The sequence below is a fragment of the Phascolarctos cinereus genome, unplaced genomic scaffold (genome assembly GCF_003287225.1).
Source record: "Phascolarctos cinereus isolate Bilbo 61053 unplaced genomic scaffold, phaCin_HiC Scaffold_2;HRSCAF=192, whole genome shotgun sequence".
NCBI lineage: Eukaryota > Metazoa > Chordata > Mammalia > Diprotodontia > Phascolarctidae > Phascolarctos > Phascolarctos cinereus.
The window spans coordinates 207963794-208189150 of NW_027555625.1; the positions used below are offsets into that span (position 1 = coordinate 207963794).

A 225357-nucleotide genomic window follows, 5' to 3' on the forward strand; every position below is an offset into this window, starting at 1 on the left:
GTTCACAACTCTACCCACAATGCATTAGTGCCCCAATTTTTCCATATCTTCAACATTTGTATTTTCCTTTTCTGTCATATTAGCCAATCTGTAGCTAATGAGGTAGTACCTCAGAGTTATTTTAATTCGCATTTCTCTAATCAATAGTAATTTAGAGTATTTTTTCATGTGATTATAGATAGCTTTAATTTCTTCATCCGAAAACTGCCTGTTTACGTCCTTTGACCATTTAAAAATTAGGGGATGACTTGCATTCTTATAAGTTTCACTCATTTCCATATGTATTTGAGCAATGAGGCCTTTATCAGAAACAGTTGTTGTAAAAATTGTTTCCTATCTTTCTTCTTTTGTTCTAATCTTGGTTGCATTGGTTTTGTTTATGCAAACCTTTTTTAATTTAATGTAATCAAAATTATCTATTTTGCATTTCATAGTGTTCTCTGTCTCTTGTTTGGTCATAAATTCTTCTCTTCTCCATAGATCTGACAGGTAAACTTCCTTGCTTTCCTAATTTGCTTATGGTATCACTCTTTATGTCTAAATCATATACTCATTTTGACCTTATATTAGTGTACAGTGTGAGATGCTGGTCTAAGGCAGAATGTTTCCTAAAGAGTCTGTGGATATCCATGCCAGATATCATTAGTTGCCCCAGTGGTTTGCCATTGCATCAATCAGTTGTCAGGCTTTTAAAGTTGTTTTTCTTTATAACACTGATAAACTCCTAGAAAATGTTATATTTACTGCATGGCTCCATTTCTTCACCACCCACTGTTTCTTCTGCTCATTGCACCTCTCTTTTGTCCTGAAGATTCAGTGAAGAAAGGTGGATTTCAAGAACTGTTTGAGCAAAGGAAAAGAGGTAGCCTTTTATTTGGGCAGGGCCATCAGTTCTAGGTATATAGGAAATGGCTCAGAAATAGATTTTAGTTTATTCCATTTCAACATGCATTTATCAGGGTATTTGTTAAGCAATAGATTTGGAATCAGAGGACATAGATTTTAATCTGTGTTTTGTCATTTCCTATGTGACCGTGAGTGGATTATCATGATTCTTCATCTGACTTCTACTCTATCATTTTAGTGAACCTGCTTCCCAAAAAGTCAGCATTTGCTTCCTTATTGCCAAGTCCAAAGATATGAAGACCTGAGTTCAAATCAGGCCTCAGACATTTAGCTATGTGACTATGAACAAGTCACTTAAACTCTGTTTGCTCCAGTTCCCTCAATTCTAAAATGGGGATAATAGCATCTACCTCCTAGGGTTGTTATGAGGATCAAATAAGTTAATAATTGTAAGGCTCCTAACATATTGCCTGGCACATAGTAGGTGCTTAATAAATGTTTGTTTCCTCCTTATTAAATAGATTTTATCTTGGGACAGCAGATTTTAAAGGGTTAAGAGAAAGGATGGGGAGGATTTTTCATGCTAAAACTCTATAGCAGGTGTGAGACAAGGAGGGATAGGAAATTCTAAAAAAAATGAAATTTTGAAAACACAAATAATTTCAATTAAGAAGAAATGGGCAACCAGTTAGGGTACACTGGGGATTCAGAAGGCAATTTCAATCTAAAAAACTCTTGTGTAGATGGTAGAAGCAAGGGCAGGTAACTAAGGATGAATATAAAAGTGTGACACGTCCTATAAGAATAGTGTCAGGCATGCTAAAGCTCAGAATGATAGTAGATTGGCAATGAATGTATTTTTAGTCAATGTTCAGGAAAAAAAGTGAATCCAAAAAGGGACAGGACCATTGCTCAGTGTCCATTAGAGCTACTAATAATCAATGGAAAGAATAACAGAAATATTCAACTCTTATTTTCCTTTTTTATCCCCTTTTCTGCTAAGGACAATGTCATTTGGGCTAGGGAAAAAATAGAGTAAAAATGACTACTGAGGAATTAAACCTTTTGTTTTTACCCTTGTATACCTAGATACTGCTGTAATGCTTTGCACAAACAAATATTTAATAAATGTTTGCTACTTGAGCAAATTGAAGCTCAAGGGTTAAGTGACTTGTTAAGGGTCACATAACTATTGCAGAGGTATTAAAGGGCTGGACTAGTATTTGGGCCCAGGTTCTCTTTTACTCTCAATGCAGTACTCTTTAGGACTATCAGAATAGGCAATATAGAATGAGCCCTATTTGTATCATTGTGGTGATACTGTTAAAGTAACACACACACATATACATATACACACACACACACACACACCCAAAATAATAATAATACTAGTAATAGTAATAATAATATCTAACATTTATGTAGGCTATATAAGCTTTGGGACTTTCAATATCACAGGATCATAAGCTACACTCCCTTTATTGGTTACTGAGCTTTCTCAACAGCTCTGAGGCAAAGTGGAGGATACTGAAGTTGACAGGTTGTTTTGAATAACTCCACAGCTAATGTTCCTTTTCATCACATGATTAGCTGACCAGCACCAGTTACAGAATGCCTATGCATACTCCAGTCTTTCCAAGGGATTTTTCTGATGTACTTTGTCCTAGTGATTCTCCTGGAAGTAGCTTTCTAGTGTCCTCCATGTGGACAACTGACATCTTAGGTGGTGTAGACCTGTACCAGACCCTAATTACACAAGGATGTGTAAGGGCATGTAAACACATGCCCATGTAGATTTTGTGTGCCAAGGCTTGTCTCGATGTGTCTCACAGGAAGGTAAGGATAGATGTTTCTAGTGTCTCCTCTTCCCACTGTTCTCCAAAGGAGATTTTTATTCCTGCAAGGAAAGGAAGCAAGAGGTGAGTCCAGAGGCCCACAACTCTGCTTTTTCTAAGAGAAAAGAAGTGCCAGGCTATATGTCTATTTGTTCTCTTAAATACTATTAATCTAGGGGAAGTAATTTTGAGGTTCAAGTTGCATTCCTGTTATGTGTATCTTTTAATGGGAAAAGGAGGCCCCAATCTAAACATCCAAGGCTTGAACTCCTTCCCACCAAATGCCAATTCCACAATAAACACATGTAACAAGTAGCAAATAAACTCATTTATCAAAGTTGATAGCAAAACAGAAATCAGAGAAAGTATACATAGGAGAATATATACTGAACAATACAGAGTGAATGAACTCTCCCATTAGGAGTGAAATTACTCAAATAAATTAAGAGAATCTCAGATTTTACCCAAAGGGAAATTCCCCAAAGTCTCTAGTGTAGCAGGTTGAGGATGGGGATGTGATAAAGATTGTCATTTCCTCTAAATGTCAGCTTCTTTTCAGAATCTTTTTCTCCCTTCAGAGTCTTGAAGAGAGGTTGGAATGGTGCATCTTTTCTCTCAAAGCTGAAAGTCTGACCAAATCTCTCTTCTCTTTAGCTCTCACCAACTCCTCCCACCACTCACACAGGCACAAGGCATTGAGTAATTAATCTCCACCAATGAAGAAAGAGTCCTATGCAATTGGCTCTTTGAGCCAAGGGTTACAGATGATTTTGTAAAAAGATAAAGGACTCCTATCAACTCAGAGTACCTGAGCTGAGATTCATTTATTCCTCTAAATAAAAATGCCCTGGAATTCAAAACTTAACAATATTGCTTAATAAATTTTCATCCAAAGGATTAGGTTGGGTGACCAAAATAGTCATGTTCCTATGATCTCAGCTTATTAAACTTGACCTAAGACTTCCAATAAAGTAGAAGGGAAAGTTGGAAATTTCTTGAAGGACGGAAGCAGGATAGCACAAACAAGCCTGGCTGTTTACATAAAGCCAATTCAGTCACATTTTAAATTTTAAACTATAGAACACATTATTTATTCTAATTTAGTTTTTGGTGAAATCTTTTGTTTTTATATAATCTACGTTTCTCAATATGTCTTTTTCTTCTTCCTCTATCCTAGAGCTATCCCATATAACAAGAAATTGAAAAGAGAAAAATATTTTTTTTGCCAAAATAGCCAACACTTCAAAAAATTCTGACTATATACAGTGTTCTTCTACAAATTCTGATTGTATGCAGTGCTCCAAATCCATAGTCTCCCACCTCTGCAAGTTGAGGAGATCCCTTGTCTTTCCTAAATGAAAAATGAACCTTATCCCACAAAGTCATCCTTGGGCTCTATATTAAATGTGATACTCTCTTCTCTAACCCATCCTTCATGCTGTGCCAAACGTACCTTCTTTATTACCAGAGAAGTAGCTTAGTATAATGGAAAGAGTGCCCAGTTTCCTTATCTGTGTCACTGCTCTGTAGTGGCTCCTATTGCCTTCCTAGTTAAACTCATCGGATTCCTTAACCTGACTTGCGAATATGACACCATCCTACCTCTGCAACCTTGTCTCATGTTATTATCCCTTTGTGTCCTCTATACTAGAATCAAACTTGACTCTGCAAATATCCCTTGGATATTACACATGCATTCTTGCCTCCATGCCTACATCCATATCTTACCTTGAAACTATTCTTTTAAGAAACTTTTTCAAGACATGAGGACACTGTCCAGTGAATTGTTACTTCAGATAAAACTGAAGATGAAAAAAAAGTTATAATACCCATTAGAATGCAAGTTCCTTGAGAGTATGGATGGTTTCATTCTCTGTGTTTCTATCTCCAGCACCTAGCACAATGCCTGAGACATAATAGGTCTTTAATAAATACTTGTTGATTGATTGATTAAATGCATCTTCATCTACTACTAGTGCGCTATGTCCAGGCTTCCTCCTCTTCACTCCCACTGCCTGTTGAATTCCTACTAATCCTTGGAGCCCAACTCTTCTTCTAAAGCCTTTAAATATCAACTGTCCTAGGAAGACTTCACTGATCTCTACAGTCATCAGTGACATTTTTTTTCTCTGATCTCATATAACATTTGACTTCTGCCTTTCTACTGTACTTATAATGTATTATATTGTAGGGGTTTTTTTGGGGGGTATGTGATGCTCCCCTGCTAAATTGTGAACTCCATTAGGACAGGGACCATGTCTAGTTTAAAGTTTGTGTCTCCTTCAATGCCTAGCACAGTGCTCTACATACTTTAGGCACTTAATAATTGCTTAATTGAATTGATGATATTCTATAAGTATATGATAATGGGAATCCTTTTAGGTTAGACAAGATGATAGCTGGCATATTTTATAACTCCAAAATTCTGTGATTCTGTACTTTTGGAACATTAAAGAAAAGATTAGATTTTACTTTGAGATCCATCAATGTATAAGTAATCCTCTAGATGAAGTAATAGAGTGTTGGAGTTGTAGTCAGAAAGAATTGAGTTTGAATCCTATTTCAGAACTTATCAGCTATGTGACTCTGGGCAAAGTCATTTAACCTCTCTGCACCTCAGTTTCCTCATTTATAAAATGAGCATAATACTAGCACTTACCTCACAGGATTGTTGTAAAGATAAAATGAGATAATATATGTAAAGCAATTTGCAAAGCTTAAAGCATTGATATTAAATATTCTTATTAATATTTAACATAGTAAATGTCATCATTATTATTCTCCATTGTTTCTTCTAGATTTTCTTGTAGGTACAAGATTGGGGAGAAACTCTATGATGTTGGTTGGGGGTCTACTAAACAAGAAGCAAAACAATCTGCAGCCAAGAATGCATATGAGCAATTAATATTAGGCAACAATTCACAGGTATGTTACTTTCTCATTTCTTCCTATCTGAATTCCCTTTAAAGCTGGTTTGAAGATAAAATTTAACAGAAACTCCAGTGAAAGTTTTAAAAAGAATGTTGTTCTAGGTGAGCTTAGGTCCCTGCACAGGGCAGAGCATGTTCCCATTTCTGTCCTCTCTCAGAATCTTTACACAGACTCTGCTTCATGCCTGGAATATCAGAAAAGACAGATAGGAATCTCGATAATAATGAAGTTGGAAGAATATGATACACTGAACAAAAGGGGGAAAAAACAACCATAGAATATGTCAAATGGTAGTTATAAGGCTTTTCTTGAAGAGAATGGAGCTCGACTCTCTGAGATGACAACTGGTGATGATGTGGACCCACAAGTGCCATTAGCTGAGAACTTATCTAATAGGAAGGAAAGGAAGAAAAGATGAGTGGTGGCAATTGGTGATTTACTGATGAGGAGTACTAACACAGTTATTTGTTGACTTGACAATAACTAAAGAGATGTCTAGTGTTTTCCTGAGGCCAATAGTATGTTCAAGAAAACTTCCCAGGCTTGTTGAACTGGATGACTACCTATCTCTGGTGACACATGTGACAGAAATAATACTGCTCAGATGGACCCTGGGATGCATAGTTAATGATCATACTAAGAATTATGAAAATTTTGGGAGCAAAAGAAGAATTTTCATTGTTCCTACTAATTGAAAGCAACAACTTCTGAAAAAAAAGGCAGATTTGGGAAATTAGTGTCTAAGATTTAAGAGGATGTCCTAGAATAAATTTGGATTTCTAAAGGAATGACAGACTTTTGGCCAGGGTTGAAGTATAGCTCACCAAGGCTGATTAATAATAATAATAACAATAATAGTTAGCATTTGTATAGATAAATATTATCTCATTTTATCTGAGCCAAAAGTTTTTGCCTGGAGCTTTGCAAATCTAAACAAAGTACTTGAACCTGAAGAGGAATGGAGGAGTAAAAAAAAAAAAACTGCCTGTGTATAAAAACATGAACACTAAGCTAGATAATACGGACAACGGCTACAGTATAGACAGAAGAAAAGCAGTAGAGATGCCAAAAATTTATGGAAGATAAAATTAAGATCCAAGCAGTGGCCTCAGATGACTATACACAAATATACAAATAAGAGTAGCAAGCAAGGTGAACTAGAGATCCTAACTCAAGAAAGCAAATTTAATTTTCCTTGAGAATTGGTGGAATAACACCCATAACTGGAATATGGCTTTGGAGGAGTATGTTTTATTAAAAAGTTAGCATATTAATAAATTCAACATGGGTTAGGATAGATCTGTATATTGAGAAGATATGTACTCATGTGAGGAATTCCAGGAACCTGAAAGAAAAAACATGGTTAAGAGCATTTGATTGAGTATAAACCGAGGAAGAAATTGCAGCAATATTGTCACTAGAATATCCATTTTTTTGTTCTATGTAGTTAAACTCAGATTTGCAGGATAGATCACCCTGGGCTGCATCTTGAACTCCAAGGCTCTTTGAAACACCTTGTTATATTCCTTCCTCCTTTTTTTTAGTGGGTGTAGAATAGTCTTGTATTGTTCAAATGTCGTTTCCTTAGAACTTGTTTCTGAATTGAATTGTTAAATTTAACCACTGCCATCTCAGAGTTTGCAGCCTTGAGTTGTTGGGTTTTTTTTTTCCTAGAGGCAATATGTTAATTCTTTCAAATGGAACTTCATTTTCTATGTTCAGAAATACATATTATTTCCTTCATTATGGTGTTAAAGCTTTTTGTCCTGTCATGTTCTTCTGGAAGATAGATGATTCTTAGATGGTCTCTACATACTCTTCTTTGAAATCCATGTTTTGCTTGTAGACTGAGCATATTTTCTTTTAATATTCTTGTTTTTTTGCTTTTCTTCTTCTAAGTTGTCCTTCCCTTCTGTAGATTTGCATTCCCAATCTATTGTTTTCTGTGTTTCTTTGGTGAGGCTTGCCCTTTCGGATTCAAGTTTTTCTATTTTGCTCATTATTTTTGCTGTGCAGGACATAAATTCTGCTCTCATAAGTCCTTTCTCTTTTAACCCACTCAGGAACAGCATGTTGTAGTTACATGTTCTCCTCGAATTGCATAGGGTCTTCCATCTCGTCAAGTGTTGGATCATTTTCCTTCATTTTGTAGTATTTATTTATAGATGCCTGAACTCGTTTACTAAATCTGGAGGCTATATTTACTTTTCTTGTTACTGTTTTACCTGTTGATTTATCTGTTTAGTCAAAGTCATTGAGATTTCTTTGGTACTTTCAGTCACCAGTTCCCCCCCACCCCTTATTACCTTATTGCTAACTTCCTTACTCCCTTCCCGCTGTGTGGGCTGTTTGTGACCCCCTTGTAATAATCAGTCAGAGACTTTTCTTAAGAACGGTAAAAAGGAGTTTTATTGCTTTCTCATGAGAAAGGATGCTCTCTGTGTGGCTCAAGATGGTATCAGCGAGAAAGTGCAGGGGCGTATAGCTCAGAACAAGTTTATATAGACCCTAACACGGGAACCCCACTGGCTCTTCTTCCCATTGGCTGGGCTTCGGAGCTCACAGTCTAAGCACGGGAACTTCTCCCCAGCAACAAGAGAACAAAGGACAAAAAGAGCAGGAAACAAGGAACGATTTGCTTAGCAGCTAGGGAGGGGGCCTGAGGACGGATAGAATCCAGGTGAGCAGGATGGGGCTCTGTCACCTGATCTACTTGCGACACTCTGCTTTCTCAGCGAGGCAGCTTCTGAGCAATGTAGGGAGGGGTCAGCGCTGATCCTACACGGAGGGGGCTTCGCTATTTCAGCATTCCATTCACTGCTGATTGTGGGTTCTTTGCGGCCTGGATCTCAAAGCATCTCAGCCTCCTCCCATGTTGGGCAATTCATGGTTCACCAACTTAAGTCTCTGCCCCAACTGAGCTTTGGGTGGTCAGCACTAGCCCCACCTTGGTGGAGTGCTATACAGCTCCCCACATGCATGATGTCCATTCCTGGTGACCTGCCTCTCACTGTTTCTTAATTCTCTGACTTGACATCAGCAGTTCAGAGCCTACTTTTCCTGGCACCGGCAGCTCAGAGTCTGTTTTTCCTAACATTGACAATTCAGAGCCTGTTTTCCCTGATACCAGCAGTTCAGAGCTTTGCAGTGCTGGTACTTCCAGGTTGTAGCCCCCACCAGGCTTTTGCTTCAGAAGGCCTGTGGCCCAGCTGGCTGTTGAGACCCAAATGAACTTCCACAGCCTTGAGCCAAGGTCTCTGTAGCACTGGAAAGAGGGGGTAGAGAATAGGGTGCAGGGGTTGATTTTGATGTAAGCCTGTACCAAATCTTTGGGTCTGTTAATTCCGCCTTCTTGCTGGCGGTATGGGAGGTGGGAGAGAGGTGCTGAATGATCTCAGGGTCAATGAGCATCAATTCTTGCTGTGTTTTTTTTTTTTTGAATTTTTATTTTGGGTTCTAGGAGTCCTAGACCATGGAACAGCTGAAGTTGTTTTATCTTTGGTATATAATTCCTGATTTGAAGTGGCTTGAGAAGTCATGGGGATAGAGAAAATTTCTAGTCCTCTGTCTTGTTCACATGACCCCAGAAGTCCCAGTCATGTTTTGTACTATTCATGCAGTCACCTTATTTAGGGAGGAAAAACTTTGAAGTGTGAAATAAGTCTTCTAAAATGTTTCTTACTTTGTAGGATATGAGCTCTTCAGTGCCATCTGAACCATCTCAAGATTCAAGCATTTCAGAAAGCAAAACAGCAGTTAAAATAAATTATATTGATCCTCTGAACCAGTATGCACAAAAGAGGAGAATCACTTTGAACTTCCCAATAGAAATGAAATCAGAACCTAGTGGACTTCAAAGGTGAGGGATTACTTTGGTCCTTCTATTTATTTAATGCTTGCTTCTGTCTTATCAACAGTATATATGATGTTTCTTTTCATGGTTTATGTTTTAGAAACTGTAAGGATTTTACTCTTTATTTTTTACGATAATGTATGGAAGGACTCCACAAAATCCTACTCAAGTGCTTCACTGTGGCTTGGAGGTTCCCCACCTCTGCCCTAGGTTCTCAAAAGCTTTGCCAGCAGAGTATAAGCTTTGCCTGGTTCTCCCATGCTGGACAGGCTTAAAATATCACCCTAGTAACAGAATTTGTTTTTTGATGACCAACCTAGTTAATTATGGAGAGGCATGGGGCAGCTAGGTGGCACAGTGAGTAGGGCATTGGCCCTGGAGTCAGGAGGACCTGAGTTCAAATCCAGCCTCAGACAAAACACTTGTCACTTACTAGCTGTGTGACCCTGGGCAAGTCACTTAACCCCAATTGACTAAAAATAAAAAAAAAATAACGGAAAGGTATATCAACAGAACGATAGATACCAGATGGAGAATTTTTTTTGGTGGGGGGTTGATGGGCCGTGGAAACCAATGAAACAATGAAAAATTTTTAAATGGCCCTCATTCCTGGATGGCTTCTTTCTGCTTCTGCAGTGTTGGGGGCATAATGGTGGGAAAGGTGGCTGAGGGTGCTTAGAACTTTTAGACAATCTTCTGGAATGTAAGCCTAGCCCTCTAACCACTTTACCACGCTACTTTTCTTAAAGATGCCCAGGGTTTGTTTCCCCTAGGTTGGTGCATTTGTGAAGGGCAAATGGTTTGGTTACTCAGTGTAAGTCCTAGGGTTCAGGACCTACTCAAATTACTCTTGAATCCTGGAAGAGTGGCATAACTTTTGGTTGGACACCACAGGTACCATAGCGTATCAGTTGAGTCATAATTAAGGGGACCTGGATATCACTGTCATAGATGGAGATATATCCTCTTTGTATCTTTTGCTTTGATATCAATAAGTTATAACTGGGCAAATTCCCATTGAGCATGAGCTCTTTTTCTCTTCCTCAAATTCAGAAATGGACTATCATAATAGAAAAAAGGAAGAATTATAGTAAATGACTTTCTTAGATGAATCCTTGATCTGTCAGTGTAGATACTTCTTCTGATCCAAATTGCAATCCTTCATGCCTTCACCTTTACGTAGATGATTTTTGTCCTTTTGCTTCCATAAATCTTCCCAGAGAGCCATCTGAATGTGCTGGAGGTCATCCTCTGGGTACTATTCTAAGGTTACCCCATGTAGCACCTGGGTTAGTCTATCTGCTGTACCTCCTTCTCATTAAATGACAGTCTCCACTCCCTTATTGGTCAATTGTGTATGTCCTTGGTCATATGCCTTTTATACCACTTCTTGTACAAGCAAATCACCATTGGCAAAGTATTGCAGCCTGTTTACACAACTGTGCATCTTTCCATTGCCCGGTAATTTTGACTCCTTCAAGATCATGATGTTTCATAATTTATAGCCATGTAGCATAATAAGGAATATTTTTGTGTATAAAAAGATGGTCTTATGTGGCAGCAAGCAGCTTGGGTTTATTGAAAATCCTGGGCAAATTAATCATAACTGACATAGTACATAAAAGCTTGCAAAAAATTACATGCATTATCTCATCTGATCCTCAGAAAACCCAGTGATGTAGATATTACACATTGTGACCTAGTGACCTAGCAGTTTTGTTGGACTGGGAATCAGGCTGATCTAGGCTTAAATCCTGCTTTAGACACTTAATAACTATGTAAACCTGGGGAAGTCACTTAACCTTTTCTAAGCTCCAGTTTCCTGATTTATAAAATGGGGATAAGAATAATGCCTACTACACAGAGTTGTTGTAATGACCAAATGAGATCATGTGTTAAAATAATTTGCAAACCTCGAATATATAAATAGGTGCTATTATCAGGCAGTATGGTATAGTGAAAAGCACTGGATTTGAAGCCAGAGGTCACTGGTTTCAGATCCTACCTTGTTCACTTATTACCTATGTAACCTTAGGCAAGTCACTTAACCTTTTGGTGCCTCCTTCATGAAAGTAGGGGGAGTTGGACTAGATGTCCTTTAAGATTCCTTCCATCTCCAAATCTGTGATCTTGTTATTATCCCTCTTTAATAGATGAGGAAACTGGAGCATTGAGAGGTTAATTGATATGCCTGTATTCTAACCAGTCATGGACTGCACATATGGAGAGCTGATTAGGAAACAACAGTTTTGTCAGTATCCATCACATCAATAATCAATTGTATTTTCTGTCATGTTGCATTGTTTTTCATGGTACTTTCTGATTCTCCTTCTAAAAAAAGGTATTCAGGCTATAATATACACAACCACTACACCAAAGTAAACAGAGTCAACATAATTCACAACCACCATATGAAGTAGGTACCTCATTTAAAAATTTTTTAAAATTTTATTTATTTTTAGTTTTCAACATTCACTTCCACAAGATTTTGAGTTCCAAATTTTCTCCCCATTTCTCCCCTCCCCTAACCCCAACATGGCATGTAAATTGATATAGGCTCAACATATAAATTCATATTAAACTTATTTTCACATTAATCATGCTGTAAAGAAGAATTAGAACCAATAGGAGAAATCATGAGAAAGAAGAAAAAGAGAGAGAGGGAGAGGGAGAGAGAGCAAATAATGTGCTTGAATCTGCATTCAGATGTCACAGTTCTTTTTCTGGACGTGGACAGCATTTTTCATCATGAATCTTTTGGAGTTGTCTTAGATCCTTGCCTTGCTCAGAAGAAATAGGTCTATCAAAGTTATTTTGTTGATGTAAGCAATAAGGGATATAAATTTTCTCTTAAGTATCACTTTGGCTGCACCTCCTATACTTTGGAAGGTTGTCTCATTGTCATTTTCTTTAATGAAATTGATTGTTTCTATGATTTGTTCTTTGACCCACTTATTTTTTAGGATTAGATTATCTAATTTCCAATTAATTTTTAATCTCTTTCCATTGTCCATTATTGAATGTAATCTTTATTGCATTGTGATCTGGAAAGGATGCATTTACTATTTCTGCTTTTCTGCATTTGGTTGTGAGGTTTTTATGTCCTAATACATAGTCAGTTTTTGTGTAGGTGCCATATACTGCTGAGAAAAAGGTATATTTCTTTGTATTCCCATTTAGTTTTCTCCAGAGGTCTATCAAATCTAACTTTTCCAGAATTTTATTCAGCTCCTTAACTTCTTTCTTGGTTTTTTTTTTTGGTAGATTTATCTAGTTCTGAGAAAGGAAAGTTGAGGTCTCCCACTAGTATGGCTCTATTATCTATTTCCTCCTATAACTCATTCAACTTCTCCTTTAAAAATTTAGATGCTATACCATTTGGTGCATATATGTTTAGTTTTGGCATAACTTCATTGTATTTCATTGTCTATGGTACCTTTCAGCAAGATATAGTTTTCTTTCTTTATCTCTTTTAATTAGATCTATTTTTGCTTTTGCTTTGTCTGAGATCAGGATTGCTACCCCTGCTTTCTTTGTATCAGCTGAAGCATAATAGATTCTGCTCCAGCTCCTTACCTTTACCCTGTCTCTCAGCTTCAGATATGTTCCTTGTAAACAACATATTGTAGGATTCTGGTTTTTAATACATTCTGCTGTCTGCTTCTATGTTATGAGTGAGTTTGTCCCATTCACATTATTGTTGTAATAACTGTGTATTTCCCTCCATGCTATTTTTCATTTGTTTATCTGCCCCCCTACCCTTTCCCTCCTCACAAGTGTTTTACTTCTGATCACCACCTTCTCCAATATACCCTTCCTCTTATCAGTCTCCCCTCCCCATCTATTATTTCCTTCCTTTTTACTTCCTTGAGATAGATTTCTATATCCAATTGAGTGTGTATGTTATTCCTTCTTTGAGTGAATTTTGATGAGAGTAAAATTTAAGCTTTTCCCACCACCTCCCCCCAATCTTCCCCTCCATTATAATCGCTCCTTCATGCCTCTTTTATGTGGGATAATTTACTCCATTCTATTTTCCCCCTCCTTCCAGTACAATTTTCTTTCTCACTTTTTTTTTGGATCATCCCATCAAAATCACCTTATATCCATACCCTTTTTGTATGTATATTCCTTCTAATTGCTCTTATAAAGTTCTTAAGAGTCATAAATATTATCTTGCCATATAGAAATACAAACAGTTTAACTTTATTGAATTTCTTATGTTTTCTCTTTCTTGTTTCTTTTTTGCCTTTTTATGCTTCCCTTGAGTCTTGTATTTGGAAGTCAGATTTTTTATTAGCTTTGGTCTTTTAATTAAGAATGCTCAAAAGTCTCTCTTCTGTTAAATATCCATTCTCTCCCCTTCCCCCCCGAATTATATTCAGTTTTGCTGGGTAGGTGATTCTTGGTTGTAATCCTAATGCCTTTGTCTTCTGCTGTATCATATTCCAAGCCCTATGGTTCTTTAATGTGGATGCTGCCAAATCCTGTGTAATCCTGACTGTAGCTCTGTGATATTTGAATTGTTTCTTTTGGGCTGCTTGCTGTACTTTCTCCTTGGTCTTTGAACTCTGGAATTTGGCTATGATGTTCATTTTCAGGTAGTAATCAGTATATTCTTTCAATTTCTTTTTTGCTTTCTAGTTCTAATATATTGGAGCAGTTTTCTTTGATAATTTTTTCGTAGGATGTTGTCCAGGCTTTTTTTTTTTTTTTGATCATGGCTTTCAGGTAGTCCAATATTTCTTATATTATCTCTCCTGGATCTATTTTCTAGGTCAGTTGTTTTTCCAGTGAGGAATTTCACATTTTCTTCCATTTCTTTCCCTTTTTAATTTAATTTTATTGTATCTTGATGTCTCATAGAGTCATTAGTTTCCACTTGCTCAATTCTAATTTTTAAGAAACTATTTTCTTCAGTGGTATTTTGTATTTCCTTTTCCATTTGGCCAATTCTATTTTTAAGGAGTTGTTTTCTTCCATAAATTTTTGTATATCTTTTCCTTGTTATTGACTCTTGTTTCATGATTCTCTTGCATCACTTTTATTTCTTTTCCAAATATTTCTTCTACTTGTCTAATTTGCTTTTAAAATCCTTTTTAAACTCTTCCAGAAATTCTTTTTGGGCCTGAGACCAAATTACATTTTTCTTTGAGGCTTCACATGTAACCATTTTGACATTATTTTCCTCCTTTAAATTTATGCCTCAATCCTCCTTGTCACCATAATAACTTTCTATAGTCAAGTTCTCTGTTTTTGGTTTTTGTTTTTTGCTCATCTTTTTCTGCTTTTTTGGGGGTTTTGTTTTTTTTTTTTTTGGACTTGGTTTCTTTATGTGAGGGTTGGGCTCTGGTCCTACACTGTCCCCCCATTTTGTGCTAGTGCTCTGGGTCTTACTGATGTCTTTCACTGAGCTTCAGGGCTTATCTGCTTGCTTTCTCTGGAGGGTAGGCTTCCCTTCTAGCTTGTACTGGGGGTTGGGGCCTCCAAGTTAGCCTCCCCTGGTGTAAGATTTAGTTGCTGGCCTGCTGCAAGGTAGGGAATTGCTGCTGGGTTGCTATGGTAACAGAGTTTTTCTGGTGGCTGGCCGTGGAGGAGGGATGTTGTTGCTGGTCTGCCCCAGGGGTGGGGCTCTGCTGCTGGGTTGCCTTGGAAACAGGGTCTCTCTGATGGTAGGACCCCAAGGGCAGGGTCTCACTGTTGGCTAGCCCTATGGTAGGGCTTTACTACTGGTCAGCAATGGGATCAAGGCCTCACTGGTAGCTTGTGCTGGGAGTGGGGTCACTGGGATGGGACCTTGCTGTCCTGCAGTAACTGCTCGCTTGCCTAGGGGGCTGCTGGCCTACAGGAGGGGGGGGATCTCCTTGGTGGATTGCCCTAGGCTTGGAGCCTTGCTGTTGGCCTCCTGCTGTGAGGCTGGCTGCTGCTGCTGCTGCTCTTGGACCCAAGCTCTCCTCCCACCCCAGTGAGACAGACCTTTCCTGCTGTGCTGGTAAATTGCTTCCCTGCTCCTAGACCAATTCTGAGGCAGTTTTCTAGTTGTTTGGAGGAGAATTTGGGAGGGCTTCAGAGGGTTCCTTCCTCACTTCACTGTCTTGGCACTGGAAGTCTTGTAATCACATTTTAATAATGCACAGAGGGCTTCAAGGTAAGCAGCACAGAAAGTACAGAGACAAATGATGAAAAAAAGATGGCAGATGGCATGGGGCCAGGGAATAGGAGGTGGAGGAAGATAGGCCTGTAGGAAGAGCATAGGGAGGGTGAGAGGCACCAAGAATCACTCACATAGCCGTGGATTAGAGTTGGGAGCACTTGGAAGCATGGACCTGAGGGAAATGGAAGAATGTTTGGGAAGCAGGCGTTAGAGGTCTCATTTTTATCGGGTTTTTTAGGGGGGAGGGGAACAGGCTAACTCTTACCTGTGCCACTTGGAGTTAGTTTATCATCTCAGTGTTATTGGTAAAACTTTTAAGTAGACATGTGCCTGTCATCTCAAAGTTATCGGTACCATTTGGTATTCTCCTGGTCTTACTGTAGATATCTGGAACGTGTCTGAGATTTACATAGCATAGGAGCAGTAATCGCTGAAGGTAAAGCCTAGATGGCTTCTCCTGATTCAGCACAGCACATATCACTAGCATGTGATTTTGGGTTACTATGTGATATAATTTGTAAATTATGCTCCTTTCATCCTTGGACAGATTGTACATAACTTCTAGGCTCCTCTTTGTGGTCTTACTTCTTGCTATTGCCACTTTATACTGGCTACTTATAAACCTACTATACCAATTAGAAGGTGGTAGGTGGTTGGGGGACCAGAACAAGATATAATTTTAACACAGTTATTATTACCTCCTCCTAACTCTCCCCTCCCCCCTCAAATAAAAGCCCTCCTTTGGAACAAATAAATATAGTCAAGTAGAACAAATCTATGCATGGAATGTGTCTGAAAATACACTGTACAGATTTTTCTTAATGGGAGAAGGTAACAATGACCTTCCAAGTAAAAAGACAGCCTAATGGTATAGTAGATAGAAACCCCACCACCACCTCCCCTCTCCAGAATCAGGAAGACCTGAGTTCAAATATGACCTTAGGCAATTACTAGCTGTGTGACCCTGGGCAAGTCATGTAATTACTGTTTGCCTCAGTTTCCTTGTCTGTAAAATGAGGATAATAATAGCACCTAGCTCCTAGTGTTGTGAGAATCATATAAGACAACACTTTCCATATATATTCTCTGATTCACGTAACTCATTTGACTGGGGAGAACTATGGATACTGCCAGGTAGTCTGAATACCAGATGTACTGTATTTGGCCCCTGTGCATATTTTCTATAAGTGGGATTCACTGGGGAATTGTTGGAGCTGTTGTCTATGAGCCTACTGTAGCAGCAAGGTGCTAAAACTCAAGGAGTAAAATTATGAGGAGATATAAGTGACTGCTCTTTCTCTTCCATTTATGTGCTGGGACTCCTTGCTACCCCTTCAGAGGGTTCACAGATTTGAAGAACTCACTGTGGAATGTATTTTAACATGAAAAGTCCATATAGTTTAAAAAAAAAACCAGGTTACCTATTTATAAAGAATAGTACTGATTATAGAGGGGATTCTTATTCAGATATGTGCGATCCAAATGACCTTTGAGATGAAGTTCCTTCCCTATCTAAGAATGCTGTGAGTTTGTGAGTAATTAATAAATTACCATTTTATAAGGGATGCTCTTTTCAGGGGTGTTTACACTATATAAGAATCAGTTGAAATAACTGGGTTATTCATCTGATTGCCAGCTTTCTAATGAGGAGCCTCTCCATGTTTATTTTAGCTGGGCCCAGAGCTAGAAGGGCCCTGTGAGGTCATCTAGTCTACCTCCATCATTTTACAGATGAGAAAACTGAGGTCCTGAGAACTGAAGTGACTTTCCTATCATACGGTTAGTAAATAGCTCAGTAGGGATTTGAACCCAGGTCTTCTGATGCCAAATTGAAAATCTTCCCATAATGCCGTACTGTCCCCTTTCCAGCATGGTAGAAGCTTCCAGAGTTTGATCTCTAGTGGAATAGCTTTCTAGAGCCCAGTCCCCTCAGTATGGCAATGAAGCTTTAGAAGTCTTTTAGAGAGGTGAAAGACAATATTGAAATGAAACATCCAAAAATGTTCATGGGCTCAAATGACTGACATAAACCACAATGCATTTCAGGTTGTAATTTAGGCCAGATTTTGATCAGGAATATATTCTCTTCACTAAGCCTTAGTTTTCTTACCTGGAAAATGAATGGGCTTAATTAGAGATCTCTGAGGTCCTTCCAGGACTTCAGTGTTTCTTTGGCTCTATGTTGTTTGGTTGAAGTTTTAATTTATAGTAGCTGATTTAGCAAAACCATTCTCAGAGCCTATGTTAAGTAGGTTGCATTTTTAAAAAGCATTAGATCTTGTTTTTGATACATATTGAAACTCAAATAATTTTTTTCCTATTGTTGTTTATTCTAGTTTTTCTTGTATCTGCAAAATTGGGGACACATCTTATGGTCCTGCTACAGGATCTAATAAGAAAGAAGCTAAACAAGCCGCAGCTAAGATTGCATGTGAGATGATGCAGTTAGTTGACACTTCACAGGTAATTAATTAGCCTTTTGGGCTTAATTTTCTTGGGCACAAATTCCATCTTAATTTGATTTGAGACTGTTGCGTCTTTGATGCTATAAGAAGTTCTTTTCCAGAGGGATGAAAACCCTCCTTCTTATTCCATCTTCTGTCTTTGCTAGTTACACATTTGTTCATACATTATGTATGTGGCTAAAAATTCCAATAGCTTCTACTGGCCAAAAGACAGTGCTGATTTATACTTGCTGGATGTGTCGTAGTTGGGATTTCATTCACACTCATTCACGTACTAGAAGGCCTTACAGCTCTCAAATTGTGATTCTATGATTTACAACTCCAGATCAACCAACCAGTTGACCAATGATAAAGACTTTTGTAAAGCCTCTGCTTTTACTTGATACTGTTAGGCAACATGGCTACCATACCTTACATTGATACAGCTTTGTAGAACAAGAATTATACATAGTTCTTTGTATTTCTCCCCCTTTTAGAAAATTTATTCAACACCTCCTTCTGCATGTGCCTCTTCAAGGACTGATTCTAACAGAACACCTCCAAGTTCATCAGCATTGTAAGTATGAAGCAATACTTACTGTTCAATGAATTTTACTTGCTTGACTGTCATAAAGAAAATATTTATTTTTAATATTTGGCTTTTTTCCATGCAGATATTTTATTTTCTTTTAAAAATTCTTGTTTCTTTAAATTCCAATCTCAGACACACGATAAAATGAACAAAATATACTGAACAGCTAAAACTGTGAATCTTTATTATATAGAGCTTGCCTTTATTTTTAAGTTTATAAAAATTGATTATGTAATTTCACAGTTGTCCTACTTGTGTATGATTCTTTTATTTTGTTCTCATGGTGTGTCATTTCAAAGATCAGAGGTCTTAAGTCTTAAAGTTGTTTCTTTTTACAATGTTGTTATTGAATAAATTGTTCTGGTTCTGTTTACTTCACTCTTAATTAATTCTCACAAGTCTTTACAGGTTTCTCTGAAACCATCCCTTCTGTCATTTCTTAGAACAAATAATATTCTATTATATTAAAAAACTAATTTTTTTCAGTTATTCCCAATTAATGGGCACCCTCCCTAGCTACCAGTTCTTTGCCACTACAAAAAGAACTATTATAAATATTTTATATGTGTGAGTCCTTTTCCTCTTTCTTGATCTCTTTGGGGTCTACACTGAGTCAAAAGGAATTGTTGAGTCAAAGGAAAAGCACAATTTAGTGACTTTTGGCCTTCGTTCCAAATCCTATACCAGTATCGTAAAGAATGACCATAGCAACCTTCTTGTATTTAGAATATATTTCTTATGGAGAGGAATTCCCTGTGCCAATACAGGTCAGCAACTTCTTCAGCTTTACTAGGAGTCTTAGAGAGTTGCTTGAAGGTACCAAAAGGTTAAGTGGCTGGCCCAGGGTTACATAGCCTGCCTTGATACATTTTCTTCAATTTTTTCAATCTCTTGACTTTGTTTTAATGTTTTTGATAATAATATGATAGACTTAGCTCTTCTCCGCAATACAATGATCCCAGACAATTCCAAAAGACTCATGATAAAAAATTCTATCCATATCCAGAGAAAGAACTATGGAGTCTGAATGCAGATTGAAGAATACTGTTGTTACTTTTTTCCCCATGTTTTTTCCCTTTTGTTTTGTTTCTTATTTTACAACATGACTAATCCAGAAATATGTTTAACATGATTGCATGTGTATGACCTATATCAGATTGCTTGCTGTCTTGGGGAGGGGGATGGGAGAGAGTAGAAAAATTTGGAACTCAAAAGCTTATAAAATGAATGTTGAAAACTATCTTTCCATATAATTGGAAAAAATAAAACATTATTTACAAAGGTTTTTTTTATATCACTTCATAGTCTATGGTAGCTTTTTAGCAAAATGTAGTTTCCCTAAGTATCTCTTTTAATTATGTCTCTTTTTGCTTTTGCTTTGTCTGAGATTATGATTGCTACCCCTGCCTTTTTTTAACTTCAGCTGAAGCATATTAGATTCTGTTCCAGTCCTTTATTTTAACTTTGTGTGTATCTTTCTGTTTCAAGTGTGTCTCTAAGAGGTAAAAACATATTGTTGGATTCTGGTTTCTAATCCATTCTGCTATCTGCTTCCATTTTATACATGATCTCATCCCACTCACATTCACTTACTGACTTATGCAGTACTTACTAACTGTGTAGTACCCTTCATTCTATTTTCTTTTATTCTTTCTTCTTTCTCTCTTTTTATCCTGTCCCTCCTCAAATGTCTATTTTGCTTTTAACTATTGCCTCCTCTAATCTCCCCCACCCTTTCTCTTATTCCCTTCCTCTCACTTTCCCTTGTTGGGTAAGGTAGATTTCCATACCTAACCGTGTGTGTGTGTGTGTGTGTGTGTGTGTGTGTGTGTGTGTGTGTGTATTCCCTCTATGAACCAATTTCCCTCCCTGAGTACTTTTTTTATGTGAGAAAATTATCCCCATTCTGCCTCTCCCTTCCCCCTTCTCCCAGTGCATCCCTCCTTCTCACCCTTTAGTTTTATTTTTTGGGATGTCATCCCTTTGTAGTCAACTCACACTCATGAGCTCTGTCTACTCTTTTTAACCTCCCTAATAATGAGAAAGTTCTTAGGAGTTACATGAATCATCTTCCCTTGTAGGAATATAAACAATTTAACCTTATTGAGTCCTTTATGATTTCTTTTTCATGTTTACCTTTTTTGCTTCTCTTGAGTGTTGTGTTTGAATATCAGATTTTCTATTCAGCTCTGGTCTTTTCATCAGGAATGCTTAGAAGTCCTCTATTTCACTAAATCTACATTTTTTCCTTTGAAGGATCATACTCCATTTAGCTAAATAGGTTATTCTTAGTTGTAATCCTAATTCCTCTGCCCTCTGGAATATCACTTTACATGCCCTTCAATCATTTAGTAGAAGCTGCTAAATATTGTGTTTTCCTGCCTATGGTTCCACAATATTTGAATTGTTTCTTTCTGACTGCTTGCAATATTTCCTCCTTGACCTGGGAGCTCTGGAATTTGGCTATAATATTCCTGGGAATTTTCATTTTGGGATCTCTTTCAGGTGGTAACTGATGGATTCTTTCAATTTCTATTTTACCCTCTGGTTCTAGGGAATTTTTCCTTGATAATTTCTTGAAGTAAGAGCCTTGGTTCTTTCTTTGATCATGGCTTTTAGGTAATCCGATAATTCTTAAATTATTTTTCTTCAATCTATTTTCCATGTCAGTTATTTTTCCAATGAGATATTTCACATATTTTTGTATTATTTTAATTGTGTCTTATTGTTTCTTGATGTCTCATGGAGTCATTAGCTTCTACTTGTTTAATTTTAATTTTTAATGAGTTAGTTCCTTCAGTGACCTTTTGTGCCTCTTGTTCCATTTGACCTATTCTGCTTTTTAAAGAGTTCTTTTCTTCAATGGATTTTTTCCCCCTCCTTTACCATCAGGCCAATTCTGTTTTTTAAGGTGACATTTTCTTCAGTATTTTTTGTGCCTCTTTTGCCAAGCTGCTAATTCTCTTTTTATAATTTTCTTGCATCACACATTTCTTTTTCCATTTTTTCCTCTACCACTCTTATCTCTTTCTTTAATTCTTCCAGGAATTCTTGTTGGTCTTGTGTTCAGTTAGCAGTTTTTCTTTGAGACTTTTGTTTTAGCTGTTTTCATGTTGTTGTTTTCTGAGTTTGTGTTTTGGTCTTCCCTTCTGAGAGAAGTCAAACATATTCTGAAATTGAATTATTTGTGTAAATCAGACTACATGTCAAATTAAAGATAACATTAGGCCAAGTCCAAAAGCTACCATAGTAGCTTTTTATGGTCAAGTTCTTTTTTTGTTGTTGTTTGCTCATTTTCCCAGCCTATTTCTTCTCTTTAAACTTTATGTTAAAGTTGGGCTTTGCTCATCTGAAGGCAAAGAAGCACTTTCCCAAGCTTTGGGGTTTTTCGTATTGCTGTTTTCAGAGCTAGTTCTGGGTGTCTGCAAGTTTTCACTGCTTCCAAGGTGGTGTGATCCAGGGAGAGGTGTAATCACTGGTCTCTTGGTCTGTGCTCCGGTCTTTTTATTTTTTGGTAAATAGTATTTTATTTTTTTTTTCCAATTACGTGTAAAGATAGTTTTTAACATTCACTTTTATAAGATTTTGAGTTCCAAATTTTTTCTCCCCCTTCCATTCCCCCTTCCCAAGATGGCAAGCAATCTGATATAGGTTATACATGTGCAATCTTGTTAAACATTTCCACATTAGTGGAAAGAAGAAACAGAACAAAAAGAAAAACCCATGGGAAAAAAAACCCCAAAAAAGTGATAATAGCATGCTTTGATCTGCATTTAGACTCCATAGTTTGTTTTTTTCTGGTTGTGGATAGCATTTTTCATCATGAATCTTTGAATTATCTTGAATCATTGTACCGCTGAGAAGAGGTAAGACTATCATAGTTGATCATGTGCTCTGGTCTTTACCCAGGAATGGCTACTGCTCACCTGTAGCTGCCTTCCTCTTGGTCTTGGAACTGTGACCAGGGTCCCTGTGCCTTTTTCACTGACCACAAGCACTCTTCTCCACCCTGGAACTGTGACCCAGAACTGTATATGATCAACAGAGTTGCCAATCAGTTCCAGCTGTACCCAGTGCCAGCAATGGGTCCCTTGTAATCTCTTTCTGGCCAATTGTCTGACCTCCTTATTGTTTCTGGGCTGAGTGTTCCTGAAGCTGTGGCTGCAACACAAGCAGCCACTGTTTGTGTATTCTCTAGACAGGCTTCCACCCCAGTGGTTCAGGCCTTTCTTGTGGAAATCCTAAGTTTTCTTAGGATGGAAAAATATTTTACCCATACCTTTTGTTGACTCTGCCACTCCAAAATTTTATTTGAGGGGTTATTTTAAAGTTGTTTGGAGGGGAATGTTAAGAGAGTTCAGCTGAGTTGTAGCCCTCATCAGCCACTTTGGCTCCACCCAAAAGGTCTACTTTTATAGAGTAATGTTCTGTCTTTTAGATTTTTAGGATGCTGTTGCCAAAACTTTATAAGTCTTTGTTGTATTTCTGGCCAAATGAAATCACTTCAGGGTATGTTCCTTTACTGGTGGCTGAATTATGCTAAGGATCAAATTGAGCCTAAATAAGAGATTTACTACTCTGCCATAATGTTCCCTCCAAAAGTGGATATTTGTATAAGATGTTTAATCCTTCTTGGACTAAAAAGTAAAATGTAATCTGGTATTTGTGGAAGCTTATAATAGCAGTATCTTTGTTTTTAGTACCTCCTCTTTAAAGTATTTGCTAGTAATACTTTATTGTATAACCAATTTTCAGTGATATTGATTAAAAGAAGTCAAATATTCTGAAATTGAATTATTTCTGTGGATCAAACTACATGCCAAGTTAAAGATAGCATTAGGCAAAGTCCAAAATCCAGGCTAGACTCCTTGAAAGACTGATTTTATAGCCTTGAAAGTAGCCAAAGTTTATGACAATGTTATATTCAAAGACAAACTTCCTGAAGAAGAATATTTTTTAAAACTATAATAGGCAATTTGGAACTCAAAATCTTATAAAAGTAAATGTGGGAGGGGGTAGAGCCAAGATGTCAGAGTTCTCCCTCAAACCCCTCCAAATACATATAAAAATTACTCTAAACAAATAAAAAAAGTGAATATGGAAAACTAAAAATAAATAAAATAAAAGAACTACAATAGCCATTGTGGACAGAATGTGAGATCCTTAAAGAGTGTCTAAGAGGCATGAAAAACTGATTCATGTATAAAGGAGCAATTAGACATGTAAAATCAATTGTTATTGTTTTTTTGTTTGGCAGAAATAGCATGGCAGCTGAAACAGGATTCTCAGAAGATGCTTCAGAAAGGAATAGTAATGATAGCTTGCAAAATTTCTCTTCATATTCTCCGGTATGGTATTAATCTCTGCATTTTCTTTCTTACTAGTCTTGTCCTAGTTTTTATTCATGAAGAATTCTTTACTAGAAAACATAGTTTTTATGTAATGAAATAGTTTATTATTATTATATTACTAATAATCCATGATGGCAAAAATGGCCCTCTTTTGGTCCTTTCACTATTCCTACTTCACTCACATCCTGCATCACTCACAGAATAGATTCCTCCACAAATCTCTCATGCTTTTACATCTTTCTACATGGAGCTTCCTCTTCCCTTGTAATCCACTAATAGTCGTCCTAATATACTATTAGAAACACTACTTTAGAGGAATCCAATACTACTGTTTCCCCTTCCCTTTGTGATTGGGATTAGAATAATAGAGTAGCAAAGAGAACAAGAGAGCAGAATTTAGTTCATTTCAGTTCAGTTCAATTTCATCTCAACAAACATTTTATTAAGTGACTACTGTGTGCCAGATAGTGAGACAGATGCAAAAAGTTTAGAAGACAAAACATGTCCATTTATAGAGCTTTGATACAAACCCTGGTAACTATAATACTATATATTACCATGGTAAATGATATTTATGTGAAATACAAGATGAAAAGTCATTACTAATAAGGGGGATTAGGGAGGACTAATCTTACCCTACAGAGACAGGATTGGAGTTGGGGTTTATAAGATGAAAAGTGAAAAAGGCCATGAATAATGTAGATAAGGAAATATGGCTAATGAAATATCTGGATACAGTGTGGGAAGATTCCCTCCAGAGCATGCTGATAATTGAATTGATTCAATCCCATGAAAATTTTCATTTTCTTTTATCATAGAAATCTACTGGAAGTTATCAACTGAAGAATAAAAGGTATTGATTTCAGTTTATCTTACTTTGATTTCAAGTACGTAGTTTGTTATGTAATTAAGTTTTTTGAGGACTCAATGTATACAGAGCCTTTGACATACTGATGTGGCTCCTGTGTAAGGTGGAGAGTCTCTGAATTCAGAGAAAATTATCTTTCCACTACATTATGCTACCTCCCCTGGTCGTGCTAGGCTATCTTTACTTGTTTCTTTTTTGTCATTCTTCTGAATATTAATATCTATTTTTTCCATATGAATCTGTTTCCTTTGAAAGGCTAAGCCCAAGGACCAGTCCTGAAGTATGTATCAGTCCAGAAGTGCAGCTCAGTGGTCTTTGCTTTTGCTACAACAAGTAATCTGTGAAGCTGAATCAGTCTTAAAACAAAGGCAGTAGGGCAATGAGGAGCCAGAGTTGACAAGTGGATTCATGCTTTTTTTTTCCAGGGAGTTCATATTTTGTCCAGGACACAAGTGAGAAGAAATGTAACCTCACTTTGCATCTGCCTACTAGCCCATCTGTATAACATGTCTCTTGTAAACAACTTATTGTTAAATTCTGGTTTCTGATTCATTCTGCTATACAATTCCTTTTTATGGGTTAGTTCCTGAAGCTGCTGCTGCTGTAACAGTTTGCTATCTGGAATTGCTAGGTTGCCTTCCTTAATTTTTTTTTATTGACTCCCTTGATATTCTTAATATTTTGTTCTTCCAGATGAATTTTGTTACTTTTACTCTATGTATGTCTCTCTGCTTCAGGTGTGTTTCTTATAAACATCATATTGTAAGATTCTGTTTTTTAATCCACTCTACTGTCTGCTTCCATTTTATGGGTGAGTTCATCCCATTCACATTCACAGTTATGATTACTAACTGTGTATTTCCCTCTATCCTGTTTTTCTCCTTCTCCTTCTCCTCATCCTCCTTCCCCTCCTCCCCCTTCCCCTTCCACTTCCCTCTCCCCTTCTTCCTTCTCTTTCTTCTTCTTTTTCTCCTCTCCCTCTCCTTCCTTTTACCCTTTCCCTCTTCAAAAGTGTTTTGCTTCTGACCACTACCTCCCCCAATCTGCCCTCCCTTTTATCAGTCTCTGTCCCTGCCTTCTCTCATCCCCCTTCCTCCTTCTCTCATCTCCCTTCCTCCTCCTTTTCTGTAGGGTAAAATAGATTTTTTTACCCAACTGAGTGTTTACATTATTTCCTCTATCAGCTAATTCTGATGAGAATAAGGTTCAAGGTTGCTGGCCATCCCCTCCCCCATTTCTCCTTCCACCATGAAAGCTCTTCCTTGAGTACTTCATTTATGTGAGAAAATTATGCCCATTATACCTTTCCTTTCCCCCTTCTCCCAGTGCATCCCTCTTTCTCACCCCTTAATTTAATTTTTTTGGATAACATCCCATTGTCGTCAATTCATGCTCAGGCTATCTATTTATGCTTCTTTTAACTGCCCTAATAATGATAATTCTTAGAAATTACAAGTATCATCTTCCCTTGTAGGAATATAAACAGTTTACCCTTATTGAATGCCTTACAATTTCTCTTTCCTGTTTACCTTTTTATGCTTCTCTTGAGTCTTGTGTTTGAATGTCAGATTTTTTGATTCAGCTTGGGTCTTTTCATCAGGAATGCTTGAAAATCCTCTATTTCACTAAATCTTTATTTTTCCCCTTGAAGGATTATCCTTAATTTCATTGGGTAGGTGATTCTTGGTTGTTTAGCTCCTTTGCCCTCTGGAATCACATTCTATGCCCTCCACTTTAGTGTAGAAGAGCTAAATCTTGTATTTTTCTGACTATGGCTCCATGATATTTGAATTGTTTCTTTCTGGTTGCTTGCAATATTTTTTCCTTGACCAGGGAGCTCTGGAATTTGGCTATAATATTCCTGGGAATTTTCATTGTGATATCTCTTTCAGGTGGTGATCAGTGGATTTTTTCAATTTGTATTTTACCCTCTGGTTCTAGGATATTGGTGGGAGGGAAGGGCAGTTTTCTTTGATGATTTATTGAAATATGGTATCTTGGCTCTTACTTTGATCATAACTTTCAGGTAATCCAAAAATTCTTAAATTATCTCTCCAAAATCTATTTTCCAGGTCCGTTGTTTTTCCTGTGAGATAGTTCACATTTTCTTCTATATTTTCATTCTTTTGATGTTACTTGATTATTTCTTGGTGTCTCATGGAGTCATTAGCTTCTACTTGCCTACTTCTAATTTTTAAGGAGTTATTTACTTTAGTGAGCTTTTGTACCTTCTTTCCATTTGGCCAATTCCACTTTTTAAGGAGTTGTTTTCTTCAGTGAATTTTTGTACATCTTTTCTCATTTTTTTGTGCTTCCTTTACCAAGCTGTTGATTCTTTTTTCATGATTCTCTTGCGTAGCTCTCATTTCTTTCTCCCATTTTTCCTCTACCTCTCTTATTTGATTTTTACAATAGTTTTTGAGCTCTTCCGGGAATTATTTTGGGGGCCTGACATCAATTCACATTTTTCTAGGAGGTTTTGCATGTAGCCATTTTGACATTGTTGTCCCTTTCTGATTTTGTGTTTTGATTTTCCCTGTTAACATAGTAACTTTCTATGCACAGGTTCTTTTTTTCTTGTTTGCTCATTTTCCCAGCCTATTTCTTGACTTCTAACTTTTTGTTAAAGTTGGTCTCTGTTCTTGTGGTGGAGGGTGCACTGTCTCAAGCTCCAGGTTTTTTTGTGCAGCTGCTTTTAGAGGGAATTCTAGGGACCTATAAGTTTTCAGTTCTTCCAAAGTGGTATGATCTAAAGAGAGATGTGGTCACTGCTCTCCTGGAGCATATTCTGGTCTGTGAGTTACCACAAACGCTCTTTTCCACCCAGGAACTATGAGCAGGGTCCCTGCTCCCCTGAGGCTGAGAGCTCTATTGTGCTAGTGCTCTTCCTCATTCTGAGACTGTGACCTGGGCCCATGACCTGGATCACCATATGGGCAATGCAACGGAGTCTTACAGCCACTGCCAGCAAAATTTCCCCTCTACTCTCTTTCTGACCAGTTGTCTGGCCCTCTTATCATCTGTGGGCTGAGAGTTTCTAACTCACTGCTGCCTTTTCAGTTGCCCCCAAGGTCTGTGCTGGACCATGTTCTACTCTCACCCTAGTGAGACAGCCTTTTCCTGTTGACCTTCTTAATTGTCTTAGGCTGGAAAATTGTTTCACCCTGTCTTTTTGTTGGTTCTTTCACTCTAGAATTCATTTTGAGGTGTTATCTTAAAGCCGTTCGGAGAGGAATTTGGGAGCGCTCATGTGAATGAATCCCTGCCTTTTCTCTGCCATCATGGCTCCACCCCCACCCCCACATCCTAAGAAAGAAGTGTTTCTAAGAAATAATGTAGGGGAAAACATAGGCAGAACTTGAAATTTGGATTGGATGGGAACAATACTTATGTCTCCAGCAGGGGGATATGGAACAAAAAAATGATATTTAAGATACTGATGAATCATAGAAATTCAGAGCTGGATAATCTTAGACATGATCTAGTCCAGAGGTATGAAATATATGTCCTGCTCCTGAATGATGCTGGAATCAGATTTAAATGTGTTTGGGAAATATTTAACAAAATAAATAAAAATACAATAAAACATAGCTAATTTTAATTTGTGGTCTTCTAAGTCAGTATTTGGCCCAAAGTGATCATTTTATTTGGTTTAGTGACCCCCATTTCTATTTGAGTTTGATGCCACTGATATAGTCCAATCCCATAATATTATAGATGAAGCAACTGAGGTCCAAAGAGCTGAATTATCTTGCCCAAGGCCATACAGCTAGTAGCAGTATTGGGAATAGAATTTGGTTATTTTTGCTCCTTGTCTGTTGTTCTTTTGACCACATCATTTCCACCACCTTAGCAATCCAGTGTAAAGAAATGGAAATGAGGAAGCTGCAAAGTTCTTTGGTGAGAAAAGCATATTTCATTGTAGGTGGCAGCTTGGATATGTGAGGCAGCATGATACAGTAGAGACTACATTGTATTTGGAGTCAGAGAACCTGTGTTCAAATTCTAACTCTGCTGATTGTTAACTTCTTACACTGGTGATATAACTGAACATGTAAAAGTTTATGAAATTAAGAGATTCATTTTTGTTTCCTGTAATAGATTGTTCTCTATGGCCTATAAGGATATAGTGGAAAGAGCACTGGATTAGATTTAGGAGATCTAGTTTCAAGTCCTAGTTCTAACCATTACTCACTGTGTACCTTTGGAAAAGTTTTTTCAAACTTCTGTGAACCTCAGTTTACTGATCCATAAAATCGGGACAGTAATTTTTATACTACATACAAATACAAAATTTTAAAACACCTCCCAAAGTGTTGGGAGGAAAACATTATGTAAACTGTAGCATGCTGTATAACTGAACTATTATTATCTAATTGAATTAGAATTCCTTCAACTTTTCACTTTCTAATTTTCAGACTTTTGGCACCTACTTTTCATAAATCACCCAGCAATGATGAGAAAAAAGAAAATGTGTACAGTAGCAACGAAAGGTAAGTGGGGAAATGAAATGTGTTTGATTAAATGAAATAATTAAATGAAATTATTAATATTAAATTAATTTTAATTACTTAATTTATTAATTAATTAAATTTAATTAATAATAAATTAAATTAAAATATTAAATGAAATAATATTTGCAAAGTTCTTAGTGCAGTGCGTAGCACATAGTAAGGGCTCTATGATTGCTAATTCCTTCCTCCCTCTCCAAGAAGGAAGATGATACAGAAGGGAAACAAGAAAACATGAATATTCCACTTTATTAGCATCTGCTGAGGCTCCATCTTAATCTGGTTCAGATAAGTAAAGCCACACACATAACTGTTCCCAAGAAATAACCTCTATTTAGACATAGCACAACTTCTAGATGACCCACAGCTGTAGGGACTATACATTTTGTCTGAGGTAGATTGAAAAATTTAGAGTTTCCTATAAATACTCAAGTCTAAGATAAGCAGACTTTTGATACCTTTGAATACACCAATCATGAATAGGGCTGATAAAGTTAAACACAGGGTTTAGAAAAATTCCCTTGGTATCTGAGTTTAGATTCATGTATATCATCAGTCACTCCAGCTGTCTCAGTCTTCATGTCTTCATTCCCTCCTTTCTCTGGGGAGAATACCCCAGCAAAGCCAACCTCTATCAATGGCTTACATTCCTGCCAAGGCTAATCCTTCTATGTAGGCTTTTGATCCATTCCTTTCAGTCTTCTTTGGGAGCTTGGTCCTTTGAAAGTTCATATTTTGTGTTTTACCATAGTTCCTCTCTACTGGCTCCTTTTCCATTACCTTCTAATATGCTCAGGTTCCCTTAATATTTTTTAAAATTAAATTGAAAATTGCCAATGAACAAAAATCTATTTTTTCCTCCCTCTTAACTCTCTTCCCATTGGGAAAAAAAGGAAAATTTTTTTTTAGCAAACATATATATATATATATATATATATATATAGTCAAGAAAAATCAATTCCCACATTGGCCATGTACAAAATAAATATATTTCTCAATCAGAATCTTGAGTGTATCACTTTTCTGTCAGGAGGTAATTAACATATTGCATCCTGGGTCCTCCAGAATCATGGAATAGTGGTTGGCCATTTCATTGCTTATAGTTTTTAAGTTTTTCAAAGTTGTTGGTTTTTATGATATTGTCATTATATAAATTACTCTCCTGGTTCTGCTCATTTCACTCTATGTCATTTCATACAAGTCTTTCTAAGTTTCTCTAAAAATGTCCCTTTCATAATTTCTTACAGCATCACAGTATTCCATTATATTCATATGCCACAATTTATTCAGGCATCCTCCAATTCTTTGGTGCCCCTTATTTTCCAGTTTCTTTGCCACCACAAAAAAAGAGCTACTATAAATATTTTTGTACATATGGGTCCTTTTCCCCTTTCTTTGCTCTCTTTGGCCTAGTATACTGGATCAAAAGGTAGTATTGTTGGATCAGTACTATCCAGCTAGTATTGCTAGGTCAAAAAGTACACACGGTTTAGTGACTTTTGGGGGCATGGTTCCAAGTTATTTTCTAGAAAGGCTAGACCAAATTCACAGCTCCACCAAAAATACAGCTGTTTTCCAGCAGCTCCTCCAGTGTGTCATTTGTTAGCCCACAGCTTCTAATGAAAATCTGTATTTCTAAAAAAACAACTTAGTGTTTTGAGAAAAATAGATAAAAATCTATCTTTATATCTTCACTTGGGATGTTTCCCCCTTCATTTATTTCCTCCTACTTGCATTTCCCTATAAGTATAAGTAGTGATTGTTAGTGGTTACTAGTGTTTCTAAGAAAAAATAAATAGGTAAAACAGAGAAAAGGTAAATAAATTTTCCCTATTCCATGCCCAGAGAAAAGGCTTTAGGATCCCATAAAGAGATTTTTGGAAGTGAAGGAGAGAAAAGATTAATGCTTTAGTCTTGTGGGAGGGAGGCAGCTTCAGCAATAGTTCTTCTATCCTAACGTCTGCGTTGGTGCCCGCTTGGCCTAAGCAGCCTTGCCCCTTGAGTCTTGGCCCGCTTCTCCATGGTGGCTGCCTCTGCTGAGCTTTTGCTTTTTCCTGCTTTACCTGACTTTTTATAGCTTCTCTTTCTCTAAGCTCCATGTGGCTTCCTACAGCTTCCCTTTGTCCAGGTCCATGATTTTCTTGCTCATCCAGTCAGGAACTGGGTTCCCCATTGATTCCATCTCCTGGACTCAGGGGAATGACATTTGGAGTTCCCTGTGTGTAATAAGTGCTTAACAAATGCATCCTCTATTTTTACATATCCAAAGGTCACCCTGAAGTGTGGCCTATCATTCTTTGTATTATTGCATTACTTTCTTTTTAGTTCACTCAAGGGACTAATTTGCATGTTATCCTCTGGGTTGCTGCATTTTACAATTAGTTTAACAACTTTTTTTCCTATCATTGTTAGTGAAAGACCAACTCCATTAAAAGAGCAAATCAGAATTCATTGAGAGAGACATTCAGATCATCCAGCTACAATAAAAGCCCATAGCATCTTAGAGAGAGTGTCCAGACTAGTCTCTTACTTTTCTGTACTTTAGAGTTAGATAGAACCTGCAGTGGCCCCTTATTGCCTCTGGGGCAGGCAAAATATAAACACTTTAGCCTGGCATTGAAAGTGCAGCACTGTTTGGTTGCAGCCCAGTAACACTTTGTTAGACATTTGGCATGCATTGCTTAATAAATCAATATACTCAGAAGACTGAAGCTTTGTTTTCCTTAGTCATTTCATCCTTCATTCACCGCAATATCTGGGACGTGGAGTAGGGAAGAGGTAGAGCCAGGCATCATATTATACTTGCTTTCCTAATGTCCTTATGGTTTTAAGACCTATTCTAAGTCCTTATGATTCCTGAGCACTGGCTACCTTGGCTTTATTTTTTTTTTATATACTTAAGTGGCTGTGATCAGAGAAGGACACTTCTTGCTAGAGCGTGGGACTTGTTATATTGTAGGACAGGGATGGATGAGTTTACTCATGTGAACTTCAGGGCCAAAGAGGAAATAAGCGAATGGTTCATAGGCAATATGTAATATATTAAAACCTCAAAATAACTAATGAACTCTCTTACTTTAAGGTTTCTCAAGGATTTTAATAACATAACAGCACTTAACAGTGGTGGATTTGGCCAAGTTTTTAAAGGAAGACACAAACATGACAAGAACTCTTACGCCATTAAACGTGTTAAGTTTGATAATGAGTAAGTAGAGAACTTTTAAGTTGCTTTTAAGGCATGACTAATTCTGTAGTATTGCTTTCTGTACTTAAAACACTGCAACTTTAAAACTTACTAGGAGAGAGAATACAGGGAACCGTCTGTCTTCTAATCATTATACAACTTGTTCTTCTTTCTTTCTTGCCTTTCTTAAATCTGATCCAGCCCTCTCAGTAGATAGTGAAAAATTCATTCGTTAATTATGTGCTAGATACTATAAAAAGGAATATATTTTGAGACTCACCCAATTTCTCCCTCATTTTTAATGGGCTCATTGATCTTGTTTGAATGGTAAATTCATTTGATGGAGGTTGTTCCTAATAGTAGGAAGATAATATCTTAATTCAGAGCTGGAAGGGACTTCAGAAGCCATTTATTCCAACTGTCTCATTTTACTGAGGAAAAATCGAAACCCAGAGATGCTTGCTGACTTTCCTGACCAACACAACAGTAGCAAATGGCAAAACTGAAATTTAATTGGAAATTAATTTTCTGAATCAAAATCCAAACTCTTTTCGTTGTACCGTCAGCTAGAAGAAAAATACAGCTCATTTAGTTCTACTTCCTTTTAATAATGAAGAAACTGACACCCAGAGAGGTTCCATCAGGTTACCCAAGTTTACCCAGTTTGTTAATAGAAAAGAGGATGTGGTTACTTGCTTCCTGGTCCAGATCCTCTTTTCCACCAATTTTTTTGGTATGTATGTTGTTGAACTAGCCTGCAGGTACAGGACTATGTACCATGTGGCAGTTTTGTAGCCAACTGTTAAGTTCCAGGTCATAGGTGCCAGGCAGAGAGGAATAATCATGAATATGAGCTCTAGCTGTATATTGGGCAAGGAACAAGTTCTGGAAGCAAATAGTATCTGATGGCTCTGATTCTAGCAGCGGAGCAGCCCTAGTTCTAGCCTCTAGCCCAACATGGAAGCCTTCAGTGGAATTACCTGGGCAGTAGGCCCAGACCAAAGGGGAGCCTGACCCTGTAGAACTTCCCAGTGGGGCTAATAGTATCTGAGTCTAATAGCAGTCTACTGAAACTCCCAACCAGGGATAAGCTGAAAGGTCAACCCTGGACTAGGAAGCTGCAGAGCTCAGACCCAGGAGGGCACTGAGCAGACCTTGTCCTAGGTCACATCACTTTGGGAGCACTGAAAGCCTGCAGATCTTAAGCCTGAGCTGTAAAAACAGCCGAAGGTTTTAAGAGAACAGAAGTTTAGATCAGCCATTCCCCCAGTATGCTGAGCCCAGAAATAACATAAATTCCAAAGCTAAGAAGCAGGTTGGAAAAATGAGCAAACAGCATCAACAAAAATTCCATCATAAAGAGCTGTTACGGAGATAGGGAAGCTCAGGACCCAAACCCAGAAGAAGAGACTGAGTCAAAAATATCTACAAAAAAAGCCTCAAAGAAAAATGCAGCTTGGGCACAACTCCAACAAGAATTTCTAGAAGAGGTAAAGCAAAAGTTTTTAAAAAGAGCAAAACATGATTTGAAAAAGTAAATAAGAGATGCAAAGGAAAAAAATGAGGAAAGAAATAAAAGCTAGGGAAGACACATATGAAAAGAGTATTACCATCTTGGAACAAGAAGTACAAAACCTTACCAAAGAAAATAGTGCCTTGAAAATTAGGATTGACCAAAAAGAAGCTAATGACTCCATGACATATCAAGAAATAAAAAAACATCAAAAGACTAATAAAATAGAATATGAAGTAACTCAAAGGCAAAAACAACTGACCTGGAAAACAGATCAAGGAGAGATAATTTAAGATTCATTGGATTACCTGAAATCCGTGAATGAAAAGGAACCTAGACATCTTATTTTAAGAAATTATAAAAGAAAAATTCACAGATATCTTAAATCCAGAGGACAAAGTGGAAATTGAAAGAACCCCTTGTCTACCTTCTGAAAGAAACTCCTAAATGAAAATTCCTAGGAATATTATAACCAAAGTTCAAAGTCCCTAGGTTAAGGAAGAAATACTGCAAACATCCAGAGATAAAAAATTCAAGTACAGAGGATCCATAGTCAAGATCACCAAGATTTAGTTGCTACCATTTTAAAGAAACAGAACTTGGAATATGATATTCCAGAAAACAAAGAATCTAGGTTTACAACCAAGAATAAATTGCTCAGCAAAGCTGAGTTAGAAAAAAAATAGAATTGACCAAATAATATGGGGGAAGGGGGGAGTGGAAGGGAAATAGAGGACTTCCAAGCATTCCTGACGAAAAGACCAGAACTGAATAGAAAATTTTACTTATAAAAATAGGAGTCAAGAGAAGCATAAAAACTCCTTCCCTGTCTCCCAGACCCCCAGACCCTTCTTACCTATTTTCTTCTCAGCACCAGATTCCTGTCTGCTCTGCCAGGTGTGTGGTGGTTTTCTTCAGTAACAAGGCTGACCTTTCTAGGTCTTGATATTGGAGAGATGGGATCTCTTAAATGGATTATGTTCTTTGTGAGGGAGGCCTGTAAGTGGTTCATTGCAGATAAGAGCTAAAGTTGTGTTCTATATTTTCATTGTAAATGTGTCTAGTTATGGAATAACATACCCATACCATTTTGTTAGAATTTTTTTGCTGTTTTTTTTCAATGTATTGTAATTGTCTGAATTTTTTAATACTTTTTTCCATTAAAAAACAGAGAGGCATAAAAAGGTAAATATGAGCAAAAAAGCTTAGTGACTAAGGTAAGACCGAGCTATTTACATTCACATATGGAAATATGACACATATAGACTCATAATTTTTTCATTATCAGGAGTCAAAGAGAGGGTCTAATTAGACCAAAGGCCTGAGAATAATTGTTATGTTTTGATGATCTCAGAAGAAGAGTGGAAATGTGAGAAAGAGGAATATGCTGAGATGGGATGGGGAAAGGGAGAGAAAGAAAGGGAAAAATTTTCTTATATAAACGGAATGCACGAGAAAGTCTATATAACAAAGAGGAGGCAGAGGAGAGAGTGCAACCATTGAATCTTACTCTCATCTTAACTGGTCAAAGTATGTAAGAATACATGTAAACATACTTGGGTACAAAAATACATCTTGCCCAACAAGGAAAAAGGAAAAAAAATGTTTAGGAGAAAAGGAGAAATAAGAAGGAAGATAAATTAAAGGAGGGATTAGTCAGAAGCAAAACAAACTCTTAAAGAAGGAGTGGGGAAAAAGAGAAGGAATAGTTAGTGTAAGAGAATAGGATGGAGAGTAATACACAATTACCAATCATAACTGTGAATATGAATGGGATCAACTCACCCATCAAATGGAAGAAGATAGCAAAACGGATTAAAAAACAGAATACAACAATATGTTGTTAACAAAAAATACACTTGAAACAGAAAGATACACACAGAACTAAAATAAGAGGCTAGAGCAGAATCTATTATGCTTCAACTGAAGTAAAAAAAGTAGGGGTAGCAATCCTATTCTCAGACAAAGCCACATAAAAATAGACCTAATTAAAAGAGAGAAACAAGGTAACTAAATATATTTTGCTAAAAGGTACTATAGACAATGTACCAAATGACATAGCATCCAAATTCTTTAAGAAAAAGCTAAATGAATTACAGAGAGAAATAGACAGTAAAAATGTAAACAGGAAAAAAAAATGAAGAACCTGAATAGAATTTTAGAAAAATTAGATATGATAGATCTCTGAAAAATATTGAAATTGAGTAGGAAGGAATATATCTATTCTCAGTTTTACCTGGCGCTTTCACCAAAAAAAAAATGACCATGAATCAAGGCATAAAAATGTCACAGACAATGCATGACACAGTTCATGATATTTGTTAACTGTTGTGATCATCAACTAGATGTTATGTTGATGAATCTCTGGGGTCCCTATTCCCCCAATTCCAGTAAGAAATGTGGCCAGCCTGCTATTTACTAAAGACAATCAGCAATGACCTAAAGAATAACTTTAGGAAATTGGGTCTAAATAACAATCATGAGAATGACCAGAAGGCATTCTGGGTCTAGCCAAAATGCATAGGAGTACTAAATCTAAAGGAAACTTCAGAACAAGGTTCATGGAAATGATTCCAAAGCTGGGAAGTTAGCACAGGATTGTCTAGGATTATTATATTACAAAAGAATATTATGAATCACAGTAAGACAATGATTTGTCTCATGGGATTTCCATGTCTGAGATAACCCATAAGACCAAACGCATGTCTATTTTTGTTTGACATCCAATATTTATTTGTTTATTTACACACGAAACAAAAAATGCTGTGTACACTGCGCTATATTAAATTCTAAGGGACATAAACAAATATAGAGTAGATCATGATCTAGAATGAAAACAGTTTCTTTTGATCTTGTTTTTTTTAAACTAGGAAAGTAACTCGTGAAGTAGAAGCTTTGGCTAAACTTGATCATGAAAATATTGTTAAGTATAAACTGTGTTGGGTTGGACAAGATAATTTTGATCCTGAACAGAGTGGATCTTTTTCAAGGTAATTCTCCTTTTCAAAATCTCTAATATTAGTAATGCACTATACAAAACAATGTAAAAGGAATCATTGCTTTCTTCTGTCATATTATGTTTTTGGTATAAAATATTATCCCTAGGGAAAAATATATATTGGTGATCTTCAGTCATAAGATGAGGTATTTGGGTATGATAGTAAAATGTCAGAGACTTAAAAAAGTAATATGAAGCTATATTGCTCAATAAAATGTTAGAACTACTGATTTTATTGAGCTATTTAAAATTACTGAGTTTTAGACTTATTTGGAATATGCCAGACTTATTTCATATTCTACTTAATTTAGCAAGGATTTATTAATTCTTAACTTTGTGCCAGGCACTGTGCTAGACGCTGGGGTACTAAATCAAAAATGAAACAGACCTCATCCTCAAGGAGTTTGCAACATGTTTACATTTGACATCATTATATCAACATTTTGACAAGTTAAATTTACTGAGTATGTTCTTAGAGTTGTCCTAGGAAAGTTTATGGTGGGAGCACTGTAGTGACCATAATATAACATAATATACATATATATTTTATATGTGTATAGAACACACACATTTGTGTGTGTATGTATAGATAGATACTACATACATACATATACACACATTTATATACCCATGTGCATATATGGGTATATGTATGTGTGTGTATTATATAAGTACCTGTGTATGTAATTATATGTATGTATACATATGTATATCTATAATATAAATTGTAAAGAGAGTGACATGCATTTGAAGAAATAAAATTCCCTCATCCAGGAGTTCCAGATAGCAGTGAAATCACAGATCCAGTCTCAGTCCCAGTCTCTCTCTCTCTTTCTCATCACATGTGTATATATGTATATTATATATTTACAAAAATGTATAGAGTTAATAACATTTTGCAGACTTTAAAGCACTGTATAAATCGATCTTCTCTAAGCAACTTGAGGAACTTTTTTTTGTCATTTTGTCATTTTTTTCTTTGTATTCCCAGCACCTATCACAAAAGCTGAAATATAGTAGGTACTTCTTTTGTTCTTGACCCAATTAATTTTTTATTCAGTGAAAAAAGTTGACAGAGACAAAAATCCTTTAAAATTATGTGACAATAAAGCAAAATCTTTAGCAGAAATCACTGACTTAAGAAATTTATCAAGGCAATTTAAATTATAAACATCTAATGTTACTTTAGAGAGGAACAAATATAGTTTCACTTAAATAAGAGCAGTATAGGATTTTTTTTCTGCAAATGCTTGTGAATTTGCTTAAAAATTTTAATTTTAATGATTGCTAACTGAGAAGCTCTATGGCAAATAGGAGAGTAATGTTGTTCCATTTCACCATTCACTCTTTCATCCCTCTAAGATACTATACATGAGACAAGAGATTACTTGGCTCTTAAAATTTGTGATATGGCTGCTCTAAATGAGTGGGAAGAAACATATATGCAATAAATCCTCTGTCAGTCTTTTTTCCAATTAAGTGGTGATGATACCTTTTTGAAAACGTACCTCTCATCAGCATGCTACCAGTATGTTATCTTATGCCGTTGCTTAGGCTTGCATAGAGAAGAATCTGTATAAACTGAATGTACTGGTTTTTAAACATTCAAGTTGAGACTAATTAGATTGCAGGAATTTCAAAGTACAGTCCCAGTATAAGCTGTTTCAAAGATGCCTGCCTCGATATTTAATTAACATAAAGTGGCATTCAGTTTGATTATTTTCCTAGATGCCTGCTTTGCAGGGATTTTATTCTTTGCCAGTGAGAGATGAAATAGTCTGGAAGACCTGCAGTCAGCAGACAGTTTTGGGTGAGGGGTTCTCCATCAGTAGCAGCAACCTTTGTGGAGAAGAAATCAAATTGCTAGGATGGAGTTTCCCCCAGGAGGAAAATTTGGAGGTGTATTTTCACAAGATGCAATCACTAGTCTTTAAACCAGGGGTGGGGAACCAGCAGCCTTGAGGCCACACATGGCCTTCTAGGTGCTTGGGTTTGGCCTTTTGACTGAGTCCAAGTTTTACAGTTTATTAAGAGGATTTGTTCTGTGAAGTCTGGATTCAGTCAAAGAGCCATACTTGAGGATCTAGAGGGCCACATGTGGCCTTGAGGATGTAGGTTCCCCAACTGTGCTCTAAACCAACTGAAAGAATGACTGAATAAAGCAGGAACTTAATAAAATGCTTACTGATTTATTGATGGTGATTGCTGCTAAATTGTTTCATGCTGGAATACAAATCCACATAATTCATAAATCCAAAGAGATTCCTTATGATATTTCACAGCCAAGTTTACCTAAACCCTTTCTTTCTGAAAAAGAAAAACTTTATCTTCCTAAACAGAGAATTAAATATACTGTTGTTTGACACTTTTATTTTTAGAACTTTTTATTCACTGCTTTCAAATTTTTTGTTTTAATTGACTAAGTAACTTTTGTCAATTCATTTTTATAAGTACCAACTGCTACTCTTTTGTAGATCAGCCTTAGGTGAAACCAACTTGAAAACTGGCTGTGGACAGACTGTGAAAGTATTTAAAGTATTTTACCATGTCCATAAGCTTCAATCAACCAATTAAATTTTTTTCCCAATCAGCCCATCTTCATTGATAATTTGCTGTTTCCTTCATCTTTCCTTGATTTAATGTTCTTCAATCAACAGTATCTCCAGCTGAAGAACTTGAGGAACATTTCTTGTCTGTTCCTTCTTAAGTTCTTCTCTCCACTGTTTCCCTCTTGAAGACTAATTCTCTGTCCTCTCACAAAGACTAGCTACTTCCAACTTAGAGGATCAGGGATAGAGGAGATGGCATTTGAGCTGAGACAGTAATCGGTAGGATTTTGACAGGTGGGAGACTCAATCCAACAAATATTTTCTACATATAAATATATATATATATATATATATATATATATATATATATACACACACACACACACACACACACACACACACACACATATACATATATGTATATACACACACATGTACACACATATACATACATACATATATGTATACACACACATGTACACACATATACATACATACATATATATATGTGTGTGTATCTGTGCTTTGCTAGGTATATGAAGACAGAAATGAAAGTCTCTTCAAGGAATGTACAAATTATTTTGTTCAGTAGAAGGTCAAAATGAATAGTATGCAGGATGGCACTAAGGGCATACAGGAGGAAAATAGAAAAAGGACCCAAGGTAAAAAAAAAAGGTAGAATTAAAAAGGCATCAATTTTTCGAGAACACAGAGAGCTGATGTTCTATAAGCTCTGGCACATGGAACTTGGTAGACCCTCCCTGTCTCCCAAAGATGGAAGTTTTAAAAATCAACAAGAATTTATCAATTCTTAATTAATAATAAATTAATGCTATGTCCCAGGCCCTATTGATAGTCCTGGGAATACAAATAATGAAACAATTGGTACTCACAAGGAGCTTACATTTGCTCACTTTGTGCTATCAGTACAAATAATAAATGTTCTTCTGTTGTGGTATAGGCTGGATTTAGGGTAATTCGGAACATGAGTTAGAGAAAGAAAGGTTAATGGTTCCTTTTTTGAGGTGAATAGGAAGTAATTACATCTCCTGGGTATTGTGGCTCTCCCTCCCCTTCAGTGAAGGCTGATTGTTGTAGTCATTTTCTCTGGATGTATCTCTGTGTATCTCATGTAAAGTATCTGTCTCAAAGAGGTGATTTGCACAGGAGAATTCACTGGTGATATAAGAAGAGCTCACATGCTTGGCTGTTAACTCTTGAGAACTCTTCCATCTCCACAACTGAAGTGTTTCCCTGATGTGATGAATTTCAACACCAGAGAATTATCTTTGTAGTCTCAATTCTTTAGGAGTGTTCGTGCCATTACTCTCCAAATAACTAAGAGGGAAATTATTTCATTCATTTGCACTTGTATAACCAGCACCTAGCACAGTGCCTGGTAGATAGTAGTTGCTTAATCAATGCTTCCTGACTGATTGATAGATACCAGGATAAAGTGCATATAGTTTTTAGATGCAGCTAAACATATGTTAGTGGTATCAGATTTAGATAAAGAAGGGACCTTAGAACTTATCTTGTCTAACTCTCTAATGTTATAGTTGAGGAAATTTAGGCTTACAAAGATTAAACTTGCTCAAGGTCACACAAATAGTGAAAGAATAGGATTTAAACTTAGGTCTTCCTGACTTCAAAATGAATACTCTTTTCACTCTTTTACTTTATCTCTCTAAACTTCAATTTCTTAACAGTTTAACTAGGAAGTATTCTCTTTTAGCTTTTTGAGTCAATTGAATTATTACATTTATATTTCTGTTGATATTCTTTTAAAAATCTTTAGGAAAAATATGTTGCATCACAAAAAAGTGCATTTTCATTGATATTAATATCATGATTTTACATTCAGGTCAAAGATTAACTGCCTTTTTATTGTAATGGAATTGTGTGAAGGAGGGACATTAAAAGATTGGATTGATGATCAAAGATACAGCAGTGAGCCAGATAAAGCTTTGTCTTTGAACTTATTTCAACAAATAACAGCAGGAGTGGAATATATACATTCAGAAAAATTAATTCACAGAGACCTTAAGGTAAATGATAATGAATATTTTGTTTCTTGAATTGAAGTGGAATAATATTTTTGGAAGTAGATAACTGTAAATGCATTTTGCAATTCAATTTCTTTGTGTGTGAATGTGTTTGTAATTGATAGTGCTCAATCCAGATGAAGTAATTTTTTAAAATAAATTTCATTTCTTTCAGTTAGCAAAAATCTACCTTCTCTCCTTCACACCTCCTCCTCCCCCACCCCAACTGAGAAAGAAAAACAAAACTGTTATAAAAACATGTATAATCAAGCAAAATAAATTTCCTCATTGACCATGTCCAAATACACACAGACACACACACACACACACACGTATATATACATATATATATATATATATATAGAGAGAGAGAGAGAGAGAGAGAGAGAGAGATACATATAAAAAATTTTGTATTCTGAATCCTTCACCTTTCTATGAGGTGGTGTGTAGCATATTGCATCATGGGTCTTCTGGAATCCTGGTTATTATTATGTTTGATTGGAGTTCCTAAGTCTTTCAAAATAGCCTTTATAACACTATTGTCATTGTATGCTTTGTTCTCCTGGTTCTGCTCACTTCGTTCTGTATCAGTTCATATAAATCTTTCCACGTTTCTCTGAAGTCATCCCTATTATAATTTCTTATAGCACAATACCATTCCATCAATCATATACCATAATTTATTCAGGTATTTCCCAATTGATAGGCACTACCTTGGTTTCCAAATCTTTGCCACCTCAAAAAGAGCTGCTTTAAATATTTTTTATATTCTTAGTTTGTTTTTCCTTAAGACTAATTTCTCCCCTAATCTGCCTTTCCTCTTATTTCTCCATCTCCCCTTTATCTCCCATTTCCCTGTTCAGTTAAACATATTTCTATATCTAAATCTGTGTGTATATGTATTCTTCCCTCCTTTGACCAGTTCAGAAGTGAGTTTCAAGTGTCACCTGCTCCCTCCACCTCCCTCCATGTTTGTAAAGACTTTGACTTGTCCCCTGATTGAGATAATTTTCCCTAACCTTCCTCTCCACTTTCCCCCTTAGTGTATTCATTTGCCTTTCCATTTCTATTTTTTCTTTGAAGATCATCAAAGCATAGCAAAACCATTCCCAAGTTCTCTGTATTATTACAGTCCTTCTGTGACTGCTTACAATGATAGAGTTCTGTGGGACACATGTATCATCTCCACATATTAGATTGACTAATAAAAATAAAATTTTTAATTGTATCTATGACTTGTTCTTTAAACCACTCACACTTCAAGATTAGGTAATTTAATCTCCAATTAATTTTTGATCTGTGTTTCCATAGTCCCTTATTAAATATAATTGTACTCATTATGATCTGAAAATTGACACTTGACATTCCTACTTTTCTTCATTTAATCTTAAAGTTTAACTTTAAAGTTTTTATTCATGTAATATTTGGTCAATTTTTGTAAAGGTACCATGTACCACTGAGAAAAATGTGTATTCCTTTCTATTCCCATTCAGTTCTCTTCAGATGTCTATCATATCTAGCTTACCTAAGATTCCATTCATCTCCTAGACTTCTTTCTTATTTAATTTTTTGTTATATTTATGTAGTTCTGAGAGGGGAAGATTGAAATCCCCACCTATTATAGGTTTGCTATTTCCATCTGTAATTCATTTAGCCTTTCCTTTAAAAATTTGGATGTTATAATAGCATTTGGTGCATACAGATATGACATTGATATTGCTTCATTATCTATGGTACTTTTTATTATAAGTAGTTTCCCTGTTTATATCTTTTAATTAAATCTATTTTAGCTTTAACTTTGTGATCATAATTGATACCCATGTTTTTTCTGCATCAGCTAAAGCATAGTAATTTCTACCCAGTTCTTTATTTTTATTCTATGTGTATCTCTAATTTAAAAAATTTTTTTTGTGAACAACATAGTGTCAAATTCTGTTTTTTAATCCATTCTGCTGTTTTCATTTTATAGGTGAGTTCATTCCATTCACACACAAAGTTACAATTACAAAGTTGTGCATTTCCCTCCATTTTGTTTTTTGTTACTGTTTATCCTTCTCTCCCTCTATCTTTACTCTATCCTTCCTCAAACATCTAATTGACTTCTAACCACTGCCTTCCTAATCTGCAACCCCTCCAAGAATCCCTCCCTTATCCTCTCCTTTTACCCTCCCATTCTTTAATCTACTTACCCCTTTAAGAGTCCCTCCTTTATCCTCTCCCCTTTTTAAGCCTTCCCTTATTCTCTCCCCTTATCCTCCTTTCTCCTTCTAAGAATCCCTCCCTTATCCTCTCCCCTTACCCTCCTGTTTCTTGATCTACACACCTTTCTAAGAGTCCCTCCCTTATCCTGTCTCTTCACCTTCTTATTTCTCTGTAAGTTAAGAAGACTTTTATACCCTTCTAAATGTATGCTATTCCCTGTTTAACCCAGTTCTACTCCCTCCTGCCTCCACTGTAACAGTTCTTCCCTTCACACCTCATTTATATGAGATAATTGCTCCATTTTACCTCTTCCTACCCAATTTTATTTTTTAGGGTCATCCCATAATACTCAGTTCAACCCCAAGCCTTCTATCTATGTATCCCCTTTCAAACTACCCAAGTAATGATAACAGTCTTAAGTGTCACAGATAATGGTTTCTCATATAAGAAGTAAAGATTATGACCTCACTAAGTCTTTTATTATTGGTTTTTAATGTTTACCTTCTCATGTTTCTCCTGAGTCTAGTAGGTCAAAATTTCTATTTAGTTCTAATCTTTAATCTACAAATACCTGAAAGTTCATTAAATATCCATTTTTTTTTCTATTCAGGATAATATGTAGCTTTGCTGGGTAAGTTATTATTCTTGGTTACAAGCCCAGCTCCTTTGCTCTTTGGAATATATTATTCCATGATCTTTGTTTTTTCTTAATGTAGAAGCTGCTAAATTTTATGTTATCCTGATGGTAGTTTAAAAAAATTTTTTTTTCTAATTGCTTGTATTATTTTCTCCTTGACCCAGGAGCTTTTAAATTTAGCTATGATGTTCCTGTGAGTTTTCATTTTGGGATCTCTTTCAAGTGGTGATCAGTGGATTGAAGGGATCCTTTTTTATTGTTTGTTCATTCTTCCAGCCTACTTACTTACTTGAGATTTTATGTTAGGGTCATACTTATACTTCTGGAAGGAATGTCTGGGCTGGTTCTTTTACTACTTTCTAGGAAGTACTGAATTTCAGGGAAAGCTCAGGCTGGAGATTGGCAAACTTTCAGTGTTCACAAAGTGGTGGATCCAGGTTCAGTAGAATCCAATTGTTGCCTTCCTAGTCTAAGCTCTGCAAATTCCTGACCTGAGTTTGTAACTGAGCAACATGCTTGTGGGATTTACCCTGGTTGGAGTTTCAGTAGGCTACTGCTAGACTCAACCATTCTTAGCAAGCTGACAGACTTGTAGGTCTCCTTTTGGTCTTTGTTTCCTGCCCTGGTTATTCTGCTGCAGGCAGATTGAGCAGGAAACTGGAACCAACATGTCTCTCTGCTCCTGGGCTCAGAGTGCTATAGTTATTTTTCATCCTAGAATCATTAGCTAAACAAGATCATCATATAAAACTGAAGTTGACCAAGTGTTGGATTTTTCTTTTGTAAAATGAAGACTAAATTGGAAAGGGCCAAGCTGAACAAACATTTAAGCATTTACTATGTGCCAAGCACTGAAAGTACCTTACAAATATTATCTCATTTGAAAATATAATTTTAACTTATCAACTTTTAAAATACCTATTTTGTATAGATTGCTATTGGGTACACGACACTATGTTCTACTGGCTACAGAAATGTTTGTGTAACTCACATCAGACCCTGACTTGTGACATGATGGTGTGGTCTTGAGGGTCTTTTCTTAATAATAGTCCTTATGGATTATGTCCCTTCCCTAACTCCTCAGCAAGTATCATCTTAATATGGTTATTAAACACAGAACAGGGTTTATTGAAGAAAGTAAGGAGTATAGAAAGAATTCATATGCAGACCTTTAGGAAAGTAATTGGGAAAGTCATTCTTAGTGACTCCCATTTTACTCTCCAGTTTGTATTTCCCAAAAACTCATGGCATCAATTGATTAAGTCCTTTCTGGGGTGGTGGAGCAAAGAAGTGAAGAGGATTTCTGGACCCTATTGAAGGTGAAGGCTGTGTTTTTCTGAAGGAGAGGAAAATATCAAAGGTATGGGAGAAAGTCTCAGATCTCATTAAGACCCCCAAAAATAGGCAACCCAGAAAACATTATTGACTACCAAGCTATATATTTACTTTCTCATTTACATAAAATTTTTATGAGACTAACATACACATGCAATGAGGGCATCTTTGATGGGGATATTAGTAAGGAATAGGGAGCTTTTTAACCTAATATTCTATAACATACTACTTCTTTGCCCTCATACAGATGACTGAAAGAACTCAAGAATACAAGATCCTACTATACTTTTACTGTTTTGTGACTATAGGAAAGATTTTGATTTTCTAGAGCAAAATGCCACCTTTAAGGTCAAACCTTGTTCAGTAACCCTTTGTTCATTAATATAAGTAGAGGCACTTATACCCGGGAGACGAGAATGCTTATTAAAGTTTCCTACCTTTATGGTAGGGTAGGGTAGGATAGGGTATGGAATGTCATTCCAGTGCATCAGGTCTTCTGCCTGGCCTCACTGGTCTCCAGCCTCCAGGGGAAGAGGAAAAACACCATTCAGTAGAGTACCAGTCTCCTGCATTTGGAGTAGAGAGAGAAAATGCCCTTTCATCTTGCCAGATTTCCTACCAGGTCTCCAGCCTCCCGTGGCAAAATGAGAAATGCCATTTTATTGTGCCAGGTCTTCTGTCTGGTCTCTAACCTACCTTAGGAAGAGAAGAAACATCATTCTGTCTAAGCCAGACTCCTTTCCAAGGAAGAGGAGAAAGGCCTTTCCATTAAGGATCCAGCCTGGCCTCCTGCCTTAGGGGAAAAGGAATAATACCATCCCTTCAGTTCTTAGCACTTGTCACTTCACCTGATCTGCCTACGGCTCCAAGAGAACTCTATCTTGAGGCCAAACCTCTCTAAACAATGAAAAAAATCATTCTGTAGTGATTAGCAAACTCCCTCCTTGTCTCACCTCCCCATTACATTGATTCTGGACCCCTGTCATCATTCAAATCTGTTCTAAATCCCCCAAAGCCTAATCCCTTATTATCATTCCCCTCAACTCACCTCCCCCGACAATGTTCCACTCAAAAGCTATCTACCCCTTCCATTGTGCTCTATAGAATGTTTGTTCCATAGGCAATAAACTTAGTTCTAGCATCAGACAGAATAAAAGAGATATGTACTTCATCCTGTTCCTATGTGATTTTGATCTACTTGGTCAGATTCTGCCTCTTGAAAACATTTTATTCCATGTGGCTTGGAGATTATGAGTATTTGGTATAACATCTATTAAAAATTATGATCATCATCATCATCATTATTATTATTATGCCCTTTTAAATATGCTCGCCAAGTCCCTCCCAGAGTAAAGTCTCATAATTTTGTATTATAAAATTGGTAGGAAGAAATATGCAACTAGATATTTCCATGGATAGCAGTGATTTCTTCCAAGAAATCCTTAAATATTTCACTCTCTCACACAAATAATCCCCTTCACCCAGCAAAAATATACTGAGATATATATAGATATATATATATATCTATATATATCTATATATATATATACATATATATAAAATATAGCACATGATTTTGTCATTGATAATGACAAGCTGTCCCTCTGTAGTGCCATATCTAAGGGTGGTTTTTCAGCCTCCATGTCTTCTGTCTTGTAATAATCCTATTTCTGTGTGACATGGAAATTATTGGTAGGGGTGGGGTGGGAGCAAGGGTGGGGGTGGGGGTGAAGAACATCAGATGTTACATTAAAGGAGGGCTGAAGGCCAAGCATTTGTCCCCTGGTCCTTTAAGTGTGTGGAAAGGAGCTGTCTACAGCGCCCACCCCAATGCTCATTTTCTAGATTTTCTTTATGTTGGGAATGAATCCTCTGAAATGTCTCTGGTTATCAAGCAGCTAAAATTCTATTAGGATTATGAGACCCACTGAGTTCCAGGTTATAAGACTTAAAACATCTTAAATCTTTTCCTTTTCCACTCCCACCTTTTGGTTCTCACTGAGTCCTGGCTCCCTCCCAAGGATATAGCCTCCCTGGCCTCCCTTTCCACCACTAGCTGAACTTTCCCTCGTTCCCCTATCTCACCAGTTGAGGTAGTTGGAATACTTCTTGTTCCAGGTTCTTCCTCTACAACCATCACTACATAACTTTTTCTCCTTAATTTCTCCTTCACCACAATCACAATTATGGTCTACTGATCTCCTGAATACTTCCCTTCTTTCCTTTCTGAGTTCACAGTTTTTCTGTACTCCCCAATTCCTGCCCTAATACTAGGGAATATCTAGTATACATGTTGATACTCCCTCAAGCACCCTAACCCCACAGTTATACAACTTACTCATTTCATATGATCTATTTCTCCACCCCACTTCCACCACACCCAAAGATGGTCATACCCTTAATCTTGCTCACAAATGCACCACTTTCATGTTTATGAACTCCAAAATACCCTTATCTGACCACAATCTAGTGGCATTCTGCCTCTGCCTTTAGAACTGAATTGTGTTCTTCATCTGCACTCTGATCTCCAATCCCTTGATCCCTCAGTTCTCTCTCCCACGCCAACAGCCATACATATGTATGTGTGTATTTATTTATGTGTATATATGTGTGTGTATTTATGTGTGTATATGTACACAGATACGTACGTGTGTGTGTGTGTGTGTGTGTGTGTGTGTGTGTGTGTGTGTGTGTGTGTATTTCATCTAATCAGATCCATCTATTTACTTGGGTTTAGGATACCTTCCTGAGCTACTTAGTACAGATGATAAGGCCAAATCTTTTAAAATGCTTATGAATCTCATCTAGGAAGTTAGAAGAAATATTCTTGGGCTTAATTCAGATGAACATCATGATGTCATCCACATAGATAAGCTTCTGGTGGACTTCACCATCCCTGCTCAATTTAGACTTTGCTGGATATCCTCCATTATGGAGGCAAACACCTTTGAGTCAATCAGTCGGTCAATAAACATTTATTGCGATGTGCCAGGCACTGTGCTAAGTTCTATAGTTATAAAGAAACGCAAAAGATAGTTACTGCTCTCAAGAAGTTCATAGATTAATGAAAGAAATAATATGCAGACAAATACGTACAAACAAGCTGTAATCAGTATAAATTGAAAATAATCAACAAGAGGAAAGACAGTAGAGTTGGGGGACGGGGATCGGGAAAGGTCAAAATGATGAATTTCTGTATTTAAGATGTGAAGAAATGGAACTCCAAGAACTCAGTTAAGTCCCAGGCCTGCCACATTGTTAAGAGAGATAACCATAGCAGTGTTGACTAACTTGCTAAAAGTAGCTATCCATGATGTTTCACAACCAACCAGTGAGCCACCTTAGTCAAATTACATTGAGCATGAAACATGTTTATTGTGGAATGTGTAGTATGATTGCTCTTTGGCAGCTTGAGGAATGCCAATGTTGAATCTCTTGATTTTGGATACTTTGGTTTTGGATAAAAGTTATAGGATCATAGAATTTTAGATCTGGGAAGAACTTAAGAGATTATCTAGTCCAATCCTTTCATTTTCCAGACAAGGAAACTAAGGCTTAAAGAGGTAAGATCACATAGGTGGTAAGTGATAAAACCAGGAGAAGAACTCAGATTCTTTGACTTGAAATCTACTGCTCTTTCCACCCACCCATGCTGCCTCCAATACTAGGCAATCTCTTCCAGTGAAGACATTGAAAACCGAGCCAAGAATTAGGGAAAGAAATTGAATAAATGTGATTCATACTTCCAGAGCTCATAGGCTTTTGCAGCTAATCTGAAAATCATCTATTCATCCTTCTCATTTTCACATGAGGAAACTAGGGCCAGTGAAGTAAATTAACTTTCTCAAGGTCACACAGGTAGTAAGTTGCCAACTGGAGATTTGAACCTAAATGCTATAATTCCAAAACTCTTGTGATGCCCCTACCAGCACACTGCACATTTATGCTACCCCTCTTTACATGTTTAAAACTTATAACAGGAATAGATATAAAATAAGAAATTCTTTTTTTTTCTTTTTAGCCATCTAATATATTTTTAGTAGATAAAACCAAAGTAAAGATTGGTGACTTTGGACTTGTAACCTCATTGAAAAATAAAGAGGATCGGACAAAAGGCGTAGGAACACTTCGTTATATGAGCCCGGAACAGGTAAGCTGCCTTTTAGTCAGTTCTCCTTAAAGTATTTGCTTTTGTGGGAGACTGTCCCCACAATGCATCCTTCCTCTTCCCTTTTTTGAATACTAAACATGAATGTCAGAGCTCCCCGATGGTTTGAAGAGTCTTGTGTTGTGGAGAGGCAGAATCATTGCCCTTCCCCACCCCCTACCTCACTCCACCAAGTTTTCTCTGCTTCTTTAAGCTATCCCTGTACCCACTGATGTCATTGAAGGCTGACCTATCCATACATTGTCAGTATAGGGGAAAAAAAGTTGCTCAGAAAGGTTAACAAATGCTAACTACAGTAGTTATCTTGTTTTACGATTTTCTCTTAGAGGATATTTTACTATTTAATTAGTTTCTTACCCATATTTAGTCCCAGTGTACATTTTTATAAGCCAGAGTCAGAATGGAGAGAATTGGGCATATTATTGATTACAGTCTAGGTCTGGACTTATAAAATGTCTTTTCAACTAAGAATTCTCAGCCTTTAAGGTGTATAGGTCAGCATTCTCTATCAGTTTTATGTTTTTTATTGAACTATAATCTCTAATAAGTTGAACATTACACATCATCCTCCTGAAATAACCAGGAAGATATTTTCTGTTAAATAGTTTTGTGATACTCTCCACAACAGGCATGCAGATGTATAGATGAATGAGAATAATCATACCACGGCACTTTCTTTTCTTTCAGAACAGTTCCCAAGCTTATGGGAATGAAGTAGATATTTTTGCATTGGGATTAATCCTTTTTGAACTTCTTTACATATGTCGCACCGCTCAGGAAATATCAAGGGTAAATAACGAAAGCATTATTATTGGTCTTCAAGTTCCAAGTATTGCTAGTTACAGCTATTTCCCATGCATAAGAATTGTGTTAGAAAGAATAAGAAAGCAGAAGTCCTAAACCTTTCTGTGTCATGGACCCCTTTGGCAGTCTGGTTAATCCTGTAGATCTCTTCTCATAATAATGCTTTTAAATACATAAATTTAATAATAATGAGAATAATGGCATAGTACTTACTGTGTCAGGCACTGTGCTAAGTGCTTTACGATTCTTATCTCATTTGATCCTCACAACAACGTGGGAGGTAGGTGCTATTATTATATTCATTTTACTAATGAGGAAGCTGAGTCAGAGGTTAAAAGATGTGCCCAGAGACACGTATCAAGTGTCTGAGGCTGCATTGAATTCTGGTCTGCCTGACACCAGTCCTGGCTCTTTATGAATGACATTGAAATGAAGATGGAATTTGTTTCCCATCCAAGTTCTCAGACCTCCTGCAACTTAAATATCAAAAATAATAATAAAAAACCCATAAATAATAAATAATAAAACATAAATAATTGACCCTTTGGGGGAGGGGCATCATCTATGAACACCTAGGGTTAAGAACCCTTGGGTTTGACTATTAACAATAAGTAAAATGTGAGTCTGCTATTCAATAGAATATAACTTTCTATTCAGTTTTTTTTTAAGTTTTACTCTTCTTCTAGAAGGGGTATCCTTTATATTAAATCAGAACAGTGGGTTTTTTTTTGTACAGAAAGGCTTAGAGGAAATGGCAATAGGCATTTTTTATGAATAAATTCATTCTGTAACCATTTATGAAGTTCCAACAATGGCCTGGATCCTGTGCCAGGTGCTAGGAGTAAGAGGAAGAAAGGGAAACAATCTTTCCTCTAAAGGAACATAGTGATGCTGCTATTGCTGTTGCTGCTGATTATGATGATGATGATAATGATGCTGCTGCTGCTGCTGATGGTGGTGGTGGTATAGGAGCTCACCTAGAGTTGGGGAATATAAATAGAAGATTCTTGACTGATGCATGAATAATGTGTTCTCACAGAACTGGGAAATAGCAAAAGGAAAAATACTTTCATAAAAAAATTTCTACAGGTTTAATAAACTCTAAACATTTCTGCTGGAAAAGTGTATAAATAAAAATAGTGTTTTCTGACATTTTCAGATCTGGGAAAATGTGAAAAATTGTATCTTTCCAGAAGAATTTGGTGAGAAGTACCTTAAGGAGGTATGAATTTTTAAAGAACCAGAATTTTGTTTATATCAATATTTAATTTTTGTAACTGAGGCTTTTATGACCATTTCAGAAACTGATACTAATGAAGCTACTTTCAAAAAAACCTGAACACAGACCCAAAGCGTCAAAAATCCTGAAGATACTGAAGGAATGGGAGAAAGAAGAGGGTGATAATGAGAATGTTTATTCACGTTCATATTAGGTGCTTTATTGACATGGTTGGGCTCTCATATTCCCACCTCTGAAATGTAACTTATTTTGCAATTTCTGGAATCCACGGGAGAGCATTGTTGTTGTTCAGTCATTTCAGTTGTGTCTGACTCTTTGTGGCCCCATTTGGGGTTTTCTTGGCAAAGATACTGAAGTGGTTTGCCATTTCCTTCTACCAGTTCATTTTACAGATGAGGAAACTGAAGCAGATAGGGTTAAGTGATGACTTGCCCAGGATCACACAACTGGTGAGTGTCTGAGGCCAGATTTGACCTCAGGAATATGAGTCTTCCTGACTCCAGGACCTGTACTCTAGCCACTGTGCCACTTAGCTGACCTAGAGAGCATTAGATACTTCCTAGTTATTTTTATTTCCATTTATTATTAATGTGGTAGTTCCTTAATTTTTTAATCCATTTTCAAGTTTAGTTTTTGGTTTGTTTGTTTCTTTTTAAAGAAGTTTCCATATATCATTGATTTTTCTTTGGCTTGCTTGTGTTCTTCAAAAGGAAATAAAGGCCTCTGAAATTTGATTTTCAAGCAGCCATTAATTACTTAGATATTTACTGTCTTTTCTAAAAATTGTTTTATTTCATTAAATATTTCCCAATTACATGTAAAAAAACCTTTTAACAATCACTTTTTAAAATTTTGAGTTCCAAATTCTCTTCCTCTTTCTTGCCCCTCCCCCTTCCTTAAGAAGGCAAGCTATTTGATTTTGATTATACATGTGAAGTCATGCAAACCACATTTCCATATTAGCCATGTTGCAAAAGAAAACACAAATAAAATAAAACAATAAAGATCAAGAAATTTTTTAAAAGTATGCTTCAATCTGCATTCAGAGTTCATCAGTTCTCTCTCTGGAAGTGGATAGCATTTTTCATCATGGGACCTTTGAAATTGACTTGAATCATTGTCTTAATCAAAATAGGTAAGTCTGTCACAGTTCCTCATCCTTAAAATATTGCTGTTATGGTATACAATGGTATACACTTTTCATGAGTTCATATAAATCTTCCCATCTGAATGTGTATGTTATTCCCTCTTTGAGCTAATTCCATTGAGAGTAAGGTTCAAGTGTTACCAACTGTCCCTTCCACCCATTTTCCTGTCCTCTGTAAAAGTTCTTCCTTTTACATCTCTTTTACGTAAGATAGTTTCCCCCATTCTTCCTGTCTCTTCCCCCTTCTTCCAGTACATTCCTCCTTCTCACGCCTTAATTTGATTTTTTTGAAATCATCCTGTCATAGTCAACTCACACCTGTGCCTTTTATCTATACTCCTTCTAACTGCCCTAATGATAATACAGTTCTTACGAATTATAAGTATCATCTTCCCATATAGAAATGTAAACAGTTTAACTTTATTGAATCTCTTGTGATTTCTCTTTCATGTTTACCTTTTCATGTTTCTCTTGAGTTTTATGTTTGAAAGTCAGATTTTCTATTCAGCTCCAGTCTTTTCATCAGAAATGCTTGAAAGCTCTCTATTTCATTAAATATCTATTTCTTCCCCTGAAGGATTATGCCAAGTTTTGCTGGGTAGGTTATTCTTGGTTTCAATCCTAGCTCCTTTGCCTTCCAGAATATCATATTCCAGTCCTCTGACCCTGTAAGGTGGAAGCTATTAAACCTTGTGTAATTCTGACTGTGGTTCTACAGTATTTGCTGCTTGCAGTATTTTCTCCTCGACCTGGGAGCTCTGGAATTTTATTATAATATTCTTGGGTGTTTTTATTTTGGCATCTCTTTTAGGAGGTGATCAGTGGATTCATTTAGTTTCTATTTTACTCTCTGGTTCTAGGATATTGGGGCAGTTTTCCTTAATAATTTCTTGAAAGATGATGTTTAGGCTCTTTTGTTGATCATGGCTTTCAGATAATCCAATAATTCTTTTTTTTTTTTTGGTGAGGCAATCGGGGTTAAGAGACTTGCCCACGGTCACACAGCTAGTAAATGTTAAGTGTTGAGGCCACATTTGAACTCCAATAATTCTTAAGTTACGTCTCCTCAATCTATTTTCCAGGTTAGCCTTTTTTTTCCAATAAAACACTTCATGTTTTCTTCTATTTTTATAATTATTTCTTGATGTCTTGTAGAGTCATTAGTTTCCCCTTGCCCAATTCTAATTTTTAAGGGATCAGTGAGTTTTTGTACCTTTTCCTTTGCTTTCATTTCTTTACCTAACTTCTTTCCTACCACTCTTATTTGATTTTGAAAAATCCTTTTTGAGCTTTTCTGGGAATTCTTTTTTTGTATGTGTGTGAGGCAATTGGGGTTAAATAAGTGACTTGCCCAGAGTAGCACAGCTAGTGAGTGTTATGTGTCTGAGGCTGGATTTGAACTCATGTCCTCCTGACTCTAGGACCAGTGCTCTATCCACTGCACCACCTAGCTGCTCCCTTTTCTAGGAATTCTTGTTGGGTTTGTATACAATTCATATTTTTTCTTTGATTCTTTGCTTGTTGCTGTTTTGACTTCACTGTCTTCTTCTGAGTGTCTTGATCTTCCCTATCACCTTAGTAGCTTTTTATGATCAGATTCTTTTTTTCCTTTTCCTTTTTTTTTCCTTTTGCTTATTTATCTTCCCTATTTCTTGATTTGAAACTTTATGTTAATGTTGGGCTCTGTTGCTGGCATGGGGAAGGGAATGGCTCTGTCTCAAGCTTCATGATTTTTCACACTGCTGTTTTCAGAGCTAGTTCTGGGGGTTTGGAAGATTTCAGTGCTTCTCGGGTAGTGTGATCTGGGAAGAGATGTCACTACTTTCTTGATCTGTGGTTTGGTCCTTAATCAGAAAGGACCACTGATCCTTTAGAATTACAATTGATACTTTTCTCAGGGCCCCTCTTCCCTTGGGACTGGAAACTGTACTGTTCCTCAGTGGCCCTGATCCCTTGGGGTCAGAAGTGATATTGCCCCTCAGGGTTTCCACTCCCTCTTGATCAAAAATGCTTCTCTCCACCCTTGAACTATGTATGTATGACCCAGAAGTAGGTATAGGCAATGAAGTTGCCAAACAATTGTACCTCAGGGTTCCCACTCTCCTCTTGAATGAAAGGACTCCCCCGTAATTTCTTTCTAACTATTTCTCAGTTCTCTTAACTTCTCCAGATGGAGAAGTCCTGAAGCTGCTTCCAATTCTGTCATCACCACCTAGTCCCATCACTGGTGTTTCATCCATGTGGGCTCCAGGTTAATCTCTTTCCCTGACATTACAGATACTCTCTTTCCAGCCTCCTATGTTGTCTTAGGCTGGAAGAATGTCTCACTCTGATCTTTTGTTGGCTCTGCCATTCCAGAATTCAACTGGAGGAGTCATTTTAAAATTGTTTGGAGGAGAATGTTAGGAGACCTCAGCTTTCTTTTATTCTACCTTCTTGGCCCCACCCCCTGAAGTCTCCTATTCTCTTAAAAAATTTTTTTTCTCCCCAGTGAACAAAAATTTATTCTTCTCTCCCTCTTATCACATCTCCCTCCCCTGATGTGAAGCAAATACCCTCACTGGCCATGTTCAAAAATATACATCTCATCCTGCATGTTTTTTGTCCATCATCTCTCCATTGGAAGCTTATTCTCAAAAACTCTAGATCAGTCAAAGAAGTATGAACTAATATCCCAAGGAGGTCACTGACAGCAAGAACAACTTATAAGTTCAGAAATGTTCCTAGCAACATTATGAGAAAAACAAAAGAACTGGGAACAAAATAGGCATCCATAATTGGGAAATGACTAAGAAATGATGATGGATAATAGTATCATACTGCACTCTAAGAAATGATAAATATGAAGAATTCACATTCATATGAAGTGAGACAGACATAGTAAGATAGAACCTAAACAACATCATATAGCATAACTACAGTAATATAAACACACCAACTAGAAAAGCACAAAAGTCTGGTCTAATTCTATGGATGATATTAGTACCACACTGCCAAAGTTCAAGGACATATCACTCCTTTCTCTCAATAGCTGATAATCTAACTTTATTTGAAGAATGTGCGGTGTGAAGTGGTTCAGTTGGGTGTTTGTTGGGAAGCTTCTGTTGTGTCAAAGCAAAATATATTAATTAATTTTTTTAAAAGGGTGACCCCAAAGAAATCAATGAAAGAAGAAAAGGACCCATATATACAAATATATTTATAGAAGCTATTTCTGCAGTGGCAGAGAACTAGAAATTAAAGGGATGCCCATCAATTGGGGAAGGGCTGAACAATAGTGGTATAGGACTATAATGGAATATACTATTGTATCTTAAGAGATGATGTGGGGGATAGCTTCAGAAAAACCTAGAAAGACATATATGAACTAATGCACAGCAAAATGAGCATTTTATTTATTTATTTTTAGGTGAAGTAATCAGGGTTAAGCGACTTACCTAGGGTCACACAGCTAGTAAATATCCAGTGTCTGAGGGCAGATTTGAACTCAGGTCCTGACTCTAGGACCGGTGCTCTATCCACTATGCCACCTAGCTGTCCCTAAAGTGAGCATTTTAAAGTGAATATTTTATTTTGGAGAAGATGTGGGAAAATTGGGACACTAATGCACTTTTGGTGGAGTTGTGAACTGATCCAACCATTCTGGAGAGCAATTTGGAACTATACCCAAAGGGCTGTAAAACTGTGCATACCCTTTGATCCAGCAATCCCACTCTTAGGTCTCTATCCCAAAGAGATCATAAAAAAGGGAAAAACATGTGCAAAAATATTTATAGCAGCCCTTTTTGTGGTGGCAAAGTATTGGATATTGAGGGGATGCCCATCAATTGGGGAATGGCTGAGCAAGTTGTGGTATATGAATGTAATGGAATACTACTGTGCAATAAGAAATGATGAGCAGGCAGATTTCAGAAAAACCTGGAAAGACTTGTATGAACTGATGCAAAGTGAAATGAGCAGAACCAGAAAAAAATTGTACACAGTATCAGCAACATTATGTAATGATCAACTATGAATGACTTAGCTCTTTTCAGCAACACAATGATCCAAGACAAGTACAAGGACTCACACTGGAAAGTGCTATCCCCATCCAGATAAAGAATTGATGGACTCTGTATGCAGATTGAAGCATACTTTTTTCACTTTATTTTTTTCATTTTTTTTCCCTTTTGATCTGTTTCTTCTTTCACAGCTGTGACTGATATGGAAATATGTTTTACATAATTGCACATATATAACCTATATCAAATTGCCTACCATTGAAGAGGGGAGGGGAGGCAGGGAGAGCGAAAAATTTGGAACTTGATATCTTTTAAAAATGAATGCTAAAAATTGTCTTGATATATAATTGTAAAAAAAAATTATTAAAAACTAAAAACTAAAAAAGGCGAGCATTTTAAGACAAAGAGCTTTTTAAAATTTTATTTTCTTTTTCAGTTAACATACATTTATTCTTTCTGCCTTCCAACCTGTCCCCACCCCAATTTAAAAGAAAAAAAGAAAACCAAAACATTTGTGACAAATATGCACAGTGAAACAAAAGAGTCCCCACATTCACCATGTGCAAAAATCTATGTCTCCTATTTCTTGAATCCATTACTTCTCTGTCAGGAGATGGTTGTTGCTGTTCACCCTTTGTTCTCAAAGAGGACCGATGACATCATGAGGGTGATATCTTGACTTGCATGTGAATTGGATTTAAGTGAGGCAGAGCAAAATTGTCAGCCTCACTCTCTCCTCCACAGTCAAGGAAGTCCAGTGGCAAGACAAAGTCAAAACTACTCTTGATGGCCCAAAATGCAGTGGGTGACCTTGGCCTTTCTAAATTAAAGACTTTCCCAGGTCTCAGTTTGTCTAAGGCAACACCCATTCAATCACTAAGGGCTGGGTGAGAATTGAGAGAAAAGATGGCCTAATATGCCATCACAAAAGTATCTGTCTGGGAAGGGTAGACCCTCAAAGTTTTTGGACTGGACAGAGAACAATTTCTATTTACACTTACTCTAAGCTATCAAAACATGAACAATGAGCCACAGAGGCTTGATCTGGGGGCTATTTTGGGGCATTCAAAGAAAGCCACAGGGATTTGGGTTTAAAGGCTAGTCAAGTAGCTCCTTTTAAAACACAATGGATTTGTTAAAAAATACGTTTTTTTCAGAGCTGTATTTCAAGAAATCATAAATGAAAATTGCACAGGACAAAAAGTAAATTGTCTCAGCTTTTTGAAAAAAAATATTTTAAAAAAATCTAGTTCCTCCTCAATCAAAATATCTTTTAAAATATAAGCAGCCAAAAATTATATTTCTATGGACAGAGCACCCACATATAAGGATATGGTGCCCCAAATGGAGAGAAGGACCACATGTGGTAAAGGAGAAGAAGGAGGAGGAAAAGGAGAAGGAGGAAGAAGAAGAAGAAGATGATGATATAATAGCAGCATTGCCCAACTTCTGCTTGAATTGGCAGGTTGAATTCCCAGAGGGTGGCTACTTCTCTCCATGTTTTAGAGATAACTCTCAGAGACTGTGCTTCTCCTACTGTAGGTCCTGAGTGCCAAATGCAGTAGTGCCCAGTGATCATCATCAACTCATCTTTACCAAAGTAAACACATAACATGGTAGAGACAGTTAATACAAAACATTCTCCTAAAAACCTGATTCATACCTTCCCACAAATACATACAGCATCCTTGGGAAGAGTAAACTTAAACTTAGATCATAATAGTAGTGAGGTACCCACATAAGATAAAATGTGACAGAGGTCTAACCCACAACCCCTGCTCTGGGAGTCCTGCTCTCTATGTAGAGACCTCATGCAGAACCCTTGTTGTTGTTCATCCTTTCTTCTCGAAGAGGACCGATGATACCAGAGTTGCTTGGGAATTGGATTTAAGTCTGGCAGAACTGCACAAAGTCATCACCCTCCCTTTACTCTCTACATTCATCAGAGTGCAGCAACAAGATGGCTCCAGGAGGTGGGCAGCATACATTGGTATCCTGGAATCATGGCTGGTCATTGCACTGATCAGATTTCTGCAGTTTACTTAGTTGACACTAATCAATACAATAACCAATCACGATTCCGAGGGATCCACCCATTCTACCTATCTTCCAACAGAGAAGTGATGGATTCAATATGCAGAATGAGACATATATTTTTGGACATAGTCAATGTGGGGATTTGTTTTGCATGACTAAGTGTATTTTTCACAAGTTTTTTTTCCTTTTTGATGGAGGAGAGGGAAAGTAAATGCTTCTTAATTGAAAAAAATCATTAAATGCAAAATTGCTATAAAAAACCCCCAAAGGATGAGATATTAAACATAACAACAAATGACTTTTAAGCACTTAATTTGTGAGATATCCAAAGTACAGAAAAGTGCTTAATAAAAGTTTGTTGAATTGAATTTTAATAGTACTTTATTTTATTTTTTTGGGATGAGGCAATCAGGGTTAAGTGACTTGCCCAGGTCCCATAGGTATTACATATCAAGTGTCTGAGGCTGGATTTAAACTCAAATCTTTCTGATTCTAAGGCCAGAACTCTATCCACTACACCACCTAGCTGCCCTAATAGCACTTTAAAGTATACAAAAGACCTTACCAGTCTGTGAGGTAGGTCATACAAATAATAAGATATTAAATAAGATACATGTCTTAGCCTCATGGAGGTTGCAGTATAGTAATTAGATAGGAGAAATAAATAACTTACAATAAAGTATAAATTCGCAAAAGCCTGCCCTAAAGGCCTACTCCAAACTTCATTGTGATGCAGAAATGAGCCTGGGTTCTGGAAGACCATGCCAGTAAAGCCCAAGCCTTAGTGAGCCCTACTAAACTGGAAAAGTTTCAGGCATATACCCATTGTACTATGTGTTTGTTGTACAAGGAAAGCAAAGCCTTGGAGATGCTCAACACCAGGTTAGCATCAGAAGATGAAGTTTTTTAGCCATTGCAACTCTCAAAGGCCATTTACTGAGTTGTAGGGGGTTTGCAATCTGCATCAGTAGAGGTGGTACTTATACTAATGAAATTATAGATTTTTTTTTATTGAAGTAAGTGCATAAGAGAGATGCAAACAACATGTTCTGCTCTCAAGAAAGAGAAAGGTTATTATCAGGAGGGAATCAGTGAAGGTTCTGGGAGGAACTGGAACATGAAGTAGTAACTAACACTGAAGACAATAGATAAACTATCGAATGCTATATAGTTCCATATAATTCAGCTGAAGTAGAGATTGCTCCTAGCTTAGGTGTTTGTGAAAAGCTTCATTGAGGAGGTGTACTTATACTCATATTTGGACATAATTGCCTCCAAAGCAGGAGGCTAGAGAAATGAGCCTTCATTCTTGCTAAACTGGACTTAGGGGAAACCCTACAACTACATCTGGGTTTCTGCCAGAGAAAATTGGAAAATGAAATTCCAGACCTGCTGATGACAGTTTGAGTATTGCACAATGACAAGTTTTATAATGCCTCTGTGATTTTCTAGATGTTTCTGAGGTCTGGCTTTCAAGAGTACATAGACACCTTATTTACTGATTAGACAAGGAACAACTTACTTTCTCAGTGCCAGTACTTGTGCCAGATACATTTATTTGTTAATTTGGAGAAGTATTGAATTTAGTGGGAGGAGGCAGAGTTAGTACAAGACCAACTGTAATAGGCTAAGGTAAGATACAGATAGATCATTAGAAGGTAGAGAAGGTGTTGCTACAGGCTACTTCCCACAACAACCAAAACTCTGGGGCAATCCTAAGATTTGAGAAATCATTGATTTCTAACACAAATATCATGCATGGGTCTATGTGTATTGGCTAAGGTGAATTGGCCCAGTACCTCATCTAGGAGCTAGCCATCTAGGACCAGCCATGGTGGGTTATAGAAGGATTCCTTATTAAAGGACATTATAGATTCTCTTATTATAGATTTCTTATTAAATTGAGGAGAAGTTCCTTATTAACACATTCTCAGATGAATTCTCAAAGGTGCCAGGACCATCTCTAGTACCTGATGAGATGAGAACAATATTGACCAGAGGAGAGAATCTATGAGTTAGATACTAACTTCATGATCCAAATTAGCAGAAGCATTCCATTACCACTTTCTGACTAAACTCAGCCTCTAGGATTCAAGGTTGTCCTCTAATAAAGGAATAGTGTCCACCACCAGCTGCATACCATTGACTTCCATTTAGAAGGACATAAAGATGATCAGGAGCCATTCTCAGCTGCAGCTTATCCAGAAGATTTGGAAGATAAAAGGCCACAGGTGCATTCTGACTATGACAAATAGGAACAAATTTTTGCTCAAACCCAAATTTTTCCTTTAGCCTATTCATTTACCCAGCTTTGCTAACCCTTACTTTGGCCTTGGATTCCTGGGGTAGCCTACTGTCTTGGGTCCCAAGGACTAATTATGTATAATTATGGCTGATCACATTATGAGTTTGCATGAGCATACTGCTTTTCTCCTAGTCCATTATGGATTTTGTGTCTAAATACCTCTTTTATTTTATCTCATCTGGCACCATAGAAGACACTGAGGTACCCTATACCTCTAGTCTCAACTATCTATTCATTTATTTTGATGTAACTGTCCCCTATAATATTATTTAGTCAAATATACTTTCATGAAGCTCATTAATGAATGTTAGATGGAAGACTACCTGTATTTTTAACTGGCAAGAAAAAGCTCTTTACCTGTTTTAATTTGAGACTAAAGCTTTACATTCTATGAGAAGCATGTCATGGAGTGAGAAAGACAAAGAATGACTTCTACTCCAATTGTACATAAGGCAGACCACCCATCTATTTAATTGAAATATTTAAATTCTCTGGAGCCAATTTAATGGCATGTACTTTGTTAAATCTATTTCTGAGTCATTACCATTTTGTAATGATAGGCACTTTGTTGCAGTGTAGAGTTGAAAGCTGCATAGAATTCTGGTTTGACAACTACTAGCTGTGAGACTAGCAGGTTTTTGAACCTCAGTTTCTTCACCTGTCAAATGGGTAAACTGTAGGTACTACCTAATTCACAAGAGTGCTGTGAGTGGAGAACTTTGTCAACCTTCAAGTGCTATAGAAATGTGAATTGTTATTATAACTGTATAATTTTCTTTTCCCCTTCTGCTAGATTTTAATTTCTTAATTATTAAATTTTATACAACCTTAATTTCTATATACATACATATGTACATATATCTCTGTACACACATATATATGTATGTATGCATATGAGTTCACAACACAGGTGTATAACATGTTTTTCCCTACATATGTATTATATACTCCTTTCTTCCCCTGAGGAATATCTCCTGTAATAAAGAATAGAAGGAGGGAAAGCAGTTTAAAAAACAAAACAAAGCAACCTAAACAACTGCTTCTGATGGTATATGCAGTATTCTATATTCATATCCACAGCTCCCTACCTCTGCAAATAAGAAAGGAAGGTACATTTTCTCATATAATTTTTGGGACCAAGTTTGGTTATTACAGTGTTCGGTTCTATAAACTTGTTTTCTACAGTCATTGTATATATTGTTTTCTTTGTTTTGCTCACTTCATTTAGTTTTGGTTCATATAAGTCACTTCATGCTTACCCGTATTTTTCATATTCATAAATTCTTATGCTGCAGAAATGTTCCATTGTATTCATGTACTACAATTAGTTTAGTCATCCCCCAGTTGGTGGGCATCTACTTTGTTTCCAATTCTTTGGAACCACAAAACATGTTGCTATAAATATTTGTATGCATATGAGGCCTTTCTGTTTTTCTTAATTGGAATATATGTAGAGTTATAGGAAGGATCTCTGACTCGAAAAAAGGGCTATATAATTAAATCTTGATGTATCGGGTATACTAAACACTTTTGTTTTGATTCAGCCCTGTTCATATAGACATAGCCAAAGTTGTAAACTAAGTGATTATTGTATTGTTCTAAGTCACTACAGGAAAACAATAAGAAAAAGTATGTACAGTTTTCCACCACTGATTCTATTCTATTAAGCTGCCAACCTGAATAAAAGGGATATTTACTTTGGAATTTCAATAGCAATGAGCCTTCCAAATAGCCATACATGTCTGGTAAGCAGTAAAGAAAACTGTCTTCACTTTTTTTAGCTGGGTGTCTTCTCTGGGGTATTGATCTAGGCACTGTATTGTATTCATTTACGTTGTTGAACCAAAAATGTTCATTAACCTTCAGTATTCATACTTTACAAGTGTAAAATAAAAATTCAGACATGAGGGAAAAAAGCTATTTGGGGATCATCTCTAGAGCAGAGATCCAGCACTATTTTTTTTTAACTTTGAAGAGGTACAGTGATAACATGAAACAACAAAATGGCGATGAGGAACGGTATTTATATTTGAAAGTATCTTAAAATTACCAAATTTTGTATGTTTTTATAAACATTGTTTTATGTTTTTATAACCATTAAAACTAAAACAAAACACCTTTAGTGATTCTTTTTATTTTCCAATAAAGCACTGTATGCTACCTGTTCATGAAACAATTAAAAAGTCTATGGAGATAGACCTTGAGTTGCTATTTGTCATGCAAGCCCTTTTGTTTTTTATTTCCATGGGACCCTTGAAAATAAACCTTCACAGTATAACAAATGTCTCACTCCCTGAGGCTGGTTTACTTCTAGATGAATCCTGGGAATGTGGATATAGAACATAAAATACACCTGAAGGGTCTCAATCACCAATCTGAAGTGGTTTGGGGGAGACTGCCAGATGGCTTTTATTGTCTTGGACACAGTATTTAACATTCACTGAATATTTCTCAAGCTAAGTCATTGGGATTGGGTTTTAGGATGGTCAATAGAGATAAGGGAGGAGAGCTTTACTATTGTTCTTATATAGTCAGAAAGCATAACAACTCCGGTATTTTAATGCTCATCCCAATATCCTCCTTGAGGGCAGGAATGTATTCCTTTTTTAAACTGTATCTCCAATGCTTGGTTCGTTGCCTCGTGCTTAGTATTTGCTTAATAAATGCTGGTTCAATTAAATTCAGAGTATTCCTGAGCTAGGGATTCTTAACCGGTGTGTATGTGTGATGAATCCCTCTGCTGAAGCATATGGATACCTTCTCAATAATATTGTTAAATTCATAAAATGGGATTATAAAGGAAAGCAATTACATTGAAATAATTATAAATTTTTTTTAATGCTCATAGACTCCAGGTTGAAGATCCCCACACCAAGCTATCATTTGAGACAGAGATATGTCAGGATAGTCAGTGTAGCTTGGAGACAGTTTTCTTCTTTTTGTTCTTCAACTATCAGAAAACATTACCATTCTCTTTTATTTAGGCTTTGTAATTTATCTACTTGGCATTTTTTTGGTATATATTATGTATATACTTATGTTATCTCCCTCACTAGAATATAAGCTCCATAAGGGCAAGGACCAATCTCATTTTTTCTGTTTTTTTGTTTTTGTTTTTTTTGCTTTTAGGCAATTGGGGTTAAGTGACTTGCCCAGGATCACACAGCTAGTAAGTGTCAAGTGTTTGGTCTGAGGCTGGATTTGAACTCAGGTCCTCCTGACTTCAGGGCCGGTGCTCTATCCACTGTGCCACCTAGCTGCCCCTCTCATTTTTCTTTGTATCCCCAACATTTGGCACAATGCCTAGCCCATAGTAAGTGCATAATCTTCATTAATTGAGTCATTGAACATTGAGTAACATCATAGCAGAAAAATATGAGATGGTTCTAAGTTGTGGTACACTAATGTTCAGTAATACTACAATAGATTAAGACACTCAAATATGAGGGATATAAATAACTAATGGAAAGATATTTATGAATTATTCCAAAGCAAAAAAAAAAGGCAAAAAACGGAAGAACAGAGGATGCACTAACAATCATATTAAAGGAAAGTAAGTAGGAATGAATGAACAAGAATCTTGATGGAGATTTAGAGAGAATGATTGAAATTTTTTTTGGCATTTTATGCATTGAAGTTCATTTATTTGAATGCTATATAGCAATCCCAATGGGTTGTAAAGATGTTTAGTTTTTTGGGGTTTTTTTTGTTGTTTGTTTGTTTGTTTGTTTTAAGCAATTGGGGTTACTTGCCCAGGGTCACACAGCTAGTGTCATGTTTTGGTCTGAGGCTGGATTTGAACTTAGGTCCTCCTGACTTCAGGGCTGGTGCTCTATCCACTGTACCACCTAGCTGCCCCAAAGATGTTTAGTATTAAGTAATTTTAAAAAAATACACATATCTTGAGTATATTCTATGTTCCTAGCACTATGTAAGAAATTATGAAGCATTAGACACAAACTCCTATCATTTAATGTTTTTAATCTGGGTCCAAGGATACCCAAGATATCAGTGAATAGATTTCAAAGAGTCTGTATACTTGGAGAAGAAATTACATCCTTATTTCAATATCATTGACTTCCTTGGTAATCCTATGTATTTTATTTATGCATTTAAAAACATAATTCTGAGAAAGGATCTACATGCTTCACCAGACTGCCAAAAGGGTCCATGACAAAAAAAGGTTAAGAACTCCTGTTCCAATGTTGAGATCTAGGGGTATTGGGAACCCCAAAATTCAAGGGCAAACAACACAGGTCCTGCCTCAAATGAATTTGACTTTTAGTCTTTTAGTCAGACAAGGTTTATTAAAACACTAGTTGGGATGGGCAAGATTTTAAGAATCTGAGCTATTTGTGACACTTGTATTCACAAGTGGGCCAGACTCTTAAAGAACCTGAGCATTTTAATGGAGGCAAAATGGACCTTTTATACAGTAAGACTATGGGAAGATCTAGATGTGATCTAGCAGTAGCCAAGTAGTCTAGGGTGACTGGGAGATAACAGACCTGGAGGTTACAGAGAAGGGGTCTAGAACGTCTAGAAGGAATCTAGGAGTGGCAATCTAGGGTGGGGCCAGGTGCCAACAATGAGGGCCACAATGAAAGGGCAATTGAAGGAATTAACTAGGAAGGCCCATATGTCTCAGGCCAATGCTAGGGACCTGGGCCATGTAGGAAAGTCCAGGGCCTTTTAGGGGTCCATCATCAGTGCCCCATCACTAAGGATATGCCATCTTATCGAGGAGATAAGAAGCCACATAAAACAAAATACAAAACGGTATGTAACTGTATTGGTGTATGGCACAAGTAGTCAACAATAGAAGCGATGGGGACACAAAGAAAAGCAAAAACTCAGCCCCTGCTCTCAAGGAGCTCACAGTCTAATGGGAGAGATAAGATAAGAACAACAATGTACTGTTGAAAATTATGGTGACTCGGTATCCTTGCTGCTGCACTACAATGACTCTGGAGAAAAGAGTGAGGATGAAAACTTTGCACAGCTCTGCCTTACTGAGATCCAATTCACTTGCAAGTTAAGACATCACCTTCCTGATGTCATTGGTCCTCTTTGAGAAGGAAGGTCAAACAACAATCTGTAAGTTGTGACAACTGAGCCCTGGGGACCCAACTGGCCAGTTCCAGTTGGGCAATGCTGCTATTTCCTCTCTCCTCCCTTTGTGCAGGTGGGGAGTAATACCTTTACATGTGGTTTTGATTGCTTATACTTCACAGGATATCTTGGGGTTTGGGTGCTAGATTTATTTTTTCTTCCCTATTTACTCATTCTGATTAAAAAAAAACTGGAACAATTAACTCTTTTGTAGTTTTTTGTAGTTTTCATCTATGATTTCTTGAAATATAGCTCTGGTAAACCAGGCTTTAATAAAGCCCATTGGGATTCAAATGGAGCCACTTGACTGTGCCTTTAAACACAGATCACTCTGGCTTTTACTAACTGACCAATAATGGGTCCCAGCCCAAGCCTCACTAGCTCATTTGTTGGGGTTTTGATGGCTTAGACTGAGTGTAAATAGCAATTGTTTCTGTTCTCACCAGAAACTCTAAGGATCTTCTCCACCCAGATCGATTCCTTTGGGAATTCAAACTAGGCCATCTTTTGCCTCAATTCTTACCTAATCTTTAATCAGTGAATGGATGTTGCCTCAGAAAAACTGAGTCTGGAAAAGACCTTAGCTTTAAAAGTCCAGGGTTTTCCACTGCATACAGGGCCACCACCAGTCATCCTGACCTATGTCTTGCCACTGAACTATGATGATTCTGGAGAAGAGAGGGAGGCTGATGACTTTGCACAGCCCTGCCTCACTGAAATCCAATTCACTTGCAAATCAAGACATCACCCTCCTGACATCATCGGTCCTTTTCAACTCAGTATTACATGCTCTTTGTCATGTACCCCACCTGCAAATAGTCAACGTTCTTGCTACCAGCTTGGGAAGTGAGATACAAGGGTCCCACCTCTTTTGCTAAAATGGATCTATCTGGATTGTCTTAAAGTTACCTACAAAAGCTGTCCCCACCTTGAAGACATTGCTGATCTTCTAGTCCATCAATGTGTTGTCACCTTGACATACTTACAATAAACTCCTTTTAATTATCTGTCCTGAGCTTTGCCTTATTAATCAGGGTGAAAGCCCAAATGAATTTTCTTTCAACAGACAAAAAAAAGTACACAGGATAAATTGGAGATAATCAAGAGGGAAGGCACTAGCATTAAAGGGGATTGAGAAAGATTTCTTACAGGACATTTCTGCTGAGACTTGAAGGAAAGTGTGAGCTGGTGAAAACTGGTTTGATTGACATATCCCCAAACCCTGAAGATGTCATATATGCCAAGGCTAATCAACCTAGAAACTGGGCTTTACCCTCTCTCACCTTTGGCCTCTTGCCAGAATGGTATTGTTAGGATTTAGTTTCCTAGGTCCCTGTTCCTCATTCCTCACTCCCTATTAGGGTAATTTATAAAATAAACTCATTTTTACTGGTTCTATAGGTAATAGGGCTGTCATTGTGTCATGCTATCTTTGTCTAAAACTATCAGTGTGAGGGGCAGCTAGGTGGTGCAGTGGATGGAGCACCGGCCCTGAAGTCAGGAGGACCCGAGTTCAACTCTGGCCTCAGACCAAACACACTTGACACTTACTAGCTGTGTGACCCTGAGCAAGTCACTTAACCCCAATTGCCTAAAAACACCCAGAACTGTCAGTGTGAGCCTGAGGTTGCTGGACCTTCAAATGGAGTGTGAAAGCCACTATCCCACCAGCCCTCCCTCAATTAAATCTAATTCACTTGCAAGTCATGGCATAACCTCCCTCTTGACATGGTCCTCTTCCAGAATGAAGGACATACAATAACCTCTGTTTAGTTTTCAGTAGAAATTTAGGAGGAATAAGAGCTGTCCCACTGAGTGGAATTGGCCACTTGGGCAACACAGCTCTCTACCTTTCTTTTCTATTTCCCTTCCCTCGATCCACAAAGGGTATCATATGCTTACCTGCAATTAAGTTGTCTAAGGCTGGATTTCAACTCAGATCTTTCAGATTCCAGATCTAGTGATATTATCTACTGTACTAGCTAGCTCATGATTTAAATATAAACAAAATACTGACACCAAATAAGTAAAATTTAAAAATTTCTTTATGTATATTTATATTCAAGAAAACATGAACGGTTTAAAAATGTGACATATCAACTTTATCTTCTCTGATACAGAAGATTTGTATCTTATAGGACACTTTTGCTAAGTGCTGTTAAAATTCAAGTTAGAAGTAAAGAGTGGGGAGGAAGAGGATGAATTTACCTAAAAAAGCTTAAAAACAATTTCCTCAGAAGTCTTTTTGAGTGGTAGTGGAGAAACCTGACTGAGAGTTCTCTTATATCAGGCAATTTGGACAAGGAAACTTTGGATTGACTTGGAGGGTAGGTGATCTATTTGTATTCCTGCTTGAGGCTTTCATTAGTTACGTCTGTTTCAATTACAAGCTGGTCTAACAACAAGATTATCAAGCCAAGTGGGGAACTAAAGTAGCACCTTCAGATGCAGCTAATAAAACAAAAACAGTATCTGCAGCCAGTGACAGAATCACAATGTCTAAGGTCAATTAACCCAGAAATTTCTTTTGATCCTCCTTCAACTATCTTCCTATTGTTAAAGTATTTCTTCTCCCAGATTTAGGTTAAAACTAAATCCTTCAAACATTGTTTGCTAGCTTCTGTTTCCTAGATTAGAACCATGCCTTCTTTCCTAAGGAGAATGGTTTATATCCGGCATTTCTGATTCTGTGGCTCCTCGTATTGACAATTTTGCTCCTGCTTCCCCTGGTACTATTGAATGACATAAGCCTTGTCGGCCCTTATATACCCAAATTTCCATTATTATACGGCCCCACTTTGCAAGGCCCCTAGTTCAGAACTCTAAACTGGGAGAATTGCCTTCATGGTGCTGAGGTTCCAGATATTAGAGAAGATGAAGTATTCATAAGCAGAATGGAAGAAAAAATCCAGTATGAAGGCCACAAAGAAAATAATTTCAAAGACAGTACAAAGAAATCAATATTAAGACTTGGGTGGATAGAAGTATGCAACACAGAGCAGAATGGCAATATTTCAGAGTTGGAAGGGACCTCTGCAGCCACTTAGTACAAAGCCCCAAGGCATGACTTAACATTCCTGACAAGGGGTTATCCAGCTTGACTTGAAGACCTCTAATGAGAGTGAACACAATATCTCCTGAAATAACCCATTACACTTTTGGACAACTTTATATATTTAGAATTTTCTTTTCCTAATTTCAATTTTCTACTTTCCTCTTTGCAATTTTTATCCATTTTTTTTCTGGTTCTGAGGAAGAAACTCTATACCATCAGAATTATACAACAGATAGATGGCTCTTTTTACAAAAGGTGATTCTGGACATGCTAAAACACTAGCCAAGATCCACAGAACACCAGGCAGGGATTTTCAGATATTAGCAAGTATTAAGAATCTTCCTATTTGCCTGTTTTGATAGTGAAGGATTTATGGAGAAAAATAGGAGGTGTACTTGTCTTCCTGGAGAATTCTTACATATTGATGAATGAGTCCATTATCCTAGTTAATGGAAAAAAAATAAAACTTCATGGTCTGGTGTTCTTAATTGCCCTGGTCAATAAATATGTGAAATTTAAATGTTCAACCATACAAAATATTAAGGAAATATTGACATTTTCTAGGTTCCCTTTTAATAGGAAAATTTTTAGTCATGATCTGCAGAAGTTGGTCCAGGGCAGTTCAAAGATAAATCTTCTTCATCTGTAATTAGAGAAGGAAAAAAAATCTTTTAAAATTACTTATGACTATAACTAGTCTTATAAAAAGGTTACAGTAGTATATATATCACACTCTCTCTCTCTCTCTCTCTCTCTGTGTCTCTCTCTCCTATCATCCTTTATCTTTTCTGCCCTTTGTAGCTAAATTCCTCAAAAAGGCTGTCATCCATAGGTACCTCCACTTTCTCTCCTCTCACTCTCTTCTTAATCCCTTACAATCTAGCTTCTGACCTTATCATTCCACTGCCCCAAACTGCCCCAAAGTTACTAATGACCTCTGAGTTGCCAAATCCAAGTCTTCTCTCAATCTTCATTCTCCTCAATTTCTTTGCAGCCTTCAACACATTCTTCCTTGATATTTTCTTTTTTCTAGGCTTCCAGGACACTCCTTTCTCCTGACTTTCCTCCTACCTATCTGCCCCTTCCTTCTTTGTCTCCTTTGCCAATTCATCCTCCACATCACACCCTTTAACTGTAGGTATCCCTCAAGGTTCTGTCCTGGGTCCCCTTCTTTTCTCTCTCTATACTACTTCACTTGATGATTTCCATCAGCTTCCATGGATTTAGTCACCAGCTTTATGCTAACGACTCGCAAGTGTACCTTTCCTGACTCAATTTGTCTGCTGACCTCCAATCTCACATCTTCAAATGTTTTTCAGACATCTTTAACTGGATGTCTGGGAGATACTTTACACTCAATAAGTCCAAAACAAAACTCATTATCTTCACTATAACTGTCAAGGGCAACTCTCCCAGTGCCTCAGGCTTGAAACCTAGAAATTATCCTGAATTCCTCACTATCTCTCACCCCCATGTCCAAACTGTTGCCAAGTTCTGACAATTTTACCTTTACAACATTTCCCAAATGAACCCTCTTCTCTCCTCTGACATTACCACCATTCTAGTGAAGCTCTCATTACCTCATGCCTTGATTACTCCAATAGTCTGCTGCTGGGTCTGCTTGCCTTAACTCTCTTCTCACTTCAATCCATTCTTCATTCAGTCACTAAAATTTTCCTAAAATGTAAGTCTGATCGTGTCACCCTCCTACTCAATAAACTCCAGTGGCTTCCTATTGCCTCCAAGTACAAATACAAAATGCTCTGTTGTCATTCAAAGCCCTTTATAAACCTAGCCCCCTCCTACCTTTCCAGTCTTCTTACACTTATCCCCCAACACATACACATTGAACCAGTGACAATGGCCTCCTAGCTATTCCATGAACAAGTCACTCCATCTCTTGGCTCTGAGTATACTCTCTGGTTATCCCCCAGGCCTGGAATCCTCTCTCCCAACTACACTCTGACTACTGACCTTCTTGGCTTCCTTTAAGTCCCAACCAAAATCTTACTCCCTGTATGAGACATCCAAGTTGCTGTCTTAGGTAGAAGACTCAGTCCATGATCTGTTCTGGGTAATCCAGCATCCCCACACTTGGGGCTCTGGGCACTAAGTCTACATTCTTTCTTCTTTTTTGGAAACCCCATGCTGCTTTTCTGGTCCAGAGGCTAAGTCTAAGGTTAGCTCTAAGCATCCCCTCACTTCTGGTCCAGTTTAGAGTGAGTCCATGATCAGTTCTGTGTTTTCCTAAGCTACTGGCCTAGCCTGGAGCTCTGATCACTGAGTCCATGAACCTGTCTACCCCTGTTCCACAGTTGCTGTCCTGGTTACTTGGGTATAAGCTGAATTTGTATTCTTGGGAACCTTAGTTTCTCCTTTGATTTCCCAATCACTTCTCTGTCTGGTGTCATTCTTAGACTGTTGGTAGAACAATTGAGGGGTGGGACTGGGGAGATGTGGAGCTAGGCTATACTGCTTTCTCCTACTCTGCCATCTTGGCCTGCTCACATATCTTCAAAGACTATAAATTACATGTGTGATCTTTGTCATCTCAAGGAGTTTCCACACAGACAAAATTATAAGTCTTGACACAATGATGTACATACTCTTATTAAAGACAGATGCCTATGTAACTAAATATCAATATCCTCAGGTGTGCTGGGATCTTTCCCTACCCTATTGTGCAATCCTAAATAAAAACCAAACTTCATTCAGGGCTTTTATTATTACTAAAATAAATAATTTTTAAAGATAAAGTTAGCAAATGCAGCTTAGACAAATGTAACCACCATTTCATGATGAGGCACGCTTTTCTACTGATCGTCACAATTTTGAGAAATACTAAATGTTTAGTGTACCAGATGTTATATGTTTTTCAAGTATCTATAACAGAAGGAAGTATCTTTAAGCATGAAAAAGACCTAGATTTTTTTAGACTCCTAAATCTATTTCTTTTGGACATTTCAGTTGTGTCCAACTCTTTGTGACCCCATTAGGGGTTTTCTTGGTATGCTTTGCCATTTCCTTCTCCAGCTCATTTTACAGATGAGGAAACAGGCAAACAGGGTTAAGGGACTTACCTAGAGTCACGCAGCTAGTAAATATCTGAGGCCAGATCTGAGCTCTGGAAGAGGAGTCTTCCTAACTTAAGGCCCAGCACTCTATGCACAACACTACCTTGCTGCCCCTCTTTAGGAACGCATGAATGCAAAATTTTCCTGTAAATGTAGTTATCTTGAAAGTTATCAATTTCAAAGAGATCATTAAGTACTTCTAATCTTTCCTATTTCATTATGAGTTGAATCACCAATCAATGGTTGAATTGAGAAATGCATATAAACTTAGTGAAGTGACTTTAAAAACAAATGAGAATATTTTAAAGTATTAATGGCAAAAAAGAATTATCAAATCAATGTAAAACATATATACATTGTACGTGTTTTATATGCGTACATACACACACATGTACATTACATATGTGAGTATGTGTGTATACACAAGTATATGAACATGTATATGTGTATAACAAGATCTTTTTACCTTCATAGGTTGTTCCACACCAAATACAATACCGATGTTCTTCTCTTAAATATCTTGTCAGAATTTGTAATTTTTCCAATACCTAAAAGACAAAATAAGACACTTCATGTAGTGGACCCCTTAATCACTGCTACATATCCGATTATACACAATCAACTAAAACCAAATTACACACACGCAGCCAACTAATACCATCACTGTCTGCTACTTCTTTCAATGACCTTTTAGTTGGCTAGGGTTTGGAAGTAACAAATTAATAATGTATCTTGATGTAACTTTGGCCCAAATGCATAGCTCTTTAATTCTCTTGCATGTGAAAAAACTTATCCTCAAAATAACTGCTGTCTTCTGCTAAGGAACTACGCATTGAATAAATTCACTATGACTAAACTAAACAGAACCAGTTCAAGGGATTATTCTCAAACAAATGTGTATGAAAGTGACAATATTTTTTACTAGACTCCAACTTATCCTCTTTGTGGAGAAAGTCATTTTTTAAAGAAGTTTTTTTTAAACAAATCAAGTAAAACAGCACACATTTGAAAATAAAATAAATTCTTTTCTTTGTGTAGATATTAATTCCAAGGATAAATATTCTTTTTTGGTAGATTTGGAAGTGGCATAACCAGGTTTGAAATACAGCTTCACCATTTACTTGTTGTATGGCCTTCAACAGGTTAATTAGCTTCTCTGTGCCTTAGAATCCTCCTCTGTAAAATGGGCATAATCCATGGACTATGGACCTCATAATGTAATGGGAGATTCAAATGAATAACATATGTAAACTAATTTACAAGCTGTAGAGAGCTATGAAAAAATCAATTGTTATTTGCTTTCTTTTTTTGATCACACTTTGAGGGAAAAGCCTCATTAAAGGCTCTTTTAGAGATTCAGTAGAGGCAAGAAAAGAATATAAAACTAAACTCAAGCACCAAAGATACTTATCAAAAGTGCAATAAAAAGTTTGAAGAGGGAAATTAAAACTCCTGCTTAAAATGACTCTCAATTATCTGTAGATTTAATATCAAAAATCAAAATTTGACTAAAAATCCAAATTAATTTAAGCCCCTTAACTGATACCGAGAAAACCACAAAGGCTTTCATTAGAAAATAAAAAAAACTAATTTAGGATCAAAACTTACACTTAATTCTTCACCACTATATTCATCTTCTTCCTGTTCTTTCTCTCCTTTCTCTTCTTTCTCTTCCTGTTCTTCTTTTTCTGGCATGAACCAGTACCATGGTTCCTTGGGAACTTGAATATCCTTAAAACAAGTATTACTTGAGCTACAGTATATGACAGTTATCATTTATGAGACCATTAAAAAAAGTACATTAATTTATGTCAATTACTTCCATATTAACTTAGGAACTCATAAATAATCATACTACTTCAAGGTAACTCATTTTTACTCTATTGGTGTTAAAGGACATGAGATAGGATCCTAAGTTTAAGTAGAATTTAATACATAATTTAACTAAAAGAGTCAATTTGAATAAAAAAGATTTAATATATAATTTGGACATGCTAAAGAAACTGTGTTGGTTAAAAGACAACCTAGCATACATAATCAACTTTTCTGAACTCAATTATAAGTAAAAACAAAACAAAAAACCCTAGTATTAAAATTCTGTTAAACATAATTTAATCTTCCTTTGTTGATCTCGAAGGTGCTTAGAGATTTTGAAGTGTCTCAGTCATCATCACTGCCAACCAGCACTGGACTATGAGTATTTAATAGAAAATTCTGTTGAGTAATGTTGAACAAATATTAATATTTTTAACATTTAATATTTTTGTGAATTCTTTTTGGTGATGATATGTTAGCTTAAATGCTAAAACAATCTGCCCACCTGAAAACAAGATCAGAGGCTTACCTTCTGTGTGTCTAACTGATGGCAGGCTCTCTGACTTCTTTTAAGATCACCTTCTAACTTAAGTTCTTCTTTTTTACTTTTGAGTCTCAATCTGATTAAAAGAAGAAACTGTACTTGTGTCAGATTTCTATCAGTTCAAATATTTTTGTACATACCGATGCCAAGAAACGTATCTTAGTAGGTAAAGAGGAGATAAGATTTTTGTTTAAAATTAATTTATTTTTAGTTTTCAACATTCACTTCCACAAGATTTTGAGTTCCAAATTTTCTCCCCATCTCATCCCTCCCCCCTATCCCAAGATGGCATGCATTCTGAATACCCCTAATTTGCCCTCCCTTCTATCTCTCCCCCACTTCTTTTATCTTCTTCCCCTTCAATTTTCCTATAGGGCAGGATAGATTTCTATACCTCATTTCCTGTATATCTTATTTCCCAGTTGCATGTGAAAACAAATTTTTTTAAACTTTTTCTGGGTTTTTTTTTTAGTGAGGCAGTTGGGGTTAAGTGACTTGTTAACTTTTGTTTTTAAAATTTTGGGTTCCAAATTTTCTCCCTTCCTCCCTCCCCACCCACCCTCATTAAGAAGGCAAGCAACTCGATGCAGGTTATACGTGTATAGTCATACAAAACACTTCCATAGTAGTCATGTTGTGAAAAACTAAGTATATTTTCCATTCATCCTATCCTGCCCCCCATTTATTCTATTCTCTCTTTTGACCCTGTCCCTCCTTAGAAGTGTTTGCTTCTGATAACTCCCTCCCCCAATATGCCCTCCCATCTATCATCAAGAGGAGGTAAGATTTTAAAAGAGGGAAAATTAAAACAGGAAATGTTCTACCGAAACTGATCTGCAGCTTTTTCTTCAGTTTGGTTTCTCAAAAGAACTTTTTTTCGGTAATTTTCCAGTTCTTCCTCTGCTTTCCGTTTTATTAATGTCTCATGACCAATGCCACTCCTTCCTATTCAAATTAGGAATTACAATGAGAGAGCCTATTTTTCTCATGTTAACATATTACACTTTATATTTGTAGAAGTTATAAGTATATAGATAAAAATTTCAATCATTCAAAGAGTATTTGAAGAAGTTTCATGGGAGAAAATATACATTTGTCTAGTTTCAAAACTTCTGAGAATAAGTTGAACCTCAGATAGAAAAGTAAAATAGGGAGGCAGCTAGGTGGCACAGTGGATAGAGCACTGGCCCTGGAGTCAGGAGGACCTGGGTTCAAATTCGGCCTCAGACACATAACACTTACTAGCTATGTGACCCTGGGCAAGTCACTTAACTCCATTGCCTAGCCACCAAAAAAAAAAAAAAGAAAAAAAAAGTAAAATAGGACTTATAGTAATACTACTCAAACTATAAAATCATGAATTTAAGAGATTATTTTTTTTAGGAAAACATGGTAATGACTTTCATGTTTGCACCCAAAACAAACTGAATAAATATTGTTGAACTGACATATGAACTAATACTGAAAGCTTCTGAATCTTAAGTTATAGCCCATATATTATAGAAAATATGTAATGCTGAAATCTGTCTTTGTGATTTCCTTCATAGAATTTCAATAACTAAAATATATGTTATTCAAGTAGTGTTATAAAAAAATTTTAAAATCAGTTTTCATGGTTTTAAAACTGCCTTAGTCATAGCTAAAATTTATTGTATTTTCAACTTGAAAATTTATGGGCTTCCTACTGGCTTTAAACATTTACTTTACATTTATTTAGATAAAGATCAGTTTCCAAAACTATCAGGAAAAAGTATTTCCTAAGTGTTTCTGGCCTGACATCACCATATGAGGGAATTGACTTGTGAGAAAAAACAAACTTGGCTAATATCTGTACTTGAAATTAAAATAATGATCAATTCAGAAACAGTTACATACCTGTTTTGATATTCAGAGGAATAGGTTCAACAATGCCACTGCCTGAAAAAAGTAGGAAAAAAATGTTTTAGAAGTTTTCTTTTCAAACCACATATAAATGCTTTATGCAATCAGATAAAATTGCATATTGAAAGCACCATGGCCAGTAAAGTACAAGGAAATTGGAAGAGTTTGGAAAGGAAGAAGTGAGGAAACAATTAGAAAGATTGCTGATAAATGGATTTCTGCCTGTGGAAGGGATTCTGATTATGTTAAATTAGAGTAGGGATATTCTAATTTTGAATTAAAAGTAAGTAAGGAGTTAGATAATTCTAAACTAAGAAAATGTGGGAGACCCATCATTAATAAATTAAGCCTTTATCAGGGAATTTATAGAGATGAAGGTCTGGACTTGCCTATTGAACAGAGATGGCCACCAGCAATTTGCCCACATCTGTTAGCCACAAAGTTTAATTAACAGAGTTACAAACAGCCTAGAATCTTGCTACAAGTATAGGCAAGAGAAATTTTGCAATGACTTGTAGAAAGTGTGCTATATTTGTGTTTCTGCCAGTACCAAGTAACAGAATCACAGAACTGGAAGGTATCTCAGAGGCCAAGCAATTCAATCCACATATAAACTATGAGTTTATATGTTCTGAGTTCTGAGTCCTCAGAAATGACTACATTAAGGATGACATGGTAGTGGTAGTAGGTAGTCCACAAAAAGACCAGTGAGGTAGGGATCAGGGAACATTAACTATCTCAGGTTAAAAATGGTATGTATGGAAGATGGAAGAAAAGGCAGGTATGTAACTAAGGATGAATATAAAAGTAGTACAGTTGCGTAAGAATAATGTCAAAAGCTTAATAAAGCTCAGAATGAACACAGAATGGCAATTAATGCTAAGAGTTACAAAAAGTTTTTTTCCCCAAAGTTTTAAAGTTATATTTGAGGTAAGACGATGATCAAAGAAAGGGCAGGGCCTCTACTCTGACAAGATGGAATAATAACCAACAATAACCAAAGGCTGAACTCCTCAGCATTATTTTTGCATGTTTTCTCTTCTAAACAAAATAAATCCCCGGACTAAGAGATACAGGACAAAGATGGTTAAAAAGGGAATTAAACAGGGTTTTTAAAAAATACATTAGGGGCAGCTAGGTGGCGCAGTGGCATAATACCTCCTAGCTGTGTGACTCCTGGCAGGTCACTTAACCCCAATTGCCTCACTAAAAAAAAAAATTTTATATATATATGTGTATATTTAAAAGAGCTGTGAGCTCTTTCATCCAGCGTGCACTTGCTTCCACCCTGCCTCCAGGTGTGGCAAACACCCCCCTTCTCTCAAGGGTTTTTAAGCTTGCCACTTCAAAGTTTGCCATGGATGATGATATTGCTGCTCTGGTTGAAAATGGCTCTGGAATGTGCAAAGCTGGCTTTGCAGGAGACAATGCACCTTGGGCTGTCTTCCCTTCCACTGTTGGGCGCCCCAGACATCAGTGTGTGATGGTGGGTATGGACCAGAAAGACAGTTATGTGGGGGATGAGGCCCAGAGCAAGAGAAGTATTCTGATCCTGAAGTATCCCACTGAACATACCAACTGGAATGACATGGAGAAGATCTGGCACCATACTTTCTACAATGAGCTCCGTGTGACCCCAGATGAGCACCCTGTGCTGCTTAAAGAAGCCCTCCTGAACCCCAAAGCCAACAGAGAAAAGATGACTCAGATTATGTTTGAGACCTTCAACACCCTACCCACGTATGTTGCTATCCAGACTGTGCTGTCCCTGTATGCCCCTGGTCATACCACTGGTATTGTGATGGACTCTGGTGATGGTGTGACCCACACTGTGCCCATCTATGAAGGCTGTGCCCTACCTATGCTATCCTCCATCTTGATCTGGCTGTCTGTGATCTCACAGACTACCTCATGAAGATCCTGACCGAGAGAGGGTACAGTTTCACTACCACAGCTGAGAGGGAAATCGTGCGTGACATCAAGGAGAAGCTATGTTATCTCGTCCTACACTTTGAACAGGAGATGGACACTGCTGCATCTAGCTCCTCTCTGGAAAAGAGCTATGAGCTTCCTGATGGTCAGGTTATCACCATTGGCAATGAGAGGTTCAGATGCCCAGAAGCTCTCTTCCAACCATCTTTCTTAGGTATGGAATCCTGTGGAATCCATGAAACTACCTTCAACTCAATCATGAAGTATAATGTTGACATCCATAAAGATTTGTATGCCAATACCATATTGTCTGGTGGTACCACCAATGTACCCAGGCATTGCTGAGAGGATGCAGAAGGAGATTACAGCCCTAGCTCCCAGCATAATGAAAAATCAAGATCATTGTCCCACCTGAGCACAAATACTCTGTCAGGATTGGAGGCTCCATCCTGGCGTCTCTTTCTACCTTCCAGAAGATGTGGATCAGCAAGCAGAAGTATGATGAATCTGGGCCTTCCACTGTCCACTGCAACTGCTTCTAAATGAATTGTTTGTGGGATTTTTTTTGTCAAAGGGTGTGACATGATAATTGCCCCCCCAAAAAAGAGATGAGATTGGCATGGCTTTGGGGTTTTTTGGGGGGGGCACTTGAGTCAGGATATAAAAACTGGAATGGTGAAGGTGATCAGCAGTCTAAGTATGTTGGAGGCAAACATCCCCAAAGTTCCACAAGGTGTCTTCAGGACTCTGATTGTACATTTGTCAATCATTCCAAATATTTTACAATGCATTGTTACAGAGTTACAAGCCTCTATGAAGGCTGTCCTCTGCTAGAGCAAAGGAGCTCTATATAGGGAGGTGAGAAGGTAGTAGTAATGCTTTACATGTAAATTATTTAATCCTTTAAAAAAAACCTTTTTGTATCTTCCACCTTAATACTTGTTCCTTGTTTTTTAAATTGTCAGCCATAATGAATGGCCCCCTAAATTCCTTCCCTGCACCCAACATAGATGTGAATGAAGACTTTACAATCTCCCTGTGAATTTTATGAGATTGGTGCCAGTACTTGGGGAAGGGGAGGAGCTTTACCTGTACAGTGACTTAAGACCAGTTAAAATAAAAGTGTACATGTTAAAGAAAAAAGATATACATATATACATATATACATATGTGTATTATATATTTTTTTCAAAAGGTGGAGGAGGCAGAGAGAGAAAAGATCAATACTTCTTAATTGATTTTTTTTCCTTTTTGGTGAGGCAATCGAGTTAAGTAACTTGCCCCAGGTCACACAGCTAGTAAGTGTCAAGTGTCTGAGGTCAGATTTGAACTCAGGTCTTCCTGACTCCAAGGCTGGAGCTCTATCCACTGTACCACCTAGCTGCCCTCTTAATTGATTTTTAAAGGGAACTGAATCCCAAGATAAGTGAGAAGAAAGGAGGCAGCATGGCACATTGAGAAGAGAACTGGATCTGGAATCAGAGTACCTGGTTTTGAATCCTGGCTCTGGTACCTGCTACCCATGTGACCTTGGACAAGGCACTTACCCTTTCTCCATCAGTTTTCTCACTTGTAAAATGAAAAGGTTGGATTAAATATTGCTAAATGTCCTTCCAGCTCTAAATCTGTATTCTATTTATTACCCTCTGGTGAAAGGGCACAACACAACCCTTAATGAGTTCAAGTCACTAGGCCCACACTACCTCTTAACATATTTAAAGAACTGACTTAATGATGTGATGGCTGCACTAAAGTTATTAAGCTATGAAAGATTATGGAGAATAGGCTTGGAGAAGGGCAAATGTCCTCATTTTCAGATGAGATACAGTTTGCAAACCCTAAGTCAGTAAGTTTGAGTCTTGTTCCTTGCAAAATTCCTGAATTTATGGTTTGTGAAAACTTAGAAACTATTGATCGTTATAAGTGAGAACAGCCTCAAAACTAGACCATGTCAAACTAATCTCATCTCCTTTTTTGATAGTGTAATTGGATTAGTGGATCAAGGTAACGCTACAGAGAAAGTATATTTATATTTCATCAAAGCATTTGACAAAAGTCTCTCATGCTGTCCTTTAAACTGGAGAGACATGAGATAGTTGACAGCACAGTTATATGAAAAAAACAAAAACAGAAAAACTAGTTGAATGATAAGAAGCAAAGAGCAGTTCTTAATGGATCAATGTCAACTTGAAAAGATATGTATAGTGCAATGCCCATGGGATCTGTCTTTGGCATTATGCTATTACATATTTTTATACATAACTTGGATGAAGGCACAGAGGGGAAACAAGGAAAGAATTCATGATCGTGGTTCAGAAGTAGTTAAGAAAATGAGAGATTGAGGCAAGTGCTGTACAGGGAAGGGGAGTTGGAGTGGACAGATGACTTCTAAGATTCCTTCCAGCTTTGATCCTATGATGTCTCTGGCCTTCAGTTTTTTCTCAAGCATTCTAAAAGTTATTACTCATAAAAATTTCAATTTTCAATGAAAATTTCAATTAGAATGATTTAGTTTTCATAATATAACTTACCACTCTTGCCAAGAGCCTGTCCACTTTTATACCCCATCTTTTGGAGCAAAGCAAATCCCTTGTTTTCACTGCCCAAAGCACTCTTCAAAACATTATCACGTCTTTCTTTTTCCTCTTCTTTTAAACTCTTTTGTCTATTTTTTAGATTTGCTTCCCGATGCTTTTCTTCTTTTTGATGAGCCTCTCTGATTCGCCTCAACATGGGCAATCCAGGTCTGATGTCTTCTCTAAACACCAACATTATGGTTAATAACACAGGCAGCCTGTGCTTTTTTGACACTTAGTATTACATGAATTTGATTATTTATTTCTCATTGCCTTTACCCATTCATTTATTGTTTCCATTTATAACACCAAAATGTATGTTAAAAATAAATAATAAATTTTAAAAAGAAAACAAAGAACACAAAACATATATGAAAGCAATAAACATTGTTTGATTTTCAGTAATGTCTGGCATTCTAAAAAGACTTCACATGTATTATTTTGAGGTAAATAACGTAATACTTATTATGTTTATTACATTATTATTACATTATATATTACATTTATTATGTTTATTACATTATTGTTACATTATGTAGAAATAATGTCAATAGTATCTTTATAAGGAGGATATAAATTTGAAGTCTCATGGGGAATTAACTTATTCAACTAAATTAATTACTGTCTAGAAATCATATGTAACACATAGGGAATGAGGCCTGAAATATTATTGCAGCTGTGACAATGAGAAAGAAATGTGACACATTTTTTAAGGAAAAATGAACAGTAATTGGTGACTGATGGGATGTAATTATTCTTGCTGTTAATATTATTGGAAATGAGAATGAAAAATAGGATGAATCAAAAATGCCATCAAATTTCTAAGCCTGGGTGACTGAGGAAAGGATGTCACTGACAATGAAAAGGAAACAAATGGAGATAGTGCTGAGAGGGAATAAGTTTAGTTTCAGACTAAGTCTGAAATGAGACAGAAGGACTCTTAAGAAGAAATATTAGTAGTCAATTGAAAATTAGGATTGAAACTCAGGGGAAAGGACAGAACTAGAGCTAGAGATCTGAAGGGGTCTTTTGCTTAAATATTTTTCTTCATTACAAGAGTAGGTTCAGTTGAAGGGATCATGATTATGATCTAAAACCAAAAGGATTCAATAAAACTTACTTAAAAAAACCCCTCAAAACTAGTATCTTTCTTGTCTCCTTGTCTAGTGAATTATGTTCAATTCTGGGCTCCACATTTTAGGAAAGACATTAACTAGATGAGACCTGAGGTCCCTTCTAGCTCTAAATCAATGAAATATGAAGTATATGAAGGGTTATCATGAGGCAGGGAGATTAAACTTCTTGGTTCTAGAAGATAGAACTGTTAACAACAACAAAAATGGATGAAAATTGTAGAGGCAGATTTAGGGTGGATATTAAAAAAACAAACAAAAACGATTGCTGTGTGACCCTGGGCAAGTCACTTAACCTCAACTGCCTCCAAAAAATAAAAAATTTTAAAAACATCCAAAACCTCTTAAGAATTAGAGCTGACCGCACATTCCTGAGATCCCAGGTCAAGGAGAAAATACTATAAGCAGCCTGAAAGAAACAATTCAAATATCATCACGATCACAGTCAGGATCACACAAGATTTAGCAGATTCCATGTTAAAAGAGTAGAGGGCTTGGAATAAAATATTCTGAAATGCAAAAGAGCTAGGTTTACAACCAAGAATAACCTACCCAGTAAAACTGAGTGTAATCCTTCAGGGAAAAAAATAGAGGACAGCTTCAGAAAAAGCTGGGAAGACCTAAATGAATTGGTGCAAACTGAAGTGAGCAGAACCAGATCACTGTACACAGTAACAGCAATATTGTAATGATGATTGACTGTAAAAGACTTACTCTGATCGAAATGCAATGATCCAAGACAAATTTGGAAGGACTCATGATGAAAACTACTATCATTTACAGAGAAAATATTGGTGAACTCTGAGGACAAATTAAAGTATAATTTTCTCATTTTCTTTATTTTTCTAGTTTTTTTGGTAACATGTCTAATATGCAAATATGTTTTGAATGATTTCACAAGTATAATGGGTATGTTATTGCCAACTTTCTCAGTGTGGGGGAGGGGTGGAGGAAGGGAGAGACGTTGGAACTCAGAATTTTAAAAAATGTTAAAAATAAATAACTTTCTTTAAAAATAAAAAAAGAATTAGAGCTGATCCAAAGTAGAATGAGTAGCCTTGGAAGGTCTTCAAGCAAAGGACAGACTACCACCTGTAGAGACTGCAGAGGAGGTTCCTGTTCAGGTGTGAGTCAGACTGGATGGATGTAGGATCTTACTAATTCTGAAACTGTAAGATAGTGATATGAGTTTGAATTATAGCTCTCTTAAATACTTGAGAAAATTACTTCCCTTCTTTGGGCCTCAACTACTATTTCTATAAAATAAGAGCATGAGACTGGGTGAATTCTAACCAAACTTCCAGGTTGAAATCTTGTAATACTATAGTTTTCCCTTTTGGTTTCCTTTTCCTTTTCTTTTTTTTCTTTAGGCAACTGGGGTTAAGGGACTTGCCCAGGGTCACACAGCTAGTAAGTGTCAAGTGTTTGGTCTGAGGACATATTCGAACTCAGGTCCTCCTGACTTCAGGGCTGGTGCTCTATGTACGGTGCCACCTAGCTGCCCCTCCTTTTCCTTTTCTTGTAAATCACTCATTATTGTCATATACAACGTGAACAGATAAGATACACATTTACTTACTTCACATTAATGAAGGAATCAGACATATAGTCTTCTTCTTCTGCCATGTTCACTTCAGCTCTGAGCTTCTTTATGGCACTTTTAGCTACAAAAAGGAGTTAAATGAAGTTGTAATTATTGTTCAATTCTTTTTCAGAAACTAAAATAAACATATACTTAAGTTAACAAGGAAAATTTGAGCCCTTTGAATATGTTACTGTCAATTTCACAGTGTCAATGTCTTTCAAAAGATTAATTCAGTGATAGAAATTACCTCAAAATATGAATTTTAAAAGGCATATTCCCACTTCTGATTTGAATCTGCATTAAAACATGACGACAAATGATTAATGGCTCCAATGCATGGCAAAAAGCAAGAATAAAGTGGTTCATGGAGACTTCTGAAAAATGTCTAACAGACTAAACAATTTGGCAAACCACTGTTATAAATCCAATTCAAAAAGCACTTATTGAGTATATACTATGTCTAAGGGCACTATGCTAGGCATAAGAGATCAAAATGAAAATGCAAAATAGTAGAAGTCACAACTGGAATCATGAATCAAATTTACTTCCTATTAGCAGTTTCTAAAGATCCACTAAAATTCTTTAATGCTTCTTCACAGTAAGGATGTGACCCTGTGCTCTACAAAGCTGTCCTAGTTGGGATCAAATTGTCAATTCTAAGGATGGAGGTATGCCTACTTTTGAGGATCAGCCAAGACACGTTTGGAAAGGCTCATTACCATGGTAGCAACAGAAGCAAAGCATTTTTCAGTTACAGCAGCTCTTGAGGACCATTTACTAAAGTTAGAAAGTGACTTCAATGGGCCTTGCTGGAGGGAGTATCCACACTAATTTACAGATCCTTGAAATACTTTTCTAAAGCCAGAGTGCTCCAATGTTAAAAAGACGAAGAGAGAATTGAAATATCTGTCCTAATACTTGCCCTAACTTTAAAAAAAAGTTTAATTTGCTCATCACCTAAATACACTAAGAAAGGGAAGGAAATTACTCACTGGCTCACCTAACCTTCCATTTAACCTATCTTTAGCCAAACTAATCTATCATTGTTCCCCTTACAAGCCATGTGGAATATGATCTCTACTTTTTCTCACATAAGTCTCTCATTTTGAAGTATCTTCCTCTCTTTTCTGTTGAGCAATGTCTTAACCTTACTTGAAAACCATTCCCCTTCTAGCCTGTCTCAGAAGATGAGGTGTCCCTATTCTTTACTATGACTAATTCTTCTTGTTTCTTACAGGACCATTCTCCAAACAATCACCTCTCTTTTGACACAGATTTTTAACCTTTCCTTCTTTGATTAATATCTGCCTTGAAATATGTTCAGGTCTTCCTAATCCTAAGAAATCCTTTTCCATATTCCTTCAATCCCATCAATACTTGATACTTCGACTATTTCACTATTCACTCAACTTCTTGCAATCTGGCTTCCATCTCCACCACTGCACTAAAATTACTTTTTCAAAGGTCCCTACTTCTTGATTGATCAATTGACCAACTAATAATATGCCTACTAATGTATTTAAGGCACTATATCAACAAATCTAATGACATTTTCTTAGACCTCATTCTCCTTGACCTCTCTGCAGCTTTTGATACTACCGCTCTATGAACTTCCCGAGACATTATACCGATTTCCCTTGGAAATCATATTCCTTTTCATAATTTCAATAGTAACCTCTAAATACAATTCCTTATCCCATAATTCCAATCTAAACTTTGTCCTGAGCTTCAGATGGGAATGTTAAACTACTGCCAGAGCTTTTTTTTTATCTATATTAACTACTAGCACCTCACCTTAACATATCTAAAATTGAACTTTTCTTTCCCCCTAAGTCCTATCAGTGAGACCACCATTCACTCAAGCAATGCTTGAAACTATGGTCTTATCTCTCATTTTCGCCTATTTTTTTTGTATGTACCTCTGAAATCTCTCAACTATGTCCCTTACTCTCTTATCTACCTCAAAGATTATGAGGAAAGTACTTTGTAAATGCATATCCAAAGGCATGTTATGGTTGTTATTATTATTACCACTTTTACTGCCCTAGTCTGGATTATCTTTCCTACCTGGATGGACTACTACAATAGCCTAACTAGTTTTCTGAAATCTATTTTCTTTCCACCAATCCATTCTTCACACCCCTTCATGACAAATCTATAAGCACAAATCTAACCTAGGCATTTCTCTGCTCAGAATCCTTCAATGACTCCTAATTGCCTACCACATAAAACTCCAACTCTCACACTGGGAGTTGTACTACTTATCAAGGTTGTCCAGAACTGGATGCCATTCTATCTTCGTCGTCTCATCTTTAACTACTTACTTCTACAGGCATGTTTTTGGCAACTGGGACTTGTACCATTACTCTGCCTTTGTTCATGCCATTTTCTATATATGAAATGCCCTTCAGCCCTACCTCTGCTTGATGAAATCCTTTCTTATCCTTTAAGGCCCAGCTCAAATCAATGTCCTATCTTTTTCTCCTAAATACAGTTTCCTCCATTTCTTCTATTACCCCTACTATGAGCAAAGACAATGTCCCAGAGATCTTGATAAGCACCTGGTTTGTTCCTTTTTATGTAGTTTTTTGTATCATTTTGTATCATAGTTATTTGTATTTGAGTGTCTATGAGACTGAAGCAAGCTCTAAAAGGGTGGGGGCCTCTTAAACTTTTGTATCTCCCCTAATACCCAGCACAATGTTCTACACAGAGCAGCCATAACTGTTTCCTGAGTATAGAATGAATAAATGTTAAAGACATCCTAAACAGAGGGGTGACAACTGGTTTCATTTTAACCTAAAATTAGAAGCCTAGGGAAAATGGAAAAGAAAAGATACTATACCACACTGAGAGGCTGACAGGTAAACTGAGCCAAGCTCATACTCATTAGCCCTCATTCCCACCGCAAACACCACCACCAGTCCCTTCCTTTCTGTCTTTTCCATCATCTTTGCCCTCCCCTCTTCTTCCTTTCTTATATGTCTTATCTGGATCCTCTCACCTTCCTTTTACTTTTGTGCCCTTGCCTCCCTTCTCCCTCTTTCCTGCTCTCCTCTTCCATTCTCCCTTGTCCCCCAAGCTCTCCCATTTCCATTATCCTTATCATCCTGCTCTCCCCTTCCTTTCTCCCTTATTACCCTCCCCTCTCCTTCTCCCTCGTGATCTCCTTCTCCTCTTCTTTCTGCCCTTGTCTCCCACCTCTTCCTTTTCCTCTTCTCTGGTTCTCCCCCCTTCTCCTTGCCTTCTCCCTGGTACTACCTTCACCTTCACCCTTCCCTTCTCCCTGGGTGCCCCAGTCCCCTTTTTCTTTGCTTCTCCCTGCCTCCTCCTCTCCCCTTTCCTTCTCCTTTGCCCTCTTCTTCTCTCCTCCTCGTCCTGGACTTCCCTCTCTTCTCCCTTCTTTCATTTCCCCTTCACTTCCTTTCTCTTCTTCCCTTCTCCCTCGTCTCCCTCCCTTCTTTCTTTTTTCCCAGATTCCCTCTTCCCTCTTTTCTCCCCTTTTCCCTTATCCCTCTGCTCCCTCTTTTCCCCTTCCTTCTCCCTCGTCTCCCTTCTTCTCCCGGTCCTCTGGACCCGCTCCTCCGTTTCCCTTCTCCTTGTTCCCTTGCACGCTCCTCTCCCCTTCCCTTCTTCCATTCCCTTCTCTTCCTCCCTCCTTTCCCCTGCTGTTTTCCTTTTTCTTCCTTCCTGGTCCCCCTCCTCCTCTACTTTTCCCCGTGTCCCCTTGGCCCCTCCCTTCCCGTTCTAGTCTCCTTCATCCCTCCTGTTCTTTTTCCCTCTCCCTCTTTCTGTCCCCTCCCCCTCCTCGTACCCTCTTACTCTTCCGGCCAGCTCGCACCCCCTTAGGCTCCGAGTTCTTTGCACACTGCCGGGTGAAGCGCGCGCCCACTCTACGTCCAGCCCAGTTAGGTTCCTTCCAGGAGACGGGTCGCGCTCTGGGACATCTCAGTGGCTTCGCCTCCGCCGCACACTGCGCTTGCGCAGCGTCTGTCAGCAGCACCTGCAGCTCTCTCGGTTTCCTGCTTCCAGGGCGGCGCATCCGGGTCACTTCAGTGGTGCTGCCGCTGCTGCGGCTGCAGCTGCTTTTCCTTCTGCTCTTGGGACCGCCGCATTCCCCTGGATCGGCTGGCCAGCGAGGAAGGGGCTCCCAGCTCTAGAGGTGAGGCCACTCTCGCCCCTTCCTCCCTCCAGCCCCCTCGGCTGCCAGTTCTGCTGGTCTCCCCGAGAGCCAACGGGTTTCTCCCTCTATTTCGGCCCGCAGGTTGAGCACTCACCGGCACTGAGTGACTGAGTAATCGACGGACTGACGGGCCAGGCCTTGGGTGAGCATCTGTCACCCCCCCCCCATCCCCGGATCCCCCGGGCTTCTCACGGTTCCGTTGTCTTGGCGGCGGGGTTACCCTGAGCTCCTGTCAGGGACGCTGGGTCTCCCTTGTCAGATCTCAATCCCATGACCTGGACTTCTCCCCCTTCTGTCGCCCCGAATCCCAGCTTTGGGGATTGGGGGCTCCCTGTGGGAAAGGTTCTGTTGGGGTCAGCTCCAGGAAAGCGTCGGCAGGGCTGGGGGGAGGGGGAAGCTTATCATCTTTCTAGTCCCAGGTACTGCCCTCTAGGCTAGGAGAGGTAACTCGGGGCCTGCCTGGAACAATAATCTAGGATTTGGGAGAAGAAAGTTCTGGGTTCTAATCCGCGCTCTAATGGGTAGCCTTGGAGCAAATCTGTATACTAATGGTTGATGGTCTGCAAATTTTTGCAAATCCCTCTTATTATCTCTTCCATTTTGCTTGTCTTTTGATCTACTCACCATTGTGGCCCCCTCCCCTCTTTAGAATGTAAGCTTTTGGAGGGGGAGGTGTTGATTATTAGTTTTCGTATACCCAGAGGCTAGTTCACTACCTTGTACCAAGTTGTCATTTAATAAATACTTTTTGATCGACTGATGCTCTCAACCACCTGGTGAGGTAGGCAAATATTATTACCCCCTTTTTATTGTTGAGGAAACCAAAGTTCTATTAAGTAGCTTGCTAGGCTCTTGTGCCAGAATTATAATTCAAATCCAGATTTCTCTTGGCTCTTCACTCAGTCCACTACACCATATAGTGTCCACATATTTTAACTGTGTGTGATACCTGTTCTACCTACATTAATAACAGCTAAACTTTATATAATACTTTTAGGTTTGCAAAGCACATATCTTGTTTGATCCTTAGATTAGTCTAGTGAGATAGATGCTATTAATGTACTCATTTTACATATGAGGAAAGTGAGGCTGAGAGGTTTAAGCAACTTGCCCAGAGTCATATTTACTAAGTTTCTGAAGCTGAATTCGAACTGGAATATTTCTGGCTCACTGCTATTTACAATACTATCTGCCACCAAAAAAGGTGATGTGGGTGGAAGTGCAGAACATGTTATGCAAACGTATCATTGCTATTGAGCTTTCTTTGTTGTAGAATGTAATTCTTTTTAGACACTATGTGCAAATAGAAATTGTTACACGAGAATAATAATGTTACTTTATTGAAGACTTTCTGGGATTTTAAAAAGTGAAGATTATTTTGAAACAATAGTAAACAAAATATCAAAAAGTTTTGTTCTTTTAGCTTTTAAACCAATATTTGACGCTTGTTAAATATTGGGGTTTCTTGGATGTGCCTTTGCTTTTTAATAAAGGTATTCTTTTGGTAAATACACTGACTTCACAGACATAGGCCAACTCAGTATGATTTTGAGGAAATAATGTTCATGTAGTATTAGGACTCTAATCAACACATTTTAAACTATTAGTAGGTATTATAGAAACTAACTTTTTCAGAGGTCATCTTAACCGAGACAAAATTGTTCCATTTTTCATCCTTATTACATCCTTGCCGATAGGCTGATAGTGAAAGTTAATAAGTATATTATGCTTTGTATAAGACAAAAAATACATACTCCCCTACATGCCTTGTATTTTGTTTTAGACCTTTGGTGTCAGTAACTTGTTTTAAAATAAATCAGTTGGAGTTGTTTTAATTAGTGCCATATCTTTTTCTCATGTTTATTCTTCCAGCCTTCTTTGCTCTAACAAGTTGGTGGTCTGATGGTACACAGACAGCTGATTGAGGAATGACTCCCATATCAGTAAGGAGTCATTGCCTGTGTGTTAAAATATAATTAATTCATTTTTGTGATGTTATTCAGTGCTCTCCATGTCCAGCCTTCTCAGTCTTAAATAGAGTGTGTTCATGATGTACAGGCGTGAAACTTCTGGAGAGATAACAAGTTTTGATCTCTCAAGTTCCCTACTCCTCAACCATACTTTCTAACAGATTATTCAACTGTCAATCAGTCAATCAATTCATAAACATTTATTAAGAACTCTTCTATGTGCCAAGTACTGGGGATATAAGACAAAATGTCTTAAAGAACTCATATTTCAATGGTGGGGGGGAGAGGAGTGTTTACAAAGGAAATACAAAGTAATTTGGGGGAGGCACTAGCAGTTCCGGAGGGGATCAAGACAGCCTCATCTAGGAGATAGCACTTAAACTAAACCTTGTAAGAAGCTAAGGCTTCTGAGAGGTGAAGGTAACGAGAGAGTTCATTCCAGGCATAGTGGACAGCCTGAGCCAAGGCATGGAAATGAAAAATATATTGTTGTGTAGCAGGAACTGAAAGTAGATTAGTTTGGTTGGAATGTAGAGTACGCGAACTATGATCTATACAAGACTTATGAACTTCTCCTTTTGGGCCGACCTCTATCTTTACATGACTCCCTACATGTATGGATTCAAAGCCTTAACATACTGTGATCACATAAATCCTGTACAGTATGTACCCTCTTTGTCCAACCATCTCCCCAGCCTCCTCTGGCTTTATCTGCAAATCATTAGATATGTGGTGGTATTCCCCAACCACAGAAACTCCATGGAAAGGAATAAGTAAAGATGTGTTTCAAGATCATGAATTGTAAACAAGGAAAAGAAGTGAGAGAAATCAATCTCCCCTCCTGCTCCTCATTACAATGGGATTTATAATAATAGCTGATAGTCTTGGCACATAGACCATTGTGGTTCATTGTGGTTCTTGTCTCCATGTCTGCTCTAGGATCAGAATTGGCTCCACATTGCTGGTCTCTAGAAGTTGCCTTCACTGGCAGTGCAAAAAATGTGGTGGTACCCTCCCCTGTGCCCACCTTTTACACTGAAGTCACTAAATGTCAAAGTATATGTTGATTTAATTTAGCTCTCTGTAGGATTTCTTTTTTACTTCATCTCTTTGTAAGAGATGTTAGCATATAAACCATAGTCATTTTCATGGTAGTATTTTTGCAAATACTTTTCATGAGCACTTATTTCAATAGAAGATGACCAAATAAATGCCCCATGAAATGATATTTCTTGTTGCCTTTGGGTATACCATAAAATCAACTTCTACTCTTTTGTTTGTCTCTCCAAAGTTTTAAGAAGATTAGTAAATCAAGGATATGTGATGAAATTCAGACACTTTAGTCAGATATGATTCCCCATGTTTGTGATCATACCATTATCTCATTGCACTGCTCAAAAAACTCCTAGTGATTCTCTATACCTCTAGGATATGTAATCTAAACTACCTTACCTCTCCCTCTTTATAGAGTCTGGCTCCAATCTACCTTTTCAGCTTTATTTCACATTACCTTCCTTCATGTACTCAATACTCTAGCTATATTAGATTATGACCTGTTAATTCAGCATGACATCTGCTTCCACATATTCATATAAGCAGTCTTTTGTATGTCAAATAAGTTCCCTATTCATTTCTGCCTCTTAGAATCTTTAAAGTTTTGGCTCATGGCTCAGGTACCACTGTTTTCTGTGAAGTCTTTTCTGCTCCTACCAGCTGAAGGTGTTTTCTTCCTCTTCAAATGTTCCTAGACAATTGTTTTCTTGGTCTAGATTTCCTACTTTGCATGACATTCTATCTTGTATCATACGTATCGTTTTATATGTTGCATCTCTCTTGAAGGTGCACTGTGTTGTGTTTTATTTTTGATACATAGACTCCTAGCACAGTGCCTTGCACTTGAGCACTCAAATAATGTTTGTTAAATTGTTGAATTTGTTAAATTTTTATATAAATCTTTGTCTGTTAAAACTGTATGTTCTGGGACAGGGATGGGGAACCTGCAGCCTTCAGGCCGTATGTGGTCCTCTAGATGCTCAAGTGTGACCCTTTGACTAAATTCATACTTCACAGACCAAATCCCCTAATAAAAGCATTTGTTCTGTAAAACTTGGACTCAGTCAAAAGACCACACTCAAGGACCTAGAAGGCCACAGGTTCACCATCCCTGTAATTTGAGGTATAGTTTATTTAAATGATTTTATATTTCAAAGATCTTTACTGAAAATCCCTTCCATATTTTAGGATTTGCTTCTTTGTAAAAAATAAAATGTTTATTGATATATTTGTTTTTATATCACCTACATTTCTCAGCATTTCCCTCTCATCCCCCTCAGAGAGTGATACTTTAAAATAAAGAATAAAAAGGAGAGCAAAGAACAATTCATCAAAACTAACCAAGATATTTTTAAAAATTGACATTGTATGCATCGTTCCACAGCCATATTTACCAGTGTCTACAATGAAGTGAAACGAGGTGCTTTCTCATATCTCTTCTTTGGGTCAAGCCTGGTCATTATAATTTTGTAGCATTCAGTTAATTGTTTTCTCATTCTTTCCATTCATATTGTTGTAGTTATGCATATTGTTTTCTTGGTTTTGCTTACTTCACTTATTTCATAAAAGTCTTCCCATATTTCCCTGTATTAATCATATTCATCATCTCTTAGTAATAGTCTATTCCATTCACGTACATAATTTATTTAGCCATTCTCTAATTGGAAGACATCCACTTGGTTTTTAGTTCTTTGCCTCTACAAGAAATGATGCTATAAATATTTCGGTGTGTATAGTTTTTGTCATTGACCACATCAGCAAAATCTCTGTGTGAAAGAGTATGCACATTTTAGCCACTTTCTTTGCATGATTCCTAATTGTATGTACATTTTAACCACTTTTTTTTTGCATAATTCCAAATTGTTTCCCAGAATGGTTGAACCAATTTTCAGCTCCACCAATGCATTATTGTATTTGTCTTAACATAAACCCTCCAACATTGATTATTCCCTTTTTTGTAATTTTTTCCAATTTGCTGGGTATGAGATGAAAATTCAGGTTTTTTTATTTGCATTTCTCTTATTTGTGATTTGGAACATTCTTTCATATGGTTGCTGTTAGTTTGAAATTCTTTTAAGAATTCTTTGTTCATATTCTTTGACCACTTACCTAGTGGGAAAGGTAACTACTTATTTTTAAGTGCTTTAAACTTTGTTTAGCTTTCCATTAAAAGTTTATTGAAAAAGAAATGTTTCATGGTTTTTAATCTGTTAGGTAAGGCACACACATCGTGATTCAAGAAGTTCACCAATAATGGAGTTGGCCCATAGTTTATTGCTAAATGAAGAAGCTTTGGCCCAAATTACTGAAGCAAAGAGGCCTGTCTTTATCTTTGAGTGGTTGCGATTTCTTGACAAAGTCCTGGTGGCTGCTAACAAGGTATGGTTTTTCTATTTGCATGACTAAGAAAGGAAGATTTATTTTAGGAAAGATGGGGAATGAGCTCAATCAACTTGATACTGTTTTTTTTTTTTTGGTGAGGCAGTTGGAGTTAAGTGACTTGCCCAGGGTCACACAGCTAGCAAGTGTTGCCACCTAGCAACTTGGTACTCTTTCTGAAGCTTACAGTTTTTGTTGATGGTTGTTGTATAATATAGTATATTTCTGTGACTATCTTAGGTTTTCAATACTAGTTTTTTAATTGGCAAAAAATAGTAAAACTATATGTGCAACTAAAAGTGATATTGTGTGCTTTTTTTGTGACAGACTGATGTGAAGGAAAAACAGAAAAAGCTTGTTGAACAACTCACTGGATTAATAAGTAGTTCTCCTGGCCCTCCAACAAGGAAATTGTTAGCTAAAAATCTTGCAGCTCTTTATAGCATTGGAGATACTTTCACTGTCTTTCAAACTCTTGACAAGTGTAATGATATTATCAAAAACAAAGATGATACTGCAGCCTATTTGCCAACCAAATTGTAAGTACTTATTTTGATATAAACCAATGCAGAATAGTCATTCTTCTCTTGTTTGTCATGATATGACTTCATTAATTTCATAGTGTCAATTGTATTCTAGATTAAGGGTCTCTCAATGGTTTAACCTGTACACAATATAGGAAGAGTAATTACTTCCCATGATCCAAATGGTATACAGGTACATTCCAAATAAGGTTTCTCTAATAAGTATTTAATAATTATGTCAGTACAATTTAAAAATAAATTTTCATTACAAATTGAATAAAAACTTCAACAAATGCAAACAAATAAGCCACAGTGAGAAATAGAATGCCAAAAACCAAAGTTAAATTCTTTGCATTTTGATAAGACAAAAAATGGACTTTGACAATAACAACTTATTTGAACTGTGTCCTCTTCTATTAATTTTTTGTCATACTTAAAATGTTTTTTTCTTTTGTATTACATGTAGTTGTCAATGTGTATATTTTTTCTACTTCACAGTGCGTCATTTCATAAAAACCTTTTCATGTTTATATCATTCATATTTGTCTTTTCTGGCACAGTAGTGTTGCATTACATTAGTATACTGTAGTGTTTATAGTCATTCCCCAGTTGTTGCACATCTAGGCCTCAAAATAATTTTTCATATTATCTGTTGCCAAGTTAGGTTTTCTTCTAGTGATTTCTTTTTTAACCTAAATGTAGGACTTTACATTTATTACTATTAAATTTCATCTTACTGGTTTCAGCCTGTTGAGATAATTTTGAATCACGAATGTGCCATTTAGTTATTCCTCCCATCTGTGTGTTATCAGTCTACTTGGTAAATTTGGCTTCTATATTTATATAATTCTTTGATAAAATTGAAGAATTGGACAGAACCAAGGACAACAACCTTTGGCATTGCACCTAAGACATCTTTCCAGATTGATGGCACTCAATTATTAATATTTGGGTGTTATTTTCAACTAGTTGTAAATCTACTTTTAGTATCTTTGAGTCTGCAATTTTTGCCTTCTTATGCACCAGGATATCAAAATTCATCACATCCTTTGAAGAAATTAAGATAAGCTATGTCATCATCATTTTCTTTCTGTTTTACTAGCAGTGCCTTATCCCACCCCTATTCCCAAATGAAAGTAGTCTGACACAGCTTTTCTAAATGCTTACAAATCATCTGCTTATAAATACAGTCTAGAATTTTTCTGAAAATTGGCATAATATTTATTATTCTGTAACTTGGGAAATCTATCTTTGCCCCCTTTTTTGACTGTTAGACATTTTCCCATATGAAGTCTAAAGATTTTTCTCTCATTCTCTGTGGTTTTTTTCTCCTCTGTGGTTTCTTAATAATTCCTTATAGTACCTCTGTGGTTACTCATTAGCCAAGGATGTAGTTCATCCTGTTTTCTTACTCTTACTTTGTATATTTGGGGCATCTATGATCTCTTTACTTCTGCCTTTTTCAGATTGAAAACGTTTATCTTTGTGGAGGTTGTTGGTCTTCTTCTCTCTTCAGCCTTGATCCCCTTATCACTAATGAATATCCCTCTTACTCCTCATATAACAATTTGTATGCAGACTTACATTGTACTTATCACGATTTTATATTTCTCTGTATGTGTATGTGTAAAATCACCTTACAAAACTGTTAAACTCCATGAGGGCAAGATAGATATATTATCTAAACTTTATCACATCCAGGATCTAGTATAGTAACAGAATGCATTCAGTGTTTATTTAATTTAATTGAATTTTAGACTTTAGCCTTCCAGACTTTCTGACCAGCATCAGCAGATAAAAAAATATCCTCTTTCCCTGCCCAGAAGACAGAGATGGACACTGATGGTTCTCTATTGTGGATGCAGCTGACATGTTGTTTTTCTTACTAAAGTATCAGTTTGATTTCTCCAATTTTATATATCCCTGATGGTATCTTTTATGCCACTCCTTGTACTCCAATGAACATGGTAATATAAAATACTACAGCATATTTATACTGACAGTGCATCTTTCTATTGCCTTTTGGATCACCTAAAATTGAGTGTGAAGTAGGAGAACAACACTGGACTTCTTATCAAAAGATCTAGGTTTGGATCTTGTGTTTATTACTTATTAGCTGTGCTACTCTGGACAATTCACTTAATTTCTTAGGGCCTAGTTTTTGACATTTGTAAAATTAGAGGGTTAGACTAGATAATCTCCAAAGTTAATTTTAGAACTAACATTCTGTGATTATGTGTTCACAAGCTTCCTGTTACTTCCATTTTGCCAACCAATTACTCTTGGTTGATCCAGACTGAATCTAGAATTTCCATCATTGCTTGCTATATCTGAAATATAGTATTATTAGCAAAGCAAATCAAGAATTTAGGTAATGCTTGTTTTAGTGGAATTACATTTTTTCCAAATGAAGGGACATCTTTATTAATTCTGTACATCAATGCCAGTTTTGTGGCACACATACAAATGTTCTATTGGGACTGAATCTGTGGTCAATTAAAGTCTTTACTGACTTTGGCACATATATTTCTCTACCTCGCTAGGAACTTGTTCTTAAATATTTTAGGTCATGGTCCAGCAATGCAAATTCTACTCTTAAATATCATCTATGTAAAATAGCCAAATTTTTTTGTGTTGTGACCTCTTCTGAAGTCAGGATGATTTATGAAAGAAGAAATCAAAATGTCTTCTGAGTTGCTAAGTTCTTCAATTTCCTATCTAAACTTTAAAGTCGCTAGGGGTACATTGCACTTTCCTTCTTACATTGAGTCACACACAAATCAGGGGACTTTTGAGAGAAAAAAGTTAGTTTTAAAAAAAATTTTTTTTTAGGCAATTGGAGTTAAGTGACTTGCCCAGGGTCACACAGCTAGTAAGTGTTATGTGTCTGAGGCCGAATTTGAACTCAGGTCCTCCTGACTTCAGGGCTGATGCTCTATCCACTGTACCACCTAGCTGCCCTGAAAAAAAGTTAGTTTTAATGAGTCTTAGTAGGCATTCATGTACATCTTATATACTCACTCCAGGAAGATAGCCTTGTTCATCATTTGTCACTTCATATTTATACAAAACTACCTTCATATCTCATGCTATGCACTTAAGATTTCTGGAAATAGCAATAGGATTCTTTTTACCTGCTAGTGCCTTCCTCCTGAGACTTTGCATGGCAATCAGGACATTTCTCATTCGCTCATAAGATATCATGCATTATAGTTACCTTCTGTGTTTATCTTTTGAATGCCCTACTAGAGCCGTGAGAGTATGAATTGTTGTTTGATCTCTGCCTCTATTCCATTGTAAGCACATACAAAGTAGACCTTTAGTTAATGATTGCTATTTGAAATTTATTGACCAGAGATTTAATGGAGTTGTCATCGCTTGCTAAATCAAACACATTTTTGAAAAGTTTGAGTTTTAGTAGTGATAATTGCCATACTAATTAAAGTAAACATTAAAAGTGAGTCCAGATCTGGAATAATCCAAATTGACTTTAAAGGTGAGAACTTTATTTAATAAAACTATATGAAATTGTCCTGTTAACTTGAATGTTGGGCAATTGAGATGGTTTTAAGGGTGGAATATCACTTCTTATAGGGCTGCAGTAGCATGTGTTGGAGCATTTTATGAAAAAATGGGGAGGATGTTAGGAAGTGCATTTCCAGAAACAGTTAACAATCTTTTGAAGTCTCTGAAAAGTGCAGAGGTAAGTTACAAAACAACTTACCTATATGTATATGTATGTTTTGTTTGTGAGAAGAATTAATCTGGCTTAAATAGATAATCATTTGCCCTGTATCTGTGTAACTAGACAACTTAGCTATTTAGTAAGAGGCAATTCATGATCAAGTTTCAGGGCAATAGAAAATTTCCTAAATGTACTCTGTTGCTTAAACTTTAGTGTGAAGAGGAGAGAGATCCTTGTTCCATGTGAAAAAGCAACATATTCCACTAGTTTTGTGGAGCTACGAATCCTTGGGGAACCTTATATCTTTTTTGTCATATGTAGTACCACATAAATAAAGTCCTATACTAACAACAAGACTTTTGTCAGGATGAAGGGAAATCCATAATTTTCTAGGGGACCTTAGAGAATGCCTCTTCTCAATTACCATGAGGTCTGCTAATAATTGGGCAAGAGCCAACCTTTTTGTGACAAATTATAGGAGATGTGATAAGAGTTTTGTTGTCCCTTTTAGGTGTTCTTCATTGATGTTTCTTAAGTATTTCTCATTCATCTTGTAAAAGTGGGATATCTTTCCCTTGGAAATATAAAATATGTACCTGAACAACTTGTGCCCTTGAATTAATCTTCATGTTCTTATTACCTTGCTACTTGAAGTAAGGTCACAGTGGATTTAATTTTTAGATAAGCCTGAAAAGTACTGTGTAGATTAAATAGAAAACTTGAGTCAGTTATTTGACTTAATTTCATTCTGTTTTCCAGTTACAACTTATTTTATTAATGTTAAATCATTGTTGTCAAGTTTCTGGAACTTATTTTCTGAATAATCATTGCTTAAAATCTAGAACTATGCTTGCAAACTCAGTTTGCCTTTTAACTCAGCAATTCTGAAAAAAATGTTGCTACTAGTGGTAATTTTTTCCATCTAAAATAATAAATGTAAAGTTATGTAACAACTATTTATCTGTAACTTTTTTTATACAGTCATTAAAATAGGCTCAGTTTTCCTCTGTTTTGCTCCAGAATTTCTTTATCTTCTATTCCTCTATTCTAGAGATATTCTATATTTTTATAATATTGGACTGGAATTACTAGTTGCCTTCAATAGAAATCATACCCAGAAGGGTTATATGATCATGTTCTTTGGATAACACTGATCTACATGTATCTTTAGAACAGGAGTAACAATTTGGTATGATGTTCTCACTTAACTTAAGAATTTGTTTATTGGTTTTTAAATTTTTTTTTATGCACATATACAGTCTCAAGGCCGAAGTGAAATCTTAATGAGTTTACAAAAAGTCCTAAATGGGCTGGGTGGTGCAGCAGCTTCCTGTCACCGTGATATTTATAAGAATGCAAGATCTCTGCTAAGTGACAGATCTATGGCTGTTAGATGTGCAGTTGCTAAAGTGAGTACTTTATTGACTTCACTTTGATTATCTTATTAATTTGGAAATTTCCTCCTCCAATGCAGTTTGCAACCTATTAATGCTTCATCCTGTGTGAATTTCATTCTTATCCATCCAAAAGTTATTCATTAAGAATCTACCCAGGGACAGCTAGGTGGTGCAGTGGATAGAGCATTGGCCTTAGATTCAGGAGGACCTGAGTTCAAATCCAGCCTCAGACACATAACACTTACTAGCTGTGTGACACTGGGCAAGTCACTTAACCCCATTGCCTAGCCAAAAAACAAACAAACAAACAAAAAGAATCTACCCAATGCTTTTTAGGCCTGGCTTTGGTTATTTTTATGGTTTAAATTTTATATATAAAAATGTAGTATATATTTTATACAATTTTATAGTATGATTTACAAATCATACCTCCTGTTTTGTTTGTCATTAAAGTAACTTATACTTATTTTCTTAGGGTGTTAAATATGAGACTGGAAATATTAAAATATTTTTAAGTTGGTTTATTTCATGGAGAAAATTGAATTGTCTCTTTTAAGAATAAGAATCCTCTGTTGAAGAATTAAATCAGTTTTAGATCTTTTATAAAGTCCTTTGTGCTGACAGCCATTGGTATTTAAAAGGAGTTAGCTTAAATGTTTTTAGAGTATTTTTATAATAATCATTGTATTTAAATTTGTGCAGCTTAGACTTCTTTGGCCTCTATCTCTAAATCATACTTTTAGTGAATATCATACATTTAAAGGAATAACCAATCAAAATATAAATGAGCATCTTTACTGTGCCAAGCACTAAGATATACATCTTAGTACTGAAAAATAATACATAACTTATTTTAACAGACATAACTTATTTTTTAAAAATGACTTGGCAGAATTCCAAATTTATATTATCATATTCTCATCTAAATTCTATACAGAATTAAAATGTGTACCTAATGCATTTAGGTATTTTATATATCATTAGGTATTTCTAAACAAACTTAAAGCTAAAAAGATTGAGGAAGTGAAGCTCAATCATTAATGAAGATTAAACATCTTTGAAATTATATAAGTTAATGGGAAAACAAGATTTAAGATAGAAAAACCTGACTTACTCAGATTTTTAGGAATACAGATATTACTTACATGTTGCTTACTTTAAGAGGAAAAGGTGGAGTGGTAGAAAGAAACCTACTGCCCAGGGAATTCACTGACCAAATAAGTTTTTTTTAAAATTTTATAAAATCATTAATTAAAAAGGCATTTTTAAAGTTTTTTGTTTGACATTGTGCTAGGCAAAGAGGATACAAAATTTTTAAAAAGGAAATATTCTTTCCATATGCATAGAAAAATAAAAACAAAATAGATGTAAAATAGATACAAAGTAATTTCTGGGGGATGATGAGGTATTAGCCACTTTGGGGATCAGAATAGAATTTCTGTAGAAGGTAGCACTTGAGCTGAGTTTTGAAAAAAGCTAAGAAGATGAAAAAGGCATGCATTCAAGCAGAGGGACAGCCTGTACAGAAATAGAGAGATAGGATTTGTAGTGTCCTATGCAAGGAACTGCAAGTAGCCCCCTTCAATTGAAATAGTGTGCATTAAGCCTAGAAAGTTAAGCTGGAGCCAGATTGTTAAGGTTTAAGAGGCAAACAGCAGAGTTTCCATTTTATACTAGAGGCAAGGAGGAGACACTAGAGCTTCTTGAATATGAAAGTGAAATGTTCAGAACTGTATTTTATGTTTTTGTTTTTTTTTTTAGGCAGTTGGGGTTAAGTGACTTGCCCAGGGTCACACAGCTAGTAAGTGTCAAGTGTTTGGTCTGAGGCTGGATTTGAACTCAGGTACTCCTGACTTCAGGGCCGGTGCTCTATCCACTGCACCACCTAGCTGCTCCTAGAACTGTATTTTAAAGAATATAACTTGGCAACTAGGGAGAAGGGGAATTGAAAAAGGGAGAGACTTCAGTCATGGAGAACAATTAAGAATTTTTGAAAGTAGGCTAGGAGAAAGATGATGAAGGCCTAAAAGAGGGTGGTGTATGTGTGAATGGTGAGAAAGAGAGTGATGTGAGACATTTTGTGAAGAAAGAAACAGCTCAATTTAGCGACTGATTGGCTATGTGGGTGAGAATAAGTAAAAAAGTCCAAGATGATACTGAGATTATAAACCTGTGTGATTAGAAGAATGCTGGTGCCTTTGATAGTAATAGGAAAGGTTAGAAGAGGGCAGATATAGAACCCATTGTAAAAAAATTATCAAAGGAAAAAACTTCTGTTCCTGATGGATTTCACAGGAGAAATCTATCAAACTTTTAAAGAATAGGTAGTACCAATACTACACAAAATATTCTTAAAAACTGAGGGAAAAAAAGTACTCTGTTTAATTCTTTTTATATAAAAATCTTAATACTTAAAGTAAAGAAGAATAAAGCTTAGGGGAACTAGAGACCAATATCATTAACGAATAACAATTAAAATTTTTAAAAATAAAATCCAAACAGACTACCATGATTCATCCAAGAAATCATGCATCATGACCAAGTTAGATTTATGACAAGGATGCAATGATGATTTAACATTAGGAAAACTATCAATGTAATCATATTAAAAACCAAAATATCCAAAACCACATGATCATCTCAAAAGATGTGTGTGGGGGGGGGAGAGCCTTTGACAATGTATAATACTCATTTATGCTGAAAGGCATACCAATTATAGGTATAAAGAGACTTTTAAAATTAATATTATATATATTACCTATATGTGTGTGTGTGTGTATGTATATATGTATATATATATATATATAATATAAAAAGCACCTATCTAAAACCAAAAGCAAGCTTTATACACAATGAGAATATATTAAAAACCATTACCAAGAAATAAAGAAGTAGAGCAAGGATGCCTACTCTCCCCACAATTATTTGATATAGTTCTGGAAATGCTAGCAACAGCAATAAGACAAAGAATAAGAAATTGAAGGCATAAAGATAAAGAGGAGGTAAAAATATCCCTGTGTCCTGATAATATGATGTTATACTTGGAAAAATTCTAGGAAGTCAGCAAAGATGCTATTTAAGACAACTAATAGCTGTAGTAAAGTTGCAGTCTTCAAAATAAATCCTTAAATATTAACAGTATTTCCATATAATAATAACAGAATCCAAAAGGTAAAAAATATAAAGGGAAATCCCATTGAAAATTACTATAGAACACACTAAATATCTGGGGATCTAGCTACCAAAGCACAGAAAAGATTTGTATAAATTCAATTACAAAATATTCCTAAAGGAATAAAGAATAACTTAAATAGCTGGAAAAATATGGCTAAGCCATAATTCCAATTTAATAAAAATCACAGTATTATCAAAGTTAATATACGGTTTTAATGTTGAACCAATTAAATTATCAAAGAGATTCTTTATACAATTCAAAAAATAATAAAATCCATTTGAAAAAAGTAAAAGTTCTCAATTATCAAAGGAAATAATGAAAAAAGATAGGGATGGAGGTAGATACTATTTCTGAATCTCAAATTATATAAAGTAGCAGCCATCCAAATAATCTGTTGTTAGTTATAAATAAAGTGGTAGATCAATGGAACAGACAAAACAAGAGAGAATCAGAAACACTGGAACTCTATCCCACTGTTCAATAAACTAGAAAACATAAATTATTTAGGAAAAAACTCCCCATTTATAAAAATTATTGGGACAAGTAGAAAGCAGTCTGGCAGAAATTCAGCTTAGTGACCAACAGCTTATTCTGCATTCTGTAATGCATTCTAGGTAGATACCTGACTGACCTTAATATTAAATTAACATTGTCTATAAAAAAAGAAGAAAAGCAGATTGTAACCTCTCAAGTATATGGGTAGGAAATATATTTTTAACCAAACAAAGAATACAGGCCATTACAAAAGATAAAATTATCTTTATTAACTTTGATTACATGAAACTGAACAGCTACATCACAAAATTAATGTACCTAGGATAAGAAGGGAAGTGATCCAGTGGGGGAAAAATAGTTTTTTCATGATTTCTCTGATTGGAGTTTTATATCCAAGATGTAAAAACAATTAATGTACACAGATATACAAATATATATATATATATATATATATATATATATATATATAATGTGTGTGTATAGCTATACATTTGCATATTTACAAATAGATCTAAACATAAATATGTACAAGTATACATACACACAAATATATTTGGAACCAAAAGCCATTCCCTAATAAATAAGTGGTCAAATAATATGAACAAACAATTCTAAAAAGAATTAAAAACCCTAAACAACCATATGAAAGAATGCTCTAAAACACTAATAATAAGAGAAATTCAAATTGAAACAACCTTATGATTTCACCTCACACATTGCAAACTGGCAGAGATAACAAAAGATGGAGGGGTTGGAGTCAATGTTGGAGGGGTTGTGGGAAGATTGCCAACCTAGTACATTGTTGATGGAGCTGGGAATCAATACAGCTGTTTTGCAAAAGAATTTGGAATTATGCAAATAAGGCACCTAAAATGTCCATACCCTTGACCCAGAGATTTTGTTACTATACTTATATCATAAGAGGCCATTGATAAACCAAACATCTACCCTACATATACCAAAATATTCATAGTAGCACTTTTTGTGATAGCAAAGGAATGGAAACAACATAGATACCCATTGGTTGGGGAATAGCCAAACAAGTTATGGTATGTGAATGTAATGAAATATTACTGTGCTGTAATAAATAATTAATAAATGAATGTAAAGAATAATGGAAAGATTAATATGAACTAATTCAGAATGAAGTAAATTAAACCAAAAATACAATATACACAATGACTACAGCAATGCAAATGGAAAAAACAACCCCTTTTCCTCTCCTTCCCCCACACAATCAAAAGTGAATGTTGAAAAATTATAAATAATAAGCATGGCTTGAAGAAAGTGTTATGAGATAATGTTCCCATCCCACTCCTTTGAAGAGAAGGAAGGAACACAAATATATATTGCACATGTTTTCAGGCTTTTTCAATGTGTTGATCAGCAATGCTGTTTTTTTCTCTTTTTCTTTTTTTGTCTGTAAGAGACTATTTTGTTGAGTCATTTCAGTCATGTCCAACTCTGTGACTTTATTTGGGATTTTATTGGCAAGGTGCTGGAATGGTTTGCCATTTCCTGCTCTAGCTCATTTTACAGATGAGGAAGCTGAGGCAAACAGGGTTAAGTGACTTGCCCAGGGTCCTGCAGCTAATAAGTGCCTGAGGCTGGATTTGAACTCAGGTATTCTTAACTCCAGGCTGTGCCACCTAGCTACCCTTAAGAAGCACTGGCCTTTGTAAAAACCTTAATATAAAAAACAAGTCTGTATACTATATTTCAAGAAGTAAAAGGAAAAAAAATTTATATCCCTTAGAACCAAAGGCAAAGTGAAGATAGAATGTATTATCACCTCCTAAAATAAACTATATAAAAGGAAAAGTCAGAGAAATGCCATTGCTAAAATGCAGCTTTTATGTCAAAGAAAAAGTAATGCAAACATCTGGAAAGAAGTAGTTCAGGTACCAAAGAACCATAGTCAGTATCACACCAGACATAGCAGCTTATAGATCTTGGAATATAACAATTTAAAAGGCAAATGATTTGGACTTGGAACCAAGTCCTGAAAAACTAAGTATAATTCCACAGGGGGAAAAATGGACCTTTAATAGAATAAAGGACTTTCAAGAATTCCTGCTTAAAAGACTAGTGCTGAGTAGGAACTTTCAAGTACATATACAAGAATCCAGGGAAACCAAGAAAGATCAACTTATTTGGGCAAGTGGAAGGGAATGTGTGATAATGCACTGCTAAAATTCTAATAGGAACATATGTATAACCTATATCAAATGGCTTGCCTTCTCATTAAGAGGAGCAGGGAGGAAAGAAGAGAATTGGAGCTCAAAATTTTAAAAACAAATGTTAAAAATTGGTTTTACGTGTGATTGGGGAAAAATAAAACACTAAACAAATACTTAAAATTTTAATAGAATAAGAAACGTGTCCCTTTAAGGAGTATTGAAGAAGTTAATTTTTTTAAAATGGAGAACCTGAGGGGTAGATTGGTTGTTTTTAGTTTTTTTAAGATGGTAAAGAGGGTGAAAAGAATATGTTAGTGTGGAAAGTAAGAAAATTGGTGGAACTTGCTACTTTTCATAACTGAGTTGAGTGAAAAGAAGAACTTTACTTTCATCTGAAAAGAACTGAACACACATACATGCTTACACAAAGTGTTTGTTGTAGAGATACATCAAAGTCAATAGACAGATAGGGATAAAAGAGGGGAGGCTGAGAAGCCAAATAGTACTGGGGAATGAACAGTCTCGAACAAAACACAATTTTTGATCCTGAAGGTAGCATTAAAAGGCAGAGAAAAGAAAAAGAACTTTAAAGTAAAGTGATATCCATCAATTGGAGAATAGATGAGCAAATTGTGGCTTATAGATGAAATAGAATATCATTGCACTGTAAGAAATAATGAGAAGTTATGTGACCAACAAGATGCTGAACTAGATATTTTCTGCACTTCCTTTTAAGTTTTTTTTTTCCTTCCTTATTCCTTCCTTTCTTTGAGTCTCCCTAGCTCACACAGGTTGAAAGTGAAATAGCTACTTATAGATCTGATACCACTGCTTTTTGGCTTGGCATGAAAGCTTTGATCTGCTCTATTTCTAACCTAACTAGTTTGGCCCTCTTTAGGCAATCTGGTGGTCCCTTACTCTTGGGGGCTTACCATATTAGAGCTTGACTTAGTGCAGACACACAATTGGGTTTAGCTCTCTTGTTGTTGAGAATCCCTGAGCTCAGGTGATCCACTAGCCCCAGCCTCCCCCAGTATCAGGAATTATAGGTTTGTTGCACCATTCCTAGCTAGTCCCCAATGTTACACACACACACACACACACACACACACACACACACACACACACACACACACACGAGGAATTATATACCAGAGGCAGAATAACTATGTCTATATCCACAGGATAAGAAAGTGAGAAATTCAGCCTAATTAACAGCCTTATGAGTTAACAGTGGAGAATGATAATCATTACTGTGTCACATCAGCTTCCACACTCTTTTCAGATTGGCTATAAATCTGAACTACAGACTTGAGCCTTGGAATTCATTTCTGCTGCAGTCTTAGCCTACGCATACTTCCCTGGCCCTTCCTTAAACATCTTATTGAAAGAATCAGCAGACCTCAACTCTTCCCCACCATGTAGGGAGGACAGAAAAGTGAGGAGTCACTTTTCTTTTTTTGCTTGAAATGACTCCTGTGTTAGGGAAACTTGAAGAAGCAAAAATTCTACCCAGAATACCCACCGTGCCCTCCCCAAGCTTGCAAAATGTGACAGACATTCATAGAGAACTAAGGAAAGAAGGGAACTGGGACAGGAGGCCAATGTGATGAGCTGTACCAGGCCTGAAGGAAAAGGGATTGGCATCCAGCTGGGGTCAGTACTTTCCTCCCAGAAGCTGCTTGGTAGAAGGGACCCAAATTGATGGAAAGCAAATTCCCCAATGTGAGAGGAAGCTGAGACAGCTTTGAATTATAGTATCTGGGGCACCATCAAAGGGAAAGGAGTCAGAAATTGAGTGATACGGGCATAAAAAGGAAAAAGATTTCAGGCAGAAGAAAACTCAGTCAAAAACTCAAAGCACAGAGGGACCAGCAAAGAAGATAGTAAAATCAGAAGGGAAGATAGCTACCCACATAGTTGAAAGACTATAAACTAAATAAATATTGTTGAGCAAAGAAAGAAATTTGTGAGTTCCCAAGAGAACATAATATTGCACCTGGATGTTCCAGAATAGTTCAAGAGAAAAATCGGAATATTGAGAGAAGTTAAGAGATCAGACTGCAAAAGCTATGGCTGCACAGCTGAAATAATTAGCATAATAGAAAAAAATTTGAATCTGAGATGGCAAGACTCTCTAAAGAAACAAAAATGAGGACAATAGATGGAGAATACAAATATAATGAAAAGGACAATCTAAAAGAAAAAATGCATTAACGAACACACGGTCTCTATATGAACAGAACACATTAATATCAAAGACAGAAAGTGTAGAGACAACATAGAATTCATTGACTTCCCAGTGGACCATGTCAAGTGAAAAAAACTAAACATCGTAATGGAAGAAATAATACAAGAAAACTTCCTAGAATTTCTGAACAACAACAGCAAAAGCACCATTCAAGAGGACCCACAGATCACCTCCAAGGGAAAAAAAACCCCACAAAAACAAAACCCCCTGCTTCACACTGCCAAATGTGTAGTGGTTGAATCAAACAATTCCAATAACAACAAATTCTGGAAATGACTAGGAGTTAGGAAATTTACTTTAATTATAAAGTGAAGGAAATCTAAATAATGCAAGACTATTTTGTACCCATTAGAAACTGTAGAGGGAGATGAAATAATATATTCTGAAAAGCCAAGGACCTCAAGATGCAACCCAAAATGACATATTATTCTGCAAACCTAAGTGTAATTGCCAATGGTGGGGGGAGGGGGGAGAGAAAGGACAGGCTTTCAATGAAGGAGGCTTTTGAGGCATTCCTGGAAAAATAAAACAAAAATTAAAAAGAAAAAAGCCAGGTATGAGTAGATTATTTGACTTGCAAACACACCAAACAAAAGAAACCCAAGAAAGAGAGATAAATACAACTACCAAGTAAAGCACAAAGCAAAGAGGCACAGAGAGTCATGCATGTAACTACAGATCAGATTTGGTAGCCCTTGGGCAGCATGGGCCTTTAGCAGGTAGAAGAGTGCTTGAGGGGCAGGGATTTAGGGTCCCATTTTTGTAGAGTTTTAGTGGTGGGAGATAGACTAACTTTTATCCATAGCACCTTAGACTTAGCTGATTATCATATCAACATTTGTTTCAAAATTACCAGCATCACCTTAAGGTTCCCTCATTTATATAATATTTTTTCTTGTTTTTGTTGAGGAAGCCTGGAGCTTATAGACTGAAAGCAGTTAGTAGGATCAGGTGCCATTACACTGGAGCCTAGCTGACTTCCCCTAATTTAGTACAGTCTCAAGATGTGACCTTTGAATTTTTGAGGCAGTTGCAAATGGCTTCTCAGTTTCCTTAATTTATGTGACAAGTGTGCAAGTGGCTTCTATGCCCCCATTTTTATGAGACAGTTTTGCAAATGACTTCTATGTTCCCCTTTTGCAATCTTCCTATCATTGTTACCTTAAATTGGCTACTACGTACTTATGGTATGAATGGTAAGGGACGGGGGAGGTGAAAGGGACCAGAACAAGGTATAATTTTAACACACTATTAGAAGAGGGGAATTTAAAAAAAAAGACTTAGAAAGACAATCCCTGCCCCCTCAAGGGGGTTAAAAAGAAGAAATATGAAAGAAAAAATTTGATCATTTTAGAGAATCCCTATAAATATAAACTGATAAGAATGAAGTGAGCATAATATATACAGGAGCAACGTTGAAAACAGCTTTGAAAGACTAAAGAACTGATAAAAGCAGTAAACAACCACATCTCCTGAGGCCCCATGATGAAACATGTTACCCACCTCCTGACAGAGAAGATGGAACCAAGGTACAGGGAAAAAATACAATTTTGACCAGGGCCCCTACTATTCATTTTGCTTAACTATGCTTATTTGTTATAAGAGGTTCCCTCCACCCCATTTTTAATTGGGGTAAGGGGAAGTTTGAGAGAAAGGAGTAAGTTTTCGATAGTAATGCAAGAAGAAAAAAAGAGTGAACCATTAAAATGTTTTAAAAATGCACAGAAAAGTTCAGAGGGAATCACAGATATATAGGACAATTTTGAAAGTAACATTTTGGGTTTATTATGTACTTTTAAATGCATATATTTATTAATTTTTTAACATTCTTTTTAAAAAATTTGAGTTTCAAATTCCTTCACTTCTGCTCATTGAGAAAGCAAGCAACGTATCAATTCCATGTGAAATCATGCAAAACCTTTCCATATTAGCCATATCACCAAAAAAAGTAAGACAAATAAAGAAAATGAGAAAAATAAACTCCAGTTTGCACTCAGAATTCTTCAGTTCTTTCTCCGGAGGAGGAAGCAGTTTTCATCACCAGTCCTTTAGAATTGTCTTGGATCATTGTATTGATCAGAGTAACTAAATCTTTCACATTTGATCATCATTACAATTTTGCTGTTACTGTGTACAATGATCTCCTGATCATTATGCTTACTTCACTTTGCATTAGTTCATATAAGTTTTGCCATGTTTTTCTGAAACTATCTCCCTCATGAGCACAGTAGTACTCCATCACAATCATATGGCACAATTTTTTCAGCCATTCCCTAACTGATGGGCGTCCCCTCAATTTCTAATTTTTTAACCACCACAAAAAGGTTACTATAAATGTTTTTTTTCCATTTTCCTATAATCTCTTTAGGGTACAGACCTACTAGTGGTATTGGTGGGTCAAAGGGAACACACAGTTTCACAGCCCCTCTGAATTGTTCTCCAGAATGGTTGGACCAGTTCATAACTCCACCTACCATTTATCAGTGTACCCATTTTCCCTCATCCCTTCTAGTATTTGTCAATTAATAGATGGGAGGTAATGCCTCAGAGTTGTTTTAATTTGCATTCCTCTAATCAATAGTGATTTAGAGCATTTTTTCATATGACTATAGATAGCTTTGATTTCTCAAAATTGACTTCATATCTCTTGACAGTTTATCAATTGGGAAATAGCTTTTAAAAAAATAAATTTAACTCAGTTCCCTATATATTTGAGAAATGAGGACTTTATCAGAGAAACATAAATATTTTTGATATTACTTTATTGTCTGCAGTACCTTTTATCAAAATGTAGTTTCCTCATTTTAACACTATGTGTGTCTTTCTGTTTCAACTGTTTCAACCTATTCTTGGATTCTAGGTTCTAATCCAGGAGTGGGGAACCTGCAGCTTCAAGACCTTATGTGTCCCTTTAGGTCCTCAAGTGCAGCCCTTTGACTGAGTCCAAGTTTTACAGAACAGATCCTTTTAAGAGGATTTTTAACCAGCCTTCCCTTTTATTACTACCACCACCCTTTCTCTTAGCCCCTTTCCCCCTATTTTCCTGTTGGGTAAGATAGATTTCTATACCCATCTGAGTGTGTGTGTGTGTGTGTGTGTGTGTGTGTGTGTGTATATATATATATATATATATATATATATATACATATATATATATATATACATACATGTATATACATATATATATATATGTATATATATACATATATATGTGCACATATATAAATATATATATTTGTGTGTGTATACAAACATACATATATATATACATACATACATACGTACATACATACATATGTGTGTGTGTGTGTGTGTGTGTGTATATATATATATATATATGTATATATGTATATGTATATATACATTTATTTATTTATTTGTTTGTTTGAACCAATTCCAATGAGAATGAGGTTCAAGCCTTCTTGGGCTTTTGTACAATTAGCATTTTCCTTTGAGGCTTAGGTTGTAGCTATTTTTAAATATTGCTGTCTTCTTCTGAGTTAATGTCTTGGTCTTCCCTGCCACTGGTATGTTTTTATGGTCAAGTTCTTTTTTTGCTGTTTGCTCATTTTTCCAGACTATTTCTTGACTTTGAGTTCAAATTTAAAGTTAGGCTCTGCTTAGTTGGAGGTGGAGCAACATTGACCCATACTTCAGGCTTTTTCATGCTGCTTGTTTTCAGAACTAGCTCTGGGTGTCTGCAAGTTTTCAATGCTTTCAAGGTGTTGTGATCCAGGGAGAAGTGTGGTCACTGCTCTCTTGGTCTGTGGTCTAAAGTTTATTGAGGAACAGCCCTTGCTCCCATGCAGCTTCAAGCAGTAGTGCTCTTCTTAGCCCTGGAACTGTGACCACATCTCCTGCTCTCTGAAGCTGCAAGTATTAATGTTCCTCTCTGCCTTGTGACTATGACCAGGGCCTCTGCTTCCTTGTGAAGACTCCCTTGTGACAGACCAGAGTGTTCTTCTCCACCCTGCAGCTGTGACCCAGAACTGCTTATGGGCAATACAGTTGTCAAATAGCACCATTGCAGTCAGTGCCAGAAAAGGGACCCAAGTAATCTCTTTCTGAATAGTTGTCTGACCCCCTTACTGTCTCTGGTCTGGAAGGTGCTGTTGCTGCTGTTGCAGCCATTTCCAAGGCTCACTGTCTGTGTTGCCTCTGCTTGTGCTCCTGGCTAGCTCCCACCCTGGTGTCACAGACCTCTCCTGCTGCTCTCCTAAATTGTCACAGGCTGGAAAAATGTCTCACTCTGGCCTTTTGTTGGCTGTGCCGTGCTACAACTTGATTTGAGGTGTTATTTTAAAGTTCTTTGGAGGGGAATGTTGGGAGAGTTTCCCTGACTTGCTGCCTCTAATCTGCCATCTTGGCTGCTCTTGTCATTTACTTCTTAGAAAAACAAGTGGCATAAATTAGAGATTTACAATTTCATATTCTTTTCTTGTGTTGTTACATATATGGAAATGCCCATTTCTTGATGTTTTCATTTAGAATAACAATTTAATGTTAAAAACCATTGAAGGATGAAATTTCTGTGTTTATCTCTGTTGCTGTCCCTGGTCTATTGATGTTAATTGATATAGCTCTCTAGCTCCTTTGTTGGGCTTGAGAGCTTTTGAACAGATATAGTTAGATTATACAAATAAGCGCACACACACACACATATGTATTTGTAATGTGTGAATCTATGCATTATAATGATATTGTAAAATATCCTCTATTAAATATGTTATGTTTTCTACTATAGGCTCTCCAGCCTGCGAGAAAATCAATTTTTGAACTAATCAATGAACTGATATATAACAGTATGATCATTTACTGTTTTGTTGTTTCTCAAGTATTTTCTGTGTGTGTGAATATCCTTAGCTAGATTGTGATCTCCCTGAGCATAATATCTGTATCTTATACTTTTTTCCTGTTTCTCATAGGGAATACAGTATACAGGAATACAGGAGTACAGTGCCAGGCACATAGTAGTTACTTAATAAATTTTTTGAACTTGAATTTGTAATTTTTCTAGTTGTTGCTCTAGTATACCTCTACTACTTTCAATTCAGTTCCTTTCTCTACAGTATTACAGAATAAAATTTCAAATTACATTTATCTTCAGATCAATTTAATAAAATCTAATATGTCTAAAACCTTTATGAAATGAATTTAGCTTTAAAAAATTTTTTAAAGAAGAAATTAATTTAACTTTAAAATATCTCTTCTACCTGACAGTGCCTGCTAGAACTACAGAATGAAGCCGTATTTATGTGGACAGCTGAATTGGAAAATATAGCCACATTGTCTTTTAAGGCTTTGGAAAGCTCAAATTATGGGGTTCGAGTGGCAGTGGCAAAACTTTTGGGAACAGTCATGGCTACAGCATTGATGCCTAAACAGGCAACAGGTACTGAATTATCATAAACACATCATATACCTATACTTTTTTATTTCATATGTTTTTCAACATTTTTCCATGACAAATCTTAAACTAATAACATTTGTCATTTCTGAATTCATCTAATGTTAATTTCTTTGTAAAAATTTAAATTCCATTAAAACTTTGCCATTATTTTGACCAAAAGATATTATTCACAGATATTTAGTATATTCTCCAAAATTAGTTATGCAGTAGATTAAGTTTCAATAAAAATTTAAAATTGACAGTTGTTCTTGTTTAGTTGTTTTCAGTTGCATCTAGCTCTTTGTGACCCCATTTAGGTTTTCTTGGAGTGTTTTGGTGCTCATTTTGCACGTGGGGAAACTGAAGCAAACAGTGTTAAGTGACTTGCCCAGTGTCACACAGTTAGTAAGTGTTTGGGTCAGATTTGAACTCAGAAAGATTAGTCTTCCTGACTGCAGGCCTGACACTCTATTCACTGTTCCACCTAGCTACCCCTTAAATAGTTTTGTCTTAAAATATGAAAATTCCCATTAAATAGATGGTTGAAATAGTTTGTGTATAATTTTGATACAGTCATACTAGTAGTACTTTTAAAATTTTTCACGGTCTTTTGAAAGTAAGTCCTACTTTCACTGCTGATTGTATCATGAAAATGACCTTAGATTATCTCAGTAGAACACATTGTCTGACAGATCTTGGCTAGAGGAAAGTCTGTGCATAGGTGTCATGATATCTTTTCCCTACACTGTCATGATTTGTTAGTGTACTCCTGGCCAGATGCTGTCCCCCATTTCTTTCTCTGTCTTCCTTTGCATTTTCTTGAATTTTCCGGCAGGATTCTGTCTGGTGTGTTTTCTAAATCTGTTTGATGGAGTTTTGGGGGTAGAGGCTTGCTGTACTTCTTCCTACTACTCCTTCATCTTGGCTCAGCTATCCTGTATTATATTTTAATGCTACTAAAAAGTAACAGCAACTTTAAATTCTTGAAGCCAACCATGGTTATTGAATATACATTATAGTGGCAAAATACATGTAGTATATTTTAGAAGACTTTTTAAGAGTAAACCTAAAGTATATTTTTATTTGCAATCTAAATTAGTTAATCATGGAAAGCTAGCTTCTTAGACTACTTTGCATCATGAAAAAACAATATATTTTATATGGCTACAAATTTTATCTTTTTTTTTCTCTGAAAGTAATGCGCCAGAATGTGAAAAGAGCTACTTTAGATGAAGTCTTAGAGCTCATGGCCACAGGATTTCTACGTGGAGGGTCTGGATTCTTAAAGAGTGGTGGAGAAATGCTAAAAGTTGGTGGGTCAGTTAATCGTGAAGTAAGAGTTGGAGTTACACAGGTTTGTAATAGCTTTGTAAAAATAGTCATTGTTTCTTATTTTTTGCTTCATAAATTTTATAAAACCAGTTGCCAAGTAATAGCAAATACATAGGCATTTGTAACTTTATGTATGAAATATCGCTTTGATTTCTTTAAACAAACACTTTTTATAACATGTTTCATCCTTCTTAAATTACATGTTTATACATACATATGATTAATTATTCACATAATGCACAAATGTGTATCTTTTGGAAGTTAGCATTTCAACAATTATACAAGCTTTTGGTTATTTTTAACTCAAATTATGCTAATAAGGGCATTAACATCCAAGAGTCAGAATTTTAATTAAAATTGAACAATTCTTATGTCTTTAGAAGGTTATTTAAAACTGATGGTTATCATCTTACCAACTGCCTATTAGACATTATGAACTAAATGTCTAAAAGTCATCTCAAACTCAACATGCCCAAAATAGAGTTCAAATTCACCCTTCTGCTGAACTATTCTATTACTTTCAAAGGTACCATTGTCCTTCCATTTTTCCAGCTTCACAATCTTAGTCTTATCCTCCATTCCTCATTCTCACTCATCCAGCATATCTGAGATCACTTGCCAAATCTTGCTGTTTCTATCTCTCCAGCTCATATCCATCTCCTCAAAACTTGCAAAGCTACCACCATAATTTAGACCCTCTTTATCTGTTGCCTAGCTTACTACAATAGCCCCCAATTGATCTCCCTGCCTCGTTCTTCTTACTATTTCAATCCATCTTCCACGTAACCACCAAAGTAATTTCTTTAAAGTGTAGATCTGATGATGTCACTTTTCTACACAATAAAACTCCACTGGTTCCCTCTTACTTTTAAGGTCCCATATCAAGTCCTCTGTTTGCCATTTAAATCTCTTTACATTTTGCCTCTTCCTATCTTCCCAGGCCTCTTAGAAAGCCTCTATGTACGATGCAATCCAGCTGCACTAACCACTTGTTCTTCCACGTACACTCAGTGTTCTATCTCCCATTTCTCTGACTTTGTACTTTCTTTTCTCCTGTGTATAGATCGTGTTCATTTCTCATCTCTGCCTCTAGAAATCCTTGGATTTCTTCCAGACTTGGCTCAAGTGCCACCTTCTACCTGACCTTTTTTCTAATCCCTTACCTGCTGGTGCACTCCTTCCCAAAACTACCTTTTATTGATTTTATGTGTATTATATGTATATTTTCTCCTCCATTAGATGCAAGCTCCTTAGGACCAGGGACTCTTTCACCTTTTGCTTTTCACAAATTAGACACAATATAAGTACATGCTTGCTTTATTAGATGTAAAATTTCTAGAGCCATTGATCAGTTCCAAATACATTTTTCCTGCCTTTAGTAGAAGCTAAAGGGGGTTTGTGATGATCGATTCATAATCCTCCCATCAGTCTATGCATTTGGAATAAGTGAAAATGAATATTCTATAGAATCTTAGCCTCTACATTTTGAAGAAGGTTAGAGAAGCAGAGTTTTGTAGCCTTACAGCAGTATTTCATCAGTTTCTCCATTTCAAAATATAATTTTTTTTTACCATGTTTTTTTTTATGAAGTGGTTTTGGCCTTTGTTTTTTGAAGTTGTTTTATTTGTAAATGTAATGAATTTGTTTCGTTTTAGGTCTTAAATTACATTTTATTCTGCTTGCAGGCATATGTTGTTTTTGTTACAACATTAGGTGGTCAGTGGTTAGAACGCAGCTTTGCTACATTCTTATCTCATGTACTTGATCTGGTTTCACACCCTCGGGCCACCCAAACACATGTAGAAGCTGTGTACTCAAGAAGATGTGTCTCCTTTATCCTCAGAGCTACTGTAGGCAGTTTGCTTGGGGAAAAAGCTCAGATTGCAGCTGCCAAAGAAATCTGCCAAGCCATTGGAAAACAAATGAAAGCAGTGGGTGAGTTTTATTTTTCTTTCTCTTTAAAAACAAATTTTGGAAATTAATAATACATAGGATCACAGATCATATTTATATAGTGTGAAGGGACCACAAAGGCTGTCTAGTCGTACTGCCTCTTTCTTCATTTGAAGAAACTGAAGACCAGGGAGGTGTGTGTGTGTATGTAACTTATCCAAGATCACAAAGGAGACAAGATTTAAACCCAACTCCTCTTGACTCCAGAGCCCGCATAATGTCTGGTACCTCTAAGGAGGTAATGTTTATCACAATTACTTTAATCACTGATTCTTCAAATATTTCCAAAGTGCTTGAAAGTTTTTTCCCAAATAATTTAATTATCTGTCTATGATTTTGTTTATTATGACTTTTCTTAGCAAAGAAATATCTTTTGAAGAAAACTAAATTCAGACCCACCCTCATCTTGAATAATCATGAATTATGGGTTAATGAGATTCATACTAATGAAGTTTTACTTTAAAGATATTTAGTTAATAATTTCTTCTATAATGATAGCTTGATAAAGACTGAATTTGTGTATTATTCAAAATGAAACAGACTCTAAAGATAAAAAACCTTGGAGTTAATTATTTATAGCTTACTTATTACCACAGCTTGGAACCTTTTTAACCTAAATTTAATTAAACTATAGGAAGTTAGAATATTAAATTAGCCAGCGCATTGCATCTTTTGGTATACTCAGAAATAAAGTTTAATATTAGAGGCATAAAACTTCAGTCAACTTAAAGGTCACCCTTATATTCTACTTCTCTTCGATTTTCATTAAGTATGCCTGTCTGCAGGTTAGATATCTTGGGTAGAAAAATAGTCTTCTTTTGCAGTTATAATGGAGACCATGAATTGTCTTTGTTAAGAATTTTTTACCTTTGGCTGGCAGTTAAAAAAATTATCTGGTTCTTTGTTGCACAATATTTAACATCAAGTAACAGGGCCAGTGGCTTTTTGTAAATGAGTCCAGTAACAAGCTTCAAAGTTTTTTTGATTGCAGGCCTTATATACCTACCTATGTGAGAAGAAAAATTATTCTGGGATGTGGGTGCATTTGATATACTTTATAGATATACTTAAATATGCATTGAGTCACTATACTGTGATCATATGACTCCTTTAAAACATTTAACATTTAATAGCATTGGTACTGCTAACTGAGAAATTATGATAGAAAAGACCTGATTTGCAGCCATTAAACTTTTGTTGTAATATTTTAAAAATAAATGGACTAAAGAAACCTGAAGTCAAAATTTTAATTTACTCATACTAAGTACCTGATATTGTTTTGTTTTTCCAGAAGCAGTAGTGAATGATACAAGTAGTGAAAACAAATCTGGAGCTGCTGACATAGCAGCAAGTCAGCATGTGATGGTGTGTGCCCTGCAGGAGCTTGGTAGCTTAGTCCAAAGCTTAAATGCCACTGCATCTCCTCTTATTCAGGAAGCATCTATAGGTATGCACTTGACTTAAATGCAAAAGTCTTAAGATTTGGGGACAACTTTTAATAACATAGTGCAACTGATATTTGACTGATTGTTTATTTGTTTGATTAGTCATCTTTTTCAGACTTAATGATACTATTTTATTGGAGCTGTGAATTGATTCAGTTCTTCCAGAAAGTAATTTAAAATGATGGTAAAAGTGATTAGATAGATATGGAGAAAGTTTAGTTATAGAGAATATAGAACTACAACTGCTTCCAGACAGATTTTTTCCCCTTAAATGTTTGATTTTATAGTAGTCTTTACTGCATTATTCTGCTTCTAAATAATTTTTTAAAAGTGACAGTTATTGACGGGGTATGTAACCAGATGTAACAAAAATTTTCATAAGATAATTAAACTGAATATCTATGTATGGAACTATAAAATCCCTGAGGACAAAGAACTGTGTTGTCTTAGCGTCTCCACAGAACCTAACAATGCCTTTTACATAATAAGTGATTGAATATATAGTTGCTGAATAAATAGCTCTACTTGCATTATGGAATTAAGAAAAATATATAAACTTCATAAAGACCTTTGTAAAACTGTAGGTAGTGTAATATTGATTTTAGAGTCAAGAAGACTAAAAAATACTAGTTATTCTTTTCCATGAAGCTTCCTGTGATCTCCTGCTGCTTACCATTCCTCCCCTTCCCTTCCACCCAGCTGAAAGTTTTCTCCCAGTCCACAAATTTCAAATAGCACTTTGCCTAAAATGCTTTTTTTCTTATCACATACTGTTATGGTTATATGCATTCATACTTTTTCTCCAAGAAATTATAAGCTCCTTGTGATTTAGATCTATATCATATATATACATTGTAAGTGTGTATGTGTGTATGTAAATGTATGTATGTATGTTTCTTGAGGATCCCGTATTGTGCCTAGGCACTTAAACTTTTTAAAATTTAATTCATTTGTCTCAAGAAATTAACGAGAAATACAAGAACAATCAAGTCAAGTCAGCAAGCATTTATTAAATACCTACTATATACTTAATGCTGTGGATACAAAGAAAGTAAAAACCACTTCTTTGCCCTCAAGGATCTTAAAATCTAATGGGAGAGAAAACATTTAAACAACTATGTACAAACAAGATATAGTTATAAAACAAACACAATTTTGTTTACATATATGTATGCATGTGTATGTGTAGGTGTGTATATATGTGTATATACATAAATGTATACAGGCACTAATATACAGGATAAATTGGACATTATAGGGAAGGCACTAGCATTTAGGGTGACCAGCAAAGGCTTCTTGCAGAAGGATGTATTTTTAGATTAGGCTTTAAGGAAGCCAGGAAAAGCAGGAGATATTCCAAGCATTGGAGGCAGCCTGAGAAAATGCACAAAGTAGGGAGATCGGCCTGTGCATCATGGTACCTGGGCCTTTTGATTTTTAGGCTGTAGAACTATTCAGTCCACCTCCTTTGAATTTCTACATTGAATAAGCATGTTTAATATAGATAACTTTGATAGGTCTGTTAACACGTCAGTGTGTATACTTTCTGTTGCCCATCCTTTCTTCATCCTGTGTTACTCTTGTCCACATACTCTCCTAATTCTTTCAAAAGAATCTGCTGAAAATATTGGTAGCCTCTTTCTTGATTTGTTAATATTGAATGCATACCAGTGGAGTAACACCCACCGTTCATGAGTTATTCTCTCATTTTTGTTACGTTAGCAGCCTACTTCCTTTTTGAGTCATACATCTCCCTGATAACATCATTTATGCTGCTTCTCCTGTAAAATTTTGCATTGATAATATGTTGCATCCTAATATGAACATCATGGGCCTCTTTGTGTGATCTGTAGCTATAATTCTTCAGAGCCTGTTATATACCATGACACTAAGCTCTTCAGCATTACTATATATTTAAAAAAGAGGACCTTTGTTTGAGGGAAAACCTTGGGATCACTGAAAACACTATACAATTTTCTAAATGCAGTCTGGCCCACTTATTTCCTCCTATTCAGTTATAAATCAATTCATTATCTCAGTTATTTACCATGCTATTATTATTTTAATTTTTTTGTATAGGTTTTATTTTCTTCTTCCTTTCTTTCCTGTTAAATGGACCAAAGTCATGGCTATAAGAAATGGGAAGTCTAGTATCTGATGACTTCAGTTTCTATTCTGTTAATTTTATTCAATGCTTATCTATCTAGATAAGATGTACTGATGGGTTGATTATCCAACTATATGAAAAAGAAATAATGAATGAAAAGAATCATAGCTAGATCTTCATATAGCTAGAGCTGGATAAGAGCTAAGGGACCATCAAATCCACCTCTTGCATTTTAAAGAAAAAGAAGAAGCCGAGGCTAGAAGTGGTGAAGGGAGTTTTTCCATAGTTGCACAATTAGTAAATAACAGAGGGAGGATTTAGACTCAGGTCAAAATTATATTTAAAGGTTTGGGAGATGAATTAAAAATGTTATCAGTAGTTTCCATTCTGGTATTCCCAATGTATGTGATACTTTTTTCAGGGCAAATAATTGAAAAATGTTGAATACTTATGTTTAATTCTAAATCAAGCAACATTTTAATAGACGTAACTATAACTAGTATTCCATGTTTCAGAAGTTTCTCTTGAAGTACATTATTGTTAATAAGCAGCTGATAAAACATATTCTTTGACTAGGTTATAAAACTATCCTTGGAAAAGCCAATTATTTTGACTTTTGTTATTGTGTTATATTCTTTTTGTTTGGTGGAATTGGTTTTTCTGCTTTTTAAAAGAGTACGTCTTTGTGTTTTTTCTTCTTCAGGTCTTTTGGAAACAGTAACGTCTGTGCTTCTGCATCCTAGTATGGCTGCCCGACTTGCTGCAGCATGGTGTTTACGTTGTGTAGCTGTGGCATTGCCTTTCCAGTTGACTCCATTTCTAGACAGATGTGCAGAAAGGCTTAATAATTTGAAGACCTCACCTGAAGCTGTTAGTGGTTACAGTTTTGCAATGGCTGCTTTGTTAGGTGGAGTACATCAGTGCCCATTGGGTATCCCTCATGCCAAAGGAAAGGTAAAATAGATAGTCATTAACCATAAATACTTGCTTAAGCATCTACTATTCATGATACTAGATTACACTAAAATATTGTAACAGTGATGATAGTTAACTACTAAAAATTAAAAATACCAAAAACTATGCTTGTATTTATAAGAAACTTCAATATTTCATGGTTCTTTTATTTCACTGTGGCTATTCAATCTACCATTACTGCCGTAACATATCTACAACTTGATGTTTGTGAGTGCCTGTGATCAAAGAAATCATTATTATCCTACAGCCAAGCTGGTGTTGAACCTTTCTAAACTTTGAAAAAGGCTGATTCTTTTACAATGGATAGACATCTTATCCCCAGGACCAAACTTGAAGCCTTGCCACCTTGTTAGGACTAGCAAAGCTTATATTCTCCTAGTAAAGCCTTCAAGAACCCTCTGTTACTGCCATACCATAATAAGGCATAGGAGTAGAATTTTAAGATCTCTGAATCTCAGAGTTAGAAGTGACTTCAGAGACTTTAGAAGATTCATAACAATATAGTCTGTTAGAAATCAGAAATGATAAATCAGAAATTTTACATTAAACTCTGCTTTAGATATTTTCAAAGTTTTTGTATGTTATCATTATATATATATTTATTTGGACTATAGGACTTTCTTATAGTAATTATTAGACCTCTTTCTGCTTTCAGGAATAAAACTTTTCATTTATTTGTGAAATGTCAAAATGTCAAAAAAGAAAAACAACAACAACCACCTGTGAACCAGCAATATATAGGAACCATAATTCTGCATTTAGCTTTTTGTTGAGTGTTTCATAATTATTTTTTTAATATAAATTTGTTTATTTTTAGTTTTCAACATTCACTTCCACAAGTTTTTGAGTTCCAAATTTTCACCCCATCTCCCCCCCACCCCAAGATGTCATGCATTCTGAATATTCCTTCCCCTAGTCTGTCTTCTCTTCTATCTCTCTCCCCTTCTCTTATCCCCTTCCCCTTCTATTTTCCTGTAGGGCAGGACAGACTTCTGTACCCCATTTCCTATATTTCTTATTTCCCAGTAGCATGTGAAAACATTTTTTTTTAAAACATATGTTTTTAAAACTTTAGGTTTCAAATTTTCTGTTTTCCTCCCTCCCCACCCACCCTCATTGAAAAGGCAAGCAACTCAATATACATTGTACATATGCAGTTATGCAAAATACGTCCATAGTAGACATGTTGTGAAAAACTACCTCTATTTCCCTTAATCCTATCCTGCCCTCCCATTTATTCTATTCTTTCTTTTGACCCTGTCCCTCCTCAGAAGTATTTACTTCTGATTATCCCCTTTCCCAGTCTGCCCTCCTCTCTATCATCCCCTTGTTCTCTTGTCCCCTTCTCCCCCTATTTTCCTGTAGGTAAGACAGATTTCCATACCCAATTGAATGTGTGTGTTATTCCCTCCTTAAGCCAAATCCTATGAGAATAAGATTCACTCATTCCCTCTCACCTTCCCCTGTTTCCCCTCCACTGTGAGAGACTTTTCTTTTCTGTTTTTTTTTGTGTGTCAGATAATTTACCCCATTCTACCTCTCCCTTTCTTCTCTGAGTATCATCCTCTCTCATCTCTTATTCTCCAGATATGACCCCTTAATCTTCAACTCACCCTGTGCCCTCTATCTATCTATATATACATATGAACATTTTTTTTCCTTCAACTACCCTAATACTGACAAAGGTCTCATGAGTTATAAATATCATCTTTCCATGCAGAAATGTAAACAGTTCAATCTTAATAAGTCTCTTATGATTTCTCTTTCCTGTTTACCTCTTCACGTTCCACTTGAGTCCTGTATTTGAAAGTCAAATTTTCTATTCAGCTCTGGTCTTTTCATCAAGAATGCTTGAAAGTCCTCTATTTCACTGAATGACCATTTTTTCCCCTGAAGGATTATACTCAGTTTTGCTGGGTAGGTGATTCTTGGTTGTAATCCTATCTCCTTTGCCCTCCTGAATATTATATTCCCATGCCCTGCGGTCCTTTAATGTAGAAGCTGCTAAATCTTGTGTTATCCTGATTGCGTTTCCACAGTACTTGAACTGTTTCCTTCTGGCAGCTTGTAATATTTTCTCCTTGACCTGGGAACTCTGGAATTTGGCTACAATATTCCTAGGAGTTTTCCTTTGGGGATCTCTTTCAGGAGGAGATCTGTGGATTCTTTCAATTTCTATTTTGCCCTCTGGTTCTACTATATCAGGGCAGTTTTCCTTGATAATTTCTTGAAAGATGATGTCTAGGCTCTTTTTTTGATCATGGCTTTCAGATAGTCCAATAATTTTTAAATTCTCTCTCCTGGATCTATTTTCCAGGTCAGTTGTTTTTCCAATGAGATATTTCACATTGTTCTATTTTTCATTCTTTTGGATTTGTTCTACTGTGTCTGATTTCTAATAAAGTCACTATCTTCCAATTGCTCTATTCTAATTTTTAAGGAAGTATTTTCTTCAGTAATCTTTTGGACTTCCTTTTCCATTTGGCCAATTTTTCTTTTTAGGGCATTTTTCTCCTCATTGGCTTTTTGGACCTCTTTTGCCATTTGGGTTAGGCTATTTTTTAAGGTGTTATTTCTTCAGTATTTTTTCTTTGGGTCTCCTTTAGCAAGCTGTTGACTTTTTTCATGATTTTCTTGCATCACTCATTTCTCTTCCCAGTTTTTCCTCTACTTCTCTTACTTGCTTCTCAAAATCTTTTTAGCTCTTCCAAGGCCCGGACTGATTCATATTTTTCTTGGAGGCTTTGGATATAGGAGCTTTGACTTTGTTGTCTTCTTCTGGTTGTATATTTTGATCTTCTTTGTCACCAAAGTAAGATAATATAGTCTGACTCTTTTTGCACTGCTTGCTCATGATCCCAGACAGTTACTTGAGTTTTAAACTCTTTGTTAAGGTAAGAGTCTGCTTCCAATGTGGAGAGTGTACTGTCCCAAGCTTCAGGGGTTTGTATAGCTGTTTTCAGAGATACTTGTAGGGACCTGTAAATTTTCAGTTCTTCCAAGGTGGTATGATAAGGGACGAGGTGTTTACTCCTTTCCTGGCCTGTGACCACAAGTACTCCTTTCTGTGCTGTAACTGTAAGAAGGGGCTCCTCTCCACAGTCACTACAATCTCCACCAAGCCAGCGCTCCTCCTCACCCCAGGACCATCACCCAGAACTGTGGCCCAGATCCAAACATGGGCAAAGCAAGAGATTCCTGCCTCAGCACTGGCAAAGAGATCCCTGTGATCCCTCTCTGATCAGCCACTGGATTCCCCCTCAGTCTGTGGGCCGGAAGCTCGGGAAGCAGCTACCCCCGCCCCACCCCACCCCCCGGCCGCATCACGCTCTTGGGGAATGGAGCTGAAACCCTGCCTTCCTTTCTCAGCACCAACAGAAGCAGACTTTTCCCACTGACCTTCTAAGTTGTCTTTGGCATTTGTGGATTGAGGAGTCTGGAAACCTCCACAGCTGCCCATGATTGAGTCCTCTGAGGCCTGCTTTAGGTTTGCTGTGGCCTGCGCTCCCATGCTGCTGCTCTTCTCTCCCAGCCTGGTGCAATACACTTTTCTGACCAATCATTCAGGTTGTCCTGGGCTGGAAATTTGTTTCACTCTGTCTTTTTGTGGGTTCTGCTGCTTCAGAATTTGTTTAGAGCCATTTTTTATGAGTATTTGCAGGAGTTTGGAGGAGAGCTCAAGCAAGTCACTGCTTTCACTCTGCCATCTTCAAAGATCGAGTGTTTCATAATTATTAACAAGAAAACTTTTTGTACATAGTTGATGAGGGTAAAAGTAAATATTTTATTTTAGTATTATGATTTTCTTCCAGCTAGCTCATTTGTCTTTACAGCTTTCCTGTGGGACAAATGGAGGCTCAAATATTCTCCATTTTTAATGGAGATATTGGTCTTTATCCATCTCATAATTTCTGTTTCCCAACCACCTCCTCCATGATATCTTCCCATATCACTTCAACCTTCATTGATCTCTCCTTCCTCTGAATGCATTTCTGCCACTAATTTGAGCCTTAAACTTATACTGATTCACATTCTTTCATTTTTGTTTGTTGTTCTATCTCCCCTAAAAAATTTACATTTTTTTGAGGAATGAAGATTATCTCATCCTTCTTTGTTTTCTCTGCAGTTTCTAATAAAGTACCAAACACAAGTGGATACTCAGTACATAATTAAATTTAAGTGATTTGCCCAAGATCTCACAGTGAAGAGTAGAACATGGACTAAAATACATCAATATTGTCTGGCTTCCGACTTGGTGATTGTGATTGCCTATTTGAGGATATGTTAACAAAGATTACATTTGAATCAGCAAAAGCAAATTAATAAAGTCAGCAAGCATTTTTCAAGCACTTAGTGCCAGGCACTATACTAAAGTGCTGGGAATACAAAAAAGGGCAAAAAAAATTGATTCCTTAGTGACTAGAGCGCTGGGCCTCAAGTCAGGAAACTGGCCTTAGACACTTACTAGCTATATGACCCTGGGCAAGTCACTTAACTTCTGTCTGTCTCAGTTTCCTCAACTAGAAAATGGGGATAATAATAGCATTTACCTTTCTGGGCTTTTTTGAGGATTGAATGAGATATTATTTGTAGAATACTTAAGAGCACTTGTCACATATTATGTACTTAATAAATACTTGCTTTTTCCTTTCTTCTTTAGATTTATTTAAAGTTGAAACTTAATGTTTTCTTTGCAGATGGTAGTAAGCATTGCTGAAGATCTCTTACGAACTGCTGCTCAGAACAGTAGGCTATCCTTGCAGCGCACTCAAGCTGGATGGCTTCTACTTGGAGCACTTATGACTTTAGGTATAATTAATTATATTTGAGTTGGATTTTGACTTACTTCTGCTCTTGCGTTAGTAAACGACAAAAAAAATTTCAGTTTATATTAATTTTTTTATTTCAAATTCTAACTTTTGAATGACATTGACAAATAGAAATGTCATATTGGCATTACATTAAGCTGTATGTGCATATTGTGTTTTCATCTTTAGTTGCCCTCAAAGGAAACATAAAGGATTCAGAAGGTACACAACACATATTTTCTTTGAATGCTGTTAAATATGGCTTTTAAAAATATTATTGCCAACAAAGACAAAATTAGGAACTCAGGGTTAGTTCTTAGGATTATTCTTACTTAATGGTTTGAGAAGCAGAAATATTAAGTTTGTGACCCAGGATATCCTTTTCAATGTAACTTTTAAAAAATCAAATTAACAATAATGTGATTAGTTTTGCCTATCATTTGGAAGATAGTCTCTTTTATCCAAAGGTAGTAACTTTTCTAAAAGAGTACATTGCTAGATTAATAATTTATTTTAGGGGCAGCTAGGTGGTGCAGTGGATAGAGCACCGGCCCTAGAATCAGGAGGACTTGAGTTCAAATCCAGCCTCAGACCAAACACTTGACACTTCCTAACTGTGTGACCCTGGGCAAGTCACTTAACCCCAACCGCCTAAAAATAAAATTTAAAAAAAATTTATTTTACTAGACCCCTAAATTTAAGTCCCATATAAAACTAAAATTGTTATAGAAATGAAAGAATATGTATTTTTTGAAAATAACAATAGAATTGTTGTCACAAGTGTTTATGTAACTAAATGTGCCATTATAAAGTATTATTAAACATTATTCATCATCTAACCTGACTATTATCTTTACATTTATACTCATTTATGTACATTTACAAATATACATTTATATTTGGGTGCAGAGACTTGTAGTCTATTATAACTAAATTTTATTTTATTTTTTAAAAAGCCATAAAACTTTATTACTTTCCTTCCCAATATATTAAAAAATACATTTTACTTAACATATGTAGCTCCTTCTTGAAGTGGTTGGTGTTTTCTTGTAAAGCTGGAATAAATGGTTTTGCATGTGGAATTAAAAGTCCTCAGTAAGTTTTAGGAATGAAGTCTGACATGAATATTTCTTATCCAAATTAACTACTTTAGAAAATCATAATTGTTATAATTAAGAAAAATGAATGTAATGCTATTTTAAATAAGCCAAAAGTGTTATATCATTTGAAACATGCTTTTAATGTCTCATTACCCTTTTTTCAACTAAGAAATTTATTGTTAATAATAATATTTGGGTACACTGAATGTGAATGGATGATGAAAAGTATTTTGTTAAAATTACTTAGAGCTGCTTCCTAGGAGAGAACTCTATGGACACTTAGGAATTTGTAATATATGCCTAGATTTCCTTTCCTTGACCTTTTTATTTATGGTATAAGTAGCCATCGTTTTTGTATTTTATATGATTAAATATACAGATTATTTTTCTCTTTTTCTTGATTAGGTCCTTCTGTTGTTCGTTATCATCTTCCCAAAATGTTGCTATTATGGCGAAATGTCTTCCCTCGTTCCTTAAAGGAGCTAGAAGCTGAAAAGGCACGAGGAGATTCTTTTACTTGGCAGGTAACATTGGAAGGCCGGGCTGGAGCTTTATGTGGTAAGTACTGAAATCAATTTGACTTCCTTTTTATTATTTATTTATTTGTTTGTTTATTGCTTTTAGGCAATTGGGGTTAAGTGACTTGCCCAGGGTCACACAGCTAGTAAGTGTCAAGTATTTGGTCTGTGGCCGGATTTGAACTCAGGTCCTCCTGACTTAAGGGCTGGTGCTCTATCCACTGCGCCACCTAGCTGCCCCAATCAATTTGACTTTCAAAAGTTATCATATTAGTAGAAGTTCATTGAATGAATGAAAAGAATAGTTTTGAAAGTATCTGGTGGGGGAGCAGAGCCAAGATGGTGGAGTAAAGGCAGGAACTCACCTGAGCTTTCCCTCAAACCCCTCCAAATACGTTTAAAAAATGACTGAACAAATTCTAGAGCAGCAGAGCCTACAGAAAGACAGAGTGAAACAAATTTCCAGCCCAAAACAATCTGGAAGGTTGACAGGAAAGGTCTGTTACACCAGGCTGAGAGAGGAGCACAGTCCAGCACAGGCCACGCTAGCATAGACCAGGCCCCAGCAAACTCAGAGCAGGCCTCAGGGGACTGAATCACTGGCAGCAGTGTCAGTTTCCAGACTTCTCAGCCCACAAATGCCAAAGACAACTTAAAAGGTTAGTAGGAAAGGTCTGTTGGACCTGGGTGAGAGAGGAGTGCAGTCCAGCCCCAGCCCAGCACAGCTCTGGGGCAGCTGTGGTGGCAGTGGCAGAAGCATCAGCTGCTTCTGGAGCTCTCAGCCCACAGACTGTAGGGGGATTGAACATTTGGTCAGAAGGAGATTATAGTGGTCTCTTTGTTGGCACTGTGGCAGAACTCTGTTGCTTTGCCCATACTTGGATCTGGGTCCCAGTCTTGGGTGGCATTCCTGGGGCAAGGAGGAGCACTAGAATAGCAGAGCTTGTGGCAGTAGTGGAGAGGGGGCCCTCCTCACAGTTCCAGGGCAGAAAAGAGTGCTTGTGGTCACTCACAGGCCAGGAGAGGAGTAAACAACTCTCCTTAAATCATACTACCTTGGAAGAACTGAAAACTTTCAGTTCCCTAGAAGTATTTCTGAAAATAGCTGCACAAAACCCTTGAAGCTTGGGACAGTTCGCCCTCCACACTTGGAAGCAGAGCCCTACCTCAACAAAGAGATAAAAAGTCAAGTAATTAGCTGGGGAAATGAGCAAACAGTGGGGAAAAAAAACTATATGAGACTACATATACACACACATAACTCTATATAAAAACTCTGTAACTCTCTATAAGACTATATAGAATCTTACTTTGGTGACAAAGAAGATCAAAACATATAACCAGAAGACAACAAAGTCAAAGCTCTTACATCCAAAGTCTCCAAGAAAAATGTGAATTGGTCTCAGGCCATGGAAGAGCTTAAAAAAGATTTTGAAAAGCAAGTAAGAGAAGTAGAGGAAAAATTGGGAAGAGAAATGACAGTGATGCAAGAAAATCATGAAAAATGAGTCAACAGCTTGCTAAAGGAGACCCAAAGAAAAAATAATGAAGAAATAACACCTTAAAAAATAGACTAACCCAAATGGCAAAAGAGACCCAAAAAACCAATGAGGAGAAGAATGCTTTAAAAAGCAGCATTGCCCAAATGGAAAAGTAGGTCCAAAAGGTCACTGAGGAAAATAATTCCTTAAAAATTAGAATGGAGCAAATGGAAGCTGATGACTTTATGAGAAATCAAGAAATTATAAAACAAAACCAAAAGAATGAAAAAAATAGAAGGGAATGTGAAATATCTCATTGGAAAAACAACTGACCTGGAAAACAAATCCAGGAGAGATAATTTAAAAATTATTGGAGTAGGGGCACCTAGGTGGCGTAGTGGATAGAGCACCAGCCCTGAAGTCAGGAAGACCTGAGTTCAAATCCGGCCTCTGACCAAACAATTGTCACTTACTAGCTGTGTGACCCTGGTCAAGTCATTTAACCCCAGTTGCCTAAATAATAATACTAATAATAAATAAATAAATAAATAAATAAACAAAAATAAAATTTATTGGACTACTTGAAAGCCCTGATCAAAAAAGAGCTCAGACATCAACTTTCAAGAAATTATCAAGGAAAACTACCCTGATATTCTGCAGCCAGAGGGTAAAATAGAAATTGAAAGAATCTACCGATCACCTCCTGAAAGAGATTCCAAAAGGAAAACTCCCAGGAATATTATAGCCAAATTCCAGAATTCCCAAGTCAAGGAGAAAATATTGCAGGTAGCCAGAAAGAAACAATTCAAGTATTGTGGCACCACAATCAGGAGAGCATAGGATTTAGCAGCCTTTACATTAAAAGATCAGAGGGCTTGTAATATGATATTCCAGAGGTCAAAGGAACTAGGATTAAAACCAAGAATCACCTACCCAGCAAAACTGAGTTTAATCCAGGAGGGGAAAAAAATTGACATTTAATGAGATAGAGTTATTTAATGCATTCTTGAGAAAAGATCAAAACTAAATAGAAATTTTGACTTTTAAATACAAGACTCAAGAAAAGCATGAAAGGGTAAACAGGAAAGAGAAATCATAAGGGACATATTAGACTGTTTACATTTCTACGTGGAAGGATGATATTTGTAATTCATAAGGCCTTTCTCATTATTAGGATAGCTAGAAGGAGTATATATAGAGAGCACTGGTGTGAGTTGAATGTGAAGGGATGATATCTAAAAAATAAAATTAAGGAGTGAGAGAGAGGAATGTACTTGGAGAAGGAGAAAAGGAGAGGTAGAATGGGGTAAATTATCTCACATAAAAGAGGCAAGAAAAAGTTTCTACAATGGAGGTGAGAGGGAATGAGTGAACCTTACTCTCATCAGAATTGGCTTAAAGAGGGAATAATATACACACTCAATAGGGTATAGAAATCTCTCTTACTCTACAGGAAAGTAGGGGGAAAGGGGATGTGGTGGGTGATAGAAGGGAGGGCAGGTTGGGCAAGGGGGTGATTACAAGCAAACACTTTTGAGGAGGGACAGGGAAAAAGGAGAGAATAAATACATGCGGGATGGGGTAGGATGGAGAGAACTATTGTTAGTCTTTCACAACATAACTAGTATAGAAGTATTTTGCGTGACTACACATATATAACCTATGTTGATTTGCTTGCCTTCTCAATGAGGTGGGTGGGGAGGGAAGAAGGGAGAGAATTTGGAACTCAAAGTTTTAAAAACTAATGTTAAAAATTGTATTTTTTTAACATGTAACTGGAGAAAAAAAATAAAATACCAAATTTAAAAAAAAGAAAGTATCTTTTGATATATGATGGTACATTCACCAAGTTCATTGTGGTAACATGAGCATTAGATTAGAATTTGTGTTCTTACTACCACTTACTTTTATCTCTGTATGTGTGTGGGAAGAAACACAAGTATAATGGTCTTTACTTACTAGACACCCAGGAATTGTCTCTGATCTCTATGTTAAAAGTCAGGAAAATGAACTATTAGTTTCCTACATCTCAGTAGGGAAAAGCTCAGAAGTTATACTACGATCGTGACCAGAGTTGTCAGGAAGGGGAAACTAGCAGAGAAATTGAGAAAATGACCAAGCAAAGGAAAATTCCTGTGGTAAGAATATTCCAGGACAAAACTTTTAAAAAGAAGTATACTGTAGTACTGTAATAACTGTAAGTGCAACCCAGAAAGGAGTATGAAATGGCCACAAGGACGCTGGGAACAGTAGGGAATCAAGCAAAAGACTTGAAGAGATAAGAACTAGAATAGTCAGCTTAGAACAGAAGCTGGAAAACCTTAGCAAAGTAGTGAATATCTTGAAGAAAGAATGAAAGGATGGACCTCAGAAATTCAATGAAACATTAAGAAATATTGAAGCACAGTTATAAGATGGTAAAATTGGAAGAACACACACACACATGTATTATCAAAAACTACTAACATGGAAGAAAAGGGCATGGGGTCAGTGTTGTATAATGAGTAGAGACCTGACCTCAGAGTCAGACTTCAAGTCCTACCTCTGACACATACTGGCTGTATGACTCCAGATAAATCACTTAACCAATCAGTGACCCAGGCAGCATTTTAACATTGTAAGTTGCAGATCAATTGTAGATCTACAATAGTTGAGGGAGTTTCCTCACTAGTAGTAGATCTCTACATGAATGAAATCACAGGTCTGGACAAAAAGAAAAATAGGAGACACTCCTCTTAAGAAATGTTGGGCTCCCAGAAATGTATGACAAAACGAAAAGCCTAAACACCATATTTAAAGTAATCATAAAAGAAAATTGCTCTGAAGTATTCAAAACAAAAGACAAGATATGGGTTGATAAAATCCATCATTACCTGAGTGAAACCTTAGCCAAAATACACTCAGAAACATAATTACTAAGATCCAAAACTCCCACGTCAAAGGGAAAAATATTGCAAATGGCCAAGAAGAGACAGGTTAAATCTGAAGAAATCCCCATCAAATTTATCCATATTGACTATAACAAGGGAAAAAAATATTAGCTATCTATTGAAAAAAAGAGTTTACAAATAGGATAACAATTACTATAATAAGGGGAAATAAATATTAGCTGTCTGTTGAAAAGAAAGAGTTTACAAATAGGATAACAATTATATGGCTAAATTTAAGCCTAAAGGAGAAAATACTATATTTTTAATGGAATTACTGACTTACAAATATTTCTTTTGAGAAAACCAGAGGTGGGCAGAAACTAAAAGGCAAATACCATGAGCAAAAGAAACTTAAGTAAGGTAAAGAGGTTTGAAGGACTCAAAAGGGACAAATCCTTACAGCCTAAAAGGGAGAGAAAAGGTTGTTGTCCTTTTCTTCTTTCTCTAAGTATCATGGGGTGAGTGATGGGGGTGGTCCAGGAAAAGCAAACATATAAGGGCTTAGATGAAATAGAGAGGACAGACAGATATACAGACACACAGGGGTGGAGGAGAAAAAAGATTGACAGAAGTGGTGGAACAATATTTCTTGGGAGAAACAGATTATTCAAATATAGAGGTGAAGAAAGTGATGATGTCATGAATCTTATTCTTATTTAGGCCAGGCAAAGGAAGGTTTAAAAAAAATTAAACAAAGAAATAAAGACTATGAAGGTAGAAATATAGTGAAGTTAGTGAAAGACTAGTCTAGGACAGAGAGAAGCAAGAGTGAAGTTTTAGAGAGAATGTAAAATCAGGGAGGAGAAAATGTCAAGCAAGACAAGCAAGTTACATAGTGCTGAAAGAAAAAAGTTAAAATGAAGAGATTTGGTGTGGGCTAGGATTAGAGGGGGAGTAATGAGAAATTTAAATTACAAACACTTGGTTTAGATTTCATTCCTCCCTCCTTTTAAAGAAGTGAAGAGGCAGAGTAGAAATGAGTTAACAGGAGCTGACAAAGTGAAAAAAATTTTAACAGTTAGCATGAGTAGGATAAACTTATCTATAAGTGGAGGAGATGGCAAAAAGGATGAGAAAGTAAAATCTACCAGTTTTTTGTTTAGAAGATACACACTTCAAGGGTTAGAATGAAGATTTGGAATAGAAGTTAATTGTACCTCAGCAGAATCCAAAAAAAAAAACAGGAGTGGCAATCATGTTCTTAGACAAAACAACAATAAAACTGGAAAGGGTTGAAAAAAAACAGAGCTTATGCTTATATATCAAGAGACCTCTTCCCATGTCAACAAAGTGTAGATATGTATCTTTTTAAAAAATTTCCTTTTTAGGTCTCAACAATATTAGAACAAAAAAAACTCCACCAAGTTTATTTTTTCTTATGTGACATTTACTACAACTAATAGTTCATTCTTTGAGAATTTGTACTTTATTCTTTCAAGATTTTTTTTAATAAAAAGGCCCTATATATGTCCATAGTTTACTCATTCGTCAGTTTAATTTATTTACTTCCCAGGTTGTATTGTGTTTTTTTAAATTTAATTTAGCAATGCGGAGTTTTGTTGCTCATTGTCCTGAGCTCCTAACTGAGGATGTGATTAGAAAATTGATGACACCTATTGAATGTGCGATGACAATGATGTCACAGTAAGTAAACAGTTTGATGAATAATATACTTTATTCAACTTCTCATTTTGGTTTGGCACATTGACCTCATAAAATATATTCAATAATGAAAAAACCTACAAAACCTTATTTATTGGCTTAAACTGACCTTATAATGTGAAGAAGAGAATGGGTATAAATTTAAATGTTCTAATTTCTTTGGATAGCAATTAATGTGAATGTCTTGAGAATAGGGATAGTCTTTTATTTTCCTCTCCCCAGTACCTAGCACAATGCCTTATGTGTGATATAATAGCTGCTTAATAAATGTTTGCTTGAATGAAAATGAAATTAAAGATACTAGTGTCCTCATTAGTGCCATCCTGTCTTTTCTTTCCTTCTCAGATAAACTCCTTGAAAAAGTCTATCCACACCTAGTACTTCCACTTCTTTCTATCTCTTTCTCTTTTAAATCTTTTACATTATGGCTTCTGAAATTGCTCTCTCTACAAAGTCAACCATCATCTCTTAATTGACAAATCCTTTACTCAACAGTCATTCTTCTTGACCTCTTTGCAGCAGTATTTGATACTATTGACCATCTCCTCCTGAATATTTTTGCTTTGTTTTTTTATAGTACTTTCTCTTTGTTGTCCTCCTCTTGACTGCTCATTCTCAGAATCCTTTGCTAGATCTTAATCTGCATCATGCCCACTAACTGTGGTTATACCTTAAAACCCTGTCTTGATCCCTCTTCTCGTTTCTTTCTAACTTGATAATCTTCAGCAGCATCCATGGCTTCAATTATGGTGTCTATGCTGTGATTCCCAGACCTAATATTCAGCCCTTTTCTCTTTCCTGAACTCTAGTGCAATATCATCAGCTCCCTTCTAGGCATTTTGACCTAGACATTCTGTAGGCATCTTAAATTAAATACAGCCAAAACAATTCATTATCCTTTTCCCTAAGCTTATCCTTCTGGACTTTTCTATTACTGTTGATGGCACTACTATCTTTTCAGTCATCTAGGTTTCTAGGAACAGTGTTAACTTCACTTTCTTACTCTAAATCACCCCAAATGTCTAATCTTTTGACAGATATTTTCACTTTTATCTCTCAACTAATGTGTGTGTCCATAGCTATCATCCTAATCTAGACTTTCATCACCTCTTACCTATACTAAATGTTTTGTTGTTGTTCAGTCATTTTAGTTGTATCCAACTCTCTATGACCCCATTTGGGGTTTTCTTGGCAAAGATGCTGGACTGGTTTGTCATTTCCTTCTCCAGCTCATTTTACAGATGAAGAAACTAGGGAAAACAGGGTTAAGTGACTTGCTCAGGATCACATAGCTAGTACATATCTGAAGCCAGACTTGAACTCAAGAAGATGAGTCTTCCTAATTCTGAGTCTGGCATTCTATCCACTATGTCACCTAGCTGAGTGTATGGGATGTGTAAGGAGAGCTAGTACCTCTGGTATGAAGGCTTGCCAAGCTCTTTTAGGGATGCTCATCCATCTTGGTGTCTGCCTGGCATCATACCTGTGGCTCCAAAAAGCTGTAGCATGAATAATAGTCACACCCCAGTAAACTGTCTTAGCAGATGAACTAAACCAGGTTAAGGGTAATAGATAGGCCACAAATCCTTTAGTGAGTGTCTGCTCCACGCATGGGAAGACTTCTTCTGGGAGAATGGGTGGATGAGAACGATTTCTTCCAAAGGCCATGAAGGCAGCTGAAGCAGTTGCTGTGGAGCATTTAGAGCTTGGTCAGACATCAAAGACACCAAGGTCATCCACTGTATCCTGGGCCATCACCTGTCATCTTGACTTTTGTCCTGCCACTGGACTTAAATGACTAGAAGAGAGAGTGAGGCTGACAACTTTGTGCAATTCTGCTTCATTTAAATCTAGTTCATGCATGTGTCAAGACATCACCCCATGATGTCATTGGTCCTCTTTGAAAACAAAAGACAAACAACAACACATGTACTATTCTGTTATCCTCGTAATTGGTCTCCTTGCCTCAAGTCTTTCTCCACTCCATTTTATTCTTCACACAACTACCTCCAGATTTTCCCAAGATGAAAGTCTAATGAAGTTAAAATTACCCTTGCCCCAACTCAGTAAAATATAGCGCCTCCCTATTAACTCTAGGATAAAATACAAACTGCTCTATTTGCTACTTGAGTTTCTTCATGACTTGGTCCCTTCTTTCTAGTGTTCTTAGAAACACATTACTCTAATCAAACTGACTTGATATTCTTCATTAATAATAATGATAATAATTGCAAGCATTTATAAAGCACTTTAAGATTTGCAAAGTGCTTTAAAAATAGTAATTCATTTTATCTTTGTAACTCTCAGTACCTTTTCATTGGCCCTTGTGCCTATAATGTTTTGCCTTTCTTCAAGACTTAGCTCAAACATCACTTTCTGTAGAAGTTTTTTCCCTAGTTTTCCCAAGCTGCTCATGCCTTCCCCTCTAAAGTTGCCTTGTATCTACTTTGTATGTATCTTATATATGACTTTGTCTAACTGTCTGCCTATAAGTTGTCATCTCATTAGGATTTAAGTTCCCTTAGGGACAGGGACTTTTTGTACTTTTTCTTTTTATATTCAGCATTTAGCACAGTGATTGGCCCCTAGAAAATTCTTTTAAAATGTTTATTTTATTGATTGATGTGAGCAATGCAGAAAAAAGAAAGAAATAAGAATGTATAGATATCCATTGAATTTTAGCAATTTGGGTGTTCGTTCATAAAATATTTTTGCTGAATTAAGCCACTGTAATTCCCCCTTTTGTCATTTTAGCATCCCATCTGTAATTAAGGCCCATGGAGCTCATCTGAAGGCTAGTGCTGCAATGGTCCGCTTAAGACTTTATGATATTTTGGCATTGTTACCCCCAAAAACTTACGAAGGTAATTAGAATTTAAAATATTGTGAAAATCTAATAAGAATTCTCACTTTTCTGTAAGTAATTCTGTATTTCAAACATTCATAATGTGGCTATTTCAGGATTTGTGGGAAGAAATAATGTACTTGGCAGAAATAAAAGACTATAAAAACCAAACTGCTGATACGTCTTCAGTAGAATGACAAGAATCTTTACATGTTCTTGTTCAGTGCCTTGTAAATTAAATATATCACTTGAAATATGGTTAGAATTTTTGTACTTTGTTTTTTGGTTGTTTAAAAGAGTTCTGATCAAAATATATATCAAAATAATCAACTAGAGAGAAGTGCCATTATTGTAGATATTTAAAAAGTGACAGTTTCTCATTCCAATAAGAATTATTTTCAAAACTGAATAATAGTTGCTTTTAGTGATGTAAAAGGAGGAAGAATTTGCTTATTTCATGCCAATTGTCCAAAGTAGTATTACTCTGGAATTACTGTATTGCTACAATACTTCTAAGTTTATTTTTATACAGTGTTAAAGCTATTTTTTGCTTTCTGACTTGTATTTCTGTGTTTTAGGATCTTTTAATGCACTTCTTAGAGAGCTGGTGGCAGAATTTACTTTGACAGATAACTCTGCCAATACCACTACCTCCCTTCTCAGATCCCTCTGTCATTATGATGACAGTGTTCTTCTTGGTTCGTGGCTTCAAGAAACTGATCATAAATCAATTGAAGATCAGGTAGTAAATCATAAAAGAAAAAAAGTCATGCTTTTAAAAAAGAGATAAGTCATTCAACTGTGGTCTCATGTTTTTACATTGTTATTTAAAAAGAAAACAGATTTAAGATTAACCAAGACTTAGGCAGTCTTATCACCTAAAGATAACATCCTAGTAATTGATGGTTGAGCTGTTGTAGTAAAGATAAGCATCTCTAGCCCTAGAATTTAAAGAGGTTGTTTCAATTATTCAGTTTGCTTTAAATTTAGGCCTTGGCAGCTGCAGCAAAATCATTCCCAGCTCTGTGTCAGGGGTAAGGATGGGAAGAGGGTACAGGAAAGAGGGTTTTGGGGGGTCTTTTTTTTTGAGAGACTTATCAAAGATTAAGATTTGGGTAAATGTGTAAATTTCAAATTTTTGTAACTTGTAACTTATCCTATCAGTAGTGGTTTAAAAGTTGCTAAAAATTTCCTTCAAATTGCTTCAGACAGCATTTTGATGATGTGTTGGGTTAGGATTTTTAAAAAGCAATTTTAGAATCATGACACAAAAATAAATCATAATCTTTTAAAAAGTCTAACTCTTTTTTTATATCTTTTACTAACTCTCCATCTTTCCCTTAAGATTTTAGAAAGTATGTTTCAAAAAAATAAGCTTTGCAAAATTTTTATATGGTTGTTCTGTAGCTCCAACCTAATAGTGCATCTGGCAGTGGTGCTTTAGAGCATGACCCATCCTCCATTTATCTACGAATACCTGCTGGTGAAGCTGTTCCTGGTCCTCTTCCTCTTGGAGTCTCAGTCATTGATGCTTCTGTTGCTCTCTTTGGTGTAGTGTTTCCTCACGTTTCTTATAAACACCGGTTAGTATAAATGAAATTAAGATTTTTGTAATTATTCCAAATAGTTACTAGTCTTAAATTCAATTATTCTAAAGATTTGATTTTAGCAAATTAAACAAATTTCATACTATTTTAAACCATGTTAAAAGCTTGTTAAAGACTCGAGTTCTATAGTAGTTCTGTAGAAAATCTATTAGACTAAAAAAAAGATAAAAATTTGAATAAAAAAAGAAAGAAAATTTATCAAGAGGTTTTTGGCTACCACTTTGAGAGTAGTCTATTGATTCAAGTGATTACTCTGAAAGAGTTTGCTGAATTATGTTCTACATTGAAAAGTTTAATAAATAAAGAAGTACTCTTAGGGAAAGTTTAACTGATATTAAGGTCAGTGCAATTTTTTGATATTTAAATTTTTCTTTTTCCATTGTATTTTCTGTTATATACTTTCACATAAAGTTTGTAGCATTTGTAGTTTTAAGTCGATGTCATAAGTGGTAGTAACTCATATTTTGGCACTGTTTTAATCAGATTAGATTACTAGAATTTTTTAACTCCTGTGTGATTAATCCTTGTTAATCACCTGAATTATTTTCTTGCTTATGGCTATGACTTATTTGGTTAGGATGTGATGATAATGAGGGGAAAGTAAAATTATGGGTTACATCCTTGTATGGGACACTTAGCTTTGGTTATTTATAACACTATGTGATAAACTTAATCAGTTATTTTACGTATTTGTATCAGTGGTCACAATGAGAATGCAATGTATATGGATCAATGCAGATAAATCTGTCACCACTATTCAAAACTAAAACTCTAGCAGAAATGGATTAGTAGCATCATCTTTGGTTATAAGATATAGTACACAATTATTGATTAGCTATTTGATTTTTGTAGCTATTAATATAAGGAAGAACACAGTCAAAATATGAACCTTTTATTTTACTTTGCCAGAAAGTCATAAAATATTTTGATAACTCTATTTCAATATAATTGGCTTTCGTTTTAATCCTGTATATTTTATGCATTTAAAGTCCTTCTGAAATGGGGTCCGTGAACTTCAAAAAACTGCCAACATGATCCATGCACAAAAAAAAAGTTAGGAATCTCTGATCTAGCATGATCAGAAATAGACAAAAACTATCCCATGTTTGGTGGTCAAAACCTTTTACCTAGAAGAACATCAGTCCTTTTTTTAAAGAAAATTTTATTTTATAGTAAAGGAAATTTCAGGCTGAAAGAGATTATATAACATATTCAGAATCATACAGCTAATTACTGACAAAAAGTTGGGATAAGCCTCCTAAATCTATTTAAAAAATCGTAATGCACATACATGCTTTTTTTTAATGAGAAAAGGACAAGTCCTGAGACTTTATGATAATCCCATATAAAAGTGGAAAATTGGGGTTGAATAATGCCCTACATGTTACTATAGAAACCAACTTGTATATGTTTAGGTTTGAATAAACTGTAGAACTTTACTTCTCAAAGTAGCCCTGGGTGAAGGCCTCTTTGGAGACTAGCTTGGTACTTTTATTACCAATAAAAAGACTTATTTGATCTGGGACCTAAGGCCTACCCAGAATCTCTGAGGTTGTTCCTGAACCATCTTGATCTCTAGGGGTTATTGACTAAAGGCAGGGATCCCATAGATCATAATCCCATAGATCCCATAGAATATAGCACTGTGCCTGATTTTCCAGGGTTGTTTTTGCCCAGAGTTAGTATTTGAATTGGTAGGTGATGAAATATTGGTTGTCAACTGTCTTCCTTTTAGTAGTAGTGGAACTATCTCATTGCTTTTTTAAACAAAATAACCTAAAAGAATTTTCCTTGTTCTTAAACTGTTATCCTTATTTCTTCAACTTGAGGGATACACAAACCTTCTCCCTCCTAGTAGTACTCATCTTCCTTCCCCAGGGTTCAGTCAACAACCAAAGTTGCACCTCTTGGCCTGAGCCAAAAGTAAATCAAACTCTGAGGAAAGGAAGTGAGGATACACTCTATAGGAATAATGTATTTTTTTGTATCTGAGGTGAAACATCTTCAAGACGTATCATGTGTATTTTTAAGGTTATTGTTCTTTCATAGAACTCTGTAACAATTAAAGTTTAATATTTTGACTGTTGCGTTGCTTAAATTAGTAGGAACATGGATATTAGGCAAGGCTAGTTCAGAACCACATCTATAACAATAAGAAAGAAATGAAAAAAGGCAATCTGGGATGTGATTTGCTTATTATTACATTAGCATTGTTTTTGAATGAAATGAATTTTTAAAGTTCTTCATTATGATATTACAGATTACAAATGCTAGATCATTTTGCTGAATGTGTCAAACAGGCTAAAGGTGTTCGTCAGCAGGCCGTACAACTTAATATTTTCACTGCTGTTCTCAGTGCATTAAAGGTAATATTACCACCAAGTATAAGTACTATTTTGTAATTATTAATCTGAGTGATAAGGTCATACTTTTAAGTGATTTAATCATAACATGTAATAAATTGTACACTTGATTAAACTATATTTAAGCAGATTGATAGCACTTGAATATTCTTTATTTTATACTGTATGATATATATTGTAATTTACTTGTAAGAAAATAGAATATCAAAGAGCAGTTTCTGCTACTTGATAAACAAACGAAAGAAAGTGGGATGTAGTTTGCCTAATTGGCTTAGTTCAACTGAGTTTGACATTTTAATTTTACAGATGAGGAAAGTAAGACTCAGAGAGCCTTGACTTGTCTAGGATCATACCAGCAGTTAGGTAGTGTAGCGGATAGAACACTGGGCCTGGAGGCAGGAAAGCTCTTCTTCCTGAGTTGAAATCTGGTCCCAAGACTCTAGCCGTGTGACCCTGGGCAAGTCACTTAACCTTATTTGCCTCAGTTTCTTCATCTGTAAAATAAGCTAGAGAAGAAAATGGCAAACCACTCCAGTACCTTTGCCAAGAAGACTCCAAATAGGGTTATGAAGATCGTACGTGACTGAAAGATGACTGAACTAAGGCACATTTTGAACCCAGGTCTTCCTGACTCCAAGTCAAGCACTCTATCCACTCTGCTACTGTGTTCCCCAACTATTACTGCTATTACTTAGTTTGTCCCATTTTAGGGTACCTAAATAATTATTTTGTCCATTTTTGTTATTATGACAACTTAAATACTTAGAACAAATTATTCTTGATGTCCCTATTTGTGATTTTATATTTGCTCTCATTTTAGCTTGGCAAGTTTACAAATTGTGTTTGTTACTTTTAAAGGAGATTGCTTGATTTTGATGAGGTTTGATATAGCACTAAATGGTAACATCTTAAATTTAATTTGTGGCTTCATCTGCCACCTTTAAACAAAATGGCAACTAGTTTAAGTATTTAAATGGATCTATCTGTCTGCAATTCTTTTGCAGAAGTCCACCAAATTTGATATGTGGGTAATCGTTAAAGAAATAAGAAGCAAGGTCTACAGTTTACAGAACTAGTAGAATGTATGTCATAATCCAAAACTAAACACTTGTTAGAGTTTCAGCTAATAGTGAAAAATTTTAGAAGATAAATTAATTGCAATACTGTTGTAACCTGTAGTGATTGTTATTTTTCTGGTTGTTAGAATCTGTTCTACAATTAGTGTTGTTACTTAGACACAGAATAATGAGAAGCCAGAGTCTTAGCTCCTCAGAAACAAAGATAACTAATTGCAAGAGAGAAAGATAAGTTAAATTGTTTATAACAATTTTACACTAAGGTGATGGTTCATCTCCTGTTCTTTACTTAAATATGCACTGTACATGCTTAAATGACATTGTTATCCTTTATTCTTGGCAATTTTCCCATATTTTCATAGAAAATTTTTTGTTAAAATTTTTTTTTGTAAATTAATAGCAGGAATGGAATCATTTAGTTAACTGTTAGCTGACATTTAGTTAACTGTTAGTTAACATTTAGTTAACTAGTTAACTGTGCTTTGCCTTGTTTGCTAAAGTTGCTTTTATGCACAGATTAGTCAGTCAGTAAGCATTTATTAAATACTTCCTATGTGCTAGGGACCATGACAAGTGTTAGAAATACAAAGGAAGGCAAAAGACAGTTCCCTGCCCTTGAGGAGCTCATAATCTGATGAGAAGACCACAAGCAAACAACTATGTATAAACAACCTCTATACAGGATCAGTGGAAAATAATCAACAAAGGAAATGGACCGAAATTAAGAGAGATTGGGATTTTCTGGGCAATAATCCTAAATTTCAGGTTCCTCTAGGTTTGGATGTTTGAGAATTCACATATTCTATGTATGTTTCAAAATGATGCTTAGGAGGATATTTTTAAATAATATGGTTGAAGAAGATCTGCCTAATGAAGTAATCTGTATACATGTGAATATTGCAACGTGTTTTTTTTTTCTATTTCAAATTTATTTTGGATTTTTTTTTTTAAATCACATAGGGCTTAGCTGAAAACAAAAGCACTTTAGGACCTGAGGAAGTTCGTAAATCTGCTCTGACATTGGTTATGGGTGCTCTTGATAATCCAAATCCCATTTTGAGATGTGCAGCTGGAGAAGCCCTTGGAAGAATGGCTCAAGTGGTTGGAGAAGCAACTTTCATTGCTAGAATGGCTCAATATAGCTTTGACAAGTAAGTTTTTGTTTTTTGGGTTTTTTTTACCGAGCAGTAAGTTTCTCACATAGACAAAGATAATCTGAAGATTCAAAACTCAAGAAATTGGCCATAGTTTCTCTATAACCTGAAGGCAAGTAGTAATATTTTTGTCTTTCCACAATTAATTGATTAAACTTCAGAGATGGAGAAATATTGTACTTTGGGTGGGCAGGAAAATTCCCTGATCTAGTTTAATAGCATATGCTCAGTAAGGTAGAGTGAAGGAGTCTGTCTATAAGGTGAAATTAGTTAATATTTAAATATTTGCAATAATTACAGGAAATAGAAGGATGGATAATTTAAAATAGCAAATACATCAAAAATAATTGATATTTGGCTTATAAATGGTTGTGGGTATATATAATCTAGGAATTAACTTAAAAATTGTAAGGCTATGTTGTGAAGACCTTGTTTATAAGGAATTAGGAAACTCTGGTTTACTCATCTTACCTGTGGACACTACCCAAAGTTATCCCCTTTACTCTCTTGAACACTATCTGAGGAGCATATCTGAGTTAGTTAAGCAAGAATAGTTAAGTGAATTAGATGTTGTTAGTAGGGATTTCCCAGATGCCAATCAAGCAAGTACTTATGTAGAGGATTTAATAAGAATACACAAGAATAAGCAATAGTTGAATTATTTGAATTAGGAGTATTAGCTGCAATGTAGTTCTTAGTTACTGTAAAACCTTAGTGTTTTAGAGAAGAGGAAGAAGAGAGTGTGTTATAGTGAAAAGAACACTGTACTTGGAAACTTCAGTTTTCCCATGTCTGAAGTGGGGATCATACCTGTAATAATGACTTCACAGAATTATTGTGAGAACAAAATGAGGAATTATGTAAAATGCTTTGCAGATTTTACTTTTAAGTACTCCATTAAAAATATCAGCTATTATTGGCTACAGCAAAATGTCAGAAGAGTCAGTGTGGCATATTAAGGAGACTATGAACTCAGGAGGCATTGAGACCATATTTGTGTGACTCTAGACAAGCCACTTGACCTGGGTCTGTTTCCTCATTTATAAAATGCCTGTAATAATAATTGTACTACCTACTTCCCAAGGTTGTTGTGAAGAAAGCTCTTTTTAAACATTAAAGCACTATATAAATATGTTATTATTAAGGAGTTAATAAGATCTAATTCTGGTAATAACTTCCAACAACTGTTTTCCTTTACTTTCAGAAGTGTGACAGGACAATAGTAAAGTATAGTATCATTTTACCTGTGACCAGAATATAATGAAGTCAGAAACAAAAACAGAGTAACTACTCAGTTATTTTGGAATTATATGAGTTGATATATTTAAGCATATTTTCTAGATATCTGGAGTATTAATCTTATAAATCCTAAAACTTCAATTTAACCTATTAAAACGGAAATCTTTTTAATACTCTACATCTTTTGAAATTTTTTATGCTCTACATTTCTCTGCCTATAGTATGTGGAATTATTTGAATCTTTTCTTCATGACTTATTGTCACCATTGTGAACATCCACTCTTTTATTGTGTTATAGATGTAACTATCAAAAGGTATGGACATAGGGCTGAAAGAGTATCTAACCACCATTCTGAAACTTGCTTTGCTGAACATATTCTTGAAGTCACTTTACTTGTTGGTCATTTGACCTTTTCTCATACAATTCTATGGGGCAATTAGGTGGCACAGTAGATAGTGCTTGGGTTAGAGTCAGGAAGACTAATCTTCCAGAGTTCAAATATGGCCTCAGACACTTACTAGCTGCGTGACCCTGGACAAGACACTTAACCCTGTTTTCCTCCATTCTTTATCTGTAAAACAAGCTGGAGAGGGAAATAGCAAACACTGCAGTATCTTTGCCAGGAAAACCCCAAATAGAGTTGAGTATTACTGAATAAGAACAACAAATGCTATATTCAAGACCTTGTACCATGGGCTGGTACACAAAAAAAAAATGTAATAATCCTTACCTTCACAGGGCTTATATTCTACTGAGATTGGGGAAGTAGAAGATATAGTATATAAACAAGTAAGTATAGTGAAAAAGAACAACTAGCTCCCACAGTAAGAGTGATAATGGAAGGTATCAGGTAAGGGTTCACTGGATTGTCTATACCTTAAACTGAGTCTTGAAGTAAAATAAGGACTCTAAAAAGCAGAAATGAGAAGGAAGTGCATTCCAAGCCTATGGACAGCTCATTCAAATGCACAGAGGTAGGAGATAGAATACTGAGTATTCACTTCAGCTTAAACATTTACCATATAGAATGTAGGGTATATGTATAGTCATGCTGACAGTTATATATATTGTTTAGTAGTCTCATTCAGAAGATGGCATTTGTTTTTAGTTCTATTTTAGCCATAAATTTATTCAATTCTACATTGTTGTTTTTGCTTATATTTTTGTTAAATTTATCTGGATCAGAGATATGGATATTAAAATCTCCTATGATTACTACGTATACCTTTCAGTACCACTTGGAACTTCTGCAAAAATTGACCACATGTTAAGACAAAGACCTAGTGTAGATAAATGTGAAAAGACATTCTGTGGAAACTGATGGAACATATGGACTCTCTTTTGATTACTACTGACTGATATTACATCACTTTTTTGGTCATATATCTCTTTCTTTTGATATACTTCATACTACTTTTCTAAAATTCTTCATAGATTTTAGCTTTACAAGTAATTATCTTAAATGTAAATTTTTTTCAGATTAAAATCTGCTCGAGATGTTGTTTCCCGAACTGGCCATTCATTGGCTCTTGGCTGTCTGCATCGATATGTTGGAGGTATAGGATCAGGACAACACCTCAAGACCAGTGTTAGTATTCTACTAGCACTGGCGCAAGATGGAACTTCACCTGAAGTCCAGGTACAGTGTGATTTAAAAATTGTTTTTAAAAAGTTACTCTTTGCTGCCAAATTACAATCTCTTCAACGTGTTTCAAAGAAAATGCAGATTTCCTCCATCACTGCACGTATGTCAGTCAGATATTACTTATGGACAATGAACTGATTCCAAAAGTAAAAAGGAGAAGGAGATGAGGCTATATATATCTAATTTGGGAAACTGTAGAGTGCTTTCAGTGACTCAAAAAATTTGTATCATTTGATTCATTATGTTAAATGAATATTGGGATTCCTCTTGTGTTCTGTTCCTCCCTTTCTCTGCCACTAGCTGGCTATTGTGACCTTGGTAAGTCATGTTATTTCCTTTGGCCTAATTCCTTCACCTGTAAAGTAATGTTTTTTTTAGTTGATCTCTGAGGTTCCTTATTACTTTAAAATTCTGTAATCCTCTTTAGTTTTGCCTTTGATTCATAAGCCTGTGTTCTTGTTGTTATTATCTAAAATTTCAAATAACAGTTTAGTACTTGTAAAATCTTAGTAATTATAGTTTCCTTTTTAAAATTCAATTTTATTTTCAATTCCAAATTCTGTCTCTCTTCCTGTTATGCCACGCATTGAAAAGACAAAAAAAACCCCAAAACCCATTACAAATCTATGTACTCATAGCGATGTCCAAAAAATAAAAAGAAAAGAAAGAAAACATGCTTCATTCTGCACTCTTGAGTCCATCTGCTTTACCTGGAGATGGATAGTGTATGTCACCATAAGTTCTTTGGAATTGTAATTAGTTATTGTGTTGGTCAGAGTTCTTAAGTCATTCATAGTTGATTATCTTTTATGGTATTGTTGTTACTGTATAAATTCTTTTTCTGGTTCTGCTCACTTTACTTTGTCTGAGTTCATTTCATACTGGTCTTCCCGGGTTTTTTCTGAAAGTCATCTTCCTTATTTCTTACAGCGCAAAAGTATTTCATCACATTCATATACTATAATTTGTTCAGCCCTTGCCTAATTGATGGGCATTCCTTCAGGTTCTAATTCTTAACTCCTACAAAAAGGGTTTCTATAAATATTTTTGTTCATGTTGGCCCTTTTTCTCTTTTTAAAATTAGACATAGACCTACTTTACAGAATGTCTGAACCAGTTCCTACCTCTGCTAGCTGTGCATTAAAGTAACTATTTTCTCATAGCCCCTCCAACATTTGTCATTTTTCCATTTTTTTGGTCAACTTTGGCAATCTGGTGGGTGTGATGTGCTACCTCACAGTTGTTTTACTTTGTATTTCTCCAATTAGGGATTTAGAGCATTTTTTGCATATGGTTATTGATAGCTTAAATTTCTTCCCCTGAAAATGCCAGTTCATATCTACTGGACATTTATTGTTTGGGAAATGGCTCTTATCCATATAAATTTGACTCAGTTCCCTATATATCTTAGAAATGAATGCTTTGTCAAGAAACTTGCTATTTTTTGCATTTTCCTGCTTTTCTAATTTTAGCTGCATTGGTTTTGTTTGTGCTTTTGTTTGTAGGTGCTTATGAATAAGTAAAATTCAAAGAAGCATAGTAAGACTTATAAATTTACATAAAGTAAGCTGAACCAAGAAAACGGTATTCATAATAATAGCAGCAACAACATAAACAGAAAGAACAAAATTGGGAAACCAAATGCTGTGTAATTACAGTAACAAAGTTTCCCCTGGGTAGAGAATTGAAAAAAATGTACCCCCACACCACTTTTCAGAGGAGAGGAAATATGAGAATGGAATGTTGTACATACTGTTGAACGTAATGTGTTGATTGTTTTTTTAACTACTTTTTTCTCTTTTTAAAATCTTTAGTCTTTATCACAGGGCATATTTGAAATAAAAGTGTTCAGAAAACCCCCCAAAAATATCAAGATTAAAAACAACAAAAAAGTGCTACAGTTTCCCAAATTTCATTTATTCTGACCTTCTAGTTCTGGACCCAATTCTTTGTCGGTCTCCAATTTCTGTTTAAGATTAAAAGATCATATATCTAGACTGCATATTGTAGCCTGCATTTTATATTCATTGTTTGCTTGAGATTTGCTTTATGATTTGTTAGTCCCATTTCTTAAGGGCTAACTGCAGTTAGTTCAATGTAGTAAAAAAAAATCATTTGGACAACCCTAGCAAATCACTTTTCCATTTAAATTTTGCACGTGATATCCTCCATGATGGCAGCAAGCAACTTTAGTGAGCATGTGCTACCTTGTTTTATAAGCCTTGCTTGATTTTTTAAATCAGAGTATTTCAGGCATTGTATTTAACAAAGTCTCTTATATGATTCAAAAATATGGAAAGACAGATTAGAGATCATTTAACACTGTGTGTTGCTTTACTGAGTCAAATACTTTTTTGTAATCAATATATAAAGCAATGTATTCCTGGTATCATCATGAGATTTAGAATTGGAGAGGACCTGAGAGGTCATCTGTTCCACCCAAATCATTTAAAAAATGACGGGGTATGAGGATCAGGTAAGTTAAATAACATGCTTAAATAGGTAATAAGTCATTACCTGATCTCAAGGATATCACAGTCTATTGAGGTACACAACACATAAAAGGAAGCTGAAAAGTAGGTACAGTTGTACCTGGGAATAGGGGTATGATATAGAAATTAAAAGATATCTAAAAGACTGTAGCCAGGTAGAAAACTGGAGAACCTTCCCAGATTACTCTAAACCATCTCTACCATTTTTTATAACACAGTAGTTTATCACATTTATATGCCATAACTTGTTTAGCCATCCTCAGTTTATGAGCATCCCTTCAGATTCCCATACTTTACTTCTTCTAAAAGAGCTATAGAGCTATAAATATTTCATACATCCTTAGAGTTTGTTTTGTTTAGAACTTAATCCACCTTGGCCACAGTACCCTCTTCCCATTCCTTCCAGTTTCTTTGTTGAATGAAATATATTTTGTAACGAACTTTTATTTATTGTTCTCTCTTTTGATCAGTTTAGATGAGAGTCAAGTTTCCGGGGTCAACTGTGTCTTCTCTCCTCCCCACCCCCAACCTTGGCCTCATCTGGTTTATATGTATATCCACTTTTCTTCCCTGATTATGTGAGGTTATTTCCATTTTACCTTCTGGTTCTAAGAGACTTGGATAGCCTCCTTTTAAGATTTCTTGAAATAGGATGTGTAGGGGCTTTTTTTTGGTCATGACAATTGGTCAGTCCAATGATTCTTAATTTCTTTTCTTTGTTCTGTTTTCTAGGTCAGTTTTTCCTGTGTGACACCTTACATTAAAAAATATTCAGTCTTATGACTTTGTTTTAATATGTTTTGTTGTCTCTTGGGATCATTGGCTTCTATTTGGTCAGTTTGGATTTTTAGGGAGTTTGTTGCTTAGGTAAGGTTTTATACCTTTTGTGCCAACCTGTTAATTACCTTTCCAATTCTTTCTTCCATTGTTCTCATTTCTTTTCCGGTTTTTTCCTTTAGAACTCTCATTCCTTTGACAAAAAAAAATCTTAATTCTGTGTTTTAAACTCTTATTTGGTCTCATGTAAGAATTTTAGTTGAAAGGTGTCCAAGTTGTGTTTTTCTCTTTCTACTTTTCAGACTGCTCTTTTTCACTCTCCTTTCCTAGTTCCTCATGTATGCCCATTAACTGAAGATGTCCTTTAGGGCTCTGTCTTGGGTCCTCTTGTCTACTCTCTACTACTTCAGTTGCTTATCTTATCAACTCCCATACCCAATCTATTGCCAAGGCTTGTTGATTTCACCTTTGCAAGTTTCTTGAATGTGCCTCCTTTCTTCTGTTACTGACTTTGCTCTGGTACAGTTCCATATCACCTCATTCTTGGACTATTGCAAAAGTCTACTGGTTAGTCTCCCTACCAAAATGCTCTTGCTACTCCAGTCCATCCCCCATTCAGTTACAAAGTGATTTTCTTAAAGCTCAGGTCTAACCATGTCACCCTTGAACTCAATAAATTTCGGTGGTTATCTATCACCTCCAGGATCAAATATAAAATCCTGTGTTTGTAACTAACATCATTGCCACCTCTCTCCCCTAGTTATCTTACACCTCACTTTCTGCCACATCTTTGATCCAGTGACATTGGCCTCCTTACTTTTACACAGACAAGACGCTTCATCTCTTAGCTCTGGGCATTTTCTCTGGCCCCCTTCACCACCCCACCCCCCACATATTACTGGAATTCTTTCCCTCCTCATCTCTGCCTCTTGGCTTGCTTCAGGTCCCAACTAAAATCCTGCCATCTAGAGGAAGCCTTTCCCAGTCCCTCTTAATTATAGTGCTTTTCCTCTCAATTATTTCCTCTTACTCTGTATATAGCTTGTTTGTACATATTTATTTTCTTGTTGTCTCCCCAATTAGATTGTCGGCTCCTTGATGGCAGGGACTTTTGCCTCTTTTTGTATACCTCATGCTTAGTATAATGCCTGACAACATAGTAGGAACTTAATGAATGCTGACTGACTGACTGAGCAGGACTGACTGAGGCTTTGCTTGTAGATTTTGTGGAGTTGTTCTTTTCTTCTGGGTTTGTTTCTTAAGTGTCCTTGTCATCATAATAGCTTTTTATGTTAGTATTGTTTTTTATTTGCTCATTCTTCCAATCTACTTCCTTGACTTTGGACTAAGTATTAGAAGGTCTAGTCTGATCCTGTTGTTTTCTTAGCTTATTTATAAGCATTATTTTAGGATCTGAGGGTCAGCTTGGGCTCAGGACCTATAAGCTTTCAGTGCTTCGAAATTGATCTTGCTCATGGCAAAGACTGATTGTTGCCCCCTGGTGTGAGCTCTAAAAGTTCCTGACCTGAATTTGGGTCTACAGTAGACTGCTGCTGGACTCAGGGGCTATCAGCCAGTTGGCAAGCTCTGCTGGTTCAGAGTTACAGAACTGTTGACTTCTTTGAGTCTGGAATTTCTTCCTGCTTATTCCTCTGTGGGCTTCTGACTAGGCTAGAGGCTGGAACTGATAAACTGATCTGTTCCTGAAGTCTTGAGTCACATCACTCCTGTGTGCTTCTGACTTCACTTCTCTCTTAGTATACTTTCTAGTTCTTGAGATCATTGTGGAAAGAGGGACAGAGAGGAAGGGAGGGCCCACCTTGGATCTGTGGCCTGAAACTAGGTAGTGAGCAACAAAACTGCCAGTTCACACTGGTCCCCATCATGGTGTCCCAGTATGGGTATTGGGGCACCCCAGAATGGATCTGTGAATTCTTTCTTGCCTTGGTTCATACCCTTCCTTGGTGGTTGGTGTACTCCACATGTGGCATGTTCCACACTAGGCCATGTCCCCAAACCTCTCTTTTTGCCTATGCTAACTTATATTGGAAGAATGACTCACTGTGGCTTTTTCTTGGAGTTCCCTATCAGGATTTAGTTTGTCATGTTTTTTAGATGTGTTTGGAAGAGTTGAGTGGGGGAAGCTCCTCACTCCATTGCTTCCTTCTACTGTCCCAGCTACATTTTCTAATAAATTTTCTCCTCCATGATTTAAGTATATGATAACTTGGTTTGAAGCATTTTGTCAAATTTTACATAAAATTTTCAAGTCATCTTCTCAATAAATTTTTTGGCACAAAAACTATAATAACAATTTTCCTGGTCTCTTTTGAACTTCTAGCTCCAAATGCTATGACCCTGTGTAGAATCACCTTCACCTCATGATTGAGCATTAGAGTTGGACTTGAAATTGTGCCTACATTCCAGGTTATTATTATTTAATTCTTAGTATCTAATATTTTCTCATTAAAGATCTTTTTGTATTTCTATATATACAGTGGTGTAACTGTGACTGTTAGGTATATAATGTGTGAAAGTTGAGAAGCAGCAAATTTAGGCTTAATATAAGGACAAACTTTGTGAAGATTAAAACTATAATGTGACAGAGATCATAGTGGAGGTAATTCTTCAGGAGATGGTGTATTCAGTCTTGTAGGCGGACAACAGATTTACACATATGTTGTAGAGGGATCTTCTTTTAGGTATTCACTTGGGACAGTGGTTTTTGCTGTTCCCTCCAACTTGGAAATTCTGAGATTTTTGAAATTTACTTTGGAGACATATTTGTAGTCACCATTAACCCAAAATGCCACACAACCAACATTTGCTCTAAAAGTTTTTTATAAGGCTCTCATGAAGACATGTTTTGAGCATTTCACTTTAAAAATTTATTTTAGTGGAAAATAATTGGTAAAATAACAGCAACATTGTAAAGAAGACTTAAGAACACTGAGCATTGCCATGATTCAGAGGACTCATAATGAAGTTTCCTGACAGAGGGGTGTAGGATTTAAGGGGCAGAATGTGAATAGCTTTGGACATGGAAAATGCATGGATTTGCTTTGCTTGAAAATGCCTATTTGTTACAAAGATTGTGGTTTATTTTTCATTTGAGGCTTTGGGGCAAGACACTTTAAAAAAGTGTCATTGAAGCATTTTTAAAAATCAGAAAGACAACTTGAAAGATATTCAGAAGGAAACAAATAAGCAGGACAACTTTCAAAGTAACATGATGAATTTATTATGATTTTTAAAAAACAAGCTGTACATAATAGGGATGCAGAGTTTCACTTATCTTTATTTTCTGTTCTACTTTATACATAGAAATATTCCTTTTGGGGAGAGTTTACATTCTTAGAATTTTTAAATAGTTTTTTTTCCAATTACATGTAAAGATGATTTAAAAAATTCATTTAAAAAAATTTTGAGTTTCATATTTTCTCTCTCCTCACTTCCTAAAATGGTAAGCAATTTGAGGTAGGTTATATATGTGCAATCATTTAAAAATATTTCCATGTTAGTCATGTGGTGAGAGAAGACATAGGCCAAAAGAAAAGAGCCACAAAAAGAATTAAGAAAGTGAAAATAGTATGCTTTGATTTGCATTCAGACTACATCAGTTCTTTCCCTGAATTTGAATAGCATTTTCATCATGAGTCCTTTGAAATTGTCTTGGATCATTGTATTGCTGAGAAGAGCTAAGTTATTCATAGTTGATCATTGCACAATGTTGCTGTTAGCATGTACAGTGTTCTCCTGGTTCTGCTCACTTCAGTTCATGTAAGTCTTTCCAGGTTTTTCTGAAATCTGCCTGCTCTCATTTCTTATTGTGCAATAGTATCCCATTTCATTCACATACTACAGCTTGTTCAGCCATTCTCCAATTGATGGACATACATCCCCTCAATTTCTAGTTCTTTGCCACCACAAAAAGAGTTGCTATAAATATTTTTGTACATGTAAGGTTTTTTTCCCCTTTTTTTATGATCTCTTCGAAATACAGACCTACTAATGGCATTGCTGGTTCAAAGGATATGCATAGTTTGGTTGTCCTTTGGGCATGGTTCCAAATTGCTCTCCAGAATGTTGGATCAGTATGTAACTCCACCAACAGTGTATTAGTGTCCTAATTTTCCCATGTCCCCTTCAACATTTGTCATTTTCCTTTTCTATCATATTAGCCAGTCTGATGGGTGTGAGGTGGTTCCTCAAAGTTGTTTTAATTTGCTTTTCTCTTATCAGTAGTGATTTAGAACATTTTTATGAGTATAGATAGCTTTGATTTCTTCATTTGAAAACTGCCTGTTCAATATCCTTTGACCATTTATCAATTGGAGAATGGCTTGCTTTCTTATAAATTTGATTCAGTTCTCTGTATATTTGAGAAATGAGGCCTTTTCAAAGATACTTGCTGTAAAAATTCTTTCCCAGCTTTCTGTTTTCCTTCTAATCTTGATTGCCTTGGTTTTGTTTGTGCAAACATTTTTTAATTTAATATTATCAAAACTATCCAATTTATTTCCCATAATCCTCTCTTATCTTGTTTAGTCAAAAATTCTTTGTTTCTCCGCAGATCTGTCTGACAAGTAAACTATTCCTTGCTTTTCTGATTAGCTTATGATATCACCCTGTATGTCTAAATTACATACCATTTTTGACTTTATCTTAGTATACAGCGCAAGATATTGGTGTATGCCTGGTTTCTGCCATATTGTTTTTCTTTTCTGAAGCAGTTTTTGTTAAATAGTGAGTTCTTATCCTGGAAGTTGGGTCTTTGGGTTTATCAAACACTAGATTACTATGATCATTTACTATTGTGTTTTGTATACCTAATCTATTCCACTAATCTACCACTCTATTTCTTAGCCAATACCAGATAGTTTTTGATTGCTGCTTTATAATATAGTTTGAGATATGGTATGGCTAAGCCACCTTGCTCAGCATTTTTTTTCATTAATTCCCTTGGTATTCTTGACCTTTTGTTCTTCCAGATGAATTTTGTTATTATTTTTTCCTAGCTATACAAAGTAGTTTTTTGGTAGTTTGATTGGTAAGGCACTGAATTAATAAATTAATTTAGGTGGAATTATCATTTTTATTATATTGCCCTGGCCTACCCACAAATAATTGTTATTATTTCAATTGTTTAGATCTGACTTTGTATGAAAAATGTTTTGTGATTGTATTCATATGATTCCTGGGTTTGTCTAGTTAGATAGACTCTCAAGTTTTTCATATTGTTTACAGTTATTTTATTTTATTTTATTTTTGGCTAGGCAGTGGGGTTAAGTGACTTGCCCAGGGTCACACAGCTACTAAGTGTCAAGTGTCTGAGGCCGATTTGAACTCAGGTCTTCCTGACTCCAGGGCTGGAGCTCTATCCACTGAGCCACCTAGCTGCCCCATCTATAGTTATTTTAAATGGAATTTCTCATTCTATCTCTTGTTGCTGGCCTTTGTTGGTAATATATAGAAATGCTGATGATTTATGTGGGTTTATTTTATAACCTGCAACTTTGCTAAAGTTGCTAGTAATTTCTAATAGTTTTTTTGTTGATTCTCCAGGATTCTGTAAGTATACCATATTTCATCTGCTAAGAGTGGTAATTTTATTTCCTCAGTGTCCATTCTAATTCCTTCAATTTCTTTTTCTTTTCTTATTGCTTACATTTTTTTCTTTATATTTCTTTATATTATATTTCTTTTCTTATTACTTATTGCTGTAGCTAACGTTTGTAGAACAGTAGTAAAAAACAGTGGTAATAATGGGCATCCTTGCTTCACACCTGATCTTATTCAGAAGGCTTCCAGCTTATCCCCATGACAGATAATGCTTGCTGACTGTTTTATATAGATACTGCATATCATTTTAAGGAAAGCTCCATTTATTCCTAGGCTGTCTAATTTTTTTAATAGGAATGGGTGCTGTCTTTTGTCAAAAGCTTTTTCTGCATGTATTGAGATATCATATGATTTCTGTTGGTTTTGTTATTGATATAGTCAATTATGCTGATAATTTTCCTAATATTGAACCAGCCCTTATTCCTGGCATAAATTCCACCTGGTCATAATGTATATAATCCTTATGATTTATTGCTGTAATTTCCTTGCAAGTATTTTATTTAAAAATTTTGCATCAATATTCATTAGATAAATTGGTCAGTTTTTTGCTCTTCCTGGTGTAGGTATCAGCATCATATTTGTGTATAAAAAATTTTGTAGGACTCCTTCTTTGCCTATTTTTCCAAATAGTTTATATAGTATTGGAATTAGTAGTTATTTAAATGTATGGTAGAATTCACTTGTGAATCCATCTGGTTTTGGGATTTTTTCTTAGAGAGTTCATTGATGGCTTGTTCAATTTCTTTTTCTAAGATGGAGTTATTTAAGTATTCCATCTAGGCAATTTGTATTTTTGTAAACTTTCATCCATTTCTCTTAGAATTTCAGATTTATTCACATATAATTGGGCAAAATGTTTTCTAATTAATGCTTTAATTTCATCTTCATTGGTGGTGAACAGAATTTTTTCAAAAATTAAAAATAATAAAATTTTTACTTAAAATTCTTTCAGATCAGAAGAAGAAAATAAGGACATTACTAAAGAAAGGACAATATCCTTATAATACTTTTTATTTTTTGAGTGTCTTGTACTTAATAGGATGTTTTATAGGTATTTGTAAATGAAACCAAATTAAAATGCCTAGATTATAGGTTGCCCACATTCCCAAAACAGAAGCAAAGACTATAGAACAGAAGTTTGTGTTCTATGGCTCATTCTCTGTGGGAACCTTAGCTGTTGTTTTATAAAGTATTTTATTATTATTTTTGTTGTTGTTATAAAGTAGATCATTGTGTTTTGTTTTATTTTGTTTTTTTGCATAAATTGCTTAAAGAATACAGGGCAGCTAGGTGCAGGTAGATAGAGTGGCCTGGAGCCAGGAATACTCATCATCCTGAGTTGAAATCTGGATTCAGACACTTACTAGCTATGTGACCCTGGGCAAGTCACTTAATCCTGTGTGCTTCAGTTCTTCATCTGTAAGTGAGCTGTAGGAGGAAATGGCAAACTACTCCTGTATCTTTGCCAAGAAAACCCCAAATGAGGTCACAAAGAGTTGGACATGACTGAAATGACACAACAATAACTTAATACATTTGAAAGTCACTTAAGATGGTTATAAAAATTTAAAGTGATGTTTAGGCAGACCTGAGTTCAAATATGGCCTCAGATATTCACTAGCTGTGTGACCCTAGGTAAGGTCACTTTAACTTTTGTTTGCCTCAGTTTCCTCATCTGTAAAATGATTCCCTGGGTGGTTGTGAAGATCAAATGAGATGATAATTCTAAGCTCTTATTACAGTGCCTGGCACATAGTAAGAGCTATGTAAATGTTAATTATTATTGGTAGTAGTATTTTTTTTGTTTTACAAATTATTTCAATACTTCCAAGATTTTAATTTAATCTGTGGTGCTACTTATCCAGATCACTACTTAACTATAATTTAGTATTTGGTCTGTGAGAGTTTCTGTGGCCAAAAAACTGATTATACTCTACCAAACTTGGTGATGGATCTTTCCAAATTTATTCAGGCTGGTCCTCAGACAATAGATACCCAGTCTGTGACTGGGCCTATGCTCAAAACCTTTGTAGTTTGGTAAAACCTGCTAAAGCTTATTCTACCTTGGTATAGCTTTCAAGAACATAAGGTTATTTCCATGACATGATGGGGTGGGTAAGTAAGAAATCAGTTTAAATCATCCTAATATGCTCCCCCAAATAGAGTTGAATATGTTTTCCTCTGATTTCAGACCTGGTCTCTTCATTCACTTGCTTTGATAGTGGATTCTAGCGGGCCAATGTACCGTGGCTATGTCGAACCAACTTTGTCCCTAGTTCTCACATTGCTATTGACAGTTCCACCTTCACATACAGAAGTTCATCAGTGTTTGGGTCGATGTTTAGGTGCTATAATAACCACCGTTGGACCCGAACTGCAGGGTAAGTGAATTTCAAATTTTGATGTTAAAGAAAAAGATTGTTAACCCCCGTTTTCAAAATTCCTGTTCTAGCATCATATTAATTTAGGGTTTTATAGCTATTGCATGACACTGGAAATACACAATGTCTATTCAGCATCTTATTTTGAATGTAAGTTGTCTCTAAGTATAAAATGAATCTCAGTTAAATCTTAAGGTGACAACTCTTTGTTAGAGGGGAAGAAATAATTTTTTCATGGAAAAAATTCTGGCTATTGGGAAATAAGTAATCTTGGGGCAGTCATTTTACCACAACCCTGGTTTCTTCATCTGAAAAGCAAGAATATTGATCCTTATATAGACTATAGCTCTGTGACACAGGGCAAATTACTTAGCTGCTTTCAGCCTCAGTTTCTTCACCTATAAAATAGAGCTAACGGTAGTATCTCTCATTGCGTTCTTGTGGAGATCAAATGAAATATATTAAGTACTTTGTAAATCTTAAAGTACTAATATATTTTAGCTATTATAATTGATAAAATGAGAGCTATTTGAAAGAAAAGATGCAAATATACATTGAAAAAAATATGATTAAATATTTCCTTAAAGTTTATATAAGACAGATTGGTAGGATTTGGGGGAATATTTACACCAGTATAGTAATTCTTAGATCCTCCCTCCCATGGATAATGTCAGAATAAATGAATTAATATTTATTAAACATGTATGATTAATAAATGCTTTTGATAATGAAATAGTTTTTCCTCCTCTTTTTCTTTTTTCTTCCTCTTCTTCCTCCTCTTCTTCCTCTTCTTCTCCTTCTCCTTGTCCTTGTCTTTGTCCTTATCTTTCTCTCTTCTTTCTTCTCCTCCCTCTTCTCCTCTTCCATCTCCCTCTCTCTGATCCTGTCCCTCTCTCTTCTTCTCCTTCTCCCTTTACTTGTCCTTTGTCCTCCATTCATCACTCATATCTACATCAGAACAGTATACAAAATTGTAATTTTCCACTTAGGCCATTTCCATCTATAAAACTTTTCTTTATATTAGGCAAATGTTTTAAATGAATTCACTGTTTAGAATGCTTTCTCTAGCATTTTTTGTGGCATATAATGTGATTTCTTTTAATCAATGTCTCTATACACATTCCCTTTAACAGTTGTTGGGAAACTGAATTTAAGGTCAAGATTAATTAGCAGTAGCATTCATTAATTTTACAGGCTATGCTATTGAACGATTTTTGGTGCTCTTTAGATTTTTTTCAGATAGAGTGGTAAAGGGGTTAAAGAATAGTACAATTTTTTCCAGAAGTTAGATCTAAGAGTAGACTTATTAAGCATCTAAACCAACAAATTAAACTTTATCAGAGATATCTTCTACCTTTAAAAAAAATCTGCATTCCCTAGTAAAAATGGTTTGTCAGTTCCTTCATGATAAAATGTAATTCTCTTTAATAATTTTTGTGATAACCTAATAAAAATTGTATTTTTAAAAATTTTCTCTTGTACCTGGGATTAGGGAATGGAGCAACAATCTCGACAATCCGCTCTTCCTGTTTGGTTGGTTGTGCAATCACACAAGACCATTCAGATTCTCTTGTTCAGGCAGCTGCCATCTCTTGCCTTCAACAGCTACATATGTTTGCCCCAAGGCATGTCAATCTGTCTAGTCTGGTTCCTAGCCTTTGTGTAAGTATAAAACACTTTTGATTTACTTGTGTTGGAAGTCCAAAATTGTATTTACTAAGGAAAAAAAATGGTTGATTCTCTTGATTTCTAAATTCTAGCTCTCAGCTGTGGCATATAATCCGTGGGCTCACTCTGGTACTTCTCTCACTTTCTAAACTTGCTTTGCCTTTTAAGAAATGTTTCAGTTAATAGCCCAAATCTCTCTTGACTAAGACTTTTCCTTTCCAGTCTCTGCTACTTCCTAAAACTTTGAGGGATAGTTAGTTGTAACATTCTTTCTTGATAAAGACTGAGAGTCAGGCTTAGAATTTTACAGCTTTCTATTTCTGGTTCTTTGGCAAGCTGATGTCTACTATGTTGTTTTAAATCTTTGCACTGTAAATAGAGCATGCGATATGTTTGAGTGTCCAACATTCTGTTATATATGATATTAAGCAATGACCATGAAATTTATTATACAAAATAACAAAAACTGGTATACTTTTAATTCCATTTCTCAAGTCAAAATTTTAGCTAAAATTTTCTATATGGTTTGGATTTTACACATTTTTATACGTAGTTCAAAATTAGTTGACCACTGAACCTGGTTTAGGAAGATTATTTTGGCAACTGAGATGAATAGATAGAAGAAGGCAAAAATTGGAGGCAGGGAGCCCTGTTAGGATGTTAAAATGGTCTGGAACAGGTGAATGGTGATGAGGGCCTGAAGTAGATTGGGGTCACATTTGTGAAAGAGATTGTTTTGGAAATAGAATCCATAGAAGTTGGGAGCTAATTAGGATAAAGGAAAATGACAAAGAGGAGATAGTCAAAGAGCACTGAAAGATTATAAATTGCCTTTTTGTTGTTGTTTTTCTTTTATTAATAAAATTAATAAATAAATTAAGATTAAATAAGTGGAATGAATTTCATTAATTAATTATTAGTGAAATAAATTAATAAGTAAGTTAATGTTTTTCTTTTATTAACCTTATTAATGATTAGGCTTGCTGGATCTTCTTAAGTTCTTTTAGGATGTTGAACATTTATTATATACCTTCTAAAATAGTCTTTAAATTATTTGAAAGTTTATCTTTGTACTTTTAACCTGTTTACTAGTGGCTTCTTTCCACAGTTGTCACTGACACAGCTGAAAAGAGCTACAAAGGGGAAAAAATATCCAAAAATTTTACTCTTGCCTGTTGTGGTTCTAATTGTCTTTTGCCAATTGCCCAATAAGACATGTGTTCAGTATCATTGTGGATAATGAAAAAGTCTGGCATTAGGCTCTGTAGTACTCATTTTTACCAGTGTTTGATTTTCTCATGGTCATTTACTAGTCAATGCTACACACACACACACACACACACACACACACACACACACACACACACACGCTTTTTTATTCTGACTTTTTTAATGGAACAAATTTTGAATGCATTGAGAGTAGATTATGCTATTAACTACAATGCTTAAGCAATGATGATTATAATAAATGAGCTTAAACCCCATTTCCTGAGTGAATTAATGAGATCATCGCTACAGACATTCTTGTATTCAAATCCTTTCCATTTCCTCTTGGCTATCTGGATCTTTTCCCACTAGATGTAAAGTTCCAATTTGTAAACACACATTCAAATATCATACAGGTGTGATTTGTTGAAGAAACCTATTTTCACCCTCTATTTTTTTTAAATAGTTATGAACTTTTTATCAGAGCGATGCATTATATGACTTGTCTGCCAAATAACTTTGATTAGAATGAAAAGAACTGAGTCAAACAGGGCTTCCTTGTGTTTGGTCCTTTGTCTTTAATCAGTCTGTGTCAGGCAGTAGTAGATGGGTGGTCCAGACTAATGAAGTAGTTAAAATTAGCATTATAACCTAGTGATTTTTCTGACACTCTAGTATTTCCTTTTTTGTTTTCACTTATATTAAACTGATACTTTTGAACATTAATTTGTTCACAAGCTTAACAGTTCATTAACACAGCTTTAATTTAATGGTCACTTGAAACATCATGTTTAATCTCTGAAATGCTACTGAATATTTTGTACTATAATACTTTTTTTGAAAAGGATACCATAGTTTTAGAAAATAAGATTCTTTAATTTCTGCCCAGAACAAATGTTTTACATACTAATGGATTTCAATAAAGTTGTTTTGATCTTGTCAAAATTATTATGTACTTGTGAGGAAAGAAGTTTTCTTTTGTTTAAATCCCCAGATATACTTGACAACTTTTGTAAGAAAACTCTTTTTCTACTTTCCTGTGGAGTAAATAGTTTTCTAATCATTTTTCCCCATTCAATGTAAAATTAAGTTTGCTGAAGTCTTTTGAGTAAAAAAGAGTTTAGCATAATTAGAGAAAAAAAATGTTTTAGAAAAACAATTCCCACTTTGCACATCTGAAATCCTTAAAGTTACCAGACGCCATTCTTAAGTAATACCCACACAAAATCTTTTAGTTTTTGCTAGTCTTGGCTCATATCCAAGTATTGTAATCACTTCCAAAGACATTTTAAAGTTGGTTCTAAACTCATAGTATTGGTAGTAACAACTATTTTACTAAGGTCACTAAAATAAATCTTGAAATTATTAAAGCAATATGTAAAATATTTTAGTACATTCAGAAAATTATATTTCTTAGAATAATAACAATATTTTTCAGCATGATTCTGTTGGCCAGCCAACTTTAAATATTTCTGAATTACAGTTTTGTTTTCAGAAATATTTCCCAGTTCAGGTATCATTAGAATTTATATCTGTGTTGTCCAGCAGGAAATAACTTCTTATTAGGAGTTAAAGTTCATTCTTACTGGTTTCACTAACTGTATTTTAATAGTAAAAGGGCCCCTTTAAAATTAGATACTGAACTAAGCCTAGGCCTTCTGGATAGGAGTCTGAAAGCATATTGGGCATCTATAGATGTGATCTATTGAATGAAGTGTAGTGATAATATAATCTACCTCTAATTTCATTTTAGAAGGAAAATGAGATTTAAAAATCAGAGGAGAAAATAGTGAAATATTTACTCTTGATTGAATTAAACCTAGGGAGATGTTAAACTGATTAATAATTTGTACACGTATCTACACACATACCCCCCATTCCTCTCTCTTCCTACCCCTAAAATAAGTTATGCTTATTTTTGCTGCAAAGGTGGAGTTCAAATGAACTGTTTATATTAAAAGCATGCTAAAAGGCTCTTAGCATTTAATATATTATTATATGCTTAAGTTTTCTGTTCACTGAATATTTAGGGAGTTCCAAACATCCTTTCTATTCTAGGAGCAGGATGGGGAGAGGGTAGAGGAAGATGGGTAAAACAGCTTCCTGATGATGCCCTTGAACCTCCTAACCATTTGCCTTTAGCAGCAGACTTGTTAGTCTACCTAGACTCATATCACAATGGTTAGCATATTCCTGCTGTCTCTTACTTTTCCTTTCCTGTGATACTGAACTGAACTGCAGCTGTCTACTCCATCATTCTCACAACTACTTTCTTACTCCACATTTTCTGCCTCTTCCACTGTGCCCTCTGTATGTCTTTGCTGTAATTAATAAACTTCTTTTGATCTTATACCACTTACTCTCTTGCTTCTAATAATACTATATCCCTGGCCTCCCTTTCCAGTACTGGTGGCATTTTTGCTCATATTATCCAACTCACTGGTTGTGGTGAGGGAGTCTGAATATTCCTTGCTCCCCATTGCTCTTCCAAACTCTCCCTCTCTCACCATCAGTCAGGAAACTGTCCTCCTTTTGCCTTATTCAATCCAAATGTATTAACTAATTAGAATCTGCTAGCAATTATCTACCAATCCTCATGTCATTCTCTCTCCTTTCTTAATGAGTACAGTGCCTGGCTTAATCTTCATTTATATTCTCACTCCTTCCTTCATTCTAGGGGACATCTACAAGCACGTAGATGTTCTCTGAAATACCCTTATTTCTTCCTTGTTCCTCAATCTATTCCACTCCACCTCAATTACCTACACACAGGCACGGCCATACCCTCAATCTTGACATAGTCTTTAGGTGCACCACTCATTTTGGACTCCTTGACTTCTCCATCATTCCCCCAAAAAACTTATCCTGCGGAAACCTCATCATCTTGCAATATCCAATCAACCTTGGTACTTACAACTCATCAGTACCCTTTGCCCCTCTGTTTGGAGGGTAGAGCCATGAATTCTTCAACCTCCATTTGAGGAGGGGTGACAGGACATCTCATTTTCCTCCTGTATGAACTCATTTTGGAAGTCCTTGACTTTTCCACCTAGTACCAGTTATCTCTCTCCATTTTCACTTTTCTCTTGTGGGTTATCTTCCCCCATTAGATTGTAAGCTCCTTGAGAGCTTACGTATTTGTATCCTTAGTACTCAGCAAGAGATAGTGCCAATGCCTGGCATAGTAGGTATGTAACAAATGTTTATTGACTATTGACTGTGTTTGAGAACTCTGAATTTCCTTTATCTGATCATAATCTTTTATCTTTCCTTATACCTCATTCATTCTAGACTTACTCTTTGTGACATTGGCCTTTACCCTTCAGTACTGTCCTTCACTTTCACCCTTGCTTTGTCTGTAGTCTTCTTCCATCCCAGTCTTAACCCCTTGGAGAACCAATTCAATGCTACATCATCTTCTATTCTTGAATCCTTTATTCTTTTGTCTTAACACCAACTGTACCTTGCCAAACCCCAATCTTGAATTACTTATACCATTCACTTCCTCCTTTACTCCTACTGAGTGGAACTAGAAGATTACAAAAACTATGGTTATGGGTCCACTACAGATTTATTATAGATAATCTTACCTGGGCCCTTGCTACAGCTCTTCCTCCTCTCTAATTGATACTCTATCTCACTCACCATAGCACTTATTCCAAGCCATTTCCTTTTTTTAAGCCTTCTTCCAGTCTTTCAGCTGAGGACTTCATCCTTATCTATTATCCATCTGACATCATCCACTTTATATCGTCCTTCCATTCATCTTTGATGATGCCCTTCTGTTTGCCAAGGCTGATCACTATATATATCCTTGATCCCACTCTCTCCAGCTGGAGCCCTCACCATCATTCAGTAAATTCAGTAAACATTTATTAATTCCCACTATGTGCTGGGTACTGTACTAAGTGCTAGGGATGCAAATAAGAAAAAGGAAGACATTTCTTGCCTTCAAGGTGCTCATGATTCAGTGGAGTAAAACAACTCACAAAAGGAAGCTGAAAAGCAGGAGAGTGGTGGGGAGGGAATCAAGGGGTACTGGGGGTTGGGAATTGATGTTTTGTGGAGTGGAAACCAAGCAGAACTGCTGATGGAATGTGGAGAGTTACCTGGAAATGTTTTTTTTTCTTTTTCTGATCTTTAGTCTCTCTCTATCTACCTTTTTCCCCCTGCTTCCAATAAACATGCCCATGTCTCCCCCATCCTTATAACCCTCACTAGATCCTAGATCCTACCATACCTGGTAATCAAGTCAACAACATCTATTACGCATTTACTATGTTCCAGGTACTGTGCTAAGCATTAGAGATACAAATAGAAGCAAAATGAGAGATAGTTCCTGGAAACCCTTAAAGATGTTATATTTTAACGGCAGAAGATATTACATAAAAGGAAGCTGAAAAGTGGGAAGCGGTGAGGAGAGAAGAGAAAATCCCACGTTTGGGGTGCAGCAATCCTGGACAGTGAGGAGCTAGGCCCAAAGAATAATGAAGTAGGGGCAGCTAAGGGGTGCAGTGGATAGAGCACTGGCCCTGAAATCAGGAAGACCTGAGTTCAAATCTGGCCTCAGATCAAACACTTGACACTTACTAGCTGTGTGACCTTGGGCAAGTCACTTAACCCCAACTGCCTTTAAAAAACAAAACAAAGAATAATGAGGTAATGAACCTCCCAGGCCTTTTAAAAAATGGAGGTTCTGGGAGAAAATGGCCAATAATAAGAGTCTAGAGATACATAGAAGTTTTACAGAAAGAGAAGGCTACTAGAGCATGGAGGTGAAGGCAGACTGCTAGTTACCATCCTATGTCTTTCCTTCCTTTCTCAGCCAGATTCCTTGAAAAGGTCATCTACAATTGATGCTTCCATTTCTCCCCTCTCATACTCTCCTGAAACCCTTTGCAATTTGGCTTCTGATCTTCATCACCCAACTGAAACTATTCTTTCCAAATTTATCAATGATCTTTTAATTACCAAAATTAATAGTCTTTCTCTCTTCTCATCCCTCATGACCTCTGTATAGCATTTTACTTTTTTGTCATCCTCCTGGATACTATCTCTTCTCAAGGTTTCTCTTTCTCTTTCTCTCTCTCTCTTTTTCTCTCTCTCACCTTCTCTCTCTCTCCTTCCCTCCATTTCCTTCTCCTTCTCCCCTTCTCCCTTTTTCTCTCTCTCCCTTTAGTTCTTTTCCTATCTATCTCACTGTCTCACTGTTCCCACTCAGTCTCCTTTTCTGGTTCTTCATCCATTCCATGCCCACTAACTGTGAATGTTCCTCAGTGCTCTGTCCTGGGCCCTCTTTTTTTTTTTCTTGCTTTTATCTCACTTGGGGATCTTATCAGATTTTCTGGGTTCATTTAATGACTCTATACAGATGATTTTCAGACCTATTAATCCAGCCCTAGTCTCTGTCTTGAGTTCTAGTCTTGCATCACCAAATGCCTATTGGACATTTGCAACTAGATGCCCCATAGGTATCTGAAACTTAACATATGAGTAATGTGAGTAACTCATCTTTACCCTCAAATCCACCCCTCACCCAAATTTCTTTATTACTGTCAAGGGCCACCACTATCCTTCTAGTCCAACATGTTCAAAACTGGTGTCATCTTCAACTTCTGGTCTCATCTTCAACTTCTCTTTCATGCTTACTCCAACTTCTCTCCTTGACAACTCCAGTTATTTGCCAGATCTTATGATTGCCTTCTTTATATTTCTCCTGTATGTCCCCACTTCAGCACTCACAGAGCCACCACCCTATTTCAGGCCCTCATCACCTTTAGCCTGCACTATTATAATAGACGTAAAAGGCACCAAGGTCATGTACTACATACCAGGCCATTGCCAGTTCTGATTTTTTTCATGCCACTGGACTTCAATGACTCTGGAGAGAGAGTGAATCTGACAACTTTATGCACTCTGCCTCACAAATCCAATTCACACATGAGTCAAGACATCACCCTGTGATGTCATTGGTCCTCTTCAAAAATGAAAGACAAACAACAACAGCTTCCTAATTGGACTCCTTGCCTCTGGTCTTGCCCCTACTCAAGTCCATCCTCCACAGTATTATCAAAGCAACTTTCTTAAAGTACAAATCTGACTGTTCATGCAACTTTACAATTTAGTAATAATGGTTTGCCTGCTATTCCTTACCCATGACAATCTATTTCCTGTCTTCAAGGCTTTATGCTAGCTATTTTCCATGCCTGAAATGTTCTCCCTCCAAGCCTTTGACTCTGGGATTCCCATATACTTTCTTTAAGACTTAGCTCAAATGCTGCCTCATCCATCAGTCCTTTTCCATTCCCCATAGTTGTTAGTGCTTTCCCCTGTAACTTCCATCTACTACGTGTGTATCTGTTGTGTACCTGTATTTCTCTCCCCTTAGAATGTAAGATTATTGAGGACAGGGATTCTTTTTACCACTTTTTTGTATTCCTAGTGCTTAGCATAGTGCCTGGCACATAATAAGTATATAAATGTTCATTGATCGATATCAACCATATTCTCTTTCTGTCTCTGTCTCTCTTTTTCCTGGCTTGTCTTTTTTGCTTTATCTACATGTCATGATTTCTAAAACCCTATCCATATCTATATCTATATCTATATCTATATATATCTACATATATAGATATAGATATATATAGGGATATAGATACAAAATCAAAGTATATTACTATCTTTTACCTCATATTGTTGGGAAATGAGGTTTTCCAAATAACTGAAGTTAATTTTTTTTTTACCTTTAAAGATGAATGAATATTTATCTACCTTCTTAAACACAGCATACTTGCCATAATTTAACAACACTAAGAAGTAGCATGATATAGTGAAAAAGAACACTGGAGTTTGAGTTAGAAAATTTGGGCTCAAGTTCTGACTTTTCCATTTAATGGTTTTGTAATATTGGACAAGGGTTTTTTAACAAGAAGAAATTGGGGCCAGATTATTTTACAGGGTGCTCAGAATTCTTAACATTCTGTGATTCTACTTTATACTCTATTCATCCAGTAATGCTTTAGTTGTTGAGGTGTGTAGATCTGTTGAATCTTCTACTAAATGGTCCTAGGCTGCTTTGATTTTGAGTTTTGCTTTTTATAGGCTTCTTCTTTTTACTTTTTACCTTGTTGTCAGCTGTCATATTTTACTGTTTTTACTGTGTCTGCCTCTGGTAATCCTTGCCCCCAGCTTCATTTGTTGCTTTCTTGATTTAGGAAGGCAAAACTGAGTTTGTGAAATCATGTCTGAAAGATGAGTTAAGACCTTTTAAAGAAGGGCTGAGATTACTGACTAATTGACTTTTCTAAAAGATTTTACTATGTGTAAACAAATTAAGTTATCAAAATGTCATACTGCCAATGGAAGACTAGAGCCTTGTATTTTCTTGTTTGTAAAAGAGCCTTTACTAGGTTGTTAACAAATTTATTTAAATAACTCAGTACCTCTTTAATTCTTCTGATATCACTGTGTTTACAGGTTCATTTATGTAGTTCCCATTTATTACTCAGAAGGGCAGCAGTTGCATGTCTTCGGCAACTTGCACAACGAGAAGCTGCTGAAGTATGTGAATATGCTATGAGTCTTGCCAAAAATGCAGGAGACAAAGAAAGCAGTGGCATCAGTAAGTGAGCCTTGCATTTAATATTCCTTTCCATTGAAGTGTACATATGGATATTTTTGTTATTAGCTAATAGAATTTCAATGTGAAAGTAGAATAAAGCTTTCCCCCCTTTTGGCATGTAAACTCATATATGAACATTAATATTTTAATACAAACATCTTTAAAAATCCATTGTGTGACATGTGCTGTCTCTCTCTTTTTCTCTTTCTCTCTTAAATTTTGCTGCTTTTTAACCAAACATAATAATCTAAATAGTATACTCTGTGTATTCCCTGAAGATTCCTAGAGGAATCTCTGGAATGGATAAATTGATTAATTATTTATCATATAAATAATAAAGATTTTTGAAGATAAAGATAAGGCAAAGGCTTTAAGGTGAGGCTTAGAAGCAACTGAAAGCTTTTGGCTAGTTAATATGCAACTTCAAAATAACTTTCACAGTAACAAAGAAATTCAGTTATGAGTGGGTAAAAAACATCTAGCAATGCTTGCTATATAGCTAAGGAAAGCCTTAGACTTAGCCTGTCCTTTAGTTCCTTATTTTTGTGAAGAGTTCTAATCTAGTTTGGGCCTCAAGAAAAGGATAGCCAGTTTTGGAATACATTTGGAGTCTTTGGTGACATGTAGCAACTTCTATTAGTAAAGCAAGAAGCTAGAGCAAATTCAGAATCTCCTAACTAATCCTAAAGAACAGTATATAAAAATATCAATATTTTCAGTAGAATAAGCAAAAGATGTAATCATCCAATATACCATTAGACTGTCTATATTTTCAAGTGGCACAGTGTATATTATTGTTAGAATGTATAAGTATCACAGTGCTATCTTTTTACTTGAGGGAGAAAATGCTGCATTAGGAGAAGGAAAGTAAATAAGAAATAATAATGATAATAAATAATAGCTAACATTATAGCGCATATTGTGTGCCAGGGACCACGCTAAGCTTTTTTTTTTTTACAAATACTATCTCATTTGATCATTAGAAATTAACTATATTAGAAATAGCTAAATTTAAAGAATCATTAAAAATCTTTTAAAAATAAAGGAATAAATTCAGTTTCAAATTGATAAATACTGAGCACCTTCTATATACAAGGCACTGTGCCAGATATTTTGGGGAATAATGTATAGTTCTTGCCCTCAAGGAACTTGTAGTCTATTATAGAATGTAAGTAAATACCGATGATATAAGGTTAATGTAATAAGTGCCTTAACAGAGATATAAAATGCTGTAACTATTTAAAGAGGGATGAATAATACATAGAGTTGAAGGAGAGTAGAATCAAGAAAGGCTTTGTGGAAGTGATAAAATAGTGAAAGATGTTGGAGAAGGTCATTCCAGGCAGAGGGAGTACATGCAAGATGTGTTTTGGATACATTGAGTAGTCAGGCTTGGCTGGAATGTGAGGTGTGGGAAGGAGAGAAGTTCAAATTCAGACTGGGAAAGTGGGTTGGGGTCAAGTTATACATGGCCTGGAATGATTGGCTAAGGAGCTCATACTTTATTCAGTGGGCAGGGCAGATCCATGGAAGGATTTTAAGCAGGCTTGGCATGATTATTGCTATACTTAAAGATTCAGCAATGCTTAGAATAACTTAAGCTGGGAAGAGAGTGGAGATGCCATTTAGATAACTTATAAAATATTCTAGGTAAGAAATAATGAAGGCCTATACTAGCATGCCAAGATTGAAGCTATTAGTAATGAATGAGATCACTAAAAGAAAGCCAGAAGTGTAATAAACATTCAACTGGAGATGAATAAAAGGATTTCCAAGGAAGACTGAGGGTACAGCTGAGATTAAATAACATGAATTTCTAGTGGAACCTGTTGGCTCAGTTTTATGGCTTTCTTTGTCAAAGCTCCACATCCTAGAAACAAAAGCAGAGAAAATGGATACAATTGGAGATTGGCAAAGTTCAGTGACAGAAAACTAGGAAATGTAGAGTCCTAGCTTAAAGCATAGTTAAAATGGCTTACCTTGGGGTCCAGACTTGTTAAAAGGCAAGTGAAGACAGAAAGCAACTGATGGGACTAAAGAATAAGGTTGAGGGGTTGAGGAACTGAAGGAAGCAGAGAATAGAAGGTTCAGCAGGAGTGGGATAAGGATGATGTTTTTTTAAGTTTTAGTGTTTGAGCGTTCTGAAGCAGTTCTAAGTGATGATAAGATTCACTCTGTTGTTTTGCTTATGGGTGATTGGACTATAGTAGATAAAAAGTATCTACAGAGTTGAGGAATTATGAAATTTGTGAATGGGAATGGATGTCCAAAGATTATTATAAGGGATGGAATGGAGAGAATTATTGATATTTTTTCCTACAAAATTGTCAAAATTTCAACAAAAAAAATTGGCAAAATCACTTATGCACTAGTGAATTGTTTTTTATGGAAAATATGGATACTTGTTGGACCTCTAACTATTCTTGCAGAAAAAGTACACTTGAGGTTGGCTAATTGGCTGTGCCCGAGGAATTGTCATTAATGAATTGCTGATATGGAGGGCCCAAAGATCTGTATTTGGCCCTGTGATTGATACAAATGATTTGAATAGAAATATAGACTGAATACCTATCAAATTTGCAGATGACACAAAGCTGGAAGCCAACCTTATAGATGACAGATTTAGATATAAAAAGATCTCCACAGGCTAGAGTGTGGAGCTGAATTTTATAAGATGAAATTTAATAGGGATAAATAGAAAATCTTTCACTTTGGTTTAAAAAAAAGTCAATTTTACAAGAACAAGATGGGAGAAACATAGCTAGATAACAATTTATCCAAAAGATCTTAGGGCGGAATGAACCCAGTGAGTTAACAATGTAATATAGTAATTCCCCTCCCAGTTACCTTTCCCCCCCAAAAAAAAGATAAGTGATACAATCTTTGACTATATTAAGAGAAGCATACTGATCAGGACTAAGGAGTTCATAGTCCTGCTGTACTCTGCTCTAGTCAGATTATGTTCTGTCCTCAATGCCTCATTTTAAAAAAGAGACATTCATTGATAAGCTGGATCATTGAATAGGGCAGCCATGACATTGAACAGCCTTGAAATCATGCCATATTATGATCAGTTGAAGACACCAAGAATGTTTAGTTTGGAGAAGGGAAGACTTAGGGAGATAAAATATAGCTATCTTCAAATATTTGAGGAGCTGTCATGTGGAAGAAGGATGAGACATATCTGCTTGTCCCTGAAGGGAGGAATTGGAAGCAAAGAGTACGAGTTGCAAAGAGTTAGACTTAGTTTCTTTATAAGAAAAATGTTCCAACATTTTAAGCTGTATAAAAATAAAATGGACTGCCTTGGGAGTCAATGGGTTTCCTTTCACTGGATATGTTGTAGAGATGATTTTTGTTCAGGTATGGATTAGACTAGAATCAAGGGTGGGGAAACCTGTGGCCTCGAGGCCACATGTGGCCCTCTAAGCCCTCAAATGTAGCCCTTTGACTGAATTCAAACTTCACAGAACAAATCCCTTTAATAAAAGGATTTGTTCTATAAAACTTGGGCTCAATCAAAAGGTGGCACCCAATGACCTAGAAGGCTACAGGTTCCCCACCTCTGGACTAGATGTTTTCTAAAGTCTCTTTCCACCCTAAGAGATTTTGATTCTGGTAAGGAAAAAAAAGTGTTGATTTTTAAAATCTTATTTTTAAGGCTGAATGAGCCACAAAGAGATACACACACACACACACACACACACACACACACACACACATTTAGCAAGTGTACATTGAATGAATTTAATTTTTTTCAATCTGTTATACTAAATGTCAACAAATCACAAGTATTTACTAAGCACTTACTATTTGCCAAACACAGTGGTAAGTATTAGGGGTTACAAAGAATGATAAAAACAGCCTTTATCAGGGAGTTTACAGTTTAAATGTGGCAGACAAAATGTAAACAACTACCTGCATACAAGCTATATACAGGAGAAACTGAAGGCAATCTCAGGGGGAAAGTTCTAACATCAAGGGGAATCAAGAAAGTTTTCTTGGTGAAAGTGAGATTTTGGCTGCAATTTGAGGCAAACGAGGAGGCATAAGTGAGGAAATTAGAACATTCTGGGCATGGAGGACAGCAGTAAAAATGTGTGGAGTTGAGAGAGAAGTGTCTTTTACAAGGAAGAGCAAAGAAGGCTGTGTCACTGGATCACAGAATTCATGGAAGGTAGTGATATGAAAGAAGACTAGAAAAGTAGGAGAGGACCAGGTTGTGAAGGGCTTTGAATGCCAAACAGAACATTTTATCTTTGATCCTGGTGGTGATTGAGAGTCATTGAGGTTTATTGAGTAGGAGAATGACATAATTAGACCTGTACTTTATGAAAATCCTTTTGGCAACTAAAAGGAGAATGGGATGGAGTGAGAAAATATTTGAATCAGAGAGACCAATCAGCAGGCTATTGCAATAATCCAGACATGAGATAGTGGGACAGTTCCTTCCTCTAGCCAAGATGTGCCTCATCCTTCTTTCACAGGATAGATCCTCAAATATTTGAAGACTTTATTGGTTTTTTCAGCTGATCATCATATGGCATGATCTGAAGGGGTAATGGCAGTGTCAGATAAAGAGTGACAGAGTCAGAGACGAGAAAGGTGCATGTATGAGAGGTGTTTTGATGGTAGAATCAACAGGATTAACAACAGATTTTATATGGGGGGTACAAGAAAGTGATGAGTCAAAGATTACACCTAAGTTGTGAGCCTGCATGATTGGGAAGATGGTGGTGCCCTTGACAGTAATAGGGAAGAAGGGAGGGTTTGGATTTAGTTTTGGACATGCTGGGTTTAATATGTCTGTAAGACATCAATCTCAAGATTATATTTGTTATATATTTTTATGCTAGGTTTTTTATATGAATTACAATATTTGCTAAAGACCTCATTTATCGTGCTCTGCTCAGGACAACATATAATTCATAAAAAATATGATTCTTAGCTTTATTGTCAAATTAAATTGTTATTTATTTGGAAAAGATGGTAGCCAGAGAGTGTATTTATTTAAATAGATCGAAATTTATTCAAAGACCTGTAGTTGGTTATCCTTTTGTGAATAAAAAGTGTTATCACAATTGTTGCCTAAGAGTTGGGCCACAGATGCTAAACATGTTCTTTTGTGAAAATTATTTTACAGATATGAATCCTTTTGCACCAGGGATCAGTTCTCGCCGTGACATCCATTGTCGACACCAAGGTGTCAATATAACAGAAACTGGCTTGGAAGGGCTTCTTTTTGGAATGCTAGACCGGGAGACTGATCGAAAATTATGTTCTGATATCCATGATACATTAGGACACATGCTTTCATCCCTGGCTGTAGACAAACTTTCACATTGGCTAATGCTTTGTAAGGATGTTCTGGCAGCTTCCAGTGGTGTGTATTAAATGAGTGTATTTTATTAGAACTAGCCTTATTTAGAATTTCCTTGTTTGATTGGATGATTATATAAAATACATTTACAAGTATGAAGTTATAAGTTAATTGTCTATGAACTTGGAACCTGGAAATCTCTGTTGTGTATATGTACTAATTTTTAAGTAAACTAATTTTGAATAGTAAACTTTATTTTAAATTTATTAATGATTCTTTGGTATTTTTTTACATAGCTATCACTTAGTGTCTTCTTCCCATGGAAAGTTCTCTTATAACAAAGAAATACAGTTAAGAAAAACAAATTAACACATCGACTGCATCTGATAATATGTTTCGTATTCTGTAACTGTAGTCTACTGCCTCTGTTCTGAGAAGAGGGAAATCATATCTGTTGGCCTTTACAGTGATCTGAATTCTGATGCCTTTTAGAATTTTCCTTTCCATTTTTGTGGTCATTCTGTATATTTTTCTCTTATTTCTATCTTCTTTACTAGTAAATTAATTTTCCTACTTTTCCTGATATCTGACCACGTCACTCTCCTACACAATAAACTCCAGCAGTTACTTGTTATTTCCAGATTCATATTTAAAGTCTTCTGTTTAACATTTAAAGCTTTTCATAACCTGACTCCTCCCCATCTTTCCAGTCTTTATATGCATTCTTCCCTCTTTCCTCTCCACAATGCATCCATAATGGCCTACTGTTTCTCCAACACTGACACTCAGTCTCCTCTCTGGAACTTTGCTTTGGCTGTCCCCCATGCTTGGAATATTCTATATCCTCTGACTCTTAGAATTTCTAGTTTTCTTCAAGAATCAGCTCACTTGTGACCTTCTATAGGAAGTTCCCTCAGTTGTAAGAGCCTTAATGTTTAAGGTTGTCTTCCACTTACTGTGAATGTATCTTTTTATATTCATGTTGTCTTCCCCATTAGAATGTAAGCTTCTCAAGGAGAGAAAATATCTTTGCTTTTCTTTGTACCTTAGCACTTAAAAAAGCTTTTGGCACATAGTAAGTCCTTAACATACTGACTGACTACCAGCAATAAACTTCATTATTTTTTAAACAAAACAAAGGAAGGATGCAACATGTTTTCTTCTTCTTTTGACATTTTTGACATTATAGTTTTTCAGAGAGAATTTAGTTTGCATTCATATTTATTGTATTAGAAAACACCAATTTTTTTCTAAACCATCTTTTTTATTAGCAATGTTAATATTCTTTCCTTCTTTGACTTCAATTACACTTCTTTTTTCCAGTTAATCTCTTACCTGTCTTACTGCTCCTTTTCAGTCTTCTTTGCTGGTTCGTCATCTGGCTTCAGTCCTCTAGGTATAGGTATTCCTAAACATGCCCTTTTTCATCTCCAAATCCCCCCTACCTCCACACACACCCTTTCTCTTGGTGAGCTCATTAGCTCCAATGAGTTCAATGATCATATCTTGATAAATACTACTAAATCTCTACAGCTGGCTTTAATAGCGCTCCTAAATTCCAGTTCCACATCACCAACTGCCTATAGGATGTTTTCACCTGAATGTCCTATTAATATTGTAAAATCCAGTTGTTCAAAATAGAACTTGCCTTTCTTCTACCTAAACTGGCCTTTCATCCAAGTGCCCATTTTTCTTTCTTTCTTTTTTTTAAAGGCAATTGGGGTTAAATTACTTGTCCAGGGTCACATAGCTAGTTAGTGTCAAGTGTTTAGTCTGAGGCTGAATTTGAACTCAAGTTCTCCTGACTTCAGGCCTGATGCTCTATCTACAGTGCCACCTAGCTGTCCCTGTCCTTTTTTCTGTAGAAGATACTATCTTCCCCATCACAAGAGGTCTTCAAACAAAGGTTAAATGACTATTTTACAGGATAGATGCAAAGATGATTTGTTATTTACGTATAAGTGGTATTAGATGGCTGCTAGGACTTACTTTTTGAAATCTGAGATTCTATTATCTTTGTGACCTTGGGATCATGCTTGATTGTTTATACTCTATTATACCTTACTTCCAGTTAGTTGGCAATTCTTGTTGATTCTACCTGCATAGTAACTCCTACATTAGTCTCTTTTTCTATATTCATATAATCCAGAACCAACAGCTTCTAAATGGCTTCCCTGATCCTCATATCAACCTCTGAAGAATCCATCTTCCGCTTAGCTGATTGAATAATTTTCCTAAGCCATAGGTCACTGCTCATCAGTCACATCTTGTTATTTCTAGGATAGAATAAAAATTCCTTCACTAGGAATTTAAAACCTTCTACAGTCTTATTTCACTTTATTTTTCTAGCCTTATCACTGTCCTTATTGCACCCTATATTTCAAACAAGCTGTTGCATGGATTGAATATCTTATCCCTTACCTCTTTGTAGTCTTTCACCCACCACTAAAATTTAGTTTTTCCTTACCTCTGCCTTTTGGAATCTTTATCTTCCTCAAATTCTCAGCAGAAATCCTACCTCTTTGTTAAAGCCTTTCCTGAAGCCCTCAATTAATGCTTCCTCTTTCCTCAAATCACCTTGTCTTCATTTATCTGTGTACGTGTAGTATTCTTGCTATATAATGAAAGCTTCCTAAGGACTGGGGGTTTTGTTTATATCTTTGTACCTAACATAGTGCCTTGCACATAGGTGCTTAGTAAGTGTGGTTGAGTCAACTTGCCTTAGACCTCTGTGCTTCTGTGCCTTACAGATATGAGTACTACAACTCCTTTAAGTGGTGGAAAGGATGAAGAATCTGAAAAGAAAGATGAGATGGATGATGACACTATGTTTACCACATTAGGTGAAGAGGATAAATCAAAGCCTTCTGTAGCTCCTCGCTGGGCTACTCGGGTGTTTGCTGCTGACTGCTTGTGTCGAGTCATCATGTTGTGTGAGAATGCAGACCCTGCTCACTTTGATCTTGCTTTGGCACGTTCAGCCAAAGTGAGAAATCCTGCAAGTAAATACAGAACTTTTTTTTTTGTAAACATTACTTTTTTTTTTTTACCAAAAGTCTTTTATTGATTCAGTGTATTTTATTGATAATTAAAATTTTTTAGAGCTATTCATTTCAAGATACTGTTGTGTTCCCTTGCCTCCTACCTAAGTTTCATTTCTTATCCATATAACATCTTACTTTGCCATACTCATGTTAAATAGTGTATGTTTATATGACATCTTATAGTTTACAAAATGGTTCTATCTTCATTATTTCATTACTGACCACAACCTTTTGAAATGGTAATTAGTATAGGTATTATTACAAGAAAACTAAGACTCAAGAATGCTAAGTGTTTTTCCCCCAACAAGTGACAGAGCTTGGATTCAAATCCTGATCTTCTGACTCCAAGTCTAGTGTTCTTTCTACTATACTTGAAAAATAATATGAACAATGGGGCTCACATATTCAAAAGTAAGAATAGATTTTTTTTACTACTTTGTCATAAGAATAAGGGGAACAGCAGCGCTTTAGGTTATTAATATGTCACCCAATTTTATCTGTAATAATCCTTAGTATAAAGAAAAAATTTGCTATAGCATGGCCTTTTCAGGGTGAAGGGATCATTTACAGACTGAGCCATAGAGAATGTCAAAACTCATAATACAATATGAAGTGTGCAAGAAACTAAAACCATAAAATTTTAGAAAATAGTGTAGGTATTGTGATATATAAATAGAAAGGTAAAAACTTACAAGTAACAGAACATCTATCTACTTTCTTTCTGATAAGATTTTGAGTAGGGTTCTCTTTGATCAGCTATTGCAAGACATGGTCAGACATGTCCTCTCACTGTCAAACTGTATCATCAGACCACATCTTACAGCTCAGATAATTTTTACAAGGAGCCTTAATTCTGCCTGTCATTTGCCATTAGTCTATTTGGAATTTTTCACACTGTTGGCAGAACCAGATTCTGGTACTTGACTTTAAAGGCTTGGAAAATAAGGTTCCTGGGATTACAGCAAGGAATACATTCCATAGATTTGATATTCAAGGGGATTTTATAAAAAAAGTATTCTACTTCCCAATAGCTAATCATGTTAGCATTGGCAACATGTTGGGATTTTCTGGTCTTTTCCTTACTATCAAAGTGTGAAACCAGGTTACATTAACCCAGTTATGCTTAGTCTGTTTTATACAAGCACACTTCAAGAAAAATTTGGGATGCTGCTGTGATATCATTGCAATTTCTTAGAAATAATCATTCAATAATAATAATAGATTAACATTTGTATAGCATTTTACAGATTATAAAGTAGTTTATATCAATAACCTCATTTGGTTTGCACCTCAACCCTCTAAGGTAGGGTAGTACAATTATTATTATCTCTAAATTTACAGATAAGGAATATGAGGCTCAGAAGTTGACTTGTTCATGGCTACCCAGCTACCAAGTGGCAGAAGTGAACTTTAACTTAAGTTCTCTGACTACAGATCCCAAGCTCTTTTTATTGCCTTAGGGTATAAGGTGTAATAAAATTCTCAAATGAGATAACATCTGTAAGGCATTTTGCAAACCTTAAAGCTCTGTGTAAATGCTAGCTATTACTATTACAGTGCCTGTGCAGTTGATTGTGCTGTGAAAAAACACACCTAAGTAGATAGAGGCAGGTATCAACAAAAGCATCAAACTTCATAATGTCACGGTGCTATTTCCTGTTAGTAGCTAGCATGAAGCAGAGGAGTTCATTTCGGACTGTGTACTGGAGATGAACATCAGGCGCAACTTCCCTTCCTCCCTCCTCCCCTCTCCACTCCCCCACAACTATATTAGGTAAGGGAAAAACACTAAAGTAAGCCAGTTTTACACTATTTGGTCAGACTGGCCTAGCTTTCGTTCAGGTTACAGTACTGTATTTGAGAGAACGGGGAAATGCACAGCAAATGAGGCTCTGAGAAGTTTCCAGTGGCGTTGCTGTTATACTATGGGTTTTTACTCTCCTGTCTTCTTTTTGATGTGATATATGTGGTCCTGGCTGCCACACCTGTGGGCACATAAATTCCTCTGCTGTCGCTATATTTTCCAAGGGACTTTTATCTAATCCATGATTGTGACTTATACTGTTTGGGAGCTAGACCAGAGGGTGCATATAAGAATAGATCTGCTTGTGTGTGATTCTTATGATTCTTCACAACTGAGCTTATTCCTTCATCACTGGAAAAGATTACCTAGCAGTGAGCTGTTTTGTGATAACATATAATGCCTCTTTAATAATACTCTCCCTAGATCTACTTGCTTTGTTACTTTCAACTTCTAGAAAGATTTCATCATTCATTCATTAGCATTTATTGAACTCCCTATGTGTTATGAATTGTATTAGTTGCTATTGTGGATACCAAGATAAACAGGTTTCATGGTCCTTCCACAGAGCTTTTAACTTAAGTAACATGTTTGGACTATTAATTCAGACCAAATGGACAGAGTATTAAGGGATCAGCAACTTTAGAGCTGGAAAGAACCCTACCCCTTCTCACTTTATACATGAGAACATTGAGGCCCAAAGGGTTAAATGACTTGTCCAAAAATCACATTGGTAGTAAATGGCAGAGCGTAGATGAGAACCTGTCTGTCTTCTAAATACATTGTTCTTTGCACTCTATCCTACTGCTTTATCACAACTTTGCTGAAGTGGTCATATGAGGCTTGCAAGGACAAAAGAAGATATTCTATTCTATGAAATAAGAAGAGAGTTCTTTGAAACAGAAGAGGGTGATCAGCAATGCTAAATGCATAAAATTTACATAAACAACTGCATTCAAGTACATAAAATAAAATGCATAGGTTAAGAGGTCCATAGGTTGAAGACTGAGTTAAAAACAAACATCAAATTTCACGATTTTAAGAGAACACTGGCAACACTGGAGAGATCAGTTTCAGTTGAAGGAGTTAAGGAAGAATAAAATATGCTGGGTCCATTTAAGTAAGGGGAGTAGGGAGATGATTTTTTTCTCTTCCAAATTTAACATCTCCATTTGTGTTTTCTATATATCTCTTAATTTCTGATCCTATCTACATTTTGCTATTTAAAGTAGTTTCTCAGGAATTTTAGGGATTGTTGAAGGCTGTCAGTTTTTTACATTACTTGTCAGTACAGATCTGGTCAGAACCTTTGTAGTCCCAGTATGTGAAAGTTTGCCAAAAGATCTGAAAATATTGAAATGAACATTCTTTAAAGTGATATCATGACTATTTTAAGTAAATGTGATGAAATATATGTTATTAAGCATTGTCATTAGAAGTTTATTTAAAGTAAGAAGTTTCTGTGTTAACATATAGAATATTATTTGAAAAGTTTCCACTCTGGTTTCTATTTTTATTTTTAGATGATCTTTTAGTACTCCATCTCTCTGACCTGATACGCATGGCATTCATGGCTGCTACTGATCACAGCAACCAGCTGCGGATGGCTGGGCTCCAAGCACTTGAGGACATTATTAAGAAATTTGCATCTGTGCCTGAGCCAGAATTTCCAGGTCATGTGATTCTGGAGCAGTACCAAGCTAATGTGAGATAATATTTAGTAAGCTATCTCTTAATATATAGTGTTTGAGTAACAATTTGAGATCTCTGACTCCTTAAAGGAATTTTTGGTCTGAGAATCCAGTCTGTTCACTCATGTAGAATGTACTTGTCTACGATATCATTGTATCATATGGTATTCAAAGAAACTGAAGATAGTTTAATAAATTTTTACGAGGCCTTGTAATAATGATAAAACAAGAATAAAATCCCATCCTATGTCTTGTCTTATACCTCGGGAGTGAGCCATACTACTTAATGTGGTCTATTTGAAAAATTTTGTGGATCTGCTATTGTTTTTAGAGTTTAAAACCTGACCAGAGCTTTTCAAAGCAAAAATCAATTTTCTATTTCAGGTATAATGTTTAAAAATCTTAATAACAGCAGTTAAAAGATTAGAAAATATTAAATTAAATCTTCAATCTTTCAAAATTTAAGTTTTTTTGTCTTGTAATTAATAATGGAAATAGATATATATTCTCCAAATTAGGTAATAGATTTTATCCTGTTAAATCAAAACTTTTTATTGAAGTAGAGTAAGTATTTAAGAAATAAACAGCAAAAACTCTGGCAACAAAGCATAATGAAGTTTTTTAGAGTTAATAAAGTGGATGTTTTCTTTATAGTTATTAAGTAGTCAATATTCTGAGAAGTATTTTTTGGTAAATATTCGAGCTGTTACTTAAGCTTATTTATAATTCAGTAAATAGCATACCAGGTTCTTCTGAATGCTATTGTTATTAATGGCTTCATTAGAAAAATTAACAATCATAAGAGCTATTTGTTTCTTGCAGGGGTAAGCAGCCACAGTACCAAAATATTTCAGATTGTACATGGTTTTTGGTGTGTGTGTGTGTATGCACAAATCTCTTGTCTATTGTTGTTAAGCTTGGACTAGAGTTCCAAGAGTACCATTGGACTAAATTGAAATGCCAATACCTAGCACACAGAGAATACTTCAATATACTTCAAAGATTTCTGATTTTATTGCTGTGGGTGCTTGTTCCCATAGCCCAGATTACAGCCCTTCTGTGTCTTGTGATCAGAAAAATTCAACACCTGGTTGTCAAACTTCTGGTGATATATCTAATTTTAGGTAGGCTTATCTGCAGATGATAGGCATATTGTCCACCCCTAGTCCCAAACACAAAATTTTTCCAGCTTGTTAAGAGCTGCTGGAGCCTATGTTCCACTGTCATAAATGTTTATTGAATTTAACTTAATTGACTGATCTTTGAGTACAAGTAAATGATAACTATAGCCTCCAACCCACATGGGCTACACAAAACCTGACTACCACTTTTAACTACCATGTATCCATCTCAGCAGGCAAAAGGCACTAATAGATGGCAGGAACACTGCTACCATTCCCCTGTTACCACTGACATAACATAATGAATTCAACTGGTAATGTGTAGAAGTAACTCTAAATTTGGGAGTTTAATGTATACTAAAGACTTTTAAAAACTGTTACTAAAATTGATTAAGAATATGACTTATTTTAGTGTTTCACACAGTAAATTTCATCTCCCTGCCATAACCAGTATTTAAATACCAACACATTTCAATAAGCATTTATTAAACATCTGTTTTGTGCAAGGCACTGTGCTTGACTTAAGGGATATAAAGATTGGACTGAAAACAGTTCCTTCTCTCAAAAGAGTTTGCATTCTACTAGAGGAGGGTTGGAATACACAATTTATCATGAACATTTATCATGTATGTATTCATCATAGCCCTCAATCAGACTTTTCTTAAGTCCTTTCATTTCTCCATACCCTATTCTTTTCCTCTTCTCTCTCTCTCTCTCTCTCTCTCTCTCTCTCTCTCTCTCTCTCTCTCTCGGTGGCCTTATGAAGTCTTATGGACTTATCATTTCTGTGCTAGTGACACCCATATCTAAATATCTAGTCCCAGTCTCTCTCCTGAGCTTCAACTTTACATTATTAGCTGCCTATTGGACATTTCAAAGTAAGTGTCCCAAAGATATCTCAAACTTAGCATATCTAAAAAAGTACTTATTTTCTTTCCTCCCTCATTTCCCACACCATCTTCCAAAATTGCCTATTTTTTATTTTGAAGGCATCAGCATTTTTCTAGTCCCCCATGTACTTGGGATATGTTGGCATAATCCTTACATCTTCACTTTCCCTCATCCCATATACCTAATCAGCTGCCAAATCTTACCATTTCTATCTCTCTAACATTTGTTGTTTCTGAAAGGTGCTATTCTGTTCACCCACACAGTCACCACCTTCATTTAGACCCTTGTCAGTTCTTCCTTTGCTACTGCCATGTCCTGTTTATTGGTCTCCCTGCCGCAAGTCCCTCATCAATCCATCGTCCACAGCAATGCCAAAATGATTTTTCTGAAGTGTAGCTCTGACCATGACTCTTTGCCCAATCAATTTCAGTGGTCCTTCTAGGGTTAATATAAACTCCAGTGTTTTAGCTTTTAAAGCCCTCAGCCCCCAAATCATCTTTCCAGCCTCACTGGATATTACTCCCCTTTCTGCACTGCACTCTCTTCTAGCCAAACTGGCCTTTCTGTTCCTCAAATATGATACTTCTTCTCTCATCTACATGCCTTTGTATTGACCATCTCCTATGCCTAGAATGTACTTCCTCTTCCCATTATCTCATGAAATTCCTCTCTTCCTTTAGGATGCAGCTCAAGCACACTTTATACATTAGGCTTTTCCCTACTAATTCCCCTCCTCCCAAACTAAACTCATATATAACTACTTAATATTTTTTATTCTCTTTACATTTAATTGATATATACTTAAATATGTTCTTGTCATCTTTCCCACTGGAATGAAAGCTTCTGGCAACAAGGAGGCCTTGTTTTCATTCCAACAGAGATGGATAACATGGCAGGTGTTTAATATATATTAATGCTGCTGAAGTGTTACTTTGGAACTCTGTCTAAAAATAGTCATTTGATGTTAAAAACCTAATGACTTAAAGAAGTAATAGTTATATGTATTAGAACCTGATAACCTTTGAGAAAGTAAAGGAAAAGTACTGAGGTGGAAGAAGAAGAAGAGAAGAACTAAAATTTCTTTGTCTTCAGGGACATAAAAGTTGTTTTCACTTTGATTATTTTCCTTTCATGAATAAAACACTTGTTTTCCCCTTATCTAGGTTGGAGCTGCTCTCAGACCAGCTTTTTCACAAGATACTCCATCAGACATAATTGCAAAAGCTTGCCAGGTAGGAAGAAAAATAATATTTTTTATGATTTATGGTGACACCTTTAGGAATTCATTTTCCTTTCAAAAAATGATAAGAAAAGAAAAATTAAGTAACAAATACTTCTAACAGTGGAAAAAGGTAGTGACTTTGAGTCTTTATATCTAACAAGACATAAGCAAATAGATGTAGAAATCATAAATGAGGCAAAAATAAATGACAAGTTTGAGAATTCTATGAGAATGGTCTACAAAATCCCATAATAATTAAACATTTGTAATAATAAATTCAGTAATAAGAAGATTTTTGATCATTTGCATAGGATAATAAAACTCTACAATAATAACATTGATAATGATAATCATAGTAGCTAACATTTAAATAATGCTTGCTGTGAGCAACACACCATCTCATTTGATCCTCACAAAAACTCTGGGAGATAGGTGCTATTGTTATTTTCAAATTACAAATGAGGAACCTGAAGCAAACAGAAGTTAAGTGACTTGCCGAAAGACTGTTTTCTTATCTTAAAAAAGCTTTCACCATTTGAAAATATTAAAGTAAATTTTCTCACATGACCATATGTCTTTATAAGACCAAATATTCCAAAAATTGTCAATAAATTCCAGGTTTTTTTCTTATGGAGTGAATTGAATATTCTTTCTATTGTCATATTTTCAAGAATCTAAGTATTTCTTCATGTTAATCTATAAATAAGGTTGTACATAATTCTAAAATGATTGATTTGAGCGTTCAGATGTCTATTAGGATAGAGTTATGCTCCAACTTGCACTCTGGACAAAAGGAAGAGAAATATCATAGAAATAAATTCTTTCCTTTTTTAAAAAGAAAATATAAGCCCTCATTAATTGACTTATGCATCTCAGTTAATGAGACTGGTTATTTAAATGAATTAGGTTGGCAAAATTTTTTTCTTAAAATCATGGTAATATTAGGTAATTGTAAACAGACATTAAATTATGGTATAGAAAACATAGTACAACCATTATGCCTTTTATGGAATTACTACAGTAAAGTTCTAAAAAACCTAATGTTGATATATTCTTTTTTGTCTTGCCCCGACAAGTACCTCTTTCTTTCTCTTCCTTATACTGGTATTATATACTCCTTGTTGGGCAGCTAGGTGGTTCCTAGAAAGAGTGCCAGGCCTGGAGTCAGGAAGACTCATCTTCTTGAATTCAAATCTGGCCTCAAATACTTACTAGCTGTGTGGCCCTGGGCAAGTCACTGAACCTTCTTTACCTCAGTTTCCTCATCTGCAAAATGAGCTGGAGAAGGAAATGGCTAACCAGTCCAGTATCTTTGCTAAGAATACCCTGAATGGAGTCACAAAGAGTTGGACATGACTGAAAAACTATTGAACAACAAATATTCCTTGCTGCTTGAATTTTTAAGAATGAATTTCATTTGTTTTCATGAAAAATAAATATTTTTATTTGTCCAGGTTTGTAGCACATGGATTGGAAGTGGAGTTGTTAGTGATCTCAATGACCTCCGCCGAGTACACAATTTGCTTGTTTCTTCACTAGACAAAGTACAGGCAGGAAAAGGATCTTCTAGCCAACTTTATAGAGAGAGTGCCACAACTATGGAAAAACTGGCAGTGCTGAAAGCTTGGGCTGAGGTAACAATTTACTTTTTTTTAAACTTTGTAATATCATTTAAAAATAATCTTGGAAAAAACTAACAAAATTAAGAAATCTTTAGCCAACCTTCTCTTTATTACAGAGAAGACAGAAAATCAATTTAAAAAACCAAATGAACAAAGTGAAATCACTGCAAATCGATAAGAAATAAAAAGAATTATATCAGTACTCAATATGCGCAGCTATAAACAAAACTGATCACACAAAAGAAATGGGTTACCTTAAAAATTATAAGATGCCAAAATGAAAAGAACAAATTGAGATCTTAAATTACTCAGATCTCAGAAAAGGAAATAGAACTATTTATAAAGTATCTACCAAAGCAAAAAACTCGTGGTCTAAATGGATTTATAGGCATTCTTATCAAACATTTAAAGAAATACTATTACCTATTCTATAAAAATTTTTCTCAAAAACTGAGAAATAAAGTACTCTACCAAACTCCTTATGTGAGATAAATAGGGAGAGAAGGCTAAAACAAAGAAATAGAACTATAGACCAATATCATTAATGAATATTGATTTTAAAATTCTAAATAAAATCCTGGCAAAAGGATTTAAAGGATTTTTATAGCAATTTATCTAAAACATCATTCATTATGATCAAGTTGGATTTTTGCCAGGGATGCAAGAATGGTTCACAGTTAGGAAAACAATCGATTTAATCTTGTTTAAGACAAAAACACTCAAAATCACATGAGTATCTCAATAGATTTAGAAAAATTCTTTGATACGACACTCACTTATAATATATGCCTTACAAAGTATAGGCATAGATGGAGATATATCTATATATCTATGTGTGTGTATAAATCTGTATGTGTGTGAGAGAGAGAAACATACCTACTGTCAATATATTTACCTAGTTATCTGTCTATAAAGATAACTTGACAAATCAATTTATATAGAGCTTGATAATTCTGTCTCTATATAATATATGATGATTATATTGTTTTTGTAATATTGATTCTTTGCATCGCTGGCAAAAATTCAGCCAAATAAATTTTGATATATTACTCTAGTTTTTTCTCAGAATTGTATTTAAAATTTTTGTATCAATAGAGATTCATGCTATATAAGGAACAGCTAGGTGGTGCAGTGCATAGAGTTCCAGGCCCGAAGTCAGGAAGACTCATCTTCCTATGTTCAAATCTGGCCTCAGAGCAAGTCACTTAACCCTGTTTGCCTCAGTTTCTTCATCTGCAAAATAAGCTGGAGAAGGAAGTGGCAAACCATTCCAATATCTTTGCCAAGAAAACCCCAAATGGCATCAGAAAGAGTCAGACATGACAGAAAAATTACTGTACAACAACACTGCTCATAATCTTCCTTCGCTGTCCTCTCCTGTGGTGTTTTGAATTGTAAATCCATTTTGTTGTTTGGTTTAAAAAAAAACAACAGCTTTTGTCAGGGGATTTTGTCAAGGATTCTTTTGAAAGCCTAATGTTTCCTTTCCAGTTACAAATATTGATTTATTGCCAATTTCTTTGGATATTCACCTCTTACACTAAACCAAATGAAATGTCTTCAGATTAATAGGAATTACTTCTTTATTATTATGGGGAACTTAGGTAAGGCATACACACAAGCATAAATTAAGGAAAACCTTTTTTTTTTAAACCAATGTTCTCTCATCTGGCTATATTTCAGCAACCCCCATTGACATCTGAATGACTTTTTCAAGTCCTGCTGTTTAATTTTTAATACCTGATTTTTTTTTCCTTCTTCTCATTCCAAAACCAGTATTTCTCAATTATTTTCATTATTTTTGTCTTTCCTGGTTGTCCTACCAGGCCTTGTTCCCAAATACCTCTTCTAGTAACTTTTTTTATTCTTCTTCCAGTCCATTTTCTTAGTTTCCGGTTTTAGCAGCAGGGGCTTTTGGCTATACAGCCTTTAGTAACTATGAGCACTCCTTTGCTCCTTTAGATCCAACTTAAGGAATTGCTAACCTACAATATGTAATCAGTATTTATAGAGGTGATAGATGTAAGTTATGTCACTTTTCTTTTCACAAATGAAGAAGTTGAAAAGTTTACATGATTTCCAAAATGTCTCATAAGATGTTAGGATTTTTTTTTTGCTAAATTCTAGGACCCAGATCAAAGCTGTCTTTTTAAAAAAGAATGCCTTTCCACCATTTTATTTTACTTTTTTGTTTTAGCTTAGACAATGATAATAGTTACAATAATAATATTTATATTTGTTGTTTATGCTTGTTGATAAATGCAGTATTTCTTTTAAATTAAGACTCAATACTTTAGGTACTAATTCTTATAAGAAAATATAATTTTCTTTTTTCTAAGACTTGTTTCATTGTTATTTTGAAATGCATAAAAATATGTTGTTAGTAGTTTTTGTAGAATTTAACTTTGGACACAAAGTGTACCACACTCTTTTTAACTGTCAAATGCAAATCTTTTAAGGACCTAAAATGGTACAGTTGATAAAAAGTAAAGTGATAAAACAAAAATATAGTTCATCTTCACAGAAAGTTTTCTCAATTTCCCAACCACATTCAGCAGCTTCCCCTAAAGTGACAGTTGTAAAGTTCCTGATCATGAGATCATTCCCCCAGTAACAGCTGTTCTACTGACTTTCATAATGTCTTTGATTCATTTGCTTCAGTGATGTGATCAAAATACCATATAATGAAGATTAATAATGTATATTCTTATTTTGTACCGTATATTTGAAATTCTTATTGGATTCATTCTTAAAATGTAAGCGTCACTAACAACAAATATGACTTCTAGTAAAGTTGTATGCTGATACCTGGATATTGATCCTTGGTAGTTAAAAAAAAAAATAAAGGACTCCTTATCACTTGGAAGTTTTCCCTCTCACCTCATATTTCTCTCAGCAGTTTGCCTCAACTTGCTCTTTGTAGGTATCCTACACTTCTCTTTTAGCATAATTATTTTTTTTCCCAATAACTCAGCAAACATTTATTAAGCCCTTAATAGGGACCAGGACTTGTGTTAAGTGCTAGGGATACAACAAAAGGGGGAAAAAAAAACCAGTTCCTGCCCTCAAGATATGGTATAGATTCTAATGGGAGAGATAATACCTACGTATCTACTAGCTATATGTAGATTTTTCTTTTTTTTAAATTTTTTATTAATTTATTTTGATTTGTCAACAATCACTTCCATAAACTTTTGAGTTGTAAATTTTTCTCCTCCTACCTCTCCCTCTCCCTCCCCAAGATAGCGCACAATCTGATAATAGGCTATACATATACATTCCTATTAAACATATTTTCACATTAGTCATGTTGTAAGGAAGAATTAGAACCAATAGGAGGAACCACAAGAAAGAGGAAACAAAACAAAACAGAAGAAAAAAATAGCAAATAGTATGCTTCGATCTGCATTCAAACTCCAGTTTTTTCTTTGGATGTGGATGGCGTTTTCTGTCATGAGACTTATGGAGATATCTTAGATCCTTGCATTAGCATAATTATTTGTCTTTATGTTATTTGCCCCTCATTAGATTGTGAGCTCCTTGAAAGTAGTTTTTGTATCATCTTTGAATTCCCTGCATCTAGCAGAGTGTGTTGAATGTAACTGGAAAGTAATAAATGCTCTTGAGTTCAGTTGAATTGAAATTGATTTTTTGCTAATCATCTTAGTAACACATTCTTTAAGATTTGTACCAGTCAGTTGTCAAAGCCCATGAGATATGCAGAGGAGAAACATATTTCATCTCCCATAGGAACTATTTTTAATGCTTTTCTCAAGTGCTAGTAGTCCTATCTTTATGTTTAAGAAACTAAGATAATTTTTACTTAAAAAGAGAAAAGAACACATTTGGGTGAATTACGTGAATAGTACATAGTTTTTAGTTCTTGCTATGCCAGAATATTGCATGGTCCTTAAGGAATATCATCATATTGGGATTTGGAAAAACAGTTGCAAAAATCCTTTGCTTGAAAGTTTCCCATCCATAAACTTTCACATAGAACAGTTTGTAGAATTATAAACAAGACTGGGGAGGTAGTAAATATGTAACTTTATCCCAGTACAAACAAAGGAATTTAGTGGAGTCTTTATGGAGTAGCACAACGGAAAAGCAAGGGAGTGTGTTGGGTGGGGAAAGTAACCATAAAACAGGTCAGTCAGGAAGGTAAGACTCTCTTAGAACATGGTGATAAACTACTATAATATGCGTACTTTAAAATTTCTGATTACCAGGAATTCGCAAAACTGGTTGCTTTACAATATTTATAATCAGTTAATTATGATAAATGAAATGTATAATGATGCTGGCTAAAAATATTTCCTTTTTATTTATTTGTGTGCCATATCCTTGATCAGGTTTATGTTGTTGCCATGAATATTAAAAAGGAAGCAGAGACTAAACCGAAAAGAGCCATAAAAAACACTGATGATGAAGATGATGATTATGGGACCATAGATGAGCTGCCACCAGACAGTTTAATTACACTTGTACAGCCTGAATTGCCAATACTTAGCCGCCTCTGGTTGGCAGCATTAAAAGACTATGCACTTTTGACTTTACCAGCTGAATTTTCAAGTCAGCTTCCACCAGATGGTAAGTATGATAGATATAGTTTTGCTTTTGGTGGGGTTTAGTATAAAGATTAAACACAAAAAGTTAGAGGCAGGTAGTAATATTATCTTACAGTTGTGTTATATTTTATATATTTCCATATTTAAATACTTTCAGACACATTTGCCTTTTTAAAGCATTGAGTCTTTAATAGTAGAGTATATTGCTGTAGATGGCGGAGTGGATAGGTGCCAGGCCTGGAGTCAGGAAGATATCTTTGTGAGTTCAAATCTGCCCTCAGACACTTCCTAGCAGTGTGACTCTGGGAAAGGCACTTAATCCTATTTGCCTCAGTTTCCTCATTTGTAAAATGAACTGGAGAAGGAAACAGCAAATCACTCTAGTATCTTTGCCAAGAAAACCCTATAATGCCTAAAAAGTTCAAGAGACATAGTTTCTGGGTAATTAATCATTTATTAATAATGCTAGCATTTTCTTAATAAAAGGAATGGTCATTTGGCCATCTCTCTCTTGGACCAAAGACAATCATGGTGGTGGGCTCATGGCAGATATGTCCTTGTAAAAGTGGGTATTCCAGAGGGTAGTGGTAAAGATTATTTGGTTAACAAATAGTGAGAGAGAATGAATATTAACAATGAAAGGCTGGACTTATTCTAATGAATTTTGATTATGTTACTTCTAAATTGCCCAGCCTTGGGCAATCTATTCAAATAATTTAACCTCACTGAATCGTGTGTAGAGCACAATGGGCTTCCCAATCTTAGATTAAATTCCTTGTAAGGTTGGGTGGGGTCAGACCATAACTGGGGAGAAAGTTAATTCAACCTTCAGAGCCTGAGCTTTGAAATGATGACTTTAGGAAAAGGGTGGAACTCTGGATCTCCTCAAATCATTGCTTATTAATAATCATTTCTTTCAACCCCAAATGGGATCACTAAGAGTCCAACATGACTGAAAAATGACCAAACAATATTGCTGCAACATTTTTTCCCTTATTCTCTCATATACTCATATTTGCAGACCTTCAAAGATAACAGACTTACCTGTTCATCCAAACAAAATGTTGAATATTATCACAAAATATTAACATTGTGGAACAGGATACTCTTAAAAATAATTTATTAAATAACTATTCATTTTCCCCACAATTTTCTCGAAAGTGTAACATTAATGAAAGTTACAATGAATATTGTATTTGTCCATTTAAAAAAAATGCACATTACTATGTGATCATATAAGTAGTCTTCAACTTATGAATGTCTTGTGTCCAAAAGGAAGTTGTTCAAATTTGGAATGCATTTTCCTCTAGAGGGAAAAAAGTTATAAATGAGAATTAGATTCTCTGTAAAGTCCAAAAAAGCCTTTAGGCCTTAGCAGTACTATAGAATTCAACCTCCATTTACAACATTTATGTTATGAGAAAACTTATCCCAGATTCCTAATCAGTTTATTTTTGGTTCATAGTTCATTTATAAGTTGGGCGCTGCTTATATACCATTCCTATGTTCCCTATTGAATTCCTAACAATAAATAAGTTTCCTTGGTGACAGTAATCTAATTTATTAAGCATTTATTTAGTGTCCACTATGCCATCCTTCTTGTAAGTCACACTTCTTGTAATGTTTCAAATGGAAATAAGAAGAAAAAAAGGGAAGAGCGAGGGTCTTCCTAATGGTGAGGCCCAAGTACAAGTGAAAAAGAAAGATGACCTTGACTGTGGAAGGAAGAGGCTATTAGAATTATAGGTGGCCATAGCAAAATCAAGAGGAGAATACCTATTAACCCCCAGCCATGACATGAAAAAAACAGGTAAAGATGGGCTTCCTAAGCAGAAGCTGTGATGAGGACAAGCCAGACAAGGAGAAATGAGGTTAAGGTTTCATAGTGAACTGTGTTGTTTATAATTTGAGAAATATCTGTGTTGAGAAATAAACATTTCTAACTGAATGACAGGGGGAGCCTTTTATACTCCAGAGACAATTGATACAGCTCGACTTCATTACCGGAACTCTTGGGCTCCAATTCTCCATGCAGTAGCACTTTGGTTAAATAGTACAGGATTTACTAGTTCAGAACCAACAGAAGAAACATCAGTTGCTGGTTTACAAAAACGTCCAACACCTGTCATTTTAAACCAGGCACCTGGAGCAGCAGCTAATACTAAATCTTTGCCAGAAATCAACAAAGACAGAATGCATCTGATTTTAGGTAAGGATACTATATTAATGTATTTCAAGATTTTTATTACCTCTGAGATTTCACTTTTTATGATGAAAAAGCTAATAATAATATTCATAGAAGGAACAGTAAAATAAGGTGAAATTTTTAGCTCATCTTCCAAATATAATAAAGGATTATTATAAAAAATTTTATATAATGTTAAAATTTTCCAGTAAAAATTTAAGCTACTAGGGTAATTCATAGGATGCTTTTCTCAGGAACAAATTTACTTCCTCACCAATTGGCAGCTTTTCTTTTTGCTTGGCATTTACCAGACTATACCATGATAAAAAATTAGAACAAACAGTAAATAAATTTGTATGAATCTAAATAGGTATTGATTTAGCATGTGAGAACTTAGACTGTCTAGTGAAATTTGTTACCTTCATATATTTGTCACAAAAAGGAAGCAAAATAGGAGAAGAATAAGTGCTAAACTAATTAGTAAACCTGTTAACTTAAAAAGAGGGCTGATAGAGTGTTTGCCAGTATTCAGAATAAGGACGGCTATTGTTCGCTCACCATATTGAAAATACCCGTATAGTTTGATCTCTTAAACTTTGTATATATGAAAAATATTCCTTATATAATTTCATAAATCTTTTTTAGGTTCTTATGTAATTTTAAAATCATGATATTTAGAAATAATTCTCTCAGGACAGGGTCCTAGAAGTGAAAATAATTAATATCTTCCCAATCTGCTGATTAATTTAATGATTGATTTCCTTTTTTTTATTTTTTGTTAAACCTAAGTGAAAGGCTGCACTAGATCCTGTCAAATTTGGCCAGTTTTAGGAAAGATGTGGCTTAGGTGAGCCATTTGAAATTTTTCTTCTATAATGTATGAAATGACAAACTATTTGATACTTTTAGAGCATCTCTATAGTAATGATAAAGCCTGTGTTAAAATATTCTATGTGTTATATAAAAGCAGTTTCAACTTTGTTGGGGTGAAAAATTAGGGTAATTTTTCTATGTATTTCAGGTGTTAGTATACAGTTTCTTTGTTCCCCAAGACCTGAGGAACCTATTGAACATGTTACAGCATGTCTACAGGCATTGCATACCTTGCTAGAATCCCCTTGTGCCAGAATTCATATTGGAGAGGATCAGGTACAGTGCATCTTAATGCTATAGAATTATGTTCTTTATATTGAGTAGATTTAACTTGTTGAAATAAATATACATACAGAATATATTGCAATATACATACAGAAATATTTTTGTGATTGGTCTCCTTTATCATATATAGATCAACTCAAGTAATTATCAAGTATTTATTGTATGTAGAGAACTGTGCAGGATGAGATAAAAAGCTTAAATGGGATAATCCATCCCCTCACAGAGCTTATAATCTAATAAGGAAGCTGTAACATATTCTTAACTACACAATGGATCTTTCATTTCATCCTATGAGTTTTCTGTTAAATGGAACAGATAACACCTCACATATAGTTGAGAACTTTCTAGAAGAACTGGTATCTTGATTTGGACTTTAAAGGATGAGTTGAAAAGAGGGATGTGTTTGGGGAGGAAAATTAGAGACTTCAAATTTAGACATGTGGAGACGTTGGGGTGTGGGGGGAGGATGTAGGAAAGCAGGGCTTAACTGTTTATAATATAAATATGAAAGTTTTATCCAGGGATAGAAATGAAATACTACTATAGTACTAATATAGAATTCAAATCATATCTATCTTGACATTCTCACTGTAAAAGAAACCGGAAGACAAAAGGAAGTTATAGTTATATGAAAGGATGGCTCACAGATTTTCCTAAGACAAGCAAATGAAAGAGTTCACAGGATTGGTTTTTTACTATGCATTCAAAGGCAGCAAGAAAAGAATCATTTCATTGGATATTTAATTATTTTGCTTTGCAGTGTTAGTGATTGGTATAAACAAAAAGATCAACAATGAAGATACTTTTAGCTTATTTATCTTCATCTATTGCAGTGTATAAGGAGATAGAGAAATTCAACTAAGAATATCACAATTCTTCCAAATTTAGTCAAAATATACTTTGATACTCAGTGACTTCACTTTAAAAGTGAGCATGGTAGAGAATGGCAAAATTGTTCAAAAATATGTTTTTTGATCAAGAAGCAGAAGAGATCAGATGTATGTATACTTCACAGAAGCCTCACAACTTTAATAGCATAGGTATTTTCTTCAGTAAGAAATTTGAGAGGCACTAGATATGGTGAACACCAAATACATAACTTGGTTAAACTATTTATATTCCTTTTTTCTCATCTACATGAAATCATTATAAACATCATTTACAAATACATCAAGGATTTTTGTGATGAATATATGAAAAGACTGGGATTGGTGGTGAACATCTGTAATTATAGATATGAGGAAGGCTAAGGCACTCTTGACTGTAGGAGTTCTGAGCTATAGTGGATTATATATTAAGGGTATTCACGCTAAGTTTAGGATCAATATAGTGAGCTTTGGGGAGCAGGTACCACCAGGTTGCCTAAGGAGGCAACTGGGCCAGGTTGGAAGTAAAGCGTGTCAGAGTTCCCATGCTAATCGGTAGCGGGATCAAGCCCACAAGTGGCCCTTGAACTTTGAGCCTGGATGAGATGGGGGAGACCCAGTCGTTTTAAAAAAGAGAGAGAACAGGAAGGTCTTCATAAATCATATTGTACAGTATGCTGCATATTTATGGTAACAGTTGATAAATGCAGAAAATACAAATTTTCAGTGTGTTTACTGATTATAAAGAAGCATTTGATTCTTCAGAAAATACCAGTTTAAAACTTTCCTCCAAAAAAGTGGCTTCCATGCATATGTAAAAATCATATGATTCCTTGAAAGATGAAACAGCAGAGATAATTTTGCTTGAGCTTCTAATTATTGATATCAAGCATAGTATAAAGACATGTACCTATAGTGGAGGATTTCCAGAGCAGAATCCAAATGGAAGGTAGATTCCTTGTAGATGGTGATTATAGATATAGATATACATTATAGGGAGAGATGAGATTCTCTAGCTGCTCTGCTTGTGGATGAAATTATGCTAGTTTTAGCATGCCCTATGGCATTGCAGTCTCCTGAAGGAGATCGTTGATCATTCAAGAATTTGGTCTATGTATCATGTAAGAAAAAATCAAGTAGATGAAAAAGATATTGTCAAGATTATGATATTCTATTGAACGAAAAATACATGGAGTCATTAGTCCATACATTTGGAAAAGCAAAAATGGTGCCTTTCCTCAAGGAACTTATATTTGAATGGGAGATACAATATTTAACCAGCTAGGTAAATACAAAATATGTATATAGTAAATGGAACGCCCTCAGAGGAAGAAGGAGAAGACATTATCATCTGGGGGAGTTGCTGAGAAAGGCCTCCTGGGGTATGTGGGATTTCAGATAAATCATGAAGAAAGTCAGGGAAACTGAGAAGAAGAATTCAGGGAGTGAAGCATTCCAGGTGTGGGCACAGCTCATTCAGAGGCACAAGAGGCAGGAGATAAAGTGTTGAATCTGAGAAAAGGTAACCTTCAGTGCTGCCATGGAGTACATGGAGGAGAATAAAGTATAAGAAGATTGGTAATGTAGGAAGGGGCTAGATTTAAATGCCAGAGGAATTTATTTTTGATCCTGGTGGTAGCAGGGAAGCACTGTAATACACTGAGCCAGAATGGGAGGGAGAGGGAAGGGTGACATAGTTAGACTTACACTTTAGGAAAATAACTTTGTTATTTGAGTGGAGGATAGATTGGAGTGAGGCAGAAAGATTAGTAACTATTTCAGTAGTCCATGTGAGATGTGGTGAGGGCCTGATCCAAGGTTGTGATTATGTGAATGAAAAGAAGCAGGCATACAGAAGAGATGTTGTGAAGGTAGAAAGACAAGCTATAATAAAGGATTGGGTATTTGGGATGAAAGTGACAAGTCTAGGGTAACACTGAGCTGCAAGCCTGAGACAATGGTGGTACTCTTAACAATAGGAAAGTTGAAAAGGAGGGAAGGTTTGGAGGGAAAGATAATCAGTTCTCTTTTGGCTATGTTGAGTGTGGGGTGCCTATGAGATATTCAATTGGAGTTGTCCAAAAGGCAATTGGTGAATATTTTAGTTTTGAATGTCTTATTAACTTTGCTACTGTTTAAATTTATATGTTTATATAATTACAGTGAGGTGGTGGTTGGTAATGAGGCAATAGAAACATCAGGCATAAACAACTTTTTCTAGGAACTTTGGCCCTAAAGAAGAGGGAAAAAGTCAATGGAATGCTTTTTTATAGTACTAGAGAGTGAAATTTAGAATGCTTGATTCCTGAATCACCATCCTAGAGAAGGGAAAAGACGTGATCAGGGCATACTTTGAGGGATTATCTCTAAGAAGGCATAGAGAGGAAAGAGGGAAGGAAGAGATACTATGTGGTAATGCTGAGAAGTTCTGAGTAGTAGAGAAGGTCAATAGAGCTCCCTTCTATTTTGTAGGTACTGAGTTTTCTCAAAATAGGAAAGCTAAATTATCTTCTGAAAGTATGGGTAGTAAGGATGATGCAATAATGTGATGAGACAAAACAAAAAAATTTGAAATTCTAAAAACTGACATACATGTTTTTATTTGTAGTCACTGCTCATTAGATTGTATAAATGAAAATTACTTAAAATGTAATTATCTTATTTTTATATGCACTTTTTCTTCAGATTAAGAAATAATTCTATTGCTCAGGCATCCTTATAATAGGGTGGTTAATATTCTTGAGTGATTTAAAGATCCTAATGCTGTTAGCCTCATAAGATTAACCTATCTTCTACACTCTGTTTGAGTACTTAAATACTAGTCACAATCTGATTTTTGCCTGAAAATACATTAGAATAAAATGTCACTATTCTTTGATTATTTGTGCTATTATTCTTGTTTGTTGTGTTATGCAGTTAACACCTTAATCTCTAAATTTCTTGATTTTTTTTGCAGTCAGTTTAATGGATTTTTATTCAAATAAATTATTTGGGAATTGAAAATGAATTAAATTTCTCTCTTTTAATTTATCATAGCTCATTGGTGTTGAGTTGCTGAATGTGCTGCATCGACTCCTTTTGACTTGGAATCCACCCTCAGTACAGCTGTTGGTCACTGGAGTGGTACAGCAGATAGTTAGAGCAGCTCAAGATTATTTGCAAGAAAAAAGAAACACTCTAAGTAAGGCAGTAATGGTCACCTTGTCTTTTTAAAAGGATCATTTTTGCAAGGAAAATGAGTGGAATTTTTCCCTTGTAAGGAAGCAGTGCTATACAGGGAAGAGAGTGCTAGATTTGGAATCAGGAACACCTGAGTTCAAAACTGACCTCAGATGTGGGCTTTGTAAGCCTGATCGAATCACCTAACCTCTCTGAGTCTCAGTTCTGTATCTGTAAAATGGGAATAATAAAACAATTTACTTCAAAGGGTTGTTGTGAGGACCAAATGAGATAATGGAAAAAGTTTAATAAACCTTATAGCACTAAATAAATGTAAGCTTCTTATTCCTCCTCCTCTTATTATTATTTCTTCTGTTGATAAATTCAGAAATGTTTTAATATTTGGGATCATAGAACTTGCTGACAATTTTCATCTCAGTTTTGAACATAATACAAGAGTTTAAAAGCAGTGTTATTTTTATCTGAGATTCATGTAGCTAACAAATTACAATAAATTTATTATAATAAAAATCTCTATGTAACCAAAACATTTTAAAGACCAATCAGTGGCCCTTTTTAAAAAAGCCATTTTGAGTATAATGAAATTATGTGACCAACATATAATTAAGCCCATTGAAATGAGGTTTATCCCATAGCATCGATTAGATTTGTATTTGCTAGTCTTTTTGAATACTTTTCTTAAGTATTTTTATCATGTTGTATTTTATCTGGTGGTATATATTGCCTTTTATGTTGGAAGTTTCACCAAATTTTCTTTTATCCAAGATGAAGATGATATGGAAAAAGAGACTTGCCCTGTGTTAGGAGAAGGAGTGACAGTGGTGGTCTTGTTCCTGGAAAATCTCTTGTCTTTGCAACCATGGAGCTATTGATGTTCATCTTAGTACGGCATATGCCACATCTCAGTACCAAGATGTCAGATTCACCAAGTCACGTATCCACCAAAACTCGATTATCTGAAGAAAGTGCTCGTTTAGTGGCAGCTGCAGTTACCATCCTCTCAGACCTGCCATCTCTTTGCTCTCCTGCTGGTATAGTAGATATATATTACATTTGATTAAGATTACTTCCTTGTCATTTTAAGCTCTATTTTAATTTGCTTTACTTTACAAAATTCAAGCACTGACTAATGATGAATATAATTATTCTTTTTAAAGTAATTTAAAGGGCCCATAAAAATATCAGAAGAAAAGCTGAAATTCCTGCATGACTACAGTTAAATTAGCTATTAAGATTTTAACGGGTTGTTTAAAAAAAAACCCTTTAACATTTGCTTCGCAAAATCTGACGGATTTCTATAAATGTGTTTAGTCTGAAAAGTGAAATGGGATATATTTGGGGATTTGGGAGGAAGTTGCCCCAAAGGAGGTAGTCTGGTGATTTAAACATTAGCAACTTAATAGCAGCAACAGTAGCTTCTATCTCTCAGCATAATAGATATGCTTTTGATACTCGTAAAAAGTTCTCATGTTTTAAAATTAATTTTAGAAACTTAAAGTTTAAGCTGTATGCTTAATTTGCAGTATGTAAAGGAAAAATTAACCATAAATAGGTATAAAGTATCATTAAAAATTAACAAAAGCCAAACTATTAAAAGTTTGTGAATTCCATTTTGTATCATTTTATCAATGTTAGCTACTATCAAGAGTGCTTTCTAATTATGCTATAATGATATAGTGCATACTATATTTAATTATAAACAAATATATAAGGTGGAAAATAAATTTTAAGATCAATGCCTATATTTTAGTAGTGTTTTTCTGTGTGTTTTAGAAGTTATTTTCTGAACAAATCCATCAAGATTTCTGTTTGTTACTATTATCAGTTAAGACTGTTTATATAGTTAAATTGCTACCAATACTATTATTGTAATCTTTTTTACCTCCCTCAATAATATTTAACTTACACTTGATGAATAATTAGGTAACAATTTTCTGTACTCATTTACATATTGAGTATTTTTGAGTGATGCAAAATTATAAGAAGTCTTTAAGTTACTATTAATTAAAAATAATTCCTGTCTTTTCTATCAGTCTTTTTTGATGATGTATATGGTACAGTGAATGCATTATGCACATCTCAAGGCTTTTCATCAGTACAGCAGGATGTAAAAACTTTATTTAATCACCTGAATATTTTATACAATGATATCAAATGTATGGACATTTGGAAACATTTGGGTGACTGAATTGATCATTTCTGTCTCTATGTCTATCATTGTGTAGACATAGAGGCTTATTCCTTACATGTAATGAATAGCAAGTAAGTACTAAAGAAGTTCCAAGATTTACAGCCATCTCAGTGTGTTGTTGTCAAACTAACTGGAGCTACAAAGGGGTTCTAGAGAAGGAAACAACTCAATTCAAAAGCAACAAACATTTTTATGTGCCTTTTGTGTGTGTGCAAGGCACTGGGCAAGGTACTGGGGATGGTAAGACAAAATGAAAAATACTCTCTGTCTTCAAAGGGGTACAACATTTAAATAAAGCAACACCTACAGTATAATTTGATGAGGAAGAAAGCACCAACAATTAAGACAAGTTAGGAAAGACTTCATGTAGAAGGTGACACCTGAGTTCAGACTTGAAGGAAAGTAGTCCTTTTAACAGATAGAGATAAAGAAGTGCATACCAGACCAAGGCAATGACTTATTCAAAGGCATGGAGGTGGGATATGGCATACCAAACTTATGGAGAAGCAAATAGGCCAGTTTGACTAGAATGTAGACTGCATCAATAAGAGTAATTTGAAATAAGTCTAGAAACATAACGCATGAGTCAGATTGTGAAGGGCTTTAAATACCAAGCTGAGGAGTTTTGGGGTGGTTTGTTATTTTTTTTAACTTGGAGACAATTAGAAGTTTGCAATTTATCTCAGAGACACTGAAGAGTCTTGAGTAAGGAAGTTAGACCTCTGCTTTAGAAAGATTATTTTTGTAGCTAGATGGAAAATGGATTGGGGAAAAGAGACACTGAAAGCAGAGAGTTAAATTAGGAGAATTTTTCAGTAGTCCAGGTGAGAAGTGATGGGGATCTGAATTAGGGTATTGGTTGTGTGAGAGGAGAAAAGAGGACAAATGAAGGAGAAACTGTGGAGGTAGGATTAACAAGATTTGGAAGCCAGTTGAATATTACAGATAAGGATGAGTTGAGAGTGACTCGAAGATTTGAACCTAGGTGGCTGGAAGAGAGTATTTTCAATACCATGTACTGGACTATTTTCAGCAGAAATTGGAAGGTTTGGAGGAGGAACAGATTTAGGGGGGTGAATATAATAAATTCATTTTAGTCATGTTCAGTTTGAGATGCAAATAGGATATCTAAGTGAACCTATGTGGTAGATAATTGAAGATGAAGAATGAAAGCTAGAGAAAAAATTTTTAAATATTGCATATGTAAAGTATCCCAAAGGCTTAATGTAGTTTTAAGCCGTATTTAATTTTTAATACCTTATAAAATTGCACTGAGATTTTTGGGATACTGTGTATTTATATATACATATATATTATGAATCTATATATCTTTCTACATATTTAGTAATCATAAAAGTTAAAATTGTATGTAGTAGTGGTCAGAGTAGCATTAGAGGTTTTAGGAGACCTCAATTCTGTTGTTGTTGTTGTTATTGTTATTGTGTTGTTTCCATCATGACCAACTTTTTGCAACCCCATTTGGAATTTTCTTGGCAAAAATATTGGAGTGATTCCAGCTTGTTTTACAGATGAGGAAATTGAGGCAAACAGGGTTAAGTGATTTGCCCAGGGTTACACAGCTAATAAGTGTATGAAGCCAGATTTGAACTCAGGTTTTCCTGACTCTGGAGTCAGATAGTACTCAGTGTACTATCCGCTGTGCCACCTAACTATCCCCCTCAATTCTAGATAGGAGGAAATAGGGAAGGCTTCATAAATGACATGGCACGTAATATAGGACTTTGAAGCAAAAGAAGGAAGGATTTCAGTAGAGCAAGATGGAGGGATAGTCCATTCCAGGCATGAGATGCATATATATGCCAGATTTATTATAATATTAAGTAGTGGGAAGTTAATAACAGGTTTTGGACAGAGGGTTAAAGTGATCAGAACTGTGAAATAGGAAAATTATTTTGGCAGTCACGTAAAGAATAGATTGGAGAGATAGAGAATAGAGATTGGTTAAGAGCCTTTTACAGTAGTCCATGATAGAGAAAATAAGGTCTTGGACACCTATGGTAGCAGTGGAAATAAGAGGATTAATGCCAAGGAGAAAAAAAGGGAAAAAAAGCAAACATGATAGCAATAAGTTGAGTGGTTGAGAGGGATAGAAAACTAACAGGATGAGGAGGGATAGTGAAGAGGAAGCTGCAGTGTTTAAGCCTTGAGTGATGGGGAGGATAGTATTGTCATCAACAAAAATGAGGAATTTAATAGGAGGAGCTAGTTTAGGGAAGAAGACAAATTTGCTTGCACACATTTTGATTTTTAGGTCAAGACAGACCTTCCCAAATTGAAATGTACAAGAAGGAGTTATAATTACAGTAGAACACATAGTCACATGAACATGGGAATAAGGAGGTATAGAGAACATGATTAGAGGTTTTCTTTTGTCGTAACTAAAACAAGAGGTGGTCCCTGGTAGCTGCTACTATTACCACAGAAATATGGTGGGAAACAGGTCTTGTGACAGAAATTAAATCTAAATCTTGGTCATCTCCTATTCTGTGTTCTTTTCTTTCAAGCTTGGGGAAGGGGTGGTGGTGAAGGGGGTACCTCCCTAGTGTGAATTCTGTGTTCTCTTAGTCGAATAAGTAGTGTAGATTTTAGGAAAGCAGATTTCAAAAAATTGAGGAAAAAAATACCAGTATGACCCCACAGCCAGAGACTCTAAACTGGAATTCAAGTCGAGGGAGACTAAAAAATTCACTTCTGAATACAGAATTGTGAACAGTCCTGATGACTAAGAAAAAATATTGGCTTTGTGAGCCAAGTTGATTAGTTTTTTTTTAAAAAAAACACACAAAAGGTAGAAAGATGGACACATAACTAACAAAGAATACATAATGTCACTATCTTGTGAAAAGTAGTATCATCAAATTTTAGAGTTGGAAAGGACCTCAGATAGATCATCTAGTCAGGCTCCATTATTTTGCAGATGGTGAAAGTGAGGCTCAAAGAAATTATTTACTCATCATATAGCTAGTTAGTGGCAAAGCCAACACATCACTCTGTCAATGAAGTTTAAAGTTATCAAGTGAATAAACTAAGACCTCAGGATCTGTTGAAATAGAAATAAATTAATTACATTGTTACAACATTTTGTTTTTTTCCTTTTAGGAAAAGTAGAGAGTATTTGTACATACTTATTTTTACTTTTTTCTCTTTGTCAAATGCAGTTTTTTTTTGCCAACAGGTAACCAAAATGCAGTTGAGATGTCAATTTCAAATTTAAGCATCATGTCAAAATATCAGTTTGTTGCTTTGAGAATTTATGAAGCTATATTGGTTACAAAGTTATAATAGTTAAAAATAATTATTTCTTTTTTATTTGGCAACTGATGTTAGATCCTTTCTTTCTTAGTATAGTGTTAATAGTGGGACTTGTGAATAAGTAACTGAAGTGTGCTCAATACCAATATATTACTCACAATTAATACCAACTACTTAAAATTAAATATATTAACAATACATCTATAAAGAGAAATTAGTGAGGTTAAAAGTATACAGAAAACAAAAGACCTAAAATGAGGATGATTGAAATCTATGGGTGATTTTTTTGTGGTATAAGTTGTTGAGATATAACTCCAAACTGAGAATATCCCTTAAATGAAACTTGTACCATGCTAGCCTAAGTAACAGCAGATATTCAAATTGTACATTTAAGAAAAGACACTCAGTGGCAAAGACCACATAATAAAACACAGAAAGTAAAAGCAAGTATACTTCTTACCTTTCAGAAAAAAGTGTTTTTTTATATTTATGACATAGAAATAGAATATTACAGCACTTTCGGTTTTCAAGTAAAAGTTTTAAATTATTTTTAGGTAATAAAAGCTTATTTAATAAAAATTATGAACTTTCAAATTTATTTAATAAAATTTATAAACTATAAAGTTTATTTGATAAAACTTTTATTAAAATTTTTAATGTGTTACAAAAAAGACTAAAAACTATCTACAATCAAAAAAATTTAAGCTGTTTGATAGAACAGTGAACTAAGGGTTCATAGATTTGATTTTATTTTTGAAGTTCAGTTTTATTTTATTTTCAGTTCTGAATTCTTCCTTTTTCTCTTTCCCTTCCTCCACCCATAGAGAAGGCAAGAAAAACAAGATCTATTACAAAGGTGTATAGCCATACAAAAAAAAATTCCCACTTAGCCATGCCCAAAATATTTTTTAAAACAAAGAAGACAAAATATGCTTTAGTCTGCAGTTTGAATCCACCACCTTTCTATCTGGAGGTGGATAGTTTGTTTCATCTTGAGTCCTTTGTGTTGATCAGATTTTCTAGGTCTGTCAAAATTGATTATCTTTACAATGTTTTTTTTTTGTATAAATTGTTCTCCTGGTTCTGTTCACTTCACTTTGAATCAGTTCATATATGTCTTTTCAGGTTTTTCTGAAACTGTCCCCTCCAGCATTTCTTACAGCATGATAGCATTCTATCACATTCATGTACTATCACTTTTTTAGCTGCCATTTCCCTCAGTTTCTAATTCTTTTTACCACCACAAAAAGAGCTACTATAAATATTGTTGTGCATATGGGTGCTTTTCATCTTTCTTTGATCTCTTTGAGATATACATTGAGTAGCAGCAGTATTGCAGGGTCAAAGAGTATGCACAAACCCTTTTTAGGCATAATTCCAAATTGTTTTCCCACAGTGCATTAAAATACCAGCTTTCCCACGCCCCTTCTAGCATTTGTCATTTGCTCTTTTTTTGGTCAAGTTGTTAGATTTTAGATTGTAGTCCTGGCCTTGATACCCACAAGTACACCCAGAGCCACCTGGGTGGCATTTATAGAAAGCTGGGCTTGGAGTCAGGAAGACCTGAGTTCAAATCCAACCTGACACTTACTAGCTGTATGACTGTTGAGCAAATCTTGTAACCTTCATTTGCCTCAGTCTCCTCAACTGTAAAATGAGAATATTAATAGCATCTACCTCCCAGGGCTGTTATGAGGATAAAATGAATTAATGTTTCTAAAGCTCTTAGCACAGTGCCTGGCACATAGTACACACTGTGTAAATGCTAGCCATTATTATTGTTTTTATTATTATCATTAGCTAAAACCCAGAATGAGTTGAAGCTTACAGAAAAAAAATTCTTATGCAACAAAACGTGATTTTAAAAATAAAAAAACAACAACCTATGTTCAGAATAAGAATGAGAAAGGAGTATGTTCATGGCTTAAGAAGAATAATTTAATATTAGCAACTCAAATTCTATATTTCTTATACTCAAATTCTATACTAGGCAATAATTACAAACTAGAAAAGGGTATACCAAACAATGTGAATAAGGAATTGAAAGCAAAGATCAGGAAATAAAGAATATCTTCCTCTTTTTAATTAGTTCAAATCCTCAAGCTCAGAAGAATTAAGGGTTAGGGTACTGAAAGTGCTTATAATTGTGATTATAAAACCAGTGTTCAGTAATCTTGAGAAATGGAGAATAGAGGAGTGGTTAGAAGCCCAAAGATAGACAAATGTGATGAATTTCAAAAGTGGGGTTAAAAGATACATTCTGGAAGCTGTTAGAGATAGTAAAGTTGTTTAGAGCCATTGTGGATAGACTACTGGACCTAGAGTCAGGAAGGCCTGAGTTCAAATCTTATCAGTCTTGTCACACTAGGCAAGTAACTTAACCTTTCTTTGCTTCATTTTCCTCATCTGTAAAATGGGGGGAAATAATAACACCTACCTCTCAGGAGTGTTGTGAGAATCAAATAAGATAATATATTTTAAATGCTTAGCACAAGCCTGGAATATAGTAGGTACTGTATCAATGCTTCTCCCCCTTTCTCATGCTCCCCAATCTCTTTATTTGCTCCAGAATTCTAGAACAGATTTTTAAGTTGATGGTTGGTTAGCACTTAGTAAAGAAAGGAAATCTCAACCATCATGATATAAACCAAATTAACCTCATTTTAAAAAATAGACTTGCTACTATAGATTAAGAGAGCAGGGCAATGCCATAGACACAGCGTGTTTGGATTTCTTCAAAGTATTTGACAAAGTTTCTCATGGTATCTTGTGGGCAAACTGTAAAAGCATAAGTTAGGTAAAGTACAGTTAGACATATTTGTGAAGCACCATGACTAAAGAGTGTTGTTTTATGAACTGATCTAAATCTAGAAGAAATGGCATGCCACACTCTATGTAGGTTTTTATTAAAGTCTCAGATGAGGTCCTGATTATTTAATTTTTAAATGATACGAAGCTAGGAGGGATTGATAGTTGAATGGCTTTAAGAGTCACGATTAAATTATTATCCTGACAAGCTACAGTGCCCTGTCTTGCCAAACCAATAGAACTAGAAGTCCTACATGTAATTTTTAAAACTCAGGTACATAAGAACTGAAAAAGGAGAAATATTATGTGGGGTTTTAGTTGGTCATAAAGTGAGTATGAAGTCCATCAATCAATAAGCATTTGCTATGTACCTGACATTGCTGGACATACAAAGAAAGGCAAAAATAGTCTTTGACCTTAAAGTATTCATATTGTCATAGGGAAGGCAACGTCTAAATAGCTAAGCACCTAGACTATACATACAGAGTAGATGGAAGATAATCTCAGAAGAGAAGGTGTTAATTTCTGGGGGCCCGAGAAGGGCCTCCTGTGGAAGGTAGAATTTAGCTGAGTGTTGAAGGGAACTAGGGAAGCTAAGAAGTGGGAATGAGGAGAGGTCATCTTCTAGACATAAGGGACAATCCATGCAAAGGCATATGTGTGACAGCAGCAAATTGGTGAGTGTCACTGAATCATAAGCATTTGTGGAGAAGAATAAAGTGTAAGGAGCTAGAAAGGGGCCAGGTTGTGAAGAGCTTTAAATATCAAAGAGGACCACATATTTGATCCTGAAAATAATAATAGTAACATATATATAAATGCTTTAAGGTTTGCAAAACGGTTTACATATGTTAACTCAATGAGTAATAGGGATTCACTGGAGTTTATTGTATAAGGAGATGACATAGACCTATGGTTTATGGAAGATAAATTGGATAGGGAGAGGTTTGAGTCAGAGAGAACAATTAGAAGGCTGTTGCAATAATCCAGACAAGAAGTGGTAAAGGCCTAAACTAGGGGAGCAGCTATGTGAATGGAAAGAATGACACACGTATGAGAGGTGTTGTGAAGGTAGAAACGACAGTTTGACAGTGTTTGGTTATATGGGATGACAGAAGGGAGTCAAGGATTATACAAAGATTGTGAGTCTGGATGACTGAGAGGATTGTTGTGTCCTCAGCAGTAATACATTTTATTTTTAAGATACCTGTAAGACATGCAGTTCAAGATGCCTGAAGGGAGAATGGTCATGTTCTGAAACGACTAACTTTTCAAGAAAAGAAAAATGTACTTATGATAAACTTTTATGTTTAGTCAGCATAATTAGCATTTTCTCTCAGTTTCTTAAGTCTAGACAATCAACAAATCATTAAATCAAGCCCCTATTTGTACTATTTGCTGATTTCTGAGGTATAAATGCTCACACTGAAAATTTAAGTCAGCTCTCACAAGCTGGTATGACCTGTCTCCAGCATATCCTTGTGCAAGACTAGAAGTTAAAAAAGACTAGGACTGGATATATAGATTTAGGAATCATTTGCATTTAGATGATAATTGAACTCAAGGGAGCTGAGGAGATCACCAAGTGAGATATTATAGGAAGAGATGAGAAGAAAGCCCAGAATAGAGCTGTGGAGAACATCAGAAGTTAGTTAGTAGCACAGCTGCTTTAGAAAAAAATGCATTAATAGAAGTACTGTTGATGAAACTGCCTCTGTCTTCCCTTCAAACTCAGAAATTGTATGATTCTGTTATAGCTAGAAATACAATTTGTCCCTTTGTAATTTTGACCTTGCAGACCACATCTAGAGTAATACCTTTCTAATACACTAATAAATTTTAGAACTTCTAGATAAATATGAAATGAAGGATCTGGAAATTATGTAATATAAGAAACAATTGAAAAAATTAGACAATACATTATCACTAATAGAGGATGTTTTAGAGAGGGTTCCTGTTTAGGTGCTGGAATTGTACTAGATTAGATGATCCTCAGGGTCCCATCTAGCTATACAATTATACAATTCTGTTTTGCCTGGATGAATGAAGACTTTAGAGGGGACCATGCTAGTTTCAAGTATTTGAAGAACTGTTACATAGGAGTGGACATATTCTTTGAAGTTCCAGAGAGCCAGCCTAAGAAGTTATGAAAACTTTGCCTCAATATAAAGAAGAACTTTTTAACATATCCAAATGGACCACTTCACAAAATAAAGTTTCCTATCCCTGAAACTGTTAAGTAGAAGATGGATAATCATACATAAGAGGTATCATAGAAAGGTTTCCTCTGTTGTCTGTGTGTTGGGCTAGATGTAATTTAACCTTCAATCTGAAGATTCTATTATTATTGCTTTCTGTAACTCTTTACTTTTCTGACTTCTCTGAGCTCTGATAAATTGACATTAGGACACTGAATAATTCACATAATTGTTTTAAAGTTTTTTTACATCATTGAGGAATGTTCCATTATACATGGTTGCCTTGGTTTTCCTGGTTTTATTTTATCATTTTCATGATGTGAAAGGTCAGATGCTATTAGGAGCCAGCGATCAAAGAGTATTAAGCAGGAAAAATAAGGGAAATAATAAAAACTACAGAATACAGTAAAGTAGAAGAAAAAATACTGATCCTGCTTTCTTTGCTATACAGTGTCACTCTGTTATCTAATACTTTATAACACTCAAGGTTATACAATAATAATAATGTAGTAAATTTTTAATAAGAACCGAGTAAAATAAATCATTTTGAAAAATACCTAGCATAGAGTATAGTAAGTGCTTAATAAATGCTTGTTAAATGATTGATCTGTCAAAAAGATAAATTGCAAGGAAGCTTTCATCAGGTCATCCTTCATTTCTGTTTCAGGATGTATGACAATATTACCCACAATTCTGTTTCTGATTGCAAGAATATTGAAAGACACAGCAATAAAGTCTGGGGATAATCAAGTACCCCTCCCAGTCAGTGCAGCTCTACAAGGAATTAAAAACATTGTGACTCTTTCAATGGCCAAGACTGAGGAAACTCAAAAGCAGTGGACTGATCTGATTCGTAGCACTCTTGCATGTATCCTGGAATATTCTCAACCAGGTAACCTAATCAGAATTGCATAATGTGTCTGTCAGGACCATAAATTTATTAATTCCTTCATGTAAATAAGTACATTTGAGCTTTTTGAATTATTTTTGTACCTTTCTCTAAGTTATAGATTTTATTGTTTACGATGAAGCAAAATAGAAGAAAAGTTTTTAATTCTCATGTACCTATCTTTCCCTCAAGTACAGGTTTTATTTCTACTATATATCAAGTAGAGAACAGATGTTTTTAAAAGTCCTAAACAATGTCATAATTTTTACTTTTAAGAGTCCTTAGTTTTAAAAGACCAAAACTAAGTTTATTTGGTGGCTCAAAAAAATTAAATCACTTTTATTTATGTTGCTGAACATAGTTGAGGTAACATAATAGTTTATATTATATATTCCATTCATATTTGATGCGCATTGTTCAGAGTGTTGATTTTTAACCAAATAAATAATTCAGTAGCTATACTAATTATCAAAAAGGAGAAATGATTATCTTCTTTGACTTAGGAACATAGTTGAGCAATATTGCTTTAATAGTATAAATATTGTTTTCTAATATCTGTGGTAGAAGAGTGTTAATAATTAGCAATTCTTTTAGACTTCATTATTAAGATGACTCTAATCCTTTGATAAAATAATTTATTCTAATAAAGTTACCTGAGCAATACTCTAAAACAGTAGTATCAATTTCAAATAGAAAGAGTACTCGCTAAACTGTATGTAAGCATTCATGTGGGCCACATGTTGACTTACTTTTAAAACGTAATGTTATCTATATTTGATTATATTTTACTTATTTTGTTAAATATTTCCAGTTACATCGTAATAAGGTTCAGCTCCCAGTTACATTTTAACCTGGTTCAGACTGTACTCAGGGGTGTTGCAGGCTGTTTGACACTTCTGCTCTGGAAGACTGTCTTAAGACATTGATCTCCATTAGAAGCTTCCCAGGAGGTAGATTCAGATTTTCAAACAGGAAGAAGGGCTACTGCTAAGTATGCAAGTAATCATTGATTTGTAGGATAGGTGACAATCTATTATGAAAGTTCTGTTTTTCCACTAATTGAAGAAATATTACACTGAGGGTAGAGGGGAAGGCAACCCTCAGATGAAAATAACTCCTAAGAATACAATATTATTTAACAATCTAAAAATAAGAGAATTTGACCTTTACACAGATAAACATTTGGAGGCATTTTTTGTTTTTTGGGGGTTTTTTTGCTTTCTTTTGTTCTTGTCAGTTGAAGTTAGACCTTATTTTTAGGGGGGAAAAGATAATTACTTGATTAATAAGAAAATGAATAATTTTGGGACATTTAGCTGTTAAAGGATTTTAAATTATCTGAATTATGAATAAAATGCTTTCATAGTTTTTAACATTATTCTAGTAAATTTACTGATGACTAAAATGAAGTTCTTAAAATTATGTACTTAGAGGAAAAATGTGAATATCTGATAAACTTATCAACACTTAATATTAACAGTAATCTGACTATATTCAAAGTAAATTACAAACAAAATACTAAAGATAAAAATTAAAATTAGTGTTTAAAATTACAATAATATGATCAGTTTAAATTTGTCTCATTGTTCCTACTATAACAGTCTTAGTACCTTTAAAATTTAGCAGATTAACTGAGTTTTTCATTATTGAGTTGCCTTTTATGTATATTTCCCATTATTTGGACTGAAGTCTCTCTCTGTACATCAGCAAATAGTTTGGGCCTATATATGTTTGCTTTTCTCACTATTATGGTTGGAACCTCATTAGAAAATCTACCATAACAAAACTGGTAGTGTTCTTATTCATGATAAAATACTAATTATTTTTAGGGGCAGTTGCCGTAGTTTAGCCGTACACATAAAAATAGTTGGCCAGTCTGACTGGTGATGTCAATGTAAGGACAAAGTGGAAAACATGAAGTGGTGCCTAGGGAACCACATAAACTGAGTTGGTATTTTCTTTGAGAAATACATTTGCATCATAATTGATTCAATTATTAATTCTATAGTAATTTTACATTAAGTGAAATAATTATATTAATTCTTAGAATTTTTTAATTTGGCATAGATTGAGCAAAAGTGAGAGCATTGGACTGTTTGTGATCTGAATTCTTGGAGAGAATAACACGTTGATGAGATCATAAATCATTTGCATATTGGATTCATGAGACCATTTTTATTGAGTGTGTTATTAATGAGCTTATTTTCATTCTACTGACTAGAATTGACTCATATTCATTTGATCAAATGTTTGAAAGACAGTAACCCAAAAAGCCAGGTTTTAAGAGCCACATGAAATTTTTTCTGAACTACAGTTTCAATAATATGGTTATAACTAAAGAAATTGTGCCATATTCCTTTTGGGGGGCTTATGGAAATGTAAATAAACATGATATTGCTCTTACATGTTTCTGACTTTTGAAATCAACTGAAGTAGTTAGTTACATAAATGTTTTTGTTTCAAGAAGCTTGCATTTAATCTTTAGTAATCTGCAATTTCCAGATGAATTGCATAACTTTTCTTTAGTTCTATTCTCATCAGTTATGCTCTCTATTCAAATCTTTTATCTTTTGGGCTCCCATTTTAGTTAGTAGAATTTGTAATTAGTTTTTTTTTTGTAGTATGGATGAGTTATATAATATGTATATAAAGTAATAATAATTTTACTTATATCGTACTTTGTTTGCAATGTCCTTTTTCACAACAACCTTGTCAGATAATTAGTGCAACTATTATTAAGCCTATTTTACAGATGAGGAAACAGAAACTCTTAAGAGATTGTGACATGCCTGTAATTACACAAGTAAATATCTGAGATGGGATTTAAACCAAGATCCATAGCTGAATTCCAGTGTTCTATTATTCTATCTATTATCTATATCTTGCTATCTATCTATCTCTCACATCATCAAAATAATCACAGTAAAGTACACAGGGATACACAAAAAAAGAAAATGAACAAGGAATATAGCAGGGCTTCTTAATGTAGGTTCCATGAATGTGGTTGGGGAAAAAATTACATCTTTATTTTCACTAACCTTTGGTGAAATTTAGCATTTCTTTACATTATGAATGTAGGAAGCAAACATTACTCTAAGAAGCAGTCCAGCAGATGCTTAAAGATGTCCATGGAACAAAAAAGATCTGTTGCATGGTATTTGATCTCTTCCAAAGAATCTCCATGTGCTCTCTTGCGTAGCAGGATAGCTGTTCCATTTATGGTTATTTGTATTATTTGTTACTTTGTTTGAGGCGCACACTGTTATAATAGATATTTGTAGAAGGATTTATTCACTATTTCAATTCTAAAGTAAATATAGAAGGTCACTACTTTCCTTTTTTTCCCCATTTTTCAGAAGATTCAATGCCTATTCCTGATGAAGTGAGCATGCTTACAGCTATTGCACTCTTTCTGTGGTCTGCTAGTACTGAAATAATTGGAGTCCAGTCATTACAGAATGGCTGCATGAACAGATTTAAAAATGCGCTGAATTCTTGTGATCCATGGGTAAGTTATACTAATTTTTTCATGAAATTTAGTGCTAATTTATCAAGAATATTTCCAGTAGATATATTTGCAAAATTCAAGAAATCAAACTGAATAATAAGTGATATACGAACTTACAAATGTAATATAAAGTGGCATGAATATCACAATATATTAATTTTAGAAAGAAGAAGTAAAAATAAGAAATAGATTTAAACTTGACTGGATATGGACCTAGCCAAGATAGTGTGGTGTCAGAGTAAACAATATAGGGGCAGCTAGGTGGCACAGTGGATAGAGCACTGGCCCTGGAGTCAGGAAGACCTGAGTTCAAATCCGGCCTCAGATACTTGCCACTTACTAGCTGTGTGACCCTGGGCAAGTCACTTAACCCTATTGCTTAGCCAAAAAAAAAAAGAGTAAACTGTATAGCCCAGTTCCTCCAACAACTCTTCCAACAATGTATTTTTCACTGAACCCAGAGAGAGGATTCTCTGGATTTGGAATCTTTAACACAGCCCTGCACAAGGCCTGCAGCACTGTCCCTCTAACTCTAAGAGAGGGAATTTTGAAGTCATAAAATGTCTTCTGAGATGTTGTTTTAAACTAGAAAACAAGATATCAAAGCCAGACCATGGAAGTAGACAGGGCCAAAGAACTGTTGCTTTAACCTCTGTATCAGGACACCAGATGAGATCCAGGACTATACCAAATGAATACGTTCCTACCAGAAGTATGCAAAGCCTAGCATAGAATATTCCAATCCAGGAAGTAAGTATGAAAAAATGAGTAAATCTGAAAAGCTTTTATGATGCCAAAGTTGCTTAAAACACAAACTCAGAAGAGAAGAATAATTCCAAAATACATTTAAGCAAAGCCTCCAGGAAAAACTGCAGCTTGGTCACAAAAAGTTAGAATTCGTAGAAGAAATGAAGCAAAAAAAATTTTTTTAAAGTGTAAGAAATGGCATTATAAATGAAATGATAGTGCTAACGGAAAGAATTGGAAAGAAAGTAATAGTTTTGGAGTACAAACTTAGATAGTGAATTTTAACAAGAGTTACAAAAGTAATAGGTTCCCTGAAAATTAAAGAACCACTCAGAAAGTAATGATTCCACAAGACAGCAAAAAATATTAAAATAAAGTAAAAAAATTGAAATTATAAGAAAGGTAGGATATCTCATATCAAAAACAACTTAATTAGAAAACAGATCAAGAAGAGGTAATTTAAGACTCATTGAACTATAGGAAAACTTTGAGCAAAAAAGGTCTGAGTATGATATTTCAAGAAATTGTGAAAGAAAACTACTCGGACATATTAGAGCAGGAGGGCAAAATGAAAATAGAAATAAGCCACCAATCACCTCTTGAGAGAAACCTCCAAAAGAAAACTCTCAGGAACATAATTGCCCAAATTCAGATCTTTCAGATCAAAGAAAAAATATTGTAAGCAGCCAGAAAAAAAAAAAGAGCTCAAATACCAAGCAATCAGTCAAAATCTCACAAGACTTAGCATCTACCATATGAAGCAGTAGCGAGCATGGAATGAGGTATTCTGGAAAGCAAAAGATAAAGGCATATAATCAAGAACAACTTACCTAGCAAAACTGAATATAATCCTATTAGGAGGAAAATGGATTTTCAGTAAAATGGAGTACTTCCAAGCATTCCTAATGAAAAGACTACATCTGAATAGGTATTTTGAAATACAAAAATGAAAATAGAAAGAAACATAAAAAGGTAAATACAAGTGAATAACTATAAGAGAAAGTTTATCAGGATAAACACCTCACCTCTTCCTCTGCCTTGCAACTCCAAACCATGTTCTTCCTCACTAGGACCCCTAATCCCTTGAACTTTTTCTTTCCCATGTCATCACCTCTATTGCACTGGCTATATTATCTTCTCTTCCTCATCTTGACCCCTGGTGAACCAGTTCAACTCTACTATTCTCTAGAGTTTCTTGCCCTTTTGTTCTGAAGAAGATTTTGCTCTCACAATTCTAGCCTTTGATTACTTCTACTGACTATCGCCTTCATTCCTCCTCATGTGCTTGAACAAAACTGGAGAACATCATGAAAACAAGTTGATTGGGTCCACTACGCATTTATGTTGCATAATCTCAACAGCAAGAAAATCTTTTTACTATCCCACTCACCACAGTAGCTTTTCCAAACCTTTTCATACTTTCTCAAGAATCCCACAGTACGCCTTCCTTCTATGTTCTCAGCTAAAACCTTGCCTCATATTTTCCTCAAAAAAAATTTTAATCTGAAAGTAATTTTTTAAAAAATTGTGACCATTGGCAGAGAGCTCCCTCTTTTCCATGACTCATCTCACAACACCCAGATATTTTCTGCCACTCTCTAGTACCCATTTTACATGAAGAGTTGGCTTTTCTAGATAAAACAAAATCACTTAACTTGTCTCAATCCCAGTTTCCTAATCTGTAAAATGAGCAGAAAAATGGGATTGATTTCATAGGAGTATTAATGTCTCTCTCTCTCTCTCTCCCACTGTGTGTGTGTGTGTGTGTGTGTGTGTGTGTGTGTGTGTGTGTGTGTATTATACAAAGTACTTTGCAATTCTTAAAGCCTTATTACTAATGATCCAGGGGAAAATGGTTGCTTCCTTCTCAAATTTTATTAGAACACTCTTAGTCTAGATGTCTCATTTTTCTCTATCATATTTTATACTGTATTGTAGTTTGTGTACTTGTCATATCTACCTGGGACTGTTATCATCTTTGCATCACTGTTATCTAGGACAGTACCTTATACATTGTCAGTGCTTAATAATTTTTTTAATTGAAATGAGAGCCTTCTGTTAGTTTCTTAAAAACACAACAGCATCTCAGTACATGACTTTATTTTTCAAATAGTTTTTTCAGTTTTGTATTTTTCTGACTAAATCTTTCAGGATATTGTGCTTTGATTCATTTATACTTTTAAAATTTCCATTCCTTATTGAACTTTAAGTAATTTCCCCATTTGATTCTCAGTGACCTGTTTTCCTTTATCCATTTGTTCGAAAATAGAAAAATCTCTAGAGTTTCATATGTATGTATGCATCTAGTTAGATTAATAATTGGTAGACAGACGGATCCAAATTGTGTATGTGTGCATCTCCAAATGACAGTTTATCTTGAGTTTCTATTTTCTCTGCAATATTACTTCATTTCTTTTTAATATTCAAAAAAGGTCCAATATGTTTATGTTGTAAGCATAGGAACTGGCACTCTTCTCAATTGATAAATTATGTTTTTTTCTATAGGTTCAAGCTAAGTGTTACCAGCTTCTTCTTTCAGTCTTCCAGCATTCCAATCGTGCCCTTTCAACTCCCTACATCCATTCATTAGCTCCAATAATGGTTGAAAAACTAAAAGCTGTTGAAAGGAGCCGGCCAACCAGTAGTACAGAGCTTTTAGCTGTTCAAGAAGGAATCAAAGTTCTTGAAACATTGGTTGCCCTTGGTGAAGAGCAGAACAGTAAGTATTTTGTTTTCTTATTTAAAACAAATTGAAAAGCTTTTCAATTCTAAAAGAGAACATTTCTTTTTAATAAGACATAGGAAATTGGATATTAAAATTTCTAGAATACTTTTTGATAGGTAAAGGCTTAGTATGAAAATTGGTGTTGACTTATATGTGGTTTTGAGTTGGAAATTAAAAGTGAATCGATATTAAATGGTAACTGAGCACTACTTTTATTTTATTTTTTAAATTAATTTATTTATCTTTAGTTTTCAACATTCACTTCCACAAGATTTTGAGTTCCAAATTTTTTCCCATCTCTCCCCTTCCCCCACCCCAAGATGGCGTGTATCCTGAATACTCCTTTCCCCAATCTACCCTCCCTTTGTCAACACTGGCCCCCTTCTCTTATCCCCTTCCCCTTCTATTTTCCTGTAAGGCAGGATTAATTTCTATAACCATTGCCTGTGTATCTTATTTCCCAGTTGCATGTAAAAACAATTTTTAACATTCATTTTTGGAACTTTGAGTTCCGAATTCTCTCCCTCCCTCCCCATCCATCCTTATTGAGAAGGCAAGTAATTCAATACAGGTTATACATGTAGTCATGCAAAACACTTCCATAATAGTCACTGAGCACTGCTTTTAGAGGTATAGATGATAGGCTAGGTGAGAGTCTATACTGATCCTAATTAGAATTTTAAAACATAATATTCTGGTTTTCTTGATAGAGCTTTACAACTTGACTAGCAAATATAATCAAATGAGTATTGGAATTGAATCAAATTACTAAAAAGCATCACAAGTTTGCATTAAAAAAGCATCAGAATTGACTTTGCAATTTTAATCACTGAAAAACAACTATACATCTACTTAATCAGAGTGTACAAACAAGCAGTTCAAAACTTTGGAGACATTGGGTGGTATAGTGCGTAGAAAACTGGAGTCTGAAGCTTTGGGTTTTGAAGTTTAACTTTTTCAGAGTGTGATACTGGGAAAATCACCACCCCCTCAATTCCCTTCTCTCTAAAATAAGGGAGTTAGACTACATGTCTACAAATATTCCTTCTAGCTATAATATTCAGTGATTCTTTGGTTATGACTCTGAACTTCTTATTTCTCTATTGATTTTGTTACCCCATAATGTTGCAGCTCTCTCTTTTTTGAATATATGTAAATAAAATTAGACAAGGAATTAGGATAATTAGAATTCCTAGGTATTTTCTGGCTAGGAAGCATGGTGTGTTAGTTTTACTAATACATAGCCACAAGGGCTTCTACTTTCCTTTCTGTAAAGTGGAGATCATACTTTTCCTCTTAGAGGTATTGTGAGGATAAAGTGAACTAGTAGTGATAATAATACTCACATTTATTGTAATGTGTTAAGTTGTACAAAGATAAAGTATTCTATAACATTATTATTGTTATTATGGATTCAAAAGAGGACTATTTTTATACTTCAGATTTTAAGCAATAAGGGTTCAGACTAAAACAGTGGTGGAAATACAAAGAAAGACAAATTCAAGAGATATTTTGAAAGAAAGATCAATAGTAAATTTCTGGGGGAAAAAAAATAAATATCTGAAGTAGGATTTAACTTAGTTATCCTTGACTCTTAAGTCCTGTGCCCTATCCGCTGCACCACCTGGCTTCCTAGAGTTTTATAGATGCTTACAACATAAATCTTTAGAAGTAAATAGAATATTTTTGCTTGGAATTGAATTCAAGTGCTCTGGCCTGTAGTTTGTATTTTCCACCTTTTCCTCTCTGATCACTGACTGTTTACCAATTATATCCACTGGTTTTTTCAGGTCTGGTGATGTGAATTTACCTAGGTATTCTTTTACTATCTCCCTACTTTATATTAGGGAATTTCATATCCCTATTTGCCATTTTTGTTCTGCTTTTTCCAATCCAAATGTCAGGGGAGAAAGCAAGAAGAATTGAACTGCTCTGCCTTCTCTCTGCTATTGTCGTCATCATCCCACCTACTCCCCCAAGTCATCAATCCTCCTCTGCTTTGATTCTCTCCTTTCCTACCATTATAGCAAAAAGGAAAATCTTTTTGTTGTCCACAGCCTTCCTTAACAATCTTAGTTCATGCTGAGTTTTAGCGCCCCTGACATTCTTATATAACTGTGCTTCACTTTGGTTTTCATCCTTTATTACCTCTTCTTGCTTCCACATCCTGTATGCATCTCTTAAAATTCTAAATTGCTCAGTAATTTCTCTGTTGCTGAGAACTCAGTTAGCATTCAATTTCTTTCCAAGTGAAATTTAATTAATAAGAGACAAAAAGTTGCCAGAGGAATTATAGTTTTAACTTTGGCTGACAATAACAATTTATAAGTTTAAATATTATACTATGTCAGTATCATATATTCACCAGGTAGCCATTCAGTAAATATTTTTAATTGAAATTTTTCACCAAGACTGACAAGATAGGTGCATTGTAGTACCTTTAATTAGTACCTCTTTGGTTTTTCTTAATTAGGGGCAAAAAGACTGCCCATATGATGTGCCAACTTAATGGATGAATTTTATTCACAAGTATGAGTTAGTATCAGTCATAAAAAGCTATAACAGCTGAGAAAGTATGTATTATAATCGTGAAATTACCATAAACTATACTTTATTGATGTAGTAGCACCAATGTGTATTTGTTATAATCTAAAAGAGTAACCTTTCAGCCCTTGTATTTCATTTTAGCCATGGACTTTTTCCCTTACAAATTAAAATGTTAAATATTCTCTTAAATCTAATAGCAATCATTTTTATAGACTGGAAACACACATTTTCTCACCTTATAAAATCCAGTTTCCCAGGCTAGAAACCTTTGAATTAGAAACCTTGTACATTCTATCTATAGAGCCAATCACTTATTTATCAAGTCCCGTTATAACTAACTTCTTTCCTTTGATACTTCTGTGGGAGTCATCCTTTTCATTCTGTTCCTACTGAGACTACTGTAGGCCAGGCCTTCATCATTTCACTCTTGTATTATTGCACTGATCTCCAAGTTGTTCTCTGTGACTCCAAGTGTGTTTACATTCAAGTTGAATCTACATACCACTTCCAGACTGACCTTTCTAAAAAACAGTTTTAGAGGGGCAGCTAGGTGGCACAGTGGATAGAGCACTGGCCCTGGATTCAGGAAGACCTGAGTTCAAATCCGGCCTCAGACACTTGACACTTACTAGCTGTGTGACCCTGGGCAAGTCACTTCACCCCATTGCCCTGCCAAAAAAAACATTTTAGAAGACAGGGAAAGAAATGGTAGCATGTGGTATATCAACTTAATGGTGGATTCATTTGGGGTAAAAGCATGGTGATACAGGCCCTTTCCATTGAAAATGTCAGTAGTGGTCTTATGATTAATCAGGTTAAACATTTTGATCGCCTTCTCTATCATCATCAACCAGTTAGAAGTTCTCACCTTAATCTACCCCCAATACTCCCAAAAGAAAAAAATTAAAGCTGAAAAAAATGTATCATCAATAATAAATACCAACTCTGCACCTTGTACATGGTTATTATGTGGTGATCGATAAAAGAAAAGGCAATTTTCTGCTTTCATAAATTTTTTTATTTGAAGATAGCTGTACTCATATAGACATAAAGTACTGATTACTCCATGAAATTCTTTTCAGTAAATAATATTTAACGTGTCATTAAGAAAAGAAACAATTCAAGTTGTACATAGTGTTTTAGTTTTGAAGTCTTTTTTCTATTACTGTGGATTTGGGGGAAAAGATAAGGGAGTGGGGTACATGAGAAGAGTTTTTTTTTAAAAAGAATAAAGAGACAGCAACTTGTTTAGTCGTTTTCAGTCATGTCCAACTCTTCATGACTCCATTTGGGGTTTTCTTGGCAAAGGTACTGGAGTGGTTTGCCATTTCCTTCTCATTTTACAGATGAGGAACTGAAGCAAAAGGGTTAAATGACTTGGCCAGGATCACAAAACAACTTGTAATTTTAGACAGATGTTATAGTTGGGATTTTTACATATGATTCATAGTACTATGTCATGAAATACCTAATCAGTTGGCCATTATAAACTATTGACTTCTTATAAAAGACACCTTTGGAAATGAATGATGTTTCATAAATTTTTCTTAACTCAAAATCCAGCAAATGTAAAAATGATTGTCTTAATGTGGATTAACTGATTTATTTTTATTAATAAAACTTTTGTACCAAGTAACACATTTATCATAAAGAAACCACTAGTATGGTCTCTATTTGTGTATCTTTGAACTCTGTAGTTCAACAAATTTCATCTCTAACTAGTTTGGTAGTGATATTTAATCAGTTTTTGATAAAAGTTTCCAAGAACTAAAAGAACTTAGGTATAAGTTTAATCTTATCTGGTTGCCTGAATTTGGTTATAATTTAGACTACCTGTTATCCCATTTACCTATTCTTTGTTTTAGTAATCTATACTCACTATTAAAGCTCAAAATTTGGTCAGATTGTCATATTTTGATAATTTATCACTTAATGTTTTGTTTTTCAGGAGTCCAGTTACTTGCCCTTTTAGTTCCAACCTTGATTTCATATTTGCTAGATGAAAATGCTTTTGATTCAGCACTTACAGCATCCAAAGATCTTCATGAGTTTGCACTCCAGAATCTAATGCACATTGGGCCCCTCTATCCACATGCTTTTAAGACTGTAATGGGAGCTGCTCCTGAGTTGAAAACACGATTGGAAACTGCAGTTCGAGCAAGCCAAGCCAGCAAAGCAAAAGCAGCTGCCAGGCAACCAGCACCTACCATACATTCTGCCCCAACAATTAAACTCAAAACAAGCTTTTTTTGAATTTACTATTCCATTCCTTTTTATTTACATTGGCAACAAACACCAAATTAGTCATTGGTTCTGCATCATTCCAGTCTTTATGTTTATTTGATTTGTATATTGGTGTTAGTGTTATGAAAAAAGGATAAGTGAAATAATTCCACAGGTTGATGTTGATTTTAGCAAATTTATTTTTATCATGTATGTGAATTAATTTCCTCTTTGTAAGACGTTCCTTTTGCTTTTAATTTACTATACAACACAGTTTTGCAAATTTATCGGTCCTTTAAAAAGCAACTCAGATAGATCATGCATCAACTTATTGATATGATGATGAGAAGTGAAAAGTTAAAGTAGCATTTGTCACAGAAGAATTTAGTTGCAGAAATGAGAAATCAAAATGATGCACAAAGACTTGTACCTAATTTATTTTCTGCTATGTATAATAAAGTGAAATATGTATAATATTTTCTCAGAATATACTACACAATGAAATGTCCATACCTTTCTAACAGGTGTTTCTTTACTTTCAGATTTAAATAACTAAATTATTCTTGACCATATATTGGTTGTTAAAAATAATTTAAGGAACAAAACTTATTTAAAGGTGCATGAAAATGTATCACATATGGTGTGATCTACTTTTTAATGGTCAAAAAATTTGACCTAAGAAAAATTTTCCAGATACAGCTCTGAGGTTTACCTGTGATATTCTAGCTGTAATTTATTTCTTGTTTAGTATTATCATTACCTTTATGATAAAAATGTCAAGATGAGTCTTTATTTGTATCATAGTATTAGCAAATAGAATTTCCAAACTGTCCTTTACTATACAGAAAATTATGCAAAAAAAAAAGCTGACTCCAATTTCTTTATGAGGTAGAAACTATCTCATAAATAAAATGATTCTTTTCCTGACTATCCTATATCTTATGCCTGCTGCCTCTTTTTTCTATTCATTTGCTTGTAGTTCCTCTCTCATTCGCCTTCAATTCCGTTCATGTATTCATTTACCCAAATTTCCCATGAAATAACCCATACATTTTCACCTATGTATTCACTCTCTTCCAATCACTTCCTACTTTGTTTTGCCTATCTTTGTTCTCACCAAAAAGTACTCTTCTTTTTCCTCTACTAGTCACTGGGTAGGTTCTTTGTTGTTTATTTCTGTTTTGACTATTCTCTTCTATTCCCACCCACCTCAGACTTATTGCTTCATTCTTTCGTCCTAAGGTGTGGTGGCCTAAGTTGTAGGAGTAGTAGTACCACCCATGGCATCTCTTTAATTTTCCCCACACCCTTTTGAGTCACTATCATAACAACTTTAGCCTCTTTGGCTATGTTTGTATGGAAATACATCAACCCTGGCTCATTTTTCAAAGAGAGATGCAGTTAATTGAAAATCAGATATAGTCCTGTGTAGTAATATCATATTTAATCAAATAATATATAGGTTAAAGAAGGAAAATGTCATTTCCGTTTATTTCTTACTGTATACTTTCTGTTACTGTATCTTATCCAATTGTTTTTAATATTTTAAATGGTGAGGTTTCTACTACTTCCTAAATTCTTGGCTGTCAATATTGTAAACTTAATTTGTATTTTCTTAATTTCATCATTTCACCCTGCTTCATAATTAATCATCATATTCACAAAATAGCATTAAGCCTTTTACAGAACTACTGATATTTATGTGTACCTTTTTTCTGATAATCTCTACATATAATTAAATATTACATGTGTGGTAAATTATGCCTCTAATATGGCAGCATGAAATATATTAAACATGAAATTGTGGATTCAGTAACTAAAGTATTATGATTTCATTATGTATTTAATACCATGCTTTTTGCATTCACATTTACTTTAATGTATTTCACCCTCTTCTGTATTTTTAACTTGTGGACCAAATCAAGACTGTAGCATACCTATAAATAAACTTCTAGCTTTTATATTTTTCCATCAATGGCCATTCCAAGCCATTTCCATTGTCATATTTAGAAGACCTGTTTAATTACAACAGACCCATGAACTAGTTGTTTGTATTATCAAAAATTGTTCATTGTGGAGTTAATAAAATTTCACCTGCATGAATGAGAATTTCACCGCTTGGTCAAAAGTTAGTAATGTCACTTAAATCAATTTAATACTGTCACACCTTGAAGTATATACACTTTTAAGGATTCTAAGACATAGAGGTGAGGAGGAACACATTTCCAGGCATGCTTTTGCAAAACGCATGCATGCAAGATGTAATTTCAAGTTAGCAAAATATCAAGTAGTTGAGTTTGACCAGAACTTAGAGAATACAAAGGGGAGCAATGTGAAATGTCTCAATTAGTAGGCTGGAGCAAGACTGTAGGGCTTTAAATACCTGTCCATGGAATTTCTATTTTGCCACAGGAGAAATTGGGAGCCACCAAAAGAGTTTTGAACAGCTAAATGATATGGTTAGATTGGTTCCTAATATTAATGGGGAATCTACTTAGGAAACTTGCAGTGATATAAACAAAAGGAGAGAAGGGATTGAACACAAGGGATGCTGTGTAGAGTAGTTGAGACTTGGCGCTTGATTAGATATGGAGGGTTGAGGAGAACGAAGAGTCAATGATGACTCCAAAATGCAAAACCTGGAGCCACCATATTGGACTCAACATAAAGCCCTGGTTCTGCTGCTGGAGAAAGTGGAAACCACTGAAGAAACCAAGATGATGAAAGCAGCTGGACTAAACCAAGTCTATTCAAGAGACAACATAGTTTTGCAGAAATTGAGTCTCAAAGTATATATGAATGAAAGATAGCAAAGTTGTGGAGAAATATTGAACTTCATCACTTGTCAAAATTCTAAAAAAGCTTCTGAGGGACTATTAATTATCTCTTGACCCATACACTCATTTTCCTATCTCTACAAAATTTGTAACAGGCAGAGAACACAACTCATCCTACTAGAGAGAAAAACAGTCCCGTAGTAATCCTGACCCCTCTCCCCCAAGATAGTTAATAAACTTTGTGATAAATAATGGTTGAGGTAAATAGAATTTAATTCAATAAGAATTCATTAAAGTTGTACAAAATGTTCATAAGAATACACATACATTGAAGTTATCAGAACAGACATGCTTTCACAAGTGATAGTAGTAAATAGCATGTTTGCAGTTTTGTAATTGACTGTAAAAATGCAAGGTCCCATTGTTCTTATTTGTTGGAGACGACATATATACATATAAATATATACAACAAATACAAGTTAGTTTTTAAGGAAAAGCACTAACAGCTAGGAAGATCAGGAAAGGGCTCCTCTAGGAAGTAGGATTAGTTGAGCTTTGAAATAAATTAGGGATTCTAAAATGCAGAAGTGAGAACAGAGTATATTCCAAGCATGGGGGCAGCATATGAAATGTGCATGAGAAATGGCAAGAAAGCTAATTTGGCTGAATCATAGAGTATATCAAGGGGAGAAATATATCAAAAATAAAGGTAGGTTGAAGTTAGATTTAAATGCAAAAGTTTATATTTAATCTTAGAGGTATGACAGAGCCACTACAATTTATTGAAAAGGGGAGTGACATGGTCAGACATGTTTTAAGATGATCATTTTGTTCTCTGTGTGGACTATTGGAGAGGAGAAATATTGGATGCAGGGATACCAATTAGGAGACTCTTGAAATAATACAGGTAAAAGGTGGTGCTGTCCTGAATGAGAGTAATTGCTGTGGGAGTTGAAAGAAGGGGATTAATGTGAGAGATCTGTAAATATAATCAGCAAGATTTGGCAACTGATTAGGTATGCAGAGTAAAGGAGAATAAACAATCAAGTGAAGATACCAGTGTGTGTAGGTGACTAATTGACAGAAGTTCGGAAGAAGGATGAATACAGGGAGAAAAATAGTTTTGTCATGGGTATGTTGAGTTTTAGGTTCCTAGCAGACATCAGTTCAAAATGTCCACTAGGCAGTTGATGATGTGAGACCGGAGTTTAGGAAAGAGACTAGGACTGTGGGTATATAAATCTGGAAGCTAAGGATGTAGAGATGATCATTGAATTTGTGGATTTGATAGAAGGAGAAGGGGCCTGGGGCAAAGCCGTGGGATGCAACCACAATTAGGGAGTAGGATATAGATAATGATCAAGCAAAGGATATTGAGAAGAGGTAGCCTGAGAGGTGAGAGGAGAACCGAGAGAAAACAATGTCACAAAAGCCCAGAGAAAGTATCCAAGAGGGAAAAGTAGTCAATGGTGCCAAATGTTGCAGAGAAAAAATGAGAGGTTTGAGAACAGGTCATCGGGATCATTAGTAACTTTGTAGAAAGCAGTTTCAATTGCAGCCAGATTGCAAGGGGTCGAGAACTGGGTGAAAGGAGAGAATGTAAAGAAAGGGACCCAGGATAAAACCGGGAGGCAACAGGTATAGAAAGCTTCTAGAAAGAAAGTTCTTGGGGCAGCTAGGTGGCACAGTGGATACAGCACCAGCCCTGGAGTCAGGAGGACCTGAGTTCAAATCCAGAAGCTCAGACACACAACACTTACTAGCTGTGTGACCCTGGGCAAGTCACTTAACCCCATTGCCTAGCTAAAAAAAAAATCTGAGTTAAGAAAATTCTCCCTGAAGGAGAGTAGAATGATAACATGAGGGAATTGTAGGTTCAAATGAGGGCTTTTATTTTTTTTTAGGATGGAGAAACCAGACATGTTTACAGTAAGCAAAGAATAGATCTTGAATAGAGAGATAGAGGGAAATGCTTGTGGGGAGTGAGACGATATAGCTTACAAATGAAACAACTCATTTATTATGGCATACAAATGAATCAACTGATATATTCTTAAATATGTGAAATGAATAAAAGAATAGATATCACAAATATGATCTTTTTGCCAAGCAGAGAAATATGGGATGCAAAAACTATACCGATTTAGAACATAACTCATTTATAACATAGGGGATGGTGGTGGAATATTGTGGCATAGTATCACATCAAAAGAGTGAGAATCAGTGGAGGGAAAATCAGGTTTATGGAAAAATTTTTGAGAGACTCAAGCCAAATCATCAAAAGAGCATTTAAGGACAAAACTGGAAAGGGCCCAACTATCAAATGAAGAATAGAAAATATCTACCAAGATTTCTATAATAAACTCTTTTCTATATCAATGACAGTGGAGTCACAACATTTAGATTCATCATCATAGACCCCTTTACACTTTATAAAGAAATAGAAATGGCACTAAATACATAAAAATGAAAAGTGCAGCTGAACTAAGAGCAGCTAGGTGACACAGGTGTAGAGTCAGGAAGACCTATCTTCCTAAATTGAAATCCAGCTTCAGACACTTCCTAGTTGTATGACCCTGGGCAAATCACTTAACTCCTGCTTGTCTCAGTTTTCTCATCTGTGAAAATAGGAACAACAAGAGCATCTGGCTACCAGAATTGTTGTGAGGATCAAATGAGATAATAATTGTAAAGTACTTAGCATAGTGCCTAGGACATAGTAGGTGCTGTACAAATGTTAGCTATTATTATTACATGAAATAGATCAAGTAATACACACAGGAGGTCTATGCTGTAAGTGACACCATTTCGGTTACTTTGAGGGATCAATTCTTAAGATTTCTGAAAGAGAGAAAGACACTAAAGACTTGAAAAAATCTGTCACTTTATTATTTATGCTGTTTTAAACTCTAGGATCCCTGCTTGAAAAATCCTAGTCATAGTTTTTTCTGGGTTAGGTCCCAAAAGGTCATTCCTTGTTCCTTATTCAGGATGTCAATGTTAAGCTGGCTGCAAAACCTGGATGTTGGGAGGCCAGGGTGCCTAGTCTCCAATCCTTTCACCTAAAATGGAGAACAAGCTCAGAGGCCTAGGACCAAGGCCCATTTAGCTACTTATTAGTCTCACTGAGGAGGTTGAAGCCCTCTTCCCTTAATAATGATAGCTAGAATTTATATCATCTACATCAAACATTTTACATTGACATAAGTGCTATTATTATCCCTATTCTTGCAGTTGAGGAAACCGAGGCAAACAGATTAAGTGACTTGCCCAAGGTCACACACCTAAGTATCTGAGGCTGGATTTGGACTCAGGACTTTCTGACTATCTACTGCATCACTTTGTAGTATCTCTCACAAACCATCATCAGTGGAGTCCAACCAGAAGCAGTGGTGCTAAACATATTGTCAGAAGAGAGTAGGCTGAGACTGCTCTCAGGTACCCCAGTTCTGTCTACAGAGGCAATTCAAAAAGACTTCTCAACCATGTAATTAGAACAGTGGAACCATTTACAGAGTCTCTATATATGCTCCACAGTCTCTCCAAGCCACTTCCTTTTCATATTGTCCCGGAATCAGTATGATCCCAGGAGCAGGTTCTCCAATGCTCTTTCTCATGGGGAGATTGTATCAGCCAAGAACCTAATGCACTCTACCAATGGACCATTCATGGAAGAAATTTAATTTCATTGGACAGAGTTCCCTTTGGAAGGATTACCTTAGGAAGAAGTTGTCAAAAGATGTGGTCACCAAATTAGGATTTGGAACAGTGAGAAACAGGGAACTGAGCTAGCTTTGCAGATGGTTGGACCAGGAGTGAAGACTTTTAGTGTTTAGGCAAAAAGGAAGAAAAGGAT

General features: G+C 35.6%; 4 protein-coding genes across 8 annotated transcripts in view; 3 read left to right on the plus strand and 1 right to left on the minus strand.

Annotated features, from left to right (window-relative positions):
- Positions 1-63666, plus strand: part of EIF2AK2 (eukaryotic translation initiation factor 2 alpha kinase 2) — an 81800-nt gene extending 18134 nt beyond the window's left edge. For both annotated transcript variants that reach the window (XM_020992717.2, XM_020992718.2), the window contains exons 6-19: positions 5480-5606; positions 9302-9471; positions 17956-18082; positions 18561-18640; positions 23913-24003; positions 24825-24859; positions 29293-29367; positions 32468-32590; positions 36953-37072; positions 41494-41677; positions 49870-49998; positions 50704-50805; positions 51980-52042; positions 52122-63666. In XM_020992717.2, coding sequence (XP_020848376.1) covers positions 5480-5606; positions 9302-9471; positions 17956-18082; positions 18561-18640; positions 23913-24003; positions 24825-24859; positions 29293-29367; positions 32468-32590; positions 36953-37072; positions 41494-41677; positions 49870-49998; positions 50704-50805; positions 51980-52042; positions 52122-52253 — 1558 coding nt within the window. In that variant the 3' untranslated portion in view covers positions 52254-63666. The remainder of the gene's footprint in view (positions 1-5479; positions 5607-9301; positions 9472-17955; positions 18083-18560; positions 18641-23912; positions 24004-24824; positions 24860-29292; positions 29368-32467; positions 32591-36952; positions 37073-41493; positions 41678-49869; positions 49999-50703; positions 50806-51979; positions 52043-52121) is intronic.
- A 5023-nt stretch (positions 63667-68689) lies between these two features.
- On the minus strand, positions 68690-88314 carry GPATCH11 (G-patch domain containing 11). 4 transcript variants are annotated; one of them, XM_078149771.1, is made up of 9 exons: positions 88080-88314; positions 84252-84336; positions 81495-81721; positions 77026-77067; positions 75975-76095; positions 75136-75226; positions 74400-74522; positions 73258-73339; positions 68690-70360 (listed from the first exon to the last, which is right to left on the minus strand). In XM_078149771.1, exons 1-9 carry the CDS (start codon positions 88297-88299, stop codon positions 70305-70307), a joined length of 1047 nt encoding a protein of 348 aa, XP_078005897.1. In that variant the 5' UTR covers positions 88300-88314; the 3' UTR covers positions 68690-70304. The 4 variants fall into 4 exon arrangements, with proteins under 4 accessions (XP_078005897.1, XP_020848307.1, XP_020848306.1 ...); XM_020992648.2 differs by having other exon boundaries at positions 88072-88172; XM_020992647.2 differs by lacking the exon at positions 88080-88314 and adding an exon at positions 87103-87223.
- Positions 78420-79308, plus strand: LOC110212631 (actin, cytoplasmic 1-like). The gene is given in 3 exon segments (XM_078148831.1): positions 78420-78495; positions 78498-78887; positions 78890-79308. Coding segments are annotated over 3 exon segments (885 nt in total).
- HEATR5B (HEAT repeat containing 5B) lies at positions 88287-220833 on the plus strand. The gene is given in 37 exon segments (XM_078149770.1): positions 88287-88582; positions 93678-93842; positions 94170-94381; positions 97961-98069; positions 99311-99460; positions 112770-112941; positions 114135-114292; positions 115956-116205; positions 117515-117670; positions 120479-120729; positions 125448-125559; positions 127064-127216; positions 133132-133231; positions 136004-136113; positions 136673-136836; positions 137502-137677; positions 139962-140067; positions 142101-142291; positions 145014-145173; positions 156262-156451; positions 157944-158113; positions 166802-166946; positions 172090-172329; positions 175017-175268; positions 178635-178816; positions 181978-182046; positions 183491-183670; positions 188011-188248; positions 190181-190435; positions 191433-191560; positions 195472-195616; positions 196381-196425; positions 196428-196646; positions 206753-206977; positions 210331-210482; positions 213735-213948; positions 218450-220833. Coding segments are annotated over 36 exon segments (6210 nt in total). The 5' UTR covers positions 88287-88582; positions 93678-93716; the 3' UTR covers positions 218755-220833.
- Positions 220834-225357: the final 4524 nt, after the last annotated feature.

Excerpts from the sequence above, each read along its gene's own strand:
- GPATCH11 (XM_078149771.1), bottom strand. The coding sequence starts at position 88,299 with ATGCGCCGCCCTGGAAGCAGGAAACCGAGAGAGCTGCAGGTGCTGCTG. Across the intron at positions 75,227-75,974 it reads AAAGCTGCAGATCAGTTTCG|ATTGAGACTCAAAAGTAAAA; the intron begins GTAGAACATTTC and ends TCTTTTAATCAG. Across the intron at positions 70,361-73,257 it reads GTGTGGAACAACCTATGAAG|ATGAAGAAGATTTATCTTTG; the intron begins GTAAAAAGATCT and ends CTCTAATTACAG.